Source organism: Phodopus roborovskii, unplaced genomic scaffold, assembly GCF_943737965.1.
Source record: "Phodopus roborovskii unplaced genomic scaffold, PHOROB, whole genome shotgun sequence".
Taxonomy (NCBI): domain Eukaryota; kingdom Metazoa; phylum Chordata; class Mammalia; order Rodentia; family Cricetidae; genus Phodopus; species Phodopus roborovskii.
The window spans coordinates 51151870-51360797 of record NW_026126407.1 but is presented as its reverse complement, the minus strand read 5'-3'; the positions used below and the strand labels follow the sequence as shown (position 1 = coordinate 51360797).

At 46.0% G+C, this 208928-nt stretch overlaps 7 protein-coding genes and 1 pseudogene across 17 annotated transcripts; 4 read left to right on the top strand and 4 right to left on the bottom strand.

Annotated features, from left to right (window-relative positions):
- Positions 1-2097: 2097 nt before the first annotated feature.
- On the bottom strand, positions 2098-60645 carry Mgrn1 (mahogunin ring finger 1). 10 transcript variants are annotated; one of them, XM_051181331.1, is made up of 18 exons: positions 54843-55043; positions 32397-32518; positions 29378-29466; positions 28693-28839; positions 26087-26204; positions 21255-21321; positions 20916-20965; positions 19147-19194; positions 17796-17864; positions 16368-16527; positions 14260-14369; positions 12355-12420; positions 10670-10896; positions 7955-8078; positions 7591-7633; positions 6518-6616; positions 4578-4622; positions 2098-2382 (listed from the first exon to the last, which is right to left on the bottom strand). In XM_051181331.1, the coding sequence occupies exons 1-17, from the start codon at positions 54928-54930 to the stop codon at positions 4582-4584; spliced, it is 1668 nt and encodes a 555-aa protein (XP_051037288.1). In that variant the 5' UTR covers positions 54931-55043; the 3' UTR covers positions 2098-2382; positions 4578-4581. The 10 variants fall into 10 exon arrangements, with proteins under 10 accessions (XP_051037288.1, XP_051037289.1, XP_051037290.1 ...); XM_051181332.1 differs by having other exon boundaries at positions 32397-32515; positions 54843-55042; XM_051181333.1 differs by lacking the exons at positions 4578-4622; positions 54843-55043 and adding an exon at positions 60624-60645 and having other exon boundaries at positions 32397-32515.
- Positions 60646-61133: 488 nt separating this feature from the next.
- On the top strand, positions 61134-66902 carry Ubald1 (UBA like domain containing 1). The gene is made up of 3 exons (XM_051181344.1): positions 61134-61600; positions 65277-65336; positions 65808-66902. The coding sequence occupies exons 1-3, from the start codon at positions 61481-61483 to the stop codon at positions 66156-66158; spliced, it is 531 nt and encodes a 176-aa protein (XP_051037301.1). The 5' UTR covers positions 61134-61480; the 3' UTR covers positions 66159-66902.
- Positions 66903-73891: 6989 nt separating this feature from the next.
- Positions 73892-98485, bottom strand: CUNH16orf96 (chromosome unknown C16orf96 homolog). The gene is made up of 17 exons (XM_051179750.1): positions 97724-98485; positions 90163-90267; positions 87833-87913; positions 87579-87665; positions 87216-87507; positions 86088-86981; positions 85455-85540; positions 85044-85154; positions 83243-83317; positions 82293-82457; positions 81334-81452; positions 80858-80920; positions 78412-78504; positions 77336-77504; positions 77146-77239; positions 75022-75102; positions 73892-74315 (listed from the first exon to the last, which is right to left on the bottom strand). Exons 1-17 carry the CDS (start codon positions 98141-98143, stop codon positions 74095-74097), a joined length of 3156 nt encoding a protein of 1051 aa, XP_051035707.1. The 5' UTR covers positions 98144-98485; the 3' UTR covers positions 73892-74094.
- A 19285-nt stretch (positions 98486-117770) lies between these two features.
- On the top strand, positions 117771-139307 carry Cdip1 (cell death inducing p53 target 1). The gene is made up of 6 exons (XM_051181343.1): positions 117771-117839; positions 135904-135979; positions 136429-136536; positions 136796-136951; positions 137567-137840; positions 137938-139307. The coding sequence occupies exons 3-6, from the start codon at positions 136452-136454 to the stop codon at positions 138047-138049; spliced, it is 627 nt and encodes a 208-aa protein (XP_051037300.1). The 5' UTR covers positions 117771-117839; positions 135904-135979; positions 136429-136451; the 3' UTR covers positions 138050-139307.
- Positions 139308-140517: 1210 nt separating this feature from the next.
- Positions 140518-144432, bottom strand: Hmox2 (heme oxygenase 2). The gene is made up of 5 exons (XM_051181340.1): positions 144295-144432; positions 142723-142840; positions 141590-142081; positions 140876-141002; positions 140518-140786 (listed from the first exon to the last, which is right to left on the bottom strand). Exons 1-5 carry the CDS (start codon positions 144378-144380, stop codon positions 140659-140661), a joined length of 951 nt encoding a protein of 316 aa, XP_051037297.1. The 5' UTR covers positions 144381-144432; the 3' UTR covers positions 140518-140658.
- Positions 144433-159094: 14662 nt separating this feature from the next.
- Positions 159095-162049, top strand: LOC127218766 (uncharacterized; annotated as a pseudogene).
- A 7542-nt stretch (positions 162050-169591) lies between these two features.
- Positions 169592-175885, top strand: Nmral1 (NmrA like redox sensor 1). Its single transcript, XM_051181341.1, has 5 exons — positions 169592-169809; positions 172058-172296; positions 174052-174301; positions 174849-175039; positions 175630-175885. Exons 1-5 carry the CDS (start codon positions 169770-169772, stop codon positions 175813-175815), a joined length of 906 nt encoding a protein of 301 aa, XP_051037298.1. The 5' UTR covers positions 169592-169769; the 3' UTR covers positions 175816-175885.
- Positions 175886-179363: 3478 nt separating this feature from the next.
- Positions 179364-205697, bottom strand: Dnaja3 (DnaJ heat shock protein family (Hsp40) member A3). Of its 2 annotated transcripts, XM_051181338.1 has the most exons (12): positions 205451-205697; positions 202834-202967; positions 200979-201062; positions 197683-197883; positions 196035-196187; positions 193827-193974; positions 193307-193371; positions 189900-190028; positions 188207-188322; positions 187511-187608; positions 181093-181208; positions 179364-180471 (listed from the first exon to the last, which is right to left on the bottom strand). In XM_051181338.1, the coding sequence occupies exons 1-11, from the start codon at positions 205659-205661 to the stop codon at positions 181105-181107; spliced, it is 1443 nt and encodes a 480-aa protein (XP_051037295.1). In that variant the 5' UTR covers positions 205662-205697; the 3' UTR covers positions 179364-180471; positions 181093-181104. The 2 variants fall into 2 exon arrangements, with proteins under 2 accessions (XP_051037295.1, XP_051037296.1); XM_051181339.1 differs by lacking the exon at positions 181093-181208.
- Positions 205698-208928: the final 3231 nt, after the last annotated feature.

The window sequence follows — 208928 nt, the reverse complement described above, 5'->3', positions numbered from 1 at the left end:
TGCAGATTTTCCTGAGCCTCGACCCCAAGCTCATGGCTGTACTGTTTACCCTGTGAAACCATGCCTTTAAAGATTTAAACATCGGACAGAACTAGAAAAAAACCAACCTGAGTGAGGTAACCCAAAACCAGAGACAAATATAGTATGTACTCACTCAGAAGTGGATACCAGATATAAAGCAAAAGATACCCAGCCTACAATCCACAACCCCAGAGAAACTCGAACCTTCTTCCAGAAACAGATGGAAACAGATGCAGAAATCCACAACTCACCACTGGGCCAAGCTCCTGGAGTACAATTGAAGTAAGGGAGGAGCAAAAATATAAACAAAGGAGTCAAGACCATGACAGAATCAGCTGATCTGACCTAGTGAGAGATCACTGACTCAGATCTGACGAATGGGGACCCTGCATAAGACTAAACTAGACTCCCTTAATGTAGGTGACGATGGTGTGGCTGGGACAATACATGAGGCCACTGACTTAGTGGAGCCCATTCTATATGGAGAGATACCTTGCCCAGTCTAGACACAGGGGTGTGGGGGTGGAGAGGTGCCTTCGTCCTGCCTCAACGAGATGACGGGACAGACTTAGATTTCCTATGGGAGGCCTCACCCTCTCTGTGGTGCAGACAGGAGGTGGGGGAGGGAGTGGGGGGAGCAGGAGGAGAGGTGGGAGGGGAAACTGGGATTGGAATGTAAAAATAAATAATAAAAAGCTTTAAGCATCTAAGTGATTCCCTTTACCCTCCTCTTGGCACATGGCTAGTGCTCAGCAGACATCAGAAGGGCTGGGGTAGGGTAAGAACTAGGACAACCGGCCCACCTGGAGGCTGAGAGTCACCAATTGCTCAGGAGAGGTGAGCTACCAGAAGCCACTCAGTGTCCTGCCACTACATCAAGGATCAACTGCCTGCCCACATTGCTGTGCCAGAGCAAAGGCACACGTACAATATTGCTGCATGATTTTATTACTATAAATATACAGTAAAAACAAACCAAAACTAGCCAATCAGAGTACATCAAATGATAGCACATGTGAATCTGAGACACGTGAGTCTGTAGTCTGTAGTCTGCATCCCATCTTTCAAAGGACTGGCACCAGTACCATGGCCAGAGGCCAGGGCTTTGGCAGGGGAAGGGTGGGTGGGCATGCACATGCTTAAGTGTGTGCATTCAGAAGGAGGGCAGATGGATGTGCAGGCAAGGCTCTGCTCACAGGCTTAGAGACACCAGGCCAGCCACTGCTAGAAAGGGGCAGGGGTAGGGCCAGAGCTCAAGCAACCCTGAGCCTAATGAGGCTCCATGCATTGCTACAGGTTGCCACCAAGGTGAGTGGCAGGGCAGCTCCATACCTGCTCACCAGGGGAGCCTCAATGCCTAGGCACCTCTGCCTTGGGACCACCCATGGGCCCTTTGCCTTAAAGACAAAGTATCACTGGGACCCTGCTCATAGGTAGACTTCTGAGAGGAGCCTTAGACAATTAACCAATGAGAAACGCAAAAGGACTTGTGCCCGCCAATGGGTCTGTTGTGGGAGCTGCTCAGGCTCTGCCCTGGCAGGGAGTGTGCAGTGCTCCCTGCCAGCATGAACATCTCCATCCTGGAGGCATGTGAGGCAGCAAGTGGAGCAGGACCCGTGAGGGGTGCTGGATACCAGCCACCGCAAATGCTGTGCTGTTCACATATCTGACTTCCTAGGTCTTGCCCACAGCTGCCCCTGCTGCCAGAGCTCACTAGTAGGTTGAAGAACAGAGCAGGAGGGGGCCCGAAGGTTCCCGGGAGGGTCACCCATGGACAGGACATACAAAAGGTGAAAGCAGCAGTGACAACCTGGCTGCCTTGGAGGACACACGCAGGACAGGTAGACAGGCACCTTTTCCTTCATCAACCGTAACCTGGGCTGCCCACCTTCTAGAACATCTGTGAGGATGACACTTTACTCCATGGGTCAATTCTCTTCTGCTGGTTTGCTAAGTGCTCAGAGCATCAACCTTGGCAGTTGGGAGCCCCTCTAGGGCCTATGGCCCATGGAGAAAGCTGCTGTCCTTCATCTTGTACCATTTACAAATACATAGACCATAAAAAAGGACGAGGTGTGGAAGAGTAGTCCATTGTGCAATTTGATCAAGGTTCACTATGGCCTCTCAAAGCTGGGTGGCCACATCAGGTGTGCAGATAGGAGAGGCCAGGGTCTCACTGGGCTCCAGGGAAGTCTCCTGGCAATTTTGGGGATACTGAGGGCTCTGTGCTGCCAGCTGAGCCAGGCTCTCAGAGTGGGGTCAGCTCAGTAGCTCCAGGCTCAGAACTAGAGCCACTCAGCAGAGGCCAGGGGGAGCTGGTGGTGCCAAGGCTGTGTGGCGTCTCCATGGAGGTGGACCATCCTGTAGAGGGGAGCAAAGTAAGGGGAGTCATGATGGGCAGCTGGTCACATCTCTAGTCCCATCAACCCAGAGTCTCATGGGGGCAGAACCACCTAGCACCCCTCTACCTTGTAACCAGGTACATGCCAGCTGACAGGAATAGTACATGTGACCTCACAGAAGGCTAGGGACCCTTCAGTCCTAGGCAGTGAGTTACATCTATCACCCTTCAGAACCAGTAGAGCTTCAGGCAAAGAGCAGCTGTGGGCTGCTGGCCTCAGGGTCTCCTGAGCTGGACTACCATTCCTGGACCTCGGCAGCACAGTCCCTGCCAAGAGCTTTGCAACTGGGTTAGCTGGAGTCCAGCCAACTCAAGCACAGGAAAAGTGAGCAGATGGGGACAAAGCAAGGTGGCACTTGGGTCGCCTGAGCAAGCAGCCCCCCACTGGAGCAGAACAGGCCCAAGAGCCCATCTGTCCCAGATATCAGCTCTGTGGTGCTGTGTGGTGTTATCCCAGGGCAAAGGTTGTTCTCAGAAGAATAGGTGAGACAGACAAACGGTCGTACCCTTTTTAGGAGCTGTGGCCTCACAAAAGCACCTTTATGTGGTTCAATCCCTAGCTGTGACCTAAGTTCTAACTGCTGAAGTTCAACCTAAATTCCAACACACCACTTTTGTTTATGATGCACAGTTGCAGCTGAGAAACCATGAACCCCCCAAAAAACAAAGAAGGCCTAGCTCTCTGGCTGATGGGAGAGGGCTGCAGCCTAGAGGTCTGGACACCAACTAGGCACATCCCAGACAGGCTGTGTGAATCTGCCATGGTGCCATCCTTCCGGGGAACCCTGACACAAAAGGTTACCAGCCCCTCTGTAAGAACCTTAAGAAGAAAGAGTCCCTGCCTGTAGGCCTAGTTTACAGGGATGCTTCTGTAACCAGCAATCTGGGCCATCTATGGAAAAGCAGCTACCAATCTGACAGGGCACCAATCCCATTGGTTGTTAAGACTGTGTGTGTGATGCAACAGAAGGTTCCAGAGACAAGATGGACATGTTCTCAGTGACAATGATGGTCTCAAGACAAAAAACTCTGCAGTGCACAAGAGAGAAAGTTGTATGCCAGATAAGGGGACAGAGGGCACAGTGACAAGTGAAGGAAGGCATGAGGGATGCTCTCTGGACAGGAAGCGAGAGGGTGTGTTTGTTTTGAGACAGGCTTCTCTGTAGCCCTGGCTGTCCTGGAACTCTCTGTAGACCAAGCTGGCCTCAAACTCAAGAGACCTGTCTGCCTCTGCCTCCTAAATTGCTGGAATTAATAATAATTGATAATGCCACCACACCTGGCATTATTTTTTAATGTGTATTTTTATATTCATTTTATGTATGAGTGTTTTGACTGCACATATCTCTGTACAGAAATTGCATGCCTGGTGCCCAAGGAGGCCAGAAGACAGTGTCTAATCCCTTGGTTGTGAGCTGCCATTTGGGTGCTGGGAATTTAATCAGAGTATTCTGGAAGCACAGCCAGTGCTCTTAAACACTCTCCAGTCTCACAGGACACAAGAGACCTAGGAAGACATACATGTCCCACAAACAGGAACATTGATGGGAGTAGGTAATCTAGTGTCTCCCATGGCTTGTGCAAATCTGAACTATTGCTTAAAACAACAACCATAGCTGAGGTAGGAGGGATGTGTATTTGGGCTACAGAACAAGTTCATTCAAGGCCAGCCTAGGGAACTTAATAAGACCCTGTCTGTGCCCAGGGGCAGACCTAAAAAACTAAGGAGGGCTGGGGATGTTGCTCAACTGCAGAGTGTCCTACCTAGATCCAATTCTCACCACTACTGAATTTTGTTTTTAAAAACCACAGTGAGACTACTGTGTACAGCCACAGGATGCTGTCCCAAATGTCCCTAGGCTCCCTAGTCCTCCAATTCCTTACTATAAGGATCAGCAACTTCAGAAGCCTGGGCTGAATCACTGTTCAAAGGATCCTACATTATTATTTGGAAGAGCCTGGATGAGCACCTGTCTGGATGGGAGACCCTTTGGCTACAAAGCCAGGACCCCAGGAGACCACCTTTTAGACACAAAGGTGAAGCAGTCATCAGTGGTTTCTGGACTCTGAATCCAGAAAGAACCCTCAGGGCTGGGCTCTTCCTTGCAGATATACCCAGCCAAGCCACCAGAAGTGTGGAGGAAAGGTCACGTACCAGCTTACTCCTCTATACCAACAGAGCAGGACTCAGGACCCAGGGCTGTGCAGAGAGGAGGGAGAGACAGATGGAGCTCAGTTAGCAGAAAGACATGGACCTTAGGGTCAGGGTGGGGAACTGACTAGAAACAGACTGCCCACACACTGCCTGCTACAACCAAGAGGTACAACCAGGATAGATCCTGGACAACTTTCTAGCAAAGAGAGAGACGTGTATACTGTGAAGGCAGCAGGCAAAGTTCCTCTTGTGGCTATGGACCAGGGAGAACGCCTAGCAGAGACACCCACTTTTCCAATACTTTTATGGACTTCCCCCACCCCATTTTATTCATCTCTAGGGGACTTGGATCCAGTGAATTCAGCAGCATCCAGGAGGTAGTGGTGCCACTGTCAGAAAGTAAAGACACCAGCTGCATGTATGCTTCTCACAAAGATGAAAGATATGCAGCCTTCTCTGACAAGAGCTGGCAGAAAAGACAGTAGGTGCCATCATGTAGGGAGAGACATGCAGGTATGTATAACTGTTACACAAGTCCCTCCCCCCACCCTCCAGCACTGACACTCATCAATGGTAGCTCCAACAAAATGTGCAGAGATAGCAACCTGTGTTCCTGTCACAGAGCAAGCCTGTATAATGGGTGGTTCTCAGAGAGTGGCTAAGATCCAGAAGCAGTCCCTGTGCAGAACTGGCCAAGGCCGGCTCTTCTCCAACAGTACACGTAGATCTTGTGTCTCCTACAGCTTCTCCAGCTGATTGCCTCCCACCCATTTGGTGGATTTAAACGAGGCCTGAGACCCCTGCCTAGAGTTGTCCCTGTGACCAGTCCTGATATACTGCAGGCCACACAGGGGATGAAGTATTTTTTGCTGGACAGTAAAGGTGCCTTCAAGTCCACCTGCAGGAGCAAAGCTCATACTGGTGACTCAAAAGACCCAGAGAACTTTTCCAGCTCCCTGCTTAGCCAAATTTACAATAAAGATGGGCACTTGAGGTGCTTCCAAGAACATACTGGACTTGTGCCCTTTAGGACATGCTGGTTCCAAACACACTGCACCTATGGGTTTGTTTTGGATAGGCCATAGTGATCCAGTAAGATGACCTATAGCTATTCTCCCACCCTTGATGACCCCTATGGGTCACTTCACATCCAGAAGACAGGGGCAGATGGGAGGCCCTACTCACCAAAGGATGCCACAATCACCCAATACCAAGTGGCCCTGGAAAAGTGAGCAACACTGACCTTAGGGCCAAGCAGGGGGCAAAGGGGCCTCCCTGACACATGAGAGTAGCCCATCTCCTTAAGTTGGTGCTTCTAAGAATCAGTCTCAGAAGGTGTAATGGCTGTTTATCAGAACTCACAAAAGCAGAACACTTGTAAGTTTGAAAGAACTACTTCTATCCCAGATTTGGAGGCCCAAGTGTGAGCCCCAAGTATAAAGCTAAGGAGCTTATTCCCACAGAGCAGACAGAAGAGGAACTAAGTGACAGCCTGTGCCTAAACCTTTAGAAAAAGAATAGCAAGTTCATGGCCCCCTGCCTGTGGTCTGACCAGTGTATTCTCTGACCTGACTTGGAATATAGTGCCGTACTGGGCAGTGGCCCAGGTCACCCACAGGCAAATGTCTCTCTAGCAAGGGCCACAGATGGAGAGAGACTGCAGTCTCAGTAGAGTGAGATTGGCCTCCCTGGGCCCCATCAGGCAGCAGCCAGAAAAAGGACTTTGTCCTTCTGCAACAGCCTGGCATGCCTTCCTCAGGCCAAGTTTATCTAGGGTCTGCAGGAAGCCTGCAAGCAGCCTAAGCCTGGCCTGATCCCGCTGTGGGGGTGAGCAGGGCACAGAGTCAGAGAGATGATCTGGTCCCTGAAGGATGCAATAGGTCTCAGACTCCCCTTTCCTTCCTCTACACAAATGTCTATAGAGGACCTGGTGCTATTACCTGGTAGGTAAATGTCGGCAGGAGGGACAGTCTGGTTGCAACCATGGTGTTGGGGGCTGCCATCCTGCAGGACATCATCAATAGAGGGCACTTGGCTCCCTGCAGCAGGTAGAGGAAAGAAATCAGGACACATAGGTAGGGACAGGTCCTTGTGGTCCATTCTGACCCTGTAAACTCCAGGGACCAAATTAGTGAGCATGTGCATAATGTGGGAAGTTTTGTTTCTTTTATTTCGAACCAATCTGTCTGGTGACGGTAGTAGCTGTCTTTTGCTCTTCCTTGAAATTGCGCATATAGGAGTGGCCCCATTAACCTGAGTGGCAGTGGGCTTCAGGGAAGATTTCTGGAGCAGCCCTGAGGACCATGGCTACTCTTACCTCACACAAGTACTCAACAGCTTGTGCCTGCATTCCTATGGGTGACTTTTCTGCCTGGGTAAAGAGCTCTCCGCATATGGGAGAAGTCTAGGCCTTAGGTGGGAAGTTGAGAGCCTCCCTGCCTGAGACAGAAGATGGAAATACAAGGTCAGGCTAGAGGGGCTAAAGACACAGCACACGGCTCCAAGAGGGCACCACCTCACTCACACCCAGGGCCACCGGCCCCTGCAAGCGGGCCTCACATAAGGAGACCTCTCAGCAGGATGTAGGACACAACAGAGCAGGTGCAATTGCATTCCCATCCTATGGACCTTACTGCCAGTTAGACATAGTAAGGACTAAGCAGAAGCAGGCTTGGGGGACTTCTTATCACCAGACATGGCCTGCAAGAGGGGTGGGGCAACCCAAGCCTCCTAAGCTACCCATTAAGCCCTTCACTATAGGGAGGTGAGGAGACACCAGCTGTCATCAATTCATCAGGAAAAAAGACAGTCAGGTAACTACAAAACACACCAAGACAAATAACTCCCACACCTGGGCACCCCTTCCTGGACACACATGAGGTGCTGGCCATTAACACAATGTCCTTATCACTCCTGCACACCAGGTTCCAGAAAGTAAGAGCTGGGAGTTTTCCCTAGCCAGGACCCAAAGCTTACCAAGGGCTTGGGGACAGGCTTGGGAGAAGGGGCTCACCTTGCTTGAGTGACGGTTCATCCACCTCTTCTGTTCCGAAACTCTAGGAGACAAAGAGGAAAGGCCTCTGGTGCAGACATCCTCAGGTCAAATGGGCCAAATTCCTGAGACTAGGCTAAGGGCAGTGGGCAGCAGCTGCCACTGAGTGACACAATGATGTCACTGGAAGCTATGCTTCACATGTGGTCTTGCTTATAAGTACTCAAAGTGACTCCACCCCAGGGCACCTAGCCCAGTCAAGGACACTAACTTATCTGTCTGGCTGTAACATAAGTGTGGCAGTGCCTAGAGGGCTAGTGAGGGCTCAGAATCATCAAGGGAGTCCCGAGAAGGCCGTCAGGGCCTCACCAGAAGCCAGCCTCACCTCAGGGGAGCTGCTCTCCCTCAGTGCAAGCTCCACACCACTTGGTGGGACAGGAGCATCAGAGTCCTCAGAAAGCTTCTCCTCATCCTCCTCATGGATGGGGGATGATGGAGACCGCAGGGTGCTGGAGAGAGGAAGGAAGCAAGATTGTAGGATGGCTAGGTGAGGAATGCAAGCCTAGCAAAAGCCACATGGACCAGCAGCCTTTGCACACACACCTGGAGACATGAAAGGGGCCTTTGGGGGAGAGGTGGCATCTCTGCAAAGATTCAAAAAGCAGACCTTCCTGAGGCCCCCAGGGAGAGCCTGAACAACCAGGAAGGTGGACCAGCCCAATAACCCTCCCACTCCCAAAGATATCAGCACAAGCCTCCCAGCCCGACACTAGAAGAGACACATTGAGGCCCAGGCAAACAACAGAAGGGACTCTGTGTCTTTGGAGTTGCTCTGCCATGTACAAGGACCTGGGCAGCTTACAAAACACATACCTTTCTTACACTTTTCTCCTTAAGGAGTCAACACAGTAAGACTGATTAGCCACGCCATGCTAGTCTCTAAGGGAGCAAGACTGACTCTTGAGCAGCCCAAGGAATGTGGCACTGGAGAGGACCCTTGTGATATTGAGGATGAAGCTGGGGCTCTGCAGTAGAGCACTAGCCTGGCAAGTACATGGACTTTGGACAAACTCCAGAAAAACACAGATACACAAAACAACCTCTGACAGAAGATTAATATCTTGGACACATAGGAGCTCAAAAAGATGTACTACAAACACCAAACTATCCAATCATTAAATGAATTCAAGGCAGTTTGCAAAAGAAATATAGCCCATAGTAGTGGCGCATGCCTATAATCCCAGCACTTAGGAGTAAGGGCAGGAGAATCAGGGCTTCTAGGTCAGCCAGCCTAGGCTGCCTGAGAGCATCTCAGAAGAAGCAAAAAGAATAAAACTGTCAGGCACAGTGGTACATGCCTTTAATCCCAGCACTTAGGAGGCAGAAGTTGGAAGATCCCTAAGTTCAAGCCCAGCATGGTCTACAGAGCTAGTTCCAGGATAGTCAGGGTTACACAAAGAAATCCTGTCTCAAAAAACCTAAACAAATAAACACACACACACACACACACACACACACACACACACACGCACGCACGCACGCACGCACGCACGCACGCACACACACGTGTGTTGATATCATTAGCAGGAAAATTGCTAAAACTAGAGATTAAAGAAAATTAGCCAGACCCAGATTTTAAACTAAGCATATTAACAAGTAGGACATGAAAACAGAAGGGCATTGTGTGAAGTGGCCAAAAGGGGGCAGCTACAATACAGAGTAATAAGATGTATATACAATGTGACTATTTAGGGAGAGGAAAGGAGCCAGTATAGGGTGTGTAAGAGAGGTGTGTCTGCACAATAATGATACAGATGTATAAAAATGTCATAATGAGCGTTACTATTTTGTATGCTAACTAAAAATAATATTATCGGTATAAAAAGAAGTGGGGACCACCTAGCAAAAATATCCATTTATATTCTCTTGCTACTATAAAAACAATGTTTATAACCTGTTGAAGTAGAAAGCCAGTACAACCAGATACACAAGCCATGGAAAGAGCCACTGCTCAAAGCCTGGAAAGGGAGCACATGGGTGGCAGTAGCAACAAAGTGTGCTGGCTAGTTTTATGTCAACTTGATACAAACTAAAGTCATCCAAGAGCAGGAGCATAAATTTTAAAAACTCCATAATACTGGGCTGCAGGCAAGCCTGTCCAACATTTTCTTTATTAGTGATCGATAGGGAAGGGCCCAGCCCATTGCAGGTGGTGCCATCCAGGGCTGGTGGTCCTAGGTTCTGTAAGAAAGAAAGCAAGTGAGCAAGCCACGAGGAGCAAACAAGTAAGCAGCACCCTCCATGGTCTCTGCATCAGCTCCTGCCTCCAGGCTCCTGCCTGTTTGAGTTGATGCAGTAAGATGTGGAAGAGTAAGCCAAATAAACCCTTTCCTCCCCATCTTGCTTTTGGTCAAGGTGTTTTATCACAGCAATAGTGATCCTAAGACACAAGGTATATCTGCTTCACGCCTCAGCATCCCCAGTTTCAGCTGTCACTGCTGGTTCCTTGATGAGACATGCTTTTGTGACCAGCTGTTAATGTCAAAAATTCCTAGATTCAGCCAGGCAGTGGTGACGCACGCCTTTAATCCCAGCACTTGGAGGGGGGGTAAAGGCAGGTGGATCTCTGTGAGTTTGAGACCACCCTGGTCTACAGAGTGAGTTCCAGGACAGCCAGGACTATTTCACAGAGAAATCCTGTCTCAAAACAAACAAACAAACAAACAAACAAAAACAAAATCAAAACCATAGATTCAAATCAGTTCTGTGGACAGTCTGCACAATTTACTGAGTTAGCAGCTGGTGTACTTTGGGCCTTGGGGACCCTGGGAGCCTCCGCCCAGCCCCTTTCCTGATGTACTGTTCTGTTCAATGTTGCTGGCTGTCATCAACTATACAGAGTCTGACCTACTGCTGGACCTTTTGAGTCCCAGTGATCAAGAAACAAAATGCATCATAAAGTTCTGTAAAACAACAGAGAAACCATGCAAGTCTCACATGCACACATAATCGGATCTCTCCCCCACCCCCTTACACACTCTCTCTTTCACTCAACATGATGGATGGCACATCACCGAGGGAGACTGGGCAGTGGCCTCACCTGTCTGGAGACTTGCTCTGTGGCTTGCCCTTCTGTAGGCCACTTTCTATGATTCGATCGAGTCCAGCAAGAGGACAACTGGCCTGGGACAGACCATCAGAGATGCCTGAGTAGGTGATTTCCTCATAGAGGGGGGCTGATGGGATAGCTGGGGAGACAGCCCGTAGACCATTGAGTGCCTCAAGCAAGGAGATGGGCTCATAGCCAGGTGGGACACTGTCAGAACTCTGTGGGGACAAAAATCAATGAGGAAGGCCCAGCCAGGAAGGAAGCTCCCTGTCTACAGCCATGAAGCCCCAGAAATGAGACATTCTCCTCCCCAGACCTGCTTTGCTGACTGTGTCTTGCTCATGCCACCTTCCAGGAACTTAATCCCCAGCTCTTATCAAAGCTATCTTGAAGAGTGGAAGCTATCCTATTCAGGAGTCCCTCAGCCACCAGCTCCAGCACATACCTCAATACCCAGATTGATTAGCAAGGTCTGCAAAAGCCATTGTCCCCATCACTGCCAATCCCTGACATGGCTTGCTGTTCCCAGCTTGCAGGAATGTGTGAGGGGTTAGTGACAGCAAGAGAACTCAGGAGCAGGCAGAGCAGAGCAGAGAGCCATGCCAGAGGCAGAAGACCATCGACAGTGCTGCCCTGGACCAGGGGAAGTATGGCCTCTGGGGACCTCAAGCAGCATGGCAGTGGGAATATGGATGGGTACTGGCTACTGCAGCCCCTCATTAGGAATAGATGGATTTGGCAGGGGTAAAGGAGAAGGAACACGCCCAGCTTCCAGAGAAAAGCAGTCAGGCCACAGAGTGCTGCGGAAAGATCATGCTGCATTGCCCCCTTGGGCTCTCACAAATCTAGTAGAGGGGCAGTGCTCCTAAGAACTTCCTCCAGGAGGCTCTGGCCTGCCCACCCTCGGCAGTGTGAATAACAGGGTAGGGTAGGGAGGCACTTGTGGAGCAGGTGGTACACACCAGACCAGTGCTGGATCTTTGCCCTCTGGCTAACTCTCACCTATCCCCACCTGCCTTCAACTTAAAGGTGAACAACTGCCTCCCACACCCACCCACCCCCCCACCATGTCATAAAGGACACACCCTGCTGCTTCCCAAGCTTCTTCCTGCAGTTACACTAGCTTTCAATGGGCTCTCAACAGGCCAGTGAAACTCCAGGAAGAGGTCTGGCCTGGCTGCTACTGACTTTTGTTCTCCCTGTCTGGTCCCTGGGGTGCAGGGGAAAACGTCAGAAAACCAGAGTCCTCGGCCCAAAGAGCTAAACTTCAAAGTCAGCCAGCCAGGGATGCAACACGAACAAGCATGCAGGGGATGCCATGTGCAAAACGGAGCAGCGGTATCAGTTCCACCTTCAACACCCATCCCACTGCCAGCAAGAAAAAAAAGGGAAACAGGGCACTCAGAAGCCACGGCGAGCAAAGCTGGCTACAAGGGCGGTGCCTGAGGTTGGCTACCACCTGGCACCAACACCAAAGAACTGGCCTTGCGCCAACAGACCTTTAGCTTTGCTTGTTCCACAAAACTCCCTTCCTGGGCAGGGACACCGGGACTAGGGAGAGCGGATTTGACAAAGTGTGTTAAACATATTAGCCTGGGGTTAAAATGACCTCCCACAGTTGGTTTAAAAATAAGGGTCTAGGGCAAAAACAGAGCTATTTGACCAAACACACTTACTGTTTCCCTTTTAGGTTTCTTGCTGGCCAGGGAGGCAGGGTGCGACTTTGATTTTTTAAAGGGACACTGTCAAAATAAAAATCACATGTTTTACAACTTCTAACCTCCACATGGCATGAGGATTGGTGGGGTGAGGCGGGCCTCTGGTTTGCTGCCCTCCATGCACACCCAGGAATTCTAAAATTATGGTTGACCTTAAGACCACATTCAACACATGAAAAATTCTTCTTCTTCTACTACTACTTTTTTCCCCCCAAAGACAGGGTTTCTCTGTGGCTTTGGAGCCTGTCCTGGAACTAGCTCTTGTAGACCAGGCTGGTCTTGAACTCACAGAGATCTGCCTGCCTCTGCCTTCTGAGTGCTGTAACTATAGGTGTGTGCCGCCAACGCCCCGCAAGAAAAATTCTTCATCAGGGCCCTGTGCAGGCTCCCTGCACATATATAAGCAGTTCCTGTAGAGGGTCCCAAGCAGAGGGAAACCTAACCTCAACCTAATCCATTCATGGTCTGGGTCTCCCCAGATCAAGAGGTCTTGGCCAAGGAGACATGAGAGTGACTTGACCTTCAGCCTCACCATTACCTTATCTGGGTACTTCCCAGAGCAGGTGGCAGAGAACAAGAACCCACTTAGGTACTCAGAATCCTGAAAAAGGCACGTGGCTCCCAGGGCAGACTAGAGCTTCTGGCTCATTACCAATCAAGGTTACACCCCCCCTATAACTGGCTCGCTCAGGATAAGAGGGAAAATAGGAAAGGACCTACCTGGGCTTCAGCCACCAGGACAAAACCAACAAGCCCAGCACTGTCAAGCACTGGCAGGTCCCTGTACAACACTCAGAGCCCCTCCTTCACCAGGTGGCCCCACCTCAGAGCCACCTCTCCTGCAACCAGCAAGCACATGGTTGGTGAGTGTATGACCTTTAATCAAAACCCACACAGTATGCTAAAAGGCAGAAGTGTTTCAGGGGCCTTTGTGTGTGGGGCAGTGGGATGACCCACTGGAGTGAGGATGCTACACCTCTAGTCCAGGTACCTGAATGCTAACTGGTTTTTGAAAGAAAGGCCAACAATGTACTTCTAGGCTTTTAAATGTTGGCCTAGGACAGGTGCAGTGGCACACACCATTAATCTCAGCACTCAGGAGGCAGAGACAGGTGGACCTGAGTTCAAGACCAGCCTGATCTACAGAGTAAGTTCCAGAACAGCCATGGCTACAGAGGAAAACCCTGCATTGGAAAACAACAAAACAAACAAAAAATATTGGCCCAGTTTTCAGAAGTCTACTGTGAGAGTACATCACACCTGCTGAGCTTGCTGACTGTAAATAAATAAAGCAGGCCTTCCAGGAGCAAAAGCTATGTTCCCCCAGATGTCCAGGCCATAGAGCTTATTGTTCTTTCTTCTTAAACTGGAGGCAAGGCCTTCAAAAGGTAGCATAGCAGTCCCTGCAGCAGATGCTCATGGGAACCAAGAAGGTCTTGGCCCAGACTGAGCTATCCCTCAGTCCCCAACTGCCTCAGCTTTTCCTGCACACTCTCACCTATTTCTAGGCACCTCTCTCCCCATCTCTGAGCACTTCTGTGAGTCTCATCCCTTACTTATGTCTTGCTTGTAGGTTCTTTAATTGACAAGACCTTCCTGGTCTGCCTGAAGCAAGATTTACCTAGGCAGACATTCAGTATATAGAAGGGGCCTCCAGGTTGAGGCTGAAGCCAGCCCACAGGCAGTAACATACAGGAGGCTGCTCAGAGTGCACTGCACAGTACAGATGGGGGCAAACATTCAACAGAGCTCTGAGGAGGTCCTACCCTTGCCCAGCAGAGCCTGGTCCCTGATTAATAGCTCACAGGCTGCTGTGGGGCCATGCCTTCCTAGTAGGCAAGGTGAAGGAGGAAAGGCACTTACAGAGTGCTCATCATGGTCCACACTCTGGGCCAAGACAGGGCTGAAAGAGATGGGAGACAGGGCCCCTGGCTTCTTCCGAACAGCCCGGATCTGCAGGAGAGCTCGGAATGCTGTGGCAGAAAGAAAGTGAAACATGTGAACAAGGACAGTGTCTTAGAGGCATAGACAGATGGACACTCTGACAGACTGCGGACACTGCCACTCACAGTGCCCAAGAATCTGAGGCAGAGGGGATCCTTAACAGATGGGCAGCTTCTAAGGGACCGTTTCTAAAAGACCAACAACTGTTTGAGGACCCCTCTGTTCAAGTCACAGTGGCTGTGGCCACCACTCACACCAGTAGGCTGAAACAGTGGGGACCACACAGACTTCAGGCTCCTGCCTGTGAGCTTAGAAGGCAGGACAGGAGCAGGGAAGTACAATGTCTACCACAGAGATAACTGGGACAGACACTGGTTATGTAGCACAAAGGACAAATTAGGACAAAGAGTATCTCCTAGTGCCTGTTCTGCCCACAAGAGTGGGCCAGCATGAAACAGGATTACATTCCTAAGACACAGGGAGTGGAGATAAAGTCCATGAATCTATGACAAATGTGTCATAAATCAGGGTCAAATAAGATATGCCTCAGCACCCTGGTGCTGAGGAATCAGAGAAGCCCACAGAACAGTGGCACCTTTCTATCCACATCTGTATTTTCAGTCTGTGATAGGAAGCTTCCATCTCTACCTCCTATTTGAGCACCCCAACTTGAAGCCATGCCACACAGGAAGATTTCAGAGGCCTAGTGGCAGGTCCTGGTACCTGCAGTAAGTTCTAAGGCCTTGCAGATCCCACATCAGGGCCTTTTCTTTCCATTCTTCCAACCTCAGCCCTATACACAGCTGCTATCCTGACTACAACCCATCACTCCTGTGGTTTGTCGTGCAGTTTCCCATCTGCTTCCAGCACAGGACACGAAAATACATGGCCTGTATGCCCTGTCCCTCTGGGGTTCCTACAACAGCCTCACTTCTCCACAACCACCCATACTTGGTTACACAGCAACAGATGAGGAAGGGCATGCACTTCAGGGTGGAACTGGGATTCATGGCTCTGTATTTGTACTCTAGCCTAGGACACACACTTACTCCAGCCCTGCTCTGACCTCTGGGTCCCAACAACACACTCCGAGACTGCCCCAGGAGGCCGGGACAAGTGGGAACACTGGTGCTCAGCTTCACTAGCCACCACTTCTCACAGACTGAGGCCTGCAGGGAGGTCTCGGGACCCGAAGCAGCATCCTGTGTGTACTCAGGATGGTAGGCTCACATAGGACGGTGCTAAAAGGACTGCTCTGAAAAGATGGCACAACTCTGGCCATCCTCTTCTCTGGGGACCACACATGTAAGAATAGTACCTCTGCCACATGTGGGCACCAAAGCCTGCACAAATCCAGGCTGGCACACTGCCTGCTCCAAATGCAAAAAGGACTATGAACTGCCCATGTCAGCCCACCTGTGGTCCCATGTTCTACCTCAGATGGGCCTTCCCCTGGACACTGGGAGAGACCCAGACCAGCCCGTCTGTATATGCAACCTGTCCTATGACCCACCGGAACTGCCACAGTGCAAACTCACACATTTCATGAACACACACCTGACTCTTAGGGGACTACCATCATGATATGATGCTTTCAGACTGTGGGATCAAGAGCAGAAGCCTAAACCCCACCATTTCTGAGTGAAGAAACCATTTTTGACACTTTATTAACCACAACCTTGGGTGAGTTTCCTTCCAGTCTACCATGTGACAGACAACCTGACCACTACCTGCTCACTTTCCATCCAGCACAATGTTCTGCTATTGACTCACTTTAATATTTTCAAAAATAGTTCCTATGTAACTGTGACAATAGATCTTGTTCAGAGCTTTATCTGCCCTGGAGCACTTCCGTGTCTTCCTTCTAATGTTTTCCTGTCCTAGAGGCAGAAGGATCAACATCATGCCTTGTGTGAAAAACTCATGGAGTTTCCATTTCTCATACAAGAGTGGTCCCCAGACTGCCTGGAATAGGCAGCCCTAATTCTCCTGTATCTTTCACAAACAGAGCCCTGGGTAATGCTCACGCAGCCGGCAGATGGGGCAATTGTTGGCCTGGTACCGCAACGTGTCAGCACAGGAAGTACAGAGGCACAGGTGGCGGCAGGGCAGGATCAGCGTGTCCCTCAGGTCTGACAGGCACACCACACATTCACTGCTGTTGTCACTGTTCTCGTCATCAGATGGCTGTGGAGACAAGGGCCAGTGCATCAGTGGCTTCACAAGAGCCTACAGGTGGACCTGAGGCTGCCTTGAGCATGCCCTCCTGTGTTTATGTGTGCCATCATTCCCAGGGACTTTATGGCAAAGGGAGTAGGAGGGGTCAGGGACACACCGTGGGGAAAGCACCAGGCTCACATGGAGGGGAAAAGCCTTCCCTTCCCTAAACCCAAATATGATAACTCTTTCTGCTATAAAGAAGCACAGAAAGGAAGGATAGCTGAACCATGTGTCTGTAACTGCTGGGACTGTCTATTCAGCCAGAATCATTGAGTAGATCTAACTTGGAAAAACTTTGTATCAGTTTTCAGAAACCACACCAGGACCTGGAAAGGGAGTGAGCAAATATCTTAAAACATGAACTGGGTTAATTGAACCTGCTGTTTTGGAACACTGACACATTTAACCATCTTTGCACTGTCTGGGGCTGCTTCTAAGCTATGGCTGCAGCACCACCAAGTTGCTGCCATAAAAACCAGATGGTTAAACCAGCACACCTTTAATCCCGGCACTCAGGAAGTGGAGGCAGGTGATCTCTGTGAGCTTGAGGCCAGCCTGGTCTACAGAGTAAGTTCCTGGGCCACAACTACACAGTGAGACTTTGTCATAAAAAAGAAACAAACCACAGATGGCTCATGAAGCCAAAAATACTATTATGACAATTTAGTGATTCAAACAACTTGCTGTCAACTTGCTGGGGGGAAAAACAAAACATTTCAAAAACTGCTGTCTTCTGCTGTAGTTGGGGGGGTGTATATGAACTGTCCCTGTAAAAGGCTTATAGATTGGAGGCTCTAAAACCCAGCTGTTAGGGGAGGTCCAGGAACTCTAGGAAGCAGGTCACTAACGGCAGATCCTTCGGGGGGCAGGTAGCTTCAGGTAGCTGCCATGCCATGAGCTTCACCTCACTTTCCCTGACATGGTGGACTGACACCTGTAAAACTATGAGCTGAAATAAGTCATTCTCATTTGAATTGCTACTTCTCAGGTAGTCAGTCAGTCAGAGACAAACAAAAAAGCCTGGTTAGCTTAACTGCTAAAAAGAGATTAAGGAAAAAGAACTGAGTCTGGGGCTCTGGACCTCGAGGGAAAGGCCTTCCCATCAAAGTTTGTGGGCACTGGGTCAGGCTTTGGAAGCCTCAGCACATCATCAGTGAGTGGGCTTCTAAAAGGCAGTTAGAAACCTGAGTCATGTTGCTAGCCTGAAATCCAATTAGCTGCCCACAAGGACACACCTTGGTCTCTTGGTTGTTCTTATTCTCGATTCCGTAGATCTCCTGCAACAGGTAGCTGACACGATCCACCTAGAGAGCAGAGAGATGTGCTGGGGTCTGGTCAGTCTCCACTAGTGGGCATCTCTATACCTAGGTTACCTCCAGAGCTCATGTCCCACAGAAAGTGTGGCTGAGAAATCTGTGTGACCTGTTGAACCCCTCCTCCTAAAGAAGGGTAAATAAATGACAGGAACAATGTCCTCTGCTGAGCTCAGCAAGCAACACAGGGAACAGCGAATGATGAAGCCGATGATCCTATCCATCTATCCCAGAAGGCCTGGCTCCAAGCTGTCCACAAATATCCCCATTACCAGAAAACAAATACTTTGGACCCCCTCTGTCACCCATAAGAGGGCCAGAGCTGCTGTCTGTAGGCAGCAGATTGCAAGCCTGCAACTGTTCTTTCCCCAAGAGACAAAAATCAGTATCTGGTCTTAGACACAAAACCAATCACTTCTGACCAAAAGGCCTCATGCTGACCTGACCTGAAGTGCTCCAAGTTACTACAAAGTTCCATGGGCCATAGTATCCCTCTAGAAAGCTAGGATCCTGCTAGCTGGCTTTCAGGAAACAAATGTCCCAACCCCTGGTGGGGTCTTCTGCCCAACTATCATCAGGGTCTGAACCTGCCAGGGTTCACTCTATCTCTCCTTTAAAGGCTAACACACACATTGTAACTTTAAGCAGGTCTCAGGCACTTGGGTAGCTACACACAAGATGATTGCTAACCATGGCCTTGCCTTGGAACACAGGCTCTTGCCTTTCAATCTCATGACTAAGGTCTCAAATGATTCTAGTTAGGCATCCCACTAAATCCTTATATTGCTCAAGTAGGCCACCAGGAGTAACTGCCCTATGAAGGATCAAGAATGTATGAATCCCAAGAGAAGCTTTCCCAGTCTCCCCTGCACCCTGGGACACCTCCCCTCTTGGGTCTCAAAGAGCCAATCCAGTCTTTGCCCAGTGCTGCTTTACTTCCAGTAATTTGTAAGCAAGAGACAGATGCCATATTTCTGTTTCCTGTCTTTCCTTACCTTCCCTGCCCACTCATTTAGCAAATACAAAAACTAACTTGTATTCTATACATCATGGTTCAAACTGGGCAGGAGTCAGGGACCTGATCTGGTTGCTATAGCACAGGGTAGCTATACAACCCATGCACACAAAACACAGAGCCCAATATCCCAGAGCACAAGAGGGCAGACTCAGGCAAACAGCTCCTACATGACCAGAAAGAACAGCCCATGGAATCTGGGTATGTGTTTACACCAGCATTATGAGTGTGTTTTTTGCAACTCAAGGGTCCACTTACAATTTGCTTCTGCTTTAATGGCTTCACGGAGAAACTGCCATCCACATGCTGCAGGGAAGAGACACAGTTAATCTCAAACTGGCCCTTCCAAGCAAGCACTCTTGCCCAGCCAGGTGAGGGCCAACCTACATTCATGGCTGAAAATAAGAAAAAGGTGAGGATAAGGATCCAGGCTACAATGTCTTCACCTGTGGCCTCTTGCCTGCCTTCTACTGTACCTGGAGCACCTTACTGAAACATTCCCACAGAACCCAACTATCCTGAGTGGTCCCCAACATGCAAAAATTGAAGCTGCTCAGCCACATTCTGATACTGGCTAGCAACTTCCATATACCTAGAAACAGTATATATATAGCAAGAGTGAATACCCAAAAGTTCTTCGGCTTGGCTTAATCAGGAAGATGACACAAGCCCACACCCAGAGAGCTAAAATATAAAAACAAAATGGAATAGAACCAATGTGTTTAATGCTATCCAGGGGAATAGACTGGTCAGACAGAGTTGGAAAGGCTTATTAAGGTCTTAGAGCTGAGATTTTTGTAATTAGTGTTATATTTTGAATCAACCAAGACCAGCACTCAGGATTGTCCAGTAAAATTGATGAGTACTTATGGATATTTCTAGAATGCATTGCTACAAAAACAAGCAGTCTTCCACCGACCTCTAAGTTGGGAGCACTGAATCAAATGCCTGCTGGAGATAGCCCATTTGCCTCACCAGATCCTGCTTGTGAACACTTCTCCCAACCAGACCCAAACACGGGATGCTCAAGAAGTGGCTGGCCACTGTCCAGCACATTCAAGTCACCTGCACTTCTGGCCCCAGAAGAGCATGCCTAGGCAGAACAGATGAGCGCAGCTATGAAGAGCTCAGAGTGGTCCAAAGACCTGGGTCCAGTAGGAATGGGCTCTACACCTTGGCGAAGAACTCCAAGTCACAGGACTCAAAATGAGTCCGCAGGAAATAACTCTCCCAGGCCATTCTTTGTGTGGTCCTTGTCACCCGGGTTAAAGCCTGAAGCTATGTCTTGGCTGCAGTGCTGAGGAACAGCAAAGGGCCTGAGGTATGGTGGGGTCTCTGAGGGCATTATCAAGCAGGCATGTAACACCCAAATCTCTGATAAGTAAGGAAACACACACAGGAACACACACACACACACACACACACACACACACACACACACCTGGGGCTGCCCTAGCAGGTGGCAAACTCTCACCCACCCCACCATTACTCACTGAGCATGCATATTACAGATTAGGTACCACGACAACTCTGAGATGACATATGAAAGGCACAAGTGAGAAGAGTAAAGAACTGCTCAGAGGGGTCAGGAAAGGGCAGTCTCCTATGGGAATGAGGCCTGGCCAGCCCTATCTGGACTGCAGGCTACAGCCAGCAGGAGGTGCAAAAAGGAGCAGGTCGTAAATGAGGTAGACACACACACTTGGTAAGGCCAATGCTGGGTGGCACATGGGGATACTGAACCTAGTGAGAAGGGGTGGTAGCTGGCAGAGGTGTCCATGTGGGCATCCTAGTCTGTGCTGGCAGGTTCTTAAGGGTCCTAAGGGGCTGACCTCAGTCTAGAACATTTTGTCTCACCACTCTAAATACTTTTTAATAACCCCAAGAGGATGCTCAGCCTCAGGACTAGTATCTTGGGAACTAAAGATTCTGTCATTTAGCCCCTGCACCAAGCCCTGACTCCCATACTCAGGCCACACCTTCCCCCAACTACCAGGTTACCTGGCGGTGCCTAGAATAGCACTTACCTTCTCAAAGGCAGCCAACAGCACATGAGCATGGCCTGTCACTTCCACAACTGAAGCAGGGGAAAACAAGAGAGGAGATGCCAAAGTGAGGTCATGGCTGGGATGCTCGCCCTTAACCTGCAGGCATGATTTCTAGTGCCACAACCAGTGGCAGAGCCCAGAGTCCACTCCTGCTCCTGCCCTCATCTCACCCTCCTCTTCTAACGATGCCACTGTCATGCGCCTGTCTGTGGGCTGTGGTGGAGAGGCCCTTTGAATATTCACAGAGAAGGAAGCCACTTTTCCCCACAGGTCACACACACTTGAAAAGGAACATGAGAAAAGACCAACAACACTCACCATCTCCTTCATCCACCACAGCCTGTATGACTACTGGAAACACACCCCGATCCAGATCAAAGTTCAGCTGAGGAAAGGAGGCAACAATGGTCAGGTTCATGGACATCAAGTAGTGAGTTGGTTAGCGTGAACTGGAGCAGACAGATGGAGTCAAGGACACTCAGTGACACTAAACCATGTAGACCATACATTTCCTGACCAACTCTCCAAACAGAAACCCCTCGAAAGTGGTGTCAAGTCCCCCCCCCCCCATTCCCTCCTCTCAGTCCTTGACAACCACTCATCTGCTTTCCATAGCCGTGAGTGTACCTGCTCTGGACAGTTCCTATAATGGATCATTTTAAAATAATTTATTTAATTTTATTTTATGTGCACTGGTGTGAGGGTGTCAGATCCCCTGGAACTGGAATCACAGACAGTTGTGAGATGCCATGAAGGTGCTGCATACCTAGCCTGTATATCTAGCTTTGTCAACTGATCATGCTTTCAGTAGACTCCCATTCCTTTTTACCATTGCACAGTTATTCTAGAGTGTGGATTAGCCACACTGTGTTACTACATTGTGACCACTGTGAACAATGTTTTTATGTATCTGTTTAGCCTCTGTCATCCAGTCTCCTGAGGACATACCTCCAAGTTTTGGGTTAATTTAGCTATGCAGTTTGGGGAAAAGCATCTGGCTTAAGCCTCACCAAAGATGGAATGAGAGTGAGACTACTTGGTTCATCCTTACCTTTCTCAAGTCAGCAGCTCCCTCCCTTCACTGAATGATAAACCCCAGACCTAGTTCCATCTTCACACACTCCACTGGCCCTCACAATCTCCATCCTGCTAGCAGAGCAGTACTCTGGGATTCACCGACCCCCATCTGTGGGCTACTCTCTGTAAACACTCTCAGCTCCTGTTTCTTCCTGTCACTAGACTGTCCTCTGTCCCCAACTCCCTGACAGAAGCTGTAGAGGACAAAATCCAGCTTACCCAATCTCCAGAACCTTCCTGGGGCCTCAGGGAAGCAGCAGGCATTTCCATTTATTGTCACTAAGGAGTTACTCAAGGAATGGTCAAGGGGTCACAATTCTAATTCTAACTACTCAGGAGGCAGAGGCAGAAGGGTGAGGCAGAGGCTCAGCAGTGAGGCCCTGTCTCAAACAATGGTGCTGTACACCCAGGCAGGAGGATGTCTGTGAGTTCAAGGTTAACCTAGTTTACATAGTGAGTTCTAGGCTACTTGACAATGTCTCCAAAAATCAATCAATCAATCAATCAATCAACAAATAAAAAAACTTATAAACTCTGTGAGCATACTAAAAACCACAGAATCCTTAGAATGGGCAAGCCATGGCATGTGAATCACAGCACAATTAAGTTAAAAGCAAAACCAAACACAGAACAAGTGAAGCAACCAGAGACAGGGCTAGGAAAAGTAGTCCCAGCCTAGGCCTTGTTCAATGGGGCCAAGGACAATGCCCTCTGCCTCACAAGTAGATCTTAGCCAGAACCCCCACAGGCTCATGGTACAGCTGCTTCTGGTCTGTGCCCTAGAACCCTGAGCTGACAACTAAGCACACATTGTGAATGGAGATTCACTGGCCAGAGGCACATCTCTCAGCAGAACACAGAACTCCCTTCTTCCTCAAGGTCAGGCTAAACTAGTCTTGAACACAGGACAGAAAAGTCTGTTTCTCTTCATCAGAAAAGCTGTCCCTCGTAGAGTAAGGAGGAATGAGGAACAGATCTTGGGCCCTTATTTCCACCCAAGCCCAGCCCCCCTTGCATTTTTTTTTTAGCCCTATCATACTGGGCCTCAGTTTTGTATTTCCAAATGAAGTCACTACTATGCCAGTTACACTGAATTCTACAATGGAGGCATGGAAATCCTCCCACCAGCCCAGCACTGGACATTGCTGCCAGGAAAAATGTTTCTTCCTAAGATTTATCAACATAGCCTGGGCTGGGGGCAAGGTTTTAAGCACACACCTTTAATCCCAGCACTCTGGAGACAAAGGCAAGTGGATCTTTGTGGGTTTGAAGCCCTGCATAATGAGTTCTAGAACAGCCAGGGCTACAGAGAGACCTGGTCTCAAAAAAGTTATCAACACAGGGAATTTTCCAGTGCAAATATAGTGAGAAAGGAGTCAAAACATTAAAAAAAAAAAAAAAACCTTTCAGGAGCAGATGGTTATTTGAACAAGAACACACGCCTAGGTTCATACAGTTGAATACTTGGTCCCATTAGTGAAACTCTTTAGGAAGGATTAGGAGGTGTGTCACTGGGGGAGGGGGAGTGGGCTTTGAGGTTTAAAAAGCCCACAGCCTCCCACTTTCTTTCTGCCTGCAACTTTTGGTAAGATGTTAACTCTGAGCTACTGCTCCACTGCCATGCCTGCTGCCACCACACTCCACACCATGATGGTCAAAGACTAACCCTCTGAAATTATAAGAAGCACACAATTAAATGCTTCCTTTAAAAACTGCATCGGTGCCTGTCAGTAGTGGTGCACACCTTTAACCCCAGCACTTGGGAGGCAGAGGCAGGCAGATACTTGGTCTACAGAGTGAATTCCAGACAAGCAGGGCTACACAGAGAAATTCTGTCTCAAAAAACAAAACAAGAAAACCCAAAAGTTGTATTGGTTATGGTATTTCAACACAGTGTAAGAATGGAGGCACTCAGCACCGCTGGCTTCCAATCCAGCTGTGATCACTCACTGTGAATAAGCCTCAACATGAGCCTCAGTTTCTCATCTCTAGAGGAACGGAAGCTCAGTCTTAGTGCAAGGCTGAGCACGACACCTGGGACAACATGCTTAACTCAACACAATTCCTTTTGTGTTGAGGCTATGGAGTCAAGGAAGACTTATGAGCAGGAAGGAGGATACAGGAATAGCCAGGCCATGCAGAGCAGTCACAGCACCAGACTGGGCAGAGACACCATGGAACAGCAAGAAGAGAATAACCCTGTACATTTACACACAGAAGAATTCCTCACAAAATGGGACTTAAGAAAGCAAGTGACTTTCCTGGATTAGCACCTTGCTCCACGATGAGGTCTCTGGTGCAGGAGAGCCACTCCAGAGTGACAATGTTGGCCGCACACTGCCCTTACAAGGTCCACAGACTAAGCCCAAGGAGAGGAACACTCACACAGGAACTGCTTGTTGGGGGTGTCAGTTAGGTAAGCTAGCTAGAAAGAGCAGAGCCCTGTACCCACCCTAGGCTGGAAGCCTGACATGGCACCATGCCTGAGTGTACTGGAACCCTTTTGCTCTGAGCAGCCTCCAAGCATTCTGTGCTGTTCTCAGCTGCACTCTGCACCTGGAAGGAGCCATCAGTGCTGGGCAAACTGGGCACAGAAAACAATGGTCTGGGGAAGGGTGTTCAGTGACTCTGGTCCTATCCTCCTCTCCCTGTGGTATCCCAGGGCTTATAAAGCATTTCACATATCACAGCTCCCTTAGACACTCCCACTCCTGAAAGCTGCAACAGTCATGCATCCTAACACTTACAAAGAGTAGCCTTGGACCAAGTGAGTGACAATGGAAGAAAACTGGCTTCCACTACCAGGGATAGCCTGAGGAAGATGCTTGTTTTTATTTTCAAGTTTTATGTGCATGGGTGTTTGACCTGCATGTATGTTTATGCGTCAACTGAGGGTTTAGTTCCCAAGGAGGCCAGAAGAGGAATTGGAATTACAGACTGCTTTGAGCTGCCACATGAATTCTAGGAATCCAAACTCAGGTCCTCTCCAAAAGTAGCCAATACTCTTAACCACTGTGCCATCTCTTTAGCCCATTTGTTTTATTTTTTATATTATTGCGGTAAAGAAGGATCAGGATAAACAAATAGGCCGAATAGATGTTTATTCAGGGAGAAATAACTTACAACCTAGACAGATGAACACCAGGAAATTCAACCAGATCCTCTCCTGTCCGAGTCACACCAGAAAGAGAGAGCCTTTCCTGGCCCCCTCCGACCTCCTTCCACAGGTCACTTCCGCCCATGGCTCCACCCCCAATGGGCGTGGTCAGTGCCACAGAAGGAGACAAAGTGAATATCCCACTACATTATATTATTATTATTTTGGTTTTTTTGAGACAGGGTTTCTCTGTGTAACAGCCCCAGCTGTCCGGGAACTCACTCTGTAGACCATCTGACCTTAAACTCACAGAGATCCTCCTTCCTCTGCCTCTTGAGTGCTAGGATTAAAGTCATATGCAGCCACTGCCCAGCTATTTGTTTTATTTTTAACATAGAACAAGAGAAACCCTCATAGGGAAAGAGGCCACTAGGACAGGAAGGAGCCCAGGCAGCTGCCACCAGCATGAGTTACACTAAAGTTCTTATATTTGGAGACCAGTTAAGAGCCGTGGGATTTCACACAGGGGCTCCCTGGCAAGGGTCTCTGCAGATGGTTGCTGGGAAATAAGGACAGAGAAGAAAGGCTCTGACAGAACTAAGTGGACACAACAGACAGAGAAGGGAGTAGGGGAGGGAAAACTAGCAGAAAAGATACTCAACCTGTAACCCACAAGAGGCCTGTGCTGAGAGGCAAAGCTGTTCTGTGTGATTCAGAAAGAAAAGAAAAGGGCTGTCATGCTGGGGCAATGACAGTGGGGGAGCTCTATCTTTGCACCTTTCCAGAACCCATGACTACCATACTTCTGGTCACTGAGCCTTGCCCACACCTTACTCCTTAGTCCCTCTGCATATCCGACCCAAGACAAAAGACCTAAACCAGGAGGAATCTCCACGGACCCCTGTATTACATACCAGCCAGAAGACAGAGAAACCAGAGAAGGAACAAGAGAAAGTAGGGGATCCCCCAGAGTTACCTCATCATCCTTCCACTCGGAGAAGTCAATCTTGAAAGAAGGCAGGGAGAACTGCTGGCTAACGCCCCTCTTGTAGTGGACAGTCTCAGACTGCAGAGAAGGATTCTTACAGCTGTACCTGAGGGCAGCAAGGCAGCCACCTGACTCCTGTGGAGCCATGGGTCCGTACACCCAGCCTCCCACCTCCTCCTGTTACTCATCCGATAGCCAGCTGAGCTGGCACTCGTTTGCTTTATAGAGTATGAGAGCTCCAGTCATCCAGATGGAAACAGGAAGCAGCCCACTTGGCCAGCTGGCCCTTGCTCTTACAGGAGCCTCCCACCACCAGCTCTGTTCAGCACAAGGCTGCCCAGTCCTGCCAAAGAACCATTTCTTCCAGAACACACGTCCTCTGCTGCCCTCTGGATGGGAAGAACATCCCTACAAGGCATTTAGTGCATTTACTTGTTCAGAATGACCATAGTACAGAACTCCCTGTCCTGATGCTTGTTCCTAGCTGCCTGCTTCTTAGTGGCAGCCAGGCACTGCTCATGAAGAGTCCATGCACATGCATGCCCACACAGGGTGAGACCTACGCTTCAACGTGGGTCATGCTCTAAAGCATCCTGTTACCCTCATAGAGTGTCATGTTCCCTGAGCCTCTATGCTATTCTACTGCAGCTTTGCTCTAGTGGCCCAGAGACTAGCTCCCTTTCGTTGCTAGTGCTCGAAGGATCATCCTTTCATTTATGCAGAAACTCATCTCATATCCCAGGCTGACCATTAGACAACTAGAGCTGATGGGGTGGAGAGATGGCTCAGAAGTTAAGAGCACTGGCTGTTCTTCCAGAGGTTCTGAGTTCAATTCCCAGCAACCACATAGTGGCTCACAACCATCTGTAATGAAATCTGGGCCCTCTTCTGACATGCAAACATACACACAGGCAGAACACCATATACATAATAAATAAAATCTTAAAAAAAGAAAACAAGGGCTGACCCTCACTATTCCCACCCCCCATCCCTGCTTACTGCCCCAGGGTTTCTCTGAGTATCTAGAACAAAGGCCACACTCAGAGCCTGGAAAGCTGGGGGATGTCCCTGTCAGTGCCAGTAAGGGAGGGAACCCCACAGAGCAGTCCAGCCTGGATGCATTGAAAAGGCCAGCCCAGAAAGGAATCTCAGCAGTCTGGGCCTTCAGTTATACGCTGTGGAACCCCAAAAGTACTCTATTTCAATTTTTCTTGACAAGAAGTTAAGCAGCAAGAAAGGAACAGTTGCCTGCCTTGCAACTCAGGGCAGTATTCCTACAGGCTGCATTTAGATTCCCAAGCACAGCCTTTAGGGACTGGGTCTTGGAGCCTCCTGTTTCGGTCTTGGTGATTTGAAGCTAGTTAACATACAAGCCAGCAAAACAGGAGGCAAACAGGCCTTATACAAGTCTCAGAAGAGGTCTACCAGAATGCATCTCTGGGCAGCCACCTGGTGGCAGCAGGGCCCTGTTCTCACTATCACACAGGACACAACAGGGAACAACTGATCTGGATGGGCTGAGGTTGGAGCCCACTGGACCTTGGCCCTCACTTCCTCTGGAGCAGCTCCAAGGCGTCTGCCCAGAATCTATAGCAGCTGTGCCTGAGAACAACTCAGAAACAGCTCGGTCTTCTCAGTTGTCATCACAAAGGAGGCCCAGGGAGGACACTATACCACAGGATTATACTGCTTCATGTTGTAGCAGTAGCTTACCCCAGGGCTTTATATAGGAGGAGGGCTTGTGCTGGCCACTCTGCACACTCCCAGCTGACAGTCAGTATACTACTGTTAGTAAGTAACTTTGTAAATGTAATTAAGTAACCCACTGTTTAGGCCTCAATGGAACCTTAAAGAACCAACTGTGAAAAAGGCATTAGCATCATAGTCGCCCACTGCCGCTCAGGAGGGAGTCTGCTGGTTGCCCAGGGCCAAGTCCTGAGTCCTAGAGAGAAGTTTTCTCAACCAGCAGCTAGCTTTGAGCTGGAAGAGATGAACCTCCCAACCTCATTCCCAGCTGAGGAAACTGAGGTCCAAGCAGTTACATGCTCTGACCACACCAGCAGGCACAGAGCTGAGCAGCACTCAAAGCCAGCAAGCTCGATCCTCCTTACTCCCCAGTGCTACATCTGAACCTTTTCAAGGTCTTCTCCAAGGCAGGAAGGACACAGACATGTTTCGGTCCATCTGTGAGGCCACTCAGGCCATGGCTGGCTTTCCTCCTGAGGTAGTCCCTGCCATGGTCAGGCTGTAGCTACATGCTGCAAACTCTTGAGACTGTCAAGACTCATATTTTAAAGAAAATCTCCAAAAGTTCAAATTTATAATTATGACACAACAAAAATATATGTACTTGGTCTCTGCCCAAACTCCTGACACAGAGCTTCCAATCTTTTGAAATTTTCTGGGTGCTGGGTGTCTCTCTAACCAAAGGAATTGACTCTATGGGGGCTTCCAGAAAGACCAAGCAGCAGGGACCTTTCAGCCCAATGCCCTCTCCAGGAAGGGGGAAAGGCTGCAGAATGAGCTAACAATGAAGCCCACAGGACACACTGCAAAGCATGGATAAAGTCCAAAGTGCCGACCCAGGGACTTACACTGCCATGCCGTTCAAGAACTCCTCTACTGCCTGACAATAAATGGTAATAGCCACACGGGCATCGGCATCAAAGGTGAATTCCAAACTGTAGAGCACACGGGGCTTCTCACCATCCTCTGTAGGGCTGTCTGCATCGTCTTTGTACCTACCAAAAGTAGACAGAAGATGGCATGTCAGGAGCCATAGTCCCCAAGAACTGGCTTGCGTACACAGCTGCAGGGTATAAAGTTAGCTGCTTGGATACATCTGCTTTGCCAGCAAAGGTAGAGGGAAGCCTGTTCCCTGCGGCACAACAAGACTCATAATCCACAGTCTGCTCCCCTTTCTTCCTGCCCCCAGAAACAAGGGACAAGTGTTGTTGGTGTGGATGTCTTAGGTTTGAAGCTGTTTTGTATGTTACTGATAACCAGACTGACTAGTCCCAGGTGTAGCTGCCCCATGCACAGCAGGAAACTGAGCCTCCACACTTCAGATGCAGTGCCACTGGGTCGGCCAGCAACACTGAGGCACAACTGCAATGGTGGGAGAACCCCTAGTTTGATGGTTCAGGGTCCTGCTACAGAAGATGACTGCATGTGCGCAAAGACTGGGCCCTCTCAATATCCCTTCCCCCCTTCCCAAGCACAACCAGAGCCTCTATGCACCACACAGGGTCCCCAAGAGGGTATCACTAGGAGAGTTACCTCACAAGTCGGAGTGAGTCTTTGCGGATGTTCACCAGGCTCCTCAAGGTTTTTACTGGCTCGTGGGGAGCAGGGGTGACATAGGGAAACTAGGAAAGAAAAATACAAGTGAAAATAGATGACTCTCTAGAAGCAGCAGAGAATAGGAGACAGAAGTCAAGGGAGACCCCAGCAGGTATTCTTAGGCTCTGATCCCCATGTGAGGGACTGAACTGACACTGGACATACTGCTCAGATGACCCTGGCCATTTGGTCAGAATATGGGCAAGGACTGGCCCCACACCAAGCAACTTAGTTATTCCACCAGTGTCCTCAGCTCTACGCAGGCCATGGGTGGGCTTTTAGGGCATTCTCCTATGGTAGCTTACAACTCACTGCTGCCCACAAAGACAGTTTGCATAATACACCAACCAGTGAGTATTTGGGAAGACAACCTATGTACGTGTACATGCTTATAATTGTGCCCCTATATAAAAATGTGTATAATTGGTGACATGAAACTATGGCTGTATCTTTCTATGCCTCCTGCCAGCAACACTGTGCTGGAGCTTGAAAGGAGAGATTAAGCTGGGTAAAGGCACATAGATTATAAGTGTTCTCTATCACAGCCCAAGTGGAAGCCCAACTGCCTCAACATAAAGTAAAAATAAAAGATCTGGAGGCTGGAGAGATGGCTTAACAGTTAAAAGCACTGGCTGCTCTTCCAGAAGATCTGGGTTCAATTCTCAGCATCCACATGGCAGCCCACAACCACCTGTAATTCTAGTTCTAGGGATAGGATGCCTCTTTCTGGTTGGCGTTCACTGGTACTACATGCACACACCTCACACATATACCTCAGGCACATACATATACAAACAAAATTAAATCTTTTTTAAAAAATTAAAAAGGCTAGGCACTGGTGGTGCATGCCTTTAGTCCCAGCACTCAGGAGGCACAGGCAGGCTGATCTCTGTGAGTTCGAGGCCAGCCTGGTCTACAGAGTGAGTTCCAGGACAGGCTCCAAAGCAATACAGAGAAATCCTGTCTCGAAAAACCTAAACAAATAAATAAATAAATAAATAAATAAATAAATAAATAAAATGAAAAGAACCACAAAAGGCCTGCAAAACTCTAAGACTCTGGGAGTTGAAACAACAAACATGATAGAGAAAAAGGCCCAGGCTAGTTCAGAAGTAAAAGAGGACAATACCTACCCCAGCCCCTGGCCTGCAGGATTATACTACAGATCAAGATTTTGTTAGCAACCTGCCCTGTGACTAATATACCTAGAAGCTCCTGGTCTGAAGGCAACTCACTAGTCCTGAAAGATGCTCAGGATGCAGTCATGTTGCATGTTAGAGACTGGAGCTCAGTGTTCCTTAAAGGACCTCCTGTCTTGCCTATCATTTAAAAACTCTGCTCAGGGATTTTCTCCCTGGTCTTTGTTCCTCTCCATTGGACCCACTTCCTACACATCAGACCTAGTCATATGGGTACTGCCCACCAGTGCAAATCCTGCCTCCTGGTGCCCCTTGCTCTTGCACACCTGAGAACTATCACACTTTCTTCAATACTTCCCACAGGAAACTCTGCTCTTCCTTCTCATCCTCACCTGACTTCATCCATCCTAAGACATTTCCACGACCCATCCCAATGCCTTTCTTGCCCTAGGCTGACCCCCCTTACCTTCTGAAGGCTTACTGAAAGTCCATTTGACCACCCCAATTCTAACTCATAGGAGGTGTGCTGTTTAGTTTTACATCAACTTGACACAAGCTGGAGACATCAGAAAGGAGGGAGTCTCCAATGAGAAAATGCTTCCCTAAGGTCAGGCTGTAGGCCAGCCTATAGGGTATTTTCTTAACTAGTATTGATGTGGGAGTGCCTAGTCCACTGTGGGATGGATTCAATAGGAAAGCAGGCTGAGCAAGCCACAAGGAGCAAGCCAGTAAGCAGCACTCCTCCATGGCCTCTGCATCAGCTCCTGCCTCCAGATTCTGCACTGTTTGAATTCCTATCTTGGTTTTCCTCACTGAACTATGTTTCAGGATACTTAAGCCAAATAAACCCTTCCCTCCCCAAACTGCTTTTGGCCATGGTGTTTCATCATAGCAATAATAACCCTAACTAAGATAAGAAGCATACCCTCTGGCATTGACCTTCCTTCTTCAGGATTCTAGCATACACTGAGACCAGATGAGACATCTAGCCTTGTGGACTGACTGATCAACTACTGGATTCTTGGACCCTCCCTCCATTGACAGCGAGCCATAGCTGCATTAGCTGGAAACAGCTGTAAATCATTCTAATAAATCCCTTTCTATATAATAGATTCATACTATACATTGTTTCTCTAGAGAACCCTGACTAATAAACCCTCTCACCTACTTCACTGCCCACCAGCTGCCCCGCAGAGGCATGCCTTGCAGACTCACTACTTCCTGGGAGCCTGATATAGGCCACTCCAGCTCCTCCTCTCCATCTCGCACAACTCAGCCCAGCCATGGACTCTGCGGTGGGATCCTTCCCTCTCACTTTTTGTTTATTTTTCTGTCTCTGTCTCTCTCTCTAACTGCCCATCCACTATTTTCTTCTTTATGACCCTCACTGTCTGAGAAATGGGGAAAGGGTCTGACTTCAGTCTTCATCCCCTACGCAAGAGCCCTGGACATACACCAGTTGCCAAAGTTGTATTGAAGGAATGGACAAATATGTTAAATACGTGTTTCTTGTGCACCATTCCACACAACATGGCTGCTCTTTCTGCTCATACGAAAGGTCTAGAATGAAATCACTAACTTTGTGCAGCCTAGATGTACTAGCTCAATAAAGGCTGTTCTGTCCCTCAGTGACCCAATTCTGACTATCCGTCTCTCAGAGGCAGCCCCAGGACACACTCTAAGTCACCTGCTCACTTCTAGCTCTGTTGATCTGGGATAACTTGGGGCCTGCTCATCCTCAGAGCTGGAGAAAGGCAAATGAGACAGCCTTCCCACTCCTCACCCCAGCCACCAGTGCCAGCCCTGCTGAGACCCACCTGGACTGGACGACTGCCCAGGAAGTTCAGATCCATGTTCTCTCCAAAGAGGTAACCTTCGGGATGGGGGGTGTCAAATTTCTCGCCGCCCATGAAAAAGTGTGAAGCAAAGTAGTTTCCTGCTTAAAAAAGCAAACATGTTTGTCCATAGAACACAGTGCTTAGCACAACTCTGTGGGAACAATCAAGACGCACCCAGGATTCATTCTAAATGGATCTTTTTTGTCCTGGTTCTGTCCTCCACCAACCTTCTGTAAACAATTGGCATCTATAACATGCCTCTCCCTGCTCACAGATAACAAACAGCAAGTTCTGGATTTGAAATCACTGACCGCAAGGAATAAGTCATATTCCTAACTACAAAGACATGTTCAAGTTCCACCCTGTACCCTTGCTTGGAAACAGGTGGGATCTTTGGTTGGTGTGGTTAGTCACAACGAAACCCCAGTGGACTAGGGAAACTCTACCCCAGTGAAGACACATGTATGAAAAGAGGGCACTGTGAACATAAATGTACACAGAGGGAAGGAAATGGGTGAAGATACAGGCAGAAACTAGACAGAGACAACTACCAGATCAGAGGTAGTAGAATGGATCTTCTGGAAGTCTAGAAAGGAGCAAGGAAGGATTCTCACTGAAGCCTTCACTAGGTGCACAGTCCAGCAAGATCTTGATTCCTTATTCCTGGCCTCCAGAATTGTGAGGGAACACACAGCAGTGGTTTTAAACTCACTGCTGATGGTCACTTGCCGTAGCTTCCCAAGAAATCCCCACATAATTCTTGTCCTCACCCTGCCTCCCAAATCTGAGCCCCATAAACCAGTGATGATCAAGGTTTAAAATTTGATGTTGATCTGGATTCTTTCTCACAAGTACTAAAACTTTAAGTAGTTTCCACCTGGACCCTAGAACACTTAAAACACTAGAACACTGGACTCTAGAACACTTAAACGTGCAGGGCAGGAGACATGGCACAGTGGTTAAGAACATTGGCTGCTCTCGAAGTGGAGCAGGTTTGGCTTCCAGAACCCACACACATGGTGCTTACAACCATCCTTAACTCCAGGTTCAGGAGATCCAATGCCCTCTTCTGACTTCTGTGTGAACCAGGGATGCATGTGATGCATATACATACATGTAGGCAAAATACTAGTACACATAATAGAGAATAAATATATATCTTTAAAAAATTTAAAACCACTAAATTTGCATTTCTCTTCTGAGGAAAAAAGTGAAAGACTTCAGATGTTGAAAGAATTGAGCACACATATCCCTAAAGAAAACCAGAAGCCAGGCCTCTCTCAAACATCCAGCCTGAGGCTAGCCCACCACACCTCAGTATTCTCCAACACAGATGACCTACGCAACAGCCTAAGTGAACATGGTCCCATGGATGCTAGTACTGTTCAGACTTCATATCCCTCAACTTTATAAGCATCAGTAACTTCTGAGCCCCTAAATCCATGAGAGTTCTTAGGATTCCAGTGGGAATTTTGAGCTTCTCAAGCAATCAGAACACCCAACCAACATGGACCTGTGATTTTCCTGACAATCACAACCCCAGCTATGGTAGGAACAGACAAGGCCAGTAAGGTAAGTCAAGGCCCAGGAGATAAGGTCAGACAGCTCTTATCCAGGGTAGGAGTTCAGAGCCAGGAGGCCAGCTCTGTTGTCCCTGACTATAGGAGCAGCAGACAGGACCTGACCTCAACTCTAGTACTAACCTACCATGTGTACCACAGTCAACTGCAGACAAACAAAAAGAACAATGTGACAACCAGCTCAAAACATAATACTAGGGTTTTATAGATTGTCTCACAGTGCTCCATAAAAGACCTGCATATACCAGCATGGAGCAGAATGATTTATACATATACATACTAGCACATGTAGAATGTGCTAGTAAAATCAGAAGAGCATGTTGCACATATTCCTGGATCCTGTTTGGACAGACATACAACAAAAGCTATGAGAACAAACAGAATGGTCTCAAAAGATATGTCCAAAAAGCTACCAGACAAAGCCATGAGGTTCAAGAAAAGGACCAAAGCCCTGGCTTTCTGCTCTGCAGTGGGTCTTTGTAATTAACATGATATGTGGTGGCTTTGTCAATAGAAAGAATGATTGTAATAAAGAAAAGTATAAGGACATCTTCCCAAATCACCTGCAGCCACACACACTCAGCCCTGGGGAGAGAATCTCAAGGCACAGTCTAGCCTTGGGTTTAATCGTGGCCACCTTCTAATAGTGAGTCTGAACCACAGAACGGAGGAGTGAGACTTTGACCAACAGCTGAAAAGCAGACTAGTCTGCCCTCATGTACACAGTACATCAAATGGATGGCTGCTAGGAAACTTACCTGTGCTAAGACCCCCTCTGATAGGCTGGCACTGCACTAGCTGGACAGCTAGAAGGTACAAGGAAGATGCAACTAGATGCAAGAAGTCCACTGATATCACACAAGACCTATGACCCAACACTTAAGTACCCTTGGAATACTCCACAGCAAGGGTAGCCTTAGTCTGAAAGAAGGCATGAGAGAAGGTACAATGAATACAAAAGCTGAGATGCCCCAGAGCCCCAAGCAGGATATAGGTACCTGGCTAGGAAACCTCCTGCCTCAACCTCCTCCTTTAAGAAGCAACCACATTGTGAACCCACAGACTCCAAAAACTGGGGTAGGGGTAGAAGCCAGCCTCCAAGATGGTCTCAAGTTCAATAGAACCCCAGAGGAAACAGAAAAGGCTGAGCACATAACCAGGAACTCTGTTGTAGTGGTGGGGTATGATTTCAAAGACTCCAGGCAAGGCAGATGCTAACTACTCTTGAGCACATTCAAGCAGTTGGCCCATGGAAAAGTGCTGTGGCAAGGAGTGGGGAACCCTGCTATTGACCCACATTAACCTGCAGGACATATGCAAGCTAGCCCTCAACTCCATGGCAGCCTGCAAGAGATCCAGGGCAGAACTACCTCCAGATGGTTCCCAGACTTGTAAGCTGTTAAAACACACACACACACCGCTTTTCTTTCTTTCTTTCTTTTGTAGTCCTGGCTGTCTTGGAAATTGATTTGTAGACCAGGCTGGATTCCAACTCAGAGAGACCTGCTTATTTCATAAGTATCAGGATTAAAGGTGTGCACCATCACTGCCTTACTTAAATTTTATTATTTTAGTTATATGTATCTATGTAAATGTGTGCAAGTGTCTGTAGAAGCCAGGTGTCAGCAGTTCCTGAAGCCATCTGACCTGAGTAAAGGGAATTGAACCTGTTCCTCAGAAAGAACACTATTATATGTCTTAACCACTGAGCCATCTCTCCAGACCAGCTGTTAAACCCTGAAGATACACTGGCAGGGATGACTGGTTCTACCTTCCCACTTATGACCTTGGGACTACTAAGATATTTCTGAGGTCACCCTTATCAAGGCCACCAGTATCGCCTACCTTCCAGGCTCCACACTACACAAACCCATAAAGTCTTTCCCACATCCTAACACCTCCAGTGGTTTTTAACTACCATACCAGCTCAAGCTGCACTTACAAAGCTCAAGACCTTTGCATGTTCAGTTGGTTCCCTTTGCTTATTCAGTTCTTCCCCATGAGCTCCATTCTTCCACCAGTCACTGCTGGGCAAGGTCTCTTCTGACCACACCCTTCCAACTGTCGCCTCCATCACCCACCTGCTTGCTGAGCACACCCTGCCCCTTGCTGTTATCTCCTTCCACAATGTCTTCAATCCAATGGACCCTATGTTAGAGGCTCTCAAGACTTATAGTTCTAGGTTTTCATTAACTTCAGAAAGTGAAGAGGTAATAAGGTAAACAGTTTGCTTTGTTTATACTCTGTCAATTGCTCTACAAATAACATTTAAATTGTAAAACAAAAATTTCAAATAGTCTGAGGTATGGTAAAATATGCCTGTTACAGCAATGATTATATCTCAGAATGGCAGGTGGTAGTGGTGCACAACTTTAATCCCAGCACTCAGGAGGCAGAGGCAGGTGGATATCTGTGAGTTCAAGGCCAGCCTGGTTTACAAAGTGAGTTCCAGGACAGCCAGGGCTACACAGAGGAACCCTGTCTTGAAAACCCAGAAGTATATAATAATAATAACAACAGCAGCCCAGACTGACTGAAATTCTATCTAGAATGAGATAATGGTGATGACCACACAACTGAATATACTAGAAACCACCAACTAAATTTAGGAACTTGTTATATGGGTAATGTCCCAATAAACCATTAGCAAGACTATAACTAGCAATTAGATACTATCTGCTGGGCTATAGAGAGAGCTCAGCAGGAATCTGTTTGCCTAGCATACTGGGGGGGGGACCGGCTCCAGTGTGCATGAGTGTGTGAACACGCTTGCGCGCACACACACACACACACACACAAACTGAGAACATGACTGCTCCACGGCATAGTTAAAGGGAAGATTTTTATTGTAGATATGAAAGAGAGAACAGCCAGAGAGGCATTAGAAAGAGTCCAGAGCAGAGAGGAAGTAGACTGAACACAGCCATGAGAGAAGCAAGAGTAGAATGGGGGGGGGAGAGTATAAACAGGGAGAATAAGAGAGTGAGCACAGACACAACAGCAGGGCTATAAGGAGAATGAATAGCCAGGAGGGAAGCCCATGAACTGGGGGAGCTTAGGGTATGGGAGGAAGTGCTAGAAGGGCTAGGATGCTAGCCTGAACTCTGAAATGTATAGCAAGTACTTGAGATACCAAAGGGAGCCTGAAAACCAGCATGTGCTTTGATATGCTAATAGATACCACAGATGGTCATTTGTCCCTTCTGCCTTTTGGAATTTAGGGAAATAAGAGTTTCCTTTGGACCTGATACTGGGAAGATGCCACCAAGCCAGATGGCTGAGCTCTATTAGGACTTACATGGTAGAAGAGAGTCCTTTGACTGCCATCATTGCAAGTGCACAACACCCACACACACTCACAAATGAATTAATAAAATGCAATGAAAATTAAAGAGAGAGAGAGAGAGAGAGAGAGAGAGAGAGAGAGAGAATGAAAAGGCAAAGCATGTATTGGAGTCCAAACCAGGAATTTAGGACAATATGGGCAATACCAACTCAAAAACAAAAAAGAAAAGCACAGACCAACATGGAGAGAGCTGAGGAAAGATCTGGAAGGATCCACAAGAAACTCTGTTGACAAATCTCAGAGGAAGTCAGAACATGAAGTGGAAAACAACACTCTTTGCAAAACCAACTGCACTGCTAATTCTCACCCACTCATTCAGCTTCTTGTTGATGCTTTAATCTAATTATCAGAGAGAATCTGGGACTAGGTAAGAGGTTCTTGGTTTAGACCAGTGGTTCTAACCTTCCCAATGTGTAACACTCATGTTGTGGTGACCCCCAACCATAAAATTATTTTTGTTGTATTTCATAACTGTAATTTTGCTATTGTTATGAATTGTACTATAAATATTTGATATGCAGGATATCGGATATGGGACCCCTGTGAAAGGGTTGTTTTGACTCCAAAGGGCTGTGACCCACAGATTGAGAACCACTGGTCTAGACCCTTAAACATTTGCAACCAAACCCTCTTGACTCAGACCTGGGCTGAAGGCAACTTGTTCAAAAAGGCCTTCTCTCAGCACCTCAACACCCCATACCCTCCCCTGAGCATGAAGGCAGAAGCCCTGCATGGTGTGGGGTGTTTCTCATCTTGACTGAGACCTTCACATCCCAGGAATATGAACTCCTGACTTATGGATTCCCAAGGTTCTAGCTAGTTCAATCCCCTTCTCCTCATATTCCAGGCATGCACAGTAAAATAAATATCACTGCATCTGGCCCTAGGGACCTTCCCCTGACCTGGTCCTATGCTCCCTTCCCATCCATTTACTTAGCTTTCCTCCTGCCCTCTAACTCAACAGGCTGTGCCCGCCTTGAACTCCAAAGTAAAGTCAACCTCAACTTTAAATCCTCCCTGAATAACCCTGAATCACAGCATGTTTCTGCTATGATGGCCTTGCAGTTAGAGCTCAACCCACACCAAATAAGGGAAGGCAGAGGATGCTGTGTCCAATGTTTGACAACAGAGGAAACTGAGGTATAGAGAGGTCATTAGTTCAGGTAATACAGTCAGTGAGATGTGCTGTCCCCCTGTGCCCTTGTCCTACCACACCAAGCAAAGTGTTGTGACAAAGCCACTTAGTGTGCAGACTGTAAGAAACACAGTAGCCCCTAAAGCCCAATGAGGGAGTATCAGCTTGTTGAGTGGTTTCAATCATCAACCCCCTGTGAGAAGGAAATAAGGGGAAAAAAAAAAAAAAAAAAAAAAAAAAAAGGTGGCTGCCATGAAACTACACTAATTGTACCTGATGAAAATTCTTAACCCCTTACAGGACAGGTGTTGCCAGTTCACAAGGTGCTGACACACTGCCCCTAAACCCAGTTCCATGATGCAACTGGGATAACCTGCAAGGTCAGAACATCATAGGACCTAGAGAACATGGCTCTCAGGAAAGCCACCGTCCCCCCCCCCCCCCCCGCTCCAGGTCTTCTGCTAAATGGGAGTTAGTGAGGACAGCAGCCCCATAGCTTGCCAGTTGTCAAGGGTAGACCCAGCACGTTCTAATCACCTGCTTACTGAACCTTGGGCTGAGTTCATAAGTATGCACAAACCAACACTTCTCTTTGCTCTACACAGAACTTCCCAGTCTATTCCTCTCTAGTGCGCAAATCTTTTTGTAACCTGCCATAGGAAGAAGTGCTGACAGGCTGGCAGGACAAGGATGTCACCTCCTGATGGAATCTTGACTTATATGGAGACTAGAGATAAGAGGCCCAGCCACAACCTGGTCTCATTCAGGACCTCTGAGGACAAGCAGCAGTGAGTATGCAGCGGAACCTCTGGCAAATGAAGACACTTCTGGTAATGTCACCCACACTCCATCTGCCTGATGGATACCTGTGGCTCCCCGCTCCAAGCATGGAGGAGGGAGAATTATGGTAAATCAAGCTAAGCAGAGCAGTGATTATCAAAGGGTCTAGCTTGTGTGTCTCCACAAGCTTAGCCTATATAGCCCTTTTCTAGAAAGTGTCCACAACCTCCAGGATGGCCCCAGCTGCTGGGCATAGGAAGTGGCTGAGTCCAAGGCAGATGAAATAATTCTACAGTTTCTTATGGAAAGCAGTCAGTCGGATACACCAAGGTATGAAAGATAAACACTCAATTTCCCCAAGTAACAAAACAACCCCCAAACAAGCCTCAGTTCCCAAAGAAATTCAGAACAAATGACTCTCGCCCTCACCTTCCAGCACCTCAGCTTCATTTCCTTCCCCAGCTTCGGATTCCTTTATAACCCAGCCATTTTGGCTACACAATCTTTTGGCTCTCTAGGTCCCTCCTCTCTTGATTCCTGGTCCTTTCTCCTCTCTCACCCACCTCCCTCACAGCCTGGTTCAGTCCAGGTGCCTTTGGCTGAATTCTCCCTATATCTACAAAACAAAAATAAATAAATAAATAAATAAAACAAAAAAACAAAAAAAAAAAAAAAAAAACACCTCAACTATACCTTAGAGAGGTTGTGTCTCCATTTTCCTTTATCTGGTACTGAAAGCCAGAAGGAACATATATGAGCTTCATTCCTAACTAAACAAAGTTGCTAATTTGACTCTACTAAGGTATATATGGATCGTTTGCTTCTGCTGGCTTCATCCATCCACCAAATTTGACTACAAATTCTAGTGTCTGCCTGTTCAGCCACTTCTTCCCTCCACCTGCTCTAATAAACCAGCTCTCACTGTCTACTTGGTAAGTTTCTCTCTGGTTCCTGGAGCCTGCTATGCCCTCCTGGGGTACTTACTACCTGGCATCTCTTCATCTCTCTGGCCTGCTATGCCCTCATAGCATTGCTACTAAGACACTTATTCTTCTCTCTCTATTGGGAACCTCCCTTTCCCCAAAAGCCTCCCACAGTCCACCTCTACCTGTTCCAACACCTCATCTCTCCTCCTCTACTGGTGTCACCCTAGAGCTGCCTGGTGTGCCAGAAAGTTTCATTTACCCTACTGGGCCCCTATCATGTGGAAAGGAACACCTCTCCTCTGTGATTTGGGACATTTCTCTCAGTTCACTTGGGGGATGCCCTAGATTAAATTCTTGTTACCATGACACCTCCTCTGCTCCTTTTTGCTCTCAGCTCATTCCTGCAGCACCCTCACCTCCCCAAGAGCCTCAGTCCCACAGCTTAAGTCCTTCTGGGTCTCTTGAGATACCAGAGCCCGCCCTCAGATGGAACTCCTGTGATCCTGCCCCTTCTGTCTCTCCTGCCTCCTGGAAGTCCCACTGCATCCTCCTGAACCTTATATGACCATTTCTTTCTTCCTCCTCTGACTCAGATTTTAAAGTCTCCCTGCTAGGCCTGAGTACAGCTCAATGGCCAAAAATCAGCACACTCAATTTTCACTTTCTCTCATATGGTAATAACTGCCACTGCACAAACAAATGATCTCCAAATCTCTTATAGCTAAACTTTCTCTGCTCTGCCCTTCTAAAAGTCTCTTGTCTCTAAGTTTCTCTACTTTCCACTTTTACTAATCTTTTCTAAGATGTAGTGTTGTTCTCTGCTTTCCAAAAATCTCTTAAGACTATGCTCTAAACTATCTCAGGATTTGTAAGTTCATTGGGTATGGTTTTAAAAAAAAATGTATAACAAAATTTAGCTTAAAATTTTAAGAAAAAGCCAAGCAGTAGTGGCACACATCTTTAATCCCAGCACTCAGGAGGCAGAGGCAGAGGTAGGTGGATCTCTGAGCTAGAGGCCAGCCTGGTGTAAAGAGCAAACACTCTCTCAAAAATACAAAACAACAACAAAAATAGGTGTTTTTAAAGAGCAACCATGTGGTTTACCTCCATCTTGGCTGATGACCTCATCAGGACAGAAGCAACCATTTGGCTAGCAGCCATCTTTACTAAAGCTAAAAAGAGTACCTGCACTATTAACTCCACCACCTTAATTAAGATGATCATGTGGTATAAACCAACTAAAGCAACAATTATAAAACTTAGTCTTTCTGAGCCCTCTGCTTATCCTTGAATCTCTGTTTAGACTAAGGATGCATAGCAGGTCTCCAAAAATACTTTGAATTAGGATATTGTTGTATTATGATAAATTCTTACGGATATAAAAACATACTCAGGTTATATTGATTTAGAGATGTATATCTAACTACTTAAGTCTTTGCCAACTGTATTCAACACTAGGCTTCTAGAAAATTTAAATAAGGAACAACATATGTTTGATGAATAAGGTATGTTTAATAAATAAAGCTTATAAATTCCTAAGATCTACTCAACATTACCTGACTTGAAGATATGCCTAGCCTCTTTGTTTCTGCAATTTTGCTAAGCTTTAGCTACTTGAACAAGCTGAATCATACCAAAAAAACTGATATTTTGTAATGGTATACTATTAAAAAAAACTGTTTCCAATATGGAACACATTTATGATTTAAACTTTATGTTTTAAAGCTTTTTTGTTTTGTTTTGGTTTGTTTTTTGTTTGTTTTTTTAAAACAGGATCTCACTATGTAGCCTTGGCTGACCTAGAACTCACTCATAGACCAGGCTGTCCTTGAGCTCAGAGATCTACCCTCTGCTTCCTGAGTGCTGGGATTAAAGGTGTGCACTACTACTGCACCTGGCTTTTAAAAAAAAAATCAAATTCTTTAATGTGTGCTCAGAACTATACTCATGGTCAAGCTGAGTACAAATGTAATTCATTTATAGGGATAAGCATTAGTTATTTAGCCTCTTATATGTGTTTTCAAAGTTAAACCTAAAAGCAAGTAACTAAAAACAAGTTTGTTTAAAGTCAGATATACTTAATAGATGACAAACTCGTCAGAGCTGATGAATATGGCAAGTGATTAATGAAAAAGTTTCCCATAATGGACAGGAATGCCAGCTCCTAATAGAAACTCTAAGGTCTCCAAAGAAAACTGTGGGGGCACAGATGACTCTGCCTGGGCTGTGGTAATGCTATCCACTAGGGAAAGAACTGACCCATGCCTCACCCACTGCCAGGGCCCTGCCCAAACTGTGAACATTGTTGTGTTGACTGCTCTGCTCTGCCTGGTCACTGTAGGTCTAGCCACCAAAGGTCCATGCTGTTTTGTGTGGCAGCTGAAGATATATTTGTGTCCTGCATGACAAACTGCCCCCAAGAAACCATCAAGTCTACCACAGGAAGCCTAGGGTAACTAACTGTTCAGGTAGCAACTGATACATACATAAAACATTTGGATTATACTTCCTGCTATAATGTCTCAGATTTCAGATGATGTTGATGGCTGTAGCTCTCAGTTTGGCAGCACAAGCACCCACTCCTCCCTGAAGCCCTGCAGTTACCTGGCCAGTTCATTTCACATGTAAAGCCAGGCCTCAGGCCTCACTTTTCTAGAACCATTAGGTCTCCTGCTGAGAAAGTCAGACACAGTTTACTTTGTTTATTGGCTTTACTCTAAAAGAAATAAACTCACAAAACAGGTTTCAATGTAACTTCTTACTATTGTTTTATTTAAAAGAACTTGCTTTGCAATGGCTGCTCTCAGTGATCAACCAAATGTCTGATAGCAAATGATTGGATGGAAAGAAATGGTTTGAAATTTTATGTAAATTTTATGTAAGGGTCTAAGAAAATGTTTTATGGTGTATAAATGCAAGTTGTAAAGGTCAAAGGAAATGATTTAAGGTATAAAAAAATGTGAAGTGTTTCAGACTTCCTTCTCTCTTTATGCTATTGTTATAGTAAGACTTCAAAAGTTCAGAGTTTCAATATCTATCAGTCCAGTTCTAGCCAGGTGGTGGTGGTGCCGCACACTCAGAAGGCAGAGGCAGGCGGGTCTCTGTGATTTGGGGTCAATCTTGTCTACAAAGTGAGTTCAAGGATAGTCAGGGCTGTTACACAAAGAAACCCTGTCTTGAAAAACAAACAAAAATCAATGGAGTGATGGGGGATGTCCTTCTGTATATGTTTCTCTTACTGATTGATGAATAAAACTGTTTGGACAATGGAGGCAGGAAGATAGGTAGGGCTAGATGAGGATAATTCTGGGAAAGGTAGGCAGAGGAAGACTATGACAAGAGATGCCATGGAGGAACCAGGAGGATAGGACACTCCAGGCATTCTCTGGTAAGATAAGGACACATAAAAGTACATAGACTAGTAGTTACGGGTTAATAATTAAGACAGAGCTAGCCAGTAAGAAGCCCTAGCCATGGCCAACAGTTTAATAATACAGCATCCAGGTGTTTATTTGGGGCTGAAAAGGGCGCTGGGACCTGGCAGGACAAGAAAACACCAGCAACAATGGTATTCCGATAACCCATTAATCTAGCCCTGGTTAAGTACTGACTGTCATAACCACAAGCTCAAAATTCTAAATTTCCTTCGGTTGTTTTCTAAGTATAGACTTAAGGTGCTTCTCAATATGCTAAAAACTTTATATCTAATCTATATATCCAACCTTCTGGGCAGAGGAAAATATGTTCAAGCTTTAAACCTAAAACAGTAGCTTTTGCTATGACTCAAAGGTGTAAGTCTACTCTTGCCTTTTCTACAATGTGGATTTCAGTACAGAGTACAAACAGTGGTAATGCTAATATATCTAAAACTTTTATCTTTTTTTCTTTCTTTTTTTTTTTTTTTTTTTTTTTTTTTGTAAATTTAAAAAATTCTTGTAAGCAAACCTGGCAGTACACACCATTAATCCAAGCACTCAGGAGACAGGCAAGCGGAACAAAACAAAGAAACCAAACAACAACAACAAAAATTCTTGTAAGCTTCAGCAAGTTTTCAACTTGGATCCACCTGTCATGGGTCAAATGGACTCCAGATAAGTACATCTGTCAATCAACAGCCTAAGCTTCCCCTCTACTGCCTGCCCCTGAGGGTGGACTTCCCCTTCCCCTGGTCTTGGAACTCCTCCCATACCCAAACTACCAGGACCATGGACCTGAAAGTTTCAAGTGTACGCCCAAGATAAAGATTTTCCCCTAAGCCCCTTAACTTTACCTTCTGCCCCTAGTCTATATCCATCCCAGCAGATTTCCAATCAAAACTGCCTACAACATACCAGACCTAGATGCTGCATCCCAAACTGCTCCAAAGCAGCCTGCACTTCACTAGTCTCAGGAGGTCCCTCAGAACATGGGCAGCAAGTGAAACAGGTGTCCCCCAGCCTGCACTCCTGTCCCTTCCCAGCCTTAGGCCAACACTACAGCCTTCTTACACCCTGACAAATCTCTAATTTCAGCTGAGAAGCAATTATAGAAGAAACAAAGTTGCCCCTCATCAACAAAAAGGATGGAATTTAGTTGAACAGTGGTGGTGCACACCTTTAATCCCAGCACTCAGGAGAAGAGTCAGGCTTGCCAGGATAGCCAAGGCTACAGAGAGAAAGCTAAAGGCTGAAATTTCAGGTCTTAAAGAAACAGGACAAATGGCTAAGTGTGGTGCCTATGTAACAATCCAAAGCACATGCTGGCCAGGCTCTCAGCATCCCAACCAAAGTACTTGTTAAGAGTCCTGTCTCCTCTCAGCACTTCTCACTCTCACCCCAACCCTAAACCTCAACAGCCTCTGAGCTTCACTTTCCTTCTGTTTGGTTGGGACCTCCAACTCGCTTGTGCACCATCTGAAAAGCCCTATTCTTCGATCGCTCTCCCTCTCCCTCTCTTTCTCTCTCTCCAAACCCTGCTCATTCAGAGATGCTACAAACAAAGAAAAAGAACCAAAAAGTCCAGTTCTGAATTCTTAGTAACTACTGCAACTTCCTCCCGTTGCCTCAAGCAGTGCAAAGCCCCACCTAAGAGCTCAGCTTTTGATCACACTAGGTCACAAACCCAGCTTGTAGTGGACACATCATCATCCCTCACGTACAACCTATAAACTCTCCCTACCTTATTTAGTTCAACTTCTCTGACTTCAATCTCACAAACTGGATAACCCACCTGGCAGTTGCTCTGCTCAAATATACCTGTTGTACATTTTCAATTTGGCTTGATCTGGCTTACTGTGTCAGCATAAAACTTATGGGGGGGGGGTAGAAAACTTATTACCTTCTCCCAGCTTCTCTTTCCTATAAAAACCTACCACTCCAGCCATACATCCTTTTTGCCCTCTTGGTCCTCTGCTTTTGAATCCTAGTCTGCTCTCTTGTCCCTCTCCTCATCTTCCCCTCTCCTTCCATGGTTCAGTCTATTCTGTGAGCCATGGGCCATGCTCAATCTGGATCTTCCAGAGACACCTGGCTGTTCTCTTCCTAATACCTACAATACAAACTGCTTCTCCTAGGAGCAGTCACACACTCATTTTCATTCAGCAAGCATGTAGACAGTTGCACAGAGCCCAGGGCAAGAACATGGGAAGCCAGGTTAAAGTAACCCGAGCAGGAGCCAGACAGCAGGAGCCAGCACTGCCCAGGGTCATCCGAAAACTTCCAAGTCCCATACCAAACAACTTGAAGCTGGTTGGGGGGCTGGTCTCACCCGGCTGGCTTCCTTTGAAGAAAGCTGGCTTTCAAAGTCTAGGATCCACAGGTTTTAAGTTAGGGAGCTGGGCCACAGCAGGCAAACAGCCTTTCAAGGATCCAGAATAAGTCGCTGCCATAGCTCTAAAGATCTCTTTCCCCAGACTTGTAAGCCAGTGCTCTCCTAACCAGTTTGGCTGGTGGCTCCTACACAGTGGGACTAGAACAGAGCCCCAATAAAATAAGACTAACCAGCAACTCTCTCTGGCATATTTGTAGCAGGGAGCATTGAAAGCAAAGTGGCTCCCAAACTGTTCAGAGTAGTGCACACTTCCTCCACCCTGGGAGGAGCACAAGAACCATTTGTGTCCTCAAGAGTCCAGGACCCTTTCCTGAGGTTGGAAGAACTGATCTCCTTGTCTCTTGTTTCTGAGATAGCAGAGAAAAAAAAAAAAAGACACTCAATAGCAACAACTGCAGGGGTCTCCACACAACTGCAGCCACACAAAGGAGCTTGATCTACAAGTTTCTGGAGAGCTCTAGCTCCTAGAGCCAGGCCAGGGACAGAAGGCATCTGAGCAGAGCTAGGAGGCCAATCTGCCAAATGCAGGACATGGGCAATATTACTAGAAGCCAGTACAGGGTTGATCCTCCCAGCCAAGCTTTAAGACCTCCAAGACAGAAATTAGAGGTCAGTTTCCATTGCAGACATGGAAACACAGGCCCAGAGAGACACAGAAACTAACTTAGGGACAAGAGTAGAAACTCACCCCAAAGCAAAAAGCTTTTCCAGCCATTTATTTACACAGCCAGCCTATCAAGAGTCTGAGCCAGACTCCTACTGACCTCCAAGAAGTAACATGTTCTCAGTCTTGACTACCCCAGGCAAAAGAGGGATTCATCCCTGGGGAAAGGTCCCATTTCTGTTTATTTGAGATAAGAGCCTCAACATATTGTCCAAGCTGGACTCAAACTTACAGGCTCAAGTCTGCTGCCTTAGCCATTCAAGGAACTAGGCTACACTTTGCCTTAGCTTTTATAATTTATTTATTTGGGGGGGGGGCAGGAAGGGGGATGAAAAACTAGGGATAAAACCCAGGGCTCCATACAAGCTAGACAAATGCTCTCCCACTGCACTGCACACATCCCCAGGCCTTGGGGTAGAGTCCTTGGTTTCTGCTTCTAACAGAGGCTTCAGTCCCATCCAAAACAAAGGGGACTTGGCCTCTGCCACACACCTAAGGAAAAAGGAACACATTCTCTGGGTGAATGGAGACACTGCCCCAGTGTCAACAGGTTGGTGACAGGGAAAAAGAATGTGGCTACCCAGACCATAAAGGCTACCCAGCTGCTGCAATAAATGGAACTCACACACTGCCAGAAAGTCACACCCACCCTGAACCTCTCCTCCATTGCTTTTTTTTTTTTTTTTTAATATTTTGTTTAACTTTATGTGTATTGGTATGAAGGTGTCAGATCCCTGGAGCTATGGTTACAGACAGTTGTGAGCTGCCATGTGTGTGTTGGGAACTGAACCAGGGTTCTCTGGAAGAACAGCCAGTGCTCTTAACTGCTGAGCCCATCTCTCCAGGCCCCTCCATTGCTTCCTTTAAGTGACCTGGTATGTTGTGATTTCATCAAATACTAGGGTGAGGCAGACAGCTCTACATGCCAGTCATTTAAATGTGTGGTTATAGTGACGTCACACCTGACAGCTGGGTGAGGAAACAAGGGCTGTGCCTCTGCATTCGAAAGAAGGAAACAGGGTTTGACTAATAAACTGCTGTGAGGCTCCAAGAAGGCAGGCACATGAACTCCACAGTCCTCACAGCTGCTGTTACCACACAGACCTAAGTACTGGGGTTTCCAGAAGCCAAAGGGTAAATCTGTGTTAGAACCAAAGCCCTGGGACCCAAGGACTCCATGTTTCCATTTCAGCACAAAGATTCCCAGTCTTGGGTGCCCTCAGCTGAGTTCCTGTCTGACTCACTTCCTGAGAAGGAATCCCCAGGGACACATAGCAGGGCTGTTGTGTCACCCTATCCTCTCTACCCCATAGCAGAAAGGGCACACAGGACTCTTCAGTAAGATCACAGATCTGCAAACCAAAACAAAATGCCAAATCAGAGGGAACCTGCCAAAATGAGCTACAGTGCCTGAGGCTGGTGTGTTGTGGCTACCAAGTCCCTTACAAACAGGCTGTACTGGCTAGTTTTATGTCAACTTGACACAAGCTATATCATCTAAGATAAGGGAACTTCAATTAAGAAAATGCCTCCATTAAACCAAGCTGTAGACAAGCCTGTAGGACATTTTCTTAATTAGTGACTGATGGAGGAGGGCCCAGCCAGTGTGGGTGATGCTGTCCCTGAACTGGTGGACCTGGGTTCTATAAGAAAGCAGGCTGAGCAAGCCACGAGGAGCACGCCAGTAAACAGCACTCCTTCATGGCCTCTGCATCAGCTCCTGCCTCCAGGTTCTGGCCCTGTTTGAGTTCCTGTCCTGACTTCCTTCAATGGTAGACTATGATGTGGAAGTGTAAGCAGAGTAAACTCTTTCCTCCCCAACTTGCTTCTGGTCATGGTGTTTCATCACAGCAATAGCAACCCTAAGACACAAGAAATGGAGAGGCACAGGCATAACCAGGGCTGGGCCTAGCATCACCTCATCATGTAACCCTGACACTTCTATATCCTGAAGCAATTGTGGCCATATGACAAGAGCAGTGCTCCCCAAGCTGCAAAAATTGTGTTATTACTTAAGTACTTAGTCATAACTACTATTTTCATTAAAATTAGCTTATAAACAAAGGAGCTTTTTAATCATCCCTGGACCAGAGAAACAATTATCACTTTTAAGGTTACCTTTTAAAAAAAGTACAAAATGGTAAGATTTTTTTCAGGGGGTGGGAAGGGAAACAGGGAGACCGACCCTGTCTCCCCATATAACCCAAGCTGGTCTCAAACTCACTATGTAACCCAGGCTGACCTCAAACTTGTCCAAAGTGCTGGGATTATAGGCATAGATGACTGATGAGGGACTAGGAGAGAAGGAGGAAAGAGGAAGGAGTAAGGAGGGGTCAAGATGGAGAGTCTAGAGAAAGCAGAACTGCTAGCCGCCTCTCCCTGGTAAGACCACGTGGAAATAGATAGAAATGGGTTAATAATTAAGACAGAGCTAGCTGATAAGAAACTAGTACCTGGCCAACAGTGCTTTATTCATTAACCAGTATGAGAAACATATACAGAATGACATCTCCCATCAGATGACCATACCTGGTCTCAGCTAAGATTTTTTAAAGGTTTAAATAGATGTAGAGCCAGACATGGCACCTCATATCTATAGCCCTAGAAGGCTAAGGCAGGAGGATAATGAATTTGAGGCCAATATGGGTTACAAGGCCTATCTCAGGGTAAAATATAATTACACACACATATACAAAAGAAATGATTTATTATGTTATAAGCAATCAGCATAAGCATGGCCCATCTCCAGAAATAGATGCATAATCTCTACCCAAATCCAACTGCTTTTTGTAGAACTTAACAAACTATGCAGTTTCTGTGGACATATAAAGGATCCTAAGTCATTTTAAGAAAGAACCACTAAGAAAACTTGTACTTCTATCTGGCCTCCATTAATCAGTTGTGTGCTGTTGCTGTCATTAAGCAGACCAGGCTTTCCCAGCATTAGTACTGTGGGCTCTTTGGAGCCCTCTTCCCCACCAATTCTTTGTTCTAAGGGCTGTCCTGTGGCCTATAACCCTAGATGCCAGTAACATACACAAACACCCTGAGCTGTGACAAAAGATCTCTAGGCACTGCCAAATGCAAGCCCCAGGAAGTAAGTAAGTGTGTGTGTGTGTGTGTGTGTGTGTGTGTGTGTGCGCGCGCACGCGCGCGCACGCTTAGGAAGGGAGGGGGTGGAAGTATGACAAAACTCAGTTGAGAAACACTGGGAATTACAAAGCAAAGAGAGAGACTGTTCAGAAATAAACCCTCTGACATTTACGGTACTCTGGGTTTTGACAAAGACCAGCAGCCCTCTGATGGAAAGGGGATGTTTTACATGGAATGAAGAAGGCATGGCAGCATGGCTCACTGGCTACCATGTTTGATGACCTGAGTTCAATCCTCAGGACCCATGCAGTACAAGAACCAACTCCAACATGTTATTCTCTCATGTTACACTTAAACTAGAAAAAAATTAGGAGAGGACTGGGGAAATGGTTCAGTGGGTCAAGGGTCTGCATGGCAAATGTGAAGACCAGAGTTTGGATCCCAATGTTAATGTAAATGTTGGGTGAGCATAGTGGCCCACCTGTAATTCCAATTTCAGGAGGCAGAGTTAGGGTATACCCAGAGCAAGTTGAATAGCTAGAACAGTCAAATTTGGCCAGCTCTGGGTTCAAGTGAGAGATTCTGCTTCACTATACAAAGCACAGAACAAACAAGGAAGACAAGAACAGAAACCCCATACATTCATAAGCATGCATACGATATACACAAACCGACCACCACCCTACCCCAAATAAAGAGAATCCGTGACCTCAAGCCAGGCAAAGGTTTCTTAACTATTAATCCAAAAGCATTATTCACTTTCAAAACTGTTAAACTGAACCAAGTGTGGTGACTCCTATCTGTAATCCCAGCAGAGAGAAGCTAAAGCAGGAGGATGTCTGGGAGAGAAAGAGGCCTCATTGGCAACATATTAAGTTCAAGGCCAGATGACCTATCGAGTAAAACTCTGTTGGAAAACAAAAACAAAATATAAAGCAAATCGAAGAGCTAGAGAGAGAACTAGGTAGTTAAGAACACTTGCTACTTTTGCAGAGACCAACATGATGACTTATGACAATGCCTAATTCCAGTTCCAAAAGACCCCATGTCTTCTGACTTCCAAGGGCACCAGGCACCCATGTGGTGCATACACATACATGTAGGCAGAACATTAACTCAAACGACTCAATCTTTAAAAAAAATTAAGTAGTTAAGTGCTAGCTGTTCTTCTAGAAGACCTGGATTGTATTCCCAGCACCCATATGGTAGCTCACAACTTCCAGTTCTAGGGGATCTTCCAGTCTCCACAGGCAGCAGGCAGGCATGTGGTACATAGATATGCATGTAAACAAAACACCTATACACATAAAATTAAATTAATCTCAGCACCTAGGAAGCAAAGGCACGAAAATCTTTGTGAGTTTCAAGACTTGACCTACATAAAAAATTCCAGGCTATAAGGAAAGCAGTTGGAGGTGGCCCAGGCATCTTTGTGACCACAGATATGCACTAGGGGAACCTGTAATGTTCTGGGAGGGAACTTGAGACTGAGGCAGGAGGAGTTCTAGTCAGCACAGGCTACACAGCAAATTCCATGTCAACCTGATGGACAGTAGTCTCCAAAAGACATAATCATTATGTTAAGTCAAAGAAGCCAGCCACACATACAATACCTCTAGATTGTATGATTCTATTTATGTGAAATGTCCAGAAAAGAAAAATTGCAAAGACAGAAAACGGAACACTGATATAAGACTAACGACTAACTACAAACAGGCACAAAGTAACTTTAGGAAGAGAAAGGTCACAATTGATTATGATGGTTGCACGATTCTACCCATTTACTAAAAATCTATTGGTGTTTAAAATGGATCAGTTATACCTCAATAAAGCTGTTCAGAGTAAAATAAATAGATGAAAGCAAAGCAGATATTATTGAACTCAAGCTCAGCACTGTTGACAGCACATGAAAATTCCCTTAGGAAGAAAACTGCACCTCGTGAGATGTTAATTACCTGGGGAGCTAGAGAGATAGCTTAGTGGTACTTAGTTGTACTTGTTGCTCTTCCAGAAAACCTGGGTTCAATTCCCAGCACCACATGGTGGTTTTACTCCAGTTCTAAGAGATCCACACTCTCTTTTAGCTTCCTCAAACACCAAGCATTCACATGGTATACACACATACATGCAAACAAAACATTTACATATAAAAAAAAATGAATACATCTAATAAAAATTTTTTAATTACTTGGGCTCTAATGATGGCTCAGCAGTTAAGAGTACTTGTTGCAGTGGTGGCTCATAACTTTAGTCCCAGCACTCAGGAGGCAGAGAAGGGCAGATCTCTGTGAGTATGACATCAGACTGGTCTCAGAGTGAGCTCCAGGACAGCCAGGGCTACATAGAGAAACCCTGGGGGTACTTGTTGCTCTTGTAACTGACCCAAGTTCAGTTCCCAGTGCCAACATAGTAATGGCAACTGTCTGTCCACAGGAGCCAGTGCCCTCCTCTGGCCTCCACAGGCACTGCATGCACTTGGCACACAGACACACATAAAATAAAAAACGGTACTTTGAAACAGGGTCTCACTATGTACTCCTGGTTTGCCTGGAACTTGCTGTACAGATCAGGTTGGCCTGGTCTACATAGAGATCCCAAGAGGTGGGACTAAAAGTGTGTCCCACCTAAATAAACAGCTTTAAAGAAAACAACTTGAGGAGGTAGTGGCACACATCTTTAGTTCCAGCATTCACGACGCAAAGGCAGGGGGATCTCTGTGAGTTTGAGGCTAGTCTTGTCTATAGAGTGAGTTCCAGGATAGCCAGGGCTATACAAAGAGAAACCCTGTCTCAAAAAAACCAAAAAGAAAGGAAAATAACAAAAATTGGCACGCTTCTCCTAGAAATAACCAAGAAAATCAGCAGAAGCCTGAAAAGTCCATTTCATAAAGTTGAACAATTTGTGGGAGTACCCTTCAAATGTTCCACTTTTCTGCATTCCCAGTTTACACACCAAGATCTTGAGGCTCCCATGTTAAGTGAAGAACTAGGGGAGAAGAGCAATGAAAGATATATTGTCTATATGCTTACCTAGAAAGATATAGAACTCACTAGGTGGCATCCATTCCCAAAACAAAAAAACACACCAAACCAACAAAAACCGTTGGACTGGGCAGGCCCAGAACTCAGCAATATATGAATGGCAACCTGGGCAAGCCCAGGAGGCCAGTGGATTTCAGCTGCTGTGCCAGCACTAATTGATTAGCCACAGCTGGCTAGGATTTGTGGGATGGATTCTAAGACCCCATCCAGGTGGGAGGAGTGTCTTAAGCAATCAGAAATGCCTGCTACAGTGGATCTGTAGTGCAGGCACATGCCACACATTGTTTTATTCAACTGCCTAAGTAAATGGACATTAAGACTGCTCAGGTAAGCTGGGCAGTGGTGGCACACACCTTTATTCCTAGCACTTGAGAGGCAGAGGCAACAGCTCTCTGTGAGTTCAAGGCCAGCCTGGTCCACAGGTAGGGAACGTGCCACAGTAAGCTAGCTTTCCAATATCTGGGTCATTCACCTAGTCATCTTTGAAGTAGTTATAGTAACTAATATTTTCAGAAAAAAAATTTTAACTGTCCAGCACTATAAACCAGCAAGCCATTTTATAGAATGGGGAGACCATAGAGAGCTGTCCTTGAAGTCTCCAAGGGAACCTCTGGAGCTGCAGCCTGTACTGGAGATGCACATAGACATGAATGTCCACTGCACTGACAAGTGACCCCACCCCATTCTGAGTATCACACTGCCAGTTTCCTTCTCTTTCATCCTGGGAGCTCCCAGGAACTTACAGGAACAGAGTACTTTCTCAAACTTGAGTAGATATCAGACACACCAGAGAAAATGGACTTAAAATACATGTCCCCAAGCCAAAACAAGTCTTGGAGTATGTCCTGAAATGTTTAACAAGCTGTCCAACTAAGGAAGCAGATACTTTTGGACCATGCAGGAAATCTGGCCTGACTGGTCTAAAAACACCTGAAGAGCAATCATCACATTGGACACTCAGAAGACTGGATATCCAGTGATATGTTCAATGTTCTACCCTACCAGGAAACTGTACAGAAGTAAATGTAGCTAAAAGCCACACTCATAGTTGGCTATAATGGGGCACACCTGTAATCTCAGCACCAGAAGCTTAAGGCTGGAGAACCACCTCGTTTGATATCAGCTACACAGTGAGTACTGAACCAGCCAGAGCTACATAACAGGGTTTCTGTCTTGGGAGGGGGGGAGCTGGTCTAGGAATGTGACTAAGTTGATAAGAGTGTTTGACTAGCATGCTCTAGTTAAGTCTAATTCAAGTCTCCACCACCTCATAAAAGTGAGCAAAGTGGTGCACACCTGCAATCCCAGCACTTGGAGACTAGAGGCAGGAGGACCAGATGTTCAAATGTCACCCTCAGCTATATAATGAGTTTGGGACAGCCTAGGCTACATAAGATCCTGTCCTTATTTAAACACACACACACACACACACACACACACACACACACACACACACACACACGAGGAAAGATAGGTGCAAGAGTCCTCTGGGAGCATATCTGATGCTGGTCCCCTACTCTGCTTCCAGCTTCCATAATCTACCAGTGAGTCTGCCCTGCACAAGAGGGGAGGGTACAGTAGTCCTTTCCAACCATTATCCTGTTCTCCAGGGGAATCCCAGTAGCTCCCTATCGATTATCTCCCCGGGTCAAATACCAGTGTCCCTCACCCGCAGGATAGGAGGAAAAGCCTGGGTCCAAATTCGAAAGAGTTGTCAGGAGCCAGGGCCGGTCTTCATGCTTCCAAAGCCGGCGACCCCCGGGAGAGAGGTAGTCCTCACCACAACGCACACTGATCCCTCATATGCCAAGCCCGGGTGCATTCAGAGGTTGTGCAAAGTGACTGGCCCAAGGTCACTTAGGAAGGGGCCCACAGAGTGCGTCAGAGGCCAGTGGGGATAGCCAGGGCCGCAGCCACGCCTCAGACTCCACAGGTACCGGGAAGGGGAACAGGAGGACGGCCCGCCGCAGGACAGGGCGCTCGCTCGTCAGGCCCCCAAGCTTCCTGGTGTCCCCAGTCCGCGCCCCATGGTCTGCGCCCCCGTAAACTCACCCGACTTCGGAGGATAGCGGTAGGCCGAGTTGGCCTGAATGTCGATGTCCTCCACGCCCGCGATGCGGCGACTCAGGATGGAGCCCATGGTGTGCGTTTCGACTGGCCGGCCCGAAAGGAGGGGATGACGGCTGCGACGTCCTCACACGGACATGGCCCAGAGCAGGCCGCACAGGCGCGCGTCCACCGGCCTGGCGACACCTCCCCACTGCCCCCGCCCCCGGCCGCCCTGGCCTGGCGCCCCGCCCCGCCCCGCAGCTCCAGGGGAAATGGAGTCCGCTCCAGCCCCCGGCGCGCAGGACCACGGAGCGCTTGCGCGCTAGGCTGCCCAGGATGGCCCTCACGTGAGCTGTCACGGCGGGGCGAACCAAGAGGCCCAGGCTGCGAAGGGGGTAGCGCCCTCAGACGACACTAACCTCTGCGGCCAGGCTGTATGTTGACCCTGAATGCCTCAGTCCCTTCATTTTCTGTCCACACTCAGACACTTGCGGAAGCTCCATCGCCTCCAACACGAACCCAGTTTGAAAATCTCTACATGCCACAGTGGCTTTCCCCACTTCCCAAAACTCTTCTCCCGTCCTCTGCCGCAAAAGGGAACAAACACCTTTTACCTACCTGGAAAGTGGGTGGCCCCCAGGCTCATAGAGGAATGTAGAATTTGGTTGGGCCTTGACCAAAACCAAGATCATCTCTGTCAAGACATTTACAATGGGTACGTAATTTTACAGCACCCACAGAAGACAGACTGCTCATTTACACATAGGGAAACAGGCCCAAAGCAGAGCCAACTGCAAGTAAACAAGTTCAGAAAAATCAGGACACCCCTGCAGCATTACAACTTACAAGCTATGTCCTGGTTTTTGACTCTCACACACACTTCTGTAAAGATGCCAAAAAAAAAAATCTGTTTTTATGATTTTCAGATAGGGAGCTGAGTTTCTTGGATGTGCTTCCCAACTTGAACCTGCTGTACAGAGAAGCTAGGAATAGCAGCAGCAAGTGAAGTGTCAGATGGTAAATTCACAGTAAAATACACTACACTGGAATGCAAAGTCTGAGCCCTTCCAGATAAGGTCAGCTGCACAGCCTTGATGAGCTCCTTAAAGAGGACAGCAGAGTGAAGGCAGAGACAAGAGGTGAGAGGAGGCAAGCAGCCAAAGCACTCAGATACCCACAGCCGATAGGCTGAGAGCAGGGTGAGGAGGCAGGTGATCAAAATGGCTGGATGATGGAATTACATATGTATTATGTATGTATATATGCATATTATAATATTCAAATGATGAAGGGCTAGCCCTGAAACCAATGCTAATGGAGAGAGTGGCTGTCCAATTGAAGGACATGATCAAGGTTACCATTCCCCAGAGACAAGACTTCCCTGGACCATGTGGTTGAGACTAGCAAAGAACCTCCAGGACACAAGAGGGTCCTCCAAAGTTCAACTTTGAATGAGAATCCTAAGAAACTACATTTCCTGGGTGGGAAATTCTCTTTCTTCTTACATGGGAAGCAAAGTTCCAGAGGCTAACATGAATCTTTCTGGTGGACCACCTTTGTCCCTCAAGAAGCAGCATCCACCATCCACCTTTACTGTCTCCCACCTCAGCAACTTCCTCCATCCCCAAAGAGTCAAGCTTTTGGTTGTCCTTTGGCTAATGCTGCTCCAAGCTTTGCCAGTGAACTTGTGGTGGTGGCCAAATCCTTTGGGCATGGTTTCAGGTTCAGATGTGAACCCTTAAAAGGTAGAGGACAGTCTGGCTCTGGCTCTCTTGAGTTGCAGTGAGAGCTTCAGAAGGGCAGAAACTGCACTTTCTGCAGCAAGAAGTCCCAGTTATTTCCTCTTACCTGTGTAAGTGCGTCCCTAATAAATGCCTAATTATCAATTATCTTGGATCTGGTGGACTCATTTAAACCCGACTTCAAATTGTATGAGATCTCTCCAAATTTCTTCAAACTTAGCACTACACCAGCAAATTAGCACTGCTAACAGACTAACTGGGAATGAAAACCATAATCACTTTGTAAACGCATTTAGAATCACAAGGCTTAACATACACTAATGACTACAATGGAGAAGTGCCCGGACTAACTGAAGCTAGGCCCTGACTATCCAGTTGCACCAAGGATGCAATTTCAATACATCTACCTCACTAGCAGCATTGAAGACAGTCACCAGAAATTACATAGATAGCTACTCAGCATTCTACCACCTTCTCTGTGACCATAGTACCTACTGCAACCAACATAAGCTGCAGAGGAACCATGACTGGTTGGCCCAAGTGAGAAAGCCACCACAAAGGTACACAGTGACACACTCTCAACAGGCATCCCATCAATCCATGGGAGGATGTGAATCCACAAACAACTTGGGTCACTGAACTTGCATTTGCAACTGCACCAGGATATCTCAATCAATTGGGATTTCTTCAATTTCACCAGGAATCTTGAAAGCTGAAATGACCCATCTATGACAATGAAGAGAATCTAGGTAACCTGAGCACATTTCCTACGCTATAAGATCTATATTGGCAGACCTGGCATTGGTGGCACACACCTTTAAGTCCAGCACTTGAAAGGCCTCAGAGGCAGACAGATCTCTGTGAGTTTGAGGCCAGCCTGGTCTACAGAGCTACACAGAGAAACCCTGACTCAGAAAAAAAAAATGTAGATTTTTTTCCAGATAATGCCTGTCTGTGGCCAATTCCCAATTCATGATTCTAAGTGCTGGGAGTATAAATATGCATAACCACACCCAACTCCAGGACCAAACACTTTTTATATGCTGTCATCTTGCCTAAGGGATCTACACATATTCTCTCATTTAGTTCTCTGGCATTAAGTTCTATTGTCATTCCCAATTTACAGTGGAAGATAAGGCTCACCCAAGTAAAGTGCTGCTACTCCAGTTGCACAATAGATATATGGTATGATGATTGTCACTCTAACAGGCTCTCCAGTCACCTGGGAGATGAGTCCCCTGGATGTGTTTGTGGGAGACTGTCCTGATTATATCGATGTAGGAGACACATCTTAATACAGCACTTCCTAAGCTTATTAATCATTTAAGATGTTGATAATGGGACTATAAAATAGAGAAGGCTGAACCATTGAGATATCTCCACAGGTAAAGGTACTTGCCACAGGGCCTGAGTTTGGTCCCTAGAATCCAAATGGTCAAAGGCAAGAACCAACTCCACACTATGTCATTTACACACCAACATAAACACACAGTAAATGACTAGGAAATGAAATGGAGGTGAAGTGAGTCTTGACCCTGTTTTCTGGGTGTGGATATGTGACCAGCTGCTTCAAGCTCCCACCCTTGATTTCCCTGGCGCAATGGACCATCCCCTGTGACTGTGAAGTGGGATAAACTTTTTCTACTTCAAGTATCTTGACCTCTAAGACCAGTGAGCTTAAGACAGGCAAACTGGTATAGTTTTCTCAAAAATCAAAACAAGAAGAGTTCCTTCTGGCTAATCTCCTAACACTCATGTGCATGCGAATCTCATATATATGTTATGTGATTCACAAGTGCACATACACACACACACACACACACACACACACACACACACACACACAAAATACATTTGGTTCACTGCCTGCCTTGATCATGGACAGGGAAAGTCCTGAGGGCTCTGATACTCTCACTGAAATGAAGAGCCTGGGCAAGGCAGGTGCTTCACAAAGTGGACATTAAACTTACTAAACATTATTCTTAGAGTTTGAATTCAGGTGTTTTCAAATCCCCTTCAGCTTTTTATCCACATGCTGCCTGAAAATAAATTCCACTACCAACATCTTAAATGACTAATTATATTCAGTAAATATTCAGCATGCAGCTACTACATGCCAGGTAACGAGTCAGGTAAACAGATCAAATGGTGGAGTACAGGAGCCTATGGACTAGTGAGGAAGCAACACACTCTCTATTGACTAGCTCTGTGAACAAGAAGATTCTCAACTTAACTGGTCCTTAGGTAGGTACTGGAAATGCCCTATTCTCCCTCACAAACACTTATGGCCCTGCTCTCGGGTCATATCCCAACCTGCTAAAAATCCCAAGTCCACCCTTCAGACAGGTGAGTGTTGGCTGGAAACTTTGTTGTTTTCTTTCTCTGTTTCCCCTGGAAAAAAACAAGATAGCTGGGAAACTCAGGAGCAGGGTGATCTTCCCTTGTCAACCCTATCTGTTCTACAAGTCACTGAGGTGCCTACATAGGGTAGGGGTGTGTGTGTGTCTAGGCTGATCAAGTCACTGGGGTAGGTGTGTGTGTGTGCATGCCCATGTGCATGACATCCCTGAACAAAAAAGATTCCCCCAACACAATAATCAGCTTCCTTTGCTAGAAAGATACTGCTGGCCAGGCGTTGGTGGTGCATGCCTTTAGTCCAGCACTCAGGAGGCAGAGGCAGGTGGATCTATATATCTCTGTGAGTTCAAGGCCAGCCCGGTCTGCAGAGATAGTTCTGGAACAGGCTCCAAAGCAATACAGAGAAACCCTGTCTCAAAAAAAAAAAAACAAAGAAAAAGAGAGAGAGAGAGAGAGAGAGAGAGAGAGAGAGAGAGATACTGCTGGCCCAATGGAATCTGCTCTTCTCGTTCTAAATATTACAAGTCTAAGGTTGAAATATACCTTAAGCTTGCTTATCTATAAAAATGGATTGGCACTCCCTAGAATTTGCCAATGCGGTATTCGAAAAGGGATGTGTGTTGGATCTGGTGCACAAAGTACCAGGCCCTTCGCCGGCCCAATATAACCATCCATCCCACACACCACAGCTAGTAGACTTCCCACACAAGAGAAGAACTTGAGGAAACTGCAGTCAAAAATGCCATCCCGGTCTGTCTAGCTACCAACCCACCTTCCTTCAGGCTTTGTTGCAGTCTCCATGGCAACAAAGAAAGCAGTGCTGCCTCTTATTGTGTGATTTCCTGTATGCTGGCTTTGCCTACAATAATGCACATGTATGATGCTTCGTAGAGATGAAGGCATGTTCCCAGAAAGCGCAAAAATACGTTGGTATTATTGCTTTGCAAAGAACACCCCTGAGTGACCCCCAAAAGAGGCTGAGATCCTACTTCCTGTGGGCGGTAGGAAAGACGCCTAAAAAAGGGAGATTCAGTTGTCAGCACCCACCCATAAACTAAACCCCCAGCTCTAACTCCCAGATTCCTGACTCCCTTTCTTCCATACCGTCCTGCCTAGGGACCTTTCAATCCCTGCCCATCTGCCTCCCACCTTCTTCCAAACACCCAATTGGAGAGCCCCTAGGAGCGAGGAGTCAGAGACATATAAACTTCCCCAGCTATCAACTGTGCTCCACATCTTCACCGCCACAACGTCCTAATAGAAAACAAGGGATCAGGTCTATTAAAAGGCCTCAGCAGCCAGTAGTCTGCTCCCAGGGCTTGTGTTTACTTCCTTAGGACAATGTCGGTTATTATGAATGCCGCATTTCTTCACGGGTTTCTGATTGTAATGCAGCGGGGGGCGGGGGCAGGTGAAAAGAGAGCACACAGTTTAGGGAGTGCAAAGAAATCAGTCAGCGTCACTCAGCTGGGGGAACAACGCCAGCTCTCTCCCCCAGCCTTCCGGCGACTCTTCCGCTTCCGGCCCGCCACTCCCACCCACGAAATCAACCGGAAGCGGCATGTGCGGGGCTGTAAACACAGCTTACGACACCCACCCCACCCCTCCTCTCCAAACCCCGCCTCCACGCCACGAGACGCGCCCGCCCCCGCCGCCGTCTCATTGGACGGCCAGCTTTGTTTACCTTATATGGCCAGGTCCTAACACCCCGTGGCCGCCCATTGGTACAGTCGCGGCCTCACTCAGGTGACGTCACCAGAGACAGAAAGATGCAAATAAACCGGGGCATTCTGGGAACGGCAGTTCTTGACTGCCCTCGTAAGTGCTCCGCGTGGTCCTGGCGCCCGCCAGATTCCGAAGGTTTTTTTTTTTTTTGTTTTGTTTTTTTTAAGCTTGGGAAAGTAGGAACGGAAGGGAAAGGGATTCCAAGGCTCCAGAGTCCACTGGTCTGGCCAGAGTTTCACAAGGGATGCCGTTTTTGTAGACGCTCCACCTGCGGGGCAGGCCGAGAGTCAGGCAAGGATGCCTTACGAGCTCCGGAAGGCTTCTGGAAGTGGTGACTTCAAGCAGCGCCTAGAAAGGCAGATGCTGTGATTCACCGAACGTCTTCTAAGTCTCAGGACTTTCGGAGCCTTGCAGCCTAGAGCAGTAGAGTTGGGCCAAAGCTTTCGGAGAATCCCTAAGAGAGTGACTACTAACACTGATGCTAAGCACACCAGGCTGCAGGACCTCTGGTGCCCCGTGACGTGACGAGCTTGTACCATGGCCCCGGTCCCAGACTTCGCATCATAGCCTGTGGCGGGACCTGCGCGCCCCACTGAGATCCGCTAGAGAAAGGGCGTCCCCTCTCCCCGGTCCGTTCGGCGGGGGCGTCGCGGACTACACATCCCAGCATGCTCCGCCGGCCGCCGGGCAGCGAGGCGCGGTGAGTCACAGCGCACAGTAAATATTTGTATTAGCCGGGGCCAGCTCGCTAATGGTGGACGCGTGAGGCGAGGCGCGAGCGCGCAGGGAGGTCGGAGCGGGCTGCGCGGCGGCGCCATGTCCGTGAACATGGACGAACTCAAACACCAGGTGATGATCAACCAGTTCGTGCTGACGGCTGGCTGTGCGGCCGACCAAGCGAAGCAGCTGCTGCAGGCGGCCCACTGGCAGTTCGAGGTGCGTAGGGGGCCCGGGGACGGGCGCGGGCGGCGTGGACACGTGCCGGGTACGGACTGCGGGCTTCACCGATGGCCAGGCCTGAGCCCCGGAAACGGGACTTATCCGGGGACCCTGCGATCAGGACAGGGACACCCTCCCCCAACCCCCTTTGTCCCGGTAACGGCCGAGGGCGAAACAGGCGGCCGTCTGGAAGACGCCCTGGGCCGCGCCGGAGGCGGAGTTGCTCCGAGTGAGCGGTCCCTGAGTCGGTGTGCCCGGTGGGCGGCTTGCGGCGTGTGCGCACACGTACATGTGCATTTGTATTTACGCACGCACCGCGCTTGGTCGTCAGCAGGGCACATCGAAGGTTGTGGGCATGTGGGCTCGTGTGTGGACGCGCAGCCCGTTCCGAGAGCGAGTCTGATGTAGGGATACCGTGTGTCATGTTTGGTGTTTGTGCAGCTTGTACATAAGTGGCTGTTTGAGGATGGTGGTCATGCTGGGTTTGGTGCGGTGTGTGTACACAAACGACATGGAGTGTACGGGTGGTGTGCAGGGTCCTCAAACTAAATTGTTAGGATGTGTATATGTGTGCCCCACTCCAAAGGTGTGACTGGGGTGAGATCCTTAGGAAACCCTGGATGTCCTCGGGCCTGTCAGAGAAACCTGTACCTTAGGATGGTGTACTGCATATGGTTCACTAATTTTAGGGCATTCTAGACAGGAGGGGGCTAATGCCAGTCTGGCTCCCAGCAACCCCCAGGTTTCTCTTGGCCTGTAAAGTAGTAGTGTGCCCAGTCTTTTGTGTTGCTGAGATGCCTCTTATCCTCTAACTCAAACCCCCAGATTCACTGCTTGTTGACATTTAGAGATGAGGCCAGTGGGCTTGAAGCTGTGTCTCTCACAGGTGTGAGGACACAGCCGGAGCCCAGCTGTGTCCAGTTGGAAACCCCAGAACCTGGTTTCCCAACAGGAGCCATCCCAGAGAAGCCTCTGGAAAGAGCCAGGAAACAGACTTAAGGCTTAGCTTCCTGGTGCAGGGGTAGGGTCAAAATGTGCCTTCCCTCCTACCTCTGTAAACCAAGCCTTTGCTTGGCTTACCTCCTTTCTACCAGACTTTCAGGCCATTGTCTCTGTGCAGGCTTCATTCTCTAGCCTCAGTTTCCACACCCCTGGGGGTAGCAGTGTTTGAGTCAGCCTCTGAAGCCTGAATGGTCTCCCTTTCTCCCCTCCCCCCTTCCCCCAAACCCCACCTGGGGGAAGTGCCCTGCTCCCCACCCCTTCCACAATCCTAATCTGCCCTGTGTCTGGGGCTGGATGTGGTAAAACTTGTAAAACCACATTCATGGCAGTTGCTGGAGCCCAGTGTCTGTGCTTGCAGGGTTCCCTACTTGCCTGAGGCTGGGCAGACAGGTGTCCCATGGGAAATGGGCTGTGTGGAAGATTTTCAGCCCATCTGTCAATGTGGGAAGGTGTGTCACTCAGGCTTGAAGGAATGGACTGAAAAATATAGCTACAAAAATTAGGGAAAACTGTCCCTATGAGGATTGGGGACTTCCTGCAGCCTGGAAACAGTCTTACTATCACGGAGTAGGTCCTCTGTGTTCTTGCCTTGCATATCCCCCCCCCCCCCCCCCCCCGTCATCATATACAAAATGAAGAGTAGGCTATCCTCCGCCCCCACCCCGATCTAAGGCATCTACCTAGGAGTGAGGTGTTCTCATAGTCAACCCTGCCCTTCCCTTCTGATTGGCAGCAATCTCCAGGCAGTGTTTCTGGGTCACATTCTCAGACTCAGTTGCTAATGGGGGCAGAGGCTGTGGGGGAGGGGACCTTTGTATAGCTGGGCAACTGTTTCTCAGTGGAGAACATACCAGGTATGTCATGTTGAGGTGCTGGGTGTGGGGGAGCAGCTGCCCCTGCCATTGGGCTCTTTGGTGTCACTGGGTTCATCCCTACTCAATGTTTAGGAACATTGGTGTTGTTCATTTGAATATACTTAAGAAAATAAAAGACCAAGCCCTAGGAGTCAGACTGGGTTTCTGGGTGTGTTGGGGAGGCAAGGGGCCTGGAGTCCTGTGGCTTTGGCCTGGCCTACCCTTCTGAGAAGTAATAGTGCTTCAAGGCTGGGACTTGGCAGGCTCCTCAGGACTCCTCACCCACTGACAGCCTTCCTCACCCAGCACTTTCACAAGAGCCACCAGTTTCCTCTTTTCCTGAAGGGGCACGAGACAGGACATGGCCAATACACTCATCACCCTTTGGCTGTCCTGAAGCCCCTCGGATCTCCCTCACCTGGGAGGGGCCAGTCTTGAGAGTTTGTCTAGAGTCTCAGTCCAGGGTTCTGATCTCATTCCTACCTCATGATAGCCAAGAGTTTTAAGAAAGTTACTTCAGCTTCAGTTTCCCTGTCTGTAAAATGGGTGATACCAGTTCTGGCCTCTGGGATTGATGATGTGTCCCTTATTTTTTATTTCTTTTTTTTTTTTTTTTTTTTTTTTTTTTTTTTTGAGACAAGGTTTCTTTGTGTAGTAGTCCTGGCTGTCCTGAAACTTGAACTCAGAGATCTGCCTGCCTCTGCCTCTTGACTGCTGGGATTAAAGATGTGTACCCTCGTGTCTGCCTACAGTGTTCCCATTTTGATAGAGCCCTGCTTGGAGAGGCTGTAGCTTGGAACCAGACAACAACATGTGGCTGGAGAGTTGTCCCTTAAGCTGTCATGGATGCTGTTTTCAGTTTTGTGGTGGGTTCAGTTTCTGGGTCACTCTCTAGCTTTCCATGTTAGGAAGGGAAGTTATTATACTGAGAAGCAGGTCTCTACCCTGTAGGCTAAGACTAATTCCTTAAGAGTTCCTTGGCACCAAATGGTGGTGACGCCTGCCTTTAATCCCAGCACTCGGGAGACAGAGGCAGGCAGATCTCTATGAGTTGGAGGCCAGCCCGATCTACAAAGCAAGTTCCAAAGCTCCAACAGCTACAGAGCTACACAGAGAAACCCTGTCCTGAAAAGGAAAAAAAAAAAAAGTCCCCTAGCTCAGGCTGGAGAGATGGTTCAGCAGTTAAGAGCACTCGATGCCCTTCCAGAGGTCCCAGGTTCAATTCCCAGCAACCTACATGGTAACTCATAACTTTCTGTAACTCCAGTTCCAGAGGATCCAACAGACACATGCAGACAAACACCAGTGTACATAAAATAAAATCATTTAAGTCGGGCTGTGGTGGTACACACCTTTAATCCTAGCACTCTGGAGGCAGAGGCAGGCCTCTGTGAATTTGAGGTCAGCCTGGTCTACAGAGTGAATTCCAGGACAGGCTCTAAAGCTACACAGAGAAACCCTGTCTCAGAAAAAAAAAAAAAGAAAAAGAAAATCATTTATTTTTTTTTTTAAATGAAGTGTCCTTGACTCACATGAGGATACTGTGGCTCAGAGAAGTGTGGTGATTGGTGATTTGCCACCCATTGATTGATTGGGGTGACAGACCCAGGCCATGATAGAGGCTAGACAATGCCAGGGGTAGGGAGCAAGGATTCAGTGAGCCATAGACGATGTTATAAGGGTCTTCACTATCCATCCAACCTGCTGTGAGTTCCATGCCACCTCCTCAGGTGGTGGTCACAGGCATACTGCTGAACTTTAGCTTACCCTGTCCCACTGTGATGGTGAGAGGGTAAGCACAGTCTTTCTCCCTGCAGACAGCCCTCAGCGCCTTTTTCCAGGAGACCAACATCCCCTACAGCCACCACCATCAGATGGTAAGTGTCCCCTGGAGACCTAAAAGTGGCGGCTCTTAGTCTGGGCAGGGGTAGGCCGAGTTTATTGGCTACACCTAGGGAGACCTAAGGTGGAGGAGGGTGGTGCACTGTGTGGGGGTATTCCTTGTATGAGGTAAGCCTGCAGGAGTGTGGGCAGCCTGGGCCCCTCGGAACCCAAAGCTCCAGCCAGGCAGTCTGCCAGGGCTGCCTTGCTGACCACGGACTGGGAAGCCTCACTCCTAAAGCAGGAGGCCTTGTGCCAGGTGGTATGGTCTTCATGAAGCCAGACCAAGCCATCTTGATGCCTTTTCCTGTGATCTCTCCCCTGGTGTGGGGGGGGGGGGGACTTGGGCCACATGTAGCCCAATTGATTTCGAATAGTTCCTGGACATGTGCTTGCTTTTTAGAGGCAGCAAAGGCCCACATAGAAAGGGATGCTGAGTCCTCCGTCTGTCCTTTCTTCCCCCACAGATGTGCACTCCCGCCAACACCCCTGCCACGCCCCCCAACTTCCCTGATGCTCTCACCATGTTCTCCCGTCTCAAGGCCTCTGAAAGCTTCCATGGTGGTGGCAGCAGCGGCAGCCCCATGGCCACGTCGGCCACGTCACCCCCACCGCACTTCCCTCATGCCACTGGCAGCTTCGCAACACCAAGCTGGCCAACTGCAGCCTCGCCCCCGGGAGGCCCACAGCACCACCAGCCACAGCCGCCCCTGTGGACTCCGGCACCCCCTTCCCCGGCTTCAGACTGGCCTCCCCTGGCCCCCCAACAGGCCACCTCAGAACCAAGGGCCCACCCTGCCATGGAGGCAGAGAGATAAGGGAGGCCCCTCCCCCCTCCCGGAGGCCAGGGCCCCGTGGGGTGGGGGAGAGGATGTCTCTGTGGGCCCCTTCATCCCTCCTCTGTCTGCACCCACACACCCCAGAGCCCTGGAGGGGAGAAACTGGACTCTAGCCAGGCAGTCTTGTGCCAGCATGCACAGCTGCACGCAAGCAAGTTCACAGCACAGGCACCCCCAGCTCGCATGGATTTGACTCAGAAGTGGCTTGGGTGCCTGGTGGGCAGCATCTTGGAGACCAAGCAGCCTTCCCAACGAAGACTCACCTGCCTGGCCCCACCACCTGGAGTGTTTCAGAGAATCACTTGGTGGCAGAGATGTGGCTGACCCCTGTCTTGGGGCCTACTAGGCCTAGATCCCCACCCTCGGGAATGCAGAGCTTTCTACGCATGTGTGCGTGTAGCTGTGTTTGTATTTATACGTATGTCGCTCTTCAAAAACAACCTAGTTATGGGGCAGCTGGACTTTGCATGTTAGAGTGAGCCCCAAGCCCCTTGGCCCACTACCCCCTCTTCCCAAGGGCCCTGCCTCACTCCACCTCCTTATCTGCCAGCATTGCTATTTCCTGCAAAGGATTATGGGAAACTCCAGGACTCTTCTACACATCCCCCAGCGCCTGCCTGCTGGGGTTTCCTGCATGCCTCTTCCCCAGAGCCCAGGGATACCTGATTCCCCATTTCCTACCCCCCTTTTAACAAAAGAGAAAAGAATTCCAACCTACCACCAGGCTCTGTAGTCTTGCCTCATATATCCTGGGCGTTGCTGGCTGGTTCTGGAAGGAAATGGCTAAGCTGAACATAAGCCACCCCATTCTCTCCTAGCTTCACACTACTGTCTCTTGCTGTACTATCTACATGGTCTGAAATCATCTTGCCTACCAGAGGCTATCCTAGCCTAAGTTTCCTAGCCTTTATTCCCAGAAACTCACTTCTTTACCCCTTTTCCTGATGAAATGGGTGGGTCTCAGTTCTGCTTTGAGCAGGGCTTATACCTGTCTACTCCACATGGATCTTTCTTCTTGAACCCTTAGCCTAACCACCAACAATAGGGCTGGATGCCTGACTAAAGGGAATGAGGTAGGAGGGGAAGGAGGGTGTGTTTGGCCCCTGAGTCTTACACTACAGCTCCTCCTCTCAGATGGTACGAAATGGTTCCTAAAGGATCTCTTTGGGGGTCACCTGCTATGTGGGCAGTGTATGATGCACCACATGGCCTAATGTCAGTTTGGTTTTTTTTTTTTTTTTTTTTTTTTGTTTTTTGTTTTTTGTTTTTCCAGACAGGGTTTCTCTGTATAAGAGCCCTAGCTATCCTGGAAATTATTCTGTAGAGCAGGCTGGCCTCGAATTCACAGAGGTCCACCTGCTTCTGCCTCCTGAGTGCTGGGATTAAAAGTGTGCCACCACTGCCCAGCAAGTGTCAGTTTTTAAATGCTCAGCTGCCCCTGGATGGTCTGTCATAGACCATACCCACCCTGCTTAAAATGGTGTTTCATGGCAAAAAGGACAGCAGCAACGTCCTGGAAGTTGTCTGATAACTTCAGGCCTCAGCATCTAGTCCACACCCCAAGTCAGATTCTACCAGGAGCCCATGTTACCAAATAGACACTAAGGTGGTTTTGCTTTGTTTTTCAAGACAGGGCTTCACTGTGTAGCCCTGGCTGTCCTGGAACTCACTCTATAGACCAGGCTGGCCTCGAACTCAAGATCTGCCTGCCTCTGCCTCCATAGTATGTGCTGCCGCTACCACCTGACTGACACTGAAGTTTTAAGAAGTACCTCTTAAGATTATCTGATAAATGAACTGAGGTTGACATGGGCTTAGCTGTTTTTGGAAGGCTGCTAAGAGTTGGGCCAGGGGATCTCATGGTTACACCCATTAAGGCAGAAGGGACTTTCTAGCCTCAGCAGTTAGCATCTGGGGAGACTGTCTCCACAGTGAGGGCTGTCCTATATATATGAGTGTGATGTCCAGCATTCTGGAAGTTTGCCCACTAGATCAAATAGCACTCATCCCAACTGTGGTGACCAAAACCCTCTGTAGACACTATTGGTGTCCTCTCTTCTGGAGAAGACTGCTAATCACATAGTTCACATGCCTAGCTGCCTAGCCTAAACCGTCCCGTAGCTTTCCCAACCCATCTGCATCACTGCTGGAGAGAATAGCAGGTAGACATCAGTGATCCTTCTGCCTATTCTAAACTGCCATTCAGTTTACACTTGGAAAAGGTGAGCTTTCTGGTGTGCCAATTATACGTAAAAGCTGTTACTAAAAATATACAGCTCCCTCTACCAGGTGGTTCTGATGAGGCAGCTGAGCACAGAGCCACCAGACTCCACAAACTTGAAGGATGAGGGTATTTTGAACGCTTGAATTTTTTGAGAACTTGTATGTGGTTTTGTTTTGAGGCATTTTACTTTGGTTCAGGCTAGCCTTGAACTTGCCCAAATGCAGAGACTACAAATGTGATCTATTTTACCCATGTTTGCCAAAGGTCCTGGGTTCCAGCCAACCTAGAACTGCTCTAAATGAGGATCCTAGACTGATAATGTGAATTTGTATGCTGGAGCCCTTCTGCAGGTGGGACCTGGGAGCTCATTTCCCAGTGGAAGCACAAGCCCTGTCAGGTGTGCTTCCACTGCTGGTCTGGGCTTGCCTGAGCAACTTAAGAGTTGTCAAGATGGACTTCTGAGAGCCAGATAGATGTGGCTGCTGGTACCTTGTAACACAAACCCCTCTAGACCCTGCAGTAGCTGAAGCCACACCAGGAAGCTGAGAGGCAGACCAGCAATGATCTGTGTTCAGAGAAAGGTGTAAGCCATCCTGGGCCATGCTTGCTCAAGCGATTCCTAGCAACTGCCTGAGCAACAGGAAAACCGGTGTGGGCTGTGCTTGCCTGGCATACAAGAGGCCCTGCTCATGATCCCTGGCACTGCATAAACACCTGTAATCTCCCAACTCCAGTGTGTAAACGGGAGGATCAGAAGTTCAAGGTCATCCCTACCAAGCCTGGGATAGAGGAGATCTTGTCTCAGAATAACAGCAAAACCACCCTGCTAAAGCTGATCATGTCCTGCTTGTCCAAATGACTGGAGTTCTATACCACTCTATTAATGACATTTGAGGGTCAAGCTATGGTGGTGCATGCCTTTAATCCTAGCACTCAGGTGGCAGAGACAGATGGCTCGTTGTATTGGAGGCCAGCCTGGTCTACAAATCCAGTTCTATAGACCCAAACCCTGCCTTGAAAAACAAAAACAAAGCCATATGCATCCATGAAGTTGCTTTATTAAAGAGTGTTTGGAGCTGTGCATGTGACCCCAGAGGGCATTTTGACATACAGGAATGGGAGAAAGCTTGGCTTTGACAGGCGACTGCCTGTACCCTTTCTGTAAGACTGGAAGCCAGTTACCTGGGTTTTATATACCTTGTGACATACTAGCACTGTTGTTGTTAACTATGGTCAGCATTTTAAAGTCGAGGTTTACTGTAAAAGGCCTCAAATTCTGGTTTACCTTGGAATTTGTGACCCAAGTTACCTCAAGGCCATAAGTGACAGAAACTGGCCATCACCCCAGGGACACAGCCTGACCCACTTCTGCTGGGTTGGTTCCCTCCATCTCATTGGCAATGTTAGGTAGCTGTGAAATCTATTTCCAGCTCCTGTCTTGAAATCAACCAGCCTCTGGCAGGGACCTTGCTTTTCGCTCAGAGTAATTGCAGAAGGAAAAGCCTGCACAGATGGGCAGAGGGCACTTGCTGTGAACTCAAATCCACTCTCTGCAGCTGACAGGGCACCTTCCAACAGCCTTGAAGAGAGCACTTGTTCTCTGAGAGTCTGAGATTTGGGGCAACACCCAGGGCTGCTCAGTGTCCCCAGGGACTGTCTAGTGGCCCAGCCAGAGTTCCCTGAATATTACACCATGATCAACCAAGAGAACCACGCTGTTTCTGATGCTAGCTATGGTCCTAGAGGTCTCTAAGGGGCTTTTCACAGCAGTCTCTGCCCAGCATAGGACAGATAAGATCTTTGGGGTCTTCTGGTGTGAGGAGGCCTCAAGGCCTCCTGGGTTATGCGTTTTCAATTCCTTTGTGGCTACTGTGTATGTTTAGATACAATGTGTATCTCAAGTGAGCCTTATAAACCGCTCTTTGTAGGGGGGCAGGGAGGGGATGAGTCCTCTTGAAATGGGCACCCATGGAGCAGGCTCAGGATGGCAAATCCATGTCTGACCCCATGCAAGATGCCTGGGGACCTGCTCTGCCCACCAGACCAATAAGCCCTGCTGTAGTCATTCTGTATAGACCCAATAAGGCAAGGTTGGTAAGAGGGAAGCCTCTGGTGTTGTGAACTGGGAATCTCTGTAGAGAGTTGGCAACATGGTGTGCTGGAAATAGTATCAGAAAGGCTCTTCCCAGGACACACATTTGCCTGACATTGTTAGGTTAATGAGTTTGTGATCTTTGACATAGAGAAAGTATTCATGACCATTCACTCAGTAGCAGTGTGTAGCTGGGTATCCTGGTACAGGGTGGTCACCAAGCAACATCTACCCTGCTCCAGCAGCACACTCTGGTGGACCCTATTCTATGCAAAAGACACCTCCCTTTCTGTGCTGCCTGGCCCTCTGTAGCTTCACACCCTCGCTCTCACCAGTCACCTGCCAACCACTTCAGCCTTTGTTATTTAAAAAACTTTTAATGTGGTTGCATTTTTTGAAAATTTTAACACTTCACTTACATTCTGCCTCCATGTTAGAAGGTGGCACCAGATCTCATTATGGACGGATGTGAGCCACCCTGTGGCTGCTGGGAATTGAACCCAGGACCTCTGGAAGAGCAGCCAATGCTCTTAACCTCTGAGCCATCTCTCTAGCCCCCTGTAGTTGCATGCTTTGCCTGCTTGTATATATGTGCACCACATGTAAGCTTACAGGCCAGAGAAGGGCTTCAGATCCCCTGGAACTGGAGTTAAAGATGGTGTGATCATGCTATGTCTTGAGTGCTAGTATTTCAGGTGTGCACAGCCATCCCTGGTTTTTACCTTAACCTAAAACTCAAAGGCTGACGTCCTGAGATGCCCTATACCAACTGGACAAACCAAGACAGTTGGTCACCCCACCCCACGTCTAGTCTGGTCTTGCAGCTACTCCCAATCCATGTTTTATGAGCCCAGTGTTGGAGAAAAGACTGAGACAGGCCTGAGGCAGGTTCTACTGCTCTGAACGCCTTCCCCTGTTGTGATGGGGTCAACCACAGTCCTGGCCTCCAACCTGCAGGTCCTCTATTCTAGGGCCATGCCTGTCTTTGAAGTAGAGTTCTCAATAACATGTTCCAAAGTAAAAGGATGGACACTGACCTGCAGCATTGAGGATTTGTCCTCACTCCTGCAATAACCAGCTCAAATTCTGACCGCTAAGGGTCTTACACCTGCAGAAGAGTCTCAGAAGGCCACTTTGAAATGACCAGCTGTTTGTGAGGCAAAATAGTGCCCTCTTTGAGAACCAGGGAAAGTCATGGATATCCATAAGTCAGAAACACATGCATAGGCACAGCCCAGACCCCACTTACCCAGAAACAACCTTCTACAATGGGGAAGGGGACAGTACCCAATGGGTACAGCCTCCTGGATGAGTCAGAGCTGTGTAACCCTGAACCTGTGAGCCACATGGTCTGCCTACTGCACAGTTGAAGCAGCTCAGGGAATATGCTGTTGTGGTGGACAGCTTGTGATCTCTGCAGACCTCTGATGATCTGGATGGTGGCACTGGGAACCAAACCTCAGTCAGTGGCCAAAGGAAGGACCAGCAAGGCCCACCCATGTGGAAAGTGGACAAGGCCACTAGCTACAGAGGGCTCTAAGCCAAGCACCTCCTCTAAGATCCAAAAGGATTAAGTCTGTCTCTTCACCCACCTTCCAACAACTCTGGCTGTCCCCTATAACTCGCTCTGTAGACCAGTCTGGCTCAAACTCTAAGATCTGCCTGCCTCTGTCTCTTAAGTGCTGGGTTAAAGGCCACCACCACTGCCTGGTAGAGAAAAGATTTTATTCTGGCCAGAAAATGGCCAAAATACCTCTCTGTGGTATGTCTCCAGGGAGGAATAGATAAGTGAGTTGCCTAGGCTAGGACTGCCCTGGCCTCATTTGGACACTTGCAAAAAAGAAAAGGTGAGTTGACTGGTGGTGGCCTCAGGCCACAAACTGGAATTGACCAGAGGCCTCAGGGAGCATGGGGAAAAGGCCTCATAAACCAAGGGACTCTTCCAATACCAGCCCTAGGCAAAATTTGGAGCTCTCTTTTCAAGAGCCCCTCAGTCCTCCTAGAAAGTCATCTCCTCCCCAACTTGTCCCAGCTCCCCATTCAACCCAGAGATTGAGTGATCTCTGAAGTGGGGCAGGAACTATGCCCCCAACTTGTGCTCAGGAAAGTTGTCTATTTGTGAAGTATGGTGGAACTCAGCCGTAGACAGAAGAGACAAGGACCATGAGGGAGTGAGACAGAAGAGAGAAAAGCATATGGAGAGAAGGAATGACCTAGCTTGAGACACTAAGGGAGGTGGCTGCACTTGCACCCTCCACTTCAAGTCCCAAGTCTAGTCACTAATTGCCATGGGGAAATGGAACCTTGGGATATGCTGTTCCATATGAACCTGCAGTACTCTAGCCTTGCAGGGTACCCAACAGTCCTAGACTACTCCAAGGGTGCCATGCAAGTCTCCTTGTAGATTAGTTAAGACATAAAAATAAGTAAATGATCTGGACATGGTAGTACATGCCTTTAATCTCAGCATTTGGAAGGCAGAGGCAGGCAGATCTCTGTGAGTTCAAGGCCAGCCTGGTCTACAAAGAGTTCCAGGGACAGCTAGGACACAGAGAAAACCTGTCTTGAAAAAAAAAATAAGTAAATGGTTGATTAATTAAAGGACTGAAGATGTAGAGTGCATGCCAAACATGCCAAAGTCCTTGGTTTGATTCCCACTACTGCAGTAACTGAGTAGAGCAGCATAGACCTGTAATCCCAACATATGATAGACACTGGATTATCAGAAGGTCAAGGTCATCCTTAGTTACAGAGTGAGTTCACAGCCAGCCTGGGATTCATGAGATCCTATCTCAAAAATAAATAGAACCAGAGAGAGAGCTCAACAAGTAAGAGTGCTTATTGCATAAGTATGAGGGCCTATCTCAAGGTATTAAGGTAGAGCGTGATAGAGCAGGACACTCAGCGTCTTCTGCTGGCCCCTGCACAAGCACACACAGGAACTTACACTACAGTACATCCTCTCACACACAAAAACAATTCAGCTCATGATAATGGTCACTGGTAGAAATGATCACATGAAATAAAATTAGTGTGTGTTGAAATTTGGTTCCCATGGCCTCAACGGAAAATTCAAGGAGGCAGAAGCCAATTCTGATAACACTTAGCAAAATGCCAAGCTCACTATGCAGCTGAGGGTGGCCTTGGCCAAGTCCTTTTGCCATTTTAACAGAAGTGCTGGTATTGTCAGTGTATGCCATCATACCAGCTTCTCTGGTGCTAGGGGTTCAAACTCAGGGTTATGCATGCTAGGCGAGCATTCTGCCAACCAAAAGGGTTGTTTTAAAACCACTTTGTGCTGTTGGGGGAATTGCTTAAGAAATTCAGTTGGCTCTGTTAAAAACAAAACAAAACAAAACAAAACACTACTACCTACTACTTCACTCAAAAGCTGTGTTATTAATGAAAATGTTGGCCAAGGATTGTGTGGTTTGTATTTTAGATACATAATTAAACACTGAGTCAACATGGGTCCCATATGCAGACCCTTCCCCCTATATCCAGGGTCCCTGCACCCTTTTCTAGGTCTGATCCAGGGCCCCAGGTCTCTTCCTTAGAGTGAAGGGGACCCCAAAGTATTTGGGTCACAGACTTGTGTCTCACAGGTGGATGTGCTCCTCTGAAACCTGTGTGCTGGGCAGGGACTCCAGCCGCAGAGATTTCAAGTGTCTGGTGGATCCAGGGGCCTCCTGCAGATCCCTGGAGTGTGGCATCAGTGGTGGTAGCTGCGGCACTGGTGGCAGGGATGGTGGCCGAGCCACTGTTGTGGCAGAATGTAGAGAGGTGGCCGCAGAGCTGATGCTGGTGCGGGGGCCCAAGGCTGGAGATAAAGCAGGAAAAACTCATGCTATGTTCAACATTTCTGGAAGCTGCTGACCTGATGGAATTCCCCCAACCCCAGCCCCTAGGGAACAGAAGCTGGAGACTAGAGGTGCACCATAAACCATGGCAGAGCTGGCCACTACATCTCCTCTGGTCCTGATCCTCAGCACTTCCTCAAGGGTGACTAAGACACATAACTCTAAAAATGGATGCTAGAATAGAATGGTGCTCCTGGAGGCAGGCTTGGAGTCAGGGTTCAGGTCTGTACTGAGCCTCAACTACTTTGTCTTTGGAGAGGACAAGAATCCGGACTGTGCTGAATCAGAAGAGGCAGACAGAAGGAAGTGCTCTGTCAATGTTAAGGTCCTCTAGAGGTTCAGAGATAGGAACCAGGGAAGCTCAAGGGTCCAATCCTCTCACACTGGCTCCTGGCAGCCCTAGGCAAGAAGCTCAGAATTGTAAATGGCCTCCTTTGTCTCACCTCTGCTGCCAGGGGACCTCTAGGGACAGGTACTGGCCAAGAAATTCCCCTTCAGGGGAACGCAGAGGCCCCAAAGCCTTTTTTCCTGGCCAGAAGCAAATGACCAGGATGTGGACACAGCAGACAAGAATAGGACGTGAGTGGAGTGAAGCTGAGACTAAAGGCGAGGGGAAGGGGAAGGATCAGGAGACGCTGGAGATTTGCAGGTGGGTTAGGTACTCACGGGGGTAGCCTGGAGTAAATAAGGGCCCAGGGCGCACACGATCATTCGGGTTTTGAACTGAAGGATACGAAACCTTCACAGCTGAAGAAAAAAAGATCTGAATAGCTGGGGCGCATGCAGAGTTTTGGCTCCTACATCAGGCCAGACTTTTCACTGTGGTGAGACCCAAGCATGGTAAAGCTGATGCACTTGTTCAAGCTCTGCTCTATTATGTGGATCTTGGGAATATACTACCCACTGAGAGAAGCCCCTCCCTCAACTTTTGTAGAAGATCTACAGTGATGGAGTTGGGGTTAAGGGTCTCCTCACTGGTTCAGTCTCCTCTCCTAAGATTGCTTCATACCAAAAGGTCCTCCCTTGTGCATTTGTGAAATGCCTCTTCTGGTTGTTATGGGCCTGGCACAGAGGTAGGACTCATCAAACATTAGCCCCAGCTGAACTCCCTCCCATCAGATCTGCATTGGAGTTGCTAAATAGTCTTGTCCTGCCCGGGGGAAGGGCATAGGAGATGCTGTTCTGTCCCCTTGGAGATAATGTGGGGCCTGTGAGTGAGTTGCATGATCCTAAAAGGTATATTCCATGGAATTTACAGATGTGACCTTATTAGAGCAAAAGGTCTGTGTAGATGTCATTTCAGGCTTTGAAACGGATGGTCCTAGATTACACTAAGCCTGAAGTAATTGTCCTCATGAGAATCAGGAAAGAAGGAACCAGAGGAGGAGGCAGTGGCAGCTGCAGTGATCGGACCCCTGCCAAGAAGCTCCAGCTGCCACAGGAGCTGGCAGGAGTCAGGAGAGGCTCTAAGGAGACTACAGCTCTGCCTATACTGTGACTTAGGACTTCAGATCTGGGAGAACTGTCCTGGGGCCCTGGGGCCCTGGGGCCCCGGGGTGTGGTGGTGGACTCTGGCAGCTGCTGTAGGTGTGTCCTGTCTAGGGCACCTTTTCTTTGCATGTCAGGCTTAGTGCTCTGGTCCATGTGCAGCCCGTGAACTTCCTATGGGTTAAATACCCTTGGATCCTGTATCACTCTTGACGTGAATGCTGCAGTTCCTGGACGGGGGCAAGCTTTAGACACAACCTTCCCAGAGGAAAAGATCCATTTTTGTATTTTATTATACACCCAGTGATGAAATCAAGAATCTTGGGGGTCCTAGACACCAGAATAACTATAGCAACCAATTCAAAATGCACAAGGGTTGGGTTTCTTGCTGCTCTGACCATTGGACTCCTAGGTCTGGCTCTGTTCATGGTTCTTAACCCTTGCCCTAGTTTCTATGCTCCAGGTAGACTCATCCTCCCCAAGTTCTGCCCAACCTACCACAGGGCCTTTGAACCTGTCCTTCCTCCACACAGACCACAGGTCTCCCTTTCCACCCTTTACCAACTAACCCCTTCTTCAGAGATGTTCAAGGAGCACTCTAATCCCTCCCCGATAGACCAGCTTTGCCTGGCAGAATACACATCCCCAGTCAAGCATCCCTCCCCAGGCCAGCCTATAGTTGCCTATAGCTGGGGTCTTGCTTCAGCTCAGCTATTCATTTGTTTTCCAATATGGGGAAAGAATCCCCTTGCATTTATGAACTGTCACTAAGATGTACCTTTAGTACCCCAGGTCAGTTGTACTTTTTCTTACATTTTGTGTGTGTATCCCAGACTATCCTGAGACTTGATCTGTAGACCATGCTGGCTTTGAATTCAGAGACCCACCTGTGATGGCCAGCCTGGTCTATAGAGTGAGTTCCAGGACAGCCAGGGTTACACAGAGAAACCCTGTCTCAAAAAACAAAACAAAATAAACAACAAAAAGCATGTGCCTCCATGGCCTGCTGGTTCACATTAGTTGTTTATCTCTGTCACCATGGATTCTTACCTTCTCTTATGTGCTTACAGACCATACTCACCCACCCATCAGTCCGTAGGGGAGCCATTCATCACTTTTGCTTCTCATGATTTCCTGGTGCCTGGTGAGATACCAGGCACACAATGGGGACCCTGTTCTTGGAAGTGACTGTGAGGGCTCCTCAGCCATAGGCAGCACCAGCTCTGAGTCCCCTTAATCCCCATCCTGGCCAACAGACCTCAGGGCAGGGACCCCAGGAAAGGAAACACCAATGTTCCTTACCTGCAAGGTCCTTCTCCCCAATCCTAGTCCCAAACTGGTTGTTCATTCGGCCTTTGTACAGGACCCCATCCACTCCCAGGATGTCCACCTCAGCCTGTGGGGTGACCCAGGTCCCAAGTTAGGGTCTCCATCAATACCCCGTTCTCTTAATGCACACAGATGCCTAGAGCCAGGGCACAGCCAGACTCACAGTGTCATAGTCCATCATTTCAGGGTCCCCATAAGGGTAGATTGTTGACAGGTCATGTGACTTGTGCTTGAAGGTAGCCTCATTTCGGGGTCCATCACCCCAGTCTTTCTGGGAGCCTAGACCCTCCTCATGGACTCCAAAGTTCTGGAAATGCAGCTGCTGATGTTCCCTAGACAGGGCAAAAGGTCACAGGCATACGGAGAACCCTCACAGAGGAACCCAGCATGGGCCCCAGGGCCCTGGACAGTATCAAAGAAGGTGGTAGTACAGCTGATGCATCCTTTCCCTGGTGGTGATTAACGCTCAGCTGTTCACTCCCCATCCCTGTCCCACTGCTGGTCAGAAGCTCACACAGGTTAGGCTCTGGAAGGCCCCCTGGAACCTAAGAATGAGGGAAATGGAGCTGAGGTCCAGGTAGCCAGCTAGGTTGAGGGAGAAAAGGTAAGGCTTCCCAGCCACTCACTAGCCATGGTCTTGGGCAGGTCACATAGTCTGAGCCTCAGTTTCTTCAACTGTGAAGTGGGATGATAATGGAATACACTTCCAAAGGAAGTCATAGACCCAGCACAGCCTCAGGAAGGGCCCCTGAGGTTCCTCAATTACTCACCCACCAGGAAACAAGTATATTAATACTAGACTCCAGAGACCATAAGACTTAAGGAGAAGCCCTCCCATTTCCAGCTTCCCACAATTCATTCAGCAGTGCTGGAGATTGAACCAGGGCCTTGTGCATGCTAGACAAACACTCTGTCACTGAGCTACATCCCGGCCCCTTTGTTCTGTTTGAGGCAAGGTTTCACTCTGTAGCCTAGGAAGACTTTAAGATCCTTTTGCCTCAGTCTCCTGAGTAGCTAGCATAATATCCCTCTGCTGCAAGACCCACCTAAGTTCCAGCCCACAGTAGATGCCAATGCAAATGTTGGTTTCTGTCCTCCATTGTCCTCTGTGTACTTATCAGCCACACCACAACCTCCCAGATGGGCACCTCAGGCCCTGTTTGGCTCTTTCATTGAAGGAAAGTCTCTGCTAGCAGGGGTCTTGGGCCTCCCTGGGGATAGGGGTAGGCATGGTCTCACCTCATTAGCTGCCGCTGCAGATACTCAAAGCTATTGGCACTGGCTGGCCTCACTCGTGGCAGCCCTTGAGTATTGCGGATGGTGATCAGCTGTCTGTGGACAGAGGGGACAGGGCTGTGGGAGGTGCACATGGCCAGCAGAGGGCTCCAGGCTCCCAGGCCTGAAGAGAGGAAGCATAAGACTTTTTACCCTCGAAACTGTCTGTGGCTCATAGCTCAAAGCTTGCAGCTGACAGTTGGGGGGAAGATACAAACACTGTTCAGAATATAAAGTGAAAACTGAGCCAGGGGTGGTGGTATAGCCCCGTAATCCCAGCACTTGGGAGTCTGAGGCAGGAGGATATCAAGTGCAAAGTCAGCCTGTACTATTAGTACATACTTCATTCAAGGCTAAGGCCGCCATGGACTGTGTGTGTATGTGTGTGTGTGCCTTCTCCAGTAATGTAAAGTCAGCCTGTACTATTAGTACATACTTCATTCAAGGCTAAGGCTACCATGGACTGTGTGTGTGTGTGTGTGTGTGTGTGTGTGTGTGTGCCTTCTCCAGTAATGTAAAGAAAGAAATGGTAGTCAAAGACCAAAGGAGGGAAATCCCAGAGATTTGCCAGAGCTATAGGCACAAGGAGGGGCCACACTGCTTGGAAGAGACATGTTAAAAGACTCAGGCACACATGGAGGCACACATCATAGACACACTAACTGTGGGAGCTCACTTCAAATGGCTAAGCTTATGTCCTGTGTATTTTGCTTCCATAAGGAAATAAAAATAAATCCAGAGCAGCCTTCCAGGGAGCTGGGCCCACACCACATCTCCATCTGTGTGATGGTCACAAGCATGCAGAAATGTTTTTTTACTGTGTAGATCGTAAGCTGCAATGAAACATATTTAGTGAATATACTTGTTTCCATTTTATAAAGTACCGGAAGGCATAAAGAAACAAGCAACATAACAGGGCAGACTTTGACGTTTTTATCCTTCCAATATTTTGTTCATGTTTATGCAATTTATTTAAAGAAAATTGGAAAATCATATACATATCACTTGATTTCATTATCATTTTTCTTTTTTCCCCATGATTATCAGAAATGATATCATTTTTTTCAAGTCATTAATATTCTCCCATATCCATGCTATCCATTGCAGTAGCTGGTGGCTACAAGTGGCTAACAAAATTCAGATAAGAGTCAACAACACCCAGGCTCCTGGTCACAATCGACCTCAGTACATTACATGGTGCTTTCCACCCAGGACTGTGCAATTTGAACAGTTACTGGTTCCTAACCAGGAATGTTCTGTCAAACCAGCATTCTGCAATTCAGTCTACACTTTCTGCTGTGATCATGCCTCAGTCGCCCACCCCCCACCCCCACCCCTGGCTGTTTCCAGTCTTTTTACCACTGTCAATAAAACCGCAATGCTGTCCTATGGTTTGAAAGGAAAATCCTGGTGGCAGCCCTGAAGCTGACTGCTGGTTTGGGGGCTGTAGCAGCTTTGTGGGTCTCAGGGCTAGCCTAGCTCAGCAGAGATCAGCAGTCCAGGACAGATTACTGTGGGACAACCTATATTTTCATTCTTAGGGTTGTTCCCCAAATAATGAAAACTGGTACTTAAATGTTCACAGCAGCACTAGTAATGACAGCTGAAAGAAACATCCCAAATGCCTGTCAGCTGATGAATGGATACACAAAAGGTTTTCTGTACATACAATGGAACATTATTCCACTGTAACAAAGGAGGGAGACATTGGTTTGTGGTACAATGTGGAGGAATCTCATTGAGCTCAGAGAAGAAGCCAGACACCAGTCCCATTTACAGGCAACATCTGGGAAAGACAGACCCAATGGCTACAGGGAGATGGCAATGAGAAGTGGCTACTAATGAAACTGGGGTGCCTTTGGGGGAATGCAGTGTTACAGCTGCTGAACCACGCCCTTTACAGTGGCATCACTGTAAAGTGATGTAAAGTACTGACAAGGAGTTGGGACTAAAGAAGTGCACCTGAAATCCCATCACTGGGGACGGTGACACAGGAAGATTGCAAGTTCTGAGACCAGCCTGGACTACATAACAAGACTCTGTCTCCAAAAAGATCAGTGAATCCAGAAATAACAAGCTCCTGCTTTTCCTCCATGATCCCTCTGTCCTTTTTCCTTTTTTTGGCTTTGACTCAGTCTCTGGAACAAATCACTGACTAGGAGTGGTAAAAGGCGAGAGAGAAGACCTACTCCCCTATGGAAACCACTGAGGGGGGACAGGTGATGGTGGCTGTAGAATGGTGTAGAAGGATGAGTACCTAGATAGGTGTGTGTGTTTGCTGGTTGTGGTGGCCCATGCCTGTGGGATTTGCTGAAGGAGGCAGAGGCAGGAGGATTACGCGTTTGCATATCTATGTGCTGACCCCCTCTTCCTGCAAACCTGGAGAGTGCCCTCTGGTGGCAGTACTCACGGGCCAGTCATCATCTCTACAGGCCGATCACAGGAGATGCACTTCACCCGCTCAAACAGTTTCCTGGAGGACAAGGAGGAGGGTAGTCAGGGACCCGGGGCTAGGGGTAGGGTGAACTTAAGGTCCCACAAGCCCCTTTGTCAGTGCCTGAGGCCCTAGCACAGAGCGCTGTAATTTCCCACTCCATGCAGGCCTAGTCCTGGCACATCACTTCAGTCCCTCCACTAGTGAAGCCATCATTAGAGAAGGCAGATATATGGAACCTGATGGCAAGCATTCCTGCCAGGCTCCAGTTAGGCCCATCAATTGTATGGGCCTATTCTGGTTTTCCTTTCCTCTCTGAACTCAGTTTGCTCATTTGAAGAGAAGCCTGAAGCTCTCTGTTGCGTTCCACTCTCCCTGCCCGTCTGTATGACCAAGATCTAGAATTCTATGCATCTCTCTGTTGGCAAGAGTATCAGTGTTGGCACCCTCACTTCTTAAAGCCTGCAGCGCTGTCAGGGTCGAATCGCAGGCCTTCTATCAGCAGCTTTCGAACTATCTTCCAGACCTCTTCTATATCCCTCTTCAGGCTATTCAGATCACTGTGGACTAGCTGCCAATCACAAGGGAGAAAGAAGTCCTGTCAGTTAGCCGACCCAACAATTGGTAGAGTCACACAAAGAATAAGATAAAGCGGCTAGCTGGGCTGTGGTGGTGCACGCCTTTGATCCCAGCACTCAGGAGTTGGGTAGAGGCAAGGGAATCTCTGTGAGTTCAAGGGCAGCCCGGTCTACAGAGCAAGTTTCAGGACCTGCTCCAAAACAATATAGAGAAACCCTGTCTCGAAAAACAAACAAACAAACAAACAAGAGCCACATAGCACACTGTGCAAGAGCAACAGGAGGCAGGGCTGGGACTCCCAGTGTGCATTCCTTAGGTGTGGCACAATGAGTGACAAATGGTCAAATGACAGGCATGGTATTTTCTGCAGAAAGCTTTCTCCACCCCAACCTGTTAGTTTGCTTGCACCACCCTGAGAGTTCTAGAGGTCAGCCTCCATCATGGCTCCAAATATGGCTGGGACTCTTTCCACTGGAGTCTTTCCCTCTTGCACAGACTAGGGCCAACTTGTATAACCAACAGGATGATGACAGGAGTAGCTTCCATAGCTGAGCAGCAGAAGACATTGCACATTCTTTTTGTCTTGTGTCACTTGGTGTGTGTGTGTGTGTGTGTGTGTGTGTGTGTGTGTGCAAGTGGCTGCCACGTTATGAGACCCCCTTAAGTAGACGGTACAGTAGGAATGACACATTCACTCTGACTTGGGAGTCACAGGTCCTGAACCACCTGCTTCTAAGTTCTTGCTCTTCAAAACCATCAGCATTTGCTCTTTGAGGCTGCTCAGCTCTGGGGCAGTTTGTTAGATAGCAATCGCTATCTACTACAGGCTCACCTTGGTGTTCACGTCCTTTCTGAGGTGCTTCAGTGACTTCTTCCAGTCACACTCATGGGTCGTGATCTTCAAGAGCATGCTCTGAACCATCTCATTCAGCTCCATTGCCACCACTTCCAGGTCCGTCCGGCTTGCCTTGCTTGCCAAGGCGTCCCTGTCAGCTTTCTAGGCAGAGGAGGTTCAGGGCAGCAAGACTGCTGGGGTGGGAGACCTGACCCCTGGGGTCAGTTTTCCTAATTGAAGGCCATGAATGTGTAGCCTTGGCTTAAGTTCAGTGGTGGTGTCTACACTGGCTCAAACACAGCTATGAAATCTTAGCCAAACAGGAAAGTTGACATGTGATTTTTATTCTATGTTTATTTTTTTAAGACAGAGTCTCATGTATACCAAGGTATACAGGCTGCTTGTATCCCCAAGAATGAACTTGAATTTCTGATTCTTCTGCTTCCAGTGGAGCGATTGTGGCTTCATGCCACTACATACAGTGCTGGGAATTGAACCCAGGGCTTTATGAATACTAGGAAGGCACTCAACCACCTGAGCTACATCCATCCCCAGCCTGATGCCTGATTTTTTTTTTTTTTTTTGGCTTATTTTGTTTTTTGAAACAGGATCTCACTAGGTCCTGAAACTCACTCTGTAGACCAGGCTGGCCTCAAATTCACAGAGATCCACCCGCTTCTGCCTCCCGAGTACTGTCATTAGAGTTATGAGCCACCACCACTTCCCGGGTCTGATTTTTAGAATAATAAACATTGGCACTAAATTCCAGTCATGGGAAAGAGGGGTGTGTGGGTAACTTTTGAGGCCTCTTGGATTTCCTGAATGAATAGAGGCACAGGGAATGCTAGCTACTACCTTTCCTTAGGTGATTTCAATCCCCTGATTGGACAAATCAGAGGTACAGGATTAACAGGCGGTAGGAGGCAGGGGACCCTCTGCTTACTCACTTCTTTTAGCTCCTGATCCATCATGGTTTTATCTGCTTTAATCAGATCCAGCCTTTGGATTTCAGCCTTGAGGGTCTAAGAATGAACAGAGCACAGGCAGGTCTGCCTTTGTTGTGACCTTGAGGGTAACATCTGCTTAGCGCCTCTAACTTTGCAATGTGCTAGGAAAGGGACTGGGGCCAGGTGGGTAAGATGCAGGTGGTCGGGTTAGAGCTCCTGCTCATGGGCAACTGGGACAGAAGAGAAGCCACATGAGACTAGGAACAAACTGACCCTTGAAGATGATGTCACCAGAGGCCAACCCAAGGAAGCACAAACTGGTGCTTGCCATTTAGTTCCCTAGATGTTTAAGGCCAGTCCACCTCATCTAATCTACAGTGGGATCCCATTGTATGCTGATATCAGCAGGCCATACATTGTATGCAAGAAATAGATGGAAACCTTTAGTTCCCATCACATGATTTAATGAAATTCCCTGTTAGTGCTGGCCTGTCTCCACTTAATAAACACCCTCAGGCCAGGTGGTGGTGGTGCACATCTTTAATCCCAGCATTCATGAGGCAGAGGCAGGAGAGTCTCTGTGAGTTCAAGGCCAGCCTGGTCTACAGAGAGAGCTCCAGGACAGCCAGAGCTATTACACAGAGAAACCCTGTCTCAAAAAAAAAAAAAAAAAAAAAAAAAAAACCAACAAACAATAAGAACATAAGAACTAAAGGACAGGAGCAGCAGCTTGCCTGCTTGGGAAGAGTCACCCTTGTCCCCAGAGGCTAGAGTCACTTTTCCTCTCAAGCCAAATGCTAGCTTCTTCCATCTTCACGCTCGCTCTCCTCAACCATAGGGAAAATTGCAACTGAGTTATCCAGATGAGAATTGGCCTCTACAGCCTGTCTTGTATTGACATCTACTGGGATGTAAATAGACAAGTGGGTGTGGCCAACCTTCTACTTCTGTCCTTATGTCCAAGCAGAACTGAAGGTGGAACTCAGGGTTCTGTGGACGTTAGGCAAGCACTTGTACCTCACACCCCCAGCTCCATCCTTAACCCCACAGGAGGAAGAACTGGTTCAGGGGAAATGTTACGAACATATAGCTACTGGTACTAGAAATCCTCTTATTCATACACTGATTTCTTTGGCAAATGTTGCTAAGCCTCAAATATGTCCTCCTGCCTTCAGGCTGATGACACAAAGGTCCACAAGGATAAACACTGTCCAGGTCCCTTATGTGTAGAGGATTTTCTTTAAAAAAAAATTATGTATATGAATGTTTTACTTGCATGTTTGTATGGGCACCACATACATACCTAGTGCTCATGGAATCCAGAAGAGGGCATTGAATGCCCTGAAACTGAAGTTACAGATAATTTTGAACTGCCATGTGAGTGCTGGGAATGAAACCCAGGTCCTCTGCAAAAGCAGCCAGTGCTCTTAACCTCTGAACCATCTCTCCAGCCCCTGGGATTTATTTTCTTATTTTCTTCTTTCTTTTTTCTTCCTTCCTTTCTTCCATTCTCTCTTTCTTTTTCTGAGACAATTTCTCTGTGTAGCCCTGGCTGTCCTGGAACTCACTCTGTAGACCAGGCTGGCCTCAAACTCACGAGATCCACCTGCCTCTGCCTCCAAGTGCTGGGATTAAAGGCATGTGTCACCACCGCCTGGCTAATTGAAGTGTAATTTATGCAGAGTAAAATGTCCTCTGTTTTCCTTGCATTTAGTGACACTTCTATAAGCCCTTTGGGGGAGGATCTCATGGTCCCAGGGAGGACTCCAGTGCCTCCCACTTGGTCCTCAGACCTCCGAACCTTGAAGCTATCCATGCGAATCTGGAGCTTTTCCACTGTCCTGTCCAGCACCATGTAGTGACTCTTCATTGTCTCTATCTGGTGGCCCCAAATTCTCTCAAGTTCTTCTTCCTAAAAGGGAGAGACAATGACATCCAAGGCCTCTGCTTCTGATGTCACCAAAATGGAAGGGTCAAGAAGAGATGCCAGGTACATGCACAGCAGTCTGGCCTCTGCCAGCACACAAAATACTGATTAGTAGGGACAACAGAGCCACCTGCCCATGGACTCTGCATGAATGCAACTGGTGTGCCACCCGACTCACTTCTGCAGGTCCCTTCCCTGCAGTGAACAGCTTGATTGGGAGGGTGACACTCAAGAGGCTGGCCCCTAGTACAAGCAAAGCCACCATCTTCTGACTATGACACTAACCTGTAGCCTAGATTTCTGGAGGTTACAAATCTTTTCCTCTAGCACACTCACGGCGTTACCAAGCTTGCCAGAACCTCCCATGTTAGCTGAAAGTAAAAAGAGGGGGTGACTATTAAAAGGGATGATGGAGGAGATGACAGGAGAGCTCACACACTTATGAAGTGTCCCAGAGAAATACAGTGAGTTTGGGATGGGGAGACTTCCTGATACAGTTAAAAAAAAAAAAAAAAAAAAAAAAAAAAAGCTCACAAAGAACATATGAACCAAACATGGTGCTATACACCTTTAATTACCACCACTTAGGAAACAGAGGCAGGTAGATCTCTGTGAGTTCAAAGCTAGCCTGGTGAACATAGTGAGTTCCAGGAAAGCCAAGGCTATGTCTGAAAAAAAAAAAAAAAAAAAAAGCTAAGTGTGGTGCTGTATACTTGTAATTCCAGCTCTCAGCAAATGGAAGCAGGGGGAACAAAAGTCCACAGTAAAAATAATAGATTATTAAGAGGCTAGTGCTTAAGTCAAAGGAACAGGAGATGGCTAATGCCTGAATGCAGAGCTTGTTGAGGAAGCCTAAGGAGCCAGACTACAGGGAGGACCTGAGCCTCTGCGGCCATTCCCAGGGTTAGCCAGGGCTACCTAGGTAATTTAAGCGCTGGTGCAGGATGTTTGATAGATGAGAAAACTCCTCTTTGAGGGAGTCATGCCTGACAGGCATCTGGGCTATATGGCTCATAGAGTACTGGACAGCCTTCTTCTTCTCTTCGGGACTCATAGCCTGCACGGCAGTCACCATGTTCTGGGACACAACTGTTTTTGGTGTGATGGGGTGAACAGCTGGCATCAGCTCTTCAAGGAAGTCTTCCAGGTCTTCATCACTGAAAGGTGTGATGTTGGTGGCCCCATGGCTAGCTCCTGCACCCAGGAAATCTGTAAAAGCCCCTGAAGGCCCAGCCATTTTGGTTGTAGGAACATCTTTGACTGCCTTGGCAGCAGCTTTGGCTGTCTGGGCAGCTGTGTTTGCTGCAGATGCATAGGCTGCAGCAGTTGCTGCAGCTACTGCAACAACAGACCTCAGCTTCTTTAGGGCTGATTGAGGACCCTTAGAGTGTGCTGCTGGGGTCTTGTCCTTCTGTGTCCTATCTTTGTGGACCATGTCCTTGGGAGCTATGTCTTGGGGAACCTCATCTTTTGGGGCTCTGTCTTGGGGGCCCTCATCTTTGGGGGCTCTGTACTTGGGAGCTCCATCCTTGGAGGCTCTGTGGTAGGGCATTCTATCCTTGGGAATCCCACCCTGGGGCACCCCTTCCTTTGAAATCTCCTCCTGAGAAGTCTTTTCCGTGGGAATCTCATCCTGGGAAGACTTTTCTGTGAGAATCCCATCCTGGGAAGACTTTTCCGTGGGAATCCCATCCTGGGGAGCCTTTTCCGTGGGAATCCCATCCTGGGGAGCCTCATCCTTAGGGGTCTCTTCTATATACTCATATTCATATTCATCCCCTCTTTCTTCAAGATCTGAGAGCTTCTGGGTTCCTGTTTTAGGAAACTGGAATTGTGGCTGAGGCCATAGTGGTGCAGCTTCCATGGCTGGGAGAGGAACCCTATACATCTGGCTCTGAGGGCCAAATGGACCTAGACTAGGCTGGAAGGTACCCGTATCCCACACAGGCCAAGCCTTAGGCCAGCCTCTTGAAGGTAAGGGCCATGCACCTGGGATAGCCAGTCCAGGTCTAGACCAAGGGGCTCGGACGAAACCAGGTCTCCCACTAGGCCCTAGTACATGCTCAGGCACAAATGCAGAGCCAGGGACAGACTCAGTCACGGAGACTTGAGCCTGCTCTAGCCCCTGGGGGCCACTAAACTCAAGGGCCTGGGTGAACTCCTCCTCCTCAAGGACACCTGTGGTTTCAAAATGCATGATGGCCTGCAAAGGAGTGGCCCTGTGCATGGGGTGTGAGATATGAGTGTGGCCTTCATCCTCAAACTGCCCCACGGTAGACTCTGGAAGAGAGGTCATGCTCTGCCACGTGTTGGATGGATCCACTTCCAGCTTAGATTCCTGCAGGGAAGGGGACCAGTTGACTGTCTGGTTTCATGGCCTCCTTCTCCCCTTCCTCCTCCTCCACTCACCGGAGTGAACATGGCCTCATGGAGGCTACTCCAGAGCACCATGTCTTCAGGTTGGGGGATGGCATGAACCTTGTTTTGGAGGGTAACCTGTGCAGTGAGATGGAAAATGGATGTGTTAACTAGGGTAGAGGGGTTGCTAGCATGGGTGTGACTCCAATTATTGCTCACTGACACCCTTTCCAGACTACAGTGTTCTCCATACCCATCCCAGACCCCAACGCCCCGGGCAAGGGACCAGAATCCCAGGGTCTCACCACTTCCCGCTGCAGGGCACCCAACTTCCGGTTCTGTACTTTCAAGTCTTCACAGACAAGCTCCATTCTTTCCGGGTTTACCTGTCCAGGAAGCCTAATCTGAGGCGGGGTTATAGGTTCTGGTCCCAGCCTGGCTGCTTTTCACCATATTAGATGACTGACTTTGGAATGGATGAATAGAATTTCCCAGGAAAGAAAAAGTTTCCATAGATTAAAAAAAAAAAAAAGTTTGGCAAGTGCTGGACTAAAAAACATTCAATAATCCCTGAGCTTCCCAGAACATTGACTAGATAGAACATTAAGAATCTTAGGTGGGGTGGGGCCTGGAGAGAAGGCTCAGTGGTTAAGAGCACTGACTGCTCTTTCAGAGGACCTGGGTTCAATTCCCAGCAAGCACATGGTGGCTCACAACCATCTGTAATGAGGTCAGATTCCTTCTTCCGGTGTGTATGAAGACAAGGATTCATACAAAAAATACATGAATAAATAAATATTAAAGATAAATAAAGAAAAGAATCATAGCTGGGTAATGGTGGTGCAGGCCTTTAATCCAGCACTCAGGAAACAGAGGCAGGTGAATCTCTATGAGTTTGAGGCCAGCCTCATCTACAGAGTGAGTTCCAGGACTATACAGAGAAACCCTGTTTCAAAAACCAAACAATAAACAAAGAATTCAAGAGGAGAGTTGGCAATGTAGCTCAGTTGGTAAAAAGTACTTGTCAAGCATATCTAAGGCCCAAGGTTTATCCCCAATGCTGCATAAAACCAGGAGTGACTATGCATGCCTGTGCTCCTAGCACTGTGCTGTGGAGCAGGTTGACCAGAAGACCTAAGTCATTCTCTACCACTCACTTATTGGTCTGGAGGCCAGGTTGGGCTACTAGAGACCTGTTACAGAGCAGATGAAAATGGAACAGAACAATGAATCTGCAAGAGATGGGCCAAGAAGTAAGTGTTTCTCAGACAGACTTGCCTCCAAGGTGTCCTTTCTAATTGTACTGCCTGGTTTTGTGTGTTAACTTGAAACAAGCTGGAGTCATCAGAGGAAGGAGCCTTAGCTGAAGAAATGCCTCTTTGAGATCCAGCTGTAAGACATGGTGTAAGACACCAGCCTGTGGTGCATGGTGTCATCCCTGGGCTGATGGTCCTGTGTTCTATAAGAAGGTAAGTTACCCGAGAATTGGTGGTGTGGTGCATGCCTTTAATCCCAGCACTCAGGAGGCAGGGGCAGGCAGATCTCTGTGAGTTTGAGGTCAGCCTGGTCTACAGAGCAAGTTCCAGGACAGGCTCCAAAGCAAAACAAAGAAACCCTGTCTCGAAGAAAAAAAAAAAAAAAAAACATGGGAAGCAGCATCCCTCCATCAACTCCTGCCCCAGGAATTCTGCCCTGTCTGAGTTCCTATCTACAGTGTGGAAGTGTAAGCCTAATAAACCCTTTCTTCCCTTACTTGCTTTTTGGTCATGGTGTTTCATTACCCAAACTAAGTGTTTCATGGTCCTGCTTCCTGACCCATCCCCAGATCAGCCTGAGACTCAAATGTTACATTAAACCATACCCTTTGGGGTAAATGGCTGAGTCTCAGCCACTTTACTGGTCTGGAGGTGAACACCTAGCTTCTGACTTCAGCTTGATTTTGTCAGCTGTGGTCTGGAGGCTGCTGCCCCTTGCTCCAGGAATTCTGTGCCATTACATGGTTGGTTAGGCTGTATTAATGCTGATAACATGAGTTACATAAGAGCTTGTGTATCTGTGTTGGCTAGGCTGTGTTCAGGCTGATGGCATGGAATTATGTAATAGCTTGTGTGTCTGTTCTGGGTTTTTCCTGCCTTTAAGTATGGATAGTACTTCCACTGAGAAGAAAGCTGGGGACACTGAGTTCTAGAGTTGCCAACTCTTAGACAACCCTAAACTTCCCAGCACTTTCATAGTAGCTTACAACCATCTGTATCTCCAGCTCTAGGGGATCTGACACCTTCTTCTGGCCTCCGCAGACATTAGGCACACACATGGTGCACAGACTCATACACATAAAAAATGTTTTGAGCAATTGAAAAAGTAAGACAATAAATTCTATTATTTTTCCTAAGTCAAGATGAACTGGGTCTCTGTTACTGATAACTGATACTTAAGGCAGCAAAGGGAGGAGTGTAGAGGGACCACAGACAGTTCAGGGACAGGACAAAGGGCTAGGGTAGGTTAAACCCTTCTCTTCCCTTTATGATCACACTCTCTGACTAAAGACAGGCCTTCTAGAATTTTCCTTTCTGCCCAAGTCCCTGGAGGTCTAACTAGCATGTCAAGTAGAGGATAAAGATAGCGGGATGGGTACCTTTTCAAATATGTACTTCATCAGGTCCACATCCTTCTGGAGGGCTTCAACAGTGGTCTTGAGTACACGGAGGTCAATGAGCAAATCTTGCAGGGTCTTCATAAACTGAAAAGGAAGAAAAGGGGGGAAACCCAGGAATCGGGTGTGACAGGAATAAATCCCATCAGAAGCTCTTGGTGACAATCATCTAAGGGATCCTCTTGGTTCTCCAAAGGCTTAAGATGTATGCACAGACCAGCAAAGGACACTAAGACAACAACAGTGCTTCGAACTCCAGTCAGTCTGGGTAGGAGAGCTCTTCATGTTGGGCTGTGTATATATGTGTGTGTTGTATATTGGGGTGTGTATTGTATATTGGGGGCATGTGTGTGTTGTATATTGGACATGTTGGGTCTTAAGAGAGACATCGAAAGCAGCCCCCATGTGGGAGCCCTTGGAGGATCAGAAGCAAGGGAGATGGGACTAGATTTGCATATTTATTTATTTTAATTTAAAATTGCCTATTGGCTGACTGGCTAGCTTTTTGAGGCACAGTTTCACTGTATAGTTCAGGCTGTCCTGGAACTTACTATGCAACCCATACTAACCCAGAATTCCCCCACCTCTGCCTCCCAAGTCCTGTGAATCCACAGTTTTCAAAGTTCTCTCTGACAGCATGTACAGACTGATTGGTTGGTGACCAAGGAAGTCAGGGGCCTACCTAGCAAGGTGACCTCTGGGATAGAGCTCATGCTTGCAGTACGGGACCACAGCTCAGCTCACAAAGACTGGGGCATTTTCTGTGACTTTCTAGGTTTTGATACATGCTCTTAATGACTGAGCCCTTGGCCAATTATTAACACAAGCACCAAGATGATCCAGTGAGGGGAAGGATCATTTGTCTAACAAATGGTGCCAGGAGAATCACATGTAAAAGTTGCCTCAAGCTGGGTGGTGGTGGTGAACACCTTTAATCCTAGCACTCACAGGGCAGAGGCAGGTAGGTCTCTTGAGTTTGAGGCCAGCTTGGTCTACAAAGCTACACAGAGAAACCTTGTCTTGAAAAAAAAAGTTGCTTCGCATGGTGGCTTCTGTCTGTAGCCCCAGCTACTTGAGAGGCAGAGGGATCACTTAAGCTAGGAATTTGAGGCCAGTTTTAGGTGTGTGCTAGAGAGATGGCTCAGCATCTAAGGGTACTCGGTGCTTTCTAGAGGAACTGAGTCCAGCACCCAAGCAACTCCTGATGTGGAATATTATTTTAACTGGGCAAAGATGTGCTACATTTGTTTAATTATGTAAAGATGTGTTGTTGCTTCACCTTGCCTGCCTAAGGCACCTGATTGGTCTAATAAAAAGTTGAACAGCCAATGGCTTGGCAGTAGAGGGATAGGTGGGGCTGGCGGGCAGAGTGAATAAGGAGGAGGAATCTAGGCTCTAGAGAGAAGAAGAAAGACAAGAGAACTAGGGAGAAAGAAAGGGAGACTCCTGGGGCCTCTTCTGGACTCCAAAGGCAAATGCACTCGCTTGCACATACTTGCACACAGACACAAAATGCATACAACAACAACAACAAAAGATTTTTGGAGACAGTCTTTCTATGTGGCCCTGGCTGTCCTGGAACTCAATATGTAAGCCAGGCTGGCCTCAGACTCATAGAGATCTGCTTGCCTCTGCCTTGAGTATTGGGATTAGAGGTGTGTACACCTGGCTAAAAATAGCTCTTTCTAAAGAACCTACAGAAACTTGTGCATCAATGTTCATAACAGCACTAGCCATACTAGCCCAAAATGATAAGAACACAATTGTCCATCAGCTGATAAATTAAATGTAAGATATACATAGAAACACAATATTACTTGGCCATAAAATAACAAGGTACTGGTAAATGCACCTTGTGATAAAATAAAACGCTGGGAGCTCAAGGGGCAGGTATGGGGTATGACTGCCAATCATTAAAGAATTTCTCCTGGGGCTCTTGAAAATGTTCTAAAATTAGATTCCAAGAGTCACACGATTCTGTGAATAAATACAGCATAATTAATATTGGAATATTGAAGCCTGCACTGCTCATCACCACAAACACCAATGAGCAGAGACAAGAACTGAATCTGAGCTGTGCTTTGTTCATAGAGCTGGTGATTTAATGCCCTAAAGAAGCTGCCTTTCACCTTATATGTAGCCAGTAGGCTGCATAAGGAGCCTTTGCTGCACAAAGGCAATTATCTTATCCCTCTGGTTAGGTCCTTGAATTTCCATTTCTGGAAACTGAGTCTAATCCATGCCTGCTAGCATCATCCCTGTGTTTCTCCAGGCCCCACCTAGACTGGAGAATTAGCTCAGGACAATCAAGTGAGCAACTGTGTGTCCTAATCTACTCACAGCCATCCTAGAAGATGAACTACAAAATGCCTTACTTATCCCACCACACTCATAGCTGAGCTATATACACTTTAATATGTGAATTCTGAGTTCATGTGAAGAATCTTAACAGAGCAGTACAATTCCAGCATTATTATTTTTGTTTAGTTTAGTTTTGCTTTAATGACAGGGTCTCACTATTTAGCTCTAACTGTCCTGGAAGTCACTCTGTATGTAAACTAGGCTGGTCTTGAACTCACAGAGATCCACCTGCCTTTGCCTGTCCCTGTGCCTCCCAAGTGTTGGGATTAAAGGTGTGTGCCACAATGCCCAGTAATTTTTCCAGCATTTTAATTTTAGAGATATCACAACACACTCTATTATACTGTTAAGAGTTACTGCTAGCCTGCCAGTGGTAGTGCACATCTTTAATCTCAGCACTCAGGACACAGAGGCAGGTGGATCTCTGAGTTCTGAGTTCTAGGCCAGCCTGGTCTACAGAGAGTTCCAGGACAGCTAACACTACAAAGAGAAACCCTGTCTCAAAAAACCAAAGAGTTACTGCTAACTCTATAGAGAAAGTGACAATGATATGATGATATGGTTTTTAAGTCCTCATGTACTGTAGTGGGACATGTTCTTCAGAGAGACCTGTGAGTAATAAGTACAGCCCAGTGTCTGGTGATTCCTCTCTCCTGCTCCCCTTCAAGCCACACAGGAACCAAAACCTGGAGTAGGAACAATCTTCCCTCACAAACACAGCTAAGCTCCAGGTAAGGCCTCCCCTGAAATCCCAGGGGGATCAGGAGATCAACATCATTCTTGGCTACATAGCAAGTTTGAGGCCAGCCTTGGCTATATGAGACCCTATCTCAAAAAACAAACAACAATAAGCACCCACCCAAAACCCCAAAATACCTGGAAAAGATGGAGAATCTTTGGGGTACCCCATATATGAAGGCTGATGTGAAAGTAGGGTTCTTTTCCTGTCTGAGGGTCTGTTCAATGACCCATGCTGCTGCCTCCCATGCGTGGGACATGCCCTGGAACTAGAAGAGGAGCTACAATCTGGTTCAGAAGCTAACTAGTCTGGCCTAGAAGCTGGGCTTGTCCAAACTATGACTGCTCCCTCACCTTTTAAGAGGTTCCCCAAGGGCCTCCAAAGTGCACACAGGCTGACACAGCCAAATCCCGGGTTGGGAAGAAGGGAATGACAGCCCCTCCAAAGGAAACTGAGTAACAGAAAACTACTTCCCAACACTGGGAAGGGTTGGCATCAGAGTTCCAAGTGTTTGTTACTATTCCCACAACAGCTGCAACCCCGTCTCTAAAACCAACACCTGTAAGCAATGTTATACAACCCAAATTCAAGTTAACTGTAAAGTATTTTAATTTACAGGATATATAACCAGTGCACTTTGGTTGGGGCGAGGAGAATATAGGGAATCTTGAGCAATTTTTTTTTTTTTTTTTTTTTTTCTGGGACAGGGTTTCTCTACATAGCCCTGGCTGTCCTGGAACTCATGCTGTAGACCTCACCACCACACCTTTAATCTGTTTAAACTGGAACAATCTTAATAACAAAGAGTTATGTCGTTCTTGATTTTCTCCTATGAAGCCGGGTGCCAGAGTCATTCATTATCTAAGAAAACCAATGTTTCAGACAGGGACCAACAAAAGCAGCTTTGCGGGTAGATGAGTAATCTGGGGGCGTAGCAGGAGTGGGGGAGGGTTGGAGTGGGAGTGGGGGAGGGTTGGAGTGGGAGTGGGGGAGGGTTGGAGTGTCAGGGAGGGGTCTGCAATTTGGGGGAATCCCGCTAGAGGGCGCTAGTGCATGGGTAGCAGTGGTAATTGCTCTGGCTGGTTGGGCTGGCTGTGGGCTATCTAGAAAGGATGGCTGAGGCTGCCATGGAATATTGATTTTCTTCTTCCTTTTTCTCTTCTTTCCTTCCTACCCTGCTTCCTTCAGCTCTTTTTTCCTTACTCTCTCTCTTCCTATGAAAGGGGTCTAGCAATCTAGCTACAACTGGTCTGGAACCTGATATGTAGACCAAACTGAACTTGAAGTTGAAGTAATCCTTCTGCCTCTCCAGTTCTCTGGTTACAGGCATGTGACTTACCCCCAGCCTGGAGCCCAGGTTTTTCTTTCTTTCCTTCTTTTCTTCCTTTTTTATGTAGACCCTGCTGTCCTGAACTCACTCTGTAGATCAGGCTTGCCTCAAATTCACAGAGATCTGCTTACCTGTCTTACCTGTGCTGGGATTAAAGGTGTGTGCCACCACCACCCCGAAAAACCAGGTTTTCTAATGCAACAGCCCTCACCTGGGTCAGTGCACCTGGCAGTGTCTGGAGGTGTTTTCAGTTGCTATAAGCAAGTGGTAGCTCTGGTGTCACTTAGCACCCTCAGATACACAGGACAGCTCCAAGCCACACAGAGTGATCCTATCCACAATATCTATAGCACTGGGGTACAGAAACCAAATGTGTCAACCAATAGCACAGACCTTGAAAACCTACTCCCCCTCCCCTGCCAAGGCCTCTTGGCTGCTTTGGGGCAGAAGCTGTCTGGAGTCTGTGTTAGTTTCCCAGGCACCGTTTGCCTTGTCTGGAGTGGGTACTGAGAGCAACAGTCTGTTCTTGGCCCCTTTAAGGGGTGATTACTAAGTGTGACGGTCACCCAGCCAGCCCAGAGAAAGGGTGTGGGAGGGTTCAGTGGCAGCAGCTCTCAGTATCTCTGTGATGTCCTGCCTGCCATCCTCACTGGTGTGCATACACTTAGTGAAGCTAAGCAGCTTTCACTGTTCTTGCTCTGGCTACCATGGCAACGTCTTTCAATGGGTCATCGTGGTAATGTTGGGCAACTGCAGTCAGGCTAGGGTCAGGCAGCATACTCTAATGGCTGGACATTCCTCATTCGTAAAAACAGTGAAGGTTTTAGTGCCATGTCTGAACCTGTCCAAGAGCCCTCTCCAGAGCTGGACAGGTCGTCTTGCTCAGCTACTCAGGGCACTTGAGTATTCTAGAAGCCTTTTTTCACCAAAGCCAAAGACCATGGAGCTAGCTGTGGCTAGAAGAAGACCATGGAGGCAGGCTGTGGCTAGCACTTCTGACATCTGTGTCCACCTGTCCTGCCACAGACCAGGCCATCATGGAGTGTTGTCTTGAAGCCTAACAAGGCTGATGTTGGCCTGGCACACCTGCTCTGTTATGTTCCTGGACACATATCTTTTCTACCATTTTGCATAGTTTGGGGACATTTTATTCCTCAGAGAGAAAACCCTTTATCGGTTAGCACTCACCCCCTCAAGCTGCTTCTTCCTAGAAATCACAAATCCACTCTCTGGCTCTCTGAACTCGCCTCTTCTAGACACTTTATATAAATGGATTCTCACAGCTTGTATTTTCAGCTCCTCCCCTCAGTAGGATGATTGACATCCCTTCTTGTGTTGCTTTATATTTTGTCTGGTGTCAGACCTGGCTGTGTTGGCCAGATAGGGCCCTGCTCCCTCCAGCATTCCACAGGCTCAGGCCCCTGTGTCGCAGGGCTTCCTGACTCACTGATATCGTATCCTCTCCTCTCCCATTTTCCTGTTCAGGCTAAATCTCTGAATGATAATAATGATGGTAAGCACAGGCAGGGCACCTAGAATGTGGGCACTCATGTGGTCCAGACTGACCCTGAACCATATTTATGAAGGATGATCTTGAGTCATAGTCCCTCTTCCTACACTACTCAAGGATTCTGCAGTGGTTTATGTGCTGCAGTGGAACCCAGGACTCATGCCAACTGAGCTATATCTTCAGCCCCAGTTCCTGTGAATTCCAGCTACAATCTTGGGAGGAGGAAACATCCATTTGCAGTTATCAAGCCCCACCACCCTTCCCCACTAGAGAAAAGGGCTGGAGTTATCCCACAAACCCAAGCCATCTACCTGCTCATTCTGTCAGATATTTGTTGGATTCTCTGTCTTGACCTGTAATGACCTCATCTGCTCAGTTAACCTGTGCCTCCTTTTCTCCATCTGAAAACTAGAATTAATAAGCACATGCCTCATAGTTACTGCAGGCCTTAAAGGTACAACAGAGGCAAAGTGTGTAGCTCCCATGATATACAGTGAGCATTCAATTTTCCTGGGCAGGGAGCAGAGGGGAGGGGAGGAAATGGGACTGGGCCTGGCAGTGGTGGCGCACGCCTTTAATCTCAGCACTCGGGAGGCAGAGGCAGGTAGATCTCTGTGAGTTCGAGGCCAGCCCAGTCTACGAAGTGAGTTCTAAGACAGCCAGGACTACACAAAGAAAAGCTGTTTTGAAAAAAAAAACACTAAAAACAAACAAAATATCTTTATGTGTCTTATATGATGGTGTGTAAGTATGGGTACACACCTGCTGTCAATATGGGGTCAAAGTTCAACCTCAGGTGGTGCCTCTTCTACCACCTGGTTTGAGGCTCTATGTGACAGGATAGTGGGCCCTTGATTTCTGAGAATTTTCCTGTTTCTTCCTCTCAGCTCATTGTAATTGAACTGGAAGTGGGCCTAGAAAGCTGTCTCAGCAATTAAGAACTTTTACTCTCCTTACAGAGGTCCTAAATTCAGTTCCCAGCACGAGGGGGATCTGACACCTCCTTCTCTCCTTCACAGGTACCTTCACACATGTGTACACAAACAAACACACAGTCAGTCCACACATACACATACGAGAGGGGGAGGAAGAGAGAATTTAAAAGAGAACGGACATCACAGCAACAGGCTACTGTGTCTGCCTTTATCTGGGTTCAGGAGATCTGAAGTCAGCCTCATATTTATATAGCAAGGGTTTTACCCACTGAGTCATCTCCACATCCAATCAGCCGATTTAATTAAACAATTCAGTGGTACTGACTCCGTAGATAAAGTTCAATATCCATCACTTTGATGGAGTTTTAAACATCTCCTCATTCCAAAAACTAAACCACATATCCTGGAAACTGCCCCTTAGCCTTCTAGGTATGCATGTTTGCCTATTCGGGACATTTCACAACAATGCAATCCTATATTATGTTGCCCGTTGTTTATGGCTTTTTTCCTCCGTACACGCACGACTAAGGATCTTGGCTTCTGTGTGACTCCAAGCTTTCACCTACATCTCCCCATAAGTGGATATATCCCATCACAAGGGAAGGGAGGGGACAAGATGTCCAGGAGGAGTGGCAGGGTCTAGAGCACTTCTCCAACTGGGAGTTTACCTTTGCTATGGCTTCCTCATTGCCCTCCACCCTCTTGAGGAGCTTGATCATAGTCCACATTTCCTCAGCTGGCCTGTTCACCCCTTGGCTGGCCTCCAGCAGCTGTGTGGTAGAGGGCATGGTCTGCATCACAGACATTTGGCCCTCTATCTTGTTGATGCGGTCTACCACGTGGTCAAAGATGTTGCTGAGCCTCTTCATGGGGTTGACGATGGGCTGGGCATCTCCCTCCCTGGGCATGATCACCACCTGTGAGGTCTGAAGGAAATCCTCTTCCCCTGAAAGTACTTTCTTGAGCCCAGCGATTTGGATGTGCTCCAGGATGCCCTGGATCAGGAGATGAAGGGCCTTGAAGTTCACCACCCCACACTGTGGTATGGCTATGTTGGCCAGCTCCGAGAATGTGACCGAGAAACTCATCCTGCCAGGGGATGGGTTGATGTGGCAAGGCTCCTGGGTATCCTTGGGACAATTGGTAGCCTTCAATTATTTGAACTGCTACAAAGATAGGTCCAGAGAGGCTCAGGGTGGCAAGTCACTCCAGTCAGCAAGGAATGGCCTCTCTCCTTGTCAGAGCTCAGATCTAAGTTTCTGGTTGCTAGGACACCAGAGAACATGGTCGAGTGGGCATGCTTCCGAGAGCCCAGTGTGGGGTGGGTGCTCATAGGTGAGCCTCACCCAGAGGTGTTCGACTGATATTTGACATTGCTTCAGGAGTGAATGACAGACTTTCACTCAAGCCATCCGATTTTATAAGACTTATGATGCCAAGTGGCACACGGGGTGATGGAGAGGCATCTTACTCCTCAGAAGTCTCTGAAATCAGTACAGAATATAGTTTTCATGGAGTCATAAAGGCCCAGATTTTAAGAAAACTGGATAAGGAAAAAGCCTGAAGAAAAGAGCCTTAAACTGGTCTCTGGATGTGGCCAAAGACAGCTCCACCCCACCACTCAGACCCTTATTCCTGGTGAGGTCATGTTATGCTCAAGTGTTGTATGTTCCGGTAGCCCAGGTGATAATGCCTCTTGAGTGGTGGGATTCTAGCCTTCATTTCTGGGCACGATGGCACACACCTTTAGTCCCAGTGCTCAGGAGGAAAAAGCAGGCAGATCTCTGAGTTTGGGCCCAGCCTGGTCTACAGAGCAAGTTTCAGGACAGCCAGGGCTACACAGACACAGAGAAACAGCATCTTGAGAAAAAGAATTCATATGTCCTTCTAAATGTGTGTTAGTAGGAGTTTCTCAGGGAGAACAACAGGGTGCAATGGCAGAGACATGTGCCAGGGTTTATGAACCTCACCTCTTGTGGTTATGGAGACAGAGGTCCCATGACAAACTGTCTACATGCTGCAGAACCTCAAATTGTGTCAGTGTGACTTAGGTTAAGTCCCAAAGACTTCATAACCAAAGAAGGCCATTATTGCATGGACTGAGTCAAAGGCTCCTGAGACCCTGGATACAGAGAGCATAGGAGTCCAAAGGCAGGAGAGGAGGGATGTAGCTCAGCTCCTGGACTTAAATGGACATATCTGACCTTTCTATTTTATTTTTACTCTTTTTTTTTTATTTGAGACAGGTTTCTCTGTATCTTTGGAGTCTGTCTTGGCATTTGCTCTGTAGGCCAGGCTGGCCTCAAACTCACAGAGTGAGTGCTGGGATTAAAGATGTGCCACCACTGCCCTGCCTTGTAAGGAGTAGGTTTTTCCTCCCACCACTGGTCTTGTCCCATCGCTGCACCAGCCCCAATTAACACACCGAGACTCTGTATTTGATATAATGCTGTTGGCCAAGTACTAGTTTTTTATCAGCTAGCTATGTCTTAATTATTAACCCATTTCTGTTAATCTAAGTATTTTCACGGGGTCTCATCTTACTGGAGAGCCCGCTGGTGTCCTGTTCTCTCCAGACTCTTCATGTTGACTACTCCCTACTACTTCCTGGAATCCTCCTTGTCTCCTAGCCCCACCTATCTTGCTTTCCTATTGGTCAACAGTGCTTTACTCATTAACCATCATGAGAAACATATTTACAGAATGACATCTCCCATCACTGCCTTTATTTTATTCTATGCCCATGAGTTGCCTTACAGTCTGCCTATTGACCTTGGAGATCTGGCTGGCCCACAAACCCCCACCCTCCAGAATCTGCCCATCTCTGCCCCTGGTGCTTGAGTTAGACAAATGCCACCATGCCTTACTTTTTGTACAGTGCTAGGAATCTGAACTCATATCCACATTGTTGCACAACAAGCACTTTACCCACTGACCTATTTCCCAAGCCCAGGGCATCATATGTCCTCTAGGAAATGGCACTAAGGGTCCCTGTAGTGAGATAGTTCTGTGGCACTGACCACGCCCATTGGGGGTGGAGCCATGGGCGGAAGTGACCTGTGGAAGGAGGTTGGAGGGGGCCAGGAAAGGCGCTCTCTTTCTGGCGTGACTCGGACAGGAGAGGATCGGGTTGAATTTCCTGGTGTTTATCTGTCTAGGTTGTAAGTTATTTCTCCCTGAATAAACATCTATTCGGCCTATTTGTTTATCCTGATTCTTATTTACCGCGATAGTTACCACTATGCTGTGGGATATAAAAATGCAAGTGCTGCCTTGATATTTGGATCACACATGGCCCTTGACTTCTTTGGACAGAAATGGCTCACCCAGCGGGAAAGGCTTCTCTTTGGTCAGACTTGCCTATCTCATCTTTGGGGTTCTCTTTATAACCTACCACTTCCTTTTGTGGGAAATGAGGTATATTACAACCTAGTGACCACTAGGCCTGCTTCCCACATGTCTTCTGGTTCCCTTTGCAACCTCATGCATCTGCATGTCCTCACATGGGCTATGAGTACATGTGACTAGAGGTACACACCCAATGTCATCAGCATTGTGTTTTAGGCCATCTCTCATTATGGAGGGTGGGTGCCCCCTCCACAGTGAGGAACAAAAAAAGACAGTAACCTAACATTGTCCTGCTACAGGTACTTCCAAGTGGTCCTGGTGAAAAAAACTGAGTTTGTTAATTTAGAAATATGTTTCTGTGGCCTAAGCAATGTGTTACAATGGAAATTTAAGGGAACATTCTCCAAATGGACAAGGAAAGACAATGGAGATGGCAACTTGTTTATAACACAGTGTGATAGGTATGCCTGGACCATACAAAGCATTAAGAGGTACTCAAACAGATCATGGTCATTTAGAGCCAGGCTAGGAGCATAGACATCACAGCTCTTTGTTTTTAGGAATTCTCAGCATCTCAGCATCTGAACCATTTCTTCTTCTTCCTCCTCCTTCTTCATTTTTGATTTTTTCTGAGACAAAGTTTCCCTATATAGCAGTCCTGGCTGTCCTGGAACTCTCTTTGTAGACCAGGAGTTCTCAAACTTATAGAGATTCACCTGCCTCTGCCTTCTGAGTGGTGGGGTTAAAGGTGTGTGCCACCACTGCCTGACAGTAATTTTAACAGTCTTGGTGTGGTGCATCCTTACATGTCTCCAGGGATGGACTTGAAATAGGGGTAGCCAGGGAATGAAAAAAGACAAACACAGATAGACACACAGAAACACAGGGATCAGACGGATTCTCAGATGGAGGGTCTGAACTACTCTGGAAGCTCAGGGAGTTCATAGAGCTAAATAGAGAGGTTGGGTTACTGTATACAACTGGACAAGGAAGCAGGGCAATCACATATAGATAAACATGGAGGCAGGTTTACACTGCTGAGCTGAATCAATGAGGCAGGTTAGGTAATCTTCAGAGAGGAGGTCTTAGCTGCCAAGCATCTTCAGGCCATAAATACCCTCAAGAAAAAGCTGTAATGGCTTATTTATTTATTTAGGGTTTTTTTTTTTTTTTTTGAGACAGGGTTTCTCTATAGCTTTGGAGCCTGTCCTGCTGAAACTCTCTCTGTAGACCAGGCTGACCTCAAACTCACAGAGATCCACCTGCATCTGCCTCCCAAGTGCTAGGACTAAAGGTGTGTGCCACCACCATCCAGCTATGGCTATTTTCTACACACATGGACTACAAGGGACAACTTTGCCATCCTGGGCTTCATCCTTGGGGTCAGGCTTTGCCGTTTCCCTCTGGGTCCTGATGTGGCTGTGTCCATATCCACAACATTTACTCAGGGCTTTCTCCACTCTCCACAGTTCTCCCTTTCTTATATCGTAAATGTTCAGAACGTGAAAGGGTCATTATTGGCACAAGACACCCAAGGCCAAGTTCTCAGCACAAAGGAGATTTATTTGCCCCAGTGGACAAAGGACAGGGAATAAGAGACAGAGACAGGAGCTAGAGGAAGAAGGAACAAGGGGGAGGAGGAAGGGATATTTATCCTGGAGGGACACAGTACTATCTCTGTATAGAGAGGAGACAGACACGGCCCACAGGCAAATGGCAGTTTATAAAGGTAAAAGGGGGGGTTCTGGAGGGATGGCTCAGTGGTTAAGAGCACTGGCCCCTCTTCCAGAGGACTTGGGGTTCAATTCCCAGCACCCACATGGCATCTCATAGTTGTCTGTAACCTCAGTTTCAGGGTACCCAACACCCTCACAAGGACACAAATGCAGACAAAGCCCCAATGCTCATAAAAAAGAAAGAAAGAAAGAAAATATTAAAATAAAATAGAGGTAAAAGGAAAAACTCCACGTTAGGATAAGTTGGTTTGTTTTGACTGGGCATGTTCATTAGAGTAAGTGAAAGGGGACTTTTGATTGCTGGTTTCAATACTTTGATAGCTGGACCTTGGTAGTCAACCTCAAGAGGAGGAAGTGGCCAAATAAGGGACTGGACACCTTGGTAGCAGCTTTGGAACTTAATCTAAGGGTTAGCAAATAAAAGGGAATGGGGGGAAGGGCAAGATCTGTCCTGCTAGAGTCCCTTCAGGATGGGTCTTCACTCTCAGTCCAGGGGCAGTTCAGTGCTCAACACCAGGCTGCTAAGAAGGCTAAGAAGGAAGATCATAACAGCCACTATGCCCATCAGACACAACAGGATTGTTTTAACAGCTTTAAGGGATTGGAGCCTTGAAGCTTGACAAGCTTGTTCAGGATCCTTTTCAGAATATTAGCGGGAGAAAACTCTGCTTACAAATCTTTTGTTTTTTCCAGGATGTACCCACACAATGACGTAACTGGCCATATCCATGGTATTGCGGCTCCACTTAATTCCCAACTATCCTACTAAAAATGAAGGGCTGTAGCACATGGAAGAGTTAAAGGGAGCTAATTGGTACTCCAGATGGCTAGAGCACCACACCGCCAAAACCGAAGGACTCATTAGTATAAATAGGAGTGGAAGGATGTGACCAAGCACTGGGTGAAATAGCATCTGCTCAGGAGGCTTCTCCCTTGGTCATATTACATTCAAAGATACAGCTAACAGACACACAGTGTTTCCCTCTATCTGACTGCTCTTAGTGCATGCCTTCTCGTTCTGAGGGGGAATCTGCAGCCACTGAAGTTTCTGTTCCTTTCCTTGCCAACTGCCTAGCCCCACCCCCAGCAGCTGCTTGGCAAGATTGCACATGCTGCACTCTGCCAGGCTCTTGTGGGTCATGCTGCAGCTTGAAGGCCCACGCAGCTGCCTGAGCCTGCCCACTCTGCACACATCCACCCTGCACGATAGGTTTTTTTTTTTCCAAAAGTAGCATGAAAGCAGTTAAAGTGAAAGCAAAAATGGCAAGATGCTCAGATCCCAAGGCTTTGTACCTGCTCCTCATGTTTTAAAATTTAGTTTTGAAGTAGTCAAATTCACTGCCCATCCCTAGAAACCAAGGCACATCTCCCGAGTGCAGCCCAGGAGACCATGAAGAAGCAATGGCCTCCACTTCACTTTTGAGTTTCCCAAGACCTTTCAAAGTCCTGATACACACAAACACCCTCTCTCTAGATTTTAATATCAAAACTCTCTTTCAAGTATTAACATGTAATTGCCTCTCTAGCTTCTACCTGTCCCAACATTTCACAGTGGATGCTTAGCACTGTACCTCCCCCTTCCTTTTATTTATTTATTTATTATTACCTTCCCCTTCCTTTATTTGCTTCTGTCTTTCTCTACTCTCCTTTATTCCCTCCCCGTAGTTCTTCTTTTATCTGTGTAAGCTCTCTCAGGAAGGTTCCATCATTCCCGCCATGATGGGCTGTACCTTCCAGCTGTGAGCCAAAACAAAACCAAAAGCCCCCCACCCCCACCTGCACTTTTTTTGTTTTGTTTTGTTTTTGTTTTTCAAGACAGGGTTTCTCTGTGTAGCTTTTGGATCCTGACCTAGAATTCATTCTGTAGACCACCTGGCCTCGAACTCACAGAGATCCACCTGCCTCTGCTTCAGGAGTTCTGGGATCAAAGGCATGTGCTACCACCACCTAGCCCAAAAGCCCTTCTAAAATACTCTGCTTTTAAAAGCATTCCCCTTTTATATTGAAAGTAGATTATTTTCTCATATAATAACTCTGATGTAGTTTCCACTCCATCGACTTATCCCTGCCCTGCCTCACCTTCTCTCCCCTCAGTATCCACTCCCTTTCTGTCATTAGAAAACAGGACTCTAAGAGATAACAATGAAACATAACAAAATAAAATATAATAAGATAAAGCAAAACCATCCTATGGAAGTTGGACAAGACAACCCAACAGAAGGAAAAGAGTCTCAAGAGTAGGGACAAAAGTCAGAGACCCATTCTGTCATAGTAACAGGAACATTGCCTAAGAAACACAAAGCATCATGCGCTGTGTTCACTGAGATGCTTGGTGCATAGACTAGAGAGGCTTCATTAAAAAAAAGGGGGGGGGCAGAGAGAAACAAGAGTGTCAGACTTCAAGAGCATCCTTGCTGCACAGCGAATCTGAGGCCAGCCTAGGATGCATAGACCCTGACCAAAAAGAAAGGGGTAGGGGCTTAACTAGTTTTCATCCACTGTTTCTTGGAAATTCATTCTCTTCCCTGTATAGTAGTTACAGACATGCTGTAACTACTATACAGGGTTAGGGGAAGGAAAACCCCTAGTCTCTGTACTTTTGGATAGATGTCCAACAGGAATATTCAATACATATATTGAAGGTTATTTGTAACATCAGGATACATAAAAGCCAAAATTCCTCACAAATACCCAGGATAGCAAAATAGACAAAGGGTTAGTGAGAGTCCTCTAGGAGTAATTGTTTGCTGCCAACTCTGAGGACTTGAGTTCAATCCCTGGATCCACATGGAAGACAGGGAGAACCAAGTCCTATGAGCTGTCCCTCTGCTCTTCAAATGTACTGTAGTGCATGTGCTCACATGTACCTCCACTTCATTAATAATGTAGTAAACAATTTTATCTTTTTTCGAAACAGGGTTTCTCTGTGGCTTTGGAGGCTGTCCTGGAACTAGCTCTTGTAAAACAGGATGGTCTCGAACTCACAGAGATCCACCTGCCTCTGCCTCCTGAGTGTTGGGACTGAAGGCATGCACCACCATTGCCAGGCAATAAATAAACAATTTTAAAACAAAACTGGCAGAGTTACACAATGGACACAGAAATTGGAGGGAAAATTCATAACTATGCCACAACACAGGCAACTTCTGTGGTGATATTTATGATTTACTAAAGTTTGCCTGAGGATTCAGAAAGCAAAATCAGTCACAAGCCATAGAAGCCAGACACATGCCTTTAATCCCAGCAGTCAGAAGCTAGGAGTTAGTGGTATACACCTTTAATCCTAGGACTCAGGATTAAGAGGTAGACAGATCTCAAGATGGTGCCCGGTGGTGGTGGCTCACGCCTTTAATCCCAACATTCCAGAGGTAGAGACCAGCCTGGTCAAGAGCTAGTTCAAGGACTACACAGTGAAACACTGTCTCGAAAAACAAAAAACAAAACAGAAAGAGGTTGACTCTTGGACTCTGTGAGTCCAAGGTCACCCAGATATACACAAGATTAATCCAGATTAAAGAGAAATAGCTCACACAAAGATGATCTTAGCACCTGGGATCATATGCCTTTAATCCCTGCATCTGGGAGGTATATAAGACAAGAGCAAGGTCTCAGTACCAGGCATTCATTCTCCAGCCACTCTGAGGAGAGGAAGCAGAATCAGCCCATTCAGCCTGAGGTAGTTGTAAGAGCTAGTGGCCTGCTACTTTGCTTTTCTGTTCTTCAGCTTGAAGTTTGAACTCCAATATCAGTCTCTGCGTCATTTATTTATTTATCTATCTATCTATCTATCTATTTATTTATTTATTACAAAATTTCACAGTTATAAATACAGGCAGAAGAAGCCATATTTAATCAAGTTTACATTGCTTGAATCCATTGTTATAAAATGTACAAGCATGAGCTGGGTGTGGTAGTGTGTCGGTGCCCATAAAGAAGGCTGCACTCCCATCTTGGCACAAAGACAGAGAGTTCAAAGCTGTCCTCAGCAAGTCATAAGACCTAAAGGTCAAAGGTATGGCTACAGTAGGATGTTTGGCTGTCTTATTCTAAACAACAACAGACCCGAATCTGAGGTGTGGCTACTCCTGATCCTCAAGGCTAGGTAGGGAACAAGAAGTTGGAGTTAAGGTGTGGTTACTGAACCCTTAGAATAAATGAGAAAGAAATGTCTGTTTGTTCCATATACATGATACTGCATTCCCTTTTTGGATAAGGTTTATAAGAGTGGTGAAAAATAAACTTTTGACATTTCAGTATTGACTGATCTGCCCTCCTGACTTTTATTCTGTCTTTCCTTTATTGTCTACAGCTAGCCTTTTCCTCATCCACACTCCCCCACTCAGGTATGAACTTGGGGCCGCTTGGCTGGTTCCGATTGCAGCCCCACAAAGACAGCTTCCAAAAGTAGTGCACTTCTTTAATCCCAGTACTGGGAAGCAGGGGCATGTGAATCTCTGTGAGTTTGAGGCCAGCCTGGTCTACAGAGCAAGTTCCAGGAGATGCTCTAAAGCTACACAGAAAAACTCTGTCTCAGGGAGGGGAAAAAAAAAAAAAAAAAGAATCCCAGGACTTGGGAAGCACAGTCAGAACATTGCAAGTTAAAGACCAGGCTCATTACAGAGTTTGAGCTATATATTTAGACCTTCTCAGAGCACCAATGACTCGTGATGTAAATTTCAGTGGCAAGGTTCTTACCTAACATGTGGGAGAGCCTGAGTTGGAGCATCACTTCAAAAACAAGCCAAATCTCTGATTATTTATAACCACCTAATAATGATGCCATAATGTGGGTTCCACAAGATCGCTGGTGCAACCTGAGGGAGTCCTCCGTCCTGCACAGGGTGTACAGAGAATTCTGTGAAGAATTAGCCTGGGTTCAACTACACTCTGTCCAGCTTGTGTGTGTTTATTCACATGCAGTCCTGGAGAGTAGCTTATGTAGTGGTCTATCCCAGACTAGAAGTCTAAGACATGGATGCTGTGGGGCGCTGGCCCTGACCGTGCCCTTTAGTCACCTTTACCAGCTGCCCACTCCATGTATACTTGAGAGCCAGAGGCAAACATTTCTAGGCTCTCTGTTGAAATGAATGAAGGTGAATTTGCAAAGTGGTTGGCTTAGCACCCAATACACACTGTTCAATGATATTAATTGTGTTTCTCAAAATGAGTGCATGATTTTGTTAGAGGTTTTCAAGCTAAGGGAGCATAAACTCATTAAGTTGGGTGGAAAGAGAATACAATGCAGTAGGGAAAATGCCTCCTGACTGTTCGGTCTGTTTCAGTGAACACACTGCACTCAAAACACCCCTCAGTCAACTCGGGCCACTGTGTTATAAAATTTATATACTGTAGGGGCCATCCTGCTCCAACTACTAGGAATTGAACCCAGGGCCTTACTAGGCAAGTACTCTACTTCAGAGGTGTATCCCAACCTTTCTAACAGACTGGGAAACAAGTGACTTCTGCTGAGTACAATGAGTGGGGAAGACCACAGGCAGCAGGGTGATGGGCATGCTCTGTGCACCAACTTGGTGCTGACTGCACTAGTGACTGAGATTGATGAAAACCCAGCCGGCCAGTGTGCAGCCTGGTGCTAGAAATGGAGCCCATGTACTTGCAGCTGCTAGTTGAGCACTCCATCTCTGAGCTGCAGCCTCAGGCCCACAGTGCACTCTGCTTTATGGAGTCCCAGTGTGTAACTCCGCTTGCCTGATGAATTCGTTGACTGTGACAAGGTCTCATTATGTAGCACAGCCTGGCCTCCTTGAACTCCCAATCTTCCTGCCTCAGCCAGGTCGGTGCCTGAGTGTTGAGACTGCACATGGCTCATCAGGTCTAAATCTAATTCTGGCCTGGAAGGATCTAATATACAAAGACAGGCAAGAAGGGATTTGGCCACATCCTTTGTGTCACTGCATTGAGAACCAGTTGTGGAGCTTCTCTAATGTTCTTACCTTTTGGGCTGTTCCTGGACCTGGAGCAAGCAGCTGAATACAGATATTTGGGAAGAGCTAGTAAGATGGCTCAGTGGGTAAAGGCACATGCTGTGAAGCCTGACAACTTGGGTTTGCTCTCTAGAAGTCACATGGTATAAGGAGAGAATGTAATTCTCACGCGTTGTCCTCTGACCTGCACACAGATGCTATGGCATGTGTGCATCCACACACATACATGCAATAAGCAAAGGCTTTTAAAAAGTGCTTGGGAACTGTTGGGACTACTGTGGAGATCAAAAGTTCCATCCAACAGCAGAAGAGTAATCACCTGGTAGTAGGCCACCTGTCACTGAAGTCATGCTAAAATCTCTACTAAAAATAAAAGGTGGCTAGCTCTGCAATATGCATGAGGCTAACAGGAGCCATTGATGTGAAGGAGCTAGATTCTGATGAAGGACATGGGTTCTGATGTTCCTCAGGAAATGGCTATGGTGCTGGGTGGAACATACCTCCTGGAACATAGGCTTCCAAAGATTCCAGAGCAAGTAATGAAAATCCAATACCATCATCACATCTCTGTACAGGATATAGGGAGATTCCTGGCCTTCTGTGGTTATTCTGTTACATATCTAAATTCTTTGTGAATTCCTTTGGGTGACAATTGTATTACAATGTAATTACAAACCATATAATTCACCCATTTAAAATATGTGTAACAATTTAGAACAGTTTTGTTTAGTTTTGTTTTTAAGACAGGGTTTCTCTGGGTAACAGCCCTGGCTGTCCTGAAACTCCCTCTGTAGACCAGGCTGTCCTCAAACTCATAGAGATCTGCCTGCTTCTGCCTCCCAAGCACTGGGATTAAAGGCATGAGCCACCACCGCCACCCAGCTAGGACATCATTTTTATCATGGTAAAAAGAAAACTCAGTTTGAAGGTGTAGCTCAGTGATTAGTGTTTGTTTGTTTAGCATATGCAAAGCCCTGGGTTCAATCATGGCCACTGGGGGGAAAAATCACTTTAGGCAAGTCCAGTGCATTCCTGTAATCCCATCATTTGGTAAACTCACATGGGAGGGTAGCTCATTTCAGACAACACAGGGCTACCTAAGGTATTGCAGGCCAGTCTGGAGTACTTGGAAAACCTACATCTGTCAGCATAAATCAGTCCTCCCCCATTTCCCTTGATCTTGTCCAATCTGAGGAAATCACTATTCATTACTATATATTTGCCTTTTCTGGATATCATTAGTCAGATTTCTGTTGCTGTGACAAAATACTCAAGAAACATCACTTTAATAGCTGAGCATGGTAGCACAAGCCTGTAATCCTAGCACTGTGGAGGTAAGAGAAAGAATAAAGCTGGGTATAGTGGCACATGCCTTTGATCCCAGCACTGGGAGGCAGAAGCAGGCAGATCTCTGAGTTTGAAGAAAGCTTAGTCTACAGAATGAGTTCTAGGACAACAGGAATACACAGAGAAACCTTGCCTCTAAAGAAAAGTTACATGTGATTACTGTGGTTTGCTGGCCAGCCAGTCTAAGCAAATTGGTGAGCTGGGAGGGAGGGAAGTTTTATTTTGGCTGAGTTTCAGATGCTTCAGTCCATGGTCACAGCCTCCTTCCTGTGGGCCTTTAGTGAGGGCAGAACAACATAGTGGAGAGGGGATAGCAGAAGAAAGCTGCTCACCTCATGGTGGCAGGAACAGAGACCAACAGGGGGACAGGAACAAGACATATCCTTCCAGGACACACCCACAGGACCTAATATTTCACTAGCCTCCCCTCCCAGTAATACCATCAGCTGACAACCAACCCTAACAGTCCTCTGGGGACTGGACAGATGGATGGCTCAGTGCTTAAGGGCACTTCCAACTTGCCTGGAACAAATCAAGTTCCAGGACAGCCAGGGCTACACAGCTACCACTGCTGTGGTGAAACACCATGACCAAAAGCAGTATGGGGAGGAAAGGGCTTATTTCACTTATGTGGACCACAGAGCAGGAAACTGCAGGCAGGAGCTGATGCAAGGTCATGGAGGAGTGCCATTTGTTGACTTGCTCTTCATTGATTATTCAGCCTGCTTTCTTATAGAACCCAGGACAAACCAGCCCAAGTTGGACCACCAATCACCAATAAAGAAATGTCCTACAGGCTTGCCTACAGCCCAATCTTATGAAGGCATTTTCTCAATTGAGGTATTCCTCCTCTCAGATGACTCCAGCTTGTGTCAAATTGACATAAAGAATTAGCCTCCTAGTACAGCTGACCCCTTGTCAACATGACACACAAACACATCACTTTTCAAGTAAAATACTCCCTTTCTCATTTATCCCCAAGATGACATATTAATATTAATATTGCAACATAAACATATAAAACATAAATAACTTTAAAGTCCCTCAGTCTTTACAAATTCAAACTGTTAAAAATTCAGTCTCTTTAAAATATCCAGTCTCCTTTAAATATCTAAATTTTTTCAGAGCGATGCTGATACACGCCTTTAATCCTAGCACTTGGGAGGCAGAGGTAGACAGATCTCTGTGAGTTTGAGGCCAGCGTGGTCTACAAATTGAGTTCCTGGACAGCCAGGGTGGGCTACACAGAGAAACACTGTCTGCAAAAAACAAAAACCAAAACAAAATAAAATGGACCAGTAGTCTTTGCTTCCCTTTGAAACTTCAGAAGCTAGGCTTCCCTCATCTGAATAGCTCAGCATTATCTTTTAATCTTCCAAGTTCTCACAACAGCTCACCAGGCTTTGAACACTCAATGGCTTTCCTAGCCCAAAGTCACAGCAAGACTCCATGTTGCTCTTGCAGAGGATTTGGGTTTGGTTCTCAGCACCCACATGGTGGCTAACAACATCTGTTACTCCAGTTCTAGAGGATCCAATGCATTTTACTGGCTTCCATGGGTAGTACATGTGTGTGGTGCACAGATGTACATTCAGGGAAAACACTTATACACATAAAAATAAATCTTTAAAAATAGCCCACCTGGCCTCTGGGACATAACAGACATTTTATGTAAATAACTTCTTTCACTGCCCATACCACTTTAAGCTTCATCAATGTTGTAATTTCATTCTGTTTGTGGCTGAATAATATTCCACATTGCGGCTAGTCCTATATCTATCATTTGTATTGTGTCAAAGAAAACACAGCAGCAGTTGCTGGTAAAAAAGATTTTATTCAGGAACTATGCCAACAGGAGAACAATGAAATAAGTAGGTTCAGCTCTGATTGATTACAACAAGGAAAAGCAAGGACTTATATTGTGTGTGTGTGTGTGTGTGTGTGTGTGTATGTGTGTGTGTGTGTGTGTGTGTGCTGGAGGCGAGGGGTTGGTGGAATATTACAGAGATGGCAGGGTAACTCTTGGGTAAGCCCACCTATGAGATGCTTGGCGAAGTCAGTGGAGGGATGAGGGTTTAGTCAGACACTGAGGATGAAATTTTACCTGACAAGAGGACTTGGGCTTAAACAGGACAGCTTCAATAGGTGGTAAAGGATGGGTGAAAAACAAAAGAACCTCTGCCCCCCAAAAACAAATGAATGAGTGAATGAGCAAAAGAGGCTGCAGACCTCCAAAAGTCAAGGTCTAGTTGGGAAGAGGATCAAGAGAACACTGACAAACTTTGGTCAGTCTGTCAGTTTACCTTGTGTTATATATGAACACTCATATCATGAACGTGAACTGCAGAATTTTTGAGTTTATGAGTAATCTTTTTGTTTGTTTGAGACAGGGTCTCACTATGAAATGCTAGCTGGCCTAGAATGTATTTTTTCTTTCTTTTTTTCTTTTTTTGGTTTTTGGGGACAGGGTTTCTCTGTAGTTTTGGAGCCTGTCCTGGAACTAGCTCTGTAGACCAGGCTGGCCTTGAACTCACAGAGATCTGCCTGCCTCTGCCTCCCATGTGCTGGGATTAAAGATGTGTGCCACTGTAAAACCTGCAGAATGTGGACCTTCAAGCTCCCACTCAGGAAAGGTGACACCCCAAATCACTCACAAGAAGTGGTCTCGATGCAAATAGCATGAGGAATTTTTATTCTAAGTGCACTGGGGTCCACAGTCATACGCCACGCAGGGGTAGAGGACTGAGGACCTCGAGGGCAGAATTGAGATCGCTTTTATAGGATTTACATAAAAGCTAACTAGGCCAGTTTCAAAGCTAGCCTGTTATTTTCACTAGGCCTAAAATCAAGGTAAGCAAGGTCATGGGATAGTTCAAAACTTGGATGGTTAATAAAGTTTTCAAGGTTACAGAGATTTCATAGAGTACACAGTTTTTACAAGGCAGGATTGTTTAGCGCACCTGCAAGATTGGGGGTTTTCTTTCTCTAGGACCAGTGGCCTTGTCCTTAAGATAATGGGGGGTAGGGAGAATGTACTCTCCAGTCAGGAAGTTATCTATATCTATTGGCAGAAGCACTTGTTCTTTCTGGTTTTCCATTCTTGCCATGAGTCCCGTATCTTTTAGTTATTAATTTTCTTTGTAGACAGGATGACGCATAACAATTTCCATACTGTTGTTGTGAATAACAATATTCTTCAGAATCTGGGTGGTTATGAATAATAATAATAATAATTTCCAGAAACCGGTCATTGTGACCAAGCTGTGTGTGTGTGTGCGTGCGTGTTTCCTGAGCTTTGCATGTGGCTAGGGTGGTTTTTAAATAATTTAAATAAATTTAAGTATTTTAAAATTTCTAACTTTTAGTGGTCATTACAGAGTTAGGCGGTATTTTCATCCTTTCATCACCAATGCCCTGCTCAAAAACAGTAGCACTCCAACAGGGGCTTGAATCCTGGACCCTCAAATTAAAAATCTGATGCTCTACCAACTCAGCATGACTAATATTTTAAGGAACATTTGCTTTTCAATAGGCAGTTTTATTTATTCTTTCGTGTGTGTGTGTGTGTGTGTGTGTGTGTGTGTGTGTGTGTGTGTGTGTGTGTGTGGCTTCTCCAGAGACAGGGTTTCTCTGTGTAGCCCTGGCTGTCCTGGAACTCACTTTATAGGCCATGCTGATCTCTAACTCACAAAGATCCACTTGCCTCTGCCTTCCCAGTGCTGAAATTAAAGGCATGTGCTACCACTGTCAAGCATTTCTATTTGTTATTTTTTAAGATGGGATTTTGCTATGTGGTACAGAGCAGTCTTAAACTCATGACAATCCTCCCTGAGTCTGAGTGCTGGGATTATATGCACCATCACACCTACCTTTCCAAAAGTCCTTTGTCATTTTCAAGATAAGCTACCATCACAGTCTTCCCATCTGGACTGTGTGTACTTTGAGAACGGAGATTGGCCACACTCCATTTTGTGTATTTCCAGGACTATAATACCTTGCTTGGTTAAATGATCAGTGCTATCCACAACACCAGCCACAAACCACATGTGGTAGTTCTTGAAATGTAGCTGGTCTAAATTTAGGTGTGTTGTAATAATAAAATAGGGTGTAGATTTCAAAGGCACAGTGAAGTAAAATGTTTCATTGATATTTTTATATTAAATGTTGGAACAATAATTTAACCCAGTATACTTGAAACAATATGTGGTTGTATCAAAATTAATTTTATTAAGCCCCATTTAAAAAAAAGGTATCACTTTTATGCTCCTAATTATTTCAATTAAAAACAATTTTGTGCAGGGCAATGCTGGCACACACCTTTAGTCCCAGTACTTGGGAAGCAGAGGCAGGTGGATCTCTGTGAGTTCGACTCCAGCCTGGTCTACAAGAGCTAGTTCCAGGACAGCCTCCAAAGCCACAGAGAAACCCTGTCTCAAAAAACAAACAAAAAGAAAACAAACACACAAAAGTTGTGTGTGGTACTAGGGATGAACCCCAGAGCCTCCATATAATAGGCAAGCAAGTGTTCTACCACTGAGCCCATCCCTAGCCGTAGGTTGCTAGGGACAGGCTAGGCTATGTAGCCTAAGCTTGCCTAGAATTAAGATATTCCTGCCTCAGTCTCTCTAGTGCTGGGACTGCAAGCATGTACCATTGCACCTTTTTTTTTTTTTTTTTGATGGTTTGGGACAGGGTTTCTCTATATTGCCCTGGCTATCTTGGAACTTACTCTGTAGACCAGGCTGGCCTCAAACTCAGAGATCCACTCGTTTCTGCCTTCCAAATGCTTGAATTAGAGACATGTGCCACCACACCTGGGTAGTGTGCCCAGATTTTTAATGCATAGCAAATAGGAAAAAAAAAAAAGAGATTTGTATTATTTTTTAAGGTTTTAAATTATTTACTTTGTGTAGAGGTAGAAGTGCCATGGTTCTCCTGTGGAGGTCAGAGAACAAATGGATAGCCTTCTCTCTCTCCACCATGTGGGGCTGAGGATTGAACACAAGTTGTCAGAAAGAACTTTTACCAATAATTCATCTCATTAAGCAGCTATTTTTATTATTATTAATTCTGTGTAGGGTCTGTACATGTTCATACAGGTACCAGTGGAGGCCAGTGGTATAAGATCCTCTGGAGCTGGAGTTACAAGCAATTGTAAATCACCTCACATGGATGCTGGGTCTTGAACTTGGGTCCTCTGTAACAACACTATATATATATTTTTAATTTATTTAATTTATATACGAGTGCTCTATCTGCATGTATGACTTTATGCCAGAAGAGGGCATCAGGTCCTACTATAGATGGTTATGGTTGTGAGCCACCATGTGGTTGCTGGGAATTGAACTTAGGACCTCCAGAATGTCAACCAGTATTCTTAACCAGTGAGCCACCTCTCCAGCCCAGAACACTATATATTCTTAACTGCTGAGCCATCTCTCTATCCCCTCTAATACTACAACTCATAGAAAATTTTAAATTGCATTATGTGCTTACCCTCCAGCCTCCTGTTTGCCACTGTTGGTCTAAATCATTCTTTGTACTTTAGTCAGACTGAGTCCATGAAGTATCAGCCAAATCATATATAGTCAAATAGGTTTATCTGAGGTAGTTATATTCTATGATGTTGCTGCGAATAATTAGTAAAGGCAGCAATTCTGCTTCTATGAGAAATATAGGATTAGATTCCTGTGAGCCTTTGGTTACATCTTTTTTCTTTGTCAACTAATTAGTATACAACTTTTTGTTGTGCCCAAGTTGTGAAGATCCACAAAGACCACCAGGGAGAGACAGACCCACTGATGCAAATGTATAAGGTTTATTATTTATCCAACCATGACCTCGTGTAGCTGGCTGATGCAGCAGCCACTAGAGGAAGTGAATTCCCTGTCTACTGTCAGGTTTTTAAAGGCAAAAATCACAGGATTACAGCAGTAGGTACCAGTTGGTTTCTGATTGGTTGTTTTTTTTTTTTTTTTTTTTTTTTTTTTTTTGTGGAACAATCAGGGGAATTTCTCAAAGTCATATTTTGGCATTAAATACCAATTATTCTCATTGGTCAGTGCTGAGAGGGAACATTCTGTGGTGTTTACTATGGCTTTGTCTTGTTACTTGCAGATGGCCTGTTGTTCATAGATACCAATAGTTTTCGGAACTGTATCCTGGAGACTACAGGCGAGGTTTTGGTCTCCCCTGGAGTTTCTTTTGTGGCCAAACAGTTCCCAGGAACCAAGTATCTAGGAGGCTAGGGGGCAGTGTGTGTGTCTGGAGTTTCTTTGTGTTCAGTTTTAGCCCTAGGCTCTGGGAGGCCAGGGGGATCTGAAGTTTCTTGGTGTCAAATGCTGAGTCAGAGGTCTACATGACTTTTCTGTAGCCTGTCATGGCTGCTAAAGCAGGGGGCTGAGTGAGGGTCTGGTCCCTTTATTAGTTTACCCCTTTCAGTTTTTTGAGTGTCTTTCTGTTTTTGTTTTTCAAGACAGGGTTTCTCTGTGTAGTCTCGGCTGTTCTGCAACTAGGTCTGTAGACCAGGCTGACCTCGAACTCAGAAATCTGCCTGTGTCTGCCTCCTGGGTGCAGGGATTAAAGGCTGTGCTGCCATCACCCAGCATAGAGCATATGTTTAATGACATATTGTCTGACATATTATTGGTTCTGGTTAACTAAAGTCAAGCCTATACAAACTCAGCTAATACATTTTCACAAGGCAGCCTTCAGGCAGAGATTCAGATTCATACAACAGAGAGGATGGGCGGCACAGGAAACATGAAGTAGAGAATTATAACCTGAACTTGTTCTTGACTAAACAACTCCAAGGGGGAACGCTTTTACTTTTTCCTTAATGTGAGAGTGATGCATTACTGGCGATTCCAAGATAATCACTACTGGGTATAATCCACACAAAGGATAGCAAGCCTTTTTCACTTAGAAACACTGCAAAGCTATTCAGCCCTACCCTTATGGCCATTATAAAAAAATATTTGTATTTTACGTGCATTGGTGTTTCGTCCACATATGTCTGTGTAAAGGTGTCAGATTCCTTGGAACTGGAATTACAGGCAGTTGTGAGATGCCATGTGGGTGCTGGGAATTGAACCCTAGTCTCCTGAAAGGACAGCCTGTGCTCAGAACCACTAACCCATCTGTCCAGCAGCTCCCCCGGCCCCCCGGCGATTTTAAATAGCAAAACGCTATACACCCGACAAAATATATCTGTAACAGGTTGCTCTTATTTAACATCACCTAAGAATGAAAAGGATTGGTGAGATGGCTCATGGATGATTTTTGTGTCAAGCCTAAAAACCTGAGTTTGATAGCCAAAATCCACATGCTGGAAGGAGACCCTCCACGAATGCCCAACACGCACACAAATACAAAAGGAAAAGAGGACAGAGCTCGTCAAAGGTTATAGTTTCCATGTGTAATAAACCCAAACTCCTTCAGTGTGGGTCCAGCCTACCTTCCACAGTGCTCACCCTCCTGGCCAAAGTGTCCTTCCGTTCTCACTAATCTAAAGCCAGTTCCATTCTTTCTTCTTCACACCTCGCCCCATCTCCTTTCCTAACTTCACTGCCCAAAGGCAACACTCCAAAATTCTGTTGGGCAGTTCTCTAGCTTTCCTTCGGGGCGCTGGGCAATTGTGTTTTGTTTATCGTTTGTCAGAATGGAAGCTGTGTGAGGGCAGGGACAGCTGGCGGGGTTCCCAATTTCAAGCACAGCGTCTGGGCGGCCTGAGAGAGGGTGGTGCCCCTCCCTTTAGCGGTGCCCAGCGCTGCTGGCCCGGCGGAGGGAGGGAGCGTAAGCACCGCTATGCTCAACTCCCTTCAGCCTTCGCCGCAGCTGCCAGGCCTGGCTACGCCCACGTGCTTATCTCTAGCGTGCAAGGCGCCTCCATCGACGTCACCCTAGCTCGTCGTGTGTGGCGCTAAGCTCCGCCCTTCGTCGACAGGCCAGACGCTGGGGCTTTTCTCCACACCCTACCCGTTTCCTCTTAACCCGGCGAGATAGCGACAGCTCCTCTTAACAAGATATGAGGTAGCCGTTGCGGCAGCTGCGCCGTGAGGGGCTCCACCGACCGTGAGTCGCCTCCGCGACTTCGGGGGCGGCTTCCGGTGGGACCCCTCCCTCCGGGCGAGGCGAGGCGGGGCTGGGCTGCGAAACCCTCGGCCCGTGTGACCTAGCCCGCGGAGTCCCGCCCTCGCCTCCGCCGCGCGGTGGGTGCCGGGAGTCGTAGGCCCTCGCCTCAGGGAATGCGGCGGGTGCGCAGAAGGACTACAAGTTCCAGGGTCCTTGCGATGCGGGGGCGGTCTGCGCTCGGAGCCCGCTGCTAGAGGGGCTGCTCGGAGCGCCGCACCGGACCTGACCCTTGCCGGTTTCTGTGTTCCTCCGGCCTCGGGTTCCTGGATTCCAAGGTAAACGGGGCTGGGGTAGCGTGGTGGAGTCCGTTCCTCCCTGAGACGCAGAATCGGGACGAACAGTTGATTTCGGTGTGGCTGCAGCTGCTGGGCTGCGAGAGACTGCTTTTCAGGGCCGCGAGCGACTGGGCCTTCAGACACAGGATTATCTCCTGGAGAAGGGCCAGCCCACTTGGGTGATCCTTACCACACCTTTCTGCATTTCTGTAAGAAAAGCTGTATGTGTCATTTCTCCTCCGGATATGGAGGCTAGAGGAACGGCAGTCCGTCGGGGAGGGTCCCCACTCCAAGCCACCTCAGAGACCCGCGGGTGACCTTGGCGGTCCCGGAGGAGCCTGTGTCGCTTTCCCTCCCCCGCCGGTTTGCAGGTCTGGACGTGGCTCCGCGAGGAGCTCCGGCAGAACGTTAGGAAGGCGGTGGGCTGGCGAAGCCCCAAGCTCTCTAGTACCTTGGAGAAGGTGGGTCCCCTGGGGCCTCTCAACAGGTGTGAAGAAGATCAGCTTAGGGGTCTTATGTATCAGTAAGACCTGGACATTCCCCGGGATCTGATTGAGTAGTTAAGGAATGAGGCCCAGAAACCTGCGTTTAGTAAGCTCTTCAGAAATTCTCATGCACACTTGAGAAGCTGTGTCTCAGGAGTGAGGATCAAGTGCCCTGGGAGGGGGGCGCGGGGAGGGCATTCAGTAGCTTTTACATCAGTTTTGTAGTATGTGTCAAACACTACATTGAACTCTTCCCGGTACTTTGCTTCTTTCCTTGCTGCTGACCTGAGTTGGGTGGGAAGAGGCAGGCGTGTCTGCTCTTCTTACCCTCTGCTCATAAGAAGAAAGATATTTTCAGTCATTCATTTCTCGAAGACCTCTATCCCGATGTTTATTTAGAAGAAAATAAAAGCATACAGAAAATGTTAACTTAACAGTGCACAGCCATGTACTATCACCTAGAATGTACAGTTAATATCATCATTTATTGTGTACCCATCCAGCAGTCTGTTATTTTTATGTATGCCAAAGTATACTGCAGATAACAGTGTATTTCCATTCCTAGTAGTTCAGCTTGTGTAATATTAACTGGTTTTAGAAGTCTTGGTGCTTATTGATTTAAACGTCAGTCTGCCTCCCAACCCTGAAGATTCAAGGTTTTGTAGGGTTTCTCATAAGATGTGGTTTAGAACCAGGAAAGACTTTTTCTTTACATAGACTCTTAGAGGACTTGAAAACAGCTGACCGTGGCTTTAGAATCAGAAGAAACAGGGAGAGTGTAAAGAATACTCGAGGGAACAAAACTGTTTTGAGAGAAAGAAAATGGAATGTGTCCCAGAGGCCTGGTTGTCACAGCAGATTATGTTGGCAATAACTAAAGTGAGTTGTCTGCTTGTTCAGCTCTTGGCCTTGTTCTCTTGGCTCCTTTTGGATGTTACAATCTTGCCCAGTTTGAATCTGCTGCTGTGGTGGGTGTGTTTGAAGCTCTATATAACTTCATGGTACTGATGAATTATGGTTATAGTTTTGAGTCCCACAGGTCTTTGTATTTGCTCCATAGCTATGAACATCAGACTGTCACATACCCTGTTCATTTGTAAGGGAGAAAAGTCAGAAACTCCACTCAAAAGGCAAAAACGGGAAGAGCACACGGTTTGGGAGATGTGGCAGTAAAAGGCTTGTCATTTATGTTGTCTTTCCTGTAAGTGAGGGATGTTCTAGTGAGAAGTCAGAGTGTGGTGAGTTCTACAGAGGAATTGGTCTTTGAGGTGTGGGTTGAGGAGGAGAGTACAGCTGGCATTGTTGATAGTAGGTTTCTTGTCCTATGAAAGAACTCAGATTGTACAAAACAGAGATGGACGCCATTTCTTGGAGCCCACAAAAGGCTCCATCCCCACTCAGGGTCCCCCAAACCCTGTGTCTTGTAGGGAAGGCTACATGCTGGTATACCACTGCAGAGAGGGGAGCAAGCCAGGCCTCAGCCCTTCCTCAGAGCCCCTACCCTTCCAGAACTATCCACCCACACAGTCCTGAGCCTGTGGTCCCTGGGCCTACCTGCCTTAAAACTCTGGTGGTGATAATAGAGTCCTGGGACAAGTATTTCCTAGACATGGAGACGGCAGACCACATTGAAGATGGTCCCTCTGTGAGATGGTCCCTCTGTGACACTGAAGCTTTCTTTCCCTTCCCAGAACCTCATGTGTTACATTCAGGCAAAGAACAACACCAAGACTACACGAAAACCTGTGAATGCCATAAGTGCTGAAAAGGTTAGGATTACTTCATAGTCAACAAAAGAAAGAATATGGAGCCGCATAACACAAAGAAATCTTTTTTTCTCGAGACAGAGTTTCTTTGTGTTGCTTTGGAGCCTGTCTTGGAACTCGCTCTGTAGACCAAGCTGGCCTCTAACTCACAGATCCGCCTGCCTCTGCCTCCCAATTGCTGGGACTAAAGGCATGCGCCACCAATGCCCAGCAACACAAAGAAATCTTAACAGCCTGCTGTTGGACCCCTATATTCTCAGCTGCTATTGAAGGCTGAGGTGGAGGAATCAATTGCTTGAGCCCAGGAGATGGGCAGCGGTGCTGGTTTACAAAACCACTCACTCTCCCCCTGAGAGCAGTTGTAGTACATTGCCTTTATAGAAAATATCCCTCATTAACATCCATGCTTCTGGTATGAGTGCTCAAATCCCTAGCTGGTCTGTCCAGTGCGTGATCCAGTTCATCAGTTTTAACTACAAGGTGTCAGAGAGTTCAGTGAAAACTCTGAATGTGCCCGATAAGCCACATATCCAATAAATGTTAATTTAATCTGAACTGTGATTCAGTTGCATGTGGTATCTAGGATTTTCCTTCTAGAAGAAACAGGTGAGGTAGGTAATAAGGTGTGAGACTTATTTGAGTGGTGTTTGAGAAGAATTCTAACTTCTTACTCCTTAATAAGTAGTTACTGTGGTTGAATGACATTAAGTACAACAGCCTTACAAGTTGAGGAATGGAGTGAGATTTCAATGCAGTGTCCTTTGTAAATTTATTGTTGCTCCTTGGCTGATTGTCTAGGATAGTGGTTCTCAACCTGTGGGTCAGGATCCTGGGGGTGGGGGGGGGGGTTTGAACTCCCAGAACTCCACTTGCCTCTGCCTTCTGAGTGTTGGAGTTAAAGACATGCACCACCACCACCCAGCTTTTTCCTGTTTTTAACCTTGACCATTAATAAAGGCACTTTTAGAAAGAAGACTGTAAGGTCTACCTCAGCTGTGACATTTGAGTTAGGAATAGCACATAGGGTGTCCCCTGAGGTTAATCCCAAAGCTCATGGACTCATTTATTCAGCAGGTGTGTACAGCAAGGTGTGATGGGTGGGGCTTGAGTGCCCTGAAGGAGGTTTGGTACATAGGGCTGAACCTAGACCTTTCCTCTCAAACCCCAATTGGCCATCAGATGAGATAGATGTCTTTTTGTTTTGTTTTTTATTTCAGAATTAGAAGTTTTGGTCAAGGTTTAAAGGAAATGTTTTAGATTGTCAGGGCTGGAGAAATGTCTTTGCAGTTAAGAGCATTTGCTGCTCTTCCAGAGGACCTGGGTTCAATTCCCAGCACCTATGATAACGCCAATTCCATGGGATCCTACACTCTTTTTTTTTTCTTTCTTTCTCAGGCACTCCATGTATGTGGTACATAGACATACATGCAGGCAAAACCGCCTACACATGAAATAAAATGTTTTATAAGTTGGTAGCTGACAAGATGCTCAGCAGGTAAAGACATTTGACTTTAGACCTTAATCCTGAGGACACACTTAACAAAAAGAATGAAGCAACTGTCTTAGGTTGTCCTCTCACTTCCTCAGGCATACCATGGTACACAAGCCCACATATACATAAATTGTAATAAAAAAATTGTTTGGAACCCCTTCCAGCCATCTAGTTTGGTTGCTGAGTGTGGCATAGAGAGATAGGCCTTTTGGATGGGGGACTCCTGCCCAGGAATATGAGCTAAGCTGTAGCACTCATATTTTATGACCTGTGGAGAAATTGTCCCCAAGTACTAGTCCAGGGACTTGAGCACAGTGCTTGAACCTCTGCTGGGAATGACTAATGCCCTGGGCTTAGAGCTCCCTATTTGCCATTCTGTAAGGCCTTACCCACAGACCTCTTCAGGTGGTTAGAGCCACCCGGCAGTCTTGCCTATTCTGAAAGTTCTTCTGAAAGGGGCCCCATATTCCCTGAGTACTGGGACTGTGAATTGAATTATCACTGTCAAGGGTGCAGTGAATTGTCTGAATTAAGGAGTCGAGGATCTTGACTCTTGAATAAGTAAGTAGTCACTTAGAAAAGGAAGCTGGGCTAATGATGGATTCACTGAATAAAACTGGCCCGTGTTCAGACCTAAAGAACCATGCCCTGTTCAGGGAAGAAGACCTCACGAGATCACTTGTAGATTCTCAGAACTCAGGTGTTCTATTTTCTCTAAGGCTGGGACCTTAGTTTTTGACACCTGGACACACATGCATGGTTTGCCTGCTTTGCTACGTCCCAACCTACTTCTCTGAGGCTTCAAACTGGCCAAAGAAGAGCTCTACCTAGAACTGCCAGAGGTGTCCAAGAAGGTAGGGCTCTCCCTTCTAGCAGCCACCTGTGTGCTAATTGTATGCCTCACAGTGCAAAGGGAAACTGGGCAGCCTAGTACCCCAACCCATGTCCTAGATCATTCAGTGTAAAAGAGATCTCTGCTGTAGTTCACGTTGCCTGTACTTAAATGTTTTATGTTTAGTGAAGCCTTTCATATGTAAATTAAGCTCTGTAGCATTCCTTCCCTAATTGTTCCTCTGTCACTGTGCCACTGTGTTTATATTTCTGTTTATAGTTCCCTTTCCCAATCTGTTAAGATCAATGTCTCCCACCTTGGTTGCCTAGGAAGGTGACTCACACATAGCAGACATTCAGTGTTATTGGTTGAATAAAATCAGACACTGCCTGAATTTCAGTTGTTTGTCTTCCTGTGAGCTTATCAGTTCTGAAGGCACAGGGCCATGGTGTATTCACTCTTCCCTTCCTTCAAAATATATTATCAAGTGGAGATTTGAATTCTCAGGTTCACAATCACTGGATTAGTTCTAATGTCAGCTGGTAGAGCAAAGACTTCATGAGGTCAAACTGCCCTTTAAAGTCCTTGAAATAGCCTGTGAGCTTTGAGAATTGTGGAGTGACTGTAGCCCAAGGAGATATTTTGTTTCCCAAATCTCCCCAGCCCTGCTTTCATAGGTAGAGCCAGGGACTAGGCAGTGAGACTTCACCTTTTTCTTCTGGGTTCCATGGAATTCATGTAAACTTAAGTGCAGAGGATGAGAGCATAAGGCCCCATCCACTCACATGTTTGGTGTTGTCTTGCTTTTCTAAATTTATTTTTATTTTATGTGCATTGTTGTTTTGCCTGCATGTATGTCTGTGCTAGGGTATTGGATCTTGGAGTTAGACAGTTGTGAGCTGCTATGTGGATGCTATGAGTTGAACCCAGGTCCTCTGGGAGAGCAGCCAGTGCTCTTAACCTTCTCTCTAGCTCCCATTTGTTTTTGAGGCAGGATTATATACAGTCCAGGCTGTCCTCATTCTAGGTAGCTGAGACTGGTCAGAAGCTTGAACTGAAATTATACATTTGCACCAGCACACAGGGCAACCAATGTTCTTTGAACATTTTGGAGAGTATGGCACCAGAGGGCTGAGAGTGCTGCAGCAGCTGTTGGGTTTTGGATGGAATAGCTGAGACCTGCTTCTTCCCTAGCATATGGGAGCAGCCAAAATCGCCCTGTCATTCCCTCAGCCCACTTCCCAATCTGTTGCTCCTTTTTCCTTCTTACTGCAGTCTCCAATAGTCACATGGCTCCTGCCTTTGTGTGCATAATAAGTGCTTGGCACCCAAATGAATGTCAGCTGGGACTTGAGATTTTGTTACCTCTGATGCTTTTCTAGCCAGAAAGGTGAGATATCTGAGTCAGAAGATGTCTAACAATGACAACTCCAAACATGACACACATTCCCATTTTCCCAAAGAGAAAAGCCAGCGTTCTTCCATGCCACTTCATGTGAGTGAATATCCCAAGGTCCCATGTCAACGTCAGGTAATAGGAGTTTGGTTCACCCTCTATACTGTTTTATATAGTGCATATAAAATACTGGTTGCTTTCAACTCCTATAGCACTTTGATTCCCATTCTTCCTAGTTATCTTGCTGACATCTGTGTATGAACCCAAGGACCAGATGTTGGTGAAGATTCCACTGTGACCCTACACTAGGCATATTCAGGTTTTGGGGTCACTCCTTCTAGCCTTTTTTTTTTTTTTGGATGGGGGAGGAGGACAGCATCTCACTATGTATCCCTGGTGGTGTGGAAAAATAGACTAGGCTGGCCTTGAACTCACAGAGTTTAATCTGTAGTGCTTGTTTTAAAGGTGTATTCTAGTACACTAGTACACCAGGGTCTGTTGCTTTTAAATTGCTCTTGAAAAAAAAGCAGTTGACAGCAACATTAAAGAGTTGTTGAGGTCTCACCAAGGTCTTCTGTGTTTAGTGGTATTTTCTTCCCTCTAACCAATTGCTGTGACTTCTGTAAAATGGTCAATACCAGCAGTGGCACATCTCTGCAGCTTACCATCCTCCCCTAAGCAGAACTTTCTCCAAAATAATAGGAGTGACCTACAGCATGAGAGATCTGGTATCTTAAAGATGTGGTCACCTCATTCATTATTGTGACAAAAAGTTTGGAGAGGGAGCAGATAGCAAATCTAGTAACTTTGAGCTACATGAAAGAAGAAACCCAGAGATTGTTTAGTCCCAGTGGCTCATGACCATCTGTAACTCCTCTCAGGGGATCTGATGTTCACCTCTGATCTCTGCAGGCACCCAACCACACATGGCATGCACTGACACACAAACACATAAAAAATGAAAAAAATAATTTTTTTGTTTTTCAAGATATGGTTTCTCTGTGTAACCTTGGCTGTCCTGGAACTAGCTCTGTAGATCAGGCTGGCTTTGAACTCAAGAGATCCACCTGCCTCTGCCTCTTGAGTGCTGGAACTAAAGGTGTGTACCACCAATGCCTGGGAAAAAATGAAAATCTCAGAAAGCTTGTTGGCTATGACTGTCATGGTTTAACTGCATATGTGTTTTATGTATTTTCCTAGGTCAGAATAGCAGTCTTAATCTCACTTAGCCATCTGGGTAAAATAACCCAGAGACTGTTGTGTCAGTTCAATGCAGGCAGATGTCAGGAGTTTTTCTCCAGAGTTCTGTTTTGGTGGCTTAAGTGATGGTTGTTAGGCTTGGTGTTTCTAAAGTTAGCTTCCGGTCACCATGGCCTCCCTTGGCTACAAATTGTCTCTGGTTATGCCTGAAGCTGTAGTTTTTTTTTTTTTTTTTTTTTCATCCTTTGCTCTTTATTTCCTCTGTGTATACTTTATCATGTTCTATACCAGCATCAGAATCACTGAAATCAGCTCCCAAGCACTGAAATGGTTCAGAGAACAAGGCAAGGGCACAGGACCATGGGGGAGCCTGGGCTATGCTCAGCTCAGAACCAATCATCACCTGCCTTGGGCAGACCTGGTAACCTTATCACTCTCTAGTGTATCATGTGTTCCTTGGGGACTTGCTTGCCTGCCCTTCTCCATCAGGTGACTTGCTGGCTCTCCATTCAAGACCTAACCAACTTGATAGTTTACCTAAAGCCCAGTATGATGATCCAGTGAGAGATGGGAATCACTCCACCAGACCTAGGAAGACCCAGTAAAAGATGCTTGTGACATCTGAGAGGGCGAGTTCTCAGAAATCTCAGTTTCCCTTACATCATGGAGAACTCATAGTCTGAGGCACCTTCCTGGATTCAAAATAACAGATTTAATAGTTTTTGAGATTTTTTTTTGTTGTTGTTGTTGTTGTTTTTGTCTTTTGAGACAGGTTTTGTGTATCCCTTGTTTGTTTTCTTTAACTTTGGCACAGTAGCTACACCTTAATCTAATGCTATTTCAGCCAGTAGTTGCAACTCTGTAGTTACAGGCCTGCTTCTTTGGCAGAGGCTTGGCTGCAGAGGCCTCAGGCTGGCGAGAATTCTGTTTTTGCAGGCAGTGACACTGTTGCTGACACTAAAGGTAGCTTTAACTTGTCATTCTAATTATAAATAAGACTCCAGATTAAAAGACTGGGTTGAAAACCTGCCAGCTCAGAGAGGCTGAGTAGCAAATAGCTAACTAACCCTTTCTCTTTGCTGCCATCTCCAAAAGACCTGTGTGTACCCTGTCTAACCAGATTCCACCTTGCTACTTTCTGTGTTTCTCTATCTCTCCCAAATGCCCTCTGATGCTGTATACTTTCTGTCTAATTACTAATTGCTAACTCAGCTGCCTGAACCAAGCTTAATTTTGTCTAATTAACACAAATGCAAACATAGGGTTCACAATGTGATTGACTATCCCCCAACAATCCCTGGCTATGCTGGAACTCACTCTGTGGACCTGGATGGCCTCAAACTCAGAAATCTGCCTGCCTTTGCCTCCTGAGTGCTGGGATTAAAGGCGTGTGCCGTCGCCACCTGGCCAGTTTTGAGCATTGTGAAGATGGAATCATTGAAAGGAGCTGCTGCTCATTATAGGAAAATTAGAAACTACACTCAAGCAAAAGGCTTCTGCATTTGTGTTTAAACCTCCCAAAATCTTATTATCAAGATGTAGGTAGCCTTTCTTTGACAGCTAGCCCCCAAATCATGACACAGAGACTTACTGTGAATGCTTGGCCTTAATTTAGTCTTGTTTCTAGCTAGCTTTTTTCATTAACTTAAATCAACCCATTTCTATTAATCGTTTTTCTGCCCCAAAGCTCATTTACCTCATCTATGTTCTATCCATCCCACTTTCCTGCTTCTTTTGTGGCTGGTTGCCTGGCTCCCCTTTTCTCTCTGCCTGTCAGCCCAGCCTATCCCTCTAAAGTCTAGCTATTGGCCATTCAGCTTTTTATTAGACCAGTCAGGTGCCTTACTCAGGCAAGATGAAACAACACAAATATTCTATTCCACAACACCCAGAGAGCACCACTGAAGGAGGATGGCACTATTCTTAACTGCTTGTACTCAGTTCCCAGCCCATACAATTTTTCCGTATTGGTTAAAAGTAGATAGGTGTCATTTTCAGGTGGAGTTAGCCATCCTTTTGGCTGAACATCAAGACAATAGATATAGACATCTTAAAATGGAATGAATCGCCGGGTGTAGGTGGTGGACACCTCTAATCCCAGCACTCGGGAGGCAGAGGCAGGCAGATTTCTGTGAGTTAAACTAGGCCAACTTGGTCTACAGAGCTAGTTCCAGGACAGGCTCCAAAGCAATACAGAGAAACCCTGTCTCGAAAAACAAAACAAGAAAAAAAAAAAAAAAAAAAAAAAATGGAATGAATCAAAAAGAAAGCAGGAGGAAGGAACAACTTTCCTCCAGAAAAGTAGAATTAACTTGCTCTGTTGTTAGTTTGCTAAGAGCACCGATGAGAAGTCAGCATGCCAAAGCCCAGTTAGTTTCCTCATTGTGGCCTAGAAGTCATACCTACTTGTAAGTTTGGAGCCACTAGTCCTATCTGGATTTTGCTTTGCTTCTCTCTTTTTTTACTTCCTCATGTTGTACTTGTGCCCTTACCTTATAGATACAAGCCAAAGATGGTCAGGACCAGCAGTGGAGATATTGCTCCTCCTGGCTTTGCCTTCACTGTGGAAGATGGGCCACAATTAGGATTTCACAGTGTAGCTAATGCTAATTGGGTAGCCACGGACAATAGTCTCTCAGGTTGGGCATGGGAGCATGCTGGCAGTCTTCCCAGCACAATCTTAGAAAGGTTCAGCCTTACCACGGTCCTGAGACTGGATTTTATAAAGGATCATCCCCTTCCTCCCTCTCCTTCTCTGAGACGGTTTGTCAGTTGTGTCGTGTTCCCCCCCTTGGTTTTGAGACTCTGTAACAGGCTTCTCTGTAGAACAGCCCTGACTGCCCTGGAACTTACTCTGTAGACCAGGCTTTGAATTCACAGAGATCTGCATACCCAGCTTTCTAACTTTTGTTTCTTGCCTAGTGTAGTGTCTTTGATCAGCTGCAGGAATCCTAGCCTGGTTGCACACTAGTAAAAGCCTGAATTAGCTATAGATTTGTGCAAAACTTGGCAGAGAGGAAAATAGTTAGGGCCTGAGACACTGGTATACTGTTCCTACAACAGGCACACATAGAGGATGTACCTGTGTTCACTTTGAGCTTTTCCTTTCTGTTCCCATGCTGGTTATCTATGTCAATATGGTAAATGCTCCATCAATACTCCCTATGCATAGCAGCAGCTTCTCCAATCAGGTGGCTGTGCCCATGTGAGTGGCGGCCTCATTCCAGGGCCATTAGTTGTCAGTATTCTTTTTCTCTCCCTTTTTTTGTAGGTAGTGTTGTTGTTTGAGCCCAGGACATTGTTCATGTTAGGCAAGGCAGGTATTCTACACTGAATTATATCCCCTGACCTTGAATTTTTTGGTGTGTGTGTGTGTGTGTGTGTGTGTGTGTGTGTGTGTGTGTGTTGTTTTTGAGACAGGCTTTCTCTATGTAACACTGGAACTCACTTTCCTTAGTAAGTACAGGCTTCCATTGCTCCTTAGCTGCTATATTACTGTAACCATGTCTTGTGGCCCAGACAGCAGGAAGGAGAAAAGGGTCCCTGATTTAGACTAGGTGACTTCCCTCAGTACCTTCCTGTGGCTCAGGACCTAAGACCATCCTTGGCCATAGCTTAGTCAGATGATCATGGGAACTGTAATTAGGGTTGTAGTGTCTTAGTTAATCCACTGATTTCATAGCAGAAGGAAAACACAGGAAGGATGGCTTTGGGTGCAACTAGCTGTCTGAGCCACCTATTTCATAAGGCTGTCATTCTTCACAGTCTATCACTATTATTTTCAATGTGACATAATCATAGCCTTGATTTCATTAGGAATGGATGATATTTCTTTGCATAGTATTCAATTAAAAGCATCTTGTGATATAACTACTACCTGTTACTTCTGTAAAGCCTGCCCTGGCTCAACATATGCAGTTCAATTCTGCCTCACAAGAACATTTTCCAAAGCTAGTAAGAGATTAAGAAATTTGTCTAGAGCCTCAACCATTATTGTGGTGCTAGAATGCCAGAAGGATCTGTGCTCTTAGTATGTCATCAGTGGTCACGAAAGGAAGGTGGCTCTGCTTCTATTGCTAATTGGGTTGGGGTTTTGTTTGTTTTTGAAACAGGATCTCACTATGTCATTCTTGATGTCCTGTTTTGTTTGTTTTTCAGTACAAGGACTTGAACCCAGGGCCTCATAGATACTAAGCAAGTGCTCTACCACTGAACTGTGTACATCTCGCCCTGCTAATACTTTCCAAGTGCAAAGTTAAGTGGTGCCCAGGATGTCAGAGGCCTGGGATTGTCTTTCACTACTTCTGTCTGTGATCTGAGGTGCAGAACTTAGAAAGCAACCACTGTAGTTGAGTACTCTCCAGCAACACTGTCTCTTCTTGCTCTTTGCCTGTTGGACTCTGCTTTACTGGACTCTTGTCTCCAAGCCTTTTTCCTGGACTTTGACTCCAGAACACCGAATCTTCTGGTTTTTTTGTTTTGTTTTTAATGGAACCACTAAGTAGTTGTTGGAATGAGGGCTTGGACTCAACTGTGATACTAGCCCAGGGGGCTGGTTGTTTTAAGAGGGAACACCAGCCATCTGGATCTTATCCCACATGGCTAGCCACCACATAGGTTTATGCTAAAACCTATCCTTTGGGGTATGGGAAAGCAGGTAGGACAGCTAAAATGTTCTTCACAGGGGCCAGTCTGATCCAATACAATAAGGGTCCTAGTGCCTGTTGGTTGTAATGACCAATCATATTACATGGCCTTCTGTCCAACAGTTGCCTCATGTTCAGCAAATGGGGGACTGGGTAAGGCAGAGTGCCCGGCCACTGGCCCAGTGTTTGAGACCTGCTGTCAGAGGCAGAGGAGCTCATCTGAGGTCAGCTGGTATCTTAATCCAGGGCTGTCACAAGAGATGCAGCTCTGTAGCAGTTGCACCCACTTCTGTGCCACTGGATCTGAGGTAGACTGCATTCCCTGGGGTGTTACTGACTTGGGGAGCTCCAGGCAAGTCCCTACTTGTGTTAAGATACAATTCAACAGGAGAGCTATCTAGAAGATTTCTCAGAGGCTGTGACCTCTGCTGTTTTGGGAATGGATGCCACAGGACTGAAGTGCTCAGACTGGGTCTTGTTGGAGGTCTCAGAATGAGGTTGTTGCAGGTGATCACAAACAGTATGATCAGGGATCAGATCACTCCGGGATACAGGCATTAGTTCCTTGTTGAGTAATGAAGTAATGTTTTTGTTTTTAAATTCGGTGTTCTTGTGAGCCATGAGCCAACTCCTACTCTCCAGCAGAGGACATGTTTCACCCTCTCTGGTAACCTTTCTTCCATTCTGAGAGGAAGGCAAATAAGTAAGCCAAGGATCTGATGTTGCAGCCAAAAATGGAGAGCTGGGTTTAGTGGTTGATGCAGAGCCCATGTCCCAACTGCTTGCTTAACTTAGAAAGCTTGCACAGCAGCAGCTGCCTCCTTGGGGTGCAGTCCAGGTTGAACAACAACAGGCTCTGTTTTCCCTGGAGAGACCTAAGACTCTAGGTCTCTTTGACAGTGGAAAAATTGACCCTGCCTTAAACATTTAGTATTGCATTCTGTCTAGTGGGGTCTCTCCACTACAGTGGTATCTTCCCCAGCCTGGGGAAGGGTTTCCTGAGGTTTGGCTGGTGGTCAGACAACCTTATTAGTAGATCAAAGACACTTAAGTTTCCTTGACTCTGCATTGTATTGGCATTTGCATGGATGGCTCAGAATCATGTTGAAAGAAAAGTACTGGAGATCAAGTTGGATCAAGGCTGGGGCACTGACCTGCACTAGTCTGTCCACTATACAGCATGCACAGAAAAGGTAGTAAAAACTTTTTTCTCATTTGTTCGTTCATTCATTCATTCATTATTTTTGATTTTCCAAGACTGTTTTTCTGTGAAACCTTGCTGATCTGGACTTGGCCTGTAGACCAGGCTGGCCTCGAACTCGGAGATCCACCAACTCTGCTTCCTGAGTGCTAGGGTTAAAGGTGTGTGCCACCTTACATCATTCTTTTTTATTTTTTACTTTTTTTTTTTTTTTTACCCCGTAAGACAGGGTTTCTCTGTATTACTTTGGACCTCACCTCACTCTGTAGACCAGGCTGGCCTCAAACTCACAGATATCTGCCTGCCTGCCTTCTGAGTGCTGGGATTAAAGGTATGCACCACCACCGCCTGCCTTATTCGTTCGTTCGTTCGTTCATTCATTCATTTTTTGGTTTTTTGAGACAGGGTTTCTCTGTATTGCTTTGGAGCCTGTCCTGGAACTCACTCTATAGACCAGGCTGGCCTAGAACTCACCGAGATCCACCTGCCTCTGCCTCCCAAGTGCTAGGACTAAAGGCGAGCACCACCAACGTCCAGCCTCTTTTTTATTTTTAAAGGCATGTTTGTTTTGAGACAGGATTTCTCTGTATAGCCCTACAGAACTCATTCTGTAGACCAGGCTGGACTTGAACGCACATAGATCCACTTGCCTCCTCTTTGTGCTGAGATTAAAGGCATGTGCCTGGCTAAAGTAGGTTTTTATTAGTCAGAAGTTAATAGATAACCAGTAAGATGGTTCTCTGGATAAAGATGCTTAACGTGCAAACCTGGTAACTTGAGTTCTACCCCTGGAACCCACCTAAAAATGGATTGAGACAACTGACTCCAGAGAGTTGTCTTCAGACCACCACACACATGCCATGGTGTGTGTATACAAATGCTAAAATTCTTAAAATTAATAGCAACAAGAACTTACTAAAATGAGTATGGTGAAACCTTTTCCATTAGCTTTACACAAAGCATTCTCACAAGAAAATGGTTATTAAATTAACACAACTAATAAAGTTTAACAGTAACAAGGAAAAGAACTACAGAAGGGTCTTGAATTTACATGTCACCCTGTGCAGGAGATCCTGCTATCATTTGAATTTCAGTTTCCCAGATTTGCATAGCATACACTTTTACCTATTGAGCCATCTTCATGGCTCACTAGTCTGGATTGTTTAATATAAAATTTATATATGTGTATGAGTATTGAGCTGATATGTGCTGTGTGCCTGGGGCCTGTTGAAAGATCCCCAAGAGACCCCCAAGAGTTTGGAGCCTGTCAGGGGGGAAGGCCCTTGCCCCCAAGAGACGAGACCAGACCACTGGATGCAAGTGCAAGAGGTTATTTATTGCTTAACAGGTACCTGTGGACGCTTCAGTCTTTCGGGGGACTGAGCGTGCCGAGGTTAAAACTCAGGCAGTTTATATAGGGTTGGGGTGGCAAGAAGCAGGCTTACAGAAGCAGAAGCATAGTTACAGGGATTTCATTGTTTCATCTAAATGTAGCAGTTGTAGTTAACCAAGGACAGTTGGTTATTCGGGTTGGGCACAAAGAATACAAAGAATTCAGTTATGACTCTCAGCATCCGGATACTGTCCTGCTGGCCTTGCTTTGGTCCAAGCTGCAGACCACAGATATCTGGTTGGCGTTGGATGAGAGCAGCACCTGGTTCCCTCCTGTACTTTTCTCATAACTTGACCTTGGCAAATTAGCAAGAGCAATTCAAACAGGCAATAAGCATAGTGGGGGTCTTTCACTGTGAAGGTCAAAAGAAAGCATTGTATTCCCTAGAAGTGGGTGGTTGTGAGCTGCCATATGGATGCTGAGAACTGAACCTGGGTCCTCTCTAAGAGCAACAAGTGCTCTTAACTGCTGAGTCATCTCTTCAGCCTCTGGTTTGGATTTTTGGAGGCATTGTCTCACTCCATACCTCAGTTTAGCTTCAAGCTCACAGCAGTCTTCCTGCCTCAGCCTCCCAAATGCTGAGCCACTATTACAGTTAAATTTGCAACTGATTTGTTGCCACTGTTAGCTTGATAGTTTCTTGACATTTAATCTTTTTGGTGTTGGGGATTGAACCTAGTACTTTGCATATGCAAGGAAATTGCTCTCCCACTGAGCTACATCCTTAGCTTTGAATTACTTGTTTTAAATTAAATTTGTGTGTGTGTGTGTGTGTGTGTGTGTGTGTGTGTGTGTGTGTGTGTTTTGGAGACAGGGTTTTTCTGTGGTTTTGGAGGCTGCCCTGGAACTAGCTCTTGTAGACCAGGCTGGTCTTGAACTCACAGAGATCCACCTGCCTCTGCTTCCCAAGTGCTGGGACTAAAGGCATGCACCACCACTGCCAGGATTAATTCTTCATTATTTAAGAGATATTTCTAATATGGTATTAATAAGTCCACAGATAAGTCTATTTGAAGGCCTCGATAGTCAGGTGTAAAGAAGTCTACAGGGTGGGGGTGCGGGGTGGGGAAGTAGTCCACAGAACAAAAAGTTTGGAGAACTGTTGGTGTGTAGACCTGGAAAAAGTCATGTCAGAAAGTCCCTCTAAACCTTGTCCTCTCCATCACCTTTGCTTCATCCCCTCAGTACTGATCTTCAGTCCCGTAAGAACATGTGTACAGAGCTGGCTTGGCTGGTTCCTACATTTCAGGATTCAAAATTCCACTTTCCTCTTTCCTTGGCTTTGCTGCACTGGAACTTGGTAGTATGCCTGCTGCCTAGCACTCAGGGGAACAGAAAGACCATGGTAGTATGCTAGCTACCCTCAGTTGCAGTATGTAGGACAGTTTCAACCAGAGAATTAAGCTTACCCTAAGAACTCAGCTGTGGCTGTGGCCAGGAGATAAGCATTTTGCTGTCACTCCCCGCCAAGGGGCCCTGTATCAGCAGCAGGCTGCCAGGTTCTGCTTTGGACTTAGATCAATTGCACTGTATAATGAATAGTTAAGAGCCAAGTAGAATGCCAGGGACAATTCTCAGAGCCCTGAGGCCTTGTGCTTGGAACTCCTCTCTGGGCAGCAAGAGACCCAGAGAACTGTACTTTGCATACTAGGAGGAGTCCAGTCTTCATCTCTCTTGCTTTCCATCCTAAGTGTCTTAGTTTGCTTATTTGTTGTGATCAAACACCATTACCAAAAGCCACTTGGAGAGGAAGGGGTTTGTTTTAGCTTACAGCTTCCAGGTTACAGTCTATCACCACCAAGGGAAACCAGGTAGTTCAAGGAGAAACCTAAAGAAAACACTACTTAGTGGCTTGCTGCTGCTAGACTCACAGCTTCTTTTCTGTGCCTAGAGTTAGTACTGCCCACAATTGACTGGTCACCCCTACATCAAGAAAATGCCCCACATACATATACCCACAGGCCAGTCTTACAGAGGCAATTCTTTAATTGAAAGTATAGTCATGTGTTACATAACCAAGTTTTGGTGACAGTTAGATACCAGGGTCCCATAAGATTAAGCATTATCATAGCCATTTTAGTTTCTATAATCTGTGACATTTGTACCACATGAAATTGCCTAAATTTATTTGTAAGAATAATTTCCCACTATTATGTTTGGTGCTTTTGATATGTTGTCAGAGCTGTACAACTATCACCGTGATGTAACTGCAGAACATTTCAGCCTCTCAGCAGGACCCCCTCCCCCATGGGATATGCTGGAGATTAGGTTCTGTGTGGGTCTGGGGCAGGGGTTTTCTCATTCAGGAAAGTGGAGTGACTCTTTGGCATGCCAGGGCCCTGGACCTGAGGCCAGGTTTGTCTGATTCCTTACTGTTCATTCTTTTTGCCTGATAAAAGCCAACCCTTTCTCCTTGAATGGGACCCATGTTACAAGACTGTAGATGAGACTGTAGATGTTTCTCCTTGGAGCTGAATTCCATTCCAAATGGCCTGCGATTGGGAGGGGGGTGGCTTTATTTCATGTCTCTGTAGTGTCTCCTAGTTTGTCAGTTCCATCCTGTAAAAACCCCCATCTGGAAGCTCTTCAGAGAGCAGGAGCTCAGTCAGGTGGGTGAGTGTGGCCAAGTAAAGGTAGAGCTTGCAACTCCCTGGACTTCATGCAGGGTGAGGGGAAGCTAGGTGGGGTTGTACTGCTAGGATGTCCATCAGGTTTCCATTCCATGATTGCTACTTAGAACAAGCAGCCCACAAAGCAACTGAATGAAATGGACATGGCATTTCAGACTTCAGACATCTGTAAGTTGGGGTTGTGAGATGTGAGGTTGGATTTTCAGAAGAGTTGGCTGCCCTACAACCCAGAGCAGTTGATGGGAGACTCAGCTATGGTCTGCCTGTGGAAAGGGCTAAAGCTGCAGTGGATGCAGGCAAAAAACCCTGTACTTAGGTTGCCTGAGTAACTTCCTACAGAAGGGCTTGGGGGTTGTTAAGGCTGCATTGGTCACGAGTGGAGTTTCTTAAATTTGTCATACAAAAATTGAACCCAAAGCTTGAATCAGTGCCCCTGCCACTGATATGTTAAGTTTAGGAAGTAAGGTGTTCTGGTGCATGCCTATAATCCTAGCATTTGAGAGGTTAAGGCAGGAGGATGGAGAGTTGGAGCTAGACTGGACTGTACAGTGAGACTATTTCAAAGAGGAAAAAAGTGAAGTTGGAGAGTATTGACAAAAAGAATCATGAACCCCAGGATCTCTCACTCTTGGCAAATTTGGTACCTCTGTCTGTGTGCTTGACTTACTGTAAGGGCATCTGCTTCTCCACCAGTGTCTTGCAGCAAGTACTCAGGATATTTGATGGAATAAAGCAATGTTTCCTTTGACTGACTCTTAATTTTTCTTATCTCCCAAGCAAAACAGAAGGGGGCAAACCAGTGCCAGACACATAACTCACAACTGACTTCCTTTTGTAGTCTTTCAATCATAGGAATTGGATATATAGGGATTGAGAATGGTGGGCACCAGAGGATCCAGCAGCTGTGCCACTTGGGGAAAAAAAAGGGTGGGGAGGAGTGGTTAAGCTTTGAGTAAGCATGGAGAGTAGCTTACCTGGAAGCCTATGGTTAAAGGTGTTACTGTCTCTCTTTCCCTGAAATAGCCTCCTGGATCCCTGTCTCAGCCAGTATCTGAAATATTCTCACGTGCTTTCATTCTCTGTGCACAAGGAATCTGAGGTAAGAAATAGACTTTTCCAAATGGCTGCAGCAGCCTGCAGTAGAAGTCTGCCCCTCAATGGCTCAGTTAAGAGTTGGAAGACTGGGTGCCAAGCTTCCCTGGGTAGATGTGGGGGTTAGGTTCCCGGAGAGGATTGCTGGGCCTTTTCCTCAGAGTTCTGTCCTTACCCACCAGCTTCCAAATAGAATGGTAACTCTGGTGGGTTGGCCCTGACAGATCCCAAGGGTATTGGACCTAGCTACCAACTTTCATCCTCTAAACAGTTAGATTTCCTTTTGAGGAAAAGAAAAGATGGTAGAGCTCAGGTACCTAGCTTGAACCAGAGAATCCCTGAGAGGAGCCAGAGGAAACACTTAGGTGCTTGCACTTAGTGGGCATCTGAAGATGGTCGCAACCTAGTATGTTGGCCTTGCCTAGGAACGAGGAGCTGAACTTGGTTTTCCTCCAGGTCCAGGAGTATCTGCAGCAAAGATGTCTAATGAGCCACCCCCTCCTTATCCTGGAGGTCCTACAGCCCCGCTACTAGAGGAAAAAAGTGGAGCCCCACCTACCCCGGGTAAGGATGTCAAATTGCCTTAGTAGAGGTCTGGGTAAGGTCCCTAGATGGGATTGCTAGGCCAGTACGTTATGCCATTGGCTCGTCATGAGGGTCTTTCCTGACCTGAGCCTTCTGGGGTCCCTGTGGCAACTCTCTTTCTATCACAAGTGTGGTTGAGGCTTTTCACAGTGAACTAATCCTGCTTCAGGGTCACCCTGGGCCCAGCTTGTGTGTACAGACCAGCTTAGCTGTCTTCTTTTTGCCCCTCTCTATCCAGGCCGCACCTCCCCAGCAGTGATGCAGCCGCCACCTGGAATGCCACTGCCCTCTGCTGACATTGCTCCCCCACCTTATGAGCCACCTGGTCATCCAGTGTCTCAGCCTGGTTTTGTGCCCCCTCACATGAGTGCAGATGGCGCCTATATGCCTGCAGGTGAGTTGGGAAAGAGACCTGAAGGAAGCAGAGGCAGCTACCATCCTGAGTTCAGTGTGGAAAGGCATCAGTCATGCTATACGAATTGAAAATGGTGGCAAAGGAAGGGCTTGTCACCCACTGAAGGACTGTATTCCTGTCAGAGACATGAGCCCCCAAAGGAGAACTGGGCCTTTACTTAACCAGTATCATTCAGGCCCAAAATCTGTGGTTCCTGTCTGGGTTTGGGTTGGATGATCTTTGGCATATCAGACATTGATATGCAAAAGCTTTGTATACAGGAGATGTGTGGCACTTTCCCTCTTGCTGCTAAAGCCCTCATCCCTGCAGGAATGGAAGAACAGTCTTGGCATGTTAGAGACAAGGAAGTTAGGTGGAGACCGGTTATCCTTCCAGCGCTCTGCCACATCTGTCTTGGTCTCGGTGTGGTAGAGATCAAAAGACCTGGTTTATTATAAATGGTCACTTTGAGCCAAGGCCTGTTACTACTGACACTTTGGCCCTCTTGGGGAAGGTGGCAAGAGGCAATGGGCTGTGACCTAAGTGCTGGGATCCTATGTTTTGTGTTCTCTCAGCCAATCAGCCACCAGTGACCTCTCTCGTATGTTGTTCCAGGTTTTTACCCTCCTCCAGGCCCTCATCCACCTATGGGCTATTATCCACCAGGACCCTACCCACCAGGGCCTTATCCTGGTGCTGGGGGCCACACGGCCACAGTCTTGGTCCCATCAGGGGCAGCCACCACGGTGACAGTGCTACAGGGAGAGATCTTTGAAGGTGCACCTGTGCAGACAGTGTGTCCCCACTGCCAGCAGGCGATCACCACCAAGATCTCCTATGAGATTGGCCTGATGAACTTCGTGCTGGGTTTCTTCTGCTGCTTCATGGGGTAGGTGTGGGGTACCGACAAGTGGTGGTACTGTTGGGGCTCTGTATGCTGCCTGACCTTTTCTTCAGGCCTTAGCCTATCTCTGTCTTCAATTCAGGTGTGATCTGGGGTGCTGCTTGATCCCCTGCCTCATCAATGACTTCAAGGATGTGACGCACACGTGTCCCAGCTGCAAAGCCTACATCTACACATACAAGCGCTTGTGCTAACAGAGCTACACTTGGACTCCCCACCTATCAGTCTGGCCCCATGTGCTTTGCTCCCCATGCTCAGTGGTCACTACCCTCCAGCTCTTAGTCAGGGTTGGAAGTTTTGCCACTGTCCCCTAAAAATCCTGTCCTCACCTTGCCCTTCCCTGAGTATCCTACTTCCAGCAAAAATTCCGTTGGATTTAAGGCCAAGGGCCAGTGGGTGGCATGGGGTGAAACTGACCTTGTGTGATGCTTGGGCATTTGCAATCCAGAAGATAAGCTGGAGAGGGTTTCTTACTGGGGTCCTCCCTCCTTTCTGTATAAGGGTCCAGGCATGGTCCTTATTCTTTCTGGGACCAAAAGTGCCCAGAGCATCAACAGGTCCTAGACTAGGGCCTACAGTGAGGGAGTGCCTGGAACCACAGTTGTGTCTGACCTGCTGGAAATAGGTCAGAAGGAATCCTCATCTAGAGTTAAGTGGACCCAAGCAAGACTGGGTCTTAAGGCCTGAGTTTATGTGGAGTATATTGTCTAGTCTGGGGTGCCAAAGGTGGAGTAAGAAAGAAATAATGACTGCCGACTCTGGGCCTCAGAACTCTCAGGTATGGAAACCCAGGACTTCTACCCACTGTCCAGGAGGTATCTAAGAGCTGCCTGGTATAAGGCAAAGAGGACACTGGGCTAAAAGCCCTGGTAGCCAAGAAGAACTTGCCCCTTTTCTCACCCAGCTTCCTTTGAGTCAATGTGCAGATTTCCTTTCTGGCCACATCTCTGTGAACCTCTGTATTTTTGGGGGCCAGAAGGAATTAATGCCCATGACCTTGACCTGTCTATCTACTTTTGTAACTGTGCTATATATGGGTGTAACTTCTGCCTGGTAACTTACTGACAGTGGCAGATCAGAAGAGCCTCCTTGTAAGGTTCATCGGTCTCTGAAATAAGTGCCAGTCTTTTTGCCATAGTTGACATGCTTCCACATTGGGGCACTTCAGTAGGGAGAACTGTGGCACTAGGTTGGGGACTAGGAAGAAGTCACAAGTAGTGGGGGTATCCTAGGGACACGACTCTTGCCTAGCCAGGGTGTAAACCCAAACTGTCTCTATTTCCTGAATGGTCTGTGAATATGCCCATGTGGACGCTGAGTCCTGCTGCTGTCCCTCTCCTGGTCTCACACCACTGCATGGCCTCCTATCACTGTGAACTTTGGCCTGGTCCCAGTTTATAGTTTCATTAAATTGGCCCTTTCACTCTCTTGTCCTGGGCCGCCTCTGCTGTCTTGCCTGGCTTCCTTCTTTTCTGAGGGACAGGGTGGGATTACAGGTAGTATACTTAGTAAGCAAGAGATTGGGCCTGGGAAACAATGCATGTTTAAGAACCCAATTACACAAAATCAGAATTATACATAGACTTGCCCTAGGGGGAACCTAGCTGTTCTGGGCCAGAGAGCTTTTTGTTTCAGCATTGGTTTCCACCATTTACATAATTAGGTGTCCAAGCTGCAGAGCCTGAGAACTGGAGCCTGTCCTAACTTAGTTTCCTCTTAACCTGAAGGTGGTGTTCTTCTGCCCTTAAACAAGATAGCACTACTGGACTGAGACTTTACAGTCTGAAGATAAACACTGAAGTCTGGCACTCAGGCTGTGAACCATGTTGGCCTTGGTAAAACCAACCATCTCAACTGTGAAGGTTGTGGGCTCACCTTTCAAGAGTTTCTCTTCTCTGTTTTACCATTTTTTTCCCCCCCACACAAAACTTTTACAGGAATAGATTCCTACTAATAAAAATATTTAACCTCACATTTCTATTTTAGACCATGAATTGTTTAAATATCAATATGTGCTTTTTAACCTCAAAGTATTTCTAAGAAAAATCACAGGTTCAAGTACACATTAAGGATCTTTATAATGCTTAGCATGAATACATGGAAAAATAAGGTACTAGGAATTGGCCAGGAGTGTTGGGAGGCAGGTGAGGGTTGTCATCAAAAGAGGATGTATGTAACATGCCACTAATTCTGAGGATCTCTACAGAGGTAGTCTCACCTGCCCTATCCCAGGGAGGAGGAAATATGAGGTGTCTGTTTTTAGAGTACTGTAGCAGGTATATACATCAGTGGAGACAGCCTAGGCTAACAGATGTCTTAGGGGAATCCCAACTGAGCAGGATAAACTCTGGGCTTGAAGACTGAAAAGCATAGCTTCTACCCCAAAAGACTCCGAGGCCTAGAAAATTGAACATTGGTTGGCATGACCCTTTCCCATAAAGCCTGGGTGTATGGACAGCCCACTCCAAGCAAGGCAATGACTATTAAGACTATTAAGGAAAAAAAAGCATATATCCAGGCCTCCAAAGTGGCAAAACTCCTGGAACACTGCCAGATCAGACTTCTCAAGGCTGACTAGCAGTGGAGTACTGGCTGTTACTAGAGTAACAGCCTGTGCCTGGTGTGTACCTGGCTGGCAGAGAAGATGCTGTTACACAGAGGCTCTAGTGTCTGGCTTTTATTGGTTGCTTGTTTTCTCAAACCCAGCATTTAAAAAGTCACCTGAGGTGGTAGTTTAGTCAGAGGTGGAGATAGGGATGGAATAGGTCACTTGGGGTAGGATGCAAATGACATGACAGGTCCTTCACATGTAGTACCAGGCCAAGAGTCCAGCAGCCAGGGCCACACTGGCAGCTAAGATGAGCTGAAGGCTAGGCTTCCTCAGCACAGCCATGGCTGTCCGGAAGGGGCAGTTGCTGCCTTCCAGCGTACCTGCATGCAGCACAACAGGAGACAATGGCATCAATGGAGGGCAATGATACACCCACTCCAGAAATGTTAGCTCAGGACCCACAACCTACCTTTATCTGGCTGAGCAGCATAAAAGGGGCATTTACGTATATCCCCCTTCCCATCGTGCATGGGGAGCCCGTCCTCCAGGTTTTCTCTTGCCAGCATGGAGCCAGCCTGGTCCAGTTCACTGAATATCTGGGGAGCAGAAATCAACTGAGCTATCCCTGAACTACGCAGACTCAGAATTTGCAACCTACTCATCACCCATAGAGAAGCTAGAGCCCAGATACACCTGATCAGAACCAGCTGAACAAACCAGGTCTTGGTGGGAGTTCAACTGACTGCTCCTGACAGCTCCACTTGAATGCCCACTGCTGTTCTAACACTAAGGGCTGATAAGGGGTTCTAGGATCAAAAATGGCTTACAAAATGTACTCTACTTTTCAATGAGTCTGGCTCCATACTATTTTCCTATCTTTGCTACAAAATGAGGAAATTACCCATTCATCAATCCTAGCAATCCCATAGTGAGAGAGAGAGCTCTATTTTCAGACCTCTCAAATGCTAGAGCTTTGCTCTTTCCAGTACTAGCCATCAGCCTCAAACCAGGCCTATCTGGGAGCTACACACTGGCCCCGTGTTCTCTGATGGCTAACTGATGATCCCTCATTTTTCTCTAGGGCATATAGGAGCTCATCTGTCATGCTACTAATGGCCTCTCAAGAAAGCTGGCTTTGATTCTACTGCTAAAAGATCATGCACCCATGGTCAGTACCCAGTACCTGCATATTATATTCAAAGGCTTTGTTGGCCTCCTCCACGATCCTCTCTTTGGTCTTCAAATTCAGGTCCAGGGCATTCATTCTGGCTCTGTAGAACTGCTTGAACTGCTGGGCATTGTCCACATGCTCAAACAGGTAGAACTGGGTCCCTTCCCCAGTGCTGGGGAGTTTCAGTGCCCGCTGGGCCACCTTCTTCAGCACCTGGCCTCCTGAAAGGTCCCCCATGTAACGAGTATAAGCATGGGCCACCAGCAGCTCTGGTTCATTCTGCCCTACATAGCGGATCCGATCCACATACTTCTGGGCAGCCTCGGAGCACTTCACTTGCTCCTCCCAGTTTTCACCAAAGAAATAATCCATGTCCTTGATCAGTGCTTCCTTCCGGTGTAGCTCCGTGGGGAAATACAAGGGAGCAAAGGCTGGGTGGTCTTTGTTTCGGTCCATTTCCTCCTCAAGGGCTGAGTATGTGAAATAAAGTGCGGTAGTGGCCAGCTGTGAGGGTGATGGAAGATTGTGGGAGAGGATTATAAGCCAAGCCAGCAGCTCTAGAACCCACCGTGTTAATGTTTTGGTTTTTCAAAGACATTATTTCTCTTTGTTGTCCTGGCTGCCCTAGACCAAGCTGGCCTCGAACTCACAAGAGATCTATCTGCCTGCCTCTGTCTGTCTCCCCAGTGCTGGGACTGAAGATGTGTGCTGCCACCACTACCCAGCTTTTTTCTTTTTTCCACATTGTTTTAAGAGTAGCTCAAGACAAAAGCCACTTTTTCCAGTTCGAAAGACCCCGTGATCCCTTTTTTATATAGTAAACTACTTAACACACCTAGGAAGCTTCTGTAACTTAAGACTGTGAATATTTACAAACATTTTTGTTAATTCATTTAGGCTAGGGCAGCCATGATTAACACCAGGAAATAAAAATTTATGTCTGGGCATGGACACATACTTTTCACTCCCAGGATTCAGGGTTAGAGCCCATCTGGTCCATGTAGCCAGATCATCTCCAAGAAAAATACCCAGCAGCTTCTCCCTTAGAGTGGTTGTAGAGCAACTTCCTCAGCCAACAAGGCCACTCCACCTCCCAACCCCTATTAAAGTTTAGACTCCAACCCCATCTGACTGAGGGCACAAACCTTAAATAGCTCCTTCTTAATGTTTCCTTTCAAGAAGTCTTTGACAAACTGGGTATTTTCTGCCCGGTCATGTGCTTCCTTGGTCCCTTCCTTTAGGAGCTCGGAGAGGTCTGCCATTCTGTGGAGATGAGTTATGTGTGAGACAATAGCCTTTTCCAGTTCTCCAAAAAGGATTAAAGGGCAAAAGACAGTTTAGACCTCAGATACAGACTGAAAGCTGGAGCTGCTCAGACACTAGTCCAGCATGAACAGGTGAGTCTTGTCAGCACAGGGCAGGCAGATTGTGACAATCTGCCACAAAAATTCAGGGGAGCATGAAGATTATTATGGTTTCCCCAACTGGATCCAGAGATGTGTGTGTATTTACATATATACACTAACATACATACACACACATATATAGTATGTTAGTAAGCACCCAAATACATGATGTTTTGGTTTCTGTGGCCACCTAGTGGCTGAAGAAACAAAACTAATCCAGCCCAAAAAGCAGCATTCTTCCCAATGAGGGTCCAATTCCTCAGGATGTTATGTGGATGGGCCCAGATGTGGAAAATGAGACCGTGAAAAGACAAGGACCATGATCTTGGCTTTGTATTCTTTCTTTTCTCCTCCTCCTCTTTTTTTGGTTTTTCCAAGACACGGTTTGTCTGTGTAGCCCTGGCTGTTTTAGAACTCACTCTGTAGAACTCAAACTCAGAGATCTGCCTACCTCTGCCTCCCAGTTTTATATTTCTTAACATAATCACACAGGATAAAGTTACATCAATAAATTGACAAGGCAGAAAAGTGTGATCCTCAGGACAATGGAACCTAGGGAAAACTACTGTGTATCCACACAGCCCATCTGTTAGAATGAGAAAATGTTGGTTCTCTTGTGGCCTACCTTCTGCAGTTGTTTCTTTGATTGATTTTAGATTTCACCCACATTCTGTTAATTTGTATATTAGTAATTATTTTAAGATATATAAGAAATAACCTAGCCAATGACAGGACTCTAATGAGAGGCTAAGAAAAATATAGAGCAGGGCCCAGTAATCTGAGCCCTAGAGAAAGTAGCAAGTAAAGGCCTGCCCTAGAGCAGAGTTAAGATTCCACATTTGGTAGGTAAAAGGAACCAGCTTTGCCTTTCATTATTGTTCCTCATTAGCCAAGGTGAAAAATCACTTAGGTTTGGTTTTTTGCGTTTTTGTCTTTTTCAAGAACAGGTTTGTCTATATAGCCCTGGTTGTACTGGCTTGCTCTGTAGACCAGGCTGGCCTCCAACTCAGAAATATGTCAAAGGTGCACACCACCATGCCAGTACTACTTGGTTTTTAAGAAGAGAAAAAATGACTACCATGAAACCCTGACTCAGCACCCCTAACACTAACAGGACATAGAAAACCAGAGAGTGGAACAGCCCAGACTGGACAGGGCCCTGCAGTGCCAACCAAACATCCCAGGCTCTACACAGCTCAAGGCTGATGGGCATTCCCAAGTGCCACTGGCAGACTGAACTGGGCATGCGGACAGGTGGTAGATCAGGTGCTGGACCCTCCTAATGAGAATCAGCCAGTTGCTATCACTCACTTGGTATGGTTTTCCTTCTCTGGGGCCACGGAGTTCTTTTTCTCTGACTCATCTACCCCCTCCGAGGTCTCCACTTCTGAAGACATTGTTGCTGAGTAGTTCCTGCTGCCCTCACTCTGGTCCTGTAGAGACACAAGGAGTTATCTGGTAACTGAATAATGTTTTTAAGCCAACATAACTCAGGTGACACCCCTGTACCTCAAGACTTTTTCATAACAAAGCTCTGCCATTACTGAAACCATTTCAGAATATGGACATACCTGAAGATGGACAGTGGGCTAGGTAACAGAATTATGAGGCTGAATTTGTTCTTAGGCAATACACATTGACATTCAGAAGTAAATGGCAAGCTGTCCTCGATTACTCTCAGCACTTCAGAAGAATGTGTGAAGAAAGTAAACGAGGTAAAATGCTGACAGTCTGGGTAAAAGGTATACAAAAGTTAATTTTATTTATTTTTGTTTGTTTCCTGACAAGGTTTCTCTGTATAACAGTTCTGGCTGTCCTGGAACTTGCTTCGTAGACTAGTGAGTGCCCCAACCCGTGGGGCAGTCAATGAGGAATTGGGGATACCTAGGAGAGAATGGGGGACAAGGGATACAAAGAACAAGATAGCAAGACAGTACTCTGATCAAGCTGACCAATTTATTTTCTCAGGGGAGGACCATAGGATGTGAGCGGGGTTTGCACATAGGCAGATTGAGAAGGTCAGTAGAAGGAATGCCTTGAATTGTTTAGCTAATCTATAACTGGCTATAAAACTGCAAGCCTGTATCTCAAAATGCTCTGCTAAACATTCTGATTATTTTTTAAGAGGCAGTAATTTCCTATCTCAGAGACCTGAGGTTGTGAGGATGGTGATGGTCCCCAACAGACCAGGCCTGCATCCAGTTCCAAGATCTATCAGCCGCCTTCTGGCTCCTGAGTGTTGGGATTAAAGCCCACCACCACTGGGCTACAAAAGTTCTTTGCATTAGTCTTACTCTGTGTGTGTGTGTTTTCCTCTGCATGTCTGAAATTATACACAAAAAACCACTAATAAAAGCTACATTATTTAAAAAGCTGCAGGAACTCTCATTAAGCGATATAAGGCTTTCCATTTTACTGTACAGTCCTACCTGTGGGCTGCCACGTGAAAGGAATAGAAGCAGTGTTGGCTAGAGTTTAGTTAAGCCAGGCTGTGCCCAACATTTCCACTGTAGAACACAATGGCTCAACAAGCCTGAGACACCTTCAAGTGAGTCACCATACAAACTGTCCCCAGCCTATTCTGTACTCTGCTGGGCTGCATGAAATAAAAAGCTAGCTATCAACTCCCATTGCCTACTTCAAGGCAACTAAGAAAGTCACCCATAAAGACAGAAATTCCAACTCTAGAGCCATATCTATCCTAATTGGGCCAAGGAAAAGGAAAACTTAATTTTCTACCTCAATTAGTACTCCTTTAGTAAGCATTTTCTACAATCCAGAGAATTAGGTTATTATAAGAATAGCCTTTGAGTTAGGAATGTAGCTCAGGGTTAGATGCACCACCACAGCTGCCCAGCTTACATTAAGAATTTATTTTTACAATATGTATTTTTTAAAAGAAAATAATACTAATAGCTTGCTGTCACTTCAACAGTTTTCTAAACTCCAAGTACAATTCACTTATTTCCCTTTGAAGATTACCGAGTCCTCAAGATGTCTGATAGCTTCCTTCCAGGGAAGGCTGAGTTATCATATTCAACCAACATATAGGCTACTGCTAGGGGAAACAACCTGCATCCATTTTTGTTGCCTAGTCACCATTCCTCAAGGGAGTGGCCATGTAGGATGATATTAAGAGGCAGGCAGACCTGTGATTTTGAGGCTAGCCTGGTCTACAGAGTGAGTTCCAGGACAGCCTCAAAAAAAAAAAAAAAAAAAAAAAAAAAAGGAAAACAAACAAAGGCGGAGAAGGGATAAACAAAATCCTCAATGTTGACCTTTGGTGGCCTCCACTTGAACATATTCACATACACAAAAATTGAGAGCTGCTGCTACTTCCTGTTCCTCAAACACCTACCTTGACTCATTTAGGTTATGCAATCCAAAATGACTGCTTCTTTGTTAAGGCCTGCTTTTGTAAGAGGGCAACCCAGGTGGTTCCAAAGGGGAGGTGGCACACCCCAACAGTGCCTGGAGAGACGCAACCAGACCTTTCAGGCCTTGGTGGACAATCAAGAAAGAGGTTCTGGGGGGGATCTACACTAGAGGTCACAATAGGGTCTCCACATCCCTATAGCACTAGTTACCATAGCAACTGAAAAACAGAAGATCTAGTTACAAGAATCTGTACCAACCAGGGGGTGGTGGCACATGCCTTTAATACCAACACTCAGGAGGCTGAGGCCAGCCTGGTATTCCATGGCAGCCAAGGCTACAAAGAGAAACCCTATCTCAAAAAAAAAACAAAACAAAACAGCAAACAAGAATCTGTGTTTCAATTGTGTACTGACTATTTAAAAATCTAAGCAGATCATCTGCTTCTAAAAATGTATGCTGGTGGGGCTGGAGAGGCCTGGAGAGTAATTAAGAGCATTTGCTCCCCCTTCCAGAGTTCAATTCCCAATACCCACATGGTAGTTGACAACCATCTCTAACTCTAGTTCCAGGGATCCAATGCCCTCTTCTCACTCCTGCAGGCACCAGGACTGTAGGTAGTATACATACATACATACAGGCAAAACACATAAAATTGAAAAAAAAATCTATTAATAAATAAATAAATAAAAGATGAAAATGTATGCTGCTTGGAGAGTATAAGATAAGGACAGAGAAAAATAAAATACATCAGCAATTCTAGAGAACAAAACTTTAATCAACCATTGCCTTCCGTATTTCACCTTGTTTCTGCCCATGCTTCCCCAGGGCCTACGGACCTAGGGATTATTCCAAGACTTCACAACAGTGATATTCGTAAAACAAGATCAAGTAACTCCATTAGCTGGTTTATGTCTTATACAGCTTTGCATCTGTGGTGGCAGTTCTCTACTACTAAAGAATACCTGATGGATGGAAGATGGGGAGTAAAAGGGTTGATTTCTTAGTAGAGCCTATACTTGAACTGTCAGAGAAACTGCACTTCCATCTTATGTTTTTACTTCCTATCTTAATAAGCAAGGTACCAGGAGTCTCTAAGAGTGGGGTCCTCAACTGTGTTCTTTCATCAAGTAAAGGCTGATAACACATGGACAACTATAACCCATAGGAAGAGTCACATGCCAGAGTATACTCATGAAGCTTTTTCTATGCTAAAAAGCCTTCCAGGGGCTAGAGAGATGGCCCAGCAACTAAGAGCACATGCTGCTCTTGGTAAGAACTGAATTCAGAGTAAAACATCCATTTTGGGTGACTTACAAGTACCATAACTCTAGCTCCTGGGGACCTGACACCCTCTTCTGGCCTCTACAGACACTTTACAAACACACTCAAGACACACACGCACATAATTAAAAATAAAAAGGTATTTTTAAAAATATTCTCAGATACAGATCAACATACAGAGATGAACTTTAATCCCATCAAACTTTTATTTTTGCTGAGGGTTAAACCCAGAACCTCACACATACAAGGCAAGCATTCTACGAAATGATCTATATCCTCAACTAAACTTAGGATAAATTCATAATTGTTTGTATTTTTCACTGTTAGCAAAAAACTACTTGTAACAAACCTCATAATCATATTAAAAAGGATACTTAGCAGAAGAACCTTCAACTACATTTTTAGGAAAGCTTTCTAGACAGTTCAGCTCCTCACTGATACTTTACAGGATTGAGGGGAAGAGGTAACAGGCTGCTGCTTTGCATTATTTGATCTACACCAGAAATCTCCAGAGATGTGTTTCCCTGACTGGTAGAGTCTCAGAATGTCTTTCCAACCTAACAGCTATTTGCTGCTTGCATGAAGGTAGTATATCACTATTAGATACAAATTTCAGTATTTGTATCTTACTACATTATCCTATGATCTGAAGATGGAATCCCTCCATCTGAAAGTTTCTAGAAAATGAGTTCACAAAATCTAATAGCAGGTGTATGCTAAGATATTCTCCTTGTAGAGCAGTCCACCATGTGTGCCATTACAACACACAAGAAACTGAAATGGTATACTGAGTAATGAATGATCTCTAGAGCCTCACCACTAGTAAGCACTCAATAAAAGCTAACTAAAAGCAGCCAGCAAACTGACAAGTCTACTGGCTACACAGAGGGCAAGAGGTGGCACATGGATGTGGCAGTGGTTAAAGCCCTGGCTTTCAATGCTCACAAGGAGGAGCAAACCCTGGTTCTACCACATAACAACTCAGGAACAGCTACTTAATTTCTCTGAGGTTCTATTCTTTTAGTAACAATTCTGAAAGGCAGTTATAAAAACCTAAATAAATTGCAAAACTCAAACTGCAAGACATGATTACACATACCTGTAATTCTAAAACTCACAATGTTGACAAAGGAAGATAGGAGTCTGAGGCCAGTTAGATTGTCTCAAAACAAGCTAGATGTGGTGTAAAAGTATAATCCCAGCAGTCAAGAGGCTAAGGCAAGTGGACTGCCACAAATTTAAGACCAGTCTGGACTACATAGTGTTCCAGGCCAGACATAGTAAGACCCTATCTCAAAAAAAAAAACAAAAAGTGGAGAACATGTTGGGGTGATATGACAAGTAGGTATGATCAAAAGTACATGGTGTGTGTGTGTGTGTATATATGTGTGTGTGTGTGTGTGTGTGTGTGTGTATGTATGTATGTGTGTGTGTGTGTGTGTGTGTGTGTGAGACAATTAATGGTGGTTCAGGTATATAATCTCTCTAATCAGGACGTGAAGGCAGAAAGATGGCAGGTTCAAAGCTTGCCTGGGCCACAAAGTAACTTCAAGGGCAGCCTAGAAATGTACTAAGGTCCTATCTAAAGGTAAAAAGAACTGGAGATACAGCTCAGCAGTGAAGTGCTTTCCTACTTAGTGTGAGGCTAAATGTGACCTTTTATAAGCATGTGTACCCTACAATAGCATTTACCTGTTTACATGTTTTCTAAAACTCTTTTAATAGCAAGAGCCTGACTTTGCTAATGTCCAAAGAGTGGTCTCAAATAAAGACTTTACTAATTTATATACACCTTAGACTTAAGCATTCCACATAGGCTGCCACACTTAAATCTATTTTAGTCCTGCTCCCAGGCTACATACACAATGAACAATTTAAACAGAAACTACAAGTCTAGCCACTTAGACAGATAGGAGATTTACACAGCAAAGACACTCCCAGAATTATATCTTGATATTGCCAGAATTATTTCTTAAGTACACCAGTGGGGGTGGAGGGTTAGCACAAAAAGTACGCAAGTGTTGTTTTTTGAAATTGTTACCCAGGTTTATCTTGCCCACTTGGCAGAATTATACTTTTCCTGATAAGAGCTTAGGAGATTTAATGGTAGACCAGGACTTGATGGTGGTTGTGACCCTGTGCTGCCGCCCTTGAGCCACCCCTGAATGTTCTTTGATATGAGGATAGGCCTAATGGCTGGTTTTAAGTCAGTAACCCTAACAGCTTCTAACAAGCCTGGTCACTACTTATAAACCAGGAGGCAATGTTCCTTTAGATAAATTATTTGTGTAATTTAATATTTCTTAAGAAAATTTATTAGTAAGTCCTTTATTATAACATCAATCTTACTACTTCAAGTTTCTCCTGCATATGTTAAGATGCATACACATAATCAAGAGTTTGTTGAAATAGTCTCAAAATTGAGGCATGCTCAAAGAGCTGATGCAGAGAACAGTGAATGACTAATGAGATGAATCCCAGAGAGGCTAAAGAGATGGCTCAGCAGTTAGAGTGCTTGCTGCTTTCCCAGAGCACCCAAGAAAGTTTCCTAACACTCACAAAGGCCTAAACTCCAGTGACCTTAATACTCTTCTGACCTTTGTGGACACCTGCACAGATATCACCTATATGTACACAGATATATATATATATATACACACGCATACACACACACACACACACACACACACACACACACACAAAGAAAATATAATTACAGAAATAAAGAAAATAGCTAGCTAGGGAGTAAGCCTGTTAGTTTATGACATGATATCACTATGTAATCCAGACTATCCTAGAATTTACTAACCTCCTGCTTCAGCGACTCAGCTGCTGGGATTATAGTTATACACAATACACTTTATGAAAGTACACATTTTTAAAATTTGTTTTCTTTTAGAGTAAGCATTTTTTTTTTTTAGCAGCATTTTTATAGTTGAAACGTCTATGAAGGTGTAGTAGGGATAAGATTGGCCTTGGGGGTATCATGCATGAGGTGTTTTCTAAAAGAAAAATATTGGGTTACGTTAGTTTTTAATAGGTTCCCTCACTTTCCATATATAAGGATACAGCTTGAGCGCCCTTGACCTTTGAATTCTGTGTTAAGGTCTTTGAAAGTCTGAGAATACAACTTCCTCTGTGTTTGTTTTGTTTCGGAAATGCTAAGGACCAAACCCAGAGCATAATAGGGAAGCATTCTGCCATCAAGTTATACCCCCATCTCACCTTTTAAAGACAAATAGGGGCTGGAGAGATGGCTCGGAGGTTAAGAGCACTTGTTGCTCTTCTAGAGGCCTGGTGTTCAACTGCCTGTAACTCCAGTTTCAGAAGATCTGACACCCTCACACAGACATACATGTAATATGAATGAAATAAAAAATAATTACAAAAAGAAAAAAATACAAATAAATACACAAAATGACCAGGAATACAATCCAATAGTAGAATGCTTGCCTAGTGGAATTAGAGAGATGATGGTTCAGTGGGTAAAGCACTTGCTGGGTAAGCCATGAAGGCTTAAGATTCTGTAGGATCCACCAAAAAAAAAAAAAAAAAAAAAAAAAATTGGTGGCATGCACCCGCAACCCCAGTGCTGGGGAGGAGAAACACAGAAGTGGGAAGATCCCAGGCTCACTAACAAGACAGCCAAGCCCAAACTGCAAGCCTTGGTTGGATTCAGTGAGATTCTGCCTACCACAAAACGCAAGGGTTGAAAAAGTAACTGCTGGTGTCTACCTAGAGCTGACCTCTGCCCTCCACACGGACATGCAAGCACACCCACATATATACAATATATGGACTAATACAAGAAAATAAAACTCACTATGTAAAACAGGCTGGCCTTGAACTCACAGAGATCCGTCTCCCTCTACTTCCCAAGTGCTGGGATTAAAGGCATGTGCCACTACAGTAATAAAAAAGAAAAGAACTATTCCCAATGAGTGTCTACAGGGGAGTTAAAAGACAAGAGAAAAAAGTAGAGGCAAATTTAAAAAAAAAAAAAATTCATCTGGGTGGCAGTAGCACTATATTTTCACCCTAGCAGAGGCAGATGAATCTCTGTGTTCAAGGTCAGGCTAGTCTATACAGAACAAGTTCCAGGACAGTCAGGGCTATGCAGAGAAATCCTGTCTCAAAAAAACAAACAATAAAATAAAAATTTGGGGATGGGGGTAATTCTCTGTGTGTAGCTTTGGCTGTCCTAGAATTTACTCTGTAGCCAGTCTTAGATTTGTTTTTTGTTTAGTGTGTGTTGAGTGTTTTGTGTGCATGTATTTATATACTATGTGCATGCCTGGTGACCTCAAGAGGTCAGAAGAAGATATCAGATCTGGAACTAGAGTTAAAAGTCACATCAGTACTAGGAATTGAACCTGGGTCCTCTGCAAGAGCATTTCTTGCTCTTAACCACTCTGCAAGAGCATTTCTTGCTCTTAACCACTGAGGTAACTCTTCAGTCATGAGGTGCAAATTTTTAACAATCATGGTATGCTTCTCAGCCTCCAACTGACACTCTCTCTTGTTTAGATCAGATTTAAAAAAAAAAAAAAAAATCCCTTCTTTTCCCATCAGTTGTCAATATGGCCGAAGTGGAACAGAAATAAGAGCGGTTTTTCAGAAAGTTCAGCTACCATGATGTGGACCTGGACCAATTTCTGGATATGTCCTGTGAGCAAATGATACACTTGTACAGCACCCAACAGAGGCCTGCAGCAGAAGTATCACTTCAGTAGCCTGAGAAAGGCCAAGAAGAAGGCCGCCGTTGGAGAAGTCGAGGTGTTAAAGACCTACCTGAGGGACAGGATCATCCTGCTTGAAATGGGAGGCATCATGGTGGACATGTATAATAGCAAGACCAGAAGTGACAGACCACTACCTGGGGGTAAGGGTTCTCCAACATGTAGAAGCTTGTGAAGCATGGCCATGTCACCCACTCCTCCAACTTCATCCCCCTCAAGTAAATGTGACTAATAAAGTCTCATATTTGGTCCCAGGACACACACACACACACACACAGACACACACACACAGACCCAAATCTTTATGTCTTCTCAGTTGTCCTAAGAGTTTGAACTTCACAGATTCATGGTCTTTTCTCATTTGTTCCTCCAAGAGGAGCCAACCACAAGAAGGTAAAACCAATACAAATCATAAAAATTCACATCCTGTGTCTACTCATATTTTGGAACACTATACCAAAGCATTAGGTATTATCACAAAGAAAAAAATCGATGAGCATAATTTTAAGAAAAGCAAAAACAAAAGTCTGAGTATGGTTGTAGTTCAGCTGGTAGAGTGATTGTCTAACAGGTAGAAAGACACAACTATCCTTTTCTGAGGAAAATCATTTGCCAAAAATAATCATTTGCCATATTCCATTGTGCTGAGAATTATTAGATGAAGGCTTCAGGTCAAATCACATTTTTTCATAGGAAAAGAAATTTCTTATTCTATCTGTGAGTAAGCACAGGTGCTTATAAAGTTAACCTACAGACCCAGAATTTCAAGTTAAGAACCCGCTTCCACTGTGGCCCGAATGCTCTTTTATAGACCTCCTTTGTCCTTCTTCCTGCTTTACTCTTCCTTTTACCTCACCTGCTGTGGCTTTGCTTCTAGTTCTCAGCTCTTAAACTTCCCTGATGCCTCAAAACAGAGCGGCAAAGAATGATAATAAATTTTACAGCAATTGTCTGTTCTGGGTTTCCCAAGATGACTGACACTTCCTAGTACTAATTATGCCAGGTTTTTGTTGTCTTATGTACAATTTCTCAGTGTTACCACTTAATACAGCTTAGATTCTTGAGTACACACTTACCTAATGGGTTCACATTTCTGATCCTCTACCCTTCTACCACTAGGCATATGCATTTAAACATGTCAACTCCTTTAAAATTTGGGTATCTATACATTGTGACACTGAGATTTTTAAAGATACACATACCTTATAGAATCCTTATAGAGAATGGCATAACAAAATCCTTCGTTCTAGCTGGATGTCCTGGCATAAGTCTCTAATCCCAGCTCTCAGGAGGCAGAGGTAGACGAAGACAGTTCTCTGTGAGATCTGAGGCCAGTCTGATCTACAGAGTGAGTTTCCCTCTCTCAGGGGAAAAAAAAATGTTGGGAACAGGCAAAAGTGCCTCATCCTAAGTACTGCCATTTTGACTTCAGACTCCATTTTACCTGTAGGGTGAAACAAAGTTCATGTTCCCAAGCCCTAGGAGAGCTGGGGGCCTTCTAATAGCTGACCCTCCTTAAACAATAGAAATAGTCTGTTATGTATTTTTTTGTTTGTTTTGTTTTGAGACAGGATTTCTCTGTAGCTTTGGAGCTAGTCCTGGAACTGTCAGAGATCCTGCTGTCTCTGCCTCCCAAGTGCTGGGATTAAAGGTGTTGCCACCACGGCCTGGCTTGTTATACTTTTTTTTTTTTTTGGTATTGGTTCTTTTGCCTGCATATATGTGTAAGTGTGTCACATCTTGGAGTTACAGACAGTTGTTAGCAGCCATGTAGATGCTGGGAATTGAACCCTGGTCAGCTCCTAAATGCTGAGCCATCTCTCCAGCCCACTGTTATATATCTTTAAAAACATTATGAATGTTCCTAACAACAAAATGAATAAGTCTAGGTAGTTGGACTGAAAAGCTTATATTATGTGACAATGATGAAATATACAGGGACATCTTTGAATCTCGATTTGTTGAAAAATGTAATTGTACCTTGCCACAGATGTTAGTTTTTGTGCTTAAAAGATTCTAATTCTCTGGCTTGGGGTGGCAGTTCAGTACCTGAGCCTGTTCTGTGGCCCTGATCCATCAGTAGTGGCTTGATTACAATAAATTTTTGTCATCTGCATTGATTTGGTATGTGAGTTGTGTTAGTTCCAAGCAGACCCCTTAACAAAATAACAGCAGCAGCAACAACCACCACCACCCTGGAGGCGTGTGCATATGCGCGCGCGCATATGTGTCTATGTGTGTGAGTAGTGGCAGGATGATCTCTGAGTTGGAAGCCAGGTAGGTGTGTGTGTAGGTGTGTGTATAGGGGTGTGTGTGTGTGTGTGTGTTGGCAGGATGATCTCTGAGTTGGAAGCCAGGCAGTTCTACAGAGCAAATTCCCAGACAGGTTACAGAGAAGCCCTGTCTTGAAAAACTAAACTAAAATAAACAAAAAAGAAAAACAAACAAACAAAAGAAATACCCACGCTCCCTGCTTCTGATACTTTTGTTTTTGATCAGTTTGTAACAGGGCCTCTAAATCCCTTGGAGTTTCCTGCTGGGAAAAGCATCCCATGTGCTCCTGGGTAGTTTCAGAAGTTTCTAGTGAAAATAATCAGGGATTAAAGTGAACACTTTAGTCCTAATCCCAGACCTCTTTTGGAGAGAGAAAAGATGAAGTTACTGGTGTAATCAATCATGTACACAGAAAAATTCAAAGAGACTGGGCAGATTAGCTACTAGAAAGAATAAGCTATAGCCAGGCAGTGGTGGCACATACCTTTAATCCCAGCACTCTGAAGGCTGAGGCAGGTGGATCTCTGTCAGTTTGAGGTCAGTCTTGGTCTACAGATCGAGCTCTAGGACAACAAGGGCTACACAGAGAAATGGAGGAGGCGGGGAGGCAGGCTAAAATTTCAGAGAGGCTATGGACACTCTAAGTCATTGCCTGCATGCTGTGCATTCCATTCATTTAGTTGTTCATCCACATTCTTTTATATGTTTACATGTGCATGTAGGTATATGTGGACGTGTGTGTGTGTGTGTGTGTGTGTGTGTGTGAGACCTCATTTTTTTTTTTTTTTTGAGACAGAGTTGATGTGGGATAATGTTCTTGTCTACTGTGAAGATTTGTTACTCATTTGTCTAAAAAAGTGATGATTGGCCAGTAACCAGACAAAGTATAGGCAGGGCTACCAGAATAGGAGAATTCTGGGAAGAGAAAAGGCAGAGAAGCAGTCACCAGCCAGATGAAGAGGAAGCAAGATGAGAATGCCATACTGAGAAAAGGTACCAAGCAACATAGCTAACCATAGATAAGAATTACGGGTTAATTTTAGTTGTAAGAGCTTACTGGTAATAAGACTGAGTAGTGGGCCAGACAATTTATAATTAATGTTAAGTTCTGTATATTTATTTGGGACTAAACAGCTGCAGGAACAGACAGGATAGAAACTTCCATCTACATAGGGTCTCTCCCTCAGCCTGGAACTCAACATACTTGGCTAGACTGACTGGCCAGCAAACTCCAGCAATCTGTCTATCTCTACCTCTCCAGCACTGGGATTGTAGATGTGTGCTGCCATGTGAGTTTTTTATTTATTATTGCTTTTTTATTTTATTTTTTTAAAGACATGTGTGTCTGTATGTCTATGTGTATGTGTACAAGCATGTAGGTTTCTGTGGTGGGCACTGAATCCTTTGGAGTTGGGAGTTACAGAGCTGTGAGCCACCCATTATGGGTGCTGGGAACCTAACTCCAGTCCTTTCCAAGAGCAGCAGGTTCTCTTAACTTCTGAGCTGTCTTTCCAACCCTTATACCAGCTTTTTACACACATGCTGGGGGATCAGAAATCAGGCTTTCATGGCAAACACTGTACCATCACTTCCTCACTCCCATGTACGTCCTTTTTAATCACCATTGTAACCTTTAAGGGACTGGGGAAATGGCTCAGTGGTTAGGAGCACTAGCTATTCCAGAGGATCCTGGTTTGATTCCCAGTACACAAATGGTGGTTTATAACCATCTTTAACTCCAGTTTCAGGAGAACTGAATGAAGCCTCTGACCTCTAGGCATGCACATATATTCATGCAGGCAAAGCACTTAACCATGCCGGGTGTTGGTGGCACATGCCTTTAGTCCCAGCACTCAGGAGGCAGAGGCAGAAGGATCTCTGTGAGTTCAAGGCCAGCCTGGTCTACAGAGCTAGTTCTAGGCCAGGCTCCAAAGCAATACTGAGAAACCCTGTCTTGAAAAACAAAACAAAACACTTAACCACATTTAAAAAAAAAAAAATTAAAACAGCTGGGCTTAGTGGAATATTCCATTAGTCCCAGCAATTGGAAGGCAGAGGCAGGCAGATCTCTGTGAGTTTGAGGCCAGACTGAACTACTAAATGAGTTCCAGGACAGCCAAAGATACACAGAGAAACCCTATCTCAAAAATAAAAACAAAAACAACAACAAAAACAAAAATAGAAAAAAGTAGTGTGGGATTACAGGTAAATGTAGGAGTGAATACAAGCCACAGGACAACCAGTGTCCTAAAATTAAAAAAAAAAAAATCTCAAGAAAAGCTGGGAGCATTCATGAACAGCCTCCTTATGCTGTTCTTCCCTAAAGCCATTTTAAAGTTACTGTGAACTACGTCAATAATTAGGCTCATAATACTCCTGGGAAGGAAGCAAATCCATTCATGTGACAAAAAGTTAATTTCCCCTTAGGCAGAAAGAAGTAACATCTGCTTGGTTGGCTTCTTGCACACAAACTGACAACACAGTTAAAAACAACCCAACAAACACCCTTTTTGTTCCTCTTCTGCTGTTACTTCGCTCATATCAACTTCCTCTATAAATCTTCCAATTCATTTTCTTCTCTGCCCAGTCTGTGCTTTCTTCCAGAGCACTAATCAAGAATCACATGCTAAAAACCACTGATTCCCAGTCCCAAACTCAGATTTACCAAAACAGATGATTTTAGTAACTCCATCCCTAGATCAATAAGCAGCATTTAAAGGCTTCAGAGACTGACTGTAAGACTGACTCATCAAGGGTTTTGTTTGTTGGTTGGTTGGTTTTTTTGAGACAGGGTTTCTCTGTGAAACAGCCCTGGCTAACCTGGTCAATCTGTAGACCAGGCTGGCCTCAAACTCTCAGAAATCTGCCAGCCTCTGCCTCCTGAGTGCTGGGATTAAAGGCATGTGCCACCCAGCTAAGACTAATTACGTATTAAAACCCCCTTTTTGATATAAAAACTAAAGTTTAGGTGAAATATGGTAGTACTCACATTAATCCCAACACTGGAGAGGCAAAAGAGGCAGATCTATGTGAGTTCAAACTAATCGGGAATACATGCATAGTGAGGGAGACCCTGTTTCAAAAAAGAAAGAAAACATGTATCCCAATACTTAGGAGGTAAAGGAAGGTAGATCTCTGCAAGTTTGAGGCCAGTCTAGTATATGGAGTTCCAGGCCAGGCAGGTGAGATGGTCTTTTAAAAAATAATAAATAAATAAATAAATAAATGAATGAATGAATGAATGAATGAATGAATGAATGAATAGGAGCTGGATAGATAGTCCAGTGGTTAAAAGCATTTGCTGCTCTGGAAGAAGAACCAGGTTTAGTTCTCATTACCCACATGGTGGCTTACAGACATCCTTTAATTCTAGATCCAAGGGACCTGCAGGTGCTAGGTACATATGCAGTGCACATATTTGTAAAAAATAATCTATTTTCAAGAATAAAAAGGCAACTTATGTTTTAACTGGGTATTATGGCAAACACCTGGAATTCCAGTACTCAAAGAGCTGAAGCAGGAGGATCTCCAGCTCAAGTCCAGCCTGGGTTACAGAGACCCTTGAATCAATAGAAATCAAAATAGGGCCAGTCAAGAGTGTAGTGAGTATTTGTCAACAAGTCTGAGTTTGATTCCTGGGACCCACCATGTAAGTGTAAAGAGAGAACCAATTCCCACAGAGTGTCCTCCTTTCCTCTCAATTTTTAAGACTTAAACAAAATAACCAATTAAATAAAAATCTGGGTCTGGAGAGATGGCTCAGCAGTTAATCGCACTGGCTGTTCTTCCAGAGGACCTAAGTTTAATTCTCAGCACCCACATGGTGGCTCACAACCATCTATAGTGGGATCTGATGCCCTCTTCTGACATAAAGGTGTACATGTAGATAGAGCACTCACTCATACATAACAAATAAATACATATTTTAAAAAATCTCTTGGGCTGGGGTGGCGCACGCCTTTAGTCCCAGCACTCTGAAGGCAGAGGCAAGTGGATCTCTGTGAGTGCAAGGCCAGCTTGGTCTACAGAGCAAGTTCCCAGACAGTCTCCAAAGCCACAGAGAAACCCTGTCTTGGAAAAAAAAAAAAAAAAAAAAAAAAAAAAAATCTCTTGGGCAGCAAGACAGCTCATCCAGCAAAAGTGCAAGCTTAATTAACCACCTGAGCTGAGCATTACTGCATGGAAGGAGAATCAACTTCTACAAGCCGGAAAGCATGCAAGCCCTCTCACACACTCATAATTTTTTAACAAGTAAGAAAACCTCTCCTTCTATTGTCAAGAACTGATAATAAGAGGGCTAGAGAGATGGCTCTGTGGTTAAGAGCACTGGCTGCTCTTCCAGAGGACACAGTTTCAATTCCCAGCACACACACAGCACCCAGCAGCTCACAACTGACTGTAATTCCAGTTCCAGGGGATCTGAAACCCTCACACAGACATGCATGCAAGCAAAACACCAATACACATAAAATACATTTAAAAATAAGTATTGATAATAACATGATTTCCACCTACAAAAACAATGAGAACTGCTCTTCCTGTAAGCAGCCTGAAGTGACCTGTAGAGATGGTTCATTACTCTCTCTTCCCAGAAAACCCTACAAAATCATGCAAGTCAAGAGGATAGAATCTTTGGGTTCACTTTAAGAATACCTGTGAAACTACCCAGGCCATCAAGGGTATGATTATCTGAAAAGCCACCAAATATCATCAAATGTCACTTTGAAGAAGCAATGTGTGCTATTCTGTGGTATAATGTGCAGTCAGCAGGTGCACCCAGGCCAAATAGTGGGGCTGGACACAGGGCCGATTGCCAAAAGAGTGCTGAATTTTTGCGGCACATGCTTAAAAATGCAGAGTAATGTTGAGCTTAAGGGTCTAGACGCAGATTCTCTGAAGCACCAACAAACTTACAGAGCTCAAGGCTGGATTAACCCATACATGGGCTCTCCCTGCCACATCGAGATGATCCTCATGGAAAAGGAACAGACTGTTCCAAAGCCAGAAGAGGAGGTTGCACAGAAGAAAAAGATATCCCAAAAGAAACAAAAATTTATGGCATGGGAATAAATTCAGCATAAAATAAATGCAAATAAATAAAAATAAATGCAAATAAAAGTAAAAAAATGAGAATTTATTCACATTACAACAGAACTTTAAAACCTTTATCCTGTTTTTGCCTTTTTTTTTTTTTTTTTTTTTAAGATAAACTCTCTAGTAGCTCAGGCAGGCCTCAAACACTAAGTAGCCAAGGATGACCTTGAATTCCTCTAAATGCTGGGATTACAGCAGCATGTTTTGTACCAGCCTAAAAATTCCCACTGATTACTCCCCCAAAAGAAAAACATTTAAGTAACTTTTTACTTAACTATGGACAATAAGATACAAGGAGAAAAGTTTGGGGGAGTTTGTTTCTCTAAAAAGTAACAAGCTGAATTATGAAATTTACTCTGAATTATACAATTCCAGTTTCTAAAATGTCTGCCTTCTGGAAGGGTGATATTCCAACTTTCAGTGCAATCCTGAAACAAAACCCAGCTGTCCTGTAAACAGTCAGCTGTTGAAGGAAATTTTTAAAAATCAAGGTACGCCCAATTGCATGTTTCAACAGATTTGTGTGAGCTAAAGGAAGTTAACATTTGACCTTCTATAGCTCAACAGCCTTATCATTTCTGGAGTACTCATATTCCTGACTCTGGTGACTCAACAGCATCTCAACTGACTGCCCTGAACAAAGAAAAAAGGAACCACAGGGTTTCCTCTCCATGTCCCCAGCAGTCATTTACTAAGCATGCAACTTTCCAAGGCTCACAGATTCTCACACCCTAATCAGTGTTTTGGCTGAGACACTGTATTAGACAATGTTTACCAATTTTATTAAGTGAGCTGACTAAATGTCCTACTGAACTGGCAACTCCTAGCAAACAAAGAGTATATCTTGCAGTGTTTCTGGGGGGAAAAAAATCTGAATGGACACTTTTCACTCCTCAAAGAAACTAAAAGTATTAATAAATGCTGCAATCAAAACATACAGTTGGGGAGTGGGGTGAGGCAGACAGATCTCTGTGAGTTCGAGAGCTAAATAATTTTAACAGAGACCCAAAGGAAAAAGATGGTTTAGGCTGGGGCACTTAGGAGACTGAGGCAGAAAGGTATAAAATTCAGCCAGCACAGACATAGCAATAATTCCTTTTCTCAAAATGAGAAACACTAGGTAGGGCTGAGTGTTCAGTGGTTAAATATGTGCTCATGATGTTCAACCTCCACCATCAAAAAATATTTGTATTAGTAATAATTATTATACATTATATATGATGATGTTTACAATAATTATCATAAATAGCACCATTCCGGAAACAGAAAAGCACAAAACCTGTGATAGGCTTATTTCCTTGTACATGACTGGACTGCCTAAGGTCGGTATGACCACTTAAATGACCATTTCTAATCTCCAATCCATTTCTGAAAGAACACGGGACGTCCAGGCAGACCACTAGTGGATTTACTTCACCAGTCTGTAAATCATCTCATTTTAAAGGTGGGAAAACAGAAGGACTGAGAAAGGGTTAAAGAGAAGGCGGTCACCCTTAGTTGGACAGCAATATATGGTGTTTGTGTCCCTCAGTCACACTCCCTCTTGTTGAGTCTGTGGCGCCAGCAATAGGGTAGGGTAAGGATAACAGCCACGAGTCACAACAACCGGTCCTTCAGAACCAATTTCAATGGCATGACAGACAGCCCTTGTGCAAACACTGTGTGTAAGGCGGTCCTGGCAGTTTCCACAGGGCAATGAAGCCACCTAGAGCCCTGTGCTTTGGAGGTGACAGATGACCTCCCCATCCAGACCAACTGGCAGCATGTAAGGCTGAGTCCTCCCAGTCTTGCATTCTGCACCAGAGGTCTCTTGATTCCAGGGGATCTTCCTACCGAGAGGAGTCACTGGAGGGCGGGTCACGAGGGCCGCCACGGCCCGGGCTCCTCCGGGACCTCAGGTGGGCTACATTACTGCATTAACTTCGAGTAGTCACCTCGTCCAGAGCGTTCCGGACGCTGGGAGGGCTGGACCCCATGGGGACACCAGACCACGCTTCGGTCCGGAGGTCAAAGGCCTGCAGTTTCAGGCTCACCTGACGCTCGAGGCCCGCTCGGTGTCCCCTCCCAGACCCCCGTCTCCCGATCTCCGGCCTCAGCCAGCTTCCGGCCTCCCCCTCGTCCGGATGTCCCCTCAGGCTGGCGGCCGAGTCGTGGCGGGCCAGCCGAGCGGAGCTCTGAAGGAAGGCTTCCGGCAAGCGAGGACCCGAGCCGGCAAGGCCGGGAACGGCGCGGGCTACTCACCCTCAGGCGATCAGCAAGCCCGTCAGCCTCCGTCAGTGACTCCCTCAGCGGTAGGGTAGCCTAGCGGGCTAGGGCGAGGACGGAGCGACGTGCGCACGCAGCGGTGGGTGGGACCCGACAGGCCACGCCCCACGCGCACGCGCAGCTAGCGGGAGGCACGTGGCTATGCTGATACTGCCTTTCACGCAGACTGGGCAATGGTAACTTTCAGGAGAGTGTGGCAACAAATGCCAATTGTTGGTTGGTTAAGAGTGGTGGCTCAAGTCTGGAATTCCAGGACTCGTCACCGAGAGGGAGGCGCTGAGGCAGGAAGATTGCTCTGAGTTTAAGGACAACCTATGAGTTTGTGAAAGTTTGTCCATAAAAAAAAAAAAAAACAAAAAAACAAAAAAAAAAAAAAACAAGCTAACCGGGCTTTGCGGATGTAACTATTTAAGAAAGAATTATTGCATTCTAACACTGCAAAACAAAACAAAACATAACAACAACAACAAAAAAAAAAAAACGGGATTTGGGGATGTAACTCTTTGAGAAAGGATTATTGCATTCTAATACCGCAAAAACAAACAAAAAAACAAAACCAACCCCCCCAAAAAAAAGACAGAAAAAAGAAAAAATAATAAACTTTTACAGTGACATAGTTTTCTTGCTTAATCTCCTATATCTGCTCAGGGAAGTAGAAGCCAAGTTGTCAGTCTCGACGTGTACCTTTTGACAACTTGGCATTTAGCACGCATGAGCCAGGCCTGGGGAATCCCAGTGCAAACGATAATCATGACTCCTGGTCTTTGTTCACCTCTGCTAAGAGTCTCCTTTGTGGACCTTAGTTGTAGGGACTAGAGAGATCCTCTTGCTGAGGAGCTAGTTCTATTCCCAGCACCTCATAGGTTGTCTAGCAACTGCCTGTAAGTGCAACCTGAGGGGAATAATGCATGCCCTCTGCTGGCCCCCACTAGCACGTGCACATACCTACACAAATGCACTTAAAATTTTTCTTTTTAATTTTGTTTGTTTGTTTTTTGAGATCTTGCTTATGAAGTCTGGGTGCTCAAGATTCTCCTACCTCAGCTTAGAGGTGGCTCACGCCTTTACTACCAGCACTCAGGAGGCAGAGACATGCAGATCTCTGCTTTGTCTCCAGAGTAAGTTCCAGGACAGCCTCCAAAAGCTACAAACATACCCTGTCTTCAAAAACCAAATCAGAACAAAACAAAATTCTCCTACCCCACACTACCCTGAGCTAGTAAGTACCACAGGCTTGTGTCATCAGGATCAACTAACAATTCCACTTCTGGGTAGCTATTCCTATACACTTCTTCTATATTTTATATACTTTCAAGACCCAAAAGAGGCATAAATAGAAAGATCACTGCACAACATTAAAAGATACTCCAGTTAAATAAAAATTGTAGGAGAATGTTATGTTGGAATGAGCACACACCTTTAATCCCAGCAGTCAGAAACTAAGAGGTGGTGGTCCTTTAAGCCTAGGTCTCAGGATTAAGAGGTAGCCAGATCTTTGTGAATCCAAGGCCACCCAGATCTACACAAGACTGATCCAGTCCTAAAGAGAAACAGCTCACACAAAGATAATCTCAGCACCTGAAATCACATGCCTTTAATCCTTGCATTAGGGAGGTATATAAGATAGGAGCAAGGTCTCAGCATCAGGCATGCATTCTCCAGCCACTCTGAGGAGAGGCAGCAGGGTCAGCCCATTCAGCCTGAGGTAGAGTAAGAACTAGTAGCCCACTACTACTTTGCTTCCCTGATCTTTAGCTTGAACCCCAATATCTGTCTCTGGGTCTTTTTTCATGTTACATTCTCTCACTGAGTTATGTCTACCCAGTCCCCCAATGTTCTCTTTCTATCTATGTTCAGGTGTACAGTGCACCCACAAGATAGGAAGATTTCCACACTAGAATTATTAACCAATTTTATAGGATCCCTTCCTACTCAATACAATTCACAAATAACTAAGCATTTATGAAGCAGCCTGGATAGTTTATTTTATGACAAAAGTATGGAGGCACCTTCTCCCTTAGCAGGACTAGGGTGTGAGATTTTTATTAGGACTGAGTCACAAGGAGTGGTATGTGCCAGCTCTCCTCAGATCTCTCTTTTCTGTCATTTTATTATGGGGAGAGGATGTACTACTAGGGATTGAACCTGGTATCTCCAGAATGCTAGACAAAACCTCTACCACTGCTACATTGTCAGAGCTTTTCATACAGAAAGTTTTCAAGCATCAGGGTACCACCTCTTTACCCCCACCCAATTTATTTACTCCTGGATCTGTCCTCGCATCAATGGGTGTGCTATTATCATAATGAGTTTAAGGTCCTTGGAGTTCTTTTCTTTTCTTTTTTAGACAGGATTTTGTAAGGAAGTGTGAGTGTTACAGCTCTGGAGCTTCAAAAGTTTCCTGACTTAGCCAGAAGCCAGGCTACCTAGGACAGCTCTGGAGGCTGGAGCCCTCCCTGTTGGACATCTCAACCCTGGAGAGAAAAGTGTCCTGACTTATCAGGGGGCCAGCTGGAGTGTAGTGGAGGTTGGTCTCCCTACAGGATGTAACAATCCTGCTCCTCTGCTAGAGAGGGCCATTACAGAGAAACTCTGCTCAGTTCTTCAGCTATAGTCTGCTAAAGGGAAAGTCCCTGCAGAAATGTAGCAATCTGCACCTGCAAATGAAGATCTTCACCCAAGACTATTCAGAAAGCCTCTGCATGATGGGAAAGGACAACCAGCCACTGAACAGGATGGCGGCTGCCTCTGCCAGGGTGGGAAAGGATAGCCAGCCACTGAACAGGCAGAGGGGCTTACTTATGTAGGGCTTCTTACTGGCAGGGTATTTCCAGGGACAGGGTTTTCTGCTTAGGAATTGGTTAGTTTTCCCTGCTCAGGGATTGGTTTAGTGGGCCAGAACCAGAGATGGATCCATTTTCAGGCCAAACTGTGTTTCTTTCACTGGTCCTTTTAAGCCTTTTGGCTCTAATTTTAGGGCCAGGGCACATTTCTTTCACTGGCTCTGATTCTAGGGACAAAGTGTGTTTCTTTGGCACTGGTTTCAAAGTCTTTGGTTCAGAGCTCAGGGATAAAGTGTTTCTTTCACTGGCTCAGGTTTCAGATCCTGGGTTTTGTTTGTTTGTTTGTTTGTTTGTTTTCAGTCAGGGGGCTCAGGAATTGGTTGGTTTCTTGCTCTGGGATTGATAGGTTTTGTGTTTCAGGTTATGAGCAGAGTTGGCTCTGATGTCAGGGCCAAAGTGGGTTTCTTTGGCCGGCCCTTTTACCCTATAGGTTTCTTTGTGTAGTTTTGGAGCCTGTCCTGGAACTTGCTCAAACTCACAGAGATCCCCCTGCCTCTACCGGTGTGTGCCACCACTACCTGGCTGGTCTTTGGAGTTTCAGTATGGCTTCAGGTAAAGCCAGTCTAGTGTTCTGATGGAGAGTAGGGGTGATCATTAGTACAATTAATAGGGGCCATTGGAAGCAAGACACATGAGAGAAAGCCATCTTTTCTTGGAGCATTAGACAGGTGTTGGGCACTGGGAAGCAAGTCAATGTCTGCTAAAATCACTCTTGTGGTTAGTAAGTCCTTGAGGTTTTTTTTTTTTTAATCTTATATATTTATATTTTACATGTGAGTGCTCTGCAAGTATACCTGCATGCCAGAAGAAGGCATCAGATCACATTATAGATGGTTGTGAGCCAACAAGTGGTTGCTGGGAATTGAACTCAGGACCTCTGGAGGACCAACCAGTGTTCTTAGCCACTGAGCCACCTCTGAAGCCCCGGTCCTTGATAATGGCAAGTGTTCCCGAAGTTTGTGTTTCTGAAAGTAAGCAATGATGTTCAGGATGGTCCAATGTGACTCTCCAGTTTACAACTGCCTTAGACTCTTTCTTACTGCCTAGATATCTTGATGTCAATATCAGCCATCTGGAACACACTACAGACATCTCAAGAAAGCTAATTTATAACCACAGATGACCATCTGGTCTCTTGAAGGCATAGCTAGTTCCAGGACAGCCTCCAAAGCAATACAGAAAAACCCTGTCTCAAAAAAACAACAAAAAAAGTTGGCTGCCTTGACTGGTGCTCCCACCAACCACTCAGATGCCCCTTGAGTCACCATCTTCACTGCTGCCTCTGCTGTTCCCTCCACCTTTTGGGGGTATGGAGGCAGGCACAGGGTTTCTCTGCATAGCCCTGGCTGTCCTGAAACTCTCTTTGTAGACCAGGCTGGCCTTGAATTCTCAGAGGTCCTCCTGCCTCCTGTTGTAGGAATTTAACAGTCACTTTATATAGGGTAATCATTAGGACAGAATAGTAGTACTTTAACCTTAAATAAATCTTGGTGGATATCAGTGATTGTTTTCTGTGATTTATAGAGTTGTTTTTCTGAAGCAGCTTTAGAGCCTTTGGGTGACTTAGGTCACAAGACACTCCTGGCACATAAAGCTCTTGGACTATTGGGTACAGCAAACATAGTAAGAACTAAAGTAGCTGGGGTGTGATGCTTTCCACCAGAAAAACATAGGGACTTTGGTATGAAGAACTTGTTTACCCAAGAAAAACTTTGTGCAATAATCAATAAATATGCCTTTATGCAGCTGTTTAAGGTTCAATCCATTAGAGGCTGGACTTACCTGCTGCCACACAAGCCTAAAAAATGCATTTTAGAATGGCCTTTTTCTTTGGAACACAGAACGCCAGACAGCTTTCCCAGTACTGGGATTAAAGGTGTGCACCATCACTGGCCAGCATTCCTTCCTCCATCTTAACTCTGTCAACTCTACTGAAAAGAGAAAAGAACAAAAACAACACAAAACCAAAAACCCTCCAGTTGAGAAGCTACCAGGCAGACCTACAGAACCAGCTTGAGGCTCATAGGGAGAAGTCTCATGGCCAGCCCACTAGGTGAGCCTAAGTAGCCTGAGAGAGTATTCAGACCGATGATCAACCATAGACATTTGCTTTGGACAGACTTCAGCTATGTGTTTTGGACCAATCAGTCTTGCCTTTTAAGCACCTATAAGAGACACTGAGATTTGTGCTTGGACTCACCATCACCTTGCCTCTTAGCATCAATCACAGTCATCTTTCTCCTAGAGCACAAGGAAACACATTCCCTCTTCAGAGATGGAAATGCCTGTGAGTTCACTGAGGCTCTTGATAAACAATAAGTTGGTATAACAGATCTTCCAACTGCCCTCCCCAGAGCTGAGCCTTCAGGAGCTAAAGCAATCGTTATGATTGTTCGCTTTCCCCAGGTGTCTGTGGAGTGTTCCAGCTGGCTGGGGATGGCATAATCCAGTCCAGCTGGCTGTTTGACTGAAAGTTCTTTTACATAAGGCAGTAGGAGAAAGTCCACCAGCTGTTAATTAGGGAATTAGATTGCCCCACTCCCCAAAGGCTGTGCTTATTCACAGGAAAATGAAGCAGAAGGAGTGCTTACAATAAGAACCTGAAGAACTTACCATTAACAACTAGCCGTGATTTTAACTAATGTTTACAATGCTCTATAAAATGCCCACCACCTGCTCAGAAAGACGTGGATTCCCTTTGTCTCATGGGCACAGATGCATAATATAATAGGGTGGCAGAGATGACATGTGCAAAATAAATTCATAAATGAACACCCATGCTCCTCCTGTAAGCAACCCTAATGAAATTAAGAAAAAAATGAAATTCTTAAAAAAGAAATTATTAAGAAAAACAGGGGGAGCTAGAGAGATGTCTCAGCTGCTCTTCCAGAGGATCCCAGTTCAGTCCCCACACCCACACCAGGCATCTCACAACCACATGGTCCAGGGGACCAAACCCTTCTCTGTTCTTCACAGATACCTGCATGCATGTACACAAACACATATACACAAAATTTAAAATAGAGAAAAATATTTTAATATTTTTAAAAAATGTTTAAAATATAATAATTTTAATAAAATTTAAATACTTTAAAAATGTTTAAAGTAGAATAAAATAAGAAAACAGCAAATGTGAACATAGAAGACTGGCTGGAAAGAAGGGAATCAACAGGAGTAGGGGGAGAACAACAGAAGTAATGGGGTGAATGTGATAAAAACACATTTATACATCCATAAAAATGTCATACTGAGCCTGGCGGTGGTGGTGCACACCTTTCATCCCAGCACCGGGGAGGCAGAAGCCAGTGTTGATATCCTGGCTTCTCCCTCTCCCCTGGTCCTGGGCAACCTGGCCCTGTTCCTGCTCCCAACTCCTCTCCTTCTTCCGCCCCTGGTGGTTTCTCCTCAGCACCCAGCTGTCACTCTGAGCCAGCCCTCTCCTGGGCCTTCTCCTTAGAGAGCTTTTCCTGGTCTCAAGCCCTCTCTAATTCCAGGCTCTCTCCCCACCCGGGGATCACTCTTCTCTGGGCTACCTTCCTTAGACTCGGGATCTATCTTTGACAGGTGAGATCGTTCTTCAATGACAGCTCAAAGGCTGTCAAAGGTTGCATGGCTGCATCGTGCATGCATTGGGTGGCTGCATAAGGACTCTGCAGCTCCATGACTCCAGTTGCAAGGGCCCCAACTGCTGAGCTTTGTTCTACACCACTCCCATTCCCTTTATAAGCAAGCGCCTCCAGTCTGTTTTATCTTTTTCTCCATTTCTTCTCTCGATCGATCGGCTAACACCTACCCCTCCCTTTGCTCCCTTTCCCAATAAACACCCTGTGGGTTTGTTGAGTTTGGTGGATGTATTCCATCACCTGAAGCTTCAGCAAAGAACAACCAGCCTGGTCTACAGAGCGAGTTCTAGGACAGCCAGAGCTACACACAAGAGAAACCGATTGAAAAACCAACACCCCCAAAATAAAATACATAAGTTAAAAAAAAAAAATGCAGTTCCTGCAAAAGTGAGTCAGGCATAGAAAGGAGTTCACATATGGCCGCAGAAGGGTAAAGAACATGGACACTTAATCATTAGGTGACAGCCAATGAAGATAGTTCATATCTTTATTAAATAGTAACCAAGCCAGGTATGGCACCAGCACATATCAAGTTCCAGGCCAGACGAGACCACATTGTGGGACCTCATCCCTCATCAATAATAATGATGATGATGATAATGCCAAAAACATTTTGTGAGTTTAGATCAAGGTTTCATATAATGTATATATAATTAACCAAACATGGTAATCCATACCTCTAATTCCAGCAATCAGGAGGCTGAGACAGGTATTCCATCCAGAAGAAACCCTACCTCCCACCTCCGACCCCCATCCAATAACCTGCTTGGGACTAAACAGACCAGCGTACTGGGGCAGTGCGCTCACGCAAGCGCTTAAACCCAGAAGCAGCCGCCACACGAAGGAAGGAACCATATGGGGCAGCGGGAGCGGGGGAGGTTAGGTTGAGTGATCAGGAGCAGCGTCAGGACCAGGACTGCAGGGGCTTGGAAGCCTGGCTACTGGCTGGCCACATGCATGGAGCCGCCTGGAGGCTTTCTGCAAGCGTAGCCTGGGGGCTGCAGTGGGGCCTGGCCGCTTGCACGGGATTGCACACACACCCCCCTTTTAGGGGACTTTGCAGCAGCCTGGAGAATCCAGCCAAACCCCATTCTCCCTCAACTGCCCCTCTTAGCCTTTGTCACCCGAACTGTGCTCTGGGGACTGGAAGCAGAAATCTAGGGCCCTGGGTATTGCCAGACGGAACTCGGAACGTACTCAGACCAGACGGCTCTGGGTGGAGATCTTGCCCATCGCCAACTCAGCCACTCCAGGCCTCTTGGGATCGCGCTCGTTGGGCCCTGGGCCCCATGGCCGATAAGAAACTGGTGGTGGTTTTTGGAGCCACAGGTGAGCGAACCAGGCCTGGCAAGATCAGCAGAGCCGGGCTCTCACCCGCCCCTCGTTTGCAGAAAGTGTGGCTGCAAACATACTTATGGGTGGACGGGGGTGGGGTGAGGGGGTGGGGGCCAACCATAGAACTCAGAAGGCAGAGGCAGAAGGCTTTGTGAGAGTTGAAGGCCAGAGGGTCTACAGAGCAACTTCCATAAGTGTCTGCATTGCGGGTGTATTTGCGCAGCATACCAAAATTAAATCCTCCTCTCCCCCAGATAACATATTTCCTTGGTATTTTACCCGAGTAAATGTAAATATCGGCCACATTTTCAAACAGCAGCATGTTACTTTGCTTCCATACACCTCCCCGCCCGCTCTGTTTTCCTTTCCTTTCCTTCCTTTTTAATAACTTCCAGGGCTGATCATTAAATCTAGGACTTCCCAAATACTGAGCAAGGGCTATACCTCTGAATTACATGCTGAACTGTTGAATCATGGTGGTTGGAGGGTTATTATCTATTTATTTTGTGTGAATGGTGTTTTTCAAGCATGCATGCTGCGCACCACGTGTGTGGGATGCCTGAAGAGGACATTGGATCCCCTGGGATTATGATTGTTAGCTGACATGTGAGTGCTGGGGATCAAACCCTGGTCCTCTGTACAAGGTCTAATCTCAGCATTTGGGAGCAGAAGTTGGTGGATCTCTGACTTCCAGGCCAGCCAGGGCTACACAGCAAGACCCTTCTCAAAATAAATAATGGAGCTGAAAAGATGCCCCCCCCCAGTTGTCCTGGAACTTGCTCTGTAGACCAGGTTGGCCTCAAACTCACAGAGATCTATCTGACTCTGCCTCATGAGTGCTGGGATTCTTTATTTGTCTTTATTCAAGACAAAGTCTCACAGTGTAGCCCAGGTGGCCTTGAATTCCTTAAAATACATTTTATTAAACTTTATGCTGTGGGTGTGCACATAGCCACTGGGCACTTTCGGAAGTGAAAGTACAACTTGGCGAAAAATTGGTTCTCTCCTTTCACCATTTAGGTCCCAGAGATGGAGCTCAGGTATTAGATTTAGTCTCAAGCCCCTTTACCCGCCGAGGCACTCCATGGTTCAAGGCCTGGAACTTCTGACCCTGCTTCCTCTGCCTCCTAAGTTATGGCTGTGGTCCACTATTAGTAGCTTTAGTGTGGATCTGTGGTGTGGAGAAGGAGCCCAAGCTGTCACAGGAGTCAGGCACTCTACCCCGATCCATCTGTGCCCCACCTTCATCCCCCTCCCAGTACAGTTGAAAAAAAGGTTTTGATTTCAGTACTGAAGCATGGTCTCACTTTGTAGGACTGGCTGGCCAGGAACTCACTATGTAGACCAAACTGTTTTTGAATTCACAGAAATCCAGAGTGCTAGGACTCTGGTGTGCGCTATCATACCTGGCCCAATTTTTCTTTTTTAAGGTGGATTGTGACATCTAGACAGGCTAGCTTCAAACTTCTCATCAGCCCCGGGAGTAGTTGAGATAACAGGTAGCCTGGCCACTGCCTGGTTAGAAAATGTGGCCTGGCAGTGGTGACACAGGACTTTAGTCCCAGCACTCGGGAGGCAGAGGCAGGTGAATCTCTGTGATTTCGATGCCAGCCTGGTCTACAGAGTTCCAGTCCAGCCAGGGCTACACAGAGAAACCCTGTCTCAAAACCCCCTCCCCCCCCAAAAAAAAAGGCAAAGAGAAGCTTACAGAAGACCTTATCAGTTCCCAGCATCCATGTTGGCCCAATCACAACTGTCTGCAACTCTGATTTTAGGAAATCTAATGCCCTTTTCTGGCTTCCATGGACACCAAGAACATATGTGCTATATACTCATACACATGGAATAAATCTTAAAAATAAAAAAAGTAGATCTCATGCTGTGGTGGCTCATGCCTGGAGAAAGAGGTCAGAAGAAAAAGTTCAAGTCTCTAAACAAACAAACAAACAAACAAACAAAAAAACCTAGTAAAGAAGCTGAGTTTGGTAGTATTTCTCTAATGCAAGCACTTGGGAGGCAGAGGCAGGAGGAGCTCTGTGAAGTCAGGGCCAGCCTGGTCTACATCTGAGTTCCAGGTCAGCCTAGCCTTCACAGTGAGATTCTGTCTCAAAATAAAACAAAAGCAACCTTTCCCCCAAATCTGGAAAACCTAAAAGTAGTTTAACAGCACTCATATGTCTCTGGGCAGTTTTTGCCCTGGGGGAGCAGCCCTGACTGGCAGTTGTGACCTTACTCTTCATAGGTGCCCAAGGTGGCTCCGTGGCTCGCACATTGCTGGAAGATGGGACATTTAGGGTACGAGTGGTAACAAGGAACCCAGAGCAGAGAGCCGCCCAAGAGCTGAAGCTGCAAGGTGCTGAGGTGGTACAAGGAGACCAGGATGACGAGGCTAGCATGGAGCTGGCACTGACGGGAGCTCATGCCACCTTCATTGTGACCAACTACTGGGAGCAGTGCAGCCAGGACCGAGAAGTCAAGCAGGTAAGGGTGTGAGAAGACCATGGGCCCAGCTGACCCAGAGGGCAGCTTTGACTTGCCAGGGAGGCTGAGCACGTCAGGCCCCACTCTTTTCTTGTTGCTCTTCAAACGTAGATGGAGGACACACCCTCTACCCACTGCATCCTAGAGCACATGGGACAAGGATCTGGTTGAAACAGATTTATCTCCTCAATCCTGGGAATCCCTTGTGATTCCCTGGGATTACCATAACCATACTCCAGGTAACCCAAAGCCACAGAAACTGTCTTACGGTGCTGGATCAAGGTGCCAGTGAGGTCACAGTCCCTTCAAACACCAGGAGTGTTTCCTCAGCTCTTCCAGCGTCTGCGGCTCTACGCGTGCCTAAGCTTATGTGTCACGCCAGCATATGCCTCTATATTCTGACTTCTTGTATGTTTGACAGGGAGGGGAGAAACAAGGGCTTGCTATATAGCCCAAGTGAGCCAGGAACCTATAATCTTGAATGCTAGGATTATAGGCATATGCTACTATGCTTGTCTTACTATTATTTATTTTATTTTATGGCATTGTGTGTGTTATTTTCTATTGGTGTAAAGGGACACTATTACCAAAGCAACTTATAGAAGGAAGTGATTAAAGTGCTCATGGTTCCAGAGGGTTTGAGTCCACGATCATCATGGTGGGAAGCAATGCAGCAGACAGGGAGGCATGGCACTGGAACAGTGTCCTGATCCAGGGCACAAGGCCCAGAGACAGCTACTGAGGGATGCTGTGGGCTTTTTAAACCCATTCCCAGTGACATACCTTCTCCAACAAAGCCATACATCCTAGTTCTTCCGGAACAGTCCTACCGGTGGGATCTGGCATGCAAACCTCTGTGCTGTGCTGTTCTCATTCAAACCACCACGGGTGTCTAGTCTTAAATGTCTGTCTGTGCACCTCTTGCATGCATTGCTCACAGAGGCCAGGAGAGGGCATCGGATCCCCCTGGAACTGGAGTTACAGACAGTTGTGAGCTACTTTGTGTGTGCTGGGAATTGAACCTGGATCCTCTGGGAGAATAGCCAGTGCTCTTATCTCTTGAGCCACCTCTCCAGATGCTTTGGCTCTCTTCTCTTAGGATATTTACTTTGGATTTAGGATTTGTATGACTGATTGATCTAAGATGATCAAATCTCAAGACTGTCCCCTTTCCCCAAATCAAGTCACATTTACAAGTTTGCAGGGGTAAGGTATGGGCAGATCTTTTGGGGAGCTGTGATTAAATACTCCCAACTTTAATGACATGGATCATTGTTTATTAACCATTGGGTCACCACTTGTCCTGGGTCACATAGCCCAGATGGACCTGAGTGGCCTTTGTGCTTAGCCATCAAACTATAGCATCTCCAAAGATGACTTTGAGCTCTCCAGAGAAGGCAAAGTTCTTCAGTTAGCAAAGATGGGGTATGCACACCAAGAAGGCTTCTATGCACCACTTCCCAAGGCAGCCTTGTTCCGTTTTACATTTTTCTTTTCAGATAGGGTCATGTGTAGCTGAGGTTGGCCTTGAACTTCCCCTCTGACCTCACTTAGAAACTTTCAAACAGTTTGAAAGCTTAGTGTGGTGCTGTACCTGAGCATTATTCCAGAGCAGAGGGCTTTCTTGGGATAGGTGGGTCTGGCTTTTAGCATCACAGGTGGGGGAGCTATGGAGTTAATCCATGTGTAGGGGAGGAGGGTCAGGAGCACACAGCCTTCCTCTTACCCTTGCAGTTTCTCCTTCCTGCTTCCCAGGGCAAGCTTCTAGCAGATCTAGCCAAACGCTTGGGCCTCCGTTATGTCGTCTACAGTGGCCTGGAGAATATCAGGAAGCTGACAGCAGGAAGGCTGACAGCAGGCCACTTTGATGGCAAAGGGGAGGTGGAGGAATATTTCCGGGACATCGGTGTGCCCATGACCAGTGTGCGGCTGCCTTGCTATTTTGAGAACCTCCTTTCCTATTTCCTGCCCCAGAAAGCTGCAGATGGAGAAAGCTACTTGCTGGGTGAGTGTCTTATCCCACACAGTGAAACATAGTTCACAGCATATGAAGCAACAGGTTTGGTTGAAAGTGGGGTTGTCACTGGGTCACTCTGGGTCTAAGCCCAGACTCCCTGACATTAGGCTTGAGACTGAGAGTCATCTAATTTAGGTAGGCCTCAACTTAAAATTCTGTAAACAAACTGGATGCCTGACCCAGCTTGGAAGGAACCTCAGCTAACTTGTGTCCTTCCAGTTGGTCAGTGGTTTAGAGCAGGATGTACTGGAGGCCAAAGCAGGAGGGGTTGGTGCCTGCTGGCCATTCTTTACTCTCCATCTCTCACCTTCTTGTGAGGATACAGATGTTGGCACCGAGTTCAGGAGTCCTATCTGCCCAATGAACAACAGACCAGTGGCACACTTACCATTTGTAGAACTTGAGTATTGCTGGTACTTCACAGAGACAACACTTGTATGTGTGAATGGCCAGAGGACTGACTGCTGGGAAAACCAGCCGCAGATCCCTTCCCCTGAGAAACTGTCCCTGCTAGCACACTTATCTGTTCTCACAGACTTGCCCATGGGTGATGTCCCCATGGATGGAATGGCAGTGAGTGACCTGGGCCCCATAGTGCTGAGCTTGCTGAAGAATCCAGAAGAGTATGTAGGGCAGAATATTGGGCTCAGCACCTGCAAGCACACCGCAGAGGAGTATGCTGCCCTGCTCACCAGGCACATCGGCAAGACTGTACATCATGCGAAGGTGAGTTCCTCCCTCCCCAAAGCTGTGAAGCCCCAGATCTTGCAAGATGCCCCTAACTCCCAAAGGGATTATTGTTGTTGTTGTTTGCTTTTTAAGACAGGCAGGTGGATCTCTGTGAGTTCAAGGCTAGCCTGGTATACAGATTGAGTTCCAGGACAGCCAGGGCCACACAGATAAACCCTGTCTGCAGGGGTGGGGGTGGATAAATGTTGAAAAGTGTACTAGGTGACTTTGTGGCTTTAAGAGAGGTGGGACTAAGGCAAGGTTGTGGAGGACCTGAGGAGCTCAAGAGTTCACATTGGGTTTGGCAGAAAAAAAGGGATAGTTTTGGCTTTTGAACAAGGAAGTAATACAGCTGATTCCAGCTCTGAAAGACACTGATGGCTTTTATCTCATGACTTTGAAAGAATAGTCTTTAAACTGATCAAAGCCATGATTTCCATACCTGTCTATTTGGAAGTGTTCACGTGGCCTCATAGTAAGAGCCAACACAGCTATACCCTGGCTTTCCAAGACTTGGGAGGAAGCCAAGTCTACCTGGTATTACCAGGGCTGTGAAGGAGGTAAACATGTGGGCTCTTTGTTTCCAGACAACTCCTGAGGAATACGAGAAGCTTGGCTTCATGGGGGCCCGAGACTTGGCCAACATGTTCCGTTTCTATGCCCTAAAACCCGACCGGAACATTGATCTAACCCTGCAACTCAACCCCAAGGCCCAGACATTGGACCAGTGGTTGGAGCAGCACAAAGGGGACTTTGCACAGCTGGGACCTTGAAGCTCTCATCTGGGGAATGAGAGGTACAACTATCTTTTCTTTTGTGGTTGTTTTGTTTTTTTTGTTTTGTTTGCCCCCCCCACACACACACACAAATAAAAGCATTGTTCTCACAGATGGTTTCCCAAAAGAAAAGCCCTCTGTTTGTGGGAAGTGAGTTGGAATGGCAGCTGCATGAAAATGGGCCCTGATGGCATGAAAATGCCAATAGGAGGCACCACGTAGGCACAAGGGCTTATTTGGCCCTGATCAGTGTGCGTGCATGAGCCACAGGGGATCAGTGAGCAGAGCCTCAGCAGCCAGCAGCAGCAGTGCCTTTGACACCCAGCAGGCAGGGCTAGAGGCACTGAGGCCACCTGTGCATTTGTTCTGAATGAGGACAGGCAACTAATGCACAAGTCCAGGACCCTTGTCCTTTTCTCTCTCTTCACTGGAACTCTGGACAGGCGTGGCCAAACTAGAAATAACCTTCACAGGAGCTGAAAAGAGATAGGGGCTATGAAGATGGCTGAGTCAGTAAAGTACTTGCTGTGCAAGCATGAGGTGCCGAATTTGAGTCCTGGCACCCACTTATAAAACAGGCAGCTGTGGACCTATAATAGAAGGAAGTCTCTGGAGCCCACTGGCCCACTAGTCTTAACTTGAACCAGTGAGCACCAGACCTGCCTCACAAAATCAGGTAGGGAGTGATGAAAGGAGGGCATCCAACATCAGTTTCTGGCCTTCATGTTTACATGGGCATATTCACCTGCATGTGTGTAACATGTACACATGCATATACAAGCATACAAAAAGAGCAAACATGGCAGAGCTGTGGACCACTGTGGAGACGAGGTGTTGTTGCCTGTGGCTAAGACAAACATGATAGGTCTGCTAAGCCCTTCAGAGGAAGCCATGGCAAGTCTGAATTCCCACCTGTGTATGGTTAGTCTAACCACGGGCACACATCTTTTTTACTGTTCTTCCCTGACATGAGACTCCTCTACAGGAAAAGGAACAGCGATCCTAGACTCTTTTTAAAGATGTATTTATTATGTATACAGTACTCTATCCACATGTATCCCTGCAGACCAGAAGAGGGCAGCAGATCTCATTACAGATGGTTGTCAGCCACCATGTGGTTGCTCGGAACTGAATCAGGACCTCTGGAAGAGCAGTCAGTGTGCTCTTAACCTTCTCCAGCCTGATGCTAGACTCTTGACTGGGGCATGCCCTTGACAATTTACTGTGCCACACCTTAAAATATGGGGTGAACAGACAAGTTATACTGTCTTCCTTGAGGGAAGGTTTTTTTTTGGGGGGGGGGGGAGAGACAGGGTTTCTGTGTAGCACTGGCTATCCTGGAACTTGCTCTGTAGACCAGGCTGGCCTCAAACTCAGAGATCCACCTGCTTCTGCCTCCCCAGTACTGGGACTAAAAGTGCACCACCACCACCATCCCGGGGAAGGCCATGCAAAAAAGAAAAGGAAGGAAGGAAGGAAAGGGGAGGGAGGGAGAGAAAGAAAAAGACAAAAATGTTATAGACTTCAAGCTGCAAAGTACAGATGGAAATAAGTATCAAGTTGCTGGGGCATCAAAGGTTAGGGTTCTGAGTAAAAATGAGAGGTAAAGGCCCAAGGTTTCATCCACAGCACCAAAAGAATGAAAAGTTTAGGGAAAAGACCAATTAATCAGTGAGGGACAGCATTAGCTTCAGGGGTAATCACTATGCTGAGGTCTGTGGGGAAGGGCAGGCGCCTTCCCAGAAGTAGAAAGGAACAGATAGTAAGTACCAAGAGTAGACTTCTGAGCCCACTAGGTCAGGAGGCACAACAGGCTGTCTACATGTGCTGCTCTATGATGCTCCAGTAACCATAGTTAGAATCTCCTAGTCCTGGGAAAGCCTGCCAAAATCAAGGTACAGAGTGGACACGGAGCATCAGCCAGTTCCTCACCAACGAACGGCAGAATTAGGATCATACACTGCCCCTCCCCTGGTATTTACTTATCTGGTGCCCACCTACTAGGCTGTTGTGAAGGCATAGTCAACTCACTTGGGCAAAATAGTGCCTCACACTATTTACCCTAAAATATACTGCCACATAAGGCAAAATCCTACTAATCTCCACATGCCCTTCAGCTTGGTTTGTGTTCCTCTGAATGGAAGCCTCCATCGCAGAGCACAGTGGGAACACCCTAAATTTCTGCTTCCATTTCCCATATGATGCTCTAGCATTTTCAAGTAGACTATTTTGTACAATTCCAGCTCAGAGGATACAAAGAAGTCTAAAAACAAATGCTTCAGGAGCTGTGTGTAGAAATAAGCCCACCTAGGCCTGGTGCTGAGACTTTACTCTAGATGCTGCCTGGACCTGGCTGACTTCTTCAGAAAGAAACCTGCACCTTCCTGAGAAGACTGTCTAGCCCCATTATTGTTGCATCCCAGTGTCTAGTGGTATCTCACCCATACTGCATTCCCACAGCAGGCAGCCAACAAACATTTTACTGCAAAATAATATTGGTAGGCATACAAGTTAATATAATGTTACTCTTGAGTCTTTTTTACTCACAAGCTTTCCCCCAAACTCTTCCCCACCCAGTAAATCTTTCCATCTCTCCCTATGCTCATTTCAAAAGCCATTAAGGCTTTGCTGGAAGCCTGAACTAGTTAACCAAAACTAACTCTAACTCTCTCTCTCTCTCTCTCTCTCTCTCTCTCTCTATGTTTTGAGACAAGAGTTTTGCTGTGTAACCCTGGCTGGTCTGGAAATGCTAACTAACTAGACCTGACTACCCCTGCCTCAAGTTCTGGAATTAAAGGTATGCACCACCATACCCGGATAGCAATAAGCAAAAAAAAAAAAAAAAAAAAAAAAAAAATCAACCTGTGGGAATTGGGTCTCTCCTACATATGGGTCCCAGGGACTGAATTCAGATCATGAGGCTTGGTGGCAAGCACTTTTACCCAGAGTCATCTTGCTAGGTCCAAAAATTTTTAAGTTGGGGACTGGTGAGATGGCTCAGCAGTTAAGAGTATTTGCTGCTCTTGCAGAGGACCTGGGTTTGGTTTCTTGCACCCACATAGTAGCTAACAACCCTTTGTAACTTCAGCTCCAGAAGTTACGAGATCCTGCTTTTGTGTCAGTGGGTACCTTACATGTGTGGACCTATACATTTTTTTAATGTAACATAGGAAAATGCAGATGAGGGAATAGTTCAGTAATAGTGGTTCAACACCAGGTACTACCTTCACACAGGAGTTTCAGCTTGGGCTACATAGCAAAACAAAGACTGGAAAAGAGAAGATCAACAAAGGATACAGTGAGCACATGCATGTTTCTCAGCAGGACTCTCCAATCTACCAGGTTCAAGAGTTTGTTCACAGAGGAACATTGTCTCATGGCAAGGGCCTGTTCTGGAAATGGGAGTAGGAGATCTATATTGTCAGTGACTAGGTCCACCTTGTTGGCAGAGAGAGAAATCAGATGCTGCCAGCTTACTCCCCTGTTTCCCCTGCTGGGCCACCTGCAGAAGCTAGTTTGAATTCCCAAAGAAGAAATGACCACAGTTTTGGTTTTAAATATCTTTTGTACTAGATCATCTTATTTACATTGATACAGAATCACTTTACATTAAAGCAGACACTAAGAAATGCTTTACTTTGTAAATTAGAAAGGAAAAGAAAGAAACTACAGAGAAAAGTGTTCTTCATTAGGCTGTCTTACAGTAGCTCCAGAACCTTGGAACACAGAAACCGCAACATGCTACCAGCAGAGGCTGGAAATAGGTTGCTTTACACAGCGAAGAGTCTTCACCATGACACTGTGCTTTCCCCTCTGAACATTCACACAGGAAAAGACAATGATTCTTACCATTGAGTAATTTAAATACACTTTGGAAATCAAACGTCAGCAGCGGGAGAGGGGAGAACGGAGCCCTGGCTGGCAAAGCTCTGGGTCTCCAGAGGCTGAAGGCTGTCCCAGATGACCATGCTAACTTTGGTCAACAGGGCAGAAAACACCCCCACACCCAACTAGAACAATCTAATCAGCTGAGGTGAAGTGGACAGAGGGCCTGTGTTGCACAAGTGTGCCTCCCAGAGCCCTAGCACCCACTCTCCAGCTGCTTGGTACCTTCAATAAAACAAAAACAAACTGACTCCAAGGGGAGTGACAGATACCTCAGCAGAGCCTGTCAGGAAGGATGTGCTGCCCCTGGGTCCTAGAGAAGACCACATGTCAGGAAGGACGTATCTCAGAACCTCTATGAGGTTTGTTGAGAGGGAAATTAATCACAACGTGTGCAGCTTAAGGCTTCATTTTAAGCTTAAGCACGACCTTTAATTTTTTTTTAAGCTCTCTACTACATGCAATTCCAGATTATTTTTAGTGCTGCAAGAAGAGTCCAAGTGTTTTACACTGCCTGAGCTAGAAGCAAATCACCTAAGGTGGACAGGATATTTCCACCAGCCCGAAGGCCACACATCACCGCCTAGGGGCTATCAACATGACCTTCTATGCAGAGATGTGTCATCACGTAGTTTTGCAGTTGCTAGGTGGTTCACAGGGCTCTGTAGACAAGGCTCTGTGCTGCTGTTCTGGTATTCTCCTGTGTCAGATGCCCTGGCCATGGAGAGGGACTGCTGCTCCTGATCTAGTTTCCAGTCGACCGTTTTCCTGAGACAAGAAGACAAACAGTTACACCACATCTCAGAAGAACACATCGATGTGAGAAGGCTCTGTTAATCCCTGGAAAATGGCTGTGCTTCAAGGGTCAAGAGCCCCAGGACTTGGGGTGAGCATAAATGACAGTGTTTCTTCAGGCATAGAAAACAAGCACTCCTCCACAGCAGCCCCAGACTTGTACAGCACTACCCTGCCTGGGTACAACAGGTGCTAAAAGCAGTGGGAAGCAGAGGAGATCTGAGTTCTAGGCTTGGCTCCGCCACAATTTGCCTTCTAGACTGTGGGCAAGCTGGTTTCACCTCTGGGGGACAAGAGCTCCTGGGAAATGACCTAAGGAGGGCTATGAGGCAGCCCCAAATTCAACCCATCTAGGAAGGAATCTAAATTCAAATGAAGAGACTGGCCCCTGTTGCCTGCTCCACCGTGTGCTGGTTAAGTACCACATGCTCTGCTCTAAGCGATGAGAGAATGCCACATTTACTACATCTTTGACTGGCACCTCTCTTGACTTCTGGGGTAGGGCAGGGTGGGGTTCAGTGTTGGTTAAAATGACCAGAAGAGAGATTAATTCACAGAGGGAAACAGGGGAAGAAAGCTCACAGGTTTTCCTACCTCAGCATGGTATCAGGAAGTAAACATTTTCTTAAGTTTGGAAAGGAATCCCTCATTGTCCTCCCCAGCCTCTCGCCTATCCTTGCTTCCTGCGGAGCTATCCATGGTTCTGCCACCTGGGCACAAACAGTAGAAAGAACCGAGGTCAACCAAGATCACACACCTCCATGCAGCAAGTGCCAGCCCCACCTACCCATGCCTAGTTGCCCATGGGGCTGGCATTCAAGGAGCAGCCGGGGGCCACTCCAGGAACACAGGGGCCACTCTCGGGCTGGCAGGGGGATACCTAAAATATTAATATCAGACTGAAACAAATGGGACACTCAGCCTCAGGACACCACAACTCTCCTTGGAGTCACAGACCCATAAAAGGGGGAGGGGGAGGAGACTGACTGTAATCTGAAAATTAACAACAAAGCAACACTAAATGCCAGGAGGCCAAGCCACACAGCTCATCACCAGCACACTTGATGTGTACACATCACAGCCACATGTACACTGAAGCAATATGTTATCAAGTCCACCAAGAGACCCAGAGCCAGCCAGCAGGAAGTAGAATTGAGCTCAAACCCAGCCCAGACTTTTAACCATCAAACTACTGGCTACAAGATAAGGATTGAACCTCAAGAAAATATCCAATTTCTGAACCCACTGCCTATGTTCTACACATTAAAATGCCCAACATAACCAATGAGGGAGCTGCTCTTGCACTCTTGTACACCTCACATTGTCTCTCACAATTTGACATCTAACCCTGACTGCTGCAGGTAATGCACAGTAATGGCTGGGTTTTTAGGGCCAAGACTGAGATTACCTAACTGCACGAGAAGCTTGCCAACCTTGAAAGAGGAAGACAAACATTTGTTATGAGTTAAACTATACACTTACAACATTTTGCTTGCTTTAGCTTTTCCTTATTTATGACAAAGTCTCAGCACAAGCTGCGGTGGACTCAGTATAGCCCAGACTGGTCCTTCTGCTCCACTATGCCAAAGTATAGGCATGAGCCACCATGCTTGGTAACTTTTACACTTACCTATTTTGTGTGTGCATGTATGTGTGTGAGGGTCCATATATAGGTGCATGCAGCAGAGTATGTGTGGAGATGAGAGATCTAACCTGTAAGGTTAGTTCTGTCCTTCCATCAAGTAGGCTCCAGAGACCAAACTCAGACGGCCAGTGTTGCTAACAAGGAGGCTTAGTTGCTGAGACACCTCAACTGTCTTATAGAGCATGTTTTTAATGTGGCTGATACAGTCCCTTGTACAGCGTACAACCAATTAAGAGAGCCTAGTGTGGTGGTGCATACTTTTAATCCCAGCATTTGAGACACAAAAACAGGCAGATCTCTTTGAATTTGAGGCTAGCCTGGTCTATACAGTGAGTTCAGGCCAGCCAAGGCTACACAGCAAGGCCTTATTTCAAAATAAAATAAAGTAGTTCCAGCTTCCAACAGCTATCAGGTCTGAGTCAACTGAGGCTCTTCAGAGGCATGGCTCTAAGAACAAGGGTGGGGTGGGGTCTGCAGACTTGTGGAACACTTGTCTAACATAATAGCGAATACTGTAATTCTCTTCCTTTGCAAGGTTAACTGAAAGGGGAACCCATGATGCAGCTTGCATTAGGTTGTTACCCATGTATGAGACATTTCTGTAGTGTGAGTTTCTTGGGGGTCACTGACATTCCTGTAAGTAGCCCTTTTGGGCAACTAGGCATGGGTAGGTGGGGCTGGCACTTGCTGCATGGAGGTGTGTGATCTTGGTTGACCTCGGTTCTTTGGTTCTTTGGTAAGACACCCTTTTGGGTGTCTGGAAGTACACCCAAAAAATTCACTGGTTCTCTCAAACTAGACACGGGCAGAACTACTTTAGTCTGTCATTAGTTCCCTATCTGGGTTGAGCAGACATTTGTTCACTTACATTGCCTTAAGAAAAGTTCACACAACATATAGGTACAGCATAAACAGCAGGACCACAGCTCACTCTGTCTGAGCATATAGAGCTAGGGCGTGCCCTCTGAAAAGGAATGGTGTTCTGAGCAAAATGCTGAAAAAGATCCAGGCAATCAGGACTGGAGAGGTGTCTCAGCAGACAAGAGATTGCTGCTCTTGTAGAGGACCTGGATTTAGTTCCCAGCACCCACCTGAAAGCTTATAACCATTTCTAACTCCAGTTCCAGGGAATTCAATGACTTCTTATGGTCTCCATGGGTACCAGGCAAGCACATGATAACAAGTCATACGTGCATGCAGAACACATTAAAAAAATACACACACATACACACACATAAGGGGCTGGAAAGATGGCTCAGAGGTTAAGAGCAGTGGCTGCTCTTCTAGAGGTCCTGAGTTCAATTCCCAGCAACTACATGGTGGCTCACAACCATCTGTAATGAGACCTGGTGGCCTCTTCTGGCATGCAGGCAGATATGCAGGCAAAATGCTACATATATAATAACTACGCATGTAAAATTACACATGTAAAAAATTAATTAATCTTTAAGAAAAAGGAAAAACGCTTAAAAAAGAATATGGATACCTAGGTAGAGGTGTAACATGCTTTTAATCCCAGCACTAGGAAGGCAGAGGCAAGAGGATCTGAGTTTGAGGCCAGCCTGGTCTACAGAGTGAGTTCCAGGGCAGCGAGGGAAACACAGAGAAACCCTGTCTCAAAAAACCACAAGTAGAAAAAAACAATATCTGGGTAATCAAAACTAGTAGGGTACATCTGAGCTCTAGGCCTTCTTCACACTGCTCACTCTGTGCATAACACTTCCTGCCTGGAGGCCCAGAGGCTAGGTATGCCCTGCTTCAATTCTGAGCACTCCCTTTTCTAATATAGAGAGGTCTATGTAACATAAATGACTCTTTTTAACACATCTATAAATCATAGGCTTCCCATCCCTCCAGAGTCTCTAAGACAAAAAGAACAGGAGATTTGCATGTCATATCTTTGGTAAATAGATGGCAAAGTTAGTGTGTAAACACTGTAAGTTACCTCTGATGGCACTTCTAATACATGACAGGTACCACACCACTGGCGTTACCACTTTATCTCAAATTGCTTAGACACACTACATGTTTTGTTTTTTTGAGACAAGTCTCATGTAGCCCAGGCCTGCCTGGAACTCATTATGTAGTGGAGGATGACCTAGAACTCTTGATTCTCCTGCTTTAATTTCTCAAGTGCCTGGGTGACAGGGTTAAGCCACCTTGCTCACATAAGTAGTGCTATTGTTACTCCCAACTTAGAGAGAAAATAGAGGTTCTGAGAGGTAGTTTGTCTGAGGCTTCACAGTTGACGGTGACAAAGACCATGAACCATCTCACCACTAAACCTAGGCTCTGAGTGGGGCACAAAAACACACACTGACTGCCACCCTTTTCTCCCCAAATTCTGCTCTTTTTTTTCTGAGACAGGGTTTGTCTGTGTAGCCCTGGGTGTCCTGGAACTCAGAGATCCTCCTACCTCTGCCTCCAAAGTCCTGGGCTTAAAGGTATGCACCACCCCAAGGCTTAATTTATTATTTCATGCATGAAAATAATGTATCTTGATCATATCCACCCCCTAGTCTCCCCTCCAATATTCCCCACGAACCCCCAGCACAAAGACTTTGAAATTCTGAATTGCATGTTGGTGACCAGTTCTGAGTACTGAACAATGGCTGTACAAACCAGCTGTACAAATACACTATTTTCTCTCTCAGACTGCTATCTGAGGGCTAACTGGGGCAGGAGGAGACAGGATATATGTTAGATGCCTAGAACACAAATGTGAGCCCAAGGCTGCTGTTGCTATTTCTTTTGAGGCAGGGCGACCTTGAACTCCCAATTCTTCTGCATCCCTTCATGTCACACATCTAGCTAGGGAATGCAAACAACTTCTAGTAAAAATCCTAGTTTCCCTACCACTCAGGAGTCTCAGGCAGAATGGTCTTGAATTCCAGACTAGTCTCAGCAACATAGCAAGGCTGTCTTATAGACAAAACCAAACTAAAACAACCAGCCGGATAATAGCCCCAATCACCAAACTAAAACAAAAACCCCTACAATTTTGTTAAATGTCTGCAATAAGAGAGATTTTTGGTCTAGAAAAAACTGACTGTTGGCAAACGGGTCTAGAAATGGGTTGGTTATATACACTGCAGCACTTCTACAAGTGGGTTCTAAGAGAAATTTTCCTCACAGCCTAAGGAGAGGCTTACTCAAACCCAGGTGACAAAGTTGTGTTTATGTGTTTGTTTGTTTTGTTAGGGGTGTTGAGACACAGTCTCACTATGTAACCTTGGATTGCCTGGAACTCACTATATAAACCAGGCTGGCATTGGATTTCTGGTAATTCTCTGGCCTCTGCCTCTTGAGTGTAGGGATTTACAGTGTGTAAAACAATGCCCAGCTAAACCATGTGCATGTGGAGGTCAGGACAACTTGGTAGGAACTGGTCTTCTTCCACTAAGGGGATTCCAGGGCTCAGCTCAGTTCATCAGGCCCTCTTTGTATTATTTTGTTAGTGTGGGGGTGGTTTCATGTGTCTTAAGGTAGCCTTTAACTCTTGATCTTTTGGTCCTCTTGCTTGCACCTCCCAAATGTTGGGGTTACAGGTGTGTACTACCACACCTGTTGATTGTGGTACTGAAGACTAAATCCAAGCAGGGCCTCAGGCATGCTAGTCAAGCACTTCATCAACTGAGCCATTTTATAAGATCATACCTGGGAGTCAAATTCCCAGTGGGATGCAATTTTGAAAACAATGACAACAGGTTAATAGACTAAAAATAGTGCCGGTGGTGGTGGTGCAATCCCAGCCATGGGATTGGGAGGCAGAGGCAGGCAAATCTCTGAGTTCAAGGCCAGCCTGGTCTACAGCATGAGCTCTAGGACAGCCAGGGTTGTTATATAGAGAACTCTTGTCTCAGAAAACAAACAATATATTATCAACATTCTGCCATGGGGAAATGCCCATGCCCCAACCTGAGCCCAGTGGGCAAGAGAGAAAAGCAGTTGTGTGCAGAACAAATCTCACATATGAGATCTTAGGACATGCCAGGAAGAAGTTACAGGTACATAATGAGAGTTCTATGGAACAAATACTCCCACTTTCTATTTAGTTTAAAAGATAAACAAAAGAGCTCATATGGTGGCACAAACCTTAATTTCAGCTCTCACAAGGCTAAGCAATGGGATATCAAGTTAGAAGCCAAGGCCATGTCAAACAAATAAAAATGAATAAGAACAAAGAAAGAAGTATATGTATGTTTTTACCTTTCCTTCTCCTAAAATATACTTGATATTTGTTATCATTGTGTATAGTTTTTATATCAGGCTTAAAACCTCCTTCTTTAGACAAAAAAGGGAAATTGTAGTGGCATCTTGCCTTGCCAGTGAACCCTTTGGGCATGGTTCCAGGTGCAGAAGTGACCCATTAAGATAGAGAAGGGGGTGGCTCTCATGCTTGGGTTCTGGAGAGCATTGGAAGGGCAGTTCTTCCCTAATAAACACCTATATATCATTTATCTTGGGTCTGGTGAACTCATTTAACACCCCCCCTTCCATATGTGTTTATGTCATCTATCCAACATTAAAATAAATGCCACTTGCTGTTTGGTCAAGCTATAGACAGGAAAGGCTGCTGGGGTTTCCATGTCCACTACTGTCTTCTTTCTCAGAACTCATCCCCCTCTACCCTGATGGAAAAGCTGCCCCAGGTCTGAGTACCCTATGTGAATTACCATACATTAATCTAAGGTCATTCCAGATCTGAGAACTCATCCAAGTTCCCACAAAAACAAAATGATGCAATGTGGTAGAAACATGTGCAGTCTGGGCACAGCCTGCCCTGCCCTGCCCTGCCCTGTCCCAGTCAACAGAAGCCTCACCTGAAATACAGCCACAGGAGCCACAGTAAAGCCTCGGCCCAGACATCAAAACCACTTGTGTTCACAGAGCACAACATCTGAGCTTGGGTAACAAATTTGTTCACTGAATCAGGAGATCAAAGCTTTGTCCTTTGACAGGATTTTTACATTGTCATTACCATTGTTTACTTTGGAATCCTGGTGAAGTGTTTGAGGTCAGGAAGGCACAGATATGTCCAAATGCTCTCACTCTTAAACTGCTCCAAGAACTTTGGAGGGAAGTGCCCAACTTCACAAGGCAAATGGCAGAACCAAGGCTAGAACTCAGAACAGCTCTGAGATAGAGCTGCCGGGCAGGAGGCAACCCTGTGCTTTCTGGGCACAGGCATGCAGTCAAAGAGAAGCTTCAAGAGTATGTTTACACTCCCACAAATCACCTCTTCTAAGGACATTTTTTGGGGCCCATGAAAACTCAGCTAGAAATCAAACATGCTTTGAATTGTCCGTCAACCCTTCAGAGACTCAGAGGTCCCTTATGTTACCATGTTACTCCCAGGCCTCTTACCAGTGCTTGTTTGGGTGACACCATTCACTGTCCCCTCCACATCAGTCTCATCCTCGGCATAGCTCAGGATCAGATTCTGCTGCCTACTGGTTAGCCTCCTGTGGACCAAGAACAGTTAGTGGCCAACCACTTCCTCCAGGCAGCCCTTGAAAGGACACAATGAAACTAAGTTTCTGACTCAGGCAAAGTACACACAAACCTAGTGATGAGGGTCCAAGGGCCACATGTCAGAGCTTCTCTCTAAAACTGAGTACTTTCAACTGTCATTACCTACACACTTATAGGGTGGGGCTAGGGCCTCCACACTCTTTGTGTGTCTATGAGCAGCAGGTAAGAAAGTAATCTCACAAAAGACACAAGGGCTAGAACTGGCTCCCCAGGTGGAGGATCAGGGCACACCTCGTGCTGTGTGCCACTCTACCCAGAACACATCGGGAGTTTGGCATCCATGTGTCATTCTTTTTATACTTCCACAACTCAATGAAGCCAACCTGCTATATCCCCTGCTCAGATGGGAAACAAGCTGAACAAAACTGACTTCAAGGAAGAAAAATCCCTGCCCAAGCCAAGAGCTCAAAGGGCAGCTGAACAGCTGGGTGCTGGGCCTGGCAAGTAAAAGGCTCAAAGGGTGCCTGTTGATTGCGTCTGTGTTTATGGGGTCGGGAAGTCTTGGCCATAGTCTTAGTGAACACTTACTTTGGAACTCTGATCTTGATGTGAATGTAGTGGTCACCATAGCCATAGCTATTAATCCGGGGGATGCCTTTCCCAGTCAAGCGAATCTTCTGGTCTGTCTGAATCCCAGCAGGGATCTATTGAAAAAGGAATACACTGATGTTCCCCAGTCCCCACTGTCCAAAAATAAATCTCTCACTACACAGAGAAAGGTGTCTTCAATAAAGGATTTGCACCGAGAGGTCAGAACAAGCCAGCCACACAGTTGTGGGACAGCTGAGGCCATAAAACAGATGTGAGGAGTGAAGCAAAAGATGTAGATGGTGGTGCACGCCTTTAATCCCAGCACTCGGGAGGTAGAGGCAGGTATCTCTGCGAGTTTGAGACCAGCCTGGTCTACAAGAGCTGGTTCCAGGACAGCTTCCAAAGCCACAGAGAAAACCTGTCTACAAAAACCAAAAAAAAAAAAAAAAAAAAAAAAAGACTTGGGAGAAAAAAGTTGAATGCAGGTATGAAACCAAGCTTGCTTCATTACTCTCAGGGGCTGGACAGCAAGGACCCTGCAGAAGCAAGCAGAGGCAGTCTCCAGATGGAGGTGGGAGTATCTGCCCATAGTGACCACTGCCATGGCCTAAGTCAAACTCAGAGTCCCCGAACCCACAGGCCGGAGAAGGTACTGAGGGCAAATACAGTGGTATAAGGGTGGGCATAGGAAGCTGTCCACTACAGCTGCAATTCAAACTAGAGGTGGTCTGGGGACTGGAGAGATGGCCAAGTGGTTAACAGCACCAGCTGTTCTTCCAAAGGACCTGGGTTCAATTCCCAACATCCATATGGCAGTTCACAACTGTCTATAGCTCCAATTTCAGGGGATCTGGCATCCTCATATCCACAAACATGAAAGCAAAACACCAATGCACACAAAAAAAAAATAAGTAAAGGGGGTGGAGACATAGCTCAGAGGTTAAGAGCACTGGCTGTTCTTCCAGAGTTCCTGAGTTCAATTCTTGGCAATCACATGGTGGCTCTCACAATGATCTATAATGAGGTTCGGTGCCCTCTTATGGCATGTAGGCATACATGCCAGAACATTGTATACATAATAAATAAGTAAATCTAAAAAAGAAAAAAAAAGTAAATCTTTAAAACAAACAAACAAAAAGACAGCCAGGTGGTGGTTAGTCTCTGTGAGTTCAAGTCCAGAAACTGTGTCTCAAAAAAAACCAAATAATCCCCCCAAAAAGTAGAGGTGCTCAATAGATTAAGACATAGCCCCAAAGATACCTGCTCCCCAAGACTAACCAGAGGTGAGACTATGAATAAAGGGTACCCACTGCAGTACATAACTCATGCCCTCAGTTCCTGGACCCTGACCAGTGGTAAGAGGAGACACAGACCAAGAACCATTGCCAACAGTAAACTGAAAGGCCTGGAGTTGTAATTACTACTCAAGGAACAGCCTGAAACTCTTAAGTGCCACAGGCTCCAATGTCTCTTCTACTCTTAGAATCCCTGACAGGCTGGAAACCTCAGCTATTTCCCATCTTATGCATGTTATCACAGCACATGGAATGCTGAGGCAATGGGATTATTACAAGTTCAAGATCAGCTGAGGGTACATAAAAAGCATTAGTCTCTAAGAAGAAAGGAAGGAAGGAAGGATAAGAGAGAAAGGTGCCAGCAAACAAAGACAGCAGTCCTCATGACCTCTTACCGTCACATTGATTGTCTCATACAAGCCCTGGGCTTTGGCTGTACCCCCAAGAACAGCTTGAGCTATTGAAATAAAGAGGTCGGAGTGGATGTCTGCACCGTCCCTCCGGAACACAGGGCTTTTCTGCACCTAATACCAAAGAGAAGACAAGTGTGACCACTATGGAAGTGCTACCTGAGGCTGGATGTAAGCCACGTGTCTTGCCAGACCTGAGCTTGGGGCCCGACACACTTTAGCCCCTTTGCACCTAAATAAGACATAGCACAGGAAGACCTATACCTCAGCAGTGGGAGACAGCACCCCAAGGCTCTGGAGGGACAGCCTCCATGCACATTGCACAGCAGAGCACTGGCTAGACTTCCTCAGACTCCATCACAACCTTTCAACTACAAACGGAAATAAGAATGCAATTTAGCATTCTAATTTTCCCATGAATCTTATCTAATTAGAAAAATTATTACCAATACATCTACAAAGATAAAAATGTCAAGTATGAGGATCCACAACACTCATGTAAAAGCCGGGCATGGTAGTACACATTTGTAGCCCCAGCCACTGCTCTCTCTCAAGTTCTCTCTCTCTCTCTCCTCCCTCCTACCCCTCCCTCCATGAACAGGTAGATCTCTTGTACTCACTAGCCAAAAAGCTTAGATGAATCAATGAGCTCCAGCTTCAGTAAGAAACTATCTCAAATAATAAGTGAGAGAGGAATCAGAAGACAACAGATATCAATCTCTGTCCTCTATCTTCATGGACACACATGTATTCACCCATAAAATCTTTCATATGGTCAAATAATTTAAGTCAGGACAAAGGGCCAGCACTAGAATTCATTTGACTTTACACTATTTTTCATATCTCAAAGATAGTCCCTGCCCTTGATTTCTTCTGCCCTTTTCCTTCCCTCTATTATTAAATAAAAAAAGTAGCTGAATCCTCTACTATCTTCCTGCTTTCTGCCTTTATGTGGCTTTCCATTTTATTCTATTTACTTATTTATTTTTGTGGTGCTGGGGATAGAACACAGGGCCTTGCATATCATCAGTAACTTCAACTGTAGCCCAGCAACTACCTTCATTTTTGATTTCTCAGTTTAGAGGATTCACTCTTCATGCTATTTTTATGTACTGTGCTGTCTCTGAGAGATGATCTCACAATAGCCCAGGTAGGCTCCAAATTCATGGAATTTCATAAACCTATGCCTCAGCCTTCCATACAGTGGTACTCCAGGGAAGTGTCACTATACCCAGCTTTGCTATTCGGTTTATTTTTATTATTTGGAGGAGGGAGGATGTTTTTTGAGACAGGAGATCTTCAAGCTAGGCTGGCTTTCAATTCTCTGTGAGGCTAAGGATGACTTTAAACTTCTGATCTTCCAGTTTCTACCTCCCAAGTACTGGGATTACAGGAGTAATCCCAACATGGCCAGTTTTATTCAGTGTTGATGATTAAATCCTGAACCTTGTGCACGAAAGGCACTTTACCTACAGTCTGAGTCTTATTCCTAGTGTTCATCTTTAGTCTTGTTTTTAAAGATAGAGTTTTGGAAGGGCAGGCAAGAGAGACGGCTCAGTGGTTAAGAACATATACTGCTCTTTCAGAAGCCTTGAATTCAATTCCCAACACTCATGTTACCTGGCTCATAACCATCTGTAACTCCAGCTTTAAGGAATCTGACAACTCTGGCCCCCTGAAACACCTGAATTCATGTGTATATTCCCAGACACACATAAAAATAAATAAATATTTAAAAAAGGACAGCCTAGACTGGTCTTGAACTCATGTTCCTCCTGTCTCCACATTCCAAGTGCTAAAATTACAGGCATGTACCACTACACCTCATACGATTCAAGTAATGAACTATATCACATACAGAAAAAGGCAAAGTAGCAGGGCAACAGTGGCACACACCTTTAATCCCAGCACTCCAGAAGCAGAGGCAGGAAGATCGGTGTGCAAAGCCAGCCTGGAAAAAAAAAAAAAAAAAAAGGAAGAAAGAAAGAAAGAAAAGTAAATATAGCAAACAGCACACCCATAAGCAAGCTGACAGAACTAAAACATCACAAACTTGCTGGATCCAACATTCTAGAGGCTAAGACAGGATGGTCATGAGTTCCAGACCAGCCTGAGCAACACAAGGAGAGCCTGGCTCAAAAAGGGTGGTAAAGAAAAATTAGAAATATAACTATTTACGGTTCTCAGTTAACCATTACCCTGAAATTGGCATTTATCAACCCAACAGGCTTATCTTTATTTTTACTGTGTCTTTCTACATCCTTGAACAGCACATAATCAATCTCACATATTCCACAACACTATGCAGACAGTCTCTTGTACTTTACAGCCTGTAACAATCTGCTTTCCTCCCCTGTGTTGATGACAAAGTACCTCATGTTCACTGTGGTTCTTTCCTTCTGACAGATTGAAAATGTTCTGCTATATAGCAGTTTGATGACTTCTTTTTTACAAATACCAGGTTTGTCACCAGTGTCTTGCTATTAAACAGGGCTGTCATATACGACCCTTACCCAAAACATATTACAGTTACATGCGTTTTTCTCAGATACATACCTAGAGTCCAAGTCTTTTTGTTACCAGAGAAAACTATTTTTGGGGTGAAGGGTGTGAGCACTTTCCTAACATGCAGAAAGATGTGTATTTAATTTCTGGCATTGTTAAATAAACAAATAAGACTATACCATTATAATTTGATCTCTGGCTGGGTATGGTAGCATATGTCTTTAATCCCAGTACTCAGAGGAGGCAGAAGCAGGCAGATCCTGAATTCAAGGCCAGCTTGGTACACAGAACAATTTCAAGGACAGTCAGGACTACACAGAGAAACCGTAAGTTTCAAAAAAACCAAACAATTAAAAGGTTTTTAAAAAGGTTTCGCTTTTCAGGTGACAGAGGCAGGTGGATCTCTGTGAGTACAAGGCCAGCCTGGCCTACAGAATAAGTTCCTGGACAGCCTCCAAAGCTATAGAGAAACCCTGAAACAAAACAAACAAACAAGAAAGCACACACCTACACAGATGTTCTGGGGTTCGTGTCCTATGTTTCTTTTTTCCTTCCCCCCCCCAAAATAGAGTTTCTCTGTGTAGCCCTGGCTGTCCTGGAATTCACTCTGTAGGCCAGGCTGGTCTCAAACTCACAAGAGATCCACCTGCCTCTGCCTCGAAAGTGCTGGGATTAACAGCCTAAGGGCATGCACTACCACCAGCCAGCTGTGTTTCTAACTTGTCAAGGTTGTGAGGAGCTTTATGCTCTGTGTCTAGACATGAAAATAACCACGCCGAGAAGCCTTTCTTGAACTTGGAACAGTGACACCTTACTGCAATGAGCAATCTCAGCTGTACCCACTCTAAGAACAAGGACCCAGCAGAAGCTGACAGGCAAGCACCTACCCTGAATGTGACAAAAATTTCTCGTTTTCCCACAGGCATCCTTACAGTCTGACCATCTTCAACTCCTAGGAGAACAAAAGTTCCGAACAGCAGTTATGGTAGGGCATCCCACAGCAATGTCTACCCAGGAAACCTACTTGACCAGGTTTCTTGCCTTATTTTGGAGATGTGGTCTCACCATGTATCTCAGGCTGACTCAAACTTGTGCTCCTCCTACTTAGCCTCCTGAGTACTAGACTCAACAGGTGTCATCACATAACTAGCTTGTCTCCTGTTAAAAGCAGTCCTCACTTCATGAAGACAGAGAACAGGACACTGGAACAGGAGCTGCAGCACCCCAAGGTAGGAGCAGAGTGGGCACATGCACTGTAAGGATGACTGGTATAAAGGAAGACTGTAACAGATTCTAGCTCCTCCTCCAACCGGGAGACCCAGGGCTTTAAGTCTAGCTTTGCAATCAGGTAGACAACAGGGAACAAATAACAGAGCTGGCCTATCTCCTTCCTGGGCAGTGGCCCACCTGCAGGCACAGGGATTGTCACTCGCTTCTTCTGCTTGGCTTGTCCTGCTCCTCTGCAGACTACACAAGGATTTGTGAGGATGGAGCCTCGGCCACCACATCTCCGACATGTAGAACGCATCACAAAAGGCCCTGTATTGATAGTTTCCTGAGGAGAAGAAGGAAAACGCTCAACATGCAGGGACATTGTTTTATTAAAAAAAAAAAAAAAAAAAAGTTTATATCCAGGTTAAGTGGCACAGGTCTATGGTCCCAACATATGGGGGGAGAGGCAGGAGATCAGGAGTTCAAGGCCAGCCTTAGCTACATAGTGAGTTTGAAGCTAGCCTGGGTTACATGAGACTCTGCCCACCCTCCATCCCCAATGAGAGGGGTGGGTGTGGATAATAAAAGTAAACTATTATATATATATGAAACTTTCAAAGAATGGTAACTTTTTTTTGTTTGAGTTTTATTTATTTGTTTGTTTTGGGTTTTTGTTTTTCAAGACAGGGTTTCTCTGTGTAGCTTTGGAGCCTCTCCTAGAACTAGCTCTGTAGAACAGGTTGGCCTCAAACTCACAGAGATCCACCTGCCTCTGCTTCCTGAATACTCAGGCTAAAGGCCCAGCTTTTGTTTGTTTTTTGAGATAGTGTTTTTTGTGTGTAGGTCTGGCTGTCCTGGAATTTGCTTTGTAGACCAGGCTGGCCTACAACTCACTGGGATCCACCTGTCTCCTGAGTGCTGGGATTAAAGGTGTGTGCCACCACCTGCCAGCAATAATCTCAAATTTTAAGTGAGACAAGGGTGTGAAGGAGGGAGGGGGCAAGGATGGGCTTCTCGAATGTGTGTGCTACCCTAAAACACTGCCTAAGAAAACAGGTACAGGTGCTCACACTTCGAATTTTAACGTTTTTGGGTGGAGGAAGAGGGATATCTCATATAGCCTAGGCTAGACTCAAACTTGTTATGTAGTAGAAGATAAACTTGAACTTCTGATGTTTCTGACTCTACCTACTAAGTGCTGGGAGTACAGGTATATACTACCATACTCAGTTCTGAAGTCAAAACTTTTAAGTAAACTTACATTATCATTGTGATTGGCTTTTTCTGGCCATCCCCCATGTATATGTGTAAATGTGCATGTGCTGGGAACTGAATTCAAGGCTTTAGCTGGGCATGATGGGTCACATTTGTTTTCATAGCATTAATGAGGCTGACAAAGACTGCCTCATGTTCAGTCAGTCTGAGCTCTATATTGAGTTCCAACCAACCTAGGATAGAGTTAAACCCTATCTCAAACAAAACAAACTATGAATTCTGGTTTTGAGCATTCCAAGAACATGCTCACCAATTAGAAATAGCCCCAAGAACTCTAAATATGAAATGTCTGTATATAATACAGAAGATAAATTCTGAATCTGAAACTAATATGGTCTGTATATCAAATCTCTGGCCAGCCAGAACTACACATCAAGGCTAAATAAAATAAAAATAGGCAGTGATGGCCCATGACTTTAATTCCAGCACTCAGAGGTAGAAACAGGCAGATGTCTGTTGAGACCAGTCTGATCTACAGAGCTAGTTCCAGGAGAGCCAAGGATACACAGAGAAATTGTCTCAAAAAACAAAATAAAAACAAACAAACAAAAAAAAAAACCCAACAAATGCCCCAATATGTAGCATGGACTAGGGAGATGGCACAAAAGGTAAAGGCACTTGCCACCAAGGCTAATGACTTGAGTTCAAACACTGGGTCTTACATGATGGAAGAGAACCAACTCCAATAAGTTGTCCTTTGATTACTACATATGGGCGATGGTATAAACGCACATACAATAAACATAACAATAAAAAATATTTTTAAAAATTATAACCAGGTATGATGACATTCTTGTAATCCTAGCACTTAAGAGACTGATGCTAAAAATCCACCTGGGTTAAAGATTAAAACCCTATCCTTCCTCTAATCTCCATTCCCTCATCCCCCACCGGAAAAAAAAAAAAAACTAATGTGGAATGCTAGCACTTGGTAGAGGAAGGAGTATTACAGGTTCAGGGTCATCCTCAGCTTGAGTTGGCAGTACAGCACCCAGCCTAAACCCCAGGAATAGCTACATAATGTATCTTCTGGAACAGAAAAAGGAATTGTTGGAATAACACAAGAAGATGGGTAACGAGAGGGAAACATTATCAAGAGGCATAGGGGTAGCCATGAAGTAGCCTTACCATGCCGGAGCCTCCACAATAGTGGCAATGTTGCACTTTGGTTCCAGGCTCATTCCCCTTGCCGTCACAGCGCTCACAGGTGTCCATGATATTCACAGTGAACTCCTTGTTGACACCCTTGGCAGCTTGATTGAATGTCAATTCCATGATGTACTAAAAAATGAGGCATGTCCTGTCACTCTGCTGTTTAGGACAGGAGGGCACTGGCCAGTACCTGCAGTTACTCCATAACTACCAAACATGATTATGTACACTCTGCCAGGTAAGCATGGGGTCTATTTACTTAGCTGACCCAGCTTTACACATACAAACTTTAAAATGTATTAAGTGAAAATTTACTCCAGCTGGAATAATGCCTGCATGTAGTACCTGCTTTGGCCTAGATCGGAATATCTCCCAAAAGCACAAGGCTTGGCTTCCATCTTACTGTGGTGTCTGGGAGATAGAGGGATCTTGAAGACATTAAGAGTCTGGTGGGAGGTTTTATGTCACTGGAAATTTGTCCAGTCTGCCCTCTTTTCCTTCATAACCAAGATCAGATAGATGAGGAACTTTACCACACTCCCTGACAACATATACTAATTTACAACAGGCCCCGCAACAGTGAGGTCAGCAGACCGTTCACATTTCTAAAACCATAAGCTAAAAGAAAACTTTTCACTTTGTTTTTTATCTTGCCTACATGTATATGCATCACATGTGTGCCTAGTACCCAAGGAGAAGAGGAAATAGGTTCCCCTGGAACTGGAACTACAGACAGTTTTTCAACACCATGAGGGTGCTAGGAACTGAACTTAGGTCATCTGCAAGAGAGACTCTTAATTGCTGAGCCATCTCCTCAGCCTCACTTTCCACTTTTTGAGTTGTCTCAGGTATTTTCTTACAATAACAGAATGAAAATTAGAACAATACTTACAAAAAGCTTAAATGACTCATAATTTTGATTTAGATCATGGGACATTTATTTCTATTGCCTCCTCAACCCTGACAATGTCTCATTAGGATGGAGCTCTGAAGATTTCGTCAGCAGTATCTTCCTGCTGGACTGAGCTTTCCTAGAATAACAGGGAATAATCTAGAGCATTCTCAACCTTTCTAATGCTGTACCCTTTAACACAGTTCCTCATGTTGTGGTGATCCCCAACCATAAAATTATTTCATTGCCACTCCATGATTGTAACTTTGCTACTGTTTTGAATCAGAAAGTAAATATCTGAGGCAAACCCAAAGGGGTTGCAACCTACAGGTTGAGAGCTGCTGCTTTAGATAAATTACTCTGCTATGGATTCTGATGGCCTTCGGTTCTGCCTGATTAAACAGCTATTAATAACATAATATCACATACATTCATTATTACATAGAACATTTTTCAAATATCCCTAACTTTCTGCCAAATGGCTGCCTCTGAATCATTCCATTGCCTTTCTGAGAAATAGAAACTAAAATTGGGTCTCACTTAAGCTTAAAAGTTGACCGTTTAAAATAAGTTACACTGTGCATGATGACATGTCTTTAATTCCGGTACCTGGGAGGCTGAGGTAGGCAGATTTCTGTGAGTTCAAGGTTGAGTTCATAGTGACTTCTACCATAAGCAGGGCTATGTGAGACCTTCCTCAAAAATACAAAAATAAGTTACAAGAAAACTTACTTCCTGAGGCTGATCAAACACAGTCTGGAAATCTCCAAAAGGAGATGATGAGAACTCCCCAAAGATCTTCCTGAACAGCTCCTCGGGGTCAACAGAGGGACCTCCTCTCCAGTAGCTCTGCCCAGAGCTGCTGGCCCCAGAATCAAAACCAGCAGAGCCATAAGCATCGTACTGCTTCCTCTTTACTTCATCACTCAGCACCTACGGTGGAAATGACACAGAAATCAGGCATTGCTGAGTCTTCTAAGGCCCAGAACACAGAAAACATCTCATACCAAGTAAGTCTTTCACATTTACTAAGTATGCAAAACATTCCACAAAAGCCAGGCATAGTGGTGAATGCCTGTAATCCCATCAATCAGAAGACTAAAGCAGGGAGAGATTAGTTTGAAGACAGCCCAGGCAGCACAGTGATACTGTTTCAACGGAAAACCAATATTAGAGCTCAGTGGTAGAGTATTTGTTAAGCATACACACAGCCCTGGGTTCAGTCCTCAGGACCATAAAAACAGAAGAAAAAAAAAGTAAAAATTGGTCAGATAGTGGTGTTACGTATCTTTAACCCCAGCACTCAGGAGGCAGAGGCAGGCAGATCTCTCAGTTTGAGGCCAGTCTGGTCTAGTGTGAGTTCTAGGACAGCCAGGGCTACACAGAAAAATCTGTCTCTCAAAAACTAGAAAAAAAAAAAAAAAAAAAAAAAAAAAGGTTAAAAATTAGTCATCAAACACACCTTTCAGGGTATGATAGTTAATTCTGTCAACTTCACTGGTTTAAGGAATTCCTAGAAAACTGGCAAACTATACTTGTTTTTTCATTTTGTTTTTTGAGACAGGGTTTCTTTCTCTGTGTTAACTGTGGCTACCCTGGAACTCCTTCTATAGTCCAGGCTGGACTCAAACTGAGAGATCCACCGGTCTGCCTCCCCAAGTGAGGGTATGAAAGCTGAGTACTGCCACACCCCACTACAAACTTCTTGATAAGTCTCTGAGGGTGTTTCCAGACAAAATGAAATTAGAATGCAGTGGCAGAAGAGGCGGACTGTCATCACAGAACTTAGGCTGAGACAGGAGGAATTCCTTGACTTTGAAGCTAGGCTTGTTGGGAAGACCTGCCCTGACTGTGAGCAGCACTAACAAGTGTGGCCAGGATGGAAGCAGAGCGAGCAGCTAGCTCTAGGTAGTGCTCAAGCCATCTCAGGGTGTGACCACATCCCTCACACTGTTTCACCAATTCTTAATGTATTTATTTTGGCTTTTTGAGACAAGGGTTTCTCTGTAGATTTGTAGTCTGTCCTGGATCTCTGCAGCTGATCATCTTTTACAAATAATTTTTATGAGCCTGGCATGATGGCTCATGTCTTTAATCCCAACACTCAGGAGGCAGACAGAGGCAGGTGGATCTCTGTGAGTTGGAGACCAGCTTGGTCTACAAGAGCTAGTTCCAAAACACCAAAAATAAAAGTGTTACATCCATTTATTCTGCGGCATATTTGTTTAATGATGCAAAGATATGTTGCATTCTTTTTTTTCTTCCTTTTTAAATTTAGATATGTTGCATTCTTTTATGTTGCATTTGTTTAACTCTATAAAGCTGTGTTATGTTGCCTGTCTAAAACACCTGATTGGTCTAATAAAGAGCTGAACAGCCAATAGCTAGGCAGGAGAGAAACAGGTGGAACTGCCAGACAGAGAACAAGTAAGAGGAAAATCTATACTGGGGAAGAGAAGATAGAAGGAAGAGCAAGAAAAGGAAGATAGGACACTGGTGCCAGCCACCCAGCCCAGAGGCAAAACATAGAAGAGAAATTTAAGTTAGAAAAGCTGGCTAAAAACAAGCTAAGCTATGGCTAGGGGGTTCATAAGAAAAAATAAGTCTCCGAGTATTTATTTGGCAGCTGGGTGGTGGGCCCCCAAAGAATAAAAACCCAAACCAACCAAACAAAAACCAAACAACAAAAAAACCCAACTACAAAACCCTGTCTGGAAAACAATGACAACTTTTTTATTTTATAGGTATGGGTATTTTGTATGCATGTATGTCTGCACCACTCATGTGCCTGGTGCTCTCAGAAGCCAGAAGGGGGCATGGATCTCTTGGAACTGAAATTACAGATGGTTGTGAGTTGTCATGTGGGTGCTGGGAATTGAACCTCGGTCCTAGAAGAGCTGCTAATGTTCTTACTAATGAGCCATCTCTCCAGCCACCTGTTCCCTGCTACTGATCTAAAGAGCCAATTTAATAAATCTCTTGTGATTACATATACCCTATTAGTTCTACTTCTCTAGAAAGCGCCAGCACAGATTAGCTGTAGTTGGCAAGGGATAAAACCTTCATACTTTTTATATGTGGATATCTAGTTCATGAACATATAAACTCTGACATACACAAAACCCTTTAGAGATAAGGAGTTCAAGTCCAAGAGGAATGGTATTTGAATGAAAATGGCCTCTGGACAGTCACAGGCACTACTAGGAAGTGTTGGAAGAAGTGTGTCAATGGGGGGTGGGCTCAAGCCAGGGCCCATGTCACTCTCTCTTCCTGCTGCCTGCCGATGCAGATATAGAACTCTCAGCTACCTCCCCAATACCACGTCTGCCTGTGTGTTGCCATGCTTCCTGCCATAATGGACTAAACCTCTGAACCTATATAAGCCAGCCCCAATTAAACGTTTTCCTTTAAATGAGTTTCCATGGTCATGGTGTTTCTTCATAACAATAAAACCCTAACTAAAATGAATGGCCTTTCTCCAATAACTCTGTAACTGGTCAATGGCTCTTTCACAGACATGGTCCCCCCCCCCTTATTTTTATATGGTTTTCCATTTTTACAGTTGCTACCAAATAACGGCTAACTTAATCTAACTGAGATTTCTCAAGATCATCTATGAAGATGAATTAGAGGAGGAACTTCGACGATACAGATGAACCCTGTTCTTGTTTTGTATTAAGACAGGCTGTGTAGCTCTGGCTGGCCTTTAAACTTGCAGAAATTTCCCTACCTTGGCCTCACCAGTGCTAGAATTACAGATATACCACCACTCCTAATCTCTTCTTTTTAAAAAATTACATTTAGTTATTTTGTGTACATGTGGGTGCTTGAATGCCATGGCACTCAGCTGGAGGTCAGAGGACAATTTGTGCAAGTTGCTTCTCTCTGTCCACCATGTGGGTCCTGGAGATTGAACTAGGGTCATCAGACATGGCAGCAGATACATATACTCACTGACCCATCTAACATAATACCTCAGCAGAGACAGAATACCACACTGGAGCGGATGACACACAGCAAGTTGTTACCTCATATGCTTCTGCCAGCTGGGAAAACTTCTCCTTGGCTTTGGGATCATCCTTATTTGTGTCTGGATGATATTTCTTGGCAAGCTAAGGGGGGAAAAAAGTAAATCACTATAGATATAAAGCAGAATCCAAACACTTACAACAATAAAGCTTCCTTATAGCATTTGTCTCTCTTAAGACAGCAACAAATTCTGTCTTCTTTCTTTTTTTTTTTTCCTTTTTTTTTTTTTTTTTAAGTTTCTCAAGACAGCGTTTCACTATGTAGCTTTGAAGGCTGTCCTTGAACTAGCTCTTGTAGACCAGGCTGTTTTCAAACTTATAGAGCTCTGCCTGCCTCTGCCTCTTAAGTGCTGGGACTAAAGGCATGTGCCACCAACACCCAGTTTTTTTTTTTACTTTTTTGTTGTTGTTTTTTTTTTTTTTTTTTTTTGAGATAGGGTTTCTCTGTGTAGCTAGCCCTGGCTGTCCTAGAACTCACTTTGTAGACCAGGCTGGCCTTGAACTCAAGAGATCTGCCTGCCTTTGCTTTCTGAGTGCTGGGATTAAAGGCGTGCACCACCACCCAGCTGTGCAACTAATTCTTCAAACAAGATTTAAAATGTGAAAAATAAATAATCCCTTCACATATCTATATATTCTTCATCTACCAAAAATCTCTTCTAAAAATAGTTAACTAGGAGCTGGAGAGATGGCTCAGCAGTTAAAAACATTCAATATTCATTCAGAGGACTGGATTTGATTCCCATCACTCATGTAGCAGCTCACAAGTGTCTAATATTCCAGTTTCAAGGGATTTGATGGCCTCTTTTGATCTCAGAAGGCATCAAGCATGCATACAGTACACATACAAACAAGGTAAATACACATGCACACAAATTAAAAATAAACAAATCTTAAAAAAATAATCGGGCAGTGATTGTACACACCTTTAATCCTAGCACTCCAGAGGCAGAGGCAGATGTAACTCTGAGTTTGAGCCCAGCCTGGTTTACAGACCTAATTCCAGGACAGCCAGGGCAACACAGTGAAACCCTTTCTCAAAGAACAAACAAACAACAAAATCCAGCATTAACTGATACCACATTCATTGTGTACCAAAAGCAGCCAAAACTCCATCTTTCTCAGATAACTCTACAGGATTAGCAGCTTGGGACCTGCCTAAGTGGACTGTACACAAATCAATAGGGACCAGACAAGATCAACAGCAATCTGGACTGAAGAGAGGGCTCAGTGGCTAAGAGCACAAACTGCTTTTCCAAAAAAATCTGAATTCGTTTCTCAGAAATGTCAGATAGTTCACAGCTGCCTATAATTACAGTCCCAAGGAAATCCAATACCTCTGTTTGTTTGTTTGTTTGTTTGTTTGTTTTAAATACAAGGTTTCTCTGTGTGGCCCTGGCTGTCCTGAAACTCACTCTGTAGACCAGGCTGGTCTTGAACTCAAGAGATCTGCCTGCCTCTGCTTTCTGAGTGCTGGGATTAAAGGTGTGTGCCACCACCTCCTGGCAATCTATGTTCACTGTGAACATTTGCATTCTTGTGTACATGTCCCTACACAGACACAAACACACAATTTTAAAAGTTTAAAAAAAGGGCTGGTGACGGCTCAGAGGTTAAGAGCACTGGCTGCTCTTACAGAGGTCCTGAGTTCCCAGCAACTACATGGTGGCTCACAACCATCTATCGTGAGATCTGGTGCCCTCTTCTGGCCTGCAGGCATACAGGCAGATAGAGCAGTGTATATATACAAATAAATAAATCTTTTTTAAAAATTAAAATAAAATAGACACATACATATAAAAATCACCAGCAATCTTTCCATAGGCTTGTCAGTGAATCTGAGACCAACACAGACCTGATAATAGGCTTTTTTGATATCTTTCTGGCTGGCATTTCGGGGCACTCCTAATATCTGGTAATAATCATCTTTGGCCAAGGAAGCACTCGTGTGGAAGGAGGCAGTACAAACAAAAGGGAAACTTTTTGTTCCTGGAAATGAAAAGAGAAAGTTAGTTAGTCTAGGAATTGTTCAATAAGAGGAATTATAAATAAATGAACAGCTAAAAAATAACAGGTATAGGTTCTGTTCCCTTCTGAGCACACTACAGGCCAAACTCATGTACTTCAAATAAGGGCAAAGCTTGGGGATATAGTTCAGTAGTTACACTGCTACCCAGGCATGCACAGGGCCCTGAGTTTGATTCCAACACCAAATAAACTCAGCATAACTGTGCATAATGAACACATACTCAATAATCCTATCATTAGGGAAATGGAAGCAGATGGTCAGAAGTTCAATACATAGCTACATACAAGTTCTAGGTCAGCCTGGAATATATGACACCATTTCCAATTAAAAGCAACAATGATAACAACAAAAACCATAGATGGGTGGTGGTGGCAGCTGCAGCACACACCTTTCATGCCAGCACTCAGAAGGCATAGGCAGAAGACCTTTGAGTTTGAGGCCTGCCTGGTCTACAGGGGGAGTTCCAGGACAGCCAAAGCTACAGAGAAACACTGTATCAAAAAGCAGTCCCCTAAAAAAGTAAACATAAACAGCTGGAGAAGTTGAGCATATGTAGAAAGAAGTTAAAGAATAAAAAAAAAAAAAAAAAAAAGAGAATGAACAGAAAGGATCAGAATAAGATAAAAAGGAGTTATTGCTGTTTCTTCAGTCAGAATGGAGAAGACATTAGAACTGCATCCTTAGTGATCCCATATTCAACCTCCTCTTTACTTGATACCTGCCTGACTGGTTAACCCCTCCTTACTCCTTCTATTGCCCAAGTCTATTGGTGGCAAAAATTTGGCATCTGCAGCAATTTCGATAACATAAACGAAACTGTAGATAACCATGGATAACTATTACAAGATGAATGCCTAAACCCATCAATGAGTAACAATAGTAGCAAAAATTTATTAAACTGTTTGTTTTTTGTTGTTTTATCCAAAGTATGTCCAGTAAATGTCTTGCTTTTTTTGAACCCAGGATTGTTCTTTACATTATTTCAAGAATACCCAATGTAGTGGCAAGTTATTGTTTTCTTCTGCTTGGGAGACTTTTATGTCATAAACCATTCTTGAGAAATGATCACAGACTTAAGTTTGGGAACAAAATTGATGACCTTAGATGTGGCATCAGGATATACAATGAAGAATGTCCATTGTAGCTGACATAGGTGGCATAACACAGTATATGAAAATAACATGAAGCTGGGTGGTGGTACACATCTTTAATCCTAGCACTCAGGAGGCAGAGGCAGGTGGATCTCTGTCAGTTCAAGGTCAGCCTGGTATAGAGAGTGAGTACCAAGGTAGCCAAGGCTACACAGAGAAGCCCTGCCTCGAAAAACAAACAAACAAACAAAATAACATGAAGAATGGAGAGATAGCTTAACAGTTAAGATCACATACTGCTCTTATAGAGAACACAAGTTTAGTTCCTAGCTCCTAAGAATAGCAGTTATAACTGCCTGTAACTCCAGGGGAATCAGATGACTCTGGTCTCTTTGGGCACCTGTACTCAAGAGCACATACCCACACAGACACACATATACATTAACTCCCAAACAACTTCAAAAATATTTAAGCCAGGCAGTGGTGGTGTACACCTTTAATTCCAGCACTAAGGAGGCAGAGGCAGATGATCCCTGTGAGTTCCAGGCCAGCCTGGTCTACAGAGCTACTGAGAAACCCTGTCTCAAAAGAAAAAAAAAAAAATGTTCTTAAGACAAAAATTGATCTGTTTATGATGGCTAAAGCATTTCAAAGCTTAATGCACACTGATTTGGTGTTACCTCCAACAATAAGGAAGGCGAGTGGCATGCCAAGACTACTACTTTCTCAATTTGTAACTTTTTCAAGTTATTTAACATCTAAACCTGTTTCTTCATAAAATGGAAGGGTAACAATGCCTGCCACATGAAATATTCTGAGAAGTCATACTTCATACACAGTAATTATTCAATAAATGTTAAACTGCATTATTACAGTCACTGACTTAAGGAACTTAAAAAAGACTGGTTATATTCTCCAGCTAGAGATGCAAATTGTGAAATGACAGTTAATCAAGCTTTTTGACCTTAATGAGGCCAAGCACCTACATCTCCTAGTACCCAGCACTCACTGAATGGCAGTTGCCTCTTCCATTACAAGGTAGAAAGTGCAGAAAAAGCGAAGGAATAAGGCAAGGGAGCAGCGGCCTGGACAGAGAGGTGAACTGTTGACAGAGGTGAAGGTTCACGGCCTTCTGAGCGTTTCACCACTCCGGCTCCACGCAGCTCTTTCCCTTCGACGGCTTCTGGGTAGCCAGCACCTTGGCCTCTCTGTCTCCTGCTTGCCTGTATCCCCAGCAATTCCTCTTTCGATCGGGAAGACACCTCCATCCCGCTACCTTGGTCGTCAGAGCGAGGCGAGTCGCTCTTTCTAGTCCCAGGAGCCGCTACTCGAGATCTGGAAGCCTCCCTCACCTGTGTGACGGACACCCGGTCTCAATGTCAGCAGCGCCCGGGGGCCGTGAGCGCCCAACGAAAGCCCGAAGGCAGAGACGCTCAGCTTGCGACCCAACGATGTTGCCAGTACGCCCCACTGGGGCTGCTTGGCCCCTCTCCCCGCTGCAGCCGGCAGCCGGGGGGTCCCCACCGCCACTAGCAACCAGCGTGGGGAACACCGCGCAGCCATCTTGGCCCGGGGACACTGCGCCTGCGCGGACCGTCCCTACCCGGCTTCTCCGGTCGCGTCTTCCGGAGGCGAGGCACTCGTAGCGCGCAGGGAGTGATCTGAGTCCGCGCTGCCGGTTCCTAGAGTTGTACTCGAGTATAAGTGCTTTGCCCTGGAGATGTCATCGTGTATAGTTTCCCTGTATTGGAATTTCTGTGATGTACGATTGAATACTGCACTTTACTTGTGAGTGATGTGGCTGCATATAATAATTGTAATCTTGCTGCGAACCTTTCCTTCTGAGGAACTACAAATCCCAGAGGACCACGCGGCGTCAGGCTCGCAGATTCCGGCATGCAATTTGGAGCTGCCTTCCCTTGACCCTTAAAATTACATCGTATTGCATGTTCTCTCAGAAAGCCTTCACCCCCGTTGTCTGTTGCAGTTTTTCTGTGTCTGATTCCCTCGCAACAGAACTTGAAGCATTCAGCTCCGTCTTATAAGTATGTTAGCCTTCTCCAACGCTGCAGCAAGAATTTAATTAGTAAAATGCTTGTTATATATCACGCATTTAATGTTTGTCATCCATGTTCTAGAATATAATGTAAGAGCAGACCCGTTCTAGAGGAGCAAACTCACTTAAGAGGGACCAATTTCCTCCCCCCCCCCATTCCCCCTCCACAGGGTTTTTCTGTATTGTTTTTGAGCCTGTCCTGGAACTCGCTCTGTAAACTAGGCTGGCCTTGAACTCCCATAGATCCTTCTGCCTCTGCAGTGCTGGAATTAAAGGCGTGCACCACCAACACCCAGCTTCTTTTTTTTTTTTTTTAAGGTGTATTTATTATGTATACAGTATTCTGCTTGCATGCATGCCTGTAGGCCAGAAGAGAGTGCCAGATCTTATTACAGATGGTTGTGAGCCATCATGTGGTTGCTGGGAATTGACTCAGGACCTCTGGAAGAGCAGTTAGTGCTCTTAACCTCTGAGCCATCTCTGCAGCTGAGGGACGGACCTCTTATGATGTAACACTGATAAGTGCTACCAAAGAAACACAGTTATGAGCATATCGTGCCCTCAGTCTGTTTCTCAAACATGTAGGGCAAACAATGGGGAAGGGACTGGACTGTTAAAGTTTCTGAGGCATAATGTCCATAGTTGGACTTTGATGAAAGGTACATCAAGTACAGATGGAGTATTCCAAGTGACAAGAATGTCAAAAGATGTCAGTCATGGTAGCACACACCTGTAATACTATCATTTGGGAGATGGAGGTAGAAGGATCAAGAAGAGTTCAAGATAATTTTCAGCTATGTAGCAAATTTGAGACAGTCTGGGCTACAGCAGACAGTATCTCAGAAAATAAAGGAGAAAATTGTTAGGTCCAAAGTAGACTCCAATTCCCCAAACTCCAAAAGGTAGTGCAAAAAAGGGGGGGGGGTTGTTGCTCAGCCTGGACTATAGAGCATTTCTGGTGGTTAGATAAAAGCCAGCAAGCCTGGTAGTGGTGGTGGCACACACCTACAATCCCAATGCTCAGGCAGATCTCTGAGTTTAAAGTCAGCCTGGTCAACAGAGCAAGTTCCAGGACGGCCAGGACCACACAGAAAAACACTACCTTGATAACAAAATAAAAATAAAGTTAAAAACCACCAACCAAGCAAAGAATGGTCATGAAGCTATTTGAAATAAAGGACAGTTGGAGAGTTTGTGTTAGACAGTGGAAATCAATGATATGAGCAAAGAACATTTTAGTGAAACAAGGAAAAAAGTGCAGGGAGTAAGAGGTGGGGGAAAGAGTTTGTATAACGCACTCCGTAACAAATGTATTTGAAAATGTCTCCAGAACAGTGATTAAAAATAGAAGCTTGCACTGGGCATTGGTGGCCCATACCTTTAATCCTAGCACTTGGGAGGCAGAGGGAGATCTCTATGAGTTTAAGGCCAGCCTAGTCTACAGAGCTAGTTTCAGCACAAGCTCCAAAGCAATACAGAGAAACCCTGTCTCGAAAAACCAATATATATAACATACATACTGCCTGGACAGTGATGGTGCAAACCTTTAATTGAAGCACTTGGTAGGTAGAGGCAAGCTGATCTCTGTGAGTTCGAGGCCAGCCAAGTCTACAGAACTAGTTCCAGGACAGCCAGGGCTGTGAAGAGAAATCCTGTCTTAAAAACAAAAAATTGCTCTTGGAGTCAGCCTGTTCAAATCTCAGTTCAGCTGTATGTCCGATGGCAACTTCATCTATCCTTACATTGCCCAGGCTAGTCTCAAACTTGTGGACTCAAGCAATTCTCTCACCTACCCTTGAAAATTGCTTAGACTACAGATGTGTATCGCTGAGCCCAGCAAGAATTACTTTTGTTTGAGCTAGAAGGGTGGATCAGCAATTAAGAGCTCTTGCTGTTATTTCAGAGGACCTGAGTTTGATTCCTGTATCGGGCAGCTCTTGCCGACCTGTAACCTAGTTCCAAGAGTTGCAATGCCCTCTTCTGACCTCTACAGGCACCTTCACACATGTATTGTAGGCAGGAATATACACATGAATAAAAGTAAATGGTTTAGCAGTTAAAAAGCACTTGTTCTTGGGGTCTATTGAGGTGCCTCAGAGGTTAAGAGCACTGGCTGCTTTTCCTGAGGTTTTGAGTTTAATTCCCAGCAACCACATGATGGCTTACAACCATCTATAATGATATCTGGCGCCCTCTTCTTCTGTGAAGGCATTGGATACATGCAGGAGAAACACTATATACTAAATAAATAAATAAATTGAAAGCACTTGTTCTAGCAGAAGACCCAGGTTTGATTTTCAGACCCACATGGCAGCTCATGACTGTCCATAACTCCATTTCCAGAGAATCCAACAATTCTAACTCAGATTCTCATATTTGCAGATCAAGCACACAATTACCCACTGAACCATCTTCCCAGCCCTGTCTCCTCCCCCCCCCCCTTTTTTTTCAGCGCTCACGTGGAGTTTATTGAGAGGAGAGAAAAAGGGGGTAGCTGGTGGCCAACCGAAAGCAGGAGAGAGAGAGAGGGAACAGAGAGAGACCAAAGAGAGAGAGCAGAGAGAGCAGAGAGAGCAGAGAGAGAAGCACTTGGCGCGCTTGCTTTAAAAGAGGCTTGCGCATGCGTAACTGAGTCCTCTGGCCGCCAGGTAAAGCTGACGTAGTGATGATGCGGCCATGAGTGTCCCACGTGGGACGGGGGTCAGCTGGCTGCTAGTTCCTAACATTCCCACCTCTTATTGTTATTAAAAAGGTCCCCCACTTTTTTAAAAAAT

What these genes read in the sequence shown, in the direction of transcription:
- Mgrn1 (XM_051181326.1), bottom strand. Translation starts at nt 54,930, where the DNA reads ATGGGCTCCATCCTGAGTCGCCGCATCGCGGGCGTGGAGGACATCGAC. An exon ending in CCGCTATCCTCCGAAGTCGG is followed by an intron (nt 32,519 to 54,842) that starts GTGAGTTTACGG and finishes TGCTTTTTTAAG; the next exon opens with CAGGAAACTACTTTGCTTCA. An exon ending in GACTCACTCCGACTTGTGAG is followed by an intron (nt 28,840 to 29,377) that starts GTAACTCTCCTA and finishes TACTTTTGGTAG; the next exon opens with GTACAAAGACGATGCAGACA.
- Hmox2 (XM_051181340.1), bottom strand. Translation starts at nt 144,380, where the DNA reads ATGTCTTCAGAAGTGGAGACCTCGGAGGGGGTAGATGAGTCAGAGAAA. An exon ending in GAGAAGGAAAACCATACCAA is followed by an intron (nt 142,841 to 144,294) that starts GTGAGTGATAGC and finishes TCATCTCCACAG; the next exon opens with AATGGCAGACCTCTCCGAGC. An exon ending in CCTTTGAATATAATATGCAG is followed by an intron (nt 141,003 to 141,589) that starts GTACTGGGTACT and finishes TCTGCTCCCCAG; the next exon opens with ATATTCAGTGAACTGGACCA.
- Dnaja3 (XM_051181338.1), bottom strand. Translation starts at nt 205,661, where the DNA reads ATGGCTGCGCGGTGTTCCCCACGCTGGTTGCTAGTGGCGGTGGGGACC. An exon ending in TCAAAAAAGCCTATTATCAG is followed by an intron (nt 201,063 to 202,833) that starts GTCTGTGTTGGT and finishes TTCCCCCCTTAG; the next exon opens with CTTGCCAAGAAATATCATCC. An exon ending in ATTGTGGAGGCTCCGGCATG is followed by an intron (nt 193,975 to 196,034) that starts GTAAGGCTACTT and finishes TCTTCTCCTCAG; the next exon opens with GAAACTATCAATACAGGGCC.
- Cdip1 (XM_051181343.1), top strand. Translation starts at nt 136,452, where the DNA reads ATGTCTAATGAGCCACCCCCTCCTTATCCTGGAGGTCCTACAGCCCCG. An exon ending in TGGAGCCCCACCTACCCCGG is followed by an intron (nt 136,537 to 136,795) that starts GTAAGGATGTCA and finishes CTCTCTATCCAG; the next exon opens with GCCGCACCTCCCCAGCAGTG. An exon ending in TTCTTCTGCTGCTTCATGGG is followed by an intron (nt 137,841 to 137,937) that starts GTAGGTGTGGGG and finishes TCTTCAATTCAG; the next exon opens with GTGTGATCTGGGGTGCTGCT.
- Nmral1 (XM_051181341.1), top strand. Translation starts at nt 169,770, where the DNA reads ATGGCCGATAAGAAACTGGTGGTGGTTTTTGGAGCCACAG. An exon ending in GGTGGTTTTTGGAGCCACAG is followed by an intron (nt 169,810 to 172,057) that starts GTGAGCGAACCA and finishes TACTCTTCATAG; the next exon opens with GTGCCCAAGGTGGCTCCGTG. An exon ending in TGGAGAAAGCTACTTGCTGG is followed by an intron (nt 174,302 to 174,848) that starts GTGAGTGTCTTA and finishes CTGTTCTCACAG; the next exon opens with ACTTGCCCATGGGTGATGTC.
- CUNH16orf96 (XM_051179750.1), bottom strand. Translation starts at nt 98,143, where the DNA reads ATGAGTTTCTCGGTCACATTCTCGGAGCTGGCCAACATAGCCATACCA. An exon ending in ATGAGGAAGCCATAGCAAAG is followed by an intron (nt 90,268 to 97,723) that starts GTAAACTCCCAG and finishes CTTCCTTTTCAG; the next exon opens with TTTATGAAGACCCTGCAAGA. An exon ending in TGAGCATGTACTAGGGCCTA is followed by an intron (nt 86,982 to 87,215) that starts GTGGGAGACCTG and finishes TTCCTAAAACAG; the next exon opens with GAACCCAGAAGCTCTCAGAT.
- Ubald1 (XM_051181344.1), top strand. Translation starts at nt 61,481, where the DNA reads ATGTCCGTGAACATGGACGAACTCAAACACCAGGTGATGATCAACCAG. An exon ending in CGGCCCACTGGCAGTTCGAG is followed by an intron (nt 61,601 to 65,276) that starts GTGCGTAGGGGG and finishes TTCTCCCTGCAG; the next exon opens with ACAGCCCTCAGCGCCTTTTT. An exon ending in ACAGCCACCACCATCAGATG is followed by an intron (nt 65,337 to 65,807) that starts GTAAGTGTCCCC and finishes CTTCCCCCACAG; the next exon opens with ATGTGCACTCCCGCCAACAC.